A 243793-nucleotide genomic window follows, 5' to 3' on the forward strand; every position below is an offset into this window, starting at 1 on the left:
ATTTTTTAAAAAATACAGTTTTAACACCATACTGTATTAAGGCATAAAGTCAGTACTTTGATTTTGTGGTACCAAGAGTTTAATTCACTATTGCTTTTGCACTGATCAGTAAAAAATGCAAATAACATCATAGTATTAGTATGAAGATGGTTTGAGCTTGCAAATTTCCTGAAGGGTCACAGAGAACCGTGCCCCGCTCCACCCCCGCCCACCCCCGCCCCACAGCCACCAAGGGTCTATGGATCACAGTTTAAAAACTGCTGCTCTAGGAAAGCATTGAGATGAATCACTCTGAGCAAAGGAATATTTATTATAATTGCATTGGCCTTAGATACCTATCTGGGGTGAGCTGAGTGGGACATATGTAAGTTAAAAGGACTCTTGATCCTCCTACTCTAAGACTGTACCCAAAAGAGAACTAAGCGTCCTTGGTCATTATTCTAAATCACAATCTTTCCCTCAACCCCCTAGGTCTTACCAATCTGATGGTAAAAAGAAGGACCTGAAGATATCCCAGAGTGACATCACCAAGATGAGGACCCGAATTGTCCTGACATTGCTCCTTCTCAGAAGAACAACTAACAACTCTACAAGACAACACTGAGAGAATACTAGGACACGAGGATGAGGCTGAGGCACCCCCTGGCCCCAGAGAGACAAAAATAGACTGCACTGGACAGGAAGAGAAACAGCTACACGCTGACTACCTTGCCCCTCCTCCCAATTCTACCTCTGACTCCTCCAGGGGGAAAAGAGAACCCAGGGTGGAAACCGCCAGCCACCCCCAGCATTGCGGGTGGCTTTGCAGAAGCTCCTATTCTGATCTGGCCCCATGAGGATTTCAGGAGAATCTGTGGGGCTCAACCACCAGGCATCTGGCCATGAGAGAGAAGGGAGGAGGGCTTGCCACAGCCAGCACAAGGATCTTGACTGCGTTCACGTCTGTGGTCCCAAGTAGCAAACCCAACCAGCAGCTTTGTTCATCTGCAGAACCAAGTCAGGGGTGCACGCTGACCAGGAAACTTAGCAGGCGGGTGCAGATCTGCCTGATTCAGGTCCTCTGAGAGGTTCTGCTGGCCCTGGAGCCGGGCCTGCCAAGTCTCAGATGAGGAATGGAATCAAAGCCCTGCCCACTATAGAGACTGTCTCCTGCCCCCGTCTGACCAGAAGGGCTGGAGACAACACCTGCAAGCTGTACCACCCAGCAATGCTTGAGTTGAGAGGTGGGCCGGCAAAGCCAATAGTTTGCAGAGCAAAGTCACAGCCCTGCTCAGTCAGGGAACCTGGGATGTGAGTCAGCCTGAGTTAAGACAACAAAGAGCTTGACCAGTTTTAAAGCTGCTTCTCCCCTACTCCCAGGTACAGAATCTAATTCACATTCCCACTCATTGCTGAATATACGGTTCAGACTCTCTGACCAGGGAACCTCTCCACAGCACACAGGAGGCTACACAGCCCGATCAACAGTCCTATTTACAGCAGCACTTGAATAGAGAGTGGCGCCCCACATCTGCAGAGCAAGACTGCTGGACTCAGCTGACCAGGGAATCCAGTCCACGTTCAGGCTGACTCAGGCTCCCAATGAGTTGTCCAGTCCCTGGGTCTCATCCTGCTGCCTTGCCAGGGCAGGGAAGCTAATTCACAGCCCCATCTACTGTGAATCAGGACCCAACTCTTAGCCTCATCTACTACGAATACAGTACCCAGTCTTCACCATCTATAAACCCAAACAGAGAATTCAAGCAACCGCAGAGCCTCCCTTAGCTTCACAAAGGACTCACCCACCAGGCAGTCCTATCTAGCTGTTCTCAGCCAGAGGCACACACCCCCAGTCCCATCCCTCAGATGGGAAACAGTTAACTTGTCCCAAAATAGACCATTACAGCAGGACCCACTTGCCCAAGGACTTTATCAGCAAGTACACTCAGAAACTCAAACTGAGCTGACTAGAGAACTGTCTCTTCCAAAGTAAACCTATAAAGTCAGGAAGTGGAGCCCAGTTACTCAAATGCATAGACACTCAATGTAAAGAATCAAGGATCATAAATAATCAGGTAAATATAACACCACCAGAAGAATCTAATAAGTTCCAATAACTGATGCTAAAGAAATGGGGATTTATGAACTGTCATATAAGGAATTCAGAATAATCCTCTTAAGAAAGTTTAACAAACTACAAGAAAATACAGATAGCAATTAAACAAAATTAGGAAAACAATGCATGAACAAAACAAGAAATTCAGTAAGGAAACAGTAGCCATTAAAAAAAAATCTTAATAGAGAGTTTCATAAGTAGACTTGACTGTGCAAAAGAAAGAATCAATGACCTGGAGGCTAGGACATTACCTGTTCCTGTCAGCTAGGACATTATTTGCTCCTGTCAGAGGAGCAAAAAGAAAAAAAAAAAAATGAAAAGAATGAAGAAAGCCTATGGGATTCATGGGACACAATGAAAAGAAATAGTATTTGTATTATAGGAATTCCAGGAGAAATGAAAGAGTAAGAATAGAAAATATATTTAAACTAATACTGGCTGAAAACTTCCCAAACCTGGGGAGATAAATGGAAACTTCCCAAACCTGGGGAGGTAAATGGGTGTGAGAGCAGAGCCATGAGGTCCAAAAGGCCCCAAAGAAGTTGAACTTGAATAGGGCTATACTGAGACACATTTTAATTAAACTGTCTAAGGTCAAAGGCAAAAAAAGAATTTTAAGAGCATTAAGAGAAAAGAGAGAGGTTACATACAATGGAATCAACATAAGACTTCAGTCAGATTCCTTGACAGAAAGTTGTCAGGTCAAGAGGTAATGGGATTACATATTCAAACTACTGAAAAAAAAACTGTTACCCAAGAATTGTATACTCTGCAAAAGTGTCCTTCAGAGGTGAGGGAGGGATAAAGACTTTCCCAAACAAAAAAAAATAAAAGCTGAGCATTTATTACCACCAGACCTGCCTTATAAGAAACGCTAAAGGGAGTTAGAGTGAAAATAAAAGAACATGAACTAACACCATAGAAGCATAAAAAGATAGATGTAAGAGCCTGTTGTGATAATCATTTCACAATATATGTAATATGTGTAAGTTAAACCATCATGCTGTAGCCTGCCAGGCTCCTCTGTCCACAGAATGCTCCAGGTAAGGATACTAGAGTAGGTAGCCATTCCCTTCTCCAGGAGATCTTCCTGACCCAGGGACTGAACCCAGGTCTCCTGCATTGCAGGCAGATTCTTCATCATCTGAGCCACCAGAGAAGCCTTATCATACTGTACACCTTAAACTTATACAGTGATGTGTGCAATTAATAAAACTGGAAATTTTTTCTAAAAAGTTACATGTATCCCAAAGAAAAGACTGTGTCTCAGACCCTCAGCAGAGTTGCCCAAACCACTTCCCCTGATTTTTCCTTTGGTCTGACTAAGCTTTCCCAAGGCAGTAAATCCCCTCAAGAGGAACAACTCCCAATTTGCCCAATCCCCACCCACCTAAGGCCAAAAGTGTGGAGAAGAGTTTTTAGCTCTTGTCCCTCTTACTTTGTTCCAAGTTTTGTTCCCTCTTACTTTGTCCAGAAATATGTCCTCAATTTTTATCAGAATGCAGAAATGGGCAAGAAGAAGTTTACAGCTCTCCCCACCCAGTATTTGATGAGTGACACTCATACTGGCCATTTCCCTTTTTTGGACACTTGTGCTGCTTCTAATAGTTCACCATTATAAATAACGCAAAACCAAATACCTTCAAGTATGTATATTTTTATATTTGAAATTTTTTCTTAAGGTTAGTCATTCTACCTGTTGATTTTAGCCAGTAGACATTTAACATCTGGAATGTTAACATTTAACATCCTAACATTTTATATTAGGACATTAGGTTGGCTACCTGGGAACTCTATATTGTGTATACCACACCCTCGATTCCAAAACGAACTGTCCCTTTTCCACAGGAAATGTTAGTAATACAAATGGTGTTAAGTGTCGAACAGATGTTCAGTTGCTAAGACCAGGGAGAACCAAGGTAATGTTGGGGACCAGAATCCAAATAATGAGAAATAGTCACAAGATGTAAAAGGTTCTGAGTTCTGTGCAAACTGGGCTCTGTAATGGAGTAGGTGGGCAAAGAGATAAAATATCAGATTTGAAGATTAAAGCAAGAAATTGTCTTCTAGGCACAGTCTAGTACAGTAGTTAATAAACGTGGGTTTGAAGTCGCATGTGCGTGCATGCTGGGTTGCTCAGTCATGTCCAACTTTTTGCGACTCCATGGACTGTAGCCCACCAGTCTCCTCTGTCCATGGGGATTCTTCAGGCAAGAATACTGAAGTGGGTTGTCATGCGCTCCTCCAGGGGATCTTCCTGACCCAGGGATCAAACACGAGTCTCTTAGGTCACTGGCAGGCAAATTCTTTACCACTAGTGCCACCTGGGAAGTCCGAAGTCACATGTATCTAGATTTGATTTGCAGCTCTACAAATTGTGTGTGTGACCTTGAAAAAGTTGCCCAAACTATACAAAGCTTGGTTGCTTGTCTCTTAAATGGAAAATGGAAATGTTATGATATGAAAGGGCTCCAGTGCCCTCAGACTTCCTTTTGGGTTTGGGCAGCGAGCATACCAGCTGATGAAAAGTAGGGAAGAGAAGAGAAGGCCCCAGGTCCTCTGTACTAATCCTTGTGGTTCCTCAATTGCTCCCACATTCATTTGTAATTAAGCCCTTAGGGAATAAACCCTCCTCAAATTATCCTATTTTTTGGTGCAAATCTGATTCCTGTTGGGACCCATACTAATATAAAGTCCTTCTTCTGCTTTTCTCTGTATCACAAGGAACCACACTCTCCAGGCTCTCTGGCTTCCAAGTGAGCTCAGTCAATAAGGACAGTGTTGAGTACTGGATAGTGGAAGGCAGGAGCTTGCCCGTGTGTGTTCTTTTCTGCTTTCAGTGGTGCTCCTGAGGTTCCGGCTTCTACCCTGCACTGGATCCTGCGCTTCCACACCCTGAGCCTTTCTCTTTTGCTTTTTGATCTTGCTAATCTCTCAGCTGCTTCACCATTGCTATCTGGTTTCTGATCTCTTCCATCACCTGCAGAACCAGTTCCCTAGATTGAATGTCCTTTGTTTGGAATACTCAGAGGGTCTCTGTTGCTCGTTTGGACCCTGATTGAGACATTCTCTGAGCCTTAGTCTCCTCATCTGTAAAACAGGTAACAAAGAATACCCATCTCCAAAGGATACTATGAGAATATCAATGTGTGAAAACTACACATAGTGTATATAGTAACTGTTCAATAGATATTGACCATTAACTATCTTCTCAGAGTTTCCAGTGGTCTTTGGGACAAAGTTCATCCTTTGTAATATAACTTAACAAATCCAGCCGCTGTCTTCCTTCCAGCTCATGGTGAGTCAGGAATCCAGTAAGTCATGGGTAAAGGCATATAAAATATCCACTTGACACGAGGAAGCAAAGGATCAGAAACCTGTATGGAAAACAGTGCAAGGTTACATAAACAAAGGAACCACACAGTGAGCATGACACTGAGATAAGTTTCCAGTCCAGTTAGAGGCACTTCATTCACTTCCTGCTGGAACAGGAAACTGCTCCACCTCCCACTATGCAAAGAAAGAAAGGCAAATGGTGGCATCTGGTTGGAAAAAGAGAAAAAGGGATTATGGGTTAACTAATTCTGACAGAAAGGGTATAGAGCACAGGTTGTGTTCCTCCAGTTAAGTGCTTCCGGTGGCATTAACAAGCCCTAGTACACAAGGTAAATCCAGAGCCCTCTCATATTTCCCCTTTGACCATGGAGTTGAGCTTCTTGACTGGGCCATCTGTACCATCAAATCAACCAGAAACCTAATCTTCTCTTGCCTTGGTGCCCACCTCCCACAGAAGGGAAGGCAGTTAGCTCCCTCTTCTCCTCACAGCTGGTAAGAACTGGGTGGGTATGCCTCGTGTCCCTGTTGTGAAATGGAATGCACAAACAGGGGATGTGATTCATGTCTGTAGACACATAGTATTCCTGACAGCTAATCAGGAAATGCCTTTTTATGTCTGGTCTTGTAAATCCTCTTCAAAAGTTTGATGGAGGTTAGATGGGGGCCATCGTGTTAAAGAGAGCGCTTGTTATCTCTTCAAGGACTGACGCCACATGCCCATCACCACTGAGTTCTGAGAAAACTCTACATCCTCACCCCTTTTCCTCTGCCCTGCACCCATCCCCCCACCCACACCTCCAACACACACACATTCTTTGGAAAAGAGGTCACATAACATGAGGCATACTTTAGACTGAAGCATGTTGTTTGTTTTCATGGCAGAAAAGCAGTTTCACTGAATTTATACAAAGTAGAGAGAAATATTTAAAAGCCTTGTAAGAACAAATAAATCCAGCTCTCATCTGGTGCTCAGGAAATGGTGAAGAAAGGAACAGGTAGGGAGAAGAGTCATCTATAAATCAAGTGGATTTAACAACTAGAATTGTGACTTCCTCCTGAAGGAAATGAAAACTGCTCCTCTGATCAAAGAAGCAGAGCTTTTTTTTTTTTTTCATTTATTCATTTGTATTACAGGAAGGCGTCTAAATTAACGAAAAGGGCTAGATGTCAGGGAAATACAAGATCTTCATGGAAAGATGATGGAAACCACAATTTACTGGTGGCAACAATATGTTGGAAACCATTTCTTAAATATCTTAACAAAAATGAAAGTCTGCATTTTAGTGAACTTAGGCCAAGGGAAGCTGTGTGTATAAAACCTTCTCAGGGTTAGGACTTTTGCTCAGTGAGTAAATAGTGTTTGACTGGTTGATTAATAAGGACATATTTTGAATTCCTTGAGATTTAACAAGACAACAAATTGGACTTGTTTAGATTTCTCCTTTGGACCAGCAGAAACACTTTGACACACCTCCCCCACTGGGAGGACAAAGAGGGTGCTTCCTTGAACCCTTTCCCAGACCCTGAGCCCCCCAGTGCTGAAGTCACACATGGCTCAGGATACACAGAGGTGACCCCTGAGTTGAGAGATATTTATTCAAAGCCTTCTCTAAACTATCAGATGTGGAGATCGAGGAGATTTTTGTAAGACTGCATATCACACTGCCCCCCCTCCCCGAGAAAAAAAAGTAAAATTTGTTTCTCTGATCAGAAGAGCAGTTTTCATTCCCTTTGGGGGAAGCTTCCACTCAACTGGAGGTACATAGATGACTCTTCTTCCTCTCTATTTGCTTGTCCCTGTTTTTGAGCACGGTGAAAGCAAATGAAGTCATCCTTGTTTATCCACTCTATTTTCTCACCAAGTCTGGCTAGTTCTTTCAAAGGGGGGCTCCGGCTTTCTCTTCTCTCCATCCTTGATCCTTTGCATGAGCGTGCTTTAACAGCCTCTCTTCCTCTCCGTTGCCCCTGAAGTCAGAAGCTTCCTAGCACTCTGCTTTCATGTGCTGCTGCCCCTCTCCAACTACCATGGGTTCCTTTTGCTGCCAGGCTGAGTCTAAAATCCTCTTCAGAGAGCTCAGTAACTCTCCCATTCTTTCCCTAACTCCTCCTCACCTACTCAGCTCTCCCTCTAGTTCCAGCGATTTCCTCTTCCACCTCCCGGGCTTCTTTCTCTCTTCCTTCTCTTTAGACATGGATTTCACCTTCCGTGGCCATTACTTCCTTCTCTCTGCAGAACACACCTGCCCACCCCAGCCCTACTTCTCGAGGACTTTACTTTCATATTCTTCTCTTTCTTGAAGCTCCCTCAACACGCTGAGTTTGTGGTGCTCAGTTTAGACCCTGATTCGCCACACTCGCAGATCATTTTCAAACTGCTCCATTTGTGTGGCTCTTGTCTTCCATCAGTGCGACAAGTTTCTCAAGGACAGAAATCCATTTCCCAGGCTTGCCTGTATTTGGTGACTGCAGAACAAGTTTAGAAATGAATGCACGATTCAAAATGGATCCATTGACATCATCGTATAGTAGAAAGGTCTTTGGAGTCAGACAGACCAATCTCGAAGCTGCTACCTCCTCACCGTGTTGCTGAAACCTCTGAGTCTCAGTGTCCTCACATGTACAAAGAGGACTCTAATACTTGGCAGAGTTGCTATGCATATTAAATGGCAGGAAATTTATAAGGCTTCTGGGATACTCTGTGGCCCATAATTAGATGTCCAGGAGGTGGTAGTAATTTCTGTTATTATTGAACTCTGGATAAAGTAGGTGGCAACACTCAATTCTTGAACTGAGTGGGACTTACTGTGGGAGACCCTTGCCCTTTGATCCCTAACTGACAGCTAGAGAGAAAACAAGTGTAGGTTTACTGTCTGCTCAGCCCAGACAGAGTTGACTTGTGTCTAACTCTCTGAAGGAGATTTACTTTATAAGGTGAGAATGCAAGTCTTTCCAGATGGGACCAGCATACCAGAGGCTCATTCCCTGAGCCCAGCTCGTAAGCTCCTTGCCTCAGAGATAATGCAGGGCTCGGTGGTAGAGGTCAACATTGTCATCCAAGAGCAATGCCCCAGAGACAAGAAGCAGACACTTGGCCTTGGCAGAGAGATTCTCCAGGCAGCAGGCTGGCGCTAGATGCACAAGGAATAGCTCAATCAATCCCATAGCAACCTGGATGCTGAAAGGCACAGAGAAATATGAGGAATGGAATAATAGTAACAGACCCTGAACTAGTTCTTACTATTGTCTGCATTGCTTTAAGAATTTCTATATAGCAACTTATTTAATCCTCACAACCACCTATGAAGTACCTACAATTATTAAGCTAGATCGTCTCTGTCTACCCTTCACCTATTGCAAAGGGACAAGCTTTTCCTGTCTCTTTCTACTCTCTTTTCCTCCCTCTGAGGATGAGGGTAATTCACAAAGATCCTAACAAAACTGGATGTGGAGGAAGCCAAGGTTTTTGCTCTGTGTCTGGGGCAATATTTAACTCAGTTGCTAGAAACCACTAAAAAATAAACACAATTTTGCTTTACATGCTTGTCGCTTCTTTGAGGGGTAGGAGGGGCTGCTCTTTGAGTGTCAGGAAATGACTCTTTCCTCAAATGTGAAGAAATACACATTAAATGAGTAGATTCTCATCTCACTGGACAAGGAAAGAAAGGGGCATCCAAATGAATGTCACCTAACTTTCCTAGAGACATTGATACAAAGTTAAGTGCTATTTTGCAAAAAACTTAATACTCAGTCACTTGGAATCATTAGATTTTGAGACTGCCTTTAAGGATATTTCGATCCTTTTTCTCCTCTGGCATCCATTATATTTATGGGACAATTCTTTAATTCACATGTAGTGGTTACAAGCATGGACTCTGAAGCCAAACTACCTGAACTCTGTTCCAGATTGGCAACTCTTGGTGATTGAGTTCACCCAGAAGCTGGACCCGAGATAAGGGTTTGGGTACAAGTGGCTATCTGAGAGCTAAGGCCAGGAAGCACCAATAAGGGAGTGGAGAATTTCTTTAGGAGAGGAAAGAGAGACAACAAGGTGTGCATTAAAGGGCCAGGCTACCTGGGGGTGCTGAGGGTTCTAGTCCAAGAGCATTTCTCTGGAAAACTGTAGAGAATACACTTCAAAGACATCCTACCCAAGAGGCAAGCAAGCTGAGGATTTATCAACCATGTCCCATCCGTCACTGGCTGAGGGCTGCCCCTTAGGATGTGAACTGCCTGGGATTTCTGGCCTTTCCTCTTACAAACCAAGCTTGCTCTTGTGGCTACAGAGGCCCTCTGGAAAGAGTGGGGACCTGTCTGCCTACATGGGACCAGTGAGAGCCAAGGGATGCAGGTGGAGGACAAGCAGCCTCAGCTATCATCCACTCCTGTCATCACACAGATCTATTTATGCATCTGTCTTGTCACTGAGTTTGAAGGTGGCTAGTCACAATTTCCAAGGGGAAAAAACAGTGTCCAACAGGCACATGAATGAGATAAGCCACCATCACTTCTGCTGCAGTTGGTGTGAAGGCTCTAATTCTGGTCTTCATCCTCTGGTTCTTCTACCCCCTCACTTCACTCTGAATTCCTCTGACCCTCAGCGAGTCCTTCTGGGGTCTAGGTTGTGTCCCTGGTGGGATAAATTATACTCCCATCCCTGAGGGGTCTGAACGCCCGGTTTCCATGTGCTTGTCAGAGTATGATTGCTAATATTGCCCATCCACAGTCTAGGAGCATCAAGTTGGGGCGACCAGACTGTCCGCCGAATCCCAGATACACTTCTTCCTGTTCTCACTGTGTAGAAAGAAGCCTGCTTCCTTGAGATAATCAAGATCAACTATTCCTGCCAGTACATAAAGTCTTTTTTTGGCGGGGGGGCAGCAGGGGTGGCAGAGCTTACTGTACTACTGACCCAGGAGTTTTAAGGGACTATGTGACAGACACAGCTTTCAATTTAGTGAAGCCTGACTGAATTTGTATAGATGTTCCTCCCATTTACTTCAGGAACCACAGTCTTTAGAAAAAAACCAAAGCTGCAGAAAGAAGAAGAACAGTCTCTCCAAGTAGGTCACTAGGAATGATGGTGAGAGGGCCACCTCCTGCTTTATTTCCTGGATCTGTGAATTCTGCCTCTAGGGTCATGACTTGATGTATATACTGCACCTTGAAGACAGCGCCCCAAGCCCACGGTGTGTCATCCCCAGCTGGTATCTTAGCTAAGTCTTCATTCCAAAACTCTACCCAGCCAGCAGCCTCCAGATGATGGAATGTGTAATAGGATCAGTAGATCCTGTGGTTGTGTGACTGTTGCCTTGACTTCACTGTAAAGTGGCTCATTTGGCCTGAAGTTAGGTAATGTGGATTCCCATGTTGGTAAACCAGACATTCTGTGAATCCTTGGCTAAGGGTGCTGGCACTATGGACAGGGAAGCTAAATCCACCCCCACTAAGCACAAGTCTATGTTTCCTTCCAAGTGGGATGGGTCCAATATAATCAACTTTCAGCCATGGGTAACTGACTTCTTGAAAGATGGTACAAAACAGAGAGCTCAGCATTAGTTTCCACCTTTAGTAGGTCAGGCAACAGATGCAGCAGTAGCTAGGTCACCTTGATAAGGGGATTCCATGCTGGTGCCTCCATCCTTGTCATCTTATAATCAAATGATAGGCCTAGCTTTCAGCAGTCTGCCCTCTGGCTGCAGAAGATGTGAGTCTCTTTATACGGCAGGCACCATAGAGGACCCCTCACCTTCTCCTCCCTCACTGACGTGAAACTTTTAACTTCTTTTTTCAGAGTGAATGCTGTAAACAATAGACAATCAACTCCCAAGTCTTTGTAGTTAGCATTGCCCCCAAATCTTTCAAGAGCTGGTATGTGTTAGTCATTAAGCCATGTCCAACTCTTTGTGACCCCATGAACTGTAGCCCAACAGGTTCCTCTGTCCATGGGGTTCTAAAGGCAAGAATACTGAAGTAGGTTGCCATGTCTTCCTCCAGGGGATCTTCCCAACCCAGGGATCAAACCCCAGTCTCCCACATTGCAGGCAGATTTTTTATCACCTGAGCCACCAGGGATGAATCACTCAAGTGCTGGAGCTATGACATAACCCAGGGTGCCCTTCCATCAGTTCGGTTCAGTGGCTCAGTTGTGTCCAACTCTTTGCAACCCCATGGACTGCAGCATGCCAGGCTTCCCTGTCCATCACCAACTCCCAAAGCTTGCTCAAACTCATGTCCATTGAGTCCGTGATGCCATGCAACCATCTCATTCTCTGTTGTCCCCTTCTCCTCCTGCTTTCAATCTTTCCCAGCATCAGGGTCTTCTCCAATGAGTCAGTTCTTTGCAACAAATAGTCAAAGTAGGCTACCTGAAACAGGAGCTTCAGCTTCAGCATCAGTTCTTCCAATGAATATTCAGGACTGATTTCCTTTTGGATTGACTGGTTGGATCTCCTTGCAGTCCAAGAGACTCAAAAGAGTCTTCTCCAATACCACAGTTCAAAAGCATCAATTCTTTGGTGCTCAGCTTTCTTTATAGTCCAACTCTCACATCTATACAAGACAACTGGAAAAACCATAGCCTTGACTAGATGGACCTTTGTTGGCAAAGTAATGTCTCTACTTTTTAATATGCTGTCTAGGTTGGGTCATAGCTTTTATTTCAAGGAGCAAAGGTTTTTTTAATTTCATGTCTGCAGTCACCATCTGCAGTGATTTTGGAGCCCCCCAAATAAAGTCTTTCACTGTTTCCATCACTTCCCCATCTATTTGCCATGAAGTGATGGGACCAGATGCCGTGATCTTAGTTTTCTGAATGTTGCATTTTAAGCCAACTTTTTCACTTTCCCCTTTCACTTTCATCAAGAAGCTCTTAGTTCCTCTTCACTTTCTGCCATAAGGGTGGTGTCATCTGCATATCTGAGGCTATTGATATTTCTCCCGGCAATCTTGATTCCAGCCTGTGCTTCATTCAGGCAGCATTTCTTATGATGTACTCTGCATATAAGCTAAATAAGCAGGGTGACAATTTCACCAGTTTCCCAATTTGGAACCAGCCTATTGTTCCATGTCCAGTTCTAACTGTTGCTTCTTGACCTGCATACAGATTTCTCAGGAGGCAGGTCAGGTGGTCTGGTATTCCCATTTCTTTAAGAATTTTTCACAATTTGTTGTAATCAGTATGCCATCTCAATCCCCATGGCTGAGAGTCTGTAATGCTCCAGCACACAAGGGGTCTTCACTACCTCACTTACCACCAACAAAGGATCCTTGTTACCTTCTGGCAAGACTGAAAAATCCCATTTGTGAGTCTGTTTTCTAGGACCACTTCCAGTTTATCCCACTGTCTTGGCTTGAGTTTCAAGAAACAGATCCTGAGACAAAGATTTGAGTGGAAATATTTTATTTCAGAGTCAAAACCAGGAAGCATCAGTTAGTGATAGATGCAGTGGAAGAGAGCAAATGGAAGGTGTGTTAAGGAGCATTTTAATGTTGTGGGCATTGTGGACACAGTCCCAGGGGAGATCTCAGGAAGACCACATAGACTGTGCACTCTTTGAGACCCCATGGAGTGTAGCCTGCCAGACTCCTCCATCCATTGGATTCTCCAGGCAAGAATATTGGAGTGGGTTGCCATTTCCTTCTCCAGGGAATCTTCCCAACCCAGGGATTGAACCGGGGTTTCCCCCATTACAGGCAGACTCCTTAACATCTAAGCCACCAGGAAAGTAAAAAAAAAACAACCCATATTCCAAACATGATCTTGTGCTAAATCGCTTTCAGTTCAGTTCAGTTCAGTCGCTCAGTCGTGTCCGACTCTTTGCGACCCCGTGAATTGCAGCATGCCAGGCCTCCCTGTCCATCACCAACTCCCGGAGTTCACCTAAACTCATGGGCATCAAGTCGGTGATGCCATCCAGCCATCTTGTCCTCTGTCGTCCCCTTCAACTCCTGCCCTCAATCTTTCCCAGCATCACGGTCTTTTCCAATGAGTCGACTCTTTGCATCAGGTGGCCAAAGTATTGGAGTTTCAGCCTCAACATCAGTCCTTCCAATGAACACCCAGGACTGGTCCCCTTTAGGATGGACCGGTTGGATCTCCTTGCAGTCCAAGGGACTCTCAAGAGTCTTCTCCAACACCACAGTTCAAAAGCTTCAATTCTTCAGCACTCAGCTTTCTTCACAGTCCAACTCTCACATCCATACATGACCACTGGAAAAACCATAGCCTTGACTAGACGAACCTTGGTTGGCAAAGTAATGTCTCTGCTTTTTAATATGCTATCTAGTTTGGTCATAACTTTCCTTCCAAGGAGTAAGCATCTTTTAATTTCATGGCTGCAATCACCATCTGCAGTGATTTTGAAGCTCCCAAAAATAAAGTCTGACACTGTTTCCACTGTTTCCCCATCTATTTCCCATGAAGTGATGGGACCAGATGCTATGATCTTAGTTTTCTGAATGTTGAGCTTCAAGCCAACTTTTTCACTCTCCTCTTTCACTTTCATCAAGAGGCTTTTGAGATCCTCTTCACTTTCTGCCGTAAGGGTGGTGTCATCTGCATATCTGAGGTTATGATATTTCTCCCAGCAATCTTGATTCCAGCTTGTGCTTTTTCCAGCCCAGCATTTCTCATGATGTACTCTGCATATAAGTTAAATAAGCAGGGTGACAATATGCAGCCTTGACGTACTCTTTTTCCTATTTGGAACCAGTCTGTTATTCCATGTCCAGTTCTAACTGTTGCTTCCTGACCTGCATATTTTGTGTCCAATTCTTTGTGACCCTATGGACTGTAGCCCACCAGCTCCTCTGTCCATGGGATTCTACAGGCAATAATACTGGAGTGGGTTGCCATGCCCTTGTCCAGGGGATCTTCCCTACCCAGGGATTGAATCCGTGTTTCTTAAGTATCCTACATTGGCAGTCGGGTCCTTTACCACTAGCTCGACCTGGGAAGCCCTTCGGACCTATGTTCAGACCATAAAAACTAATGTGAGACTTCACATGATGAATTCCAAGGTGAGAAAACTCTTGGCAGTTTTCAATTTAAACTAGGTTGAATGCTTCAAGTTCAGAACCAAAGTCATGAGGCTGTCTTCCTTTGCAAATAAGGTGACTGGTCTCCTCCCTAAAAGAGGGGGAGATTACATAAGCAAAATAGTATTTCTTAAAATGTATAGGATTGCTGGGAGAAATATCAATAACCTCAGATATGCAGATGACACCACCCTTATGGCAGAAAGTGAGGAGGAACTAAAAAGCCTCTGGATGAAAGTGAAAGAGCAGAGTGAAAAGGTTGGCTTGAAACTCAACATTCAGAAAACAAAGATCATGGTATCTGGTCCCATCACTTCATGGGAAATAGATGGGGTAACAGTGGAAACAGTGTCAAACTTTATTTTTTGGGGCTCCAAAATCACTGTGGATGCTGATTGCAGCCATGAAATTAAAAGACACTTACTCCTTGGAAGGAAAGTTATGACCAACCTAGATAGTATATTAAAAAGCAGAGACATTACTTTGCCAACCAAGGTCCGTCTAGTCAAGGCTATGGTTTTTCCCGTGGTCATGTATGGATGTGAGAGTTGGACTGTGAAGAAAGCTGAGCGCCAAAGAATTCATGCTTTTGAACTGTGGTGCTGGAGAAGACTCTTGAGAGTCCCTTGGACTGCAAGGAGATCCAACCAGTCCATTGTAAAGGAGATCAATCCTGGGTGTTCATTGGAAAGACTGATGCTAAAGCTGAAACTGCAATACTTTGGCCACCTCATGCAATGAGCTGACTCACTGGAAAAGACTCTGATGCTGGGAAGGATTGGGGGCAGGAGGAGAAGTGGACGACAGAGAATGAGATGGCTGGATGGAATCACCGACTTGATGGACATGAGTTTGAGTGAACTCCAGGAGTTGGTGATGGACAGGGAGGCCTGGCGTGCTGTGATTCATGGGGTCGCAAAGAGTCAGACATGACTGAGTAACTGAACTGAACTGAACTGAAGATGTATAAATTTCCACTGTGGGACAGATCCCACAAATTTGGTGTAAATTTCCTCCTCTTGCCACTGACAGTTCCTTTCTATCTTCCTATCACATGGCCCTGTAGTCTGGGTCAAAGCTGTATGAAAGATGGAGGTTGGAGAGTTCTTGCCCCTGCTCTGGCATCAAACCATCACCAAACATTGGGTTCTGTTCTCAGCCTCTTTGGACTTCAATTCTCTCATCCATAAAACATGGGTGAAATAGCTTCATCCATTATGTACACATTAAATAAGATATTGTATATATGTGAGGACTTCCCAGGTGGCTCAGTGGTAAATAATCAACCTGCCAAAGCAGGAGATGCGAGTTCAGTTCCTGGGTTGGGAAGATCCCTTGTAGAAGGGAATGGCAACCCACTCCAATATTCCTGTCTGGGAAATCCCATGGACAGAGAAGTCTGGCATGCCACAAAGAGTCAGAGATGACTTAGTAACTGAACACAAATGCATTAGTATATGTGAAGGGTTTGTAAAGTTAAAAATGCCATTTAAAATGAGTTTATATTAAAAAATAATTGTCAACTCTGCAACAGGTGGAACCTGGACCTTTGAATTTGGAGACAGGCACCTGTAAGAATTACCTCTGGCTCCAGCCTCTCTCATTCACTCTGGCCCAGGATACCTGGCCTGGCTAAACTTATGTCTTTCTTCTCCCCTTCAGCTACCTCCCCTGGACTCTGTCCAGGTCTCCATGCCCTCACTCTGGCCACTGACCCTATTCCTACATTTGTACCCTGTGTTTGGTGTAACATCCTGGGAATATCTTGAGTTACGTTCCAACATCGCATCTCCCTTGATTTGAACTTGAATGCCCTGTTTCTCTTCCTGCCTGAATTCTGCTTCCTTTGCCAAGCCTCCCACACTAGGACAATGACTCTGCTATGTTCATTTTTTATCAGCATAGATCCTAGATGAGCGGGAGAGTATGATTTTTAACTAGCCCACATGAACCACCAGACTCTAATTCTCAAGTTATACACACAAAAATAATTCAGAAGGGCTGGGGTATAGTTTGTTGATCTCGTTCCACAAGCCACAACTGCTCAGACTCCCTTTATCTTTCCATGGCATCTGGACACGCCACACAAAGGGAACCCACACCTCAAGATAGCTGAAACTCAAGTCACAGTAGAAACTCATCAATTTGAAATTGATTCTGAATCAGTAAAGAATAGGATCAAATAAAAAAGCATAAGACTAGGTGCCTGGCACATAATGAAAGCCCAATAACATCATTTGAATGAGAGTTCCCATATGTGATTTTTGGGTCCACGCTTAATTGATAATTATTCACAATTATGTCTGGACAGAAAGTGAAGAGGAATTAAAAAGCCTCTTGTTGAAAGTGAAAGAAGACAGTGAAAAGGTTGGCTTGAAGCTCAACATTCAGAAAACAAAGATCATGGCATCTGGTCCCATCAATTCATGGGAAATAGATGGGGAAATAGTGCAAACAGTGTCAGATTTTATTTTTGGGGTGCTCCAAAATCACTGCAGAGGCTGATTGCAGCCATGAAATTAAAAGACGCTTACTCCTTGGAAGGAAAGTTATGACCAACCTTGATAGTATATTAAAAAGCAGAGACATTACTTTGCCAACAAAGGTCCGTCTAGTCAAGGCTATGGTTTTTCCCATGGTCATGTATGGATGTGAGAGTTGGTCTGTGAAGAAAGCTGAGCGCCGAAGAATTGATGCTTTTGAACTGTGGTGCTGGAGAAGACTCTTGAGAGTCCCTTGGACTGCAAGGAGATCCAACCAGTCCATTCTAAAGGAGATCAATCCTGGGTGTTCATTGGAAGGACTGATGCTAAAGCTGAAACTCCAATACTTTGGCCACCTCATGCGACGAGCTGACTCACTGGAAAAGACTCTGATGCTGGGAAAGGTTGGGGGCGGGAGGAGACGGGGACGACAGAGAATGAGATGGCTGGATGGCATCACCGACTTGATGGACATGAGTTTGAGTGAACTCCAGGAGTTGGTAATGGACAGGGATGCCTGGCGTGCTGTGATATATGGGGTCGCAAAGAGTCAGTCATGACTGAGCGACTGAACTGAACTGAACTGAAAGGACTTTACCCTCTGGCCCTTGGTTTCTTCATGAATAGAACACGAGCATCTCTGTGATCCCTTCCAGAACTAAAATTCTCTTCTATGTAACTGGGCTAAAATCCACTTTTGCATCACCAATGAAACAGAGGTTTTCTTCAGTTCTCTGCTCAAATGTCTCCTTGTTGGAGAAAGCTTCCTTGATAATTCCATATTAAATAGCATCTGTCTCCTTCCCCTGTCACCCTCTCTTCTCTTCCTCTGTTTTATTCTTCTTCATGGCACTATCATTACTCATAATTTGTTTATCACCTGTCTCCTGCCTCTGGAGAGGAAGTGCCTCCACAATAGAGATTTCATTCATCGTGTCCATAGCTGTGTCTCACTCCCAGCTCCTAGAACAACACCAGACATGTAGGAGGTTCTCTATACAGAGCCCTTGAATTAATGTGGGATCTAAACAAGCTACAAGGAGTATAAATTGGGAAGAATATGTACCTATTAAGAAATCAATCTTTTCCAGTGCTCTGGACACCGTTTCAGAATGACTCATTTGCTATGAAATTAATGCAGCTTCCTACTGACCACCTGTCTCCTTTATAAACCTAGCCCCTTCACACCCTCTCTTAAGCAATGCTTTGTACCCTTGATTCTAATTATTCTTAATCTTGAAGGTCACCCAAATGCACACATTAATAATAATTAAAATTCAGTTCTATTTGTTCAAGCTGGATTTCCCTGATCACAATATCCCAGACCAGTGAGTTTGGTCGCTGAGAGTTATGTCCACATGCTGGCTTCTGTATCATCTGAGAATCTGTTTTAGCGCGTAGAGATGCAGTGAGACTTCCTGAGTTTGAATTCTGGCTCTGCTAGTTGCTACCTGAGTGACTGGGCCTCCCTGGTGGCTCAGATGGTAAAGAATATGCCTGTAATGTGGGAGAAGCAGGTTCGAGCCCTGCGTCAGGAAGAAACCCTGGAGAAGGGAATGGCTGATCACTCCAGTATTCTTGCCTGGAGAATCCCATGGACAGAAGAGCCTGGCAGGACACAGTCCATGGGGTCACAAAGAGTCAGACACGACTGAGTGACTAACACAAATAAGCAAACACCTGAGTGATTTGGAGCAATTTACTTGGTGTCTCCTTTTCATGTTTTAAAGGGAGGTGATAGTCATTCTGCCTTTCTCCAGTTGCCTTTGCCATTCTGTATCCTAATCCGTGTCCTAGAGGCTAAATTTTGCTGACCGCAGCCCCTGGGCTCTTGGGTTGGGCGACAGGAAGACCCTGGGCAGGAGATCAAGGGCAACAGGAAAGAGGGTTGAAACTTTTCTCCTCCACACCCTCCCTCCTTACCAGGATTTGGTAATGGCCATCTTTCTTGAGCAAAATATCTGACAAACAGCTCAACTGCCATGACTGAAGATGTGACTGTGTGCGGTGACACTGTCCTCTCCCCACCCCCTGCCTGGCTCCTCCCAGCCTGAAATAGTGTTTTCTGGGTTTGTTAGTTTCAGACATACCTTATTCCTTGAAGATTCCCTTCATCCTATCATGTCTCTGAAAGCAATCCCTTCACTGAAATCTCTTCATCTCATCCTTTGAATTGTGCTTTTTGCCCTCTGCCAAATCCTAACCAAAAAGTATAAGAAAATGCTCAGTCATGTCCGACTCTTTGCAACCCCATGGCCTGTAGGCCACCTCTCCTGTCCCTGGAATTCTCCAGGCAATAATACTGGAGTGGTATGCCATTCCCTTCTCTAGGGAATCTTCCCCACCCAGGGATTGAATCCAGGTCTCCTGCACTGTACGCAGATTGTTTACTAACTGAGCCAGCAGGGAATCCCAAATCCGAACCCAAGCATCATGAATGCACCACCAGGCATCAAATGAGTGAAAAGTATGTAAAGCAACGAGAACATTGCCTGACACCTTCAAGTTTTCAACTCGTGTTAATGATTATTATCTACATAACAAGATGAAGAGAAGTTGTACAAGACAGCATGTGTGAAAACACTGATAGCTCGTTCAGAACTGATGTACATTCTGCCTGGTGGGGAAAAAACTGGCATGGCATACAGTCTTTTGAGTATGATCCTGAGTAAGTTAAGAAATCTCCCAGACCCATATGGTTGCTGTGGAAATGACAGAAGATGATGCATATGGCCGCCAGGTACAAGACCTGATAAACTGTAGGCACTCATACCTGTCAATCAAAAGGGGTGGGAAAGTTGGGCTGGCTTCACAGGTGTGTGATCTGTGCCTAGTCGGGACACTGCACCTGCTTTAATGTTCTGCAGTTGCCATTTTGAAATTCTTAGTAATTTTTGAACAAAGGAATCTTTGTTCAATCTTTCTGTACTGGACTCCACAATTTATGTAGCTAGTCTGGGAGGGAGGGCTCACTTTATTTTTCAAATCATTGATGTCACACTGTAATTCACGATTTCTTTTTGTATCAAACATGAACATCTAGCTGAAGGGAAATGAGACTCTTGAAAGATGGCATCTGGTGTTAAGTTTGCATTAATCAATTAATAAATATCTGCCAAAGAGCTGGTATGTATATGCCTCAGGCACTGTGCCAAGTACTTCTTTGAGCCTAAAAATTTCTTGCTTTGTGATTCCAGGCTGAGTTGATCAACATGTGATCGGATTGGAACTGACCTTTTTGTGAACCTTTCAGTCCTATCTGTGGTATCTGAGTCTTGGGAGAAAAAAAAAAATCCGTTTCTTATTTCATCACAGGACTGTGACTAGAATTTGGACAGTGAATCATCTAAACTCAGTTAGAAGAACTGACAACTAAAATCCTCCAGTTAAAGGATTTTAAACTCCAGGAACAGCATACCAAATTTGGTATGACTTGAGGGATGACGCATAACTTTTCCAGGGTCTTAAGTTTGCAAACTTGAAAATGCGAAGCACACAAAATAATTACCTCCTCAAGATAACATTTTATACTGGAAGGTGTGCTGTGACCTTGAAGGAGAGTGAAAAAGTAAAAACATAACATGACTTGTCTATTTAAGGAAAAAATGACTCTGTCAGGATCAGAGAAGGCAGGCCTGCTCCCTGCGAGCCTTGGTGGCAGCCCAATAATACATACCACCCTTGAAGATGCTCCTTGCTCATTTCTTATGTACAGAAAGGAGGTAGACATACATCCTGAATGAACGATGCCTCCCAAACAACAGGCAACACATGCTAACTTCTCAGGTGAAGGAAGAAAGGCTAAGAAACGAGTCTTATATGTTTGACTGGAATCTAGAGGGATTGAATGGAGCAACACCTAGGACCATAGCTCTGGGCTAAAGGACAGCCTTCCTTTAAAATGAAGCGTTAAATTAGAGCACTTTTTCTTGCTTACACGTTAGCACACACACACACAGAGCCAGTATGGCCATCTTTACAAGACTAGTTAATGCCATTTCTAAAATGCAGTGAAGGAATGCTGCCAGTGAATTTAAGATTCACACTTTATCATGAAAGAATTCAGAGATGAAGTGATAGTAAGAAGTGGGTTTATTTAGAGACAAACACACTCCTCAGAGTGTGGGCCATCTCAGAAGAAGAAACTGAGAGGGAAAGAGAGCACATGCAAGGGAACGCTGAAGTGCGGCCTGCTTAGTTTCTAGGGCTTGGGTAATTTCACGGGCTGGGGCTTCCCAGGTGGCTCAGTGGTAGAGAATCCACCTGCCAATACAGGAGATGCTGGTTCAATCCCTAGGTCAGGAAGATCCCCTAGAGGAGGAAATGGCAACTCACTCCGGTACTCCTGCCCGGGAAATCCCATGGACAGAGGAGCCTGGTGGGCTACAGTCCATGGGGTCACAACAGAGTCAAACATGACTTAGTGACTAAGCAACAACAACAACAATTTTATCGGTTAGTGAGTGGGAGAATTATTCTGGGGAAGGGATGGGGATTTCCAGGAATTGAGCCACTGCCCACGTTTCAGCCTTTGATGGTTGGCCTCAGGAATTGTCATGTTGCTGCTGGGTATCATTTAGATGCTAATGTATTACAATGAGTGTATAATGAGGCTCAAGGTCCCCTGGAAGTCAAATCTTCCATCATCTTGGACCCAGCAGGTTCTAACCAGTGTTTGTCATGTCCTACGGCCATGCCTTTCTTTTAAAAGTTGTGCCTGTCCCCCTTCCCTCATGTTTCAGTAAGAGAATCGAACAGATATGGGGGATGGGAAGTAAGAAGCTGATAGAGAAGGTGGCTTTCTATTTGTATCAGTTCAGTTCAGTCGCTCAGTTGTGTCCCACTCTTTGCGACCCCATGAATCACAGCACGCCAGGCCTCCCTGTCCATCACCAACTCCCGGAGTTCACTCAAACTCATATCCATCGAGTTGATGATGCCATCCAGCCATCTCATTCTCTGTCGTCCCTGTCTCCTCCCGCCCCCAATCCCTCCCAGCATCAGAGTCTTTTCCAGTGAGTCAACTCGTCGCATGAGGTGGCCAAAGTATTGGAGTTTCAGCTTTAGCATCAGTCCTTCCAATGAACACCCAGGATTGATCTCCTTTAGAATGGACTGGTTGGATCTCCTTGCAGTCCAAGGGACTCTCAAGAGTCTTCTCCAGCACCACAGTTCATAAGTAGTTCTAAAAACAAAGAGACTAGAATTCATCTATATGATTAATATGTTAATAATCTATATGATTAATCAGTTCTCTAAGTTGCTTTTCCATGAGGCTATGGGCTCCTCAAGGCTAACACTTGGTACAGAGTCGGTCTCCATATGGGTTTTGACTGGAAGAAAACAAATGAAATGCTGCAATCTTTTTCAACCTCCCATGAGCAGGCTGAAATCAGTATAGAACATCTTTTCCCCATAAGAGTGCCTCTGATACTCTGATACAAGGGGGGAAATAGGCACAAAGGGTGATATGTTCCGGGCTTCAAATTCCCTAGAGTGCAGTCTCTAGATGGCAACTAGGAGATAAGAGAAAGTAAGCTCATGCTGTTGGTTATCTTAAACTTTTGAAAGTGCATACTGAGAGAACAAAAGGACCTGAGGACAGCTGCAAGTCAGAAAGCATCAGCCTCAGTATATGCCAGAGGCAGACAGGGGTGGGAAACTGTCATGGACCAAAGGTCAGTGGTGAGTCAAAGAGGCAGCCTCATCAAAATGCTTACAGCTGTGTGTTGTTTACAGCTAGTGTTATCAGACTCTGAGGGTTTCTATATTATGCAATGGGACATGGGTGTGATTAATCCATATGTCAATGAACCATCTGATAATAGAGAGTACAATAAATATTTGTTGAGTGAATGTTGTTGAGTGGGCAGGGCTATAAGGATTCACATATTCATTATGAAAAACACTAATTTGTCCTCACAGGTTAACTCGTGTCAGAAAGACTGGAATATCTCATCCTGGGTCAAAGGTGAAGGATTCTAAGTCTACCTCGCCTGGGGAAGGACGTGGCCCGTCCTCCTTGTCATCCTACGGTTCTTTGTTGATGTCACCCTCATAGCTTCTCCTATCCCTTCTCCTCCCTGAGAGAGGATGTAGTGTCAGGTAAAGTTGATTTTACTTGAAGAAAGGAAGACCCACCGACGTCTTCTCATCTCTTTCTGATCCTTTCTGTCCTATCCACTCTTAACCCTACCATCTGCATCTTCTCCAACACTGCAGTGTCTGTCTTCTCGTTTACAGCCTCTTGTTTCTCCATCTCTCATCTAATTACTTATATATGTATCTTCTCTCATCTAATTGCTTTATCATATGTTTTGTTTTATTTCTTTTTTTAATTTTTATTGAAGTATAGTTGCTTTACGATGTTGTGTTAGTTTCTACGGTACAGAAAAGTGAATCAGCTATACATATACATATACTCCCTCTTTTTTAGATTTCCTTCCCATTTAGGTCACCTCAGAGCACTGAGTATAGTTTCCTGTGCTATACAGTAAGTTCTAATTAGTTACCTATTTTATGCATAGTATCAATAGCGTACATAGGTCAATCCCAATTTCCCAATTCATCCTACCCCTGCTTTCCCCCTTGGTATCCATACATTTGTTCTCTGCGTCTGTGTCTCTATTTCTGCTTTGGGAATAGGATCATCTATATCACTTTTGGGGCTTCCCAGGTGGCTCAGTGGTAAAGAATCTGCCTGTCAAGCAGGAGTTATGGGTTTGATCCCTGGGTACGGAAGATCCTCTGGAGAAAGAAATGAAAACCCACTCCAGTATTCTCGCCTGGGAAATCCCATGGACAGAGGAGCCTGGAGGGCTATAGTCTGTGTCCATGGGGTTGCAAGAGTCAAACATGATTTAGCGACTAAAGAGCAGCAGCATAATATTTTTCCCCAGATTCCACAAATGTGCTGCTGCTGCTGCTGCTGCTAAGTCACTTCAGTCGTGTCCGACTCTGTGTGACCCCACAGACGGAAGCCCACCAGGCTCCCCTGTCCCTGGGATTCTCCAGGCAAGAACACTGGAGTGGGTTGCCATTTCCTTCTCCTATGTGTGAAAGTGGAAAGTGAAAAGTGAAAGTGAAGTCGCTCAGTCGTGTCCGACCCTTAGCGACCCCACGGACTGCAGCCTACCAGGCTCCTCCATCCATGGGATTTTCTAGGCAAGAGTACTGGAGTGGCTTGCCATTGCCTTCTCCAACAAATGTGCTAATATGCAATATTTCTTTTCCTCTTTCTGACTTCACTCTGTATGCCAATCTCTAGGTCCATCCACATTGTTGAGAACGCTAAATACTAAAAGTCATAAGAACATGCCACCTGGGAAGTCATATGAACATGCACATTTCATGTTTTCCAACAGATTGGATATTATTTTATTGATGGTGATACTTGAATATACTTTTTCTTTTTTGCTACCACCCTCCTGTTTCGACATCCTGGGATATATTCTTTGGTCTCTCACATTATTTCCAAAGTCTAGAGTTAGAATTTCTATCATCAAGGTGTTTTCTCTGAAACCAACCTGTTTTTCTCCAATTGTATAAGCTATTGTAATATCAAAACAGTTGTTAATGGCAAGATATACACTAAAGAAGTTTAAAAGAAGGAGGATTTGTTGTGGCCTGGGAAGCTTATGGAAGACTTTACTTAGAAGATCAAACTTGAGTTGACCTTTAAAAATGTGTATGGTTCAAGTAGGCCAAGAAGAGAAAGAGAATACTTTAGATAGAGGAAATTATGTGGAAAAAGGAATGAGACAAAAATATAAGAAATATAAAGTGTGAGAGGAGGAAAGAAGGCAGACTGGCATTAATGAAGCTCTCCATAGGATGGCAGGGGGACATGACGATGAACACAATACATGACAGCCACATGTTCATTATCAAGCCAAGTCTTTGAGCTTTAGCTTTGCTTTGGACATGGTGGTTTTGGATGAAAATAACAGAAAACCACTTAAACTAGTGTAAGCTCCAGGGAGTGAGGTAACTTAAAAACAAAAGGATCTAGATAAACTCAAGGGCAAAATGGACAGCTGGGTCACCCCAAGGCCCGGAACCAGGAATGAAAGCCTACCAGGAGCTACAAGTTTCCGGGTTTTCATGACACAGCTCTACCCCAGTCATGTACTTTCTCGTCTTGCCTTCTCTCTGCATATCTGCCTCATCCTTCCCCATGAATGTGGTAGAAGACAATTCTTCCCACAGTCACATGCTTACATCTCTTCAGTTCGGATGACCAGCAGAGGCTACCCACATCTTTGACTTCCAGTTCAAATTTCCATGAAAGTGAATTTGGTTGTCTATTCCTACAGCAACAATAGAATTGACGTCATACTGAGTAAACATGGCTTCTGCAGCCTACCTCTAGGATGAAGCAGCACTCAGAGAAGGAATGTGGGACTGAAGCCTGGACAGATATACTAACAGATGTCTTCAATGCTTTTAGAACCAAACAAATGCTTGGCAGTGGGTGAAGAAATAGTAGAAATGATCTCAGGAAGCTTCAGCAGGGAGATGAATGGTTTAAAAGTGAAGATTCCCAAAGCAGGAAGACCAAAGAGCAGCTATTTGAATCTAAGCATTGAAAACTTAAATAATGGGGTCATAGGCAACCTGATCACTATCCTCTAGAAAAAATATACTTGTTTAACAAGTATAACTGTATTTAGTTATGACAGGAGCATGTCTTATTTCATAGATCAGAGCCAAGCCTGAGCTATTTGATAGTACATATAAACTCTATTATATATTGGCAGTTATCTCCTTATCCAGTGGTTGTCCAACTTCCTGCTTTGAAGTTAGAACTGGGTATGATCTAAATTAGTAGAGGGAAACCCATAAAATGAAGTTGGTTCCATGCAGTCCTGCTCTCAGTCTCTGAAGCTGGTCAAAATTTGTTTTTCATCTGTTGCTAGTTACTTTGATTGGTTAGCTGAGGTCATAGTCATTGGTCTAAACCCACACATGGGACAATTGGTTTCATTCTGTCCCTTGGCCACAAACCATATCCTCCTGAAGCTCCATCCTCAGTTCCAGCTGAGGGAGGGTTGGGAGAACAGATACCAAAGCCCTACCTGTGTGTTTGGAAAAAACTAAAAATGCTGCCACTCCTCTGACATCTTCAGCTTCCTCCTGGTCATTAGAGGATCTGCTACTCCTTATATTATGGCTGTATTACTTCACTATTACATGATGCTCTGTGTTTTTCTGGTCTTCACTGTTAAATGTTATAGCTACATCTTCTATCTTCAGACTTGCTTTCATTATAATAGAATAATATGGTTGCAATATGTTTTTTGGTTTTTTAACAACTCTATTAGAACAGAAAACCCCACTTAAGTGACTTAAAAAAACAAAAATTTATATGGCCTTACATATCAAGGGCCAAACATTGGGCAGTGCATTGGTCTGTAAGAGCTGCGCCTAACTAAGGAGCACAGGCTGGGTGGCTTAAACAACAGGAATTTATTTTCTCTTCATGCTGAAGACTCAAACTCTGACATCAAGGTGTGGGAGCTTTGGTTGCTCCCAGCGCTTGACTTGCTGCCTTCTCTTGGCACTTCCTTCTCTGTGCCCCTCCCTATATGTCCTACTCTCCTCTTCTTATCAGGACACTAGTCTGATTGAATTAGGGCCCACCCATGAAATTTCATTTGACTGTAATTACCTCTTTAAAAGGCACTATCTGCCAATATAGCCAGATTTCAAGGCACCAAGGGTTAAGACTTCAATCTATGAATTTTGGAAAAACACAGTTCAATTTACAATAGGCAGCTCTGTGGTTGGTTAATTCAGTGCTTCAGGTATAGCCTCAAGCCCCAGGAGTTGCCGGGGCTTCCCTGGTGGCTCAGATGGTAAAGAAGCTGCCTGCAAGGCGGGAGCCCCAGGTTTGATCCCTGCATCAGGAAGATCCCCTGGAGAAGGGAATGACAACCCACCCTAGTATACTTGTCTGGAGAATCCCAAGGACAGAAGAGCCTGGCAGGCTCCAGTCCATGGGGTCACAAAGAGTCAGACACGTCTGAGTGACTAACACACCAGGGGTTGTCATGTCTCTGCTCAGTCATCTTCAGCATGTGGGTCTGAGCCTCAGCCTTGCTCCTCATGTTGTAAAATGGCTGCTGCAGTTCTGGGCATCACATCCAGGTAGGATAAGCCTAGTAGAATAATAATCTGTGTCTTCCTGGGTGTCTCTCTTTACAGTCCTATTTAAAAGGACCCAGTGTTGACTTCCCTTTGCTCACTGGCTGGAATCTCTTCATGGGCACTTGCTTAGACTAATTCCCAGTGAGAGAGAGAGAGAGAATGCCATGATTAGCTTGGGATAATCACAATTCATTCCCAACCACTCTTCGAGCACAGTGTTTCTTTTTAAAAAAAAGAGGAGAAAATAGGTATCTGTGCAAAATCAGAGTCCTACAATCAACAAGGAAGGGGCAAAATGGAAACCGACATTGTCTGCTGTAACATTGCTTTCCGGGCACCATGTCCCTGAATTTCACCATGACTGTAGACCCTGTGATCGGAGAAGGCAATGGCAAGCCACTCCAGTACTCTTGCCTAGAAAATCCCATGGACAGAGGAGCCTCTTAGGCTGCAGTCCATGGGGTCGCTACGAGTCAGACATGACTGAGAGACTTCACTTTCACTTTTCACTTTTCACTTTCACACATTGGAGAAGGAAATGGCAACCCACTCCAGTGTTCTTGCCTGGAGAATCCCAGGGACGGGGGAGCCTGGTGGGCTGCCGTCTATGGGGTCACACAGAGTCGGACATGACTGAAGTGACTCAGCAGTAGCAGCATAGATCCTGTGATAGTCAGTCTGCTGCTAGTAAAGCCAATCTTTCCACCTGCAATAAAAAGTCCTGTAAAGAAATAGCAGTTTTCCTGGGAGGACCACCTGGAATGGGCAGTCTCCTCCAGTTTGTGTCTTCTCTTTTCCAAGCCCCTGACCCCGCCCCATGCTTAGCTGCATCTTTGTAACACAACCAGCATCTTCTATTCAACTAGAAACCCTGATCTCAGTTTCTGTGCAGAAGGTGTAAGAGTCTTCTCCCTGGCTAGTCACTGTGCAAATACATATCACCAAGAATAGGAGGAGCTGGACAAGAGAACATGGATCTCTCAGTGCACGCTCATCACCAATATTAAGAAAGTGACTTGAAAACTGTGTCATACAAATGGCGGGTGACCAGCTGGACCATCATTGACATGTGTTAGTTAACACAGGGCTTGTTATCAATATCATTTAAAAACTAGTCCCTTACTGCTGATAATTAATTAATTTTAGAAGGACATTCTATTCTACTTTCTTGTTGATTTCATGATTGTATTACTTACATCAAGAAAGGAGAATGGGAGGCAGATAGGAAAGGATGTTGTTTAACGGAACAAACTTACAAGTAGTGAATAAGCCTTAGAGATCTAATGCATAGTATAGGGAATACAAACAACAATATTGTATTATAATCATCAAACTTGCTAAGAGACCAGAACTTAATTATTCCAACCACTTAAAAAATGTATGGAATGTGTTCATTATCACAATCATATAGCAATATATAAACATATCAAATTAACATGTCTGCCTTAATTTTTGTGCTCAGTTTCTCATTCACGTCAGACTCTTTGTGACCCCATGGACTGTAGCCTGCCAAGTTCCTCTATCCACAGGATTTCCCAGGCAAGAATATTGGAGTGGGTTGCCATTTCCTCCTGCAGGGGATCTTCCCAACCCAGAGACCAAATCTGCATCTCCTACATTGGTAGGTGGCTTCTTTACCACTTTGCCACCGAGGAAGCCCCATGCCTTAAATTTACACGTTATATCAAACATTAGTTCAGTTCAGTTCAGTCGCTCAGTCATGTCTGACTCTTTGCGACCCCATGAACTGCAGTACTCCAGGCCTCCCTGTCCATCACCAACTGCCAGAGTCTATCCAAACCCATGTCCATTGAGTCGGTGATGCCATCCAACCATCTCATCCTCTGTCATCCCCTTCTCCTCCTGCCCTCAATCTTTCCCAGCATCAGGGTCTTTTGCAATGAGTCAGCTCTCCACATCAGGTGGCCAAAGTACTGGAGTTTCAGCCTCAACATCAGTCCAATGAACAGTCAGGACTGATCTCCTTTAGGATGGACTGGTTGGATCTCCTTGCAGTCCAAGGGACTCTCAAGAGTCTTCCCCAATACCACACTTCAAAAGCATCAATTCAACGGTGCTCAGCTTTCTTTATAGTCTAACTCTCACATCCATACATGACTACTGGAAAAACCATAGCCTTGACTAGACGGACCTTTGTTGGCAAAGTAATGTCTCTGCTTTTCAATATGCTGTCTAGATTGGTCATAACTTTCCTTCCAAGGATTGTCTTTTAATTTCATGGCTGCAGTCACCATCTGCAGTGATTTTGGAGCCCAAAAAGATAAAGTAAGCCACTATTTCCATTGTTTCTCCATCTATTTGCCATGAAGTGATGGGACCAGATGCCATGATCTTAGTTTTCTGAATGTTGAGCTATAGTTCAGTAAAAATTCAAAAGTATAAAAGAAGAAAAAGAAATAAAAGGTTGTATTCTACTAAATATTTAAATAGGTTATGGCATCTGCAAATATTTGTGATATTGAAAATGCATTTACTTACGCTGACTAATACTAAAATTTACATAATTTTTTCAAAAATGATATTCTTTTGCTTTGTTTTCCTCCCAGACTATCCCAGAAGAACTTTAGAGTCTCTCATGTACTGAAAAGATCTCAACACTGCTAATGATTAGAGAAATGCAAATCAAAAGTACAGTGAGGCAAGTACCACCTCACATGGGTCGGAATGACCATCATTCAAAAGTCTGCAAATAACAAATGCCAGAGAAGGTATGGAAAAAACAGAACCCTCCTACACTGTCGGTGGGGATGTAGGCTGGTACAGTCTCTGTGGAGAACAGTATGGATGTTACTAAGAAAATGGAAAGTAGAACTACTATATGATCTAGCTATCCCACTCCTGAGCATATATCTAGATAAAACTGTAATTCAAAAATATACATGCACCCCTATGTTCATAGCAGCACTTCTTACAATAGCTAAGACACAGAAGTAACCCAAAGGTCCATTGAGAGATGAGTGGATAAAGATGATGTGGTACATATAATACGATGAAATACTACTCAGCCATGAGAGAGAATGAAATGATGCCATTTTTAGCGATACGGATGCAACTAGAGATCATCATATTAAGTGAGGTAAATCAGAAAGACAAATACCATACGATATCCCTTACGTGTGGAATCTAAATATGACACAAATGAACCTATCTATGAAACAGAAATAGACTCATGAACAGAGAGAACAGACTGTGGCTGCCATGGCGGAGGGGGTTGGGGGACGGATAGATTGGGAGACTGGAGTTAGCAGATATAAGTATCCATAGAGTGGATAAACAAACAGGTTCTATTATACAGCCAGGGAACTATATTCAGTATTCTATGACAAACCATAATAGAAAAGAATATTTTTTTAAAAAGAATGTGTATTTATGTATAATCAAACCACTTTGCTGCACAGCAGAAATTAACACAACATTGTAAATCAACTTACTTCAATTAAAAAAAAGAACTTCATAGTGCAATGAAAGGCCCACAATCTATTTTTAATCTCCCACAAGTCTCTTATTCTCTGACAATTCAATTTATTTATTTGAGCTCAAAATGGCTTTGCTTCCAAGAAATAAAGGTTATTTTGTTTTGCTTTCTGATGAGCAAACAGCAACATGTGAATAATTAATACAGAAAGAAAGCTTGCTTTCTTCTACAATTTCTACTTAATATTATCAAGTTCTTTTAAACTATGAGCTTCCTATGTCCCTGATTACTTATTTAGAATCACTTTCCCTATTGCAGCTCTCCTTTGGCAGATGAATACTACATCAGAGTTGATTCTTATTTGTGTGCCTGTGTATATTTTTTGCCCACATCAACCAATCACAACTACATTCTGCTTTGGACATTTGTTTCTGATAAGCATGGAGCAGAGGGGTGAAAAGGGCCCTCAATTCATTCTGGAATGAATTGAGCCAGAAAATGTCACAGATAGCAGGTCACAAAGAGCACTGGTGACCTCACACTGGCAGCTGGTGTGCCTGGTACCAAGTAAGAGGAGAGGGGCCGGGAGGGTCAGGAACTAAATCTTAGGCTTAAGTCATCAGGAAAATTAGCCTTGAAAAGAGATGGAAACCTTGATAACTACCTTTAAGTCTAGAAAAAAGAAAATGACAGTAGTCACAACTAGATTTTACTGAGCGTTTACTTGGATGAAGATTTCAAAGAAGCAAATTATGCCCAATCATGAAAGACAAACATAGCCATCTGAGGCTGGAGTGTTTCTCCGGTAAATTGCTACCCCTGGGGTATCCCAGTGAAAGCCAGCTGCTTCTCTGTCAATAAGACCCTGGAAAGGACTTCTTTTTTGAAGTGGAATGTTGAACCAGGTGATTTCTCATTTTCCTTTGTGCTGAATCTCTGATCTCTTAAAAGCCAGGAAAGCCATTTGATGAATGGCATTTTCTTAGAAAACATTTAATTCAAGCAACACCACAATACAGAAGCACCTCCTTTGGCATCTCTGAATACTCTCCTAGATTTCTAACACCAGAATGGTGCCGTCTATCTCATTCACTCATGCAATCATTCATTCACTATACATAAATGGCAAGAGCCTCTTTTCAGACAACACATGAATAAAGACACAGGTTTGTCCTCAGGGAGTTCCCAGTCCATTAGTGGAAGCAGACTGAAAAAAAAAATCAAGTAGATAACTTATAAGACTTTGGATAAGTACAGCAATCAGAGCATGCACTTGGCAGAGAGGGAGCTATGAACTCTGTCTCTGAGGTCAGTGAAATCTTCCCAAAGAAATGAGAGCTAAACTAAGTTCAATAAAAACAAATTCAAATTTTCAAACAGGCAAGGGAAGAGGGTATTCCAGAGAGAGAGAGCAGAATGGTCAAAGAATCAGGAAGGAAACAAACACTGAGGTTGAGCCAAATCTTTATGCCTATATTTTTGCCAGACTAAGTGATTTGGAGATCATCTTGTAGGGAGTGGGAGCCACAATCAGACCTGCATTTCTAAAGCTGATGCTCATTTGAGTCTACTGCTCTGTCTGCCCTGTCCTAACCATCCTCCCAGGTTCCCTTTCCTGTCTACTTCCTGTCTACTTCTAATCTTCCCATGCTCAGCATTGACAACTAGAAGGGTGAAGATGGTTCAGTGGGCAGTCCTTTACCTCTGACACATAGATTCTTCTCCACTGCCCCAGGCATGCTGCCTGGACACATTCCATCCCATGATAAGTCTTGCTACTCCACACCCAGATACAGACAAGATTGGACTTCATGAATAACTTCTAATCATCTCATAGGTTTTCCGGAGTTTTATGAGCTGCCTCCCAACTCTTATTTCTTTGAAAATAAATGCTACTTCATTTCAGGAGAGATGCTTTGCTTATGAGTGATAGATTCTATCGTTTTACAGCTAATTTGAATAGAAATTTGTCAAACTAATGATCGGAGTTGTTGCATGACTGATAGTTATAAAACTAAATTGAAAGAGAACTAGAAAAAAATCGCCCAGAAAAGACTCCTACCCTGGCCCAGAATAGCTGGGTCAGGATGACTTCATCATGGGTTATTCCACATCTAATTTCTAGATTGCAGGATAATTTCAATAAAGATAGTGCTGGGCAGTTACTGAGTCAGTCACACACTTGAGTTACTGCCTTTAGGATTTTTACAATGGAGTGAGGAGGTGAGTCACATTTTATTACAGAGTACTTATGTTCGATAGAGCTTCAATCCATCAGACTACGAAGATGTCGAGCAAGAGAAAATATATCCTAAGGAATCCACAATAGAGGGAAAGTGATACACAGACTACCCCTTTAACTTCAAGCACTGTCACATTCCCCAGAGGCTATTCTTAACCATCTATGAATGTTTTAAAAGGCAAAGATGACCTTAAAATGTGAAACATATTGTCAGTCTAATTTAATGGAATATAGTAAGACATTTTGTTTTTCCTGTTTTAAACTGGCAGATTGTGTTGCTTAAGTCTTGGGTTAGATCTCTCAGTTGTGAGCAAATGCATAAAAATAGCTTTCCATTCTGTAGTTGGGTCTAAGCCAATTAATAAAAATAAGGAAATGACTCAGTGGAGAGTCTGAGATACTCTACATTTTAGAATTCATACTGTCCCCCATATGCACTCACTTAAAAACGGACTTGAGCAAGACCTCAAAAAAGTTTAAGATGTTCCCGTCACAAGGATAGCTATGTTCCAGAGACACTCCAAAATAGAGAGACGCATGTCCAGCGAGAAAGACTCCCAAGTAGAGGGTACTGTTTTCCGTGCAAAGCACATCTCATAACTATTCACTGTTCCAGAGTTCTTTTTCCAGTTCTCCTTCATGTTTTCCTTCTTCCACAAATGAAAGAACCTCTCAAGGTGATCATTTGAGTTTAACATCTCTCCCTAAATATCTTTTGCACTCTGATTAGTGACCTTAGAGATACTAAGTTCCGCTCTGACAACAGGATGAATTTTAGCTCAAAACATCCATAAAGAGCAGAAGCAGTGAAAGAGAAAAGGGGGATGAATCTGGTGATAAGAATGTTCCATAACATTTAAGAAAGCAGCACTGAGAACTCAGAAATACAAACCATGAACCTGAGTGTCCCCGGTATGTTCTACACAGAGGACAGAGCTGTTTCTTGATCAGATTTATAAAAGAAAAAGCTGAGGATTCTATTTGAGAGAGTCAGTAATCTAGGATAAACTGAAACTTTTTAAACTGACACTCTAATTTCCTTTTTGAGCCTGGGAAGAAAAGGCTTTCTTCATCTTAACCATGCAGCAAACCTCAATTAAATTTGACAGGCACAGAGAAAAATTAGACCATTGGGAGAAAAATGAAAATAAACAAGGTTGGGTAGAAAAGCAAAGGAGAAAAGCTAAGTAACAATCACCAGCGTAAAAGGAAATGTGTTGGAGTTGCTACAAAGAAAACTAAAAAGAGACGTGTGAGTAAGCTCCGAAAGTACTGAGAACGAATGTAGGCAAGGAGCTGGAAACAGAAAACAGGACTATGTAGAAAAGAAAGAGAAAGAAGAGACAGAAGCAAGAAAATAATATATACTATTTTTAATGAGAAGTGGTTAATTCATATTTAATGCATTTTTAAAAGAATGAACCATTGTACCATGAGAATTCTAAGACTGCCCACTGCAAAGGTTATATAATCCATTGCATTATTTTGTAGGAAAATAAACACACCACAGACCCAACTAGTCACTGAAAATGACTACCAGCATATATTGGTGGGTAATGGTTTTTCCTGACGTTAGGATGTATTCCTGGAGCATCACCATAATCCACAAGGGAGATTTATCTTCAGGGGATGTTGTACATCACACATCCACTCAGTAGAAAGTCTCTGTCTAACCTATAATACTTTTAAGAATTCTGAAAAAAAAATAAAAAGAATTCTGATTATATATCTATCACCCTACAGTACATTAATAAAATCTTTGTTGACTAAAAAAATAAATAAATGCAAAAGGTCCTATGATTGACCCAGCCTCTAATTTCCAGCTGCACTTCTGGTTGATTGACTTATGTTTCCCTCTTATTGATTTTTTTTGCAGAAGCAGGCCTGCCTTGTAGAGAAGGATTATGAATGGATTCCCTGAAGAGAAACCTGATACAAAATTGGACTTGGGGATTATGAAGCTCAGTGTTTATAAACATGAAAGAGATTTGGGATGAAATTTTTATTTACAAAGGAAACTGAAGATTAAGGAACTAACTTGTGAATAGTTAGACATAGTATAGGACTTCTGCTTCTCTATGTGACAAAAAAGAAAAATGTTAAAGGCATCTGAAAGAGGAGAGGGGCAGGGAAACAAAGCCAGCCAAAAATTACTAATGATTAATGATGAGAAAAAAACCCCAAAGTCTTGTTTTATTTGTTTTTTTAAATTATAGAACTTGGATTTAGTGTTGTTGTTCAGTCGCTAAGTTGTGACTATTGCATTGCGACCCCATGGACCACAACATATCAGGTTTCCCTGTTCTTCACTATCCCCCCGGAGTTTGTTCAATTTAGTGTAATTTTTATAAATCCTTGATTCAAGACCATGTGATTACATTGTTACATATAGCTAGAAGGTGCAATTATATGCAAATAGAGTGTTTGGCCAACTTCTTGGCAGTAATCTCTTTAGGGAGATTTTCACTCATACTGATTGCTAGACTACAAATCATAAAAAGTACCACCATTTGCACTCTCATCTTTTTGATCACTTGTGATTCTAGAAACTCCATGAGTTTTCAGAAGGAGCCTCTTCTATCACAACCCCCCACCCACTCACAAAACCATGTCTCCATGGGACTCAAAGAACACAGCCCAAACTGGTCTACACTGCTGGTGGGAATGGAGATTGTTTCAACAGTTCTTTGAGGCAGTTGGACTAGGATTGTTCAATATGTTCACATCTTTAATTCAGAAAACTCACTTCTAGAAAATTATTCTAAAGTGACAGTCATGGATGATTGCAAAAATAGCTACATGCCTGTTCATCACAGTACTGTTTAAAATACCAAGGAATGAGGATCAACTTAAGCATTAAGCCATAGAGGCAATTCAGTAAACTATAAATTTTGTTAAAATGATGTTAGATTTAATGTGATGCAGTAGTAAAATATATAATATATAATGTGATGTAGTAGCAAAATATATAATATAAAAAATATATGTAATAAAATATATAATGCATGTGGTCTTCCCTGGTGGCTCAGATGGTAAAGAAACTGCCTGCAGTGCAGGACACCCAGGTTCCATCCCTGGGTCAGGAGGATTCCCTGGAGAAGGGAATAGCTATCCACTCCAGTATTCTTGCTTGGAGAATTCCATGGACAGAGAAACCTGGCAGGCTACAGTCCATGGGATCCCAAAAAGTCAGACACGACTGAACGACTAACACACGTACACAGACATACATACACACACACACACACACACACACACACACACATATGTTTCCACAATAGCTATAAAGATTTTTAAATTTACACTCCTAGAAAATGTTTGGGCTTCCCAGGTGGTGCAGTGCTAAAAACCCACCTGCCAATGCAGGAGACACGGGTTTGATCCCTGGGTTGGCAGGATCCCCTGGAGTAGGAAACTGCAACACACTCAGATATTCTGGCCTAGGAAAATCCCACAGACAGAGATGCCTGGTAGACTATAGACCATGGGCTCTCAAAAGAGTTGGACATGACTAAGCGACTGTACACATATATGTTTATCTGTCCATTCAAATATAATTAATGATCATCTCTGGGGGGTGGGACTCTGGGTGATATTTACTTTCTTTCTGCTCATCAGTTATGAAATATTGTTTCTCGATGAATATTGGTCTATAATAAATACAAAAGGTTAACTTCTAGAAAATGAAAGTGTTTTCTAAAATAAAAGGATTTTTAGAAAGTTCCAAAGCTTTCAGTCTGTTGGATACTGAACCTGTTTCTCATCTGACCTTGCCCAATACTCTGTTAAGTAGATTAAGTAGGTATGTGGGGAAAAGATCCAAAACAAGAGACTAGTATTATTCTTGGGGGCATTCCATATCTTCTTGACATTTGGGGTTGGGCGCCAGGCAGGCCCCCGCCTCTTTGACTTTAACTATAATAAGATGGGTAATATTGTAAAGTAATTAGCCTCCAATAAAAAAAAATAAAAAATAAAATAAAATAAGATGGAACCTTCTGCCAGCTGGTGGGTAGCACCCCCTGCCCCTGCTGAGACTGGGGGCTTTGTGGCCCCCGTTCAGTCCTGACCCCACACTCCTGGATATGTCAGCAGTGTGTTGGCTAATCCCCAAGCTCTCTCAGGAGAACTAAAACCTTGGCAGCGCTCTGACCTGGCCAGATCACTGTCTCTGAGGCTAATATCCTGAGACACCAAGCAAGACCAGCTGCATAATTGGCAGGTCTCAAGGCAAAATGAAAATGCAGAGCTCCCTGTTCAAAACTTAGTAAGAATTACAAGATGGCGACCACAGAGCATGAACCAAGAGTAGGCTCTGCAAGCACATGGGCCCTGTGTGACTGCCCAGGTCACTCATCCATGGAGCTTCCAGTAGCCTTCTTGTTTCTTATCAAGTCTATTCAACTGCAAACTGTGGGCAAGTTAGTTTGTTCTTGACCCCAAAAATGTGGCCCCAGAAAGAGAGGCAGCTTAAACAGAGACAAGAGGACAGTCAAGGTAACATAATTTATCTTCCAACACCCAAGGACCAAATTCCCTATGATCATGTTGTAATGATGCCACATTGTTTCAGAGTATGTCTGTGTGCCAATTCAAGGGGCATGGGGACAAGGAAAACCTCACAACTGTCAAATCAGTTCCTCTCCCACAACCTTAAAAACAACTAACTTCCAATTATTTAGCAGTTATCCAAGGGCAGGATTACCTCGGCCAATTCATTCAGTTCAGTTCAGTTCAGTCGCTCAGTCATGTCCGACTCTCCGCGACCCCATGAATCACAGCACGCCAGGCCTCCCTGTCCATCACCAACTCCCGGAGTTCACTCAAACTCATGTCCACAGAGTCGGTGATGCCATCCAGCCATCTCATTCTCTATCGTCCCCTTCTCCTCCCGCCCCCAACCTTTCCTAGCATCAGAGTCTTTTCCAGTGAGTCAACTCGTCCCATGAGGTGGCCAAAGTATTGCAGTTTCAGCTTTAGCATCAGTCCCTCCAATGAACATCTAGGATTGATCTCCTTTAGAATGGACTGGTTGGATCTCCTTGCAGTATAAGGGACTCTCAAGAGTCTTCTCCAACACCACAGTTCAAAAGCATCAATTCTTCGGCGATCAGCTTTCTTCACAGTCCAACTCTCACATCCATACATGACCACGGGAAAAACCATTGCCTTGACTAGACAGACCTTGGTTGGCAAAGTAATGTCTCTGCTTTTTATTTTTTTTTGCAAGCATTTTACATTATTCCCAACTATTAATTGTTTCCATGCAAATGATCCTATGTGTCTTAGTCACTCAGTCGTGTCTAGCTCTTTGCGACCCCATGAACCACAGCCTGCCAGGCTCCTCTGAACATGGAATTCTCCAGGCAAGAATACTGGAGTGGGCTACCATTTATAGGATTACAAATCCCTCCAGAACATCATTGCCATCTTGGGTATGGATGAACTTTCTAAAGAAAAGTTAACTGTGTCCTGTGCATTGAAAATACAGCTTTTCTTGTCTCAGTCCAGGGGGCCGAGGTCTTTACCTGTCATATGCGGAAACTGGTACCTCCAAGGAGATCATCAAAGGATACCAGCAGATTTTGGCAGGTGAATATGACCATCTCCCGGAAAGGGCCTCGTTATGGTACGACCCATTGAAGAAGCTGTGACAAAAGCTGATAAGCTCACTGAAAAGCATGGGTGAGGGTGTCCTTTCAGCAAACTAAGCACTCATCCTCCAGGCTGATCCTCACCTTGCCCACTTCCAAAAATCACAGTTTTCTCTCTGGGCCACTTGAGAGGCTGCTTTTTAATATACTATCAAGGTTGGTCATAACTTTCCTTCCAAGGAGCAAGCGTCTTTTAATTTCATGGCTGCAATCAGCATCTCCAGTGATTTTGGAGCCCAAAAAAATAAAGTCTGACACTGTTTCCACTGTTTTTCCATCTATTTCCCATGAAGTGATGGGACCAGATGCCATGATCTTTGTTTTCTGAATGTTGAGCTTCAAGTCAACATTTTCACTCTCCTCTTTCACTTTCATCATGGCCAATTCATTAGGAAGTCAAATTATAAATTTGTTACCAGTGGGGCTTCCCTGGTGGTCCAGTGGTTAAGACTCTGAGCTTCCACTGCAGAGGGTTCCATTGAATCCCTGGTCAGTGAAGTTTCGTGTGCTGTGAGGTGCAGCCAAAGAAAAAAAGAAAGGAAAAAAAAAAAAGAATTTGTTACCAGGAGTTTAGTGGCAATGAAAGCTCCAGTGTGATATTAGCACTTTCTCTTCCTCCAACTTGAACTTTTCAGAAAATTCCACCAAAAGGATCTCACAGTGCAGGCCAAGTCTGTGGGGTCAAACTGCCAGAGGAAGTACTCTGGGGGAGGCAGGCTGCGGAGTCTGAAAGCAGATCTGAGTTCTTCCTCTGTTACCTATGTGCTGGGTGGTCTGGGAATAAAGACTTAATAGCTTTCTGCCTCACTCTCCTCGACAGTAAGCAAAGATAACAATACGCACACAGCTAGCTGTTGCGAGAATAAAATGAAATAATATAATGAACTCTGTAAACTTTTTTTCCAAGTCTATAACAGGCTTCCCTGACTGTCCAGTAGTTAAGACTTCACACTTCCACTGCAGGGGGAAGCAGGTTTGATCCCTAGGTGGGGAACTAAGATCCTGCATCCCTAGGTGGGGAACTAAGATCCTGCACATCGAATATAAATGAATGAATTAATTAAAAAGTAAAAGTCTACAATATATCATAATGATTAGTAAGTCATTACCCAAAAAGATAGCTATTGGGATAGGCAACAAAAGGGAAGTGATCAGGTACTAAATTGGTATCCTGCTTTCTTTTAGAAGGAAATAGTTTGCTTTCCTGTCTCTAGGTTCACAGTGTACATCTGTACAGAATGTTTCTGAAAAAGGAAAATATGACCCCTTGCATCCTTCAGCCAAAGGTATATGACTGCTTTTTGTTCTGGAAATTGGACACCTAATAACCCCTCCAACTTTCAGTGTCACTATAATAAACGATGGACTGGGGAAGACTGCCTACCCATAGTTGTAACCAATTTATTTCAACAGAAGTTTTACACTTCAAACTGCTTTGTGATAGAAGACTTTAGACAGACCTTGAAATATCATTCAACTTGCACTTCACCTGATTTCTCAAATGCCTTTCCCAAGTATAGGCCTAGATTACACACTCTCAGACCCTACGCACCAATTAACCCTGGGTCACTGAAGGTCCTTGAGACGGTAATAAAGGAGGCAGGCCTTGTGCTATTGCCAACATTTTAAAACTTGTAGAGATTTAAAACTAAATCTGCCCATGGTGAGACTACACATGGAAATGAAACAAAATCTCACTGCCTTTGACTGGAATCTAATGAATTCCACATAAGAATACCAGTTACTAGAAAGAATCAAAAACAAAACAAAAACCACCCCAAGAACGTTACTATGAAGAGTGATCTAAAGTATGAGTCGCTGCAGTGATGTGGCTGAACAGTGACACATGGATATTATAGGGATAAAATTTTCCATTGTTTCACATTTATCATTTGACACATGGAAGTTCTCATAATATATTAAGCCCTGTTTTGAACATACTCTTCTCAGGAAGGTTGGTACAAATTTACAGAAGGGATCTAAAAATAATAGGGCTGGAAGTAGGAGGACTCCCCAGGAGGCGTGGATTTATCATTTATTTATTATATTGGCCGTGGTGGGTCTTCGTTGCTGCGCGGGCTTTTCTCTAGTTGTGGTGAGGGGGGCTACTCTTCGTTGGTGTTCTTGGGCTACTCTTCATTGTGGTGGCTTCTCTTATTGCAGAGCACAGGCTCTAGGCACACAGGCTTCAGAAGTTGCAGCCCGAAGGCTCGAGGGCGTGGGCTCAGTAGTTCTGGCGCACCAGCTTAGTTGCCCCACAGTATGTGGACTCTCCCCAGACCAGGGATCAAACCCATGTCTCCTGCATTCAAAGGCAGATTCTTATCCACTGGACCACCAGGGAAGTCCAGGAGGCATGGATTTAGAGTCAGGTCCTGAAGGAGAGGGAGCATGCTTTCCTAAGCCCTGAAAAACAAAGGCCACATAATTTAAATTTAAGGAACTCAGTGGCTCAACAAATGTTTATTGCTAAGGACCCAGTGCTGATCAAAATAAAGTCTCCATCCTCATAATCTTACTTTCTATTCGGAGAGATAGAACATGAAACCAGAGGAAATAAATAGGAAAAGGAGAGGATTGCAATTAGCAGTTAAGTGTTACAGGGAAATAACCAAGAAAGATGGTAGTGAGTGATTGGGGTGGGGGGTCTGCCACATTCAATGGCAGACTTGGGGTGTGTGTAGGGGTCTCTGCCAGAGAGGGGCTATCTGAGGAGAGCTGAGACCTGAAGGATGAAAAGAGTGAAGAGGTAGGGGATGCTACTTCAGGCAGAGACCAGCAAGTGCCAAGACCCCAAGGAGGCAAGGGCCCTTGGTTTGTTGGGGGAACAGAGAGAAGGTACTTCTGTGGGGGCCTGGTGAATAAGAAGAGAATGGTGTGGGGTGAGGCAGAAGGGGAGGGTGGCCAGATCTTACAGGGTCCTGCAGGCTGGGTGAGGATGGGAGGCAGAATGAGAGGCTGTCAACACATTTGAAGCAGGAAATTGGTTTACCATGTTTGAAGATAAACTTGGCTTTGGCAACTGGGCAGGAGAGTTAGCACAGGGAAGAAGGGAAGCAGAGACCCTGGCTGGAGGTTCTACCATCACCCAAGTGAGAGTGGAAGCAGAAGGTAAGAGTCCTTAGAAGCCAACCACAGGCATTGAAATCCACTCTGCCCTGAAGCTGTTAACCTGTTTGAATCTACTGTGAACCAAAGACTCCTCTGCAAGAACACCCAACCTCTTCCTGTGCAATTTCCTCCAAACTGGACCATGTTGGCCATGTGTATCTGAAGAGATGGCTGACTGCTAAGAGAGGCCACAATGGGAATAAGGGACAAGTTGTGATTACAGTGTGAACACCTCCTCATGCTGGAAATTCCAGAAGTCCAATGCGTCAGGAAGTGGAACATGGCAGGGTCCCCAGACTGGAGATTCACAGTATGAGGTCAGAATGTAGATCAGAGTCAATAGGAGGGCCTCTGCACAGCACCCTAAGGTGGGGAGTTGGTGGGGTGGGGCCATGGCAGGATCTTCAGAGAGGGGGGATTATCACCCATTTGGAAGTGACTGTGTCCTCATCGTACCTTCAGTTCTCTTTCAAATTAACTCAAATTTATTTTTAGTGATTTGTAAGCTCCCCATAGATACTATATATAGCATGTTCTAAACTGATAAGATGATAAAAATCTCATTCCTTTCTCTATTTCCAAGATAGTTTTCTAAGGACTTATTCCAACATAGGCTGGCGAGTTTACTTGGCTGCACAGTAGAGTGGAAAGAATGTAACTTTTGGAGTCAGAGAAGAATGAGTTCAAAGCCTGGCTCATTCGCAGTCTGGTTCTATTGTCTTGGTTAAATTATTTGAACCCCCTAGTCTCAGTTTGCAGATCTGTGTAATGGGGGTTGTAAGGATTATGAATAGTGTAATTTTCTGGTTGCTGCTAGACACTTTATAAACGCCAGTATTATAATTACAGAGCCAAGGACACAGATTCCTTTCTCACAGAAAGTTGTTATCTTATTTTATTTATTTTTTATATATTTTGGCCAGACGGCGTGTAGGACCTTAGTTCCCTGACAGGGCATCAGACCTTCATCCTCTGCATTTTAAGGTAGACTCTTAACCACTGGACCACTAGAGAAGTCCCTGGATATCTTATTTTAAAAAAGAGAGAGAGAGAAAGAAAGAAAAGAAATCTCTTTCTACCTCTGCAGATTGTATCAAGCCCTGACATATACAAGCAGTTACACAAAGAGATTCTGGGTGAGAGAGGGCGAGTGGGTACAGACAGACCCTCTCCTACATCCCTCAACAGTGACAAAGACTCAGGAGCGACATCCTCATCACACCCACTTGTTATTTTTTACCTTCCTTTTTGAGGTTATGACTGGAAACTATTAGAGTTAGGGAAACGACTAAAATATCTTTCCTCAGTCATGAAATTATTGTCAATATGAAAGTTCCAAGAACATTCAGCAGCCTCAAAGCACTCCAGGGTGGCAAGCCGGAACCTATTTGCTTTTGAAACATAAACGAGGATGGTTCTTTAAATGTAACTTCTCACTGCGCCCAGAAATGAAAAATTCCAGCTTGTCACTGATCTCTTACGAAATTTGGAAGAAGCTGCTTCTTTTGTAGGCAGGATTCACATGAGACAGCCCAGCTCGGTCTTCATCCCTTTGTTCACTCCGTGTTTGGTTATAATTAAGTGTTTCATTCTCGAAGTCCCATATCCACTGAGTCTCCCTGTAGAAGAAAAGTTATCAGAGGCTTATTTCTGCCTCTGCAGAGCAGGGGGGAGGTCCCCCACCCACCTCTGTCTGAACATTAAATCAACAGGCTCTAGAAGTTGGATGGGGCCCCATTTTCCAATCCTTTGATATTCCTTCCAATATCCCAGCTTGCAGGACACCAAACCCAGGAAAACTGTATGTAATTTTAAAAATCGTTCTTGTTTACTTAATTGATACCTGTAACTAGTGTTTCCTTCTTCAACTATTCTGCATTTAGGTTAGACCTTGGACGGCTCAGATGGTAAAACAATCTGCCTGCAACGCAGGAGACCCGGCTTGGATTCCTGGATTGAGAAGATCCCCTGGAGAAGGAAATGACAACCCACTCCAGTGTTCTTGCCTGGAGAATTCCATGGAGAGAGGAGCCTGGAGGGCTACAGTCCATGGAGTCACAAAGAGTCAGACACAACTGAGTGACTAACACACACACTTGGAAGTTCAATCAATGTGTGGAAGAGGGTTGTAAGAAGATGAAATGTTGGAAGTAACCTTTATTTTTGGAAACTTTGAAAATAAAGGAGAATGAGATGCACCTAGGATGGAGGTTAAGAAGTAAGATCTGGAAGCGATTGAGTCTTTTCCTCACTTAGGGAGAACAGAGTATTGTGGCTTGCCTTGGGTGTTGTGACTCTTGCTTGAGAGATGATAGAAGATGGTTGAGTTAGTCAGAGCAAGTGGGTCACGCTGCGGGGAAGAGGAAACTTGGTCTCCTCTGGTGCCTCCCTTACAGGTGGAGGTGGACCACCTCTGCCCTCAGGAGTGCTGGCTCTCTTGCCCAATCCATTTCCATAAAAAATGAAAGAGAGAATCCCAGAGTGGGAGATTGGAATGCAAAGATGAAAACAGGCTTTCCTGAGTGTATCATGACTGTAGCATGGCCCCAAATTAGGTCATAAAGTGAACTCGGGCAGCCATTTAAGTGGTATGATTTTAGGTCCTCAGTAAAGCAGCCTGTCCTCACAGCAGCCCCAAATGTTTATCAAGATTCTCTTCTGTGTGTTGGCTCCTTCTAACTTCCTGGCAAAATGTCATGAGCTGTCTGAGAGGGGTAAACACGAAGCCATTACTGTCCATCAGAATTTTAGTGTGACTTGGTTTCCCACATAAGGCCATGTGGGAGAATGGAGGACAGTGCACTCTGGCATTTTCATAATGACCAGTAGGGATGATCAGCGGGGGATTGCTGCTGTAGAGGACCTGGGACAGACAGGAGCTGTCCTACCCTGAACTTTGTAAGCAGCTGGTCTGAAAGATGAACCGTCTCCTAGGATTCACAAATCAGTCATGAAGCACTTCCTGAGGGTCTGTTATGTGTCAGACACTCTACTAGATATTGCGGATCTCTTCAGGTTAGCAAATGGATAGGAGACCACATGGCTGCCCAACTCTGCATTCAGCAGCATCATGATAGGCAGGTCAGTGTGAAAGCAGAGATGTCCACAGGGTCCTATGGGGACACAAGGAAGGGTGCTTAGCTCAGCTGTAAGGGAGAGAAAGAAAATGGTTGGAAAGTCTTCGTGGAGGAGGTGATAGCTGAGTTAAGTTGCTTTCTGTGGTAGAGATGACTGACCATATTTCACCGATTCCAAGATGTGCTGTTTTCCACAATGGTAACATCTCTCAGCTCTGTCTTATAATTGACAGAGACATAGAAACTCTAGGCCAGGCAAGCTGTCATGACATAATTGTCATCACTGCACAGAAACAAACTTGGTCACTTTGTCATCAGTTCATTTACTTGCAACGTTTAATGTTGAGTTGAATTGCCATTTGAAGTGTTCTCTAGAGAGTACACATGATTTTGTATTACTGTAAAAAGTTTATTGTCTACATAGAACAGTATGGCAACAGAGTAAAAGGCCACGCATTCATCATTAAGAAAGCAGATACATGTCATTGGAAGAATGACCACAGTTCTATATTTTCTCCCAAAATAACAAGTATTTTACAAGACTCAAGAAAAGAAGATAGAAGTAAATGAAGCTCTGTTACGTTTTGTTACTAAGACACCAAAAAAGAATCATCTATCACACATTTAGCAATACAGCTAAAGGCAGGATAAATTGGTAAAACTACAGAAATAAGAAATCGTCAAAGAAGCAAAGGCTGGTGGTCCTGACTCATATATGGCATAAAAACAGCCCTTAAAGCATTATGGCATAATTTTAAAAGTAGAGTGTTCTTTCCTTATTGATTATCTACAACCTAGCCAATCAATAATGTTTAGCTTAAGCCCAAATCAATAGTGAGCTAGAGAAAGCTCAGACAAGCTCACAGAAGGCAAAATGCAAGCGCACATCTCCTGCGGTGATATCAGTGAAGTCATGATAGCTTGAAACAGTCCAGAATGGGAGTATTTACACCTTGGAAATTGGCAGTTGCTATAAATCAGGGTTTTGGTGTTTGTTTTAAAGAACTGGTTAACCAGGAACTCATTGCTAAAGTGGGAATTTGTGGATCATACAGAAGTATCTCGTGCAAGTCTTGCTAGGATTTGGAACCAGGTATTGGGGCTTCCCTGGTGGCTCACTGGTAAAGAATCTGCCTGCCACTGAAGGAGACCTGGGTTTGATCCTTGGGTGGGGAAGATCCCCTGGAGAAGGAAATGGCAACCCACTCCAGTATTCTTGCCTGGGAAATCCCATGGACAGAGGAGCCTGTTGGGCTATAGTTCGTGGTGTCGCAGAAGAGTCAGACGTGACTCAGTGACTAAACAGCAAAGTAAATTTACCAAGAACAGAGATAGCTTCTTTATATGTTTCCATCAGTCTTTCCAGAACCACGTGGCCTCTTATCTTTTCTTAGGTCCACATCTCTTTCTTCTCTCTCTCCACATTTCATGGCCACCTCTGGTACGGTCAGGTTCAGTTTACTGTGCAGACCTGCCTTTTTAAGAATTATGGCTAAGGTGGTTCTCAGGAAGGGGATGAAGGGGCTGGACAAAAATGGTGAGCATCTCAGGCCTCATTCTTCAAAGAAGTTGGTTTGGGTTACACCCTCAGGTGGAAGGATATGAGCAGAAGTAACAGCTTTCAGAGTTGCTAGAACAAAAGTGGAAGGTAGAAGATGAGGTTAAAGAGATGCACAAAAGTGAGGCATAAGAGGGGATGTTAGTGCCACACATGGAAGGGTTTTCAAGTCCAAAAGTATCCAACCTAAGGGAACTGGCGTCTAGACAGTTCCATAGGCATGCAAAGTCCTACAGCATCCAGCTCTTCCGCGAGAAGGCTACCAACAAGGCAGTGGAAAGCTTGAGCTGTAGATATGTCCATTGACTGATCCCTTCCATAGCTGGGCAAGACATTCATCCTCCCAGTGCCTCCATTCTTTATCCACAAAGTAAAGATAAATAAAGCTACCCTCTGACTACCTCAAAGGGTTGTTGGGGAGGCAAATGATCTACCGTATGAAAACCCTTTGAGGACTGTAAAACAAGATTCAAGCATATGGTATTTACTCATCTGTAAAATAAGGGGGTTGGCCTAGATGGGATTTAATGTTCTAGTCTTAAAGTTCTACAACTCTATTATTATCCTTATTATCTGATGATTATGCTAAAATTATGGGTTTTATGGACATGAAACACTGTTCTCTCATCTTGCCAAGAAGACTTAAGGCGAAGATTTTAGGCTGAGAAATACCACTTCCTAGGTGGTTGTTTCCACAGAAACACCAATAACCATAAACTTATGCAGGAATGTGAACTGTTTGGGTTTAAATAGGAAGAGGAAATTGATTTATAAACCAGGAATAGAACCAAACCCCTAAAAAAGAATAGTTTCTCTCTGTACATTACACGTAAGTATGTAACCTGATCCCTCATTTAAAAAATACTGCTTTTTAGATATCTGCTTTTAAAAATATTATATATTATGCTACAACTGAAATGCCAAAAGATTTAAAAGTGGTTTTAGAAAACTGTGGCTAAAATTTAGAGGTTTAAAATGATGAGGTCTAGAGATTTTTTTCATTCCTAAATTGCTCTTCAGCCACAGTGTTTAGTAAGTCTCTTGTGTTTTAGAAAGGAAAGAGGAAACATCATCTTCTTTCTAGAAATATATCAGCAAAAGTGTGGCAGTTAATGACCAGTAATAGTCTGGAACCATTGCTGACACTCACAGAGGGCTTCCCATGTGTCAGGCCCTGGGTTGAGTACTTTACTTGCATCTTCTTATTTAATCCTTGCAAAATCTCAAGTGAGGTAGGCAGTCTTATTAGTCCCATTATATAGGTGAGAAATCAAGGCCTCAGGAGAATAATTGACTTGCTCAGCCCGCAAGTGGTGGCACTGGGATTCAAAGCTCCCTTGCTCCAGCCCTCATCGTTGCTATCATGTGCTAGCTTGCTTCTGAAAACTTAACATGAGTTTTTAAAAAATAGCTTTCCCAAAGGGAAAGATAGACCTCATGTCATATGTTGAGGGGTGGCTCATTGAAAATAGAGGCTCTGTGATACTTCAGTTATTAAGAGCTAAGAGTGAGTAGTATGTTATTTTTCATAGAAAAAGAACAAAAATTTGCCATTTGCAGCAACATGGATGGACTTAGAGGACATTATGCTAAATGAAAGAAGTCAGAGAAAGATAATATTGTATGATGCCACTTATATGTGGAATCTAAAAAATACAACAAACTAGTGAATATAGCAGAAAAGAACCAGACTTACAGAGATAGACAACAAACTAATGGGCACCAGCTGGGGGGAGTGGAGAGCACTATTGTGGGGGAATGAGGAGTTTAAACTATCCGGTGAAGATAGGCTCAAAGATGTATTATACAACACAGGGTATATAGCCAATATTTTGTAACAACTGTGAATGAAAAGTAACTTTTAATAATTGTATAAAGAGACTTCTCTGTTAGTCCAGTGGTTAAGACTTTGCACTTTCAATGCAGGGGGCATGGGTTTGATCCCTGGTCAGAGAACTAAGATCCCACACGCCACAGGGCCAAAGAAAAAAAAAAAAAAAGGTGTAAAAGTTTATAGATTTTTTTTCTAAGAATGTTCAGTGTTCTCAGCACATACAAACAGACCATGTTTTCCAGAATGGCCAGCCTAAAACATTAGAAGCATCGTGTCTCAAGAAAGGCTTGGACTTTCAAAATGCCTTTTGTTCCATAAATAAATGGGAAGCTTCCTTAACTAGCAGGGATTTGGAGAGAAGGCAGGAATTCTCCATCCAAAACTTGGCTTCTTCGTTGCTGTTGACTGAAGCATCAATTGCAGCTCTTTCCACCTAAAGTTCAGAATTGGTAAAACTTGTGGAAAGTGAGTGAGACCCTGTGGAAAAGATTCTCTCCCCATTTTCCAGGCAAAATGTTTCAATCAAATATTTCTTTGTACATGCATTCAGACTTTAAAAATCCACTTACAGACAACTAAAAAATCACATTCAATTCTCCCTTTTTAGGTTAACCATAAATGTCTGTGAGGCACAAAAGCCCATAGTGCAGAGGAAAATAATCCAGCTGAGTAATAGGCTTCTATTTCTAGAACATAATTACCAAGAAAAGCAATCAAGGGGCAGGCATTTATTGAGCATTTACTAACTGCCTCGCTGCGTGGGATAGAAAATAAAGAGCGGTAAGATCTTAATTAAAAGATCCCTGGGAACTAAACGTTGTAAAAACAAAAAGCACACAGAATTTCTATATAAACTGTGCAAGCAAAGTTGCCTAAGGGAAGGAAAAAACATTAGACGGATGAGGAATTATGAAACTGGTCCTTTCTTGCCAAGTCTTTGGGGGTCCTTTCCCCTTCAGGGGAGAAATATCCTCTCTCAAATCTCTTCACATTCTCTTCCACTCAATAGACTGGTGGGTTCATAGAAACTGGGAATTCAAAGAGGAACTAGATCCCACTAAGAAGCTATGATTCTAGCCAGGATTTACACAAAGCCTCTCACTTTCCACCTCTGCCCACCTCTCCAGTCAAAACACAATATGATCATCATTCCCACTGATACACAGATTGGCTGATGGCTTTTTAAACAAAGCTCATGCACACTAAAATGTGACCTAAATCATGCTTTTGCATTTTAAATCTGTCTCTTCTGATTGTGGATAAAGAGTTTCAGATACCACTATACGGGTTTTAAGAAGAATAAAGGGAAACAATCTAAATGTTCATCAACAGAGGATTGGATAAAGAAGAAATAATATATTTATATAATAGAATATTACTCAGCCATAAAAAAGAGTGAAGTAATGTTATTTGCAACAACATGAGTCTAGAGGTTATCATACTAAGTGGAGTTAAGTCAGACAGAGAAAGACAAATATCATATATCACTTACATGTGGAATCTTAAAAACTAATACAAATGAATTTACTTATAAAACAGAAACAGACTCACAGATTTTGAAAACAAACTTATGATTACCAAAAGGGAAAGGTGAAAGGAAGGATAAATTAGGACACACGCATAACATATATACACACATATATAAAGTAATCAATAAGAGAAAAAAAGAAAAGAGGAAGGCAAACTAGAGTCACCTCAGTCCTGCTCGTCTAGCTGGCACTGAAGGTCTCGGCTCAAACGTCACCTCTTCAGAGAGTCATTGTATGACACTGGATCAACCATTGGTACTCTATTACGTTCAACTTTTATTTTATCCATGGCACTTATCATTACCATAAATTCTCCTATTTCTTTGCTATTGCTATATGTTTTCCTGCAGTTTTCCCCAAGCATTGTGAGAGCAGGGATCTTGTCAGTTTTGTTTTCTACTCTGTCCCCAGGGCCTAACACAGTGGCTACAACACAGAAGATTATCGCAGTATCAGCTGAGTGGATGAATGAGTGAGTGGGTGGGTGAAGTTGTGAACGAATATAGCTGACCACCTGACTTAGTTCCTCAAGTGTGGTTGGCAGAGGAGATCCTGAGATTTCTCATGACAGGAAAAAAACAGATCTTATCATTTTAAGCCTTCTGATCCAGCAATCCCACTTCTGGGTATATATCCAAAGGAAATAAAAACAGCATCTGGAATAGATTTCTGCATCCCGGGTTCACTGCATCATTATTCACAAAATAGCCAGGATGTACAAACTACCTAAGTGTTTCTCAACAGATGAATGGGTGAAGAAGATATGTTTTATATACATACATACACACATATGCAATGAAATATTATTTAGCCAGAAGGAAGAAGGAAACCCTGACATTTGCTACAGTATGGATGAAACTTAAGGGCATTGTGCTAAGTGGGATAAGCCAGAAAGAAAAAGACAAGTATAGTATAATATCACTTATACATAGAATCTAAAAAAGCCAAACTCATCTAAACAGAGAGTAGAGTAGATGTTAACAGGGGTTGGGGGAGGGGAAATGGAGAGATGTTGGTAAAGGGTATAAGTTATAAGATTAATAAGTTCCGGGCATCTAATTTAAGGCACTGTATGTATTCTATATATTTACAGCATTCTATACATATATATATATGAGATCTACTATCTCAGCAAATTTATATATATAATACATATATATGTATATATACACACACACATAGTGATTATAGTTAATGACAGTGTATTATACACTTGAAATTTGCTAAGAGAGTAGATCTTAAGTGTTCTCACCACAGTAAAGAAATGGTAATTATGTGCTGTGATGGGGGAATGAGATAACGCGATGAGGATAATCATTTTGTAATATACAAGCGTATTAGCTCAATACATCACTCCCTCACTTTAAGCTACACAATGTATGTCAATTAAAACTCAAAGCTGAAAGGAAAAAAATAAGAGTGGTTGACAGGGGTTTGGAGAATCAAGGGCTCCCATGTTGGTCTCTAGGCCCTAGACCAGAGTAAGGAAATGACGAGTCAGCCTCCTGTTCCTATAAGTAAAGTTTCATTGAAACACAGCCACACCCACTAGCTTACTCATTACCTATGGACATTTTTGAGCTCCAGTGGCAGAGTCGAGTAGCTGTAATGGAGACCATATGATCTGCAATCTGAAAATACTCAGTCTGGTCCTTTCAGAAAACATTTGCTGAATGTTTCACCTAGACTCACCCCTGGGGAGTAGAACTGAAACCATTAGGCGCCCAGTTTATGAGCTGTGGAGTACAAAGGAGTTAGTACCTCTTCCTCATTTCAATGTCTGCCTCCTTTCATTAATACACACTATCTTCTTGAATACAATTTTAAACCAAAAGCCTTTTTTGCTTAAATTTTTAAAAGTTGAATAATCTAAAGATAATGTAGTATGATAAACAGATGGACTAGGTTTTGCTGCAGTAGCAAACAACCCCCAAATCTCAGCAGCTTAAAATAGCCCAGTACATCTCTTGCTCAAATGGTATTTCCCATGTTGGTTGGCGGAGGCTCTTCACAATGTTTGGAGAAGGAAATGACAACCCACTCCCACTTCACAATGCTGTCACTCAGGAACTGCCGGCTGATGGACACCTGTCTCCACTCTATTGCTGCTGCTGCTGCTGCTAAGTCGCTTCAGTCATGTCCGACTCTGTGCGACCCCATAGACAGCAGCCCACCAGACTCCCCATCCCTGGGATTCTCCAGGTAAGAACACTGGAGTGGGTTGCAATTTCCTTCTCCAGTGCATGAAAGTGAAAAGTAAAAGTGAATTCGCTCAGTCATGTCCTACTCTTAGCAACCCCATGGACTGCAGCCCACAAGGCTCCTCCATCCATGGGACTCTCCAGGCAAGAGTACTGGAGTGGGGTGCCATTGCCTTCTCTGTACTTTACTGCTGCAACTCCCCAAAGTGAGGAAGAAGACCACACTGAGTCAGGCACTAGATGTTGAAGCTTCTACCTGGAAGTGACACATATACTTCCTCTCACATTTTATTATCCAGAGGAAAACTTGTGGTCACATCTTAATTCATCAGGGTGAGGATATGTAATCCTCCCACAAGAGTGGGCACTCATATTTGTGGGAACTTTATAATTATCTATAAGTATTCTCTAAGTACTGAGTTAAAAGGAAATCAGTGTATTAGGGTCAGGGCCATGGGTGCTCATCCCAAGTAGAATTGAATCCACAGGGATGAAAGTCAGAAGGAGGGGCCCCTTTTCCTGAGTTCCACCCCCTAAGGTACCCCTGAGAAACCACAGGCTCCAAGTTTCATTGTTTAAAAAAAAAAAAATGGAATTTGAGATAGGCTGCAATATACTATCAGATACGTTACTAACTTTAACATTTAAAACTCCACTGAGACCAAAATAATCTAGCAAATAATATCAAAACAATACTCAGGAATTTAGAACTTTTTGAGTTCTTTACATGGGTCTATAACTCTCAAGGCTAAAGAAAAGCTCTCCCCAGGTCCAGCTGCAGTGAGAGTGCTCTGCATTCCTTCACGGACAGCATCAGGCCTCTGGTGAAGAGCACAAGAAATGTTTGTCTTCCAAAGTCTCCATATCTGGGGTGGGGAACTGTCTGGCCTGGGCTTTCAACGTCTTTTTCATCTTACTTCTAGAAATCAATGCAAGCTCTGGAGCCAACAAACTGAGCATCCGGGGTATGGTTGGTGCAGGGAGCAGAGGTCATGGTACAGTTGGGGAAGATCGATCTTTTGCTTTTTGAGAGTCTTGGGTGAGAAAAAGAGCACAAGGAGGAATTCTATGGAAAGAAAGGAGGAAGATCTTTAATGATCTCACTCGGACCCAGGACTGAACTAGCTGTTGGTGCAGAGCAGCACTCATGGGTGCCCTAGAGGAGTCAGAAGGGAGTATGCTTTATCTCACTTAACCAGAAGATGAATTTTGACCCAGAAAAGGGAAAGCTTCATGTCCAATAACAAAAAGCAGAGCCTGTTGATGAGCGTTACCCATGGAGGGAAAGCATGCACTGAAAAGAAAAAGAGGCTTGTCTTAGTTTGCTAGAGTTGTCATAACAAAGTACCATGGATTGGGTGACTTAAACAACAGAGATTAATTTTCTTTAGTCCTGGAGGCTAGAAGTCCAAATTTAAGATGTTGGCAGGATTGGTGTCGTCTGAGTCCTCTCCCCTTAGCATTCAGATAGACACCATTCTCCTGCCTCTTCACAAGGTTGTCCCAAGTGCATACACACCCCTGGTGTTTCTCTGTGTGTCCTTATCATCTCTTCTTATAGGGACACCAGTCAACCTGGATTAGAGCCCAGCCTAATGGCCTCACTTCAACTTAATTACCCCTTTAAAGTCTCTCCCTCCAAAAACAATCACATTTTGAGGTACTGGGAGGTTAGGGCTGCAACATAGGAATTTAGAGGGGATACAGTTCAGCCCATAATGTGGACTCTTTGCAGGTATATAAAAATATCCCAAACTCCTCAACCTGTTCAAATCAATAATGGATATTGAGTATGACTGCCCTGAACTTCCTGTCCTCACAAAATCTCATCTGGCAGAACTTTCCCAACACCATGTGTCTACGTGTGTCTGTGTGCAACTCAGATGTATTCTCAAAAATAAAAAAGCGGGGTGTACAAAATGAATGACTAGAATCTCAAGATAAGCACAGTGTCATCTAACATAGGGAAACGATCAGCCTGAATACCCTTAAAAATATTGCCAATGTGATAAAATATAGGTACAGCACCATCCATACTTTTTATGACCATGGAAATTTGAATGACATAGAGACAGGCATGGAGACTCTCCTGAAGAAATTTAGGAGTTCCCGGAGTATAAGGCTGTCTTCTCACATTCTTATGAAAATGTCTTATTTGCCCCTTATTCTAGATGATGGTTTAGCAGGGTACACAATTTCAGGGGCACTTATTTTCTCTCAGCACTTCGAATTGTTCCTCTTGTTGAATTCTGAATCCTCTTGTTGTTGTTAAAGACTGTTATATAATTATTGTTGCTGTTATTGTTTTTTAATACTTTCTTCTTTCTTTCTGGTTCTTTTTATGATTTTTTTCTTTTTGCTTTGTTTTTAGTTTTCTAAAGCTTCATTTCGATGTTTGTAGCAATGAATTCATTTTTATTTATTTTGCTTCAGATTTGATGTATTTCTTCAAACTTAGAATTCAGATGTCTCATCAGTTCATGTTTTTTCATTATCGCTTTGAATATTACCATTCTTTCTTCTGTCCGTTCTCCCCTTTTGGAATTCCAATTAGATACATTTTGAAGATCTACTTTCCTCCTCCATATCTCAGCCTCAATTACATAGTTTCCATGTCTTAATCTCTCTGTACAGCATTTTGAGATGATTCTTCACCCCTCTCTTCTAGTTTAGTAATTCTCTCATTAGTTGTGATATATCTGCCATTTAATCTACCCATTATATTTGAAATTTTAAGTATTATATTTTACATTTCTAAACATTCTATTTGGCTCTTTTTAAGGTCCATCTAGTCAAGGCTATGGTTTTTCCCGTGGTCATGTATGGATGTGAGGGTTGGACTGTGAAGAAAGCTGATCGCCGAAGAATTGATGCTTTTGAACTGTGGTGCTGGAGGAGACTCTTGAGAGTCCCTTGGACTGCAAGGAGATCCAATCAGTCCATTCTAGAGGAGATCAATCCTGGGTGTTCATTGGAAGGACTGATGCTAAAGCTGAAACTGTAATACTTTGGCCACCTCATGCGACGAGTTGACTCACTGGAAAAGATTCTGATGCTTGGAGGGATTGGGGGCGGGAGGAGAAGGGGACGACCGAGAATGAGATGGCTGGATGGAATCACCGACTCGATGGACATGAGTTTGGGTGAACTCCAGGAGTTGGTGATGGACAGGGAGGCCTGGCATGCTGTGATTCATGGGGTCGCAAAGAGTCGGACACAACTGAGCAGATGAACTGAACTGAACCGAACTGAACTGAAAATAGCATTTATTCTTGATGGTCTTTTGTTCATTTCTTATGGTTACAATTCTTTCTGTTTCTTCATAGACCTGGGTTTGATCCCTGGGTTGGAAAGATCCCCTGGAGAAGGGAAAGGCTACCCACTCCAGTATACTGGCCTGGAGAATTCCATGAACTGTATAGTCCATGGGGTTGCAAAGAGTCAGACACGACTGAGTGACTTTCACAAGTCCTTCTTGTCTAATTCTATTATCCATTGTGTCTACTGAGCCCAGTTTATCGTGGCTTATCTTCTCATGTGCCTGTCATTTTTACACTCAGTACAAGTAAGGCTACTCTTCAAGGTAAGAATCCTGAAGACTCTAGGTAGAGATTGCTGCTGCTGCTGCTAAGTCACTTCAGTCGTGTCCGACTCTGTGTGACCCCATAGACGGAAGCCCACTGGGCTCCCCCTTCCCTGGGATTCCCCAGGCAAGAACACTGGAGTGGGTTGCCATTTCCTTCTCCAATGTGTGAAAGTGAAAAGTGAAAGTGAAGTCTCTCAGTCCTGTCCAACCCTTAGCGACCCCACGGACTGCAGCCTACCAGGCTCCTCCATCCATGGGGTTTTCCAGGCAAGAGTACTGGAGTGGCTTGCCATTGCCTTCTCCTAGGTAGGTAGATTACATCCCGTCTAATACCAGGTGCCTTGGGGTGTTATGAACTAGATGCACTTTTAAAATAATTTTTCTCCCTGGAGTTTCCTGGGCCATGCAAATAGAGTAAATACTAAATCACTGTAACAGCAGGCTTGGGATTATAAATTCGCAGTAAAGAGCTATTTTGTTTTCATTTTCGATGCCTTTTACCAAGGCTGAAATAGAGATATTTCCTTGTTGGCTTCCTTTTTGCTAGAGGATGATTTTTTTTCCTAATCCAACTTTTTACTTGAGAATGTAGATGTTTGAGACCGCTAACTTTTTCTAGGATCTCAATTTTCATCTTAACAGGCCTTTAGTCTCCCCACAGAGAATCAAGCTCCCTGGATTGGCAGATAACCCCCAAGTAGCTCCATGCTTCAGGGTTTGCTGACCACTCTGGTTTCAACTTTTTTCTTACAGCCTGTGAATCTTACTGTCTTACAAATTTAACTTTGCTTTTAACCAAATGTTTGGTGTATATTATCCAGTGTTTCTATGTGCTTGTGGGGAAATTTTTTTCAGAATTTCTAGGCAGCCATACTGCTGGAGACCAAAGTCCATTCCCCGGCTCTGAAGAACACCATTACCTCCAGTTATGCCTGAAGTAACTTCAGTCTAGTGGAACAGAGTGTCTCCTTTCCTTTGTACATTTATGAAATTCCAATAATCCATGGACATATCTTATTTTTTATAAAGGGAGGAGGGGTAAAAATGTGACAAGTGGGTATAAAAACACTTTGTTAACTCTAAGGAGTGGTTCTAGCCACTCTGTAACTAAGGTATGGTATCAGGCTATCCTTTGGAAAGAGAATACTCTGTGCTCTGATATACCTCCTCTAGCGGGAGTTGGGGGCGGGGGAGGTGGGTTTGGAGAAATCTGCTTAAGTAAGTTATCCAGATTCATTTGCAAGGATTAAAAATCTACTTTTGAAGGGACTTATGTTGCAGAGAAGAAGAAATTCTGACTCCATGTTGGAACTGTTTCTTTGACTTGCTTTTTCTTGCTTTTGTTATTACAACCATACATAATGGTGTGTCTCAAAGGACCCTGTCCCTCTGCCTGATGGTAAAGTGCCTTTGTTCAGCTCAGAGAGATAATCTGACCCTGCTCACCTGTGAATAGAAGAGATTAACATATCCCTTCTAAAAGCTGACACTTCCCAGAGATATTTTGCAAGACTTGAGTCCCCTGGACTGCAAGGAGATCAAACCAGTCAGTCCTAAAGGAAATCAGTCCTGAATATTCACTGGAAGGACTGATGCTGAAGTTGAAGCTCCAATACTTTGGCCACCTGATGCAAAGAACTGACTCACTGGAAGAGACCCTGAATGATGGGAAAGACTGAAGGCTGGAAGAGAAGGGGACAACAGAGGATGAGATGGTTGGATGAAATCACTGACTCAGTGGACATGAGTTTGAGCAAGCCTTGGGAGTTGGGATGGACAGGGACACCCAGCGTGCTGAAGTCCATGGGGTCGCAGAGTCGGACACGACTGAGCGACTGAACTGAATGAACTGAGCTGAAGACCCTTTTTACGTTACTTCCTCACTGCCTCTCCCTCTCCTTTCTGTCTTTTGACTTTAGTTCCTCATTGTTTCTCTCTCTGACTCTTTAAAAGAACCTGGTGTCCAGAATCCCCAAAAATGATTGCTTTGAGACAGTAGTCTGCCATCTTCTTGGTCAGTTTGTTTTCCAAATAAGATCATATTCCCTGCCTCAATACCTTGTCCCTTGGATTTATTGGCCTCTCATGCAGCGAGCAAAGTGAGCTTGGACTTGGTAACACTTAGCACATAGTGTATTCTACCAGTATGTTCCTTCTGCTTGTAAACAGCACAAAACTACACAAAAAGGAAGGATTGGGAAGAAAACAAACTCTTAAATACAAATTGTGTATTTTTGCACCTTAGAAGTTCAGGCTATCTAAACATTTGTGTTCATTTATTTCTATTGACTTTGCACTGAAGGTTTTTTGTTTGTTTGTTTTAATCTTTTGGCCATGCCATTCAGCACGTGAGATTTTAGTTCGCGAAAACTGTGCCCGCTGCATTGGCAGCATGGAGTCTTAACCAGTGGACCAATCACCAGGGAAATCCCACTATCTGACTTTTTTTGAGTTTCTTCAAGTTCTTTAAAGATCATGTCAGTTCCTCAGTCCAGATTCACTAGAAAAACACCTTCATCGCTATTCCTTGTTGCACCTGCCCATCTGCCTCACCTTGACCAAGGCAGTCTGTTCTGGATAGCTCTAAGCTCCTTCTTTTTTTAAACTTTGTTTTAAAAACTTTATTTTACATTGGGGTACAGCTGATTTACAATGTTGTATTGGTTTCAGGTGTACATAAGCTCCCTCTTTTGCTACCAGATCTGTGTCTTTTATCAGTGACCTGTCCCTTTGGAAAGGGCAGTGACTTCTGTCTTTCCCACAGATGTTTAATGGGTACCCACACCTTGACTCCCCTTGTGTTTGTCTGCCTCCCTGTTTTTAGAAATGGCAACCCACTTCAGTATTCTTGCCTGGAGAATTCCATGGACAGAGGAGCCTGGCCAGCTATAGTCCATGGGGTTGCAAAGAGTTGGGCATGACTGATGGACTAACACTTTCACTTTCAAAGGGTTTTTTGTTTGTTTTTACCTCCAAGGTTTTAAAACTTGGCTACAAGGTATGGGGCGTGATTCTTCGGACCAGCACGAGGGTTGGGACCTTATTAAAAATGCGGAATCTCAAGTCTTTCTTCAGACCTACTGAATCAGAACCTGCTTTTTAAAAAGATTTCAGGCAACTCAGATGCACATTAAAGTTTGAGAAGCCCTGTTTTAAAAACAATCATACTGAAAGAACATTTTAAAATCAGTCATAAATAAATAAAATAAAACAAATCATTTGCAAATGTTTTGTGTATGAGTCCCGTGGAATGCTCCTTAAACATGCAGATTTTCTAATTCACCCAATGAAGAGCCTGAGTCAGTACTTCTGTGGACAGACTAGTGTGGAGACCACACTGGAGAAGATTACTTAACAGATTACTTAAAGTATTGCATCTTCACTGTGCTTTTTTCATCAATAGACAGTGTTTCCAGCATGTTAGAGTGATTCACTTCTGACACACTTGTCCAGGTATAAGTTCAGCAAATTTCATTTTTTCCCCCTTTCAGAAACCTCCTTGATTCCTTAATCAGAGTTCCTGGATGTTCATATTTTTTCCTCAAGTTTTCCCAGGGTAACTGTAGCCATCCCAGCTTTAACTGGTTCATGTCTGCTTTCACCTCTGCCTTCTGCTGTGTACACCTTGGGAAGAGGGGTCCAGCGTGCATTAGATCACCTGCCCAGGAAGCCAGTGAGCATCTTCTCAATACAGTCCTCCAGCCTTGCCTCCGATAGGCAGGGACAGCTCACTTTTCTCGCTGTACCTGCTACAGGAGGGGACAAAAGAGAATAGTATTAAAAAACATGGGAAAAATCTCTTTTAAATGGCCACTTTGTTAGATCCCTGTCATTTGATTTCCTCTCACCTTCCTGCAACCAGAATGTGCTCACAAACCCCTGTCCAAGCTGAATATTCAGGTTGGGCTCAAGTTCTAGCCCTGGTGATTTCTTACTATGTGAACTTGAACAACTTTCATAAGCTCCCCTGATCTGTTTCTTCATCTCTAAATGAAAATAGTAAGAGCATATAGCCCAAAGTTTGTTGGGAGGATTTTCAGAGTTAATGCTTGCCAAGTATTGCTCTACATTTGCTGCAAAATAGTCATTGATGAATTTAAACATGTGATCAAAAAAAGATCACTTGGTAGCTAAATACCTACCAGTGGTGGACAGGTACTTTATTGGTCCCCAGTGAGCCATGATTCCTGGCTGTTATGACTTTCTGTAATTGCTTTCTGCTTTGACTTTGGACTTGGCTGTGCCATTGAAACATGGATGGAAGTGGGGCAAGGCACAACTTTTAAAAGAATGATGTAGCCGTAGGACGTGACCAAGACCAGTTGCAACCAATTCGGTCCAAGATGGCAGAAGATTCACTTCCAGTGGACCTTGAGACTCATTATAGGCTCATTGTAATACACTAGCATGCTAAATGGCACACCCACTATCACCATGACAGTTCTGAGGCCAACCACAAAAAGCCAAAAAGTGGGTGGTGGCCCACTTCCTGGAAATCCCTGCCCCATCCCCAAAATAATTGGAATAATCTTCCCACTCATTACCCAGCCCACAAAAACTAACTCTGCCTTATTTCAAGGTTCTCTCTCTCTTGTAGTCTGAGATGGCCCACCCTCCATGGAATGTGTTTCTCCCAAGGCTTCTTGCCTTCTGAGATGGCCCACGCTCTGTAAAGTGTGTTTCTAAGTAAATCCAGTTCTTACCTATCACTTTGTCTGTGAAATCTTTCACGATGAAGCAAGAACCTCAAATTCATTGGCAACACTGAGGCAGGAGGCAGATGGTCTCCCCGCAGGGTAAAGCAATTGGAGATTCATTCTCTACTGACCGAAACTCCAAGATAAGAATAGCACAACAGTTATGGCAGGAGGCTGCTCAGACTACACATTTTTCCTTCCTGAAGTCAGGAGACCTCCCCAACCATACATGCACAGAGAAGCTTTTTGGAGGTCAAAGGGGAGTGATGCTAACTCATGCTAGGCTGCCAAGGTGCATTTTTGGTAGGATCTGTTTTGGCTGAGATGCATGCAAACACATAGGAGGATCCTGAGATACAGCCAATATGACTGTGAACCAGGCAAATCATAATGATTGGCCAAAGGAAATCCAGAAGAAATATCCCATAAAAGTAATTCAAATTGCCTTGGGGGTGCAACTCAGGGACACTCCCTCTGAGTCTGCCCATGTATCTCTACACACATACTGTACTTTTTCCTCTTAATAAATACTTGTATGACTACTTTCCATCTTTGTGGACATTCTTTTCTGCAAAGCTGAAGGGCCAGGGCCCTTGTCACTGACTACTTGTCTAGAGGCTAGGATCTGGTGCTTTCACCACTGCTACCCAGCCCAGTGTTTGACTGGGAGCCTAAACTCCGCTGCAAGCCATTGTAGGCTGAGGCCACCCGAGATCAACACCTTTAGCTTTGGCCAATGGGACTGTGACAAGCATGGTGTGAGTGGAAGCGTGATGAGCACTTGTAGTCTGAGGTGCATCCCCTCAGAACATTCCTTCCTGGAATCCAGCCACCAGTCCTCGAGGAAGCCCAAGAAACCACAAGAAGGAGAACCAACATCTCAGCCAACAATCCCCAGCTGGCCTCCAACCAGGGACCAACACCAACTACAGCTCTCAGAAAGAGACATTTCAGGTTGTCTGGCCATTCCAGAACCACCAAGTCAACCTACAGACTCGTGAGGAATAACAGACTCTATTATTGTTGCTTGAAGTCACTAAGTTTTGAAGCTGTTTGTTTTACAGCAACAGATAAACCCAATAACCATTCTTACCATTTCCATATTAGCAGAATCCCAATTTTATTTGGTGTACAGTGTACCCAGTTTAAAAAAAAAAATCTGTGTTCCCTCCCCTTTCAAAGGAAGGCAGCCATGTGATACAATTTGATCAATAAAATTAAGTTGGATGGGGCTTTCAGAAAATCTTCCTGAGAGGGTCAGACCACACTGGCTATCTGTTCATCCCCTTCTGACTGCCTGAAACACAGAATTGATACTATAGGTGGGTATGTTACCAAATCCAGACTCCCTCTGCTCACTGCGCTAGTAACTGGAGAAGCTAGGGCTCAACCTGCAACCTAACAGTATTTCTTCTTTTTAAAAACTCTCTCATTTGTCATCTTTACTCCATGTATGAAAACAAAGGAAAAAGAAGCAGTCAATCATGATTGCTGCCTAGACGCTGACAAGCAGCTTTGGACTGAGAAGTCCCCTCTCTGGGCTACACTGTGAGGGCTCCTGTCAGGATTCAGCTTCTCTGTTCTTACCAGTCTTCTGCAGATCCGGCCTCACACGTGATAGTCTAAAATTTTTCCTAGTGCCTCTCTGACTTTGAATTGTTTTTTATCCCTCTGAACTGAACATGCAAGTAAGAACTTGGAGACTTGAAGCAGAAGGCAGGGTGATGGATGAGAGGGCACACACAGAATGTTCTCATCATCTATGTTTCTTCATATGAGCATGTTACGCTGGATGTGAATGAAGAGTCCTCTTAAGGCACACAGTTTAAATACAACCTTTTAAAATATCCTGCAGAAGTCCACAAAGCAAATGTGAAACCCACTCAGACCTCCACCTTCCTCTCTTTGCCCCAAAGACCTGGGTTTTTCAGTGGCAAATTTTCCAAACTTACTCAGTGCCAACCTAGTCTTCTGATTCTCCCAAATGGCCTCCAAAACTCCCTTCCCTGTTACATATTTAAAAGGACAAACTCCTCTACCAGGTCAATGGTGACCTCCATATCCTCAAAACCAGAACCCTGCCCTCCTGCCTCTTATTGCTCTATTATTGCAAAGCCAATTTGTCATCTTGGCATTTGTGCCCTGAGGAATACATGGCAGGCAGTCACCATGGCCTCTTTGCTGGCTTCTGCTGGCTTCTGTGCACCTTCCCCATCCCACCTCGGCTCTGGGGAAGGAATCCGGTCCACAGCGATCTTTGTGGCTTCCCTGTGGTGATGCCTCTGTCTTCTGGCATGTCATGGGACAGTCAGAAACATCATCACAGCCTTAATTCTGTTCTGAAACTCAAACAGGAAGTCTAGAACGAGAAATTGCAGGACTCTTCTCAAAGAAGGCAAAGGAAGGGTGATAACTTGACCTTAGAAGAACCTCCACCTCGAATAAGAGAAGCCTGCTTGCAGTGCGTGTTTGGATCATTGAGGAATTTGTATTAAAGGCAAAGCAAACAAAGGGTGCGTGGAATTCTGTTAAATATCTTCACAGTAGTGTAGTCGTATGTCTTAAGCATGAACTGTCTGCCATAGAATGTCTCTGAAAAATGTGTTCTCTCGCAAAGTTGAAAGAGCAATTTTGAGAACAAGAAGCAAACTCCTTCATGTCTTCTAAGGATGTTAAAGAAAGCCACAAAACTGGGAATGTGACAATGAATAACAGAAGCCAAATGGCTACCAAACCTTAGAAAAACATAAACAAGAAGCCATAACAGATGCAAAATAACTCATCAGCCAAAGTAGGACACGGATGCTTTATGTGTGCACTGTTTAGTTAAGGAAGAAACACAAATTAAAATACCTTATAAGCAGAAGTTGATCTTACTGAAGAAGACAAAAATCTGGAGCTCAGTTTTAGTGCCATAACAGAAAACAAATGGACCAGGCCAACAAAAATAGTGGCTTGTTTTAGAATCACTCTATGAAGAGATCATTCTGAAGCATCAGCTTTTGTAAGGCCTGTTAATAACTTGCCCACCCTCTTCACTTAAACTCACTTTGCTTACAATGCTAAATCAAGAACTAGATGCTCCAGGCATGGTTGGGACAGTTAGGACAGCCAAGCCTGCCACGGTACCACTTTACGACAATCTAGGGGGAAAATATAAAATACCAATGCCCGGACCCCACACCAGACCATTTAAACCAGTCTTCTAGGGTGTGGGGCCAAGGCAATGGGGATTTTTAAAGGCAGATGATTCTAAGGAGCTGCTAAGATTGTGACCCACTTTGAGGAAGCCAGTGAAGCTGCCCCATGCCACATTCACATAACTTATCCTGTTATTGCTTCTGATTGTGGAGCTTTGTAAAAGCCCCTGCTCTTAGCCTTTAGATAATCAGCTGTCTTCTTGATGCTTGTGAGCTCCTCAGAATGCTACCTCCACAGCCTCAATGGCAAATATTTTCTGGAATTCCTGACATGCACAGCAGAACAACCAACTTGGCACCTGGCTGGCTCTTTGGATTATCTTACAATGCTCCTTCCGAGAAAGGAGAGGCCAACAAGATGGAGCTTTTGGCATTAGTTGCCTGTCCCAAGGGGATGACACCTGCATTCTCATCTTCCCTTATCCAGTCCTCTGCCAGAACAGAGAGCAGTAGTAAAGTCAATATGAGAGTCGTTTATAAACAGAGGTGGCCTGAAAGCAAAACAAAGTGGTAGTTAAGAGGACCTCTCTGGATGTGGTCATCCCAAACCTTGATTCTTGACTCCATTCTTTCCGGTTCTAGGATTCAGACAAGTTGCTGGAACTATTTAAAACTCAGTTTCTGCACTGTAAAAACAGAATAATGCTCTGTCCACGATGCTGTGAGAATTAAGATAAATGGCCTCTGTTAGAACCTCCATCCACAATAACTCTTGAGCAGACAGTGCTGCACGGCAGTTGAATGAAGTTGAGAGCCAGATTGCCCTAGTTTGAATCACAACACTGCCACTTTCCAGCTGTGTGACCTTGGGCAAGTTACTTAATCTCTCTGTGCCCCAGTTCCCTCGTGTGCCCCAAAAGGACAATAACAGTACTTATATGTTTGATGTTGGAGAAAGAAATGGCAATTCACCCCTGTATTCTTGCATGGGAAATCCCATGGACAGAAGAGCGTGGCGGACTACAGTCTACGGGATCACAAAAGAATCAGACAGGACTGAGCGACTAAGCAACAACAGCATAGGTTTAATGTAAGGATTACACTGACCTAACATTAAGGGGACTTGACATCTCAGTTTTCTCAGGACAGATTCAGTTTATGCCTCTTGTCCTGATGTTGTGGCTGGTTTAGCATCTCCTTGCCCTTCTTCACTCTCAGAAATGTCCCGGATTGGATAATTAAGTACTTGGCCATGGTAGTTAATGTGTATATCACTTAGAAGAGTGTCTGGTATATCAGTTCAGTTCAGTCGCTCAGTCGTGTCCGATTCCTGGTACATAGAAGGTGCTAAATGCTGGGAGGGATTGGGGGCAGGAGGAGGAGGGGACAACAGAGGATGAGATGGCTGGATGGCATCACCGACTCAATGGAGGTGAGTTTGAGTGAACTCCGGGAGTTGGTGATGGACAGGGAGGCCTGGCATGCTATGGATTCATGGGGTTGCAAAGAGTCGGACACGACTGAGTGACTGAACTGAACTGAACTTAAATGTGTACTAGCTGCTAATATGAGCCCCCACTGCAGTGCTATCCAATAGAAATACAGTGTAAGCCAGATAGTAACTTTTAATTTTCTAGTTAGCCACATTTTATTGTTATTTTATTTACTTTTATCTTTTGGCTGTGTTGCATGGCATGTGGGATCTTAGTTCCCTGACCAAGGATTGAACTCATGTTCCCTGCACTGAAAGCACAGAGTCTTAACCACTGGACCACCAGGGAAGTCCTCTAATTAGCCACATTTAATAAAGTAAAAAGACATAACTAAAATTAGTGTCAATTATATATTTAACCTAATATATGCAAAAATATCAGCATTTCAATATGTAATCAACAGAAAAATTTTTTGTGAGATGATTTTCTTATTTTAGCCTTTGAATTTTGGTGTGTGTTCTGCATTTATGGCACATCTCAATTTGGACTAGTGATGTTTTGAGTGCTCAGGAGCCTAGTTGACTAATGACGTCTCAGGTGTCCACGTGTGGCTAGAGGTTGCAATACTGGATAGAATGTTCTGCACACTTTCCATTCATCGTGGACAGTGATGGGTCTTAAGACCTTGTCAGGTCTGTAGCGTCAAGGCTCAGATGCTTATCTTCTCTGCCTATAAGCAGGGCTTTGATGCAGGGCTGTGGGATATATTCTTACCAAGCATCTTAACTTCACCTCCCCACCAGGTGACCAAGGTCACTGAGAAGGGGAGGGTAGTAATCTACCCTTGGAGAAATTTCTGCTGGCTTCCTGGCAAGTGAAAAAACCATGGACCAATCAGCATTTGCATGTTCTTTATTACTATGGTCTTGTTACATTATGAGAAGAAATGTCAGAGTTATTTATTTTCTCCCATGTCACAGTTTCCTCCTATTTGGAAACATCACCAAGAAAACACAGAAGGTGGTTTTGTTGTGAGTATTTGGGCTTTTGGGACTTCTCAAGTGGCTCAGTGGTAAAGAACCTGCCTGCCAATGCAGAAGACGCAGGAAATGGGTGCAATTCCAGTGTTGAGCTGATCCCCTGGAGAAGAAAATGGTAACCCATTCCAGTTTTCTTGCCTGGAGAATCCCATGGACAGAGAAGCCTGGTGGGCTACAGTCTATGGGGTTTCAAAGAATCAGACATGACTGAGTGACTAAGCACACACAACATATTTCGGCTTCTCCGCACAGATCATCTCTCTCCAGCCCTCTGACTGTGTTTTTGTTCCATTCTCTGGACTGGGCCCAATATCACCACATTCCTTTCAATTATGCTGCCTCTAACTAGACCCAGAGGTGCAGTCAGATCCTGACCAAACACCAAAGGAAGCGGAGGGGTCACTTTGGCTCTGGCACTTTTTGGCCATCTCTGTTTTCTCCTTCAGGGACAGATTTTTAATCCCAACAAGTCTTAGCTTTGGTTTCTCAAACTTAAAAAGTCCTTAATTTGGGAAGAACTGATATTGATAAGAGATGGAGCAAGAAAGAAGGGATGTGACATTAATTCCAAAAATGAAAATTGAGCCCTACCAACCAATGGATTTCATTTATGGATCCTGCTAAGTTCTGGATGGCAAGACTCTTAGGATTTACAATCTTGTTGGTATGACAAGACTGACCTGCTAGATCAGATACTTTGCCAAACACATGTGAGGGCGACATAGCTGGCGAAAGCTGTTCAAACTAAAGGAATGGTCTTAGGATGCTGCTGCTGCTGCTGCTAAGTCACTTCAGTCGTGTCCGACTCTGTGCGACCCTGCAGATGGCAGCCGACCAGGCTTCGCCGTCCCTGGGATTCTCCAGGCAAGAACACTGAAGTGGGCTGCCATTTCCTTCTCCAATGTGTGAAAGTGAAGTCGCTCAGTCGTGTCCGACTAGTAGCGACCCCACGGACTGCAGCCCACCAGGCTCTTCTGTCCATGCAATTTTCTAGGCAAGAGTACTGGAGTGGCTTGCCATTGCCTTCACCGCTTAGGATGCTAGAGGCCATGTAATTCAGTGTTCTCTTTAACTGACAGGGAAAGTGGCCCAGGAGAGATCCAAACATGTGGTGAAGTTCAAATGGAAAGTGAATCAAACGGAAGGGTTGGGAAATCTGGTCCTCTGACTGTTCTTACTCCCAATACTATATATATATATCATACCATAGTTACTTTGATTTGGGGGTTATTCTCCTATTGAAGTTCAACATGCTGTTTACAGCCCCCAAAAGTTTTATACAGTTGAGATGCTTCCATGTCTCGAGCCCTTTCACCTGGGTCAGGTCTCCATCAGAGGGTCTCATCAATGTATCCCAATCCCAATCAGCATTTTCTAAAAGGCCTGGGTGAAAACAACCAATGAGAAGACACTGCTCAGACATAAACTTGACCACCAATCTCCGTACAGGTGACAGAACTTCAGTTGTGGTCTGAAGCTGGTGGTCTGCGTTTCAACAGAGGCGGAGATCAGGAAGAGGGTCTTAGCACAGTGGATTAACTATAAGAGTCCTTTCCTCCACAACAATCTCTCACTCAGAGCTGGATTTGCTGATGGAGAAGGTGGGATTATAAATTAAGGAGAATAAGCACACAAGCCACCTGTGGGAACCATTCAGAGCTGACAAAGGCGGGTGGGCTCCCAGGCAGGTGACTGGGACAGGGTCTAGTCGTGTAAAAGAGAAAAATAATTTATTCTATGAATAATGTTCTTATTTTATGCATAAAAGACTGATGACCCTGTATGTGTTAAACACTCAGTTGTATCCAACTCTTTGTGGCACCATGGACTGTAGCCTGCCAGGTTCCTCTGTCCACGGAATTCTCCTGGTATGAATACCAGAGTGGGTTGCCATTCCCTTCTCCAGGAGATCTTCCTAACCCAGGGATCGAACCTGGTTCTCCGGCATTGCAGGGAGCTTCTTTACCATCTGAGCCACCAGGGAGGCCTTACACAATTATTGCTTGCTATTTTAACTCCTTCAGCTACAGAACATGTGTGTTTGTGTGAAGTCGCTTCAGTCCGACTCTTTGTGACCCTAGGGACTGTATCTCACCAGGCTTCTCTGTCCATGGGATTCTCCAGGCAAGGTTCTTTACCACTAACACTACCTGGGAAGCCCCAGCTACAGAATACGCACATGTTAACTTTCCAAGGCGGGCTTCCCTGGTGGCTCAGATGGTAAAGATCCCCCCACAGTCCCCCACTCTCTCCCCCTCCCTGCCCCCACACTGCGGGAGACGGGTTCAATCCCTGGGTGGTGCGTATTCTGCAGCTGGGGCTTCCCAGGTGGCGCTAGTGGTAAAGAACCTGCCTGCAGTGCAGGAGAGGCAAGAGAGGTGGGTTCCATCCCTGGGGCCGGGAGATCCCGTGGAGGAGGGCATGGCAACTGCAATATTCTTGCCTGGAGAATCCCCATGGACAGACAAGCCTGGAGAGCTGCAGTCCATGGGGGTCACAAAGAGTTGGTCACCACTGAGTGACTAAGCACAGCACACAACTTTTCAAGGAGCACAGGACAGTGTGCTCCAGTGCACATCTTTCCAGCTGCCACTGTTTAGCAAGACTGACCTGCTGAAAGGGGAACAGAAAACTAACACGTGGCAGTATTGTTTCCAATAAATGCCCTACATTACACCATTCATGTGAACTGCAATGAATAACTGTACTGTGGAAACTGCCAGCATTAAACCAAAAAGAAGTTTATCAGTTCAGGTGTCTTTTAGAGGGTGATTTTATTTGAGAGGATAAAAGACAGGAAGAGGAGTGCTTTAAACCAGCTATTCATCACTTCTCTAAGGAATTGCTGACCTATGATTTAGGAAGGGAAGACCATGCAGCTAGTCACACAGCTTTTGTTTCTGATGTCACCTGTTAAAGCTAAGACAGGCTATTCCTTTGGCTTGCTGCTGCTGGTGGTGGTAATGGGGAGGTAGGGGTACAGATAAGGTCTGACTGGTAGTCGTGGGGATCTGTTTAAGACATTATAAACTGAACTTAGGTGAATTTCATTTGTGTTGGATTTAAAAAAAAAATCAATTGCTTTAGATTTGATCTCACCAAAAAGGGACTCATACCACATATTTATTTCCAGAAAGCTTCCTGCAAAGGACTTGGAGTTAACAGAACACAGGGGCTTTGGTGAAAAGACTTTCAAAGTCATAGCTGGTTGGCATGACCAGAATGAATCGCAAAGGCGTCCCAAATTAATGGAGAGGCGGAGAGCTTTGAAATCCTTGGGAGTTGAAGCAAGAGTCCATTACGATTCAAACGCAGGAGCTCAGGGGGCTGGGGAAGGGAGAGGAGCTCCAGGGGGCCTGAGGCCCGGACCCTCGGCATCCCAGACCCCACAGGGAGGGCGTTCCGCTCGGTGCCTCTCAGTTCAGACAGTAGGCGTCTCCTTCCTAACTCGCGAGCAGCGCTGAACGCTGGTAGTTTTCTCTTGCCACCTGATGAACGTTAGGAAACAGTCGCTCCGACCAACTGATTCAGTCCAGAGACTCTGAGCAGGTTTTAGTTTCCTTTCTGTTCAATAATTTTGGAAACTATGACCGATTTGATTCTGGGTGGAAGGCGCTTGGAGTAGTGACTTGCAAACACCAACACGACCACAAACAACTTTGGACGTTAACCAGAAATGAATACTACTCAGGATCTCATCCGTTCTAAAATCCCGGGGGTCAGAACACCGGTGGTTTCCATTAGCTTCAGGTGACGATGATGCAAACAGATCCATGGGGCAGAATCCCACGATCCGCGGAAAACGACAAGCAGGCTGCGGACGCTTGGGGCGCGCGGGCCGGGAGCACCTCCCGCAGGTTGCGGCCGGAGCGCGGGGCCGGATCACCTGACTCGCGGAATTTGGGGCCGCGCGCGGTGGAAGAGGAGGGGAATGGTTAGCACCTCCCTCCCGGCTCCCGCGGGATCCGGGCCGGCGGGGGCCGGCGCCGGGCGGCCACGTGGTGGTGCTGCCGCCGCCCCCGCCCCGCCGGCCCAGCCCGGGAGCCGCGGCGCCCACGGACCCCCGCAGCGGGGGGAGGAGGAGGAGGGACCGAGGCGCAGGAAGCCGAGCAGGAAGCGAGCCCGGCGGCCGCGTTTTCCTGGGGAAGCAGCGGGCGGGGTGGCGCAGCCAGCGGGGCCGGCCCGGGAGCCGCTGCCGCCGCCTCGATGGGGTGAGTGCGCGGCGCCGGGCGTCGGGCGGCTTCCCGGCGCGGGGTCCTCAGCTCGGGTCCCCGCCTTTGTGTCTGGGGCTCGGGTGAGGGTAGGAGGCGCGGAGGACGCGCAGGGCGGAGTGGCTGCGAGGGTCCCGCCACCGGTCCCGTTTCCCCGCCTGCCGCCAAGTGTCTGCAGAGGTCAGGCGGAGAAACGGAGGAGGCCGGGAATGGTGGGGGTCCGAGTAGAGAGGGAGGGCGCGCCGAGTTAGGAGAGGGGCTTTCTCCTGCGGATTCGCCGCCACTCGCAGGCCGGCTGCGGCCGGGGTAGGTGCGCAGCGACCGCGGGTGGGAATGAATGACTAGCCCCCCACCCCCGGCGGGGCGTTCTGGGTACCCCGAGCCCGCTCCCAGTCCCACCTGCCCGGTCCGCCCGGCGTCTGGCTCCCCCCAGGTCCCCGATTCTGGACTCGACCCGCCTCCGCGCTGAACTTGGAGGAGCTGGGGAGGAAGGCGCGAGCGGGAGACTCGGAGGGCTCGGGCGACCGAGGGTCCGCTATTGTTCTCTTCCTGACTCCAGGAGCCCTCAGGGTGCAGGCGGGACCACTCCGGGCCTGCAACTGTCCCCGCCCCCCCCAGCTCCCCCCATCTTTCGGGTCCTTTTCCCCACCGCAGCTCCGAGGAGGGCCGGGAGGAGGGATGCTGGAGTTCTGGCAGACTTCGGGAGGAGGGAGTTCTTGGAGCCGCAAGAGGGGCGCCCGCCCGCCATCTACCCCATCCTCTGCCCAGGAGTGTGGGTACCCTCCCTAACCCACCCTCCTCCCAGCTGCTGGCTCGGGCAGGTTGTGTGCCCGCGGTTTAGTTTCTGCAGTTTGCAGAGTTCGTCTGCTAATCCTGGGCTCGCTCTGTCCTTTGCTGTGGACCTCGTACCCCGCTTTTGTGGAGGGGGTTGGGGCTGAGAGCCGGGGGAGACCGCAGACGCGGCAGATGGAGCCCGGGGTAAAGTGGAGAGGTTGCGAGTGATCTCCCAGCGCCCGAGTTCTGTGGCCAGCCTTGCGCTTCTCCGAAGAGCCCAGCTCAGCGCAACTTCCTTTCCGATGATTGGGGAAATGTGCGAACTCTGGGTCGCTCACCTGGACCTGCGGCTTCGCTTGGCCGCAGGCTCACAGGTGATTTAGATGGGCTCTGTTTTCCTTCCGGGAGAGGAGACCCCCGAGCTCCCTGAGATGGGGAAACATTGCCAGTTCTCTGGAGAATGTGATCTCAAGCTCGTCAGAGCCTGGCAGAGGGAAGAGTTGGTTTTGTCGATCAGTAAGATTTAACAGAAGCTCATCTTAGCGAGGCGAGTCTCACCTTCTTGAAGTTTGGACAAACTTTCAAAGGAGAGAGCGCATCACAGGGCGGCTGGATTTTGATTGCTTGGTCTCCATCCTGCGGAGTCCTGTTTACAGGTGTGGCTGGGAATTTTATTACTGATGGATGTAATCTGATTATCCTTTCTTAGTGATGCTTAACCAGTGTCATATTTTTTTCTCTTTTGCTTGTAAAATAGTTGATTTTATGTGAGGAATTTTATCCTATTATAATTTTTAATTAGTCCGTGCCTGACTTGGAGTGGGAATGAGAGAGGTGGTCCCATTCTGGGCTCTCTGCATTCATTGAGATGCTTCAGTAAAGCATTTATTGTGTCATTTACACTCCTTAGTTGTGTTTTTATGCCTTTTTTTTTTGGTGGGAGGAGGGGTTATAACCCTGTTGAAAAATCGTATCACTATTATCTGTGAAATTGAAATAAAGTAATGGCTGCTGGGCCCTGGAGATTCAGTGGGGACACGATGTAGTGCCCTTGTCTGCCAGTACTGTATCTGACAATGAAGTTCTGTCTCCAGACTGCCACTTCTTCTTTTTTTTTTTCAGACTGCCACTTCTGTAGCATCTTTGAGGCAGGCACATCTGGCATCACTCACCTCTTAAGGGTGAAGAACCTGAGCTTTGAAAGTTAGGGAAACTTGGCCTTGGAGTTACTGGAATGTGGTGGAGGAGCTTTGTCTGTCCCTTCCTTCTCTGCTTCCTGTTGCTGTTGTTGTTTTAAAGTAAAAGTATGAAAAATTTCAAACACACCAAGAGAACATAGTAAGGCTTCCATTTTCCACTACTTATATTTGAGTTACTAATCTTTCCATATTTGCTTCATATCCCCCTCTCGTTAAAAATAAACTGCAACTGAAATATTTTATGCATCCCTCCTCTTCTGCATCCATCCTCAGATAACCACTACTGTGAAGTCAGTATACAGTGTCCAAACATGTTTGTACTTCTGTGTTACATATCCACAAACCATATCCCCAAGCTTAACATTTTATTTAAGTAGCGTAATTCTATATGCATACAGCTTGCACTTTTAAATTTGTCAGTATGTGTTTGAGATGCCTGTAGATCTTATTTACTTTAGCTGCTGCAGAGAATTCTCGTGTATGAATAAATTATAGCATGCTCTTTCCCTTGCCAAGAGAAAATTTGAGAGTTTCCAGTTTTTCACTGTTACACATTTTCTGCAAAGGACAGTTGATCTTTTTCTACTTTATTTTTTTACTTAACAATGCTATAGTCAACATCTGAAACGTGTTCTCCTTGAGCAATTTCTCTGTGAAACGCATGTATACAATTGCTGGGTAGTGGGATCTAGGTAATGATGCATTTATTATTTCTTCTTCAACATGTATGTAGGGTATATGTTGGGTCTCTCAGTTACTTGCTGAATTAAAAAGTGAAATTGATCAGTTTTAGCTTTTAAGGTTGTGTTAGTTGGCTGAGTTCTTCAGTTTTTTTTTTTAGAAAAATGAGTGCCTCTTAATTTTAAAATGGGAAAGTGAAAGTCGCTTAGTTGTGTCCAACTCTGCAACCCCATGGACTATACAGTCCATGGAATTCTCTCGGCCAGAATACTGGAGTGGGTAGCCTTTCCCTTCTGCAAGGGATCTTCCCAATCCAGGGATCGAAGCTTGATACAAAAGTGTGATGCGAGTTTGGGATATTTATACTAAAGCCTTTTCTTGGCCGGTCACCCAGGTATAACCCTGGATTACTTGCTCAACCTTCTCTTCCTCATTTCTTCAAGCTTGGAAAGATTAGGGGCTTAAGTGAAGTGAAAGTCACTCAGTCGTGTTTGACTCTTTGCAACCCCATGGGTTGCAGCCTGCCAGGCTCCTCCGTCCATGGAATTCTCCAGGCAAGAATACTGGAGTGGGTAGCCGTTTCCTTCCCCAGGGGATCTTTCCAACCCAGGGATCAAACCCAGTTCCCTGGCATTGCAGGCAGATTCTTTACCGTCTGAGCCACCACCCATTTATAGAGGCATGTTCCTGCTCTATGTGGGTATGAAAATATGGCTGTGTTCATGACATTTTCCATCTGATTGTAACTCTGTTAATCTGGAAGCAGTTTAAGGCGTCAAAACCCTTTGGTTTCTTCATTGTTACTTCAAGTTGCCAGGCACACCCCTGCCTCAGAGCCACTGCATTTACTGTTCCCCATTGTTTGGATCACTCTTCTCCTGGATGTCTCCAGGGCTGTGCCACTCCACCCCTCAGCTCTTCATTCAGAAATCCTCTTCTCTGGCCACCCCTTTATGGCATACCCTGGTGCTCTTCTCTCTTTCTCTCTTTTGTTTTTCTTTTGGACCAGGGATCGCACCTGGGCCCTTGGCAGTGACAACTTTGGGTCCTAACCACTGGACCACCAGTGAATTCCCTCTTTTCCTTTATTTTGTTCCTAGCACGTAATTGCCTTCTAATTTGCCAGCAGTTAATGTTAGTTTAGTTCACATTAGTAGTCTGTCTGCACATTGTGCTCCATGAAGACAGGGATTTTGTCTCTTTTGTTTACTATTGAATCGGTAGCTTCAGGAACAGTGTTGCACACAGTAAGTACTCAAACATTTGAATTTCATGCCTTTTGTTGTGATTTTCTACTTAAAATTTCTCTTAGCACATATTGGATATCCTCAATGGTGCTGGCTGTTCCCCCGGCAATAGCTGAGTGCCCCAGATGTCGTATTTACAGGTTCCATCAGGATAAAAAGACGGGTTCTTATAAACAGAGCACTCTATTAAATCTGTGTGATCTATCCCACAAAGCACTTGTGTCTTCAGATTTTTCTGCAACATTTGCCTTAACCTGAATTCAGATGAAAACATAAGTAATACGATGCTCAGAAGCACCCATCTTTCCTTTTCTTCGTACCTTAGCCTTCCAGCAGCTCAGCTGTGGATGAGTATGACCAAGTGATGCTCGTTCTCCATTCCATACAGGATCCAAACAGACTAGACGTGATCTCGAGTAACACCCACCACACTGAATTTCCAAGAATAGAAAGTGTATGTCTCTGAATTGTTGCAGAGGGTTTATTCATCATTGCTTTGATTTTTGTACATTCATCCTGAGGTCATGTTTTCTTTTTTCTCTGGTTGGGGGGAATGGTAACCTTAATGTGAAGGTCCAGGAGCAATCAACATATAAAATAGTATACCCAGAAATACGTAAAAGAAAAACTGTCACATCAGAAAGTCCTTAACTCATGGTACTGAAAGCATTTACTATTAGTGCTGTGCATTATTTTGCTAGAAGCCAAGTGAATATCCTCTGTGTAGGAGAAATGATGAATATAGGAGTTGACAAGACAAAGCTAAATATATCAAAAGCCTCTTGGGTGTATTTTAAATGGGTGATAGTGAAAAGGATTCTAAATTTTTCCCCCCATTAATTATTTACATAGGTGTATGATACTGATGGTATTCTTTTAAGAAAATCATGAAGATGCTGCATGATTTAGAGATTATTTCTTGTTTTATTGCTACCCATGAGCTGAAAAGTACAGGTGGTAGTAATTTAATGAAAGATTGTTAATCAAACTCAGTTTCCAAACTCCAGCCATCTACAATGAACAGACTGCTCCCGCCTTTGACATCAGTCTCACTGATGGGTATTAGTAAATATAAACAATATTTTAGCAAGTAATTTTATGGACTTAACACGTGTTTTAAAACAAAACCTCTTCTCATTGAAGTATGCCTCATTCTTCAGTTTTATATTCTATGTATAGTAGAGTGTCTGTCACATAGTAGTGGTTAACATTGAATTACACACACACACCCACCCACCCTTCCGTGTTGCCATAAAGCCCTTCAAGGTGTTCATCAGATATTGAACTTTCGGGAGCCTGGAGGAGAATTGAAACAGAAATCAAAAGGCCAAGGAGTGGAGGTAGGTAGCCAAATGAAGGCTGAAGTTCAGAAGATGTATTCCTTTTCAGGGAAGTCAGATCACCTCTCTGAGCCTTGGTTTTCTTTCTTTTCTTTTTTTTTTATTTGAAACTGCTCAGTTGCAAAGAGTGAAGTTTAACCAACTGTTATGGACTGGATTTTGTATGCCTTACCCACCGCCCCTCCCCCCACACACAAAATATTTATATATTGAATCCTCATTCCCAGTGCCTCAGAATGTGACTGCATTAGGAGGTTGGGTCTTTAAAGAGGTGTGTGCGTGCTAAGTCACTTCTGTCGTGTCTGACTCTCTGCGACCCCGTGGACTGTAGCCCACCAGGCTCCTCCGTCCATGGGATTTTCCAGGCAAGAATACTGGAGTGGGTCGCCATTTGCTTTTCCAGAGGATCTTCCCGACCCAGGGATCGAACCCGGGTCTCCCTCACTGCAGGCAGACGCTTTACTGTCTGAGCCTTACCCCTGCTTCCGGCGTTTGGAACAGTCCCTGTGTCTTGCCTGCTTTACCAGCTGGTTTTGTGTGGTAGGTCTCACCTCAGCTAACCTGAACCTGGGACTTAGTCCAGTTCTTCCTGTAGTGACTGGCCTTCACTGGAAACAGTGTCTTGCCTTATAAATTCCACAGCCATCGGTCACCCCTGGGTAAGGGGCAGTCTTTGGGAGTTCATGACTTGTTCCTCCCTGCTTCTAAATGAACAGAATCCAGTTGTGAGAAAAGTTGGTTGTAGGCCAAGGGGTTTATTGTACAGTGCAAGAAAATACATAATTTTTTCCTTTATTTTTTTCTTAAATTGACATTTAGCAAACAGCATTCTAAAGGAGATCAATCCTGGATGTTCATTGGAGGGACTGATGCTAAAGCTGAAACTGCAATACTTTGGCCACCTCATGTGATGAGTTGACTCACTGGAAAAGACTCTGATGCTGGGAAAGGTTGGGGGCCGGAGGAGAAGGGGACGACTGAGAATGAGATGGCTGGATGGCATCACCGACTCTGTGGACATGAGTTTGAGTGAACTCCGGGAGTTGGTGATGGACAGGGAGGCCTGGCATGCTGTGATTCATGGGGTCGTGGAGAGTCGGACACGACTGAGCGACTGAACTGAACTGAATCGAGCATAAGCATTTTGTCCTCTACTATATAAATTTTCCTCACTGTCAATAATTACTTTCAAACCTTAACTCTTCTTATCTCTGTTAAGTATTGCAATTGGTAACAGCGATATCAATCTACAGTTGTTGGTGTTTTTTTTTTTCTTTCCTTCTAGATGAACTCAGTTTGCTTAATCCAGAATGTTTTCTTTTTAAAGAGCTAAATGACTCTAGAATTAACAACCCCAGCAGCATCTCTCTTTTTACTTTCACTACGTCTGTCCAGTTCCTTTTGTTGGCTGAAATGACAGAAACCCAGCCAGGAAAGAAAGCTTTGGCAGAGCTCACTGGTGGGGAATAAAAGGCTGAGCAGCTTCCTTCGCTCTAGGGCAGCACAGAGTCAAGTGTTTTCCTCCAAGAGAAGTTCATTTTGCAGACCGAGGCAGGACATCTAGCAGGAATTCTTAAATATTTTTGAGTCAAAGATGGACATTTTTGCAAATTGGATGCAGGTGTTGGACCACTTTTCCTAGAGGGAAATTCACTTATATGTAATGATGCTATCCACTTATAATCTTTGTTGGTTTCAAAAATTTCGTGGAAGTCCCTAGGCTCAGCCCAGTTGTGAACATCTTTGGAATCCCCAGGTTAACCCAAGATCTGTTGAATGTACCTAGAAGATCTTGTTGCATTTGTCCTATTTACTTTTAACAGTCACCTTATAAAGTCGGGAGTGCAGTGACAAGGGGGTCTGTTTTCTAACAAGTGCCAGTATTCCTCAGACCTGACAGTATCATACATGTGTGCTGTCGCTCAGTCATGTGTGACCCTTTGCGACCTCATGGACTGTAGCCCACCAGGCTCCTCTGCCCATGGGGTTTTTCAGGCAAGAAATACTGGAGCGGGTTGCCATTTCATCCTCTAGGGGATCTTCCTGACCCAGGGATCAAACCCGCATCTCCTGAGTCTCTTGTATTGCAGGCAGATTCTTTACCACTAGTGCCACCTGGGAAGCCTTATCCTACAAGAGTGCAAAGTAGTAACTGTGGGTCTTATACCCTTAGTAGGAAAACCAGTCTATATACCATTGACAGTTTTTAGGAACTATTTCTATTGGAGGCAGTAAAATGCTACTTAGAAGTAATAAGTAGTAAAGTTGTCATATGACTATTTCACAGAGGTGTGCTGGGTTGTAAGACTGGGTCTTGAGTTCCTCACCCCAGGGATATTTCTCGGTCTAGTGCTGGTACATACCGTTTTCTGCTTTCCAGGGGATAGCAGTTTCCTCCCTTTACTGTTGAAGGAGGGAATGAAGATGTCCCTGGGTCCAGCACACGACACTTCTAAGCTCACGGGGTCAGTCTCTGCTCAACCAGGTAGGGGGAATATCTCCAATTCTCTGTGTCCTTCTCCTCTCAGTCTCCTAGCCTATGGGACTGCCTCCAAAAGGAACCCGAGGAAGACAGGGTCACATTTCCTAGCTGGGGAGCTAGTCCTCAGCAGCTGGCTTTTTCAGAGGAACTAGCCCATCTCTGGGAAGTAGTAGATGCTGGGAGAGAATCATCCCATGGTCATCAGCCATGCTCAGGAGCTTGTTCTGTCACTATCCATCTTAGGTGACATCCTCTATCTCTTTAGTGAATATTTGGGCCAAAAGGGATGGTGACCTGGCTACAACAGAAGGCGAATAATGTAAGCTTTTTTCGACACGTTCTTCGAATTGACTTGAGCACCTTCTCTGTCTGCACCAGTCACTTTGCTTCTAGACTGGCAGATTCCGGAGGTCTGGGCCGTCTTACTCAGCATCAAATCCCTTGTGAGCAGTACATGTTGGTGGAATCATTGAGTGGTAGATAGAAGATCTGGGGATGAACAGCAATGCCTGCCTTCATGGAGCTTTGAGTTTTAATGAGGTTAACACATTTTCATTCCATTGGAGTACAAGGCTGCAGTTATTGGAGTGGGGTGGTGGGAGGAACTCAATTGACAGCAGGTATTGAGGTCTAGGAAAGAGAAATGAACCCTCTGAAAGTGTCACAGTCAATAAGGGGCGAAGCTAGAGGTGAGCCTCAGTTCTGGCTATTCTTGGCGCAGGGCTTCTAGATGTTCTCCTTTTCTTTTTCTCTCTCATATAGACAGTGACCTTGGGAGTCCCACGGGTAGCTAAGGACAAGTGTTATGAGTGAGACTGGTATAAACTCAGACTTGCTGCAGTGGAGTCTGGTGGGGAGTCTGAGGTGAGGCAGACTGCTTTGAGCAGCAACAGGAAGGCTGGAAAAGGAACTGGAACCCAGGCTCTTGGGATCCTGCTAGGCAAGAACCACATAAACAAACCCATTTGTCACGCTTTGTCAGTGACTTAACAAGATCTGTGCCGAGCCTCTTAGTTTGATGAGAAGGCTCACATAACTTGACCATCTCCTCCTACGAGAGTTGACCTGTTTATGATTGATGGGTTTTCAAAAATGAAAGGGAGTGCTGACTTTGGGTGGATGGTTTTGACCCATAGACATTTTCACTGGTGGGAGAAGCAGCCTGTTCACAGTGGCTCCTCCCAGCTGCCCCAGAGGACGTGGGAACCTCTGAGCTGGAAGGCTAGTGGACTTGTAGGTTGCTTTTCCTTTCTTCCTTACCAAAGGCAGCCAGAAGCAAAACACAGTTGACCCTTGAACCGTGTAGGGGTTTAGGGGGATACCTCCCACCCCACTACCACCAAGTTGAAAAATCTGTGTATCACTTTGACTCCCCTAGAACTTAACTTCTAATAGCCTACTGTTGACAAGAAGCCTTACTGATAACACAAATTGTTGATTAGCACATATTTTGTATGTTATAGATAATATTTATTGTTGTTCAGTTGCTCAGTCGTATCTAACTCTGCAACCCCATGGACTGTAGCACGCCAGGCTTCCCTGTCCTTCACCATCTCCCAGAGCCTGCTCAGATTCATATCCATTGAGTCAATGATGCCATCCACTATCTCGTCTCTGTCATCTCCTTTATCTCCTGCCTTCAATCTTTCCCAGCATCAGGGTCTTTTCCAACGAATGGGCTCTTTGCATCAGGTGGCCGAAGTGTTGGAGCTTCAACATCAGTCCTTCCAATGAATATTCAGGATTGATTTCCTTTAGGATTGACTAGTTGGATCTCCTTGCAGTCGAAGGGACTCTCAAGAGTCTTTTCCAGCACCATAGTTCAAAAGCATTAATTCTTCAGCACTCAGCTTTTTTTTGGTCCAATTCTCATGTCCTTACATGACTACTAGAAAAACCATAGCTTTGACTAGATGGACCTTTGTTGGTAAAGTAATGTCTCTGCTTCTTAATATGCTGTCTAGGTTTGTTATAGCTTTTCTTCCAAGGAGCAAGCATCATTTAATTTCATGGCTACAGTCACCATCTGCAGTGATTTTGGAGCCCAAGAAAATAAAGTCTGCCACTGTTTCCATTGTTTTGCCATCTATTTGCCAGGAAGTGATGGGACCAGATGCCATGATCTTAGTTTTTTGAATGTTGAGTTTTAAGCCAAGTTTTTCACTCTACTCTTTTACTTTCATCAAGATCTGAGATTATTGATATTTCTCTCAGCCATCTTAATTCCAGATTGTGCTTTATCTAGCTGGGAATTTTGCATGATGTACTGTGCATATAAGTTAAATAAGCAGGGTGACAGTATACAGCCTTGACGTACTCTTTTCCAAATTATGAACCATCCATTGTTCCTTGTCTGGTTCTAACTGTTGCTTCTTGACCTACATACAGATTTCTCAGGAGGCAGGTCAGATGGTCTGGTATTCCCATCTCTTTCAGAATATTTCCACAGTTTGTTGTGATACACACAGTCAAAGGCTTTAGCATGGTCAATGAAGCAGAAGTAGATGTTTTTCTGGAACTCTCTTGCTTTTTCTGTGATTCAGTGGATGTTGGCAATTAGGTCTCTGGTTCCTCTGCCTTTTCTAAATCCAGCTTGAACATCTGTTAGTTCTCAGTTCATGTACTGTTGAAGCCTAGCTTGGAGAATTTTGAGCATTACTTTGCTAGCATGTGAAATGAGTGCAGTTGTGTATTGTAGCCTTACAATAAAGTAAGCTAGAGAAAAGAAATGTTAAGGCAATAGTATAAGGAAGAGAAAATACACTTCCAGTACTGTATGTGTATTGCTGCCCTACAATACATGCAATGTAATGTATTGATACCCTAAGTTCACGTTGTCTGCTTACGTGATTAATTGTGAGTATACACATCAGTATAGTCTTGTGATACAAAACATCACTGTTGATGTTATATGTATTACTAACAGTGGCCATCAAAAATGAAAAGTTGTGAGAAAATTCATATTTATAGGGAGAAACAGAGGTGTGATTGCTTTCAGGTGGCTTAGTATAGTTGATACAATTGCTTAATGGTAGTGTAACCTAGACACTAATGAATGAATCTTTATAAAATTTCATGGTATACAGTATTACAGTTATATTCGTAATACAGTATTGAAAGCTGTTACATTTTTTAAACAAAACTGCTTAGCGTGTTGATAGGCTGATAGGCAGTTTCTCCTATTATGAGAGAGAGGCATACTGTAATTTTTTTTTTTTAAAGCAAAGTTAGAAAACAGTAAGAAACCTAATGCATTATTAGTTTTATATTAAATATCACCCACCTTATGCCTGTTTAAGGATAGACTTAGTATCTGCACATTTTATGCATTCATGATATACCTTTAAAATTGTTTTTCTATTTCTAGGCTACATGGTTCATCAGTGAGGTTTTTCAAATTGTCCCAAATCTCCAAAAAGCTTTCCAGTCTATTTATTGAAAAAAAATTGCATGTAGGTGGACTTGCACAGTTCAAACCCGTGTTGTACAAGGGCCGTAAACATATGTATGGCCCTGAAGTCCCACGTTGAACCATGTCAGGAAGGCCTCACACACAGCCAGGTGGGGAGAAGCCTACCATTCTGTCTCCAAGTGGATCTTATTTTGGGCTCAATCCACATTCATCATGGATGCAAGTTACTTCGATGAATATGCTCAGGACCTTCTTGAATCTTCATTTTAAAAAATCCTTAATTTTCTTTGGGGCTATATCATTTTTCTCTTTTGAGAAAAAAGTTTCACATTTCTTTCCTTTGAGCTTTATTATTTACTTAAAAAAATGTGTTTGGCTATGCTGGGTCTTTCAGCATGCAGAATCTTTAGTTGCAGCATGTGGGATCTAGTTCCCTGACCAGGGATTGAACCTGGCCCCCTGCACTGGGAGTGTGGAGTCTGACCACTGGACCCAGCAGTGTATATTAGTCACTCAGTCGTGTCTGACTCTTTGCATCCCCATGGATTGTCGTCTGCCAGGCTCCTCTGTTCGTGGAATTCTACAAGCAAGAATACTGGAGTGGGTTGCTGTTTCCTTCTCCAGGGGATCTTCCTGACCCAGGGATCTAGATCTAACCCGGGTTTCCTGTGTTGCAGGTGGCTTCTTTATGATCTCAGCCACCAGGGAGGCCTCTGGACCACTAGGGAAGTCCCTTTTGAGCTTTTTTTTGAAATCGGAAGAAACTAGAAAATATAGGCATAGACATGAACCAGCATCTGTATACCAACCAGGATTTCCTAAGAATTTTTTTTTTTTTTTTTAAGGAAAAACTTCTTTCTTCCACCAACCTTATGTATCCATCCAGTCAGCAACACCTTGATAATTAGATTCTTTCTGTGCTATACAACTTTAGGTCGTGTTTGGTGTGCTGTTTGGTGACATTTTCTATTTCTTTTCCTCTAGAGTCTTTTTAAAGCTAGAAAGAGATGACCCCCTGTCCCAGCCTGTCTCCCAGCGGATCTGTGGACGGCTGTGTTACCACTTGTGCCTTGTCTGGCAACAAACTTGCTTTCTTCTTCTGCTTTAAAACAACCCCTGATTATTTTAAGTGCATACCCCTTGGAACAAAGCGCGTTTGATTTTCATTACATTGCAGATGGGTGTTTTTGTCCACAGTGGCAAAAGAAACAAAGAGTAGCTCACACTATCCTGGTGATATCTGAGGTGGCAGCCTGCGGGCTGTGGGTGCTTCAGTGTGTGGCTTCCAGAACAAATACTGCCTGCACCCCCTGCCCCGTTACTGTCACTGGTGATTGTTTTAGGACACATTTTTATTATGATATCAGTGCTTGTAATGGTTGTAAAGCACTGTAGAATTTCATTTTTTTTTTTTTTTAGTAGCTTGGAAAGAGGTAGTATACAGGACATTGGAATAATTTCCTAAGGAACAGAAATGTCCTAGTGATGGGGAAGGATTTAAATATCTAGCCGTTCTGCTTTTTCATATTGTTGCCGAAGCATGGAAACCTCCACCCCAGTCTGTAATTTGCCAGCTCAGCTGAGTATAAAAATAGCCACTTCACTTGTCTGTAATTATCTTTACATTTTATGTTATTGACTGGGTATCTTTAGCCAAGCTGTATGGAAAAGGATTTTTTTCCTCTGGTGAGCTCATTACATTTATTCACTATGTATATGCTTCACATGTTAAAAGGACAAAGAAATAAAATGCCACCTTCCCCTGGAATGTTGTGAGGGCAAACAGCCAGAAGGGAATGCCTGTTTTCATACTGGTCGTTCAGACTTCCTAGGGGGAGCTCTGTATATGCCAGTGGCTGATCTGAGAACTCTTCCATCTTTAAAGGCAACAAAATTTTTTTAAGTTGCAAAAAGGTTGGTCTGTTGGTCAGACTTTTTTTAAATTACTAGTGCTGTCTAATATGCAGCCCAGGAACTGAACTTGAGTGTCAACCCAGCCTTCTCTATTTTTAAGTTGTGCCACTCTGGCCACGGAAACTTTCTTAGTGGCAATTTCCTAATCTTGAAACTGAGAATAAAAGTAATAGCATCTAATTTTGAAATAGTATGAGCATTAAATGAGATAATACTCATTTATAATCAGATAGTAAAAAAAAATTTCTTTTGCAAAGTAATCATGTAAATGATAGCTATTGTTAGTATTACTAAGGTTATCATGTTCTGTATGCTGCCTTTGAAGAGCTGTTGATAGATTGGCCAATATGATTGTACCTGCCATTATAAGCCATAGCACAGAAAGGGGTTGCCCTCATATGTCACTGGAACACATTCGCCGGGTGTATTCTGTGTGGTCTGGGACTATGTTTTCGTGTGTTCTCATTCCTCCATTTAGACCTTCTTTATATCCTCAGGTAATGTGGACAGTATAAAGGCATATTTCCTATAGTTGGGATCAATCCTATTCCCAGTTGTATTAACAAATTCCTTAGTCTCACCAGACGACTTTTGTTTCAGTCACCATCTCGGCCTGGAGGAGTAATCCTGTGGTTAAAATGAAGATAGTTGTGTCTAGAATGAAGTGATGGGGAAGTTAAATTCCCTTTTGAATCCTTTGGAAAATTGTCCACCTGTTGATAGAGAAAAGCAGGCATGTTTTCTGAACCATATATAACAGAATAATAGTTTATATAGATGTCTGTCAGTCTTGAAATGAAATTTAAAAAATTTTTTACATTGGAGGATAATTGCTTTACAGTGTTGTTCGTTTCTGTTGTACAACAATGTAAGTATACATATATCCCCTCCCTCTTGAGCCTCCCTCCCACCCCATCCACCCCACCCCTCTATGACATCACAGAGCTCTGAGCTGAGCTTTGAAATGAAATTGTTGATTAATCATCCCTTCTTCTGCATGTGGCAGAGTGAATCTTTTAAACTGACTTTCATCCATTATCAACTTGTGGGATTAAGCTTTATGATTTGATAGTAAGTGAATGTTAAATGTGATAACCTATACTTTTTTCCCCTTAATTTTGTGCCTGCCTTGTAATAAGATGCTGTTACTGCCTGTTGTGCCAGGCTTTGAGGGGGAAATGTGAGTCATTACTGTCTAATAGAATATAAGTAAGCCATAAATACATGCCATCACAAGTCATTTCAAACTTTCTAGCAGACACAAGAAGGAAAATGAAGCAACTGAGATTGTAATCATCTTTTATTTTTATCTAGTATATCCAAAATTCTGTCAACATGTATTCAGTCAAGCTATTAATGATATAGTTGACTTTTTTTTTATAGTAAATCTTTGAAATCCATTGTGTATTTTCCACTCACAGTGCATGTCAGTTTGTGTTAGCCATGTTTCAAATGCTTAGTGGCCACATGTGGCCAATGACTGCAGTGTCGGACAGCAGTGGTCAAAGTAGTATGTCGTTTTGTAGGTCCTGTAACCCCAGTCCGACCTGACACTTAGAATGCCCTCAGTAGATGCAGATTTGATTAAGCTTCCCTGTGTCTTTACCTAGTTATCTGGAATTTTGCCCTTCGTTTGCAGTGTTTCCTTAGAGAAGTGTGATAGCTCACTAGCTTCATCATAATCGGATTACACATGAAATAGTGGACATTTGTGTTCTTGGTTTACAAATCTGTGTGTCTCTGCTTTCTTGCATGTGTGTTAATCAGCATGGACTCTTTTTTTTTCTTTGTTGTAGGCAGGGATTATGTATGGGCCAGTTTTCTACATCCCCCTATGTACTTGGCCCGGAGTTGGTAGGCAGTGCCTATGAGTAAACAAGACAGTGTAGATTTCTTAGTTCTCCTCTTAAATTGAGAGTTCTTGAGTAGCCGCGATGTTTTTACTCTTTAGAGCCTCATGGGATCAGGTGCCAGGTATGTGAGTTTCTATGTGTGGGGCCCAGGGTGGAGGGTAGTGCGTTTTAAATCTTTGTTGCAGGTGACAGAAGTACTCCCCATCCTTTATGTTTTATTCTGTCCCTCAATACAGAAAATGGTTGAAAATGGAAAGAAGGTCCAGGGTCTGAAATTCAGTCAACAGAGCCTGTGTTCACTGTGCAGGTGGTTCTAGGCCCTCCGACAGAGCACGGGTGTGGAGTGGCCTGGGGCTTCTAGTGGAAAGGATCTGGAAGGCTTTTCCATTTGCGCTGCCAGGACAGTAGTGTGGCAAATCCAGGCCAGCCTAACCCTTGGGGGTGATGCTTGGTGACTGAGCCACTGTGTCGGGCTTCTCTTCCAGGTGTCTTGCTTAGACTAAATTAGGGTGAGTGAAAGCATGCTTCCTTATCATATCTTCAGCAATATTCAAGGATTAACTGCTCTGAGAATTATCCCTGGTGCTTGAGGTCTCCTGATCCAGCTGAACCCCAACGTTCCACCCCCTCCTCCAGGCAGCTTCCCCACTGTCTGCCTCCATCTCCTTGTCCCCACCCACCCTGAAGTCTCTATCTTTCTCCTGAGTCATATCACAGGGTCCTTCAGGACCCAGCTGTTATGATGGTTTTTCATTTCGTGAGGGTTTTTAACAGTCTAATTCTATTCATTTCCAGTTACTGCTGATTGTTTTCCTTGTTGGCAGGTTCCTGTAGGAGAGCAAAAGAGTGGAAATAGCCCAGAAGGTGGGGCTTGCTGGCCAGGTCTTCTGTGGTGAAGAAAGAATGGAATGCTTGAAGGTGGGGAAGGGTGAGGGTATGCTGGCAGATCAGGGAGCAGCTAATAGCCAAACAAATGGATGATAAATAGGCCCTCCCTAACTTATGGGTTCAGAGGGGACCTTGTAGGTCACCCCACTGTATTCAACCACTTAGACTCTGGAAGTTCATTTCTGTAGGTTCTTAAAGTGAATTTAGTTACAGACTTCCAAATGAGCTGAACAGACAGACGTACAAACTACAGCAGTGCTGCCAAGGTTCTAGGTGACACCCTGAGCAAGATTAACTAGGTAAGAAGGCACGAGGGGATTTGTCAATATTCGTCGATTACAAGTCACAGAAACTCAACTTGAACCAGCTTAGGATAGGAGGGAGGGCTTCCCTGGTGGCACTGGTGGTAAAATACCCACGTGCCAATGCAGGAGACTCAAGAGACATGGGTTTGATCCCTAGGTCAGGAAGATCCCCTGAAGGAGGGCATGGCAACCCCCTCCAGTATTCTTGCCTAGAGAATCCCGTGGACAGAGGAGCCTGGTGGGCTACAGTCCATGGAGTTGCAAAGAGTCAGACATGACTGAAGTGACTTGGCACGCATGTAGGTTGGGGTGAGGAGTTGGGGGGGGCAGCTTGGCTCATGGGATGCCAAATTCTGTGCTTAAAGGGTGTCGGGGCCTCTCTAGTTCCCTCCCTCAAACCAGCTCTCTGCACTGGCTTAGGAGTGTCTTGGACAGCTGCCAGGCTCACATTTTCCTAGTTTCTCCACCAGAGAGGAAGGCTTTAATCTTCCCTTTTTCTTCCCCGTTCTACTCCCTCCTCTTCCTTCTTCCTGTACTCACCCCTTCCCTGTCCCTTTCCTCTCCCCCAACCCAAAATCCCAGGGAGGGTCTCTGATAGCCTTGCTAAGGACACCTTTCCATCTCTTGGGAATAGCTACGGTCAGGCTATAACCTGGTTGGAGTGGAAGGTGGGGGGAGGGGGAAGGGAATAGGAGGACAGCTTTCTAGAAAGACATGCAGTTATCAGAAGAAGGCTGGGCACTGAGAGTCATGGGGCAGACAGCGTGCCACATGATAATGTGTAGGTTAGAGAAAATGCAGAGATGTGCCTTCAGGTGAGCAGGGCTGGAGATGAGAATATGCGATTTGAGTTCGTGGTGTTCGAATGACATCCCAACATGGTAGCTGGGGCAGCAGAAATGATTTTTGTGCTCTCCATCTGCTGTTGCACTCCTGCTTCTAGGGCATCAGAATTCACATTGTCCATGATGTTAACTTATTTATCCCTTATCCTCAAAAAGTATTTGAGGCACTGGATGACTGATTCATCAGAACCATTGTGACACTTCCTGCATACAAGAATGTGGAGAGTCTGAGTTACCCCATTTTAAAGCCAAGTCAAAGAACCGATGATGTCACAGTAAGCCAACATTTGACCATTAAATCTTTCTAGAGTAAAACCAAGGGAATCTGGTATAACCGTCCAGGGAGCTACCCTCTCGCACTCTAAAGCTGTTTCTCACTACTTAACAACTTAGCATTTCACTTTTTGTATTTCATCTTGTTAAAAACAGCTTCATCGAGGTATGATTTACATTCCACAAAATTTACCATTTTTAATGTACAGTATTGCTGAATTTTTAATAAATTTAGAGCTGTGGAATCATCACCACAATTGCGGTTTTTTTTTTTTTTCCACAATTGAGTTTTAAAACATCTCTCTCACCTCCCCCAAAAGAGCCCTGATGTTCATTTGCAATTCCTCCTTATCATCCCCAGCCCTCGGCGACTGCTAATCTACTTCCTGTCTATAAATTTGCCAGTTCCAGACATGTCGCACAGATGAAATCTTAAACTGTGGTCTCTGGGCCTGACCTTCACTTGCTGCAGTGGTTTTGTGCTGCATGTATCAACCCTTAGTTCCTTTTTGGTCCTGGAGAGTCCGCCTGCCCCTGTATGGAAATGCCATGTTTTGTTTACCTACTTGGTGGATGTTTCAGTTTCCACTTTTTCACGCTTCTGAATGCTGCTGCTGTAAGCATTCATGTGCACATATCTGTGGACACGTGTTTTCATTTCTTTTAGCAAGACACATCGTGTAATTGCCAGGTTGAATGGTAAATGTATATTTAACCTGCCAAACTACTTGCCACAGTGACTTTGTGCTTTCCACATTTTATATATTCACCAGTAACATTTGAGGAGTGGCCCTGTCTTTTTAAACTTAAAATCTTTTGGATTTTAAGGTAGGGGAAAGCCAAGAAATAGACTTGTGATGTTGATGGTAAAGGCACTTTAGCTCATACCCCTTGCTGTTTGGGTTTGATTACTAGATGATTGACTATATCCTCTGTCATCCCCTTCTCCTCTTGCCTTCAATCCTTCCCAGCATCAGGGTCTTTTCCAGTGAGTCAGCACTTCGCATCAGATGGACAAAGTATTGGAGTTTCAGCATCAGTCCATCCAGTGAATATTCAGGACTGATTTCCTTTAGGATGGACTGGTTTGATCTCCTTGCAGTCCAAGAGGCCTCAGAATAAATCAGACTTGGCTTTGCTATTACTGTCATCTTGGACTTCTAGTGCCCAGAACAGTGAGGATATAGATTTCTGTTGCATAAGCCACCAGATGTGACACTTTGTTACACAGCCCTAGCAAACCAGCGGAGGAGGCCTTGGAAGATCCCTCTCTCTTCCTGGTTCCATTCCTGGACTGTCACTAGGGACCCCTATGATTCCTGTGTTGCAGGTTTTGCTTCGTTGCTTTTCTGTCTGGGACTTGGCCTCTCTCTGCCGTCTTCACCCTGTAATCCACTCTGTTAGACAAAATCCAAGACAGCTTACTACCCTTCCATGAATTGCCTATGTCTGGTTTACAGGAGACAGACATCTGTGCACAGATAAACTCCAGCATCAGGCTGATCACAGCCCAGCAGCTACCATGCCTTCACGCCCACCCTTAGAATTTAGGCCAGTTTCTCTCCAAACTCGTAGATTTTCCAGGCGAGGATCAGACCCCTGTCCAGTCTCTCTAAGTGGTCCTGTGGGCCTCTCATTAGGTTGAGTAGGCCTGGTGGGAATCATTTCATCATTCCTTCCCAAGAAAGCTGCTGCTGCTACTAAGTCGCTTCAGTTGTGTCCGACTCTGTGTGACCCCATAGGCTCCTCCGTCCCTGGGATTCTCCAGGCAGGGATACTGGAGTGGAGAAAGAACTTCCCCCAATCTCCATGTGCTCTGACCCATTTAAACCCTGGATGTGAGTGAGAGTTCAAGAGTCCTGTTACCAGTTTTCAGCCAAATCCTTTGAAATTGTGCATCTTGGACTGGCTGCAGTGAAATGTCTGTTGTATCTTTGTGCTTCCAGTATGATACCCAGTGCTTGTTCAGGTGACGCTGAGTGGTAAAGAACCTGCCTGCCAATGCAGGAAACCTAAGAGATGGATTTGATCCCTGGGTCAGGAAGGTCCCCTGAAGGAGGGTATGGCAACCCACTCCAGTATTCTTGCCTGGGAAATCCCATGGACAGAGGAGCCTGGCAGGCTACAGTCCATAGGGTCACACAGACTCTGATAGGACTGTAGCGACTTAGCATGAACGCTTGTTCACCCATCCTTACTCTCAGCCTCAGTGAACTTCCGCTGAGTGTGGACCATGGAGAAAGTCCTGCTGAAGTCAGAGGTGAACACTTGGGTGTTGCTCACTCAATCATGTCTGACTCTTTTTGACCCTAGGGACTGCAGCACGCCAGGCTTCCCTGTCCTTCACCATCTCCTGGAGTTTGCTCAAACTCATGTCCACTGAGTTGGTGATGCTATCCAGCCATCTCATCCTCTGTTGTCCCTTTCTCTTCCTGCTGTCAATCTTTCCTCGCATCAGGGTCTTTTCCAATAAGTCAGTTCTTCGCATCAGGTGGGCAGAGTATTGGAGCTTCAGCTTTAGCATCAGGTGCAGCTTCTGCTAAGTCACTTCAGTCATGTCTGACTCTGTGTGACACCACAGACGGCAGCCCACCAGGCTCCCCTGTCCCTGGGACTCTCCAGGCAAGAACACTGGAGTGGGTTGCCATTTCCTTCTCCTATCAGGTGCAGCTAGGATGTACTTTTTCCTTGTTGAGAAGTTCCCTACCTGGAAGTGGTACAATCTCCTGCAAAAATAATAGATCAGGCATGCAGATCTGGGGGAACCCTTGGCCTGCTTTGCATCAGGCTGATAAAATCTCTGTCCTAAGCACTTGCCCCCTGGGGTTTTAGCAGCTGGTCCTTGCTCTCTGTTGACTCTTACATTCCATTATTCAAATAGTCAGCTCCCTTGGCTAAGCTCAGCGTGTGATTAGGGAGAGGCTGCCGGAGGTGCACAGCTTAGAGAGAGGAGAGGGAGGCAGAGGGAACGAAGAGGAGCAACCTGGTAAGATTCATAGGCCAAATGAGATGGTGGTTTGGGGTTTTTTTTAAAACTTAGTGCTTTCATATGTACATGTGAAAACTGATCACGGCATTTACTTAATCCCATTGCAGCTAACCCAGTCCATTTAAGACCAAAAGAAGCCTCGCTGAGGTCAAAGATGAAGTCTACAGTCTACCCAGGCACCTAACCTGTATCTCTGTCCTACACATTCCTTCAGGAAACATTTAGTGATTTTTATACCAATGGCTAACCCCACTCTAGTGTTCTTGCCTCGAGAATCCTAGGGATGGCAGAGCCTGGTGGGCTGCCATCTATGGGGTCACACAGAGTTGGACACGACTGAAGCGACTTAGCAGCAGCAGCAGCAGCACCCAAGTAATAAGCAAAGTGAAAACTCTACCCTGAAAATCCTCCATTCCAATGTAAATAGCCTGAGATGTACATTTTCAAATTTGCCAGAAAAACTGGTTATTGGGACTCTTGAACCCCTAGCTTACATCCAGGGTCTGAAAGGGGAGAGTCTTTCTTCAGAGAGAAGTTTGCATCAGTTCCCACCACGCCCACTCAGCCTCCCAAGAGAAGCTTCAAGGACTGCTGGCAGAGTTTGGACGGGTGTTTGACCTTCATCTGGGATGGCTGTGCCCTGTCTTGTAAGAAAGGCCCAACCAGGAGCCCTCTTCTTGTCAGCTTGCCCAGATCCTGAGTTTCCTTTTAGAGACACTCAGACCCCGACCTCTGTGGTGACTTCTCTGATTTTTCCTAGCCCTCAGAGATTTCCATCCAGGGGGCAGAGTCTTAAAGCAGCTTCTGCCCCCAGGGGCAGTTTAGGGGGCAAGCCAGGCTCTGTCATCAGGGACTCCTTTATCGGGGGAGACCTTTTACAGCATGTATTTGTTTTGCTGCCTTGAGTGTTTACACAGCTTTGGGTTCAAATTCCATTTGTTGGAGAGAGATGATTGTGGAAGCAGGTACTCAAGGGAGAAGAGGTAGATGCTGAGCAAGAGAGAAGTATTTTAATTTCAGTGTCTTGCATTTGTTCAGTTTCATCTCCAGTGCTTTGGATTTTAAGTCTCGTGTACTTTTCACTTGGAAGAAAAATTCTTGAAGCCTGTCTGGGGGTGCACGTTTAGTGTTCTGGTGTTGCTGAAGATGCCGAGGAAGTATCTCACATTCCGTGACGGAGGGATTAGTTAGAGCAAGGACGTTGTTATTCACTCAGGTCCCCTGGTGCTACGGTGACTCAGAGGGAACTATTTTAAACCACTGCCCTTGAATCCTGGGGTATGGCATCTTGGATGCTAATACATCCTTGTGATTCAGGAAAAGGTACATGTATGTATGTATAGCTGCCATTTGCCTTTGTGAGTTATTGTTTCTTAGTGGCCATGGTAACCAGCTAGTTTCTCTCTTAGCTTTTAATGTAGAATGCTCCCCTCTCTCCACCCACAATATTTTGAAAGATTCAGTCAATGTTCAGAAATACTGATCTATCATATTTACTTATGCAGTGTCTCTAAATTAGTTTTAATGAAAGTGTCAATTATAGGTATGATTAGGTGGTATGATAGGTATAGAACAGTGGTTCCCAATCTCATTGAGCATCCAAGTCACCTTGTGAGTTAAAAAAAAATTACAGGAGACTTCCTTTGCAATCCAGTGGTTAAGACTCTGCACTTCCAGTGCAGGAGGTGTGAGTTCAATGCCTATTCAGGGAATTAAGATCCCACATGCTGTGGACCATGACCAAAAAACAAAGAAAAATACCCAATTCTGAGCCTCACTTCTGATTACAGAATCCAAATACCTGGCTGGGGCTCCAAGGGGGCCCTTAGGTGCTGACATAATTGTCAACATTGTCTTATGAAATAACCTTTGGGTCACATGTAAGGGTGGAAGTGGGGGTGAGTGGGAGGAGTGGTTTGGCGATAGAAAAGAGGAACTTTTTTCCTCTCTTTTCCTCATGATTACATTTTGCTTGGAGATGGCTTGTGGTAGAGAAATAGCTAAAGAGAATTTAGGAGCAAGGAACCTTTCAGCACTAAGGGCATTGCTTATTAACCTTTGTTCCTTCAAAATTCATTTTCAAGCAGTCCAGAGGTTCTCAACCTGAAATTTTCCTAGCTCTACAGATTGGAGAAGGTAATGAAGATTATTAAACTATTAAAAAAAAATAACAGCTAAAGAATTAACATCTTTGTTGAGATAAGTCACATCCTATTAAATTTACCCGTTTGAATGGTACAGTCGTTTGGTTTTTGGTGTGTTCACAGGTTGTACAGCCATCATAGCAATAAATGTAGAATATTTTCATCACCCCAAAAGGAAAATTCTATATCTGTTATGTCATTTTTAATACTCAAAGAAGTCTAACTTACTAGTTCACAGTATAGCTCTATAGGCTAACATCAAGGCTTTTTGATTCAGGCTAGAAATTCTATTCGATAAGGGTAGTTCATGTTAAGCTTTGGTTGAGAGTTACATTATTGTTAAAGGGAAAATAGATCCAACAAACAGGGTTTGTTAATCCAGTCTTTCAGATGAGAGGGCAACAGTCTGTGCCTCCCTGCTCTATTCCATCCTCACTGATGGAGTGACATCACATGGTAACTGGCAACGAAGCAATGCTTGCTTTTGGAGTAAACTGACCAACATTTCTGCTCAGTGGGTAGACAGGCTTTTTTTTCTGCTTGAAATGAGAGGATTTAATTCAGAGACCTTTTCCTGTATATGTGAAACATGCCCTTCTCGTTTTGAACCATCCCAATTAGACTCCCATGCAGCTAATTCAGCTTTATTGCAGCTCTTTTGACCTAAGTACCTTGTTACTTTTCCAAGGACTGCTCTTAGTGTGGCTTCACTAAGTTGATAAATGTCACTTTATCCAGTCTGGGCTTTGGAAGTTTGAATCTGGGAATTGGAGCCAAAAGATTCCAGCTGACCCAAGGAAGGCGAGTCATGATTGACTCTTGGGTCCTCTTGGGGAAGAGGTGGGTACTGAAGCAAAGAGAGCCCAGGTGACTTCCCACAAGTCCAGACTTCCAGGATTAGGTCCTGGAGTTAGGTCTTTTTACCAATTCCCGGAAAGCAGTGATTTGTTACTAATTTTAATTATCCCCAGCTACAGTTCTTGTTTCTGGTTACTGTTTTGTGGGTTTCCAAACCTTTTTACCCTTGACCCCCATCTCTGTCATCCCAGAGTTATACCCTTGGACCACCCAGCTCTCAAACACCCAAAGCTTCCAGGAAAACATTCATTTTCACAGCTAATACCTCCCCCTGGGAGTTTTTGGAATTAATTGTTTTATTTACTTAATCCTCTTTAAATGAGCCTTTGCATACTTCTCACTGCCATACTAAGGGATGGGTGGGAGGGGGGAGACAAAGACAAACACACCAAACTGCTAGCACCCACACCCATGAAACACATTCCCCCACCTCCGGCTCTACGCGCCCCATGACCTCAAACAAAAATCTGACCCAACTTTGCCTGAGATACTGTGTTCTTGCCTGAAAGAATGTTTTGGGTGGTTCCACCTTGGTGGGTTACACAGTTTGTGGGTTATCCAAGGCTGGGTTTCTCTTTGCTTCTTTTCCTGGTGGTTGGATTTATCCTGTTTTCTTGGTTATTAGCACTTCACCCCGAGGGTGGATGGAATTGAACTTCAAGGGCAATTTCCATCTTCTAGCTGCATTTGGTGGAGAACCATGAGTCGGTGTCAGATTGGGAACAACTGCTTATCATGGTTTCTGCTTGTATTAATCAAAAGATGGTTGCTCTGACATGATGAAGGGCTGTTTCATAAACCAGCACAGCTTTGATAAGGATATTTCCAGTTCCACATACCTCATTTCTAACTTCTCAAACTTGTATGCCAGAGTCAACCAAGCAGATTCCTAGGCCCTGCCCTTGACATGCAATTTCCAGCGAATTTTGCATTCAGTAAACTGTCCCCAGATTCTTCTGATTCAGATTAAGTTGGGGGGGCCACGTTCCAGAAGCACTGTCCTCAGAGTTTACACTTTGCTGTTCAGGTACCAGCCCAGCCTTCTCTGTGGTTAAGTACATGGCAATTAACAAGGTGTAATTACAGTGTGTGCGGTTTCCAAGGCAACAGACATTCTGTCACTCCTGCTGAGACTGGGAAGATTGAAAGGGACCACAGGGAGGCCACAGGAATGGTGTGGCCTCCAGATTAATGTCATTGAGGTGCTTTGTGACCAGTCCAAACGGCCCTGCTTAAGGGCAGCAGCAATAATGAAAGTCAAAAATGAACAAATTAGAAGCCAGGGAGCCACTGGACCACTTCTGGAGGTGGTAACAAAGACCTCAAGAGGAATGGGTCCAGCCATTCAGTTGCCTGCATTTCCTACCCCGCCCCCACCATGCCATCTGTTTCCTCAGATCAGTTTAGTCCAGAATAAAGATGGTGGATGAACATGATGACCTTGAAAGGCTTTTGAAAGGTAATGATCAACTGTAGTCAACATCTGACCACCGTTCCTTAGTCCTCAAATAGATGGTCCTGTTAATGTTCCCCTGTTCTCACTTTGTCAGCTGAGGCTTGACGTTACATTTCTTAATTGCTTTCTAGGTGATGAGAACTTGCCCATAGATTTTTCTGTCATTTTTGACCTAAACATACACTTTCCAGGTTTCAGGATGGAAGAGATCAAGTTCATGCCATGTTTTAGCCCAGGAGTTTACTTTCAGGTTTTAGTTTTAAAGCTGTAGGGCAGTGGAAAAGGCATTCACCCATCAGTCCTACTTTGGTTCTGAATTTTATCATACAGAGGTGTGGGGAATGCAGACAGGTTTCTTCACTTTGAGGTTCCATCTCTCCCTCTGGAAAATGAGGAGCTCTGACTAGATCCATAGTCTTACCTTTTGAAGGGTGACAATGCCTTTGCAGAATCTGATGAAAATAGGAACTTTTTTTTCCCAGAAAAAAGTACAGGGACTTTGATGGTGGTCCAGTGATGAAGACTTTGCAGTCCCAATGCAGGGGGCCTGGGTTGGATCCCCTAGTCAGGGAACTAGATCCTGCAGGATACACCTAAGACTCGCCACAGCCAAATAAACTTAAAAAAAAAGTACAGATATACTGTCATTCCAAAAATTTACCTTCATTTTCTAAAGGCACCACAGATCCTCCTAATTGAGGTGGTTTCTTAAGACTTTTCCAGCTCTGGATTGGAATCACTGGGTCCCACGAGTACCTGGGGAGAGTCTTTCACTGTTTTGAGTGGCTTCCTGAAGAATGAGGTATTTGATGAGGGAGGTTTTGTTGTTTCTTGCATTTTTCCCTCATTGCCCTGTGCATCTATGAGGGGGAAAAAAAACACACTGAGAAAAATAAATAGGGAATGAATGGCATCTGGAATATGAGTTTGCTTCAGTATGCTTCACTCCTGTGGCCCTTTCAGAGGAGGTGGAGGCTGTAACTGTACCATGAAGGGGGATGGAGAGGAGGGAGTTAGGCACTGAATTTTGTGCAGTGACAGGCCAGCCTTTATTTAAGCTTGTTCTACTTTGAATGAGGGAGTTGGAAGAAAATGAAAAGTTTCAGTTAACTTGAAAATGTTGGATGCTTCAAAGGAGTATCGCAAATGGGAAGAACATAACATTCTGTACCACTTCCCAGCCCTTAACCCTGACCACCTTCCGAACTCAAACCCAGATGCTTACCCATGGCCCAAAGTCCTAGTTAAGTTGGGAGGGAGTCACTGTAGTGTTTGTCTGGAAACCTTGAAGCGTGTGCATGTGCGCTTGTATGTGTGTGAGTTGCTCAGTCATGTCTGATTCTTTGCGACCCCATGGACCGTAGTCCAGCAGGCTTCTCTGTCCATAGGATTCTCCAGGCAAGAATACTGGAGTGAGTTGCCATTCCCTTCTCCATGGGATCTTCCCAACCGAGAGGTCGAACCTGGGTCCCCTGTATTATAGGCGGATTCTTTACCATCTGAGCCAGGAAACCTTGATACTTAATTTCTTTTTTTCTCCTTCTGGCTAGGTGCTGAAGATCTCCTCTAGAGCTGTGGAAGGCTGAATGGACTAAACATGAAGAGCTTGAAAGCCAAGTTCAGGAAGAGTGATGTAAGTACTGTGACTCACGTCTGGCTGCAGAAACGCCCTCCCTTGGACCTTGATAAGGTGCTGGGTTAATCAGCTACAGAAGTCAGAAGTGCTCTGGGGCCCAGCTCAGTGTGACTTTTGTGAATGATGTGTTCTTGCTGTTTGTGTATATAGCTTCTAAAAATGACTTTTTTTTTTTTTTTAAACTTCTGATGTCTGTGCCTTGTAGAGAAAGGAACAGTCAAATTAAACATCTTAACAAAAAGAATCAAATACCTCAGCATTTCTAAATCCCCCCAAATCTGACTCAGAATGTCATTTTTAGAGAGTGGTTAAGGAATTATGTGTTAGCGCAGTTCATCTTGGGCGTTTAGGAAACTTAAATTCTGTTAAGGCTTTTGTGGTAAAACAGCAATATCTATTGCTGCCTGCACCTTTATTCCCCCTTAATTCCTGGGGTTCTTTCTCATTTGTTATTCATCATACAAGCCTTTGGATTGGAGGAACCAGTGATGATGCCTGAATTATGAGACAAAGTCTCCCAGAGAAGAAAATGGAGAAAAAGAACACAGCGGTGGGATTATATGTGATGCTATTATAACAGAAGGTCAGCTCACAAACCCTGCTGAGGCTCCAGTCTTGTGCTAGCTGCTCCAGATACTTGGAGCAGAGTGGTTGAAGGGGAGAAATACGTGGAAGGATGTTTGATGGAAACTCAGCGATGTCACCCTCCTAATGGGCTTGCTTGGCTGTCATTTAACATTGGGTAATTAAAAGTAAACCTGGATTTTATTGCTTTGCTGTGAATTATATGACAGCTTGGCACAACCACATTTTTGCAATAAGTGGAGACCATGTCTTAGGGCTAACACGTCACACACGCACATACACACGCGAACACACATACCTCCTCTTGGCTGAGGCTTATCTCCTGAGGCTACATCATGACATGTAACTTACTGCCCTGATGAGGCCCAGACTGGAGGAGGTGCTTGTGGAATGATTGCAGAATCTCGTTATGCTGAAAGGAAGCTAGAGCTCTAAGGAGAAAGGGTTTTTAGGAAAAAGCAGACTTCGCCGCCTCATTCTTCAGGTAAGTTAACTAAGACTCAGAGAGTGTGACTTGGCCGAAGTTGTCCAGGTAACCTTCGGCCGGAGTGACCGCGTTGGTCATCTGACTTCCTTGACATCTTGCCCCTGCCACTCCCGTGAGAGAACTCCCTTTAACCTCCTCACTCGTTGGCCAAGTGATGCTACAGCCTCTAGATCTCATTGGACTTTCAGTTAATAAGGAAAAGACAGTTAAGTGGAAAATGTTGCCCAGCCAGGCCGATTCGGGTTTGTAACTTGTGTGACCAGGTTCACAAATACCTTTTCCATTCCACTGGGCAGCTTCCATTTGTACAAGCTGAAATTGTTTTAACAAAATTTAATCAGTTTAGACTTCCGTGATATATGAACAGGGGCAGCGGGGAAATAATAGGAGCATACACTTTAGGTTTATAAACTGGTGGCTGTAGGGAGGGTATTGCTGGAATCTAGTTTTTTAAATAAAAACTGAAATATTTCCATGATTTAGGGGAAAAAAGTCACAGTAATAACACTATTAAAAGCTTCTGGAATTTGGCAGTTGAAAGGTTATGATTTTGGCAGTTAGCACAAAGGGAAAAAATGTTAGAAGAGCAAGCTTGGGAGCAGAGAGCAAAATAAATTGGTATTATGGGGCCAGATGGTATCAGATAGCTCCCCAAATTTCACCCCAAATTGCTTCCCAAAGCATCATCCCTCCACTGCAAGATGGAGGGAATTAAAGCAGAAAAGAAAAACGTTTCAAACCCCAGCTTGTTAATCAGCCGTAGGATAGTAAGAGCTAACCATTATGAAATATTTACTTTATGTCAAGTGCTGTGCCAAGCTCATTATGTGAACTTTGTTTAATCTTGCTGCAACCCTTATGCGGTAGGTATTATTGGCAGGCTCATTTTCCAGATGAAGAAACTGAGACCCAAGGAGCTCCAGTCCCTTGCCTGGGCCTGAGTTCTTCTAGCTCAAAGTTGAAGAGTTGGTGTTTGTGCCCAAGTAGCCTGATTGCAGACCCCAAAAGAGTTTTGCAGTTTTCCAAAAGAGGAAATGTGGATGCAGGTCTGATTTTATGAAACAGCAGTCCAGGTAGTAGCTTGGGAAAGCGACTTTGGACCTAGATCTGTGGCCTTGGGCAAGTCTCTTCCCTTTCCTGAACCTCTAGGCTCCTCACCTGAAAACTGAAGATTGTATTACCTCACGAAGTTGTGAAGGTTAAGTATTCTAACGCCTGTAAGGCACACATTTTAGGCTTGGCATTCTGGAGATGCTTGGTACACTTTTCTACCACTTTCTTAATCACAGACACCCATGCTGGAGTTGAGAGGACTTCAACTGTATGGTTGGCAGACAGGTTCAGACTCACCAGAAGCTTTACTTGGGAAGGTTACTGCCTCCTGCTTGGGCATTGGAAGTGGTCTTCAGAGCACAAACTTGGGCAGTGAGGGCCTTCTCTCTCTTACAACCTGTATTTCTCCCTTTAAGCAGTAGATTTTAGATGAAAATCATATCAGCATGATTGTAATACAGAAACAGCAGCTTGTTCTCTCTTGTTCTCTGGGAATTTTTACTTGTGTCTAAAATTTAGAATATTCAAATAGGACAGACTGCAAAGTGATATTTTTGTTGGTGCAAACTTTATTTCATGTGTGAAATCTTTTACTGACTCTGAATATTTTTAAAATTGAAAATTATTACTAAAAAATAAAGAGGGAAATTCACTACTGATGACCTTCCTTTGAAAAGTAATTGGAGATGAAATGTAAATTGTCATATAAAAGCATTTTAAAAGGCAAAAAAAAAAGTGAAAATCGCTCAATTGTGTCAGACTCTTTGGGACCCCATGGACGTGCAGTCCATGGAATTCTCCAGGCCAGAATACTGGAGTGGGTCGCCTTTCCATTCTCCAGGGGATCTTCCCAACCCAAGGATCAAACCCAGGTCTCCCGCATTGCAGGTGGATTCTTTACCAGCTGAGCCACCAGGGAAACCCAAGAATATTGGAGTGGGTAGCCTATTCCTTCTCCAGTGGATCTTCCCGACCCAGGAATCGAACTGGAGTTTCCTGCATTGCAGGCAGATTCTTTACCAACTGAGCTATAAGGAAAGTAAAAAAAGAAAATTATTACGTAGAAATTGCTAATTGAAAGTAAAGAATGAGTCAATAATATATAAAAAAAGCCAACACAGTGAGAAGTAGTCAGAAAAGTGTACGTGGTCTGGAGGGCAAAATAACCTGGTAACTAAGTTGCTGTCTCTTGGGAGGGACACAGAACTGGGAATGGGTGAGTGGAGTGGGGTGGGGGGCAGAGGTGAGGGATTGGGAGGGATTTTGCTTTTTACTGGGTGCTTTAGGCTTTCATTTTTTGGTATATGTGTATGCATCCCCATGTGTCACTTGTTACAAGAAAAACAAGTTTTAAACTGTTTACATTCAGTTCAATGAGCCAAACTGTAATCTCTCCCCGAAGTGAGTGGTCTCTCTTAGAGAATAACCCTAAACCCTCACCCATCACATTTGCCTGCTAGTCTTTGTGGGAGGCTGAAAGAAGGAGAAAAAAAAGGCCCTTTGTGTTTCTGGGGGGTAGGAGGAAGAGGGACAGCAGATCATGTTCGTGCTCTCGTAAAAAGAAGGCAGGTGACCCACGGGCATGATCACATTTCAGCCAGCCTGTGTCTGGGAGGTCTTGCAGCCAAATGAGTTTGTGACCATTGAGGGAGTGAGAAAAGGACAAACGTGGCCCAGAGGAGGCCCCGTGGACGCCTTTAAGGTCACTGTGCTGCACTGGGACCATCAGGCAGGCAGAGATTTCTTCCAGGCATCCTTTCCAGAAGGCTTGACTCAGGTGGCTGAGTTTCTTTGCATGACCTAGGGGAAGGACCTAGCCTGCTTCTTTGGGCTGTGGTTCGATACCGTCCTTGTCTAGTGACATCCATACCTAAACTTAATAGGGAACCTGCAGGTAACCCACAGAGGCCAAAGAAAGTCATGGAGCTTAACAAATGTCCCCCTAATGTGGGTGACATTTTCCAATTCCTGTTTCTAACTTGATTTGGTTATCTTTGAACTGGGGTTAGGTACTGGAAGGGATACTGGAGAAATATGAGGGATGCTGGTTTTCTTGAAGAAACTCAAAAACCCACGTGGGAGGAGAAAAACGACACACAGGCAATAAATAAGACAAAATACAAATCCTATAGAATATAGATATTAATAGGATATCCAGGATGATATAACCAGTTGTTAAATTAGGAGACCTGAATGATAAATGCTATAGAAATAGAGGAAAACAACAGAATAGGAAAAACAAGAGATCTCTTCAAGAAAATTAGAAATGCCAAGGGAACATTTCATGCAAAGATAGGCTCGATAAAGGACAGAAATGGTATGGACCTAACAGAAGCAGAAGATATTAAGAAGAGGTGGCAAGAACACACAGGAAAACTGTACAAAAAAGATCTTCACGACCAAGATAATCATGATAATGTGATCACTGGCCTAGAGCCAGACATCTTGGAATGTGAAGTGAAGTGAGCCTTAGAAAGCATCACCACGAACAAAGCTAGTGGAGGTGATGGAATTCCAGTTGAGCTATTTCAAATCTTGAAAGATGATGCTGTGAAAGTGCCGCACTCAATATGCCAGCAAATTTGGAAAACTCAGCAGTGGCCACAGGACTGGAAAAGGTCAGTCTTCATTCCAGTCCCAAAGAAAGGCAATACCAAAGAATGCTCGAACTACCGCACAATTGCACTCATCTCACACACTAGTAAAGTCATGCTCAAAATTCTCCAAGCCAGGCTTCAGCAATATGTGAACCGTGAACTCCCAGATATTCAAGCAGGTTTTAGAAAAGGCAGAGGCACCAGAGATCAAATTGCCAACATCCACTGGATCATGGACAAAGCAAGAGAGTTCCAGAAGAGCATCTATTTCTGCTTCATTGACTATGCCAAAACCTTTGACTGTGTGGATCACAATAAACTGTGGAAAATTCTGAAAGAGATGGGAATACCAGACCACCTGACCTGCCTCTTGAGAAACCTGTATGCAGGTCAGGAAGCAACAGTCAGAACTGTACATGAAATAGACTGGTTCCAAATAGGAAAAGGAGTACGTCAAGGTTGTATATTGTCACCCTGCTTATTTAACTTACATGCAGAGAACATCATGAGGAATGCTGGGCTGGAAGAAGCACAAGCTGGAATCAAGATAGCTGGGAGAAATATCAATAACCTCAGATATGCAGATGACACCACCCTTATGGCAGAAAGTGAAGAGGAACTCAAAAGCCTCTTGATGAAAGTGAAAGAGGAGAGTGAAAAGGTTGGCTTGAAGCTCAACATTCAGAAAACAAAGATCATGGCATCTGGTCCCATCACTTCATGGGAAATAGATGGGAAAACAGTGGAAACATTGTCAGACTTTATTTTTTTGGGCTCCAAAATCACTGCGGATGCTGATTGCAGCCATGAAATTAAAAGACGCTTACTCCTTGGAAGGAAAGTTATGACCAACCTAGATAGTATATTAAAAAGCAGAGACATTACTTTGCCAACCAAGGTCCATCTAGTCAAGGCTATGGTTTTTCCAGTGGTCATGTATGGATGTGAGAGTTGGACTGTGAAGAAAGCTGATCGCCGAAGAATTGATGCCTTTGAACTGTGGTGCTGGAGAAGACTCTTGAGAGTCCCTTGGACTGCAAGGAGATCCAACCAGTCCATTGTAAAGGAGATCAGTCCTGGGTGTTCATTGGAAGGACTGATGCTAAAGCTGAAACTCCAATACTTTGGCCACCTCATGCGAAGAGTTGACTCACTGGAAAAGACTCTGATGCTGGGAGGGATTGGGGGCGGGAGGAGAGGGGACGACAGAGAATGAGATGGCTGGATGGCATCACATACTCGATGGACATGAGTTTGAGTGAACTCCGGGAGTTGTTGATGGACAGGGAGGCCTGGCGTGCTGTGATCATGGGGCCACAAAGAGTCGGACAGGACTGAGCGAGCGACTGAACTGACTGACTATAGATTTTCAGAGAGGAGTGAATCACTGGAAATGGGGAAATTGGTAGGAGGCTTAGGAGCTGAAGCTTCTTCTAGGCCTCAGGGAGGCATAGGATTGGAAGGATGGTTCGGAGAGGAGGAGAGGGTAATGCTGGTGAGCAAGTTGTGAGGCACAGTGGGTAGACTCGCTTTCCAAAAAATAGCCCTTGACCTGCACAACAGTGATACTTAAGGAGCCCAAGAGAAGGCCCATGGCATGACTCTGAGTCTTTGCATAAGAACACTGTAAATTTTTCATTCTAGTCTAAAAAATGGATGTACTTGACTTTTTATGCTTGTAAAGTAAGTACAGGGTTCTAAATCATCATTATTTATTTCTTTTATGACTAGTTTGAAAGTAGCTTCTTTACCTCTTTAAATATTTGCAGCAACCAGTACGTGGTTCCACTTGGAAAAATGAGCTGTCATCATGAGAAATGAAGCCAAGAAGGTTGGGATTTCCCTTTGCTAATAAAATGCTCAGGCTTCTGGAATTTCTTTGTAAATGCCAATTTTTAGTGCCTTGAGTGAAATGGGTGGAGCTTGAGGGATGCGAAAAAAGGGTTGAAAGATCTTTGTAACAAATCTTGAGAACTGCCTCTCCAACATGATCGAGGCCTTCAGAGTTTACTTTGTGGGTGTGTGCTTAATTTTATGAAAGATTTGCTCCCAATTATGTTTTCCACTGTAACAGGGAAGCCGTGGACATTCCATTTAGGGGGAAAAAAAGGCATCCAGTTTGAAATGGCTGTGTCCATGAGAGATTAAATTAATGGTATTTCTTTATGGAGCAGCTAGTAATGATGGCAGCTTTCAGCCAAAGAATGCACACACCCCATGAATCTTGAGGAACCAGACACATCCTGCTTAGACAGGAGTTTGGATTTGTTGCCTGTTGAGAGAGTGGCTCTTGTGAAGGTCGATAATCTGCATCTCTGCCAAGGTATTTTTTCAAGTTTTTAGTTGTTTATAATAAGTTTTTACAGATGCCAACGCCTCCCTCCCCCACCTCACATGCAAAAAAAAAAAAAAAAAAAAAGAGTTTTTAAAATCCGAGCCTCTTTTGACAGAGGAACCTTGGCTAAATCTATTGTAAAGCTTAACCTCTTTTTTTCCCTCCATAGACATAATTTAAAAATACATCAGAGGTGACCTTTTGGGGAAGAGGGCTGAGTCTCTTATAAACTTGAGCAGAGAATGTGTCACCCTACATAGTTTCCAGGTCCTGTCAGCCCATCTCAGGGAGGAATCTGCTGCTGCCTGATTTTACCTTGTATTAATTTCCTGGGGTGGGGGTGGGGGGAGTGAAAGTCTATCCCTCAGTCGTCTGAATCTTTTGCAACCCCATGGACTGCAGCCCGCCAGGCTCCTCTGTCCATGGGATTTTTGCAGACAAGAATACTGGAGTGGGTTACCATTCCCTACTCCAGGGGATCTTCTGGACCATGGGATCGAACTGTCTCCAGCGTTGGCAGGTGGATTCTTTACCACTGAGCCATGAGGGAAGCCCATTAGTTAGCTAGACTTGCTGCGAACATGCCTTGAGTGGCTTATACAACAGCAGTGTATTGTCTTACAGTTCTGGTGACCAGAAGTTTGAGGTGTTGGTGGGGTTGCTTGCTCCCCGCCGAGGGCTGTGAAGGTGAATCTGATCCGTGTCTCTCAGCTTTGTTTGGTGGTTTGCTGACAGTCATTGAGATGCATCACCTTGATCTCTGCCTTCATCTTCATGTGGCGATTGCTCTACTTGTCTCTGACTCTCTTCAAATTCTCCTTTTCATAAGAAAACCAGCCTTATTGGATTAGGGCCCACCCTAATGACCTTGTTTTAACTTGATGACCTTTGTAAAGACCCTATCTCAAGATCAGGTCATATTCTGAGTACTTAAGACTTGATCAATTTCGCAGGGTGTGTGTTAGGCATGGGGCTCACAGTTCAGCCCCAAACATGCCTCCATCCTTTTCTGTCCTAGATCTGATTCTCCAAGGCCCTGGCACCCCCAACTGAGCACGTGTGCTCATAAACTTGTGCTCCACAGATTCTTCATCTTTTGGACTGTACATTTTCAGTGTCTAATAAAGTGAGACTGGAGTATCACAATTTTTTAATGGGTGTTGGTGCCTAATTTTGTTGTTCTGTTGCTAAGTCGTTTCTGACTCTTGGCAATTTCATGGACTGCATCATGCCTGGCTCCTGTGTCCTCCACTGTCTCCCGGAGTTTGCTCAAATTCGCGTTTATTGAGTCAGTGATGCTCTCTAAGCATTTCATTCTCTGCCGCCCCCTTCTTTTGCCTTCAACCTTTCCCAGCATTAGGATCTTTTCCAATGAGTTGACTCTTTGGATCAGGTGGCCATATCTTCTGGGCAGTCATATCTCTTTGCCTTCCTTACTGTCCATGGAGTTCTCTAGGCAAGAATACTGGAGTGGTTTGCCATTCCCTCTTCCAATGGACCACGTTTTGTCAGAACTCATCACTGTGACCCGTCTGTCTTGAATGGCCCTGCACAGCATTGCTTATAGCTTCACTGAGTTGCACAAGCCCCTTTGCCGTGACAAGGCTGTGATCCATGCAGGGGCAGTGCCTAAACACAATTTTAATCACAAGGATAAACATAATCACACGAGTAAACATGTATTGATCACTGACCTACTACAAGAGAAATTAGAAGAGTTCCCAGTGATTGAATGCTTGCCATGTGCCAGGCTCTGTACCAAAACCGTTCACGTGTAATGCTCACAGAATTGTATCCAATAAAGGCCATTGCTATAATAGCAATTTACAAAGAGAAGTAGCTTGGGTAAAGTTGCACGTTTGATAAATGGCAGAGATCTGAATCCCGGTTTCTCTTGATGTCAGAGCAATAGCTATGCACCGTTGTTGACACAGGGCATTCCCTTTCTTAAGTTTCAAAGCTGCAGACTACAGGAAGTGAATTTTGCTCCAATGTTCTAAGCAATAAAGACCCATGGATTGATTTTGTCATTATCAGCGCTCGCCACTGATGGCGGCAAAGCTCACCAATAGTGTCATTCCCCGGGCAGAGGAGGCTCTGGGTTGCTTTGTGGGAGCCAGATGCACTTGAAACTGAACTTTGGAAGCAAGAGAGGACAGATGCTGCTGCTTTCTGCTCTTCTCTGTAGTTCAGAAAACTAATTCTGATTCTAAATGGAAGCCCTATTACTGGCCAACTAGACCACAGCCTCATTCTAGTTGTTGTCCGGTCGCCCAGTTGTGTCCGACTCTTTGAGACCCCCCATGGACTGCAGCATGCCAGGCCTCCCTGTCCTTCACCATCTCCCAAAGTTTGCCCAAGTTCATGTCCATTGCATCGGTGATGCCATCCAGCCATCTCATCCTGTGATGCCCTCTTCTCTTTCTGCCCTCAATCTTTCCCAGCAACAGGGACTTTTCCGAGTCAGCTGTTCACATCAGGTGACCAGAATACTGGAGCTTCAGCTTCAGCATCAGTCCTTCCAATGAGTATTCAGGGTTGATTTCCCTTAAGATTGACTGGAGCTTCAGCTTCAGCATCAGTCCTTCCAATGAGTATTCAGGGTTGATTTCCCTTAAGATTGATCTCCTTTCTGTCCGAGAGACTCTCAGGAGTCTTTTGGCACCATTGTTCGTAGGCATCAATTCTTCGGTGTACTGCCTTCTTTACAGTCCAGTTTCCATAGCTGTACATGATCACTGTGAAGACTATAGCCTTGACTATACAGATGCAGAAAAACATCTATTTCTGCTTTATTGACTATGCCAAAGCCTTTGACTTTGTGGATCACCACAAACTGGAAAATTCTTGAAGACATGGGAATACCAGACCACCTGACCTGCCTCTTGAGAAATCTGTATGCAAGTCAAGAAGCAGCAGTTAGAACTGGACATGGAACAATAGACTGGTTCCAAATAGGAAAAGGAGTATGTCAAGGCTGTATATTGTCACCCTGCTTATTTAAATTATATGCAGAGTACATCATGAGGAACGCTGGGCTGGAGGAAGCACAAGCTGGAATCAAGATTGCTGGGAGAAATATCAATAACCTCAGATATGCAGATGACACCACCCTTATGGCAGAAAGTGAAGAGGAACTAAAAAGCCTCTTGATGAAAGTGAAAGAGCAGAGTGAAAAGGTTGGCTTAAAGCTCAACATTCAGAAAACGAAGATCATAGCATCTGGTCCTATCACTTCATGCAAATAGATGGGGAAACAGTGGAAACAGTGTCAGACTTTATTTTTTTGGGCTCCAAAATCACTGCATATGGTGATTGCAGCCATGAAATTAAAAGATGTATACTCCTTGGAAAGAAACTTATGACCCACCTAGACAGCATATTAAAAAGCAGAGACATTACTTTGCTGACAAAGGTCCGTCTAGTCAGAGCTATGGTTCTTTCAGTAGTCATGTAAGGATGTGAGACTTGGACTGTGAAGAAGGCTGATCGCCGAAGAATTGATGCTTTTGAAGTGTGGTGTTGGAGAAGACTCTTGAGAGTCCCTTGAACTGCATGGAGATCCAACCAGTCCATCCTAAAGGAAATCAGTCCTGAATATTCATTGGAAGGACTGATGTTGAAGCTGAAACTGCAATACTTTGGCCACCTGATGCGAAGAACTGACTCATTTGAAAAGACCCTGGTGATGAGAGAGGTTGAAGGTGGGAGGAGAAAGGGACGACTGATAGAGGATGAGATGGTTGGAGGGCATCACCAACTCAATGGACATGAGTTTTAGTAAACTCTGGGAATTAGTGATGGACAGGGAGGCCTGGCATACTGCATTCCATGGGGTCGCAAAGAGTCGGAGACGACTGAGCAACTGAACTGGACTGGTACAGATCTTTGTCGACAGAGTAATGTCTCTGCTTTTCAACACAGTCTTGGTTTGTCAAGATATTAGGACTTGTAAACATTGTACCTGAAGAACTATGGATGGAGTTCTGTAATATTGTACAGGAGGCAGCAAACAAAAACATTCCAAAGAAAAAGAAAAGCAAGAAGGCAAAATGGTTATCATTCTAGTTACCCCAGACCATAATTGCAGGAATTCTTGGTTAAACCTGATATCATTCCAGCTGTAGCTGGAAACTGATATGAAACTCAGAAGCTGGCCCCTAAACTTGGGGAAATCTGATCGTCTGCACAAGCAGAGAATCATCTAGGTTATTACCTCTTATCTCTTTATTCTGAAATTAATTACCTAATCATTTTGAACTGTGGCTGACATCGGTGTTTTTTGCTTGACAAATTCTTGGATGTAACTTTTCTTTTGAAGTGAAATAGGAGTTGCTTCTGAATTCACTCCATGGAGATTTTTCAGTTGAGTTTCTTTCCACAGATCTTTGCCATAGGAGGTAGCTCTTTGCATTTCTGTGGCAGCAGGTGTCAGCATGAGTTGAAGGCGCAGTGTCTATTAAGATGACATTAGTGACAAGCATTGACTTTCCTTTTGAGTCCCCACCTCCCTTTAAACAAGGAAAGTCAGTATGTTCTGATTGACTTGGTTTTCCAATTATTAGTTGTTACCATGTGAAATTAGTTCCACTTTTTAAGAAGCACTGCCTGAAAGGATTTCATTTTCTGTCTTTTCAGGAGGCTGAAGGACATGGTCTCTCCCTCCCTCCTTCCTTTTGGGCTGTTCAGTGGGCTGACTGACTGGGAGGTGCAGAGATTGATAATGTGGGAAAAGAACAAAAAAAGTCTGAGGAACCACATGTTCTCCTGGGATGGGGTTATTTTGAAATGTATTTTTCAATGCTGAGAATGTTTCTATGGTAATTTTTCAGACTTGGGCTGTGATTTTTGGAGGTTTCTTTATTTTTCCATGAGAGTCAGCGTCCATGCTTTAAAGGATTGTTTCATAACTGAGAAGCTGCAGGGTCCTTCTGGGAGACCCCAGAGGACATATTTATTATGATATGGGGTAAGCTGTGATAACAAGATACGTGAAATTGAATAGATAGAACTGTTTCCTTAAGTAAACATTTCCAGCACTCCAGAGCCAGCAGGACAGGTCTGCTTCATGGACTTGACCAGGGACCCAGGTTCCTCTATGATGTCCTTCTGCTGCCCTCCCGAGCTGCACTGTGTGTTGCAGTAGGTGCTTGCTGCCTGTGGCTCTTGAGCACTTGGAATGTGGCTAGTCCAAATGGAGGTATTCCATAAATGTGAGATACCCACCAGATTTCAAAGATTTAGTACCAAATACATCACCGACTCTGTGGACATGAGTTTGAGTGAACTCCGGGAGTTGGTGATGGACAGGGAGGCCTGGTGTGCTGTGATTCATGGGGTCGCAGAGAGTCGGACACGACTGAGTGACTGAACTGAACTGACCTGAACATCACTTCATGGGAAATAGATGGGGAAACAGTGTCAGACTTTATTTTTTGGGGCTCCAAAATCACTGCGGATGCTGATTGCAGCCAGTAAATTAAAAGACGCTTACTCCTTGGAAGGAAAGTTATGACCAACCTAGATAGCATATTAAAAAGCAGAGACATTACTTTGCCAACCAAGGTCCGTCTAGTCAAGGCTATGGTTTTTCCAGTGGTCATGTATGGATGTGAGAGTTGGACTGTGAAGAAAGCTGATCGCCAAAGAATTGATGCTTTGGAACTGTGGTGTTTGAGAAGACTCTTGAGAGTCCCTTGGACTGCAAGGAGATCCAACCAGTCCATTCTAAAGGAGATCAATCCTGGGTGTTCATTGGAAAGACTGATGCTAAAGCTAAAACTCCAATACTTTGGCCACCTCATGCGACGAGTTGACTCACTGGAAAAGAGTCTGATGCTGGGAGAGATTGGGGGTGGGAGGAGAAGGGGACAACAGAGAGTGAGATGGCTGGATGGCATCACCGACTCAATGGACATGAGTTTGAGTGAACTCCGGGAGTCGGTGATGGACAGGGAGGCCTGGCATGCTGTGATTCATGGGTTCGCAAAGAGTCAGACACGACTGAGCGACTGAACTGAACTGAATGTGTCAAATACCTTAATAATAATATTTATAATTACACATTGAAATACTAATATTCCAGACAATGAATTAAATAAATTTAAAATTCACTCCCGTTGTTCCTTCTTATTTAATATGGCTCCTTAAGACTTTAAAAAGACATATCTTACTGATTCCTTTGGACAGTGCAGGTCTAGGCTGTTCATGGTGCATATTCTGTATGTGAGAACCAGAAAGAGGGAGAGTGAACTCCAAACATCTCCTTTTTTAAAAAAACAAATATTTATTTCTTTATTTGGCTCTGCCAGGTCTTAGTTGTAGCATGTGGGATCTTAGTTTCCTGACCAGGAGTGGAATCTAGGTCCCCTGCATTGGGAGCGTGGAGTCTGAGCCACTGAACCATCAGGGAAGTCTAGTACCATCTTCTTTTTTTAAAGGATGTGACCCCGAAGTCACAGAAATCATTCTCCGCTCACGTGGAACTTATTGGAGCTTAATCACATGCCCCTACCTAGCTACACGGGAGGAATTCTGAGAGGAAAGCACTCTCTCCAGATGGCAGCCATGAAACCAGCGACAACTCAAGGGATGGGAGGAATGGGTCCTGGAGTAGATTAACTCAGTGATCTGGGTTGAATTGCTACCTATCCCCCAAAAGATATATTGAAGTCACATACCTAGGGGACCTCAGTATGTGACCTTATTTGGAAATTGGATCTTAATAGAGGTAATTACTCTGTCTGGAAAATCCCATGGATGGAGGAGCCTGGAAGGCTATAGTCCATGAGGTCGCTGAGGGTCGGACACGACTGAGCGACTTCCCTTTCACTTTTCACTTTCATGCATTGGAGAAGGAAATGGCAACCCACTCCAGTGTTCTTGCCTGGAGAATCCCAGGGATGGGGGAGCCTGGTGGGCTGCCGTCTATGGGGTCGCACAGAGTTGGACACGACTGAAGCGACTTAGCAGCAGCAGAGGTAATTAAGTTAGAATGAAGTTATTAAGATGAGTGCTAATCCGATATGACTGGTTTCCTTATGAAAAGGGGATGCTAGGACACAGACCTGGGCAGAGAGAAGACTGTGTAGAGACAGGAAGAACACCACATGGAGATGAAGGCAGAGAACTGTGTGATGCACCTGTAAGCCAAAGAAAGACCAAAGATTGTCTTCAGACCCCTAGAAGTGAGGAGAGAGTGTGGAACAGATTTACCCTCAGGAGGAAACAGCCCTGCCAACACCTTGATCTTGAGCTTCTAGCCTCCAGAACTGGGAGACAATACATTTTTGTTGTTTTAAGCCACCCAGTTAGTGGTGTTTTATGGTGGCAGCCCTGGGAAACCATTACACTTGGCCACAGGCAGTTTCCATAGTGAGTTTCATCTGAGAGAGTTAGGTGGTAAAGGTGTGTCGTATGTCCTTCATTTTGATGGCTTTTACCCCAGTAGTGAACATTGGTTGCAATTTGTCCAATTCTCCATTGTTCTGTTGGTGGACATGCTGTTCATGTGACGTGAAGTGCTTTTTCTATGTTTGAAATGGAAACTGCTCCTAAGTGTTACCAACTGGTGACATTAGGTTGTCAATCAGGCTTCTCTTTTTAGTCCAGTAATAGATTGGGCTTGATAAGAAGTGGGATCAAAAGGACCTGTGTTAAGTATACCATACAGTCATCATTCTGAGATTGTTTGCAGCGATGGGAACTGTCCTGACCTGATCGTACACCTTCACAGGGAAGTTTGGGAGTGATGTCAGCCTACAATTATACATTTTAAACTTAGTTGTAGGTTACACTAAAGTGCATACATTCATTTGGTCAGTATGCAATCTATGAAATTGTGAAACATGAGGATTCTTAATTATATCAGTTTCGTTTGAACATATATTCCCGTTTGACATACTTTCAAGCTGAGGCTTAGCGTTCTGAGCAAAACATTAGATTTGTTGCAAACAAACAGTGGCATTTTCCACTTCTCAGTCATGTAGCTTTATTACTATAACCTGACATAATTTTTTTTTTTTTTACCTGCGTTCCCCTTTTCATTCATAGTTTCCTATTGATTCTTTTCTACCACTGTTGCTTGCAAAGCCTTGTCATTCTCTTTGTGGGCTTGGACTGTTGAATATTTGAACCCAAAATCAAGATACTGTATTTATCCCAGTTAAAATTTATTTTCTTAGTTAAGTTTGTTCAGTAATTCTGTTGCTCTGGTTTTTGCATTAAATTCTAACTCTTACCATAATCACATTGTCATCCATCTTATCATGCTCAGCCACTCAGTCATGTCTGACTCTTTGCAACCCCATGGATTAGAGCTGGCCAGGCTCCTCTGCCCATAGGATTTTCCTGGCAAGAATACGGGAGTGGGTTGCCGTGCCCTCCTCTAGGGGATCTTCCCAACCCCAGGATCGAACCTGCATCCTCTGTGTCTCCTGCATTGCAGGTGGATTCTTTACCACTGAGCCACCTGGGAATCCCCAAAACTTAGTAGGCATGCCTATTTAATCTGAGTCATTAATGTGTGGTACAGCTAGCTCTGTCTTCAGATGTGGATATATAGCCAGACTCCAAAGAATAAATTAAGGCAATGCCCATTTGGAAGATGTCAGTGGTTAATATGTATCACTTTGTCATATATTATATATAATATATATATCATATACAAGCATACCTCATTTTATTGTGCTTTTCAGATATTGCTTATTTTTCCTAAGAAAATTGAAGGTTTATGGCAACGCTGCATCGAGCAAGTCTTTTGGCACCATTTTTCCAACATCATTTGCTCACTTCATTTCTCTGTGTCATACTTTGGCAATTCTTACAATATTTCAAAACTTTTCATTATCGTTATATTTGTTATGATCTGTGATTTTTATAATGCTGTTGTAATTGTTTTTTGTTTTATAATTTTCACTGTTATGCACATTGTTTCTTTAGACATAATTCTATCACATACTTAATAGACTATAGTGTAAACATGACTTTTATATGTACTGGAATACCAAAAAGTTCCTGACTTGCTTTATTGCAATATTTGCTTTATTACAGTGGTCTGAAACTGAACCCATAATATCTCTGATGTATGCCTGTATATAATTATTAGCATCCTTCCAAATGAGCAGTGCCTTAATTCACATTCTTTGGGGTCTGGTTACAGCTGACCCATTACACTGTTTCTCAATCCTGTTTATCTTGTCCCAGTTTTATTCTTTACCATCTATGCAATATTGGACAGGTTACATAATCTCTCATCTTTTATTTTCTCATCTGTAAACCAGGTGATGCCAGCACCTTCCAGCATCATTGTGAGGATTAGGATAAAGTCTGGCACACAGTAAGTTTTCAATAAATACTACCCAATGATACGTGTTAACTCTGTTGCCTTGCCTGGTGCCTGGCATTAGTAGGTCTTCAGTAGTGTGTGATGCATGAATGGTCTCTCCGTTTCCTGTCTAGTTGAGAGACTGTGATTGACATGCGTGAAATAGGTACAGCAACAGAAGACTTGTGTCATTCAAAACAAAACCAGGAGCCCCAGTGATAAATACTGTAAGTGTTAAGGGAGGGCTTCATTGGAAAGGGTGAGTTTGGGGCTGGGCCTTCTTGACTGGTAGGTTAGGATTAAGAGAGGAAGTCAATACTGGCGGGGGGTTGTCCAGAGGAGAGATCGACAAGAGGGAGATGAACTGAATAACTGAGTTTAGGTGGGAGGGACGGACTTCTGCACAGCATTGGAAACTAAAGGCGGGTGGTGTTGATAAAGTTGCAGAATGAGGGTTGAAGATGATTGCATTTGGGGTGGTTGGACCGTTTAGGTTTTTGAGAGACTAATGGGAGGAAAGGGCCAGGATTCTAGGGCCGAGGCTCTGGTGGTGGCTGCTGTGGGGAGGGAACGGATATGGTGCCTTGAGTGGGTGTGAGACCGAGAGCAGAGAAGAAGATTCCTGTTGCACCACACCCTGTCTCGGGCACGCCAGCCAAGGGAGGGTACTCCCCATCTCCTGAGAAATCTGGCGTGGGCTGTTATCACACTCGCCTTTCACTAAGCAGCTTTGTGGGAAACTTCAAGAGCTTTAAAAAAAAAAAGTGAGAATCTCCTTGATTAAAAAAGAATGTTTGGAGAACATTAACATTCAAATGCACTGCTCTGCCAGGCATTGTTCTAAACAACAAATTGTATCTGCTTCTTTGTTAGAGGAGTACCTTTCTTATCCCCATTTTACAGATGAGAAAGCTGTGACACAGTAACTGGCTGTGTTAGATTGCTAGCACGGTTGTAGCAAGTAGTATAAATGGAGTGGCTTAAATAACAGAGATGTATTGTTTCACATTCTGGACAACGGGAGTCTGAGATCAAGGTGTCAGCAGGATCGGGCCATGAGGAAGAATGTGTTCCGCGCACCTCTCCTCGCTTCTGCTGGTTTGCTGGCAATCTTTGGCGTTTCCTTGGCTTATGCGTGCATCTCTCAGATCTCTGCCTTCATCTTCACACACATTCTCTGTGTGTGAGTCTCTGTCCAAATTTCCCCTTTTCCTGAGGACACCAGTTTTATCGGATTAGGGGCCCACCTTTCTTCAGAATGACTTCATCTTAGCTAATCATACCTCTCACCACCCTATTTCTAAATAAGGTAATGGGGGTGAGGACGTGAACATGTGAATTACAGGAGGACACAATTCAACATAACAGCTGTCCAAATCAGAAAGGTGAAGCAGGAACCAGGACTGGTGCCTGGGGACTCTGGCCCTGCAAGCCACGCCTTCCCGCACAAGCCACACCCTCCCAAAAGCCACGCCTCCCCAAGCCACACCTTCCCCCACAAGCCACGCCTTCCCCACGGTGTCTTCAGTGGCTGCTGTACACAGGTGTTGGCTGGCGGAGCTTCAAAATATTCCAGCCAGCCAAGTAAGGTCCTGAGATTGGATTTCAAATTCCTCTTTCCATAGTACAGTGGCAACTAACCAGTGATAATTATGGATAAACTATGACCAAAACATGTTCTGGTAAAGCTCAGTAGCTGGATTCCCACTGATGGGTCTGAAATCCTTTGGTGTCAGAGATAAGCTGGGGCGGAGAACATGGAAAGCAAAGCAAAGCAGTTAGACCTGTTCCTGGAGTATCTGGACCTGCAGATACATTGGGACCTGCGACTTAAGGAATGTTTGTACAGTTTTTTGTGTTGAAAATTACAAAGGGCTGGACTTAGGCCTGCCTGGCTGTGCCCTTGACTGTTAGGGGCACAGCTATCCCTGAGTGGTGGATCGGCCCCTGGGACGGATCTCAGGGCATCAGCTGTGCCCCACGAAGCGCTGGAAGATGGGTTGTTTGGTAAGTTATGCTGAGTGTTCAAGTAAGTCCCACAGTCCTGGGACCCTGGTACTATAGATTCCTGCCTTTTGGAATGCATTTGGAAAGCCACTTCTGCCCTTCCCACACAGCGAACCATGGTAGGGAGGATGAGATCATTGTCCCTGCTCTGTCTGCAGCATCCAGCCCAGCTCCCTTCTCCAGAGAGTGTGATGAATGAGAGCAGCATGGAAACACTGCACATTGTCACCAGCCTCCCCCCCCCCCCCCAGTCCTCTGGCTCCTGTTTGCTCAATATTTACTACTCTCCCCATGTGGACAGAAATAGATGGGCAGAGGGATTTTCTGGGTGGGTTTCCTTCAGAGTGGCCTGAATGTCCTCTTGGCCACTTCTGGTTGTGTTATATGACATTAACAAACATCATCAGAGGGCCTGGCTTGTTATGTAGAGCCCAACTGGGTTTTGTATACATGCTGTGAAGTTATTTGGTGTCTGTAGTTCATTAGCTGAAGTGGTTGGAGAACCATGCCAAGACCAGTCACGAACTTGGATCTGATGTAGGCTAAATAACTAACTTGTGTTTTATAGGCAAAAATTATCTAAACTGAGACCCAGTTTACTGACTAGCATCTGTGTCTCCTTGGTCATGAGAGAGCTGGAGTGTTTGATTAGGAATATGGCCACTTGATACCAGAAACAAAACAGTGCTTAGGTAGTGGTTAAGATGGAGCGGCTATGCCAGCCTCATTTAAAGGAAGCCATAATATTAATATTATTCATTTTTTAAAATGTATTTCTAAGTCATTTCACCAAAGTTGGTCAAAAAGAGTCTGTACAGCTTGTTCCTTGCTGCGGAAGAATTCTCTCAAATAGTCGAGCAAGTCCTCAATCAGACAGAGGTCTCAGTTCATGGCTCCGGGTATAACGTGGTGAATGTTACTTATCTTGAGGCTTTGATAACCTTCAAGCCCATTGTGAACCCTGTTCACACATTCATTTCTCTACTATAAACCTGTTTAATAAATAATACTATTGGGTTAGCCACTGTTAAGATTTTTGATCCACTTAAGGGAAGTTATGTGAAGGAAAGAATCTAAAATATGGAATTTTTTTGTCATCAGTTCAGTCATTCAGTAGTGACCGACTCTTTGCAACCCCATGAATCACAGTACGCCAGGCCTCCCTATCCATCACCAACTCCTAGAGTTCACTCAAACTCATATTATTTACATTAATAAAAAATGAAGAGCAACCCATATTTTGGAGGAGAATGCAAATAAACTATTCCATCCACAGAGAGGAATGTTCTAGAGTTCTTACAAATACTAAGCTTAAAAAATTATGCAGCAACTGGGAAAGTGCATTTAATAAATTAAGTGGAGAGAGAGTCAAGTTACAAAATTATATGACATAATTACAAAAAGCAAATGCATATGGTACATATCAACACTTAGAGGAATACTTACTAAATAAGGATGGGTGAAAATATTTAGCCTTAAGGATATTCACCCTGGTGACACTCTTAAATATATGAAAACTAGAAACCACTTTAGCATTATAGTAAAAAAAAAAAATGGCTGAGTACATTTTTGAGTACATATTACAAAGCCATTAAACATGTTGCAGAAATCTGTTAGCGAAAGCTGTTTTGTATATTCTTGAGATATAACAGTAAGTTCTTAAACATACTTGTGATGGAAGATACGAACTAGGTAAGAGACTTCTAAGGACAGATCCAAGTTTTGTTGAAACTGAGGGTTATTCAGAAGTATATGGGAACCCTCCTTAAAGAATTTTTTTTTTACTTTACAAATTTTACAAAAACCAAAACAAAAATATATGTACGTACACTGGGAACATATTGCCAGGCCTTGAAAGGGACTCATACAGGGAAGGGGTCCCTTAGGTTTAAGCTTCAGCAGGTTCTGGGTGTCTTGGCCTGCCTTTTTGCATCTTCTGACCTGAAAGTAGAAGAAGGCCAAGCCTGTGGCATTCAATCCATCTCAGACTGCAGCAGTTATCTCCTCGGGGCCCTCTGCTGATACCATCGCAGGCCTAGTAAATTGCCCTACACAACAGGGTTTGTAAGAGACTCTGTGGTGGTTCTTTTCTTCATCTCATTTAAGTACATTTATCTTTCTTTTAGTTTGGTTGTTCTCCAAGTGCATTGTCTGGACCATCCACTTAGCATTCCTGGGGAACTTGTTAGAGCTGCAAATTTGGGGCTACCTAACTAGAAACTCTGGGAGTGGAGCCCAGCCAAACCCCCAACCCCGGCTATTCTGGTGCCAACTCAAGTTTGAGGTCTAGTCCTATAGCTGTCACCCCTCATTTTACATGACAACCACCCAGAAAGCTTTTGTAACTGCTGATTACTTGGACTCACCCCCCCGAGATTCTTTGTCCTATGAGAGGAAAAAGAAATCCTTCACTGCTGAAAGTGAAGGATTTATCGTTTATGGCACTTTCAGCACAAATGGAGAGCTATGTAGATGAACACTCATCAGCGATTGTGTTTCTTGAACTCTACAAGGGAATCAGTATCTGTAATTACTTGACTGGCTGAACGGTGTTTTTGCACAGAATCCAGAGTTATCTCCTGAGAGTTAATTTCATTCATTAGTTAAGCCCAGTTTCTCGGACTTCCCTGTGCATCCAGTGGTAAAGACGCCACACTTCCAGGGCCAGGGCAGTGGGTTCAATCTCTGGTCAGGGAACTAAGATCCCACGTGCCAAATGACGTGGCCAAAAAGTACAAATTACAGAAAGAAAAAAGCCCAGTTTCTCTGCAGTTCACTTAATAGCTCTAACCTCTCTGAACCTCTGATTCCTATTCAATAAAATAGGGATATGAGAAAAGTACCTCCCCCCAGGATAGTGTGAAGATTAAATAAAAGTGTTCAAGTTATTCAGATCCCTTTTGCAAATACTTTCTAATTTGTCCCAAGTAATAAACTCATCTGTCATCTATTTTTAAAAAGTTTCTTCCATTTCTATATTCAGTAAGCTGAATTTCAGGACAGTTTTGGATAATGAAGGAATTATTTGTTTTCTCCTTATGGACTGACTTTTATTGCCCAGCTTTTATATTCCATGGACAGCTGGAGGGAGAAATGATTCCTGTGATGGTGGAACAGGGATGGTTGTCTGAGACCTATGTTGTCCCTCCTGTAGCCCCTTGAAACGTGGCTAGGGTGGCTAAGGAATGGAATTGAAAATTTTATTTTCAATTTCAATTTGGAAATGGGTTACTCAGTTCAGATGTTGGAAACTTTTTACCTTGCAGCAACTTAAGTTTGTGAATTTACCTGTTGAAGCATAAATTATGTGAAATCTAAATACACATCAGGTATTTCTGGTAAAAATGTAGCATTACAATTGAGATAGAAGACTGTTGACAGTCCCTTGGACAGCAAGGAGATCAAACCAGCCAGTCCTAAAGGAAATCAGTCCTGAATATTCACTGGAAGGACTGATGCTGAAGCTCCAGTACTTTGGCCACCTGATGGGAAGAGCCAACTTCCTGGAAAAGACCCTAATACTGGGAAAGATTGAGGGCAGGAGGAGAAGGGTGCGTCAGAAGATGAGATGGTTGGATGGCATCACTGACTCAATGGACATGAGTTTGCGCAAACTCCGGGAGATGGTGATGGACAAGGAAGCCTGGTGTGCTGCCGTCCATGGGGTCACAAAGAGTTGGACATGACTGAGCTACAGAACAACAACAATAACATAAATATACAGGATGTTGAAGACTTAGTATGAAAAAAATGGATGTAAAATCCTGTTAATAGTTTTCATGTTGATTTCATGCTGAATTGATAATATTTTGGTTATATTGGGTTATATGAAACATTAATTTTATCTATTTCTTTTTATATTTTTAAATGCAACTCTCCAAAAATATAAAATACGGCTTACATTACTTCTCTTGGACAGCACTGATAGACACTAATAAGAAACAACAGAATTGAAAAAGCAAGCCACAGAACTGTTAAGACAAAGTAAAATGATAAAACAGGTCACCTAAGTCATTTCTTTACCTTAACCCTGTCAGCTGTCTTCACACTTGGGAGCACTGCACTCCCTTAAATTTGCTTTTGTGGGAGCAATTTAGAGCTCTTCTCCCTTTTTCTCATGATGTATGCCAACAACCTCTGTGTTGGAAAAAGTCATAGCCTACCATTTGCCTCCAAACCTGAAAGGAGTTTGAGCTGTAGCTGCTGCTTTAGCCACACGAATTTCAATATGGAGCATCTCAATGAAATTTGTTTTTTAAAATATGTGATTTTGGCCTTTGTGTGTTTTTTTTTCTGTGAAGTGCTCTTTTAGCATAGGAATGTAATTGTTCTGCCCGAGTTTTGCTCTGTCCATACAAGGGAGTTACCATTCTTGGAATTCAGATTTATAACCACTTCCTTATTTTGGTACTGCCTTCTAATCTACTTTTAAAAGGGGACTTGACCTTCATATAATTCATATTTTTCCTTGAAATGTTAAACCACCCACTTCAGCTGCCTTGGCTTTAGGTGACCCATGGAATGTATCTTCCCGGATTGAATGGTACTCATTAAACTGAGCACAGTGAAGATTTCTTGTAAGGTAAACATTAATATAATGCCACTTAGGGATTATTTTCTGCCTTTATATGGCTTTTGTCCCATTTGGGGGGCCCTTAGTCAGAATATCTGTGGCTGAGTAATGGATTTGAGGCTGCTGAGACACTTATGTTGACTTTTTTTTTTTCATTTCTTTTTTCTTTTTTAAATTTTAATTGGAGGCTAATTATTTTACAATAGTGTATTGGTTTTGCCATACATTGACATGAATCCACCCCGGGTGTACATGTGTTCCCCATCTTGAACCCCCTCCCTCCTCCCTCCCCATCCCATCCCTCTGGTTCATCCCAGTGCAGCAGCCCTGAACATCCTGTATCATGCATCGAACCTGGACTGGCGATTCGTTTCCCATGTGATAATATACATGTTTCAGTGCCATTCTCCCGAATCATCCCATCCTCTCCCTCTCCCACAGAGTCCAAAAGACTGTTCTATACATCTGTGTCTCTTTTCCTGTGTCACATACAAGGTTATCATTACCATCTTTATAAATTCCATATATATGCAGAAAATCCCATGGATGGAGGAGCCTGGTAGGTTGCAGTCCGTGGGGTTGCTAATGGTCGGACACGACTGAGTGACTTCACTTTCACACATTGGAGAAGGAAATGGCAACCCACTCCAGTGTTCTTGCCTGGAGAATCCTAGGGACAGGGGAGCCTGGTGGGCTTCCGTCTATGGGGTCACACAGAGTCGGACACGACTGAAGTGACGTAGCAGCAGCATACTGTATTGGTGTTTTTCTTTCTGGCTTACTTCACTCTGTATAATAGGATTTGAGGCTGCTTAGACACTTAGGTTGACATTTTAAAGGTGACATTTGAGCCATGAAGTTCTGAACTCGTGGAAGAAATTTTTTATTTAGAACGTCACTGCACAGGTGTTTTGCCTGTTGCATCACCACGCACGAGGTACTGCAAGCTTTTTCATTCTGATCTGTGTAATATACTCTTTGTTGGTGGCTCCTGTTACAACAGGAGTGTTTTTTCTCAGCTTGGAATCCTAGGTTATCTGTGCCACCATTGGGGCCCCAAAGTTATGCCTGTGCCGCCTCTGGATATGCCACACGTGGTTCTTTGACCTTGAATTTTTGTACGGAGAATTGCGTATGTGGGGAAAAATATCCTCTTTCCACTCCAGAAAAGCTTTTTATCATCTTAACAAGAGGCAGTAACTCAATCAAGACCTCCAGCTCTCACTGCTCCCCACATCAATTATAGTGTATTAAGCGATGATAAATATGCAAACATGAGGCCCACAGAGGCAAAGAGGTTGTTGGCTCAGCGTTTTACTGTTTCTTCCGAATGGCGTCAAGGCTTGGCAGCCGATTTTGTGGACAGGGCTGCAGGCTACATTTACAGATCTTAGCTCTGCCAATTACATGCCTGAGACTCCTGCAAGTCAGTTCACCTCCCTGGATTTCCGCATGGGTAAAATAAGATGCTCTCAAAAGTCTCATTAAGCTTTAAAGTCCTGTATTTCCTGGTAAAGTCACTTTCCAACCCCTCTGTGCTCCCATTCATCTCTGCATCCACTGGTAATTGCTTCTGTAAGAGTCGGAAAGCAGTACATTTACTTTTACTGGAGTTGTGTGAAGTCCCATGGGCATGTGGAAAAAAGAGAATACACATCTTAATTGAAGCATGTTCAAGTCTCCCCAGTGCCTCGTCAGAATGTACCTTCTTCCTCTCGTCCTTGGCATTTCTTATAATTTCTACTAAATGAGAACACGCGGGGAGAAGAATGTGATCCTATTGTATTGAGTGATTATAATGACTTTTTTTTTTTTTGAAACATAAGGGTCTTTTTTTTTTTTTTTTCTTCGCTTTTCCTTAAGCACAAAGGCAGGGCCCTAGACAGGAAATCTGTCTCTGACCTCTCCAAGGGGAAAATCAAAGCTGTGTAAAATGGCCAAAGAAGAAAGAGATTGAGATAGGAAGAGAGGAAGGAAAAGGCTCTTATGTCATAGATGTCTACTGTATTTATGAATTTGTTTTGCTTCTGAAGTAGAGTAAGGAAGGGTTATCTTTTATTTTTTGAGGAAAGGTTATCTTGTCCAGAAATTAGGTAGTATAAAAGCTCATCTCCTAAGTTTTATTTACCTATAATTGAAGATATAATGTAATATACTCTTTAGAACCATATTGAAAGTAACAAAGCAGCTGAGCAGTAAGAAATTTAGAATTTTTAAGAAGTCTTCAGAGTTCTGATCAGTTGAATAAACATGCCAGATGTTAAACAGTTGTCAAGTAATTTCCTTGCCCCTTTCACCAAAACAAAACAGGAAAAACTTGGCTTCAGTTTATTCAGAACATATTTCCTAAGTGGTGGGTAGCTCTGAATTTGGATATTTTGCCAACTTGCAATAGTGAAAGTATCAGTTGCTCTTAAAAAATGACTAAAATTGTTGCTTTCTTTTAAAACTATGGAGGGTGAGATTGAATATAAAAGACTCTTATGCCACAGATAAAATTAGATGCCTGAGAGCCCACCTGGAGCCATTTAGTTAAAACATTGCTAAACAAAGCATGATGGAACAGTTATTCATACGGAAATTGATTTCTAAAGTCAGCTTTCAAAGTCTGTAGCTACTTAATGTCAGTTTCACACAGGATGGGTTTTCCTATTATTTCTGAATTTTGTATACATACCCCCTGCACCAGACCCACACACAAGCCATTGATTGAAAAAAAAACCATAACCCCTATAATCTTGGGCAGTTGTTTAACTCCCACTGTACATAAAGATTCCTTGGGGAGCTTAAAAAAAAACTAAATCCCAAACTATTTCTGCTTCTTGCCCCTTGCTATGCCGGCCCGCCCCCCCCCCCACCCCCCAACGAAAACCAGCTGAATCAAAGCTTCTGGAGAGGAACCTGGGCTGGGTGAATGAGCCGAAAGTGTTTAGAACCACTGATCCAGGATAGCAAGTGGGCATGTAGCGAGGAAGTAAGTATTGTGGATACTTCTGATCTGAGAAGCATCTCGATGAATTACCTCCATCTTCACCTATCCCCCAGTGATAAGAAGTAGAAAAACCTGGTTTTCAAAGCATCCTGGAGAAATCAAATGCAATGGAAAGCTGCATTTAGAGCAATTTGAATTGTTTTCAAGCAGACGTTTGCAGTTTGTTTGTTTGGCTTTCAGACTGAGTTGTACAGGCAGATCAGGGAGGTTTGAATTTGACCTTGGTGAAGAAATACATTCTCACTAACCAATTGTGTTTGTTTGTTAGAGCTGCCAAAACAAAGCTCCGTAATCGAAATGGCTTAGAACAACAAAAGTATGTTGTCTTCGGGCTCTGGAGGCTAGAAGTCTGAAATCAAGGTTTGCAAGGTTATGGTCCCTTTGGTACTTGTCGTCTGTGTTTCTTCCTGGTTTCTGGTAGTTTGCAGGCCATCTTTTGACTACTTTGGCTTAGAGATTCATCATTCCAATCCTCTGCCTCCCCTCCAGGTGTCTGTCTGTCCAACTTTCCCCTTATAAGGACAGCAGTCCAGTGGATTAGGACACACTCTGTTAACCTCAATTTAAACTAATTACCTCTAGAAAGACCCTACTTCCAAATATGGTCACTTTCTGATGTACCAGAGGTGAGGACGTCAATACATCTGTTTTTTGGAGGACAAAATTCAGACTGGAACACCGACGTGTGAAAAAGAATCTTCCTTTAACATGTTTACTTCATTCTTTTATTCATTCTAAAGGTGTGATTCTTCACTCGTAAAGAAACATCAGACTAAATGTAGGTTGGACTCATTTTGCTCAGTAGAAAGATTATGGCAGATAGAAGCTGAGCTGCTAGAATGGTAGAACACATGGTCCTCAGTACAACTTGTTTAGAGGAAATAAATGTTGCAATGGACAGGAACACTAGACTCCACATCAGGAACGAATGACTTCTTCGTGTTACAGCATGCACTACACATTTGATCTGTGTGTGTGCATGCGTGCTCAGTCACTCGGTTGTGCCCGACTCTCTGGGACCCCGCCAGGCTCCTCTGTCCATGGGATTTCCCAGGCAAGAATACTGGAGTGGGTTGCCATTTCCCCTGCCAGGGGATTGAACCCACATCTCCTGCCTTGGCAAGCAGATTCTTTACTACTGAGCCACCTGGGATCTATAGTTTTACTTTGAAAAGAGGGAGTTCCCTGGCAGTCCAGTGGTTCGGACTCAGCCCTTTCATTGATGGAGCCTAGGTTCAATCCCTGATCCAGGAACTAAGGTCATGCAACTGTGCATGACCAAAAAAAAAACTTCAAAGAGAAACCCATCCAGCTACAGGCTAAAGGCTTTCAGGCAATCTGCTGGAGAGTCCTGACATGCTGCAGGGCACCTGGAGCCTGGGAGATTCTGATGCTTGTCAAATATATGTCCCAGTTGGCATAAAAATATGCTTGAAAAAATTAGCAAACAGTCATTTTCAAGCTTTCTGTAAGGAAATGGGCTGATTTTGTATGATCATGTTAAGAGACAAAATTCAACCAAGTCCATTTGAAGGTTTAACTAATTTTTTCAGGTGATTTCATGAATAGGGCAGCACCACATCCAGCAACCAGAAGGGTGCTCCGAGGGTCTGTACAACATGGAAGGTGTATACAGAAAGAAGGGGCTTCGGGCTATTAGTCAAGGAAAGAAAGGATGATTTTTTTTTTTTTTTAGGCTGGACATTATCCTTCTGAGGGAGGGGAGCAGGCAGGGCAGGGGCCATTATCATGCAGATTGCTACCCCTTCTTCTGGAGGGTGAGAGAGGGCCCAGGAGACCTCATTGGTGCTGATCAGAAAATTCCAGACTAGATTTCCCTGGTGACCCAGTGGATGAGAATCCACCTGCCAATGCAGGGGACACAGGTTCGATCCCTGGTCTGGGAAGACTCCATATGTCTCAGGGCAGCTGAGCCCGTGCCCCACAAATACTGAGTGTGTGCTGTGGAGCTTCAGAGCCGTAACTCCTGAAGCCTGGGAGATCGCAGGTCAGTGATCTGCAGCTGCTGAGCCTGTGTGCCACAACTGCTGAAGCCTGCACCTGGAGTCTGTGCTCCACAACAGGAGAAGCCATTACAAGAAGAAGCCCATAGACCGCAACGAAGAGTAGCCCCGGCTCACCGCAGCTAGGGAAAAGCCTGTACAAAACAGTGACGACCCAGCATAGCCAAAAGTTAAAGAAAAAAAATAACAGTAAAAAAAAAAATCCAGACTGGTTGATTAAGATTACACCTCCGGTGAAAGTCAAAACTGCTGTTAGGTTGGGTATTAAATCTAGGTTTGGTACCATGGACTTTAGCACATGTGATATTGTTTGGGGCTTGTGGTTTTTCTCTTTAGCGATCGTGTTGGTTCATGTGATGTGTTAAAGCACTTGGTTGCTGGATTCATAATTACTTTGGTTGCTGGATTCCTTAACGGTGAGGCCCCCTTGGGTTCTTCCTGTGGAGTTGGCACTCTGATGATGGAAGTTGTGTCAGTTTGAGGGAGTATGTCCCTGTCTCTTGTTGCTCAAGGATAGACTGACTGCCTTTGGGGCACTGAGGCTCAGGAATTTGCTGAAACTGCCAAGCTAGGGGAAAGAGTAGATTTCAGTGGTTCCCAAACTTGCTTGATGATAAGAATCACCTAGGGTGCTAGTTAAAATCTCTAGGTCGTCTCCCTGGAGATTCTGGTTCCGTAGGTGTGGGTGAAGCATGGGAATTTATATTTCAATGAGGATATTCCCTCCCACCCCTCTGCCACCCCTCCCCACATGACTTTTACCAATAAACTTGAGAAACACTGGACTAAATGATTTCTGACCAGCAACCTAAGACAGTAAGGTTCTAATATCTCATTCCTTCTTCCTGGTAGAGATAGCTAGTTGACTGCCCAACATCCATTTTTCTGTTATTTCTTAGTAATAGGACTTCATTTTTAAAATTTGAGATTCAATGTACTCAGCTCAAAGATCACATGTGACCAGTGAGAAGCTGACATGGGGACTAGGGAAAGTCTCCACAGGGCTCTTAAAACTTTCCTGAAAGCTACTTGTTTTTCACCTATTCCGACATCACCCTCTGTTTTTCTGTCTGGGATTAGGACTTGATGGCTAGCATTCCAGCTGCCATTTTGGGCCCTATGGTGACCTTAAAGATGGAAGCCCTGTATTATGGTGGTGAAACAGATAGAGTCCCAGTCTCAACTGCCTTGTCAGCTCTGGACTGACTCTTCTCAGACTCTGTTTATGTGTCAAGACTTCTATCTCGTTTAAGCCACCATTTTGTTGAGTTTCCTTTCATATATGGTTGAACCTAATCCTTAACTGATGTATCTCTAAATGTGGAACTTTGACTTTCCTCTAAGCTAAAATCACATTACTAACCAAGTCACCCAATTTCTCTGTGTCTCTAAGGTAGGTTTTCTAAAACTAAAACTGCTCTTTCTCCCTGCAAGGGTAAAGGGAACAATTTGTAATTTATATCTAAGGATTTTCTCAGTTCCAAGATGTGGGAACAAGTCCCTTTGTGGGAGAAATAAGTTGTCACATATCCTTAGTGACTCAGGGTCGGAAATAGTTTTCAGTCAATAGATGCATAAAGAAAGGAATGTGAGTGAGAAGTCAAGGGCGTTGGAGGAAAGGAAGACAGTTTCCTTATTTTTAAAAATTTATTACTTTAAAAATTTCTTTCTTTATCTGTCTATTGAGGGAGTTCAGTCATCATCATGTGTTGAAAGCACCTTGTGAACTGTGCCATGTCTCATGTATGTTATTTACCGAGCACTTCATTGTATATATGATGTTGTTTCAGATACTTTAGGAGAAGGCAGTGGCACCCAGTACTCTTGCCTGGAAAATCCCATGGACGGAGGAGCCTGATAGGCTGCAGTCCATGGGGTCACTGAGTCAGACATGACTGAGCGACTTCACTTTCACTTTTCGCTTTCATGCATTGCAGAAGGAAATGGCAACCCACTCCAGTGTTCTTGCTTGGAGAATCTCAGGGACGGGGGAGCCTGGTGGGCTGCCATCTATGGGTTTGCCATCTATGGGTTTACACGACTGAAGCAACTTAGCAGCAGCAGATACTTTAGGCCAGTTTCCTCAAGTGGCTCTGCTGAACTTTTAACAGGCATTATAAAGAAGAAAAGTTTCCTGTATCAAAGAAGTTTGGAGCATGTTCCTTTCAGCAAAATAAATAGGTTTGTTTATTACAGGACTGCCTGGTGCCCAAGCTGTTAATGTACATTGTAAATGTCTAAGAAGTGGAGGGTTGTATGTGTGGGGTGGTGGTGGGGGGAGAATGCCATGTGGTAGGTAATCTTTTTACTTCACAACCATGGGTTGTGCATATTGGACAGGACTACCTTGGAGAAATGCAGCTTTGTAGGGGAAATCACAGAATATGTAAGAACACAGATTTACTGCTGGCCAGATGCAAGGTCCTGGATCCCCACAGAAAATGGGAGACGTGGTTCTTGGCGTTGGGGAGCTGCATTTTTCTCTGGGGGGATAAGACATTTACATGTAGGGGAAGAATATTCAGAATAGACTCTTAAGTGCTGCATGAGTGATTTAAAAAAAAAAAAAACAGGCTTTTTAAGCTCAGATGAAGGTACAGTCAATGCCAAAGCCTTTGAGTGTGTGGATCACAATAAACTGTGGAAAATTCTGAAAGAGATGGGAATACCAGACCACCTGACCTGCCTCTTGAGAAACCTGTATGCAGGTCAGGAAGAAACAGTTAGAACTGGATATGGAACAACAGACTGGTTCCAAATAGGAAAAGGAGTACGTCAAGGCTGTATATTGTCACCCCGCTTATTTAACTTATATGCAGAGTACATCATGAGAAACGCTGGGCTGGAAGAAGCACAAGCTGGAATCAAGATTGCCAGGAGAATTATCAACAACCTCAGATATGCAGATGACACCACCCTTATTTCGGAAAGTGAAGAAGAACTAGAGCCTCCTGATGAAAGTGAAAGAGGAGAGTGAAAAAGTTGGCTTAAAGCTCAACATTCAGAAAACGAAGATCATGGCATCTGGTCCTATCACTTCATGGGAAATAGATGAGGAAACAGTGGCTAACTTTATTTTTCTGGGCTTTGAAATCACTGCAGATGGTGACTGCAGCCATGAAATTAAAAAATGCTTACTTCTTGGAAGAAAAGTTATGACCAACCTCGACAGCATATTAAAAAACAGGCACATTATTTTGTCAACAGGGGTCCGTCTAGTCAAGGTTGTGGTTTTTCCTGTGGTCGTGTATGGATGTGAGAATTGGACTATAAAGAAAGCTGAGCACAGAAGAATTGATGCTTTTGAACTGTGGTGTTGGAGAAGACTCTTGAGAGTCCCTTGGACTGCAAGGAGATCCAACCAGTCCATCCTAAAGGAGATCAGTCCTGGGTGTTCATTGGAAGGACTGATATTGAAGCTGAAACACCAGTACTTTGGCCACCTGATGTGAAGAGCTGACTCATTGCAAAAGACCCAGGTGCTGGGAAAGATTGCGGGCAGGAGGAGAAGGGGATGACAGAGGATGAGATGGTTGGGTGGCATCACCGACTCAATGGACATGGGTTTGGGTGGATTCTAGGAGTTGGTGATGGACAGGGAGGCCTGGGATACTGTAGTTCATGGGGTCGCAAGGAGTCAGACACGACTGAGCAACTGAACTGAGGGTGCAGTCTTTGTGACGTGACTATCAACATGAATTTAATGAACATTTCAAAGCACCTTCCATGAGTGCTCCAGAAGATGCTGAGGTGGTCTATTTGAATTTTATTTTCTTTTTGAGTAGTGAATTTTAGTTCTATTAAAACTGTTTAAAATTCTTCAGATAGAGTTGTAAATTTCAACCATAAAGGTTCCATTACTAGATTTCTCTATCACTTTCAAGCATCCATTAATAAGTCATTTTAATCCTCTTCTTGCTGGCTTCTGTTGCTCAACCAGTGTTATTTAGAATAGCTTTTAAAGTCACATTAAACATCCCTGGGTCAAGAAGATCACCTAGAGGAGGAAATGGCAACCCACTCAAGAATTCTTGCCTGGATAATCCCATGGACAGAGGAGCCTGGCAGACTGCAGTCCATGGAGTTGCAAAGAGTTGGACACGACTGAGCACAGACACACATAAACCCACCTGAGATTTGCAAAATTATTTTACATTTTTAGGCAACCATGTGAATGTAGCATTGGGTTAATTGGGATAGGAAAGTGAAGGGAACCAAAATTAAGTATATATACTTCCTAGTGGACATTCCTGCCAAGAAACCAGAAGCATGGTTTTCTGTTTGATTTTCAGGGCTGAGTGGTTTCACTCCTTCCTGGACTCAAGGTCATACGATTGTGATCATATGTTGCCATAAGTAAGAAATATTGGCCTAACTAATTATTGAACAGGAAAGGAAGCAAGAACTCCCAGCCTTAAAAATCAAACAGCGTGTAATAATAATTAAGCCTCTCCTGTGGAGTACAAGAGCCAGGAGTGTTTAATATGCAATTAGCAATACTGTGTTCAAATACCTTCCTGACGTTCTCAGAAATTCTTAGCCTTAGCATTCTGTTTTTCATTTACTGTTTCTGTCCACCTCTCGGATAAGGGGCATGGATGGTGTTTGCTGATTCTATTAAGATTAGAACTTGAAACCAGCCTTGAAAACAACAACAGTAAACCAGCCTTGAAAACAACATATATGCAATGAAAGTCAATTCCAGCCATTGAAATAAACCAGCCTTGAAAACAACATATATGCAATGAAAGTCAATTCCAGCCATTGAAGAAAAGGTAGAGCCAGAGAAGGGGACTTTAAGGCTATGAACATTCTCCTGACATCTCCCTACAGGAATGTTGTTGTATTGGGGGTCAGGGATATTTGGGTTACACAAAGAAAAGATTGTTTTTCAAAAAGCACCCCAGTATTTTAATAGGTGCTTGTATATAGTATTTCTACTTTTGAAGTAAAGGTAGTATTTCCTCATTTTATAGAAGGAGCTGAGACTCAAAAATGGGAAGTTTTCCCCAGTGTCACAGAGCTAGGAGGTAGCAGAGCTGGAATTCAGCTCAGGCCCGTCTGATGCAAATGCCCTCATCTCTGTGTCACATCAGCAAAGCTATTTTTTTTTGTTTGTTTATTTTTAATAAAAAGTCTTTTAATATAACAAATTCTCAGGTGTCCAGAAACCAGTTCTCTAGCTAATAAATTAGTGTATATTAAAAACTTCAGATTTTTTACTCTAACTTTGTAATTGCTTAAGTATGGGAAACTCTGGTGACTCAGATGGTAAAGAGTCTTACCTGCAATGCAGAAGACCCAGGTTCAGTTCTTGGGTCTTGGAGAAGGAAATGGCTATCCATTCCAGTATTCTGGCCTGGAGAATTCCATGGACAGAGAGCCTGGTGGGCTATAGTCCATAGGGTCACAAAGAGTTGGACGTGGCTGAGTGACTAACACTTAAGTTTTTATGGGCTTCCCAGGTGGCACAATGGAAAAGAACGTGCCTGCTGATGCAGGAGGCTCAAAAGACTATGGGTTCGATCCATCAGTTGGGAAGATCTCCTGGAGGAGGAAATGGCTACCCACTCCAGTATTCTTGCTTGGAAAATCCCATGGACAGAGGAGCCTGGCAGATTGCTGTCCATAGGGTTGCACAGAGTCAGACATGACTGAAGTGACGGCGCGCATGGCATCCCACTCAGTCAAGCAGAGTCCTTTCCAGGTCTGGAAGCTACCCTCTTGTTTATTCTGCTCCAGGCTCGCTTATAAGTTCCTGAGCCCACCCAGCCTTTCATGTACTATTCCCACTCTAGAAGGCTCCTCCCCAAGGCACCCACAGGGCTGCCTTCCTCCAGGTGTCTCTGCTCAGATGTCACCTGGAGAGCTCTTCCCTCATCCTCGTTGTGGCTTTTATTCAGTCGCCAAGTCATGTCAACTCTTCATGTCCTTGCTACCCCAAGGACTGCAGCGTGCCAGGTTTCCCTGTCCCTTCACCATCTCCTGGAGTTTGCCCAAGTTCATGTCCACTGAGTCCCTGACACTGCCCTCCCCCCCACCCCAATCACACAATCCTCTTGCTTCCTATGCTTACTTCCACTTGGTAAACCTTTGTCACCCTGGACATGTTATCTGCTTATCTTCGACTGACTTCTTAGTGTCTGACCTGTCTATAAACCTCTTTCTCCCCTGAGAGCAGCAGCCCTGTGAGGACCTAGGCTTCGACTAGTTCACTGTTGGATCCCCTGGCCCATAAGAGGTGCTCAAGGGATCTCTGTTGAATGACTAAGTGGATGAATGAATCACAGTTACCTCTGTTATAAATGAAGAATGTTATCATCTGTCTTCCCAGAAGTTTTACAAGGCTGGATACTTTGAAGGAAATGATGCTTTAACAAAAAAAAAGGGGAGGGGGTTTCCTGGCTGAAATTTATGTCTTTGTGTGCAATATTTGGGTAGTTACAGTCCAGTACAAGAAAAACAACTGTATTTCCTGTCCTCTAGGAATTTGTGATCTGTAAAGAACTCTGACCTTGGAAATGCCTGATAGTATACATCTGGAGTTGTCTGTGGCAATAGATGAGGCAAACAGACAAATATTCTGTGTTATAGGAACAGCATAGGTTTTAAAGGATAAGTATGGATGGGTTCATGGGACCCACATCTTTTGAGATAATGGGAATTTGGTGGCACTGGTGGTAAAGAACCCATCTGCCAATGCAGGAGACATAAAAGACATGGCTTCAATCCCTGGATCAGGAAGATCCCTTGGAGTAGGGCATAGCAATCCACTCCAGTATCCTTGCCTGGAGAATCCCATGGACAGCAGGCTATATAGTTCATGGGGTCGCAAAGAGTTGGACATAACTGAGTGACTTAGCATGCACACATGTAATCCAGGTGAGGCAGAAGTGCCTGGTTGTGACCGGTTCCGCTGGGGGCCATGTACCTCCTTGGTCAGCAGTCCTGCCTCGATTTAGAAAATTAAGTGGTGAAAGACAGAGATAGGTCAACTGCTTTTGTCATGTGGCTAGCGAATTATGAATTTGGGGTTAATTTCTTAAAATATCTTCTCCTACTTCCTACCGTTCCACTTATTCTCTTGGTTTCTAGGTTCTTTTCCTTTAAAAGGAAAGGGGGAGAGCATGGGTAGACCAGATAACTGTCCGTGAAACTGTCTTCTCCCTCCTGCCTTCACTGAAGTTGATTGGTAAGATTCTAGGAGAGAATGGAGGACCTTTTGGGCTAAAGCCTCTGCTCTGTATTTGGGAGATATTTTCTCTGACTGTTGGTGGCCAATATGTGAATTTTAAAAGTGTGTATTGTGCATGTGTGTGTATGTAATGGATTCTAGTTCTGCACTTGAGATGAAAGATGTATTTTTTTTTTCATTTATGAATTAAACAGTGATTCATTGGTAGTTCATTTTAAGACTGTTTATTTTGAAGAGTTACCACCACCAATAATCCTTAAATTTTTCACATACCTAAAGTTAATGATAATAGGAAATGTGCTTTCAAAAATCTTGAGGCTTATTTTCTTCTTTCCCCATTTAATCAGAGCTGCACAGTTCACAAACAGAAATCATGGGGTTTGGTATACAGACACAGTTGTTAAAACTGCCCTTTGATTTTTTAAAAAAATAAAACGTGATTTTATGAATTGGAATTTTAGTTGTTTTGGCACCGACCACCTTCATTAGATATTGTAAATTCCCCTCCTTTATCTCCCCCTTTTTGAGAAGAAAGAAATCCTTGTGGAATGCAGTGATTTAAGAGCTTAGGGCTGGGGAGAGTAGCCTGGGGGGCTGTCACATGGTAGGACTTGCCTCCCAAAGCAAGGCCTTCTTAAGGGTGTGAATGCTGATTACTGCAGCTAAAGAAAAGAGCCCTGGGAAGAGGGAGTACCTCCCACCCACCCCAGACAAGCCCATTTGTCTCTGGCTGGAGGTTGCTTCTTGCTCAGCATCCTGTGTGAATGTAATGGCAAAGGACTCTGGTGAAACTGCCTTTCTTTTCTGAAAGAAGCCTTTCTAAGGCGCATGAAGTACCAGCATTCTCGCCTCTTTAGCAGAGACCTGAATGGAGCAGGCTCCCGTTTCTCAGGGAGGTAGTGAACTTGCTGTATATCCCTGATGAATAATAAAGTTGTCCCCTCATCTATCACGAGCTTCCCTTTCCTACCGCAAGGGAAGCAGAATGCCTGCTTAGTAGGATTTCCTGAAGGACAGAGGCAAGCCGAGGACCAAGAAAAGTCCATTCTTCTCTGCCTGACATCCCTGTCACTTGCCTGTATATGGAAGTGGAAAGACGCATATATCATCATTAGCTCAACAAAAAATGCTGGCCAGTGGTCAATGGGAAGAACAATTAGCAAATTAATGAATTGTGGCTGGGGAACCCTCTCCTCTTTGCCCTGGGTAACCACCTTTATTAAATCGGTACAGATGGAATGTTGTTCATTTGCAACTCTTGCATTTTCCTGTGGTAACATAGCCCAGCTTACCAGCCATGAATGTGAATTCTACGCATGGAGGTGTATAGTTCATGGTTCCCAACTTTTTTGTTGTTGTTGGTTTGTTTTAAAAGAACATGGTAGATTTATTAGGACTAACATGGAAAAATGTCCAAGGAACAGTGATAAACGGAAATGAAAAGCACGTTGGAGAACATTATACATGGTGTAAGCTCACACGTATAAAGAAAGAAAACAAATATATTCGTATGTGTTAAAAGATACCTAGAAAAATTCACAGGAAATTTTAACAGTAATTACTACAGCGGGGAGTAAGTTTAAGGCTGGAGATAGCAAGAGGAGTTTTACTTTTGGCTTTATATCCTTCTCTACTATATGGATTGTTTTACAATGCCCATGTATTACTTTTATAGGAGAACCAATTTCAGAATTCCCAATGGTTTTAAGTATGAAAACCCTGTTCTACTATATGTATAGGAAGTTTACAGACCTTTAACTTCTAGTAGCTATTCTGTTATCATCTGTTAGTTGAGAAGATACGTAATTAGGACCAAAATCGTAATCAAAACCAAGATCAATAATGTACAAAATGAATTTGTAGTTATTATGAAATTTACTGTATTCAAAAAGTGTGTGTGTGGCAGGGGGTGAGAGGGCAAATGACACACAGGGACTGATGCTCATGGATTAATGAAGCTTTCTGATTGCCACCAAATTGAGGCTCCTTCCCTTTACCCCCATCCCTGTCCCAATCCAGGGCCAAGGCCCCCATGGTTGGGCTCCATTGGGAGAGCAAAAAGATTCTGAATCTTAGAGTCAGGCAGGAATGGGATCGGAGGATTCCCGGGTGGCTCAGTAAAGAATACGCTGGCCGATGCAGGAGATGTATGAGTTCGAGAAGAAGATGGCAACCCTCTCCAGTATTCTTGCCTGGGAAATCTTATGGACAGAGGAGCCTGGTGGGCGACAGTGTGTGGGGTCCCACACACACAGATATGGGAACAAACTTCGGCTCTCCCACTGCCTGTATGAACCTGGATACGGTACTAAACCGTTCTGTGCCTCAGCGTCCTCATCTTTAAATGGAGATTGCACTTAAACCTCACAGGGATTTGGGGGGAGTTGAAGTTTTGAAGTTTTCTCATATGTGACATGGTGACTGGCACGGGGGAGTTGGCATTTAAATATTTGTGTTTCTGCTTCCTGCCTACGCTTTCCTACCTGCAAGACAGACCCAAAGCCAGTTATGTATAAAATCAAATTAATCGGTGAATTCTTTTTGCTTGTGAGTATTAATGTACATTCTAGCTACTAGGACTGTTTCACTGCCAGATTTAGTGGCATGAAACATTTACTACACTCACACTTTTCTGGACGGGGTACACTGGGGCAGCTTGTCTCTCTGATCCATGATGTGAGACTGAGCTGGGGAGACTCAAAGGCTGGGTGTGGGAATCACCTGGAGGCTTATTCACTCATCATCTGATGGCTGATGTTGGCTCGTACCTTAGACTTTCATTGAGTCTTTTCAAAGCATTTTTGTCCCCTCTGTGTAGACTGGGCTTCTTCACAGCATCCAGCTGGGTTCCAAGAGAAACATTCTGAGAGAGAGCCTGACAAAAGCCACGTCACCCTGGTGTCACCTCTGCCTCTTTCCATTGCTTGAAACAGTCACGAAGTCTTCTCCAGATTCAAGAGGAGGAAAAATAGACTGTTGACTCTTGATGCAGGTGGCAAGGTTTTGGAATAGCTGTATGGGACCAGAAATCTTTTTTTTAATTTTTATTATTTTATTATTTTTATTTAAAATTTTTTAAATCCTTAAATTTTTTTAAAAATTTATTTATTTTACTTGGAGCTAATTACTTTACAATATTGTAGTGGTTTTTGCCATACATTGACATGAATAAGCCATAGATTTACATGTGTTTCCCATCCTGAATCCCACTCCCACTTCCTTCCCCATCCTATCCCTCTGGGTCATCCCAGTGATCCAGCCCTGAGCACCCTGTCTCATGCATCGAACCTGGACTGGTGATCTGTTTCACGTATGATCATATACATGTTTCAATGCTATTCTCTCAGATCATTCCACCTCTGCCTTCTCCCACAGAGTCCAAAAGACTGTTCTATATATCTGTGTCTCTTTTGCCTTCTCGGATACAGGGTTATCATTACCATCTTTCTAAATTCCATATATATGCATTAGTATGCTGTATTGGTGTTTTTCTTTCTGGCTTACTTCACTTTGTATAACAGGCTCCAGTTTCATCCACCTCATTAGAACTGATTCAAATGTATTCTTTTTAATGGCTGAGTAATATTCCATTGTGCGTATGTACCACAGCTTTCTTATCCATTCGTCTGCAGATGGACATCTAGGTTGCTTCCATGTCCTGGCTATTATAAACAGTGCTGTGATGAACATTGGGGTACCCATGTCTCTTTCAATTCTGGTTTCCTCGGTGTGTATGCCCAGGAGTGGGATTGCTGGGTCGAAAGTTATGACCAACCTAGATAGCATATTAAAAAGCAGAGACATTACTTTGCCAACAAAGGTCCGTCTAGTCAAGGCTATGGTTTTTCCCGTGGTGATGTATGGATGTGAGAGTTGGACTGTGAAGAAAGCAGATCACCAAAGAATTGATGCTTTTGAACTGTGGTGCTGGAGAAGACTCTTGAGAGTCCCTTGGACTGCAAGGAGATCCAACCAGTCCATTGTAAAGGAGATCAATCCTGGGTGTTCATTGGAAGGACTGATGCTAAAGCTGAAACTGCAATACTTTGGCCACCTCATGTGACGAGTTGACTCACTGGAAAAAGAGACTGATGCTGGGAAGGATTGGGGGTGGGAGGAGACGGGGACGACAGAGAATGAGATGGCTGGATGGCATCACCGATTCGATGGACATGAGTTTGAGTGAACTCCGGGAGTTGGTGATGGACAGGGAGGCCTGGCATGCTGTGATTCATGGGGTCACAAAGAGTCGGACACGACTAAGCAACTGAACTGATGGCAGTTCTATTTCCAGTTTTTTGAGGAATCTCCACACTGTTCTCCATAGTGGCTGTACTAGTTTGCATTCCCACCAACAGTGTAAGAGGCTTCCCTTCTCTTCACATCCTCTCCAGCATTTATTGCATGTAGACTTTTGGGTAGCAGCCATTCTGACTGGCATGAGATGGTACCTCATTGTGGTTTTGATTTGCATTTCTCTGATAATGAGTGATGTTGAGCATCTTTTCATGTGTTTGTTAGCCATCTGTATGTCTTCTTTGGAGAACTGTCTGTTTAGTTCTTTGGGCCATTTTTTGATTGGGTCACTTGTTTTTCTGGAATTGAGCTGCAGGAGTTGCTTGTATATTTTTGAGGTTAATTCTTTCTCAGTTGCTTCATTTGCTATTATTTTCTCCCATTCTGAAGGCTGTCTTTTCACTTTGCTTATAGTTTCCTTCATTGTGCGAAAGCTTTTAAGTTTAATTAGGTCCCATTTGTTTATTTTTGCTTTTATTTCCATTACTCTTGGAGGTGGGTCATAGAGGATCCTGCTGTGATTTATGTCGGAGAGTGTTTTACCTATGTTCTCCTCTAGGAGTTTTATAGTGGGAGCAGAAGTCTTGTAGTGCCACTTTTGGAAAATACAATTTGCCACAGCATATGAACAGTTTATAAGCTTATAGGCAGAGGTGCTTCCAGAGGGTTCTAGCCCTGGTGTTCCTTTGGTTACTGTATTACCTGCTAGCAGGTGCACTTACCAGAAGCTGAGAACTGAACATAAGGGCCTGGAATACAGGATTTTGAAGTCTGTCCCAGGATACATATCACCTTCCAGCTTTGAACTTGAGCCTGAGTTTTCATGTAAAAGCCACAGAAGTGTTTGCTTGTCAAGCACGTGTTGGTAACAGAACTCAAAGGTGTAAAACTCACTTGGAAAGCTGGAGATTGATCCTTTTCTTCGCCTAGTGCTATAAGGTTATTTTATTTCCGGACAAGAGCCAAGTTACCTGTATACCTTGACCTCTTCAAATGTGATCACTCTTATTTTTCCCAGTAGATAAACATTTATCAATCACTTTTCTCTCAGCTTGTTAGTCAAAGAACTATCTTTAAAGCTAAACAAACTAGACTCTCATGAGTATGAAGCCAAAAAGAAATTTTGCAGAGAAAGAGTAAACACAGAACTTTAAAAAAGTTACATATAGGTCACATACTTTGATTATGTATGAACCAGAAAGCCTAAGGGAGGAAGGAATGGTGGGGTGAAAAAGGACTGTAGTTGTTGATCATTTCTTTGGACTAGAATTAGTCTGTGAAATATTCAGTTGCTTCCAGATTCTGCAAGTCACTTCAATGACTCTGTCTCAGATTTTTGAAAAGCTGTCAAGTAAAAATAACAGTTCTATTGACTGAAAAAAATTGCACAGCCTAAAAGTTGAGAATTGTGTTTAATTTGGCGGACAGCTAAGGACTTCAAGCCCAAGAAAAAGGACTCCCAGAGAGCGCTGAGGGACTGCTCCAAAGAGGTAAGGTTATATATAGGAATTTTTGCAAACAAGGCAAGGTAGTCAGAACATCAAAAGAGTCAAGAAAACCAGATATCTCAAGTTAAGGAATTTAGCACTCTTCTATGTGTGGGAAGATGCAAGAGTTTGGGCTCAAGAAATTATGCCTTTGATGTGCACCTCAGCTATCTTGGGCGAGGATCCTGTTCTTTTCTGTCCTGAGTCCCCTCAGGGCTCATGGTAGGTAGTGGCTATGACATTCTTTGTTTACTGACGTGACAGGCAGCATTCTTCATTCACAGTTCAATGATCTCACCAGGCTGTTTGGGATACACCAGGAATAATTGTTGTTCAGTCATTAAGTCGCGTCCAACTCTTTGCGACTCCATGGACTATAGCACATCAGGCTTCGCTGTCCTCCACTATCTCCCAGAATTTTCTCAAATTCATATCCGTTGAGTCAGTGATGCCATCTAACCATCTCATCTTCACCAGGGATAACAGAGGTGAAGTCTTTGGAAATGTGCAATGCTATTTACATGTGAAATTCTGGCTTTTTTTTTTTTTTTTTTCAGTCAAGGTAGGACCCTGGCGTGGTGCAGTGCTACTAAGAGAGAAGAGACAAAGTCCATCCTCCCCATGCTGCTCCTTTCCCATTTCTCATCTTTTCCCTCTTCTTCCCATCCCCTTTCTTACCTCTTTTCTGCTCTGTCTTCCGACGTCATTCTTTTCCCCTCTGTCTTCTCTAAGGCCTTGGGTCTCTACTGATGCCTGCCGATATTGCCTGTTAGATTAAACACCAAAGAGCTTAAGGTCAAAACTATGTCTTTAATATATATTTACAAAGATTTCACATCCTGCCTGGCCCCAGGCTTAAGAGTGTTTGTTAACTGATTTTATGATTACTACCTAGCCTGTGGGAGACTCACTTGTCAGGGTCAGATAAACCTAAGTCCTTGCTACTTTCTACACCCGAGCAAGATGTAATATATTGCCCAAGTGACAGATTAGTACCTGAAATTCAGAGTGTGTTCTTCGATGCCTTGGACTTGGGCTCTTGTTTAAAATCATCTCTTGATTTTCTCTGCCAGATAGTGTTGTAATAGATTTGCATATTTTTCTTAATTGGACATTTCTGCCTGATCTAGAGGAAAATAAAAGTCACTCAGTCCTGTCCGACTATTTGTGACCCCATGGACTGTAGCCTGCCAGGCTCCTCTATCCGTGGGATTCTCCAGCAAGAATGCTGAAGTTGGTTGCCGTGCCCTTCTCCAAGGGATCTTCCCCACCCAGAGATCCAATCCCCATCTCTTACATCGCCTGCCTTGACCAGCAGGTTCTTTATCACTAGCGCCACCTGAGAACCTAGAGGAAGGTTATCTCTAAATTGTCGTTCAGTCACTCAGTCATGTCTGACTCTCTGCAACCCCATGGACTGCAGCACACCAGCCTTCCCTGTTCTTCACCATCCCCCAGAGCTTGCTCAAACTCATGGCCACTGAGTCAGTGATGCCATCCAACCATCTCGTTTTCTGTTTTCCCCTTCTCCTCTTCCCTTCAATCTTTCCCAGCTTCAGGGTCTTTTCTGATGAGTCGGCGCTTTGCATCCAAATTGCTTTCCCCCAAAAGTGAGCTTTATTTATCCATGTTAGCCTAATAGTAAGTAAATCATATTTTTTTCAGAGAGACCCCTCCATTTTGGACTGGATTGTGCCTCCCACCCCATTCATATGTAGAAGCCCTATCCACCAGAACTTCAGAATGTGACAATGTTTGGAGATCAGGCCTTGAAAGAGGTGACTAAGTTAAAATGAGGCCTAGCCCAGTCTGACTTTTGTCAAAAATTTGAACCCACGAGGAGACAGCATGGGTATTCGAACCCAGAGGAAAGACTGTGAGGACACTGCATGAAGGTAGCTGCCTGCCAGCCAGCGAGAGGGGCTTCAGAAGAAACCAAACCTGCTGGCACATTGACCTCTGGCTTCCCAGCTGCCAGAATTGTGAGCAAATACATTTCTGTTGTTTGAGCCACCCAGCCTATAGCGTTTTGTAACAGCAGCCCCAGCAAACTAACATGCCTCCAATTTTAGGGAAAATTTGTAAAGTCAGGCTTGTATATGTGGGGACAATCAGATAAATATAAACCTGTTTCACTTTTTGGGAACAGCTGTAGAATGATGATGAACCAGAATGGGTGTGTCTATGTCTGTCTGTCTGGAAATTCTAGGGAATGGGCTCACACAGCTATGGGGCTGACAAGTCTTAAGTCTTCAGGTTCGGCCGAGGACCCAGTGCAGAGCTGATATTGAAGTGCCATGTCTGAAGCTAGTTGGCAGTCAGAATTTTTTTTAATGGTCTTCAGGTGTTTGAATGAGGCTCCCTTATATTATGGAGGATAATCTACTATCCTCAAAGTTTACTGATTTAAATGTTAATCATTTCTACAAAGTACCTTCACAGTAACATCTAGGCTTGACCAAACAACTGGGCATCACAGCCTTGCAAGCAACTTGATACTTGAAGTTACCTATCTCATGACAGTAATGCCAAAGTGGCATCCTGAACTCACAGTATAAGAAAAGTGGGATTTCAGAAGCTGATTTAAGAAAAGCTTAAGAGTCCCTTATACTGCAAGGAGATCCAACCAGTTCATTCTAAAGGAGATCAATCCTGGATGTTCATTGGAGGGACTGATGCTGAAGCTGAAACTCCAATACTTTGGCCACCTCATGAGACGAGTTGACTCACTGGAAAAGACTCTGATGCTGGGAAAGGTTGGGGGCGGGAGGAGAAGGGGACAACGGAGAATGAGATGGCTGGATGGCATCACCAACTCTGTGGACATGAGTTTGGGTGTACTCCGGGAGTTGGTGATGGACAGGGAGGCCTGGCGTGCTGTGATTCATGGGGTCGCGGAGAGTCGGACACGACTGAGCGACTGAACTGAACTGAACTGAACTTTCAAATGGTATTATTAATAATGATGTGCTTTTGCATGTATAACCTCATTTGATCCTGTCAACCAAATGTTTTTTTCTCTTCCAGTTTTATTGAGATATAATTGACATACAGAGTGTGTAAATTTAAGGTGTACAACATAATGATTTGATTTACATATATCATGAAATGATTACCACAATAAGTTTAGTGAACATCTGTCATCCATCCTCTTGGTTTGATACATGAATGTGTGAGTAACATTCAGTCATAATGTACTCGTTACCCCTAAACTTCTGTTCATGATACAGGCATTAAGTGTGATGTCGACTGTGCTGGTATTTACACAGTGCTTCTGCATTTCAACACTCTTGCTACACTCATTTTATAAATCACTTGGTCTACAGGTTTTTTTGGTTTTGTTTTGGGGTTTTTTTCCTGCCTTTGTGTCTTAAGCAGGGTATAGAAAACTGGTGAGACACGTACTTAATTTTCCTTGGGACTTTGTATCATAATCCTCCTTTGCTACCGTGGGAATTCCTGCTTTAAAAAAAATTTCTAAGCTCTAATTGAGGTAATATTTGAGTTTTACTTTTCTTCTGTTACTCCTAGTGGCCATTCGATTGAGGCTTAGAAAAGTAGCCATCTAGAAATTCAAGCTGCTTTTCTGAGGGGACAGTCTCTGATAGAATGGAGAGGTGGGATCTCCTAGGTAACCAAACTTGTACCTCATAATTGCCCTCCTTTTAAAAGAGTCTGGGTCTATTTAAGATGTGTTGGTAACTGTTAAAAAGGAAGCCATTAACCAACCCTCTCCCTGCCACCCCAACCAACTTCACTGTGATTTAAATTAATCCCTGCTTTTCATTCTTGCAAGGAACTAATTAACACCCTAATGAGATAGAGTGCTTTAAAACCAGGTGACTGGTCTCCCCTTTCTCTGGAAGGGCTTAGAATTTTTCTTTGGGAGCAGTGGAAATCTATGGGTAGTTTACTAAGGGATTAAAATAATTTAGAAATATGCTTCTATTATTAAACTCTATTCTCTATCTGTGATTTAGGGATTATGGAGATGAATTCTGGGATTCACACAACCTAAATAGCTTTCTGAGTATATGACCTGAATGTGCTTAACAATGCAGATTTCTTAGAGAAACTAGAAGAAAATAGAATTGAATAGTCATTATATCTTTGAAGAAAGGGAGGCATTCCGAGCTAAGAAGCAACGGAAGGACTCATGAAGTGCACTCAAATTAGAAAGCTTAAGTTCACTGGGTAGTAGTTGGACATAAGGGCAGACTGACTCAGTCCACTTCCTATTAGTAGAGGAATAGAAGACTGAGAAAGTATTTGTAGCAAAAAAATGGTCATCAGTCTTTATTATTTTCAATCCATCAACTCAGTTCAAAACAAGCAGAGGACATAGCCAGTAAATGAACAGAGCAGAAGTGTTCTCACTCACCAATAATCAAATGCTACACATTAAAGTCAAATGCAAAAGTATCTGATAATACAGGGGAGGGAATGTGAATGTGCAGTGCTTAGTCGCTCAGTCGTGTCTGACTCTTTGTGACTCTTTGGACAGTACCCGCCGGGCTCCTCTGTCCATAGGGATTCTCAGCCTTTCCCTTCTCCAGGGCATCCTCCCAACCCAGGGATTGAACCCTGGTCTCCCAAATTGCTAGAGGGAAGCTCAATACAATGGAGGGAATGTGAATTCTGAGCAGATATTTGATATTAAGGAATTATTATTAAAGGTCTTAAACTTTATAATAGTATTTTTTTAAAATCACTGTCTTTGAGAGATAAACACTGAAATGTTGAGAGATGAAATTATATGATGTCTGGGATTTGCTTCAACATATTCTAGATTTGGAAGAGAGAGAAGTGAGTAAGGGTGTGGATAAAACAGAATAAGGGAGAGGGAAGCCAGTGAGTTGATACTTGTTAAAGCTTTGTGATGGGTAGATGGGGATTCTTTTTTTTTTTAAGATTTGCTTTGATGTGGGCCATTTTTAAAGTCTTTATTGAATTTGTTACAGAATTGCTTCTGTTTTATGTTTTGGCATTTTGGCCACAAGACATGTGAGATCTTTACTCCCCAAGCAGGGATCAAACCCGCACCCCTTGCATTGGAAAACAAAGTCTTAACAACTGGACAGCCAGGGAAGTTTCCAGTGGAGATTCTTTATATTCTTTTCTCTCCCTTTGTTTGAATGTTTTTTAAATAAAATATTTTAAATGGTTTCTAATAAAAAGTAAAAAAAAAAGACTCCACAACTAACTTCAAAGAAAGAGGGAGCCAGACATGTTGTGCCTTCCAATGGAAGTACATAGCACCTTCTACGAAATATTTGTTGTTGCCAAAACATTGAACTTGAATTTAATCAAGTATTGATATCCTCCTCCTAATTTACAGGGAATAGGGAGATAGAGGAACATGTTATGAATGTCATTATGAGATGCAGTTAGTACAAACTCTGTAGGACAATTTGATCTCACTTCCCTGGTGGCTCAGATGGTAAAGAATCCGCCTGCAATTCAGGAGACCCAGGTTCAGTCCCTGGGTCAGGACGATCCCCTGGAGAAGGGAGTGGCTACCCACTCCAGTATTCTTGCCTGGAGAATTCCATGGAGAGGGGAGTCTGGCAGGCTATGGTCCATAGGTTCGAAAAGAGTCAGACATGACTGAACGACTAAACTAACACTTTCACTTTTCACTTTCTTCAACAAGTAAATTAAAGAAAAAGAGGGGTGGGGAAGGAGGAAAACCTACAGATGAAGAGATTGAAGAATGGAGCCACCATTTACAACGTAAGGACCTTATTTGTATCCTGATCTCAACAAACCAAGAAAAATTTATGAGACAATTGGGAAAATTTGGATTTGTCGAGATGTTTGATGTATTAAGGCATTAGTGTAATATTTTTTTCTTAAGATATGATGTGGTATTGTACTTATGTTCTAAAAAAAAAGGTTCTTATCGTTTCGAAATATTTATTGAAGCTATGCTATGTGATTTGGGATTTACTTCAGATGATCTGGGGCGGGAAGTATTTAAAACGGGAGGATCAGTGAAAGGAGACCGGCACTGGTTGGTAGTCTTAGAAGAGGAGTATAAATTATTTCCTCTACTCTTGGATACTTTAAAATATTTCCATAAAAAAATGCCAGTTTTTGCTCATTGTGGTATAATTGAAGACGTTTTTCCACAGTGATGATACCCAGTGCCCTCTTTCTTTGCTGGCATCCTTTACAGAAAGCAGTTTTATCGGAGATATTTTTGAAACCTAAATGCACAGATATGTTTCTGGCTGTGGTCTTTGTGTCACTTCCCGGAAAATCACCTAAATATTAAACAACAAAGGAATGTTAATTTTTTCAAAATAACTTATGGAATTTTCTGTATTCTATTAATGTAAAATAACAATGAATTGCCCTGTAAAGTTGCTTTTAGTACATTATTAGCATGAAAGAAAGCAGGGCAAAAATTATGCTAGAAAAGATACGCTTAGGAAAATTGACTAAAAAGAAATAGAGGTAAATGTTTGACTTTTTCTTTTAGCAGAATATCAAATTATAGGTGGGGATGTTTCTCTTGTGTATCTCTAATTTGTTCTTATGTGATTATATTTTGTTTTTAAGATCTTAAGGTAAACGGATTAAAATGTATAATGTTGTGAATTGAGAAAATATACTCCCATACATATATGTAAACTACAGTATTTATCTTCACCTAAAATAAAGATACTGTATTTAAGAAAGTCATATCTTGGAGGCTTATATTTTAAGTGAATGGTAAATTTTTTGGCAATTATATGCCCTGGAAAACTCTTCTATAGGATGTTTGTTTATTTGCGTCTTTTTGCATTTACTTATTTTGAAATAAGCAGGAGTAAGTAGCCTTGATACTTTTGACCTGTGGGAGAATTTTGCATTTTTTACTTTTTCTTACCCAGTGTGGGGAGGCTGCTGACAAAGTTGACTTACACATTGCTTTCCATTTTCTAGTTTCTTGGCACTCAGCTACCTAGGACCAAAAAGGAAAGAGTAAGTGGCATCTTGTAAATAGTTTGGGGAAAAGTAATTTAAGGAAATGACTAGTCAATTCACCAATAATCTGGTTACCTTTCTTGGTAAATGTTGTCATCTCAGTTCCTGTTTTGATAGAGGACAATTGAAAGCACTGGGATTGCACCAGGTGGGTGAAGTTTGCTCGGATTCAAAGCAGGAAAGTTGAGGATTAACCAGTGACGGATGGCCTGACCTTCCCAAAGTCTAGCCAGGGTGCCTGTTATGCTAAAGCACTAAAAGCTGCCTCACCCTTCCTCAGCCTCTTAAAGCTGCAGCAAGGAGTGAATCACGGCCCCGAGTGGAAGTGGTCGCTGGAGATGAGACAGATCTGGGCCTGACAGAGACCTGAGCCCAACCAGGTGTACTCAGGAACCACCAGCCCACCCAGGGATTGCCCAGGAGCCTGGGGCCTGAAGGCTCAGCTGAATGGGGTTGCCCAGCTGTGGGAAGGTGACATCTGGCCACGTGGTGGGTTCTCTTCTGCTCAGCAGTGATGCTGAGCTAACACCCATGGACCAGTGCTCAGGAAGGGCCTGATTCTCTTCAGGTACCCAGAAAAATCTGGCTTGTGGGTTAACTTTACTTTTTTTTGGCCATGCCATGCAGCATGTGGGATCTTAGTTCCCTGACTAGGGATCGAACCCATGCCTCCTGCTGTGGAAGTGGAGAGTCTTCACCACTGGACTCTCAGGGAAGTCCCTGGCTCATGGATTTGATGGTGTATATTAGACAGAGCCCTAGTACTGGTTGTGTTGAATCACCAGGGCTAATTTTACCAAGACAGTTCTGAGTTTCTCCTACATTGTAAGAGTACTAGTGCATACCATTAATTTTGCAAAATATTTACTCGCTCTGGGTAGTTTAAAATCATTTGTATAGATGATTTGGTACTTACAGGGTTTTTTCCCTCCCTCATATCCAGAAACTGTGATCATGAGGCAAGAATTAACAAACAGGAGATGAGTTATTACTGGCATCCTCCCACAGCCTCTTGCCCACTTCTACTCTGGGAGCCTGGAGTAATTTCGTTGTGCTTAGAAGCCTCCAAGTGACTTGTGGCTGGGTTTCTGAAACACAAGGTGTTCATCTTGTGTTAAATTATTTAAAAAAAAAATTGTTTTATTATACTTAATTTCCAGGATCCTTAGAAATTTATTAGGGTAAAATAGGAGAACAAGATTCTCTGAGAAGTCTAAGGCCCAAGAAGTTTCAGAGAGTTGTCTGGAATTATACATTTTACCTGGATGTTATTAATAACTTCCCATAGCACAGGGCTTTATCATGGGTCTTGTTCACTGCTCTGTCCAATGCACTGGAGGTGCTCAGTAAGTTATCAGCTGAATGAATGAACGGGCCAAGCCAGCCTGGGCCAGTACTGTAGTGCACCTATTGGATATGTGCACTTTACCCTGTTGGAGCCGTAACTGATCTGATGAACTGTCTCAGGTCCGTGAGGTGTAACAGTAAGAAGGTCTTTCTTTCCCTTCAGTCCTTGCTTTCAACCGTGCCCACTGGATCTCCCTTTCCTGGCCCTTCACAGCTGCAACCTGCACAAACTTCTAGAAATGAATCCAGTTTGGAAAATTAAACTTGTGCCCCAGTTTCAGCACTGGACGTACATGGGGTACCCTGCCCTTTCACTCTGGCCCCTTGCTCTTTGGGGATGGAGCCCCTCCTGAACCACCCCCCCTCTCCACCTGGAGCAAGGACAGGGAAGCAGCCTGGAGGCGGCAGGGAAGCTGAACAGCTCTAGGCTTTGCTAGTTGCAGCTGCTGCGCTCCTCTTCTCTCTGGTCAAGGCTGTTTCTCAGCAGCAGCTCGCTCAGAATGGGTCCCAGGTCTCAGTAAACTGACTCAGGAGCTCTGTCTCCAGCTGGTCCCTTTCTAGCCCCTCTCCTTACCCTCTTGCCCTCGGAAAGCCGTATTGGTCAGGGTATTAGCAAGATGGCTCAAGTGAGGCTTCATAACGTGGCATCCATTTGAGTCCCAGGAAATCCACTGGTCCTTGCCTCTCCAAACTGTGGGTGCTCCTTTCCTGGGCCTGCCTCCCTCCTCTTCTGCTCCCTCCCCTTTGTCTTCTCTCTTCTGTCACTCAGGACACAGGGAGATCAGTCAACCACTGCCTAAATAGATGGACAACCAGTGAAAGAGATTTTGTTTTTTTCCTTCTTGAAGGCGGCCCCCCCATCTCATTTTGTTGGGGATGGGGAGTGAGCTGGGTGGCTGGGGTGCTTAGAAGCGAGAACCCTGCCCTCCCATCAAGGGTCTCTTGTTCTCCCCCTTGCCCTAGTTCTACTAGAGACTGGGAAGTTGGTATTAGAAACCTTAGTTACTTTTTAGTAACTTCTGGAGAGTAGTATACGGCCTCAATTGTTGAGAAGTTGGGTCTTTTACTGTTTTTTTTTTTATCCAAAGCAGTAGAGTTTGTCTGTCATGCTCAGGCAGTACGGAAGATGATATCAAGATTTTATCAGACGCTTAGGTGTCAAAGACATTTTGGTAGAAGATAAAGCAGTTATGTTGAGTGACACCATTAATGGTCTGAAGGGTTAAAAAAAAATTGTAAACTTACAACCCGGGATGTTAATTGGCAGGCTGGGTAGATTCCAGTAGCATTTGTGCCTCATGTATTCTTCACGTCGCACTATGCTGTGCAGACATAAATGTTCAGTATGTTGAAGACAGAGCTGTGCATAACCGTGAGGACCCGGTAACGACCTAGATGGTGTGAGAAACTTTTGCTGTAGCTCTTTAGTGATATGGGAAGATATTCAGCATATATTCAGTTCAGTTCAGTCGCTCAGTCGTGTCCGACTCTCCGCGACCCCGTGAATCACAGCACGCCAGGCCTCCCTGTCCATCACCAACTCCCGGAGTTCACTCAAACTCATGTCCACAGAGTCGGTGATGCCATCCAGCCATCTCATTCTCTGTCGTCCCCTTCTCCTCCCGCCCGCAACCTTTCCCAGCATCAGAGTCTTTTCCAGTGAGTCAACTCGTCGCATGAGGTGGCCAAAGTATTGGAGTTTCAGCTTTAGCATCAGTCCCTCCAATGAACACCCAGGATTGATCTCCTTTAGAATGGACTGGTTGGATCTCCTTGCAGTATAAGGGACTCTCAAGAGTCTTCTCCAGCACCACAGTTCAAAAGCATCAATTCTTCGGCGATCAGCCTTCTTCACAGTCCAACTCTCACATCCATACATGGCATATATTACCTGATGAGAAAAGCAGGTCATAGGGTCATAGAAGAAAATATTTGTTTTATGCATAGAAAAAATATGACTGGTACAAAAGTTTAGGGCTTCCCAGGGCACTGGAAAAGGAAATGACAACCCACTCCAGTATTCTTGCCTGGAGAATTCAGGGACAGAGGAGCCTAGTGGGCTGCTGTCTATGGGCTCGCACAGAGTCGGACACGACTGCAGTGACTTAGCAGCAGCAGCGGCGGCAGGTAGGGTAATGATAAAGAAACTGCCTGCCAATACAAGGGATGCGAGACGTGGGTTCAGTCTCTGAGTGAGGAAGATCCTCTGGAGTAGGAAGTGGCAAACCCACTCCAGTATTCTTGCCTGGAAAATTGCTTGGACAAAGGAGCCTAGAGGGTTCATGGGGTCGTAAAGAGTCAGAGATGACTGAGCACTTCAGCACAGCACAAAAATATACAGGTTTATTAATCTTGAATGATAGGATTGAAAGTGATTCTATAAATTTTTTTCTTTTTAGTTCTCTGTGGTTTTTGAACTTTTCTGCAGAGTCTTGTTTACATGTATGAAACATTTTAAAAAGAAATTATACTATTAACTTAATGAAAAGCCAGAATATGTACTTGTTTAAGCTCTTTTGTCTTTTACATGTCTTATATCCTTAATTACTGACAAATTTATACAGTTCTTATAATTTCTAAACTTTAAGTCAGTTTTTCTCCTACTTGGCCTAATAACTATTACTTCATTCCACATTCTTGCTTATATTTCAACAAGTGAATGTCCTAAATATTATTTGGCACTTATAAAGGCATATGGTAATTTGGAAAAATGCCATTATTACAGTATAAATCTTCCAAATAACTTTAAAAATTATGTTGTGGTCTCCATTTTGAAGACCAGAAAATGTGAACACTCTTAACTTGTGGAAAGAGCCTCCAAATGCTATTTGTCTTATATCTTGACTGTTCTGTAATTTATTGGAATCACTGAAGTGTTTCAGGGAAATAAATTCCACAGGGTTTATTTAAGTGCCTAGGGCTTAATAAATTAGAATGGAGTTTTAAGCACGCAGAGAAATGTTATGTCATAAGTCTGCATCTCTTTGTCTGTGTGAGTCGAGTATCAACCTATAAAATCTGTGGGTTTGGAACCTGGCTATGGATCTCGTTTTCTGTGGGCCACCGCCCCCCTGAGTCTACAATGTGTGGGGTCACAAGCGTCGGACACAACTGATCAGCCAACACTTTCACCCTTTCCTCAGGCCTAGCATGTGCATGGTTCATGATACACTGATAGTTGTGATGAAGGCAAACATTTACTCAGTTCTTGATGTGTTCAAAGTGCCTCCTATGTGGTTTTCATGCATTATCCTGTCTAGCCCTCAAAACAACTCAGAAGTGGGTGACTTTTAATGTTTTCTGAAGCAGGGAGGGTGCAAAGCTAGAGTATATTTTGAGTGATATATGAGAAAAATGTCAGTAGTTGGGATGCCAAGCTGGCCTTAAATTCCACAGTTACAGACATACCTTGGAAAAGCTTTTGATTAAGTTAAAATTCAGGTTAAATTAGACCGTTTCCATGAAAGTCCATGTACAGCATCAGTTCAGTTCAGTTCAGTCACTCAGTCGTGTCCGACTCTTTGCGGTTTGTATAAATTGAGATAAACAGAAGGCACAAAAATTCTTTAGTGTTACGAGAAAACTGTATAAGAAGGATCTTTTCAATGGTTGCCACATTTTACTTTATTTAAAACCTATAGAATCCTCTCTGTTCTGAGTACTGTCATTGGAATAGTTAGGATACTAAATAGAGTAGTTCAGAGCTAGGATGAGCATGCAAATAATTCTGTTATAGTGCAGGATCTGCTGGGGGTAAAGGTGCTGGCATTTAAGCTGTGCTTATGCTTTTGAACTGTGGTGCTGGAGAAGACTCTTGAGAGTCCCTTGGACTGCAAGGAGATCCAACCAGTCCGTTCTAAAGGAGATCAATCCTGGGTGTTCATTGGAAGGACTGATGCTAAAGTTGAAACTCCGATACTTTGGCCACCTCATGTGACGAGTTGACTCAATGGAAAAGAGTCTGATGCTGGGAGGGATTGGGGGCAGGAGGAGACGGGGACGACAGAGAATGAGATGGCTGGATGGCATCACCGACTCAATGGACATGAGTTTGAGTGAACTCCGGGAGTTGGTGATGGACAGGGAGGCCTGGCGTGCTGTGGTTCATGGGGTCGCAAAGAGTCGGACACGACTAAGCGACTGAACTGAACTGAAGGGTTTTTGACAACTTAAGGAAAGTAGCATAAAAGTTTGGAGGCAGATCTTGAGAATATGTTTGATTTTGTTAAAAACACTCTGGGAGGGCTTCCCTGGCGGCCCAGTGGTAAAGGAATCCTCCTGCCAGTGCAGGAGACAAGGGTTTGATCTCTTTGCTGGAAAGGTCCCACATTGCCATGAAACACTAAGCCCGTGCTCCACAACTGTTGCGCCTGTGCTCCAGAGCCCGGGCGTAGCAACTCCTGAGCCCACATGCCATAGAGCCCGTGCTCCACAACAAGGGAAGCCACCGCAGTGAGAAGCCTTTGCATCACAACTAGAGATCCCTGCTCACTGGACTGGCAGAAAGCCCATACAGCAATGAAGACCTGGCACAGCCATACATAAATAAATAGAATTATTTTTAAAAGAAAAACAAAAACATTCTGAGGAATCATGCAGTTATCTGAATGAATACATCGTTCATTCGAAGAAGACCACCATCTCCCAGCAGGATGCTCTCTTTACATAAAGAAGAATGTATTGGAGCAAAATGTGCTGTCTTACACTTTGAAATATCAAGTCTAAATGTTTAGAGTGGTGGCAGTCAGCATTGCATTCTTGTTTTCAGGTTCCAAGATGGTCTACATCTTCGTTGTTTTACTCCTTATGGTACACACCATTTATGTCAACCAAATTTTCTAGATTTTTGGGTTCTTATTTTGATTCATTCCTTGATCAAGGCGACCATGGCTTTGAAAACTTAACGAGCATTTAGGTGAGGGCATACTCATGATTTCTACTCAGGTAGAGTTGCCACATGATGCTCAGTGCCTCTCACAACACTGTTGGTTTTTATTTATTTTAATTAAAAATATAAAAATAATAGCTAAAAAACAAAACAAATCTCTGTTGGTGTTGGGCCACTGCATCCTGGTGTTCAGTGTTGTAGGGAAATCTGAGCCAGCCTGCTTTGGGAGCCTTTGAAAATAATCTGTTTTCAAATTTTAAAAAATTTCAGCAAAATGTGTCTCAAGATGCTGGTCTTTTTCCCCTGCTCTCCATTCACTAATTCTAGCCACACTTGGAAACATGCTTTTCTTTAGCTCATGGTAGTTTTTCTCTATTAATTCTTTTATTTCTTTATTTTGCTTAGATTTCTACATCATATTTTGCCAGGATTCTTTTTTTCATATCTTTTTTCCTCTCCTTTGTATTATATCTCTCTACTTTTCCTTTGAGTTAGACTTTTTCTTTACCATTCCCCACACATTTTAAATTTGGCATCTTCATGTAGTCATCTTTGATTTCAGATTGTTCTGTGGAATAGTTTCGGTTTTTTTCTCCTGAATCTGGTTGAACGCACACATTTGAAAACTGCTCTAGTTTCTTAAAGCATAATTCTGTTTCATGGGAACAAATGTGCTCCGATTCCTCGAAGAAATTTGCCTCTTTTGGACTTGTTGGAGCTGTTTTTAGGACCTGTGCTGTCTCTGGCAGCTAATATTTATAGAAAAAAGGCTGTACTCATCTGAAATGGAGAGGAGAGGTGGGTTCTATCAGATACAATAAGATTCCTATTTGAGTATTTCAATCCACAAACGCATTTCAGAAGGCCAGGAACCTGAGGAACGGGTGAATCTGAGGTGGCTGTAGCAAGAAGCTCTCATCTATGCTGGAGTTCAGTGTCAGGGCCAGCCTGCAGTTCGCTGGCGCAGTGCCCCTTTCTGGGCTGGCCACTGGTGCCTCCTGTGTTTTTCAGTGTCCTGTTGGTATGGGGTGCACTCCATAGTGATGCTGAGTGGTCATCCTCACCATCTCCCTTTATCCCTCTAATTCAGTTCAGTCGCTCAGTCATGTCCGACTCTCCGCGACCCCATGAATCACAGCACGCCAGGCCTCCCTGTCCATCACCAACTCCCGGAGTTCACTCAAACTCATGTCCACAGAGTCGGTGATGCCATCCAGCCATCTCATTCTCGGTCTTCCCCGTCTCCTCCCGCCCCCAACCTTTCCCAGCATCAGAGTCTTTTCCAGTGAGTCAACTCGTCGCATGAGGTGGCCAAAGTATTGCAGTTTCAGCTTTAGCATCAGTCCCTCCAATGAACACCCAGGATTGATCTCCTCTATAATGGACTGGTTGGATCTCCTTGCAGTATAAGGGACTCTCAAGAGTCTTCTCCAACACCACAGTTCAAAAGCATCGATTCTTCGGCGATCAGCCTTCTTCACAGTCCAACTCTCACATCCATACATGACCACGGGAAAAACCATTGCCTTGACTAGACGGACCTTGGTTGGCAAAGTAATGTCTCTGCTTTTTAATATACTATCAAGGTTGGTCATAACTTTCCTTCCAAGGAGCAAGCATCTTTTAATTTCATGGCTGCAATCAGCATCGGCATTGATTTTGGAGCCCAAAAAAATAAAGTCTGACACTGTTTCCACTGTTTTTCCATCTATTTCCCATGAATTGATGGGACCAGATGCCATGATCTTTGTTTTCTGAATGTTGAGCTTCAAGCCAACCTTTTCACTCTCCTCTTTCACTTCATCAAGAGGCTTTTGAGTTCCTCTTCACTTTCTGCCATAAGGGTAGTGTCATCTGCATATCTGAGGTTATTGATATTTCTCCCAGCAATCTTGATTCCAGCTTGTGCTTCTTCCAGCCCGGCGTAGGGATCATCAATGGAGTTCATTAGAGTCTCTTTCTGGCAGGCAAGCTTGTCATCGTCATTAGTCCATTGGCTTTTCCTCCAGCTTGTCCCATCTGACCTAAAACTAGATATAAGAGATTCCCTGGAGTTTCTGGCTTATGGCTATCATCCTTCTGTGGTTTCCTGAGCAGATGCAAGTTTTCTCTTCATTTTATATGCTGCAGTTCATTTTAATAGGACACTGATAAATCGGTCAAGATATTTAAGACATGAATGAATTTTCCTGAGATCCCAACCACATTAGTAGCTTAGCTGAGAGTTTCAGCTGGAGCCTTGGGACTTGCAGACAGTCTCATCTGTGCTGTTGCCATCAATTTGGGATTGACGGGAGTGTATGATGAACGTGAACCTCAGCCAGTCTTCCTAGAGGAAGAGAACCACTGTTCAGAATAGCAAAGGGCTTTCCCTTAGGAGTGTGAATAATAACCATATTAGCAAACACATACTGAATGCTTACAATGTGCCAGACCATGTTCTAAATGTCTTGCAAACATTTGATTTATTTAATTCTCACAATCACTCTATGGTAGAAGTGACTCTTATTATCTTTTATTTTTATAGCTAAGGCACCCTGGAGTTAAGGAACTTGTCCCAGGTCGTGGGGCTGGAACCAGGCTGTGATCCCAGGAAGTCTGGCTTCAGGCTCCCTGCTTTAAAGCACTACCTTATACTGCGTTTCAGTAAGCAGGCATGAAGTTGGGGATCTGATGGTGAAAAGAGTTTGGATTTGTTAGAATAAAGAGGAGAGAGTCTGTTGATGGCCAGTAGTGCAGGAGTTGTGTCAAGATGACAGTGTCAAGATAACATTTAATTAGCTCCCAAGAGGAAAGACTGTCTTGGGAGAATGGTTAGATACGACTACTTCCTCAGTGGTTTCACAGCAGCACTGCTATCTTTTAAAAACCCTAATGCTTTACTAGAGTCTTGCACTTGGGGAAACATTCAGTCATTCGACGAATGTGTGTTCATCACGGGCCATGAGTCAGCCCTGGTGCAGGTGCCTGGGATACAGATGTAAAAGCCAGAGCCCCTGCCCTTGAACTTGACAGTGTGGGATACCACTAGATACACACCAAGCGACGTTCAGTAGAAATGGACCATGAGTGATGATAAGCTGTGTGTAACATGCCCTAGAAAATGGAGTTTCAGAATTTCAAAAGCATCCATGGTGTTTATTTTTATTTCATTGTTTTATCAAAAGACTCATTCATTTCCAGTATGTATGTCCAAACTGCAGACTCCCGACTTCTATATTAGATAAAGGTCAGAACCATAGCCCGAGGCAACACATTAGAGTTCCAATATTGCTTGACTAGAATTTTCCCTCTTTAGGAGACTTTTGTCTGAGTTTTCTTGGCACTCAGTGCCTAGCTGAATCATACAGTTCTAAGCAAGACACTTTTCTGGGAATCCCTTGTAGACTCGAAAAGGATAATGAATGAGGCTTTACATACGGGAAACTTGATGAGTTTTCCAAAGTTCTCTCCCTTGGTTTTGACTTGTCCGTTGTGCTTTTTAGGAAGTGTGCAGTTACACGCTTCAGTCTTCTTGGGCTCTGCTTGGGAGCCCTTTGTCTGGGGGGATCGGGGAGACAGTGATACAGGAGGGCCCTCTATACACTAGCTCATGGGAAGTCTCAGAAAGATCACACTGTTGGTAAATGTCACAGCCCCTCATCTTGTGTGCTTCAAAACTGCTGCCCTCTGCCTTCAGACTTCAGGCTGAAATAATTTGTTGGAGACAGATTTTTTTCCCCTATGGGTGGATATTGAAGTTTATTTTGGGTTCGCTATTATTGGAGTGAAGAAAGGCTATAACAGATATGCCCTTTCTTGAGAACTACAAGAATTTGGATGTAAATAAATCAATGGTATCTCTTGCCTCAAATACATTAAAATAGCCAGACTGTTTAAAATTAACCTCTGATAAGATTAAACAGTGTGCTTATGTGTGTGTAGTGTTTTGATTATTTAAGTCACTTTCTGATCCTTGAGGCTTCAAAACCCAGGGGCAGCACAGCTAGAAATTTGGAGTGGTGGTGATGAGTGGGAGTCCTGGGAAACAGGGAACCCAGTTTCCTCCAAAGTGGAAAGGGTTTATTTTAATGTATTGATTCATTTAAAAGATATCCAGATTACTCCGGAGGCAGGGGGCATTGTGGATGAATATGAAATTTTCTGTCATCAAATACAGTCTGTTTGGGGAGTCAGATATTTTTAAATGTGCTGTTATCTTCTATTTTACAAATGAGGAAACTGAGATATAGGGAGTTAAATGACTTATCCAGGGTGCACAGCTAGTAAGCAAGAGAGACAGGTTTGACTCCAGGCTCTTAGCCCTGTACTCCCTGGCCATTCTGTGAGACTTGAAATGGGAAAACCACATATTTCAAATGCTCGTGTAAAACTTTGTTAAAATGGAAGGCAGGGAGCAACTTTATGTCTCCTTAGCAGAGAGAGATGGCAAGATGAAAACAAGAGCGAGGAAAAATTGAGTAGTTTCATGTAGAAGGGGAAGGTATAACTTGGATTCTGAAGCCCAACAGATTGGCTTGAGAACGTTTGTGTGGGGGGGTGGCAGGGGCCAGAGGGAGAGCCGGGCAGAGTGGAATTGAAGGTTTGAAACTGAATTAAGAGACGTCCTCCCTTGTATGTGTGTGTGGAGAGCTGCTAAAGAGTATGGGGTCCCCTGTTGGTCATAGACAGACATGGATGCTTTTGTGAGCCAGAACAAGAAGCAAGAGCATTTAATCTCCAGGATAGAGGGCTTGGGAGAAGGGAGGGCTGGGGGTGGTGAGGACCTGGAGGTAGAAAGGCCAGTTTAGAGGCTATTGAAATGTTCCAGATAAACAGTGATCGGTGTCAGAGCCTTTTCCCTGGTTCTTTAAGTATCTGTACCTGTCAGTGTGCCCATGACTTGGCAAAGAGGAGAGCCCCATCCGAAGTGTCTAACATGATGCCTGGCAGTAGCAGGTATTTGTGGAACTGAACTGGATTAATGAAAGGCAGTGGCTGTAAGGTGGAAAAGAAGTCGGTGCAAGGGAAACTGAAGAAGCAGTTGTCAACAGTGGTTAGTGAGTAATCAGCTGGGGGAGAGAGGGAGAGGTAAGCCAGGGTCTCTGGCTTGATTGGTAATAAGATTTTAGTAACAGTTACAGTCAGTGGGGTTTTCCACACACCTTCCAGCAATTCACTGACACCAGCTGGGTGTCCTACTAGTCAGCCCAATTCTGTCACTGTCTACCTGGAAGTGACACCAGATTCCATAGCTTAAGGGCTCAGTGCCGCAAGACTACCCCCCACCTCAAGTCCAGCTCATCACCTGTACTTTTGACTATCTAGCTAAAAATCAGAGGGTCTCATAACCCTTCCCGCCTTGGGTTTGATGAATTTACTAGAATAGTTCGTAGAACTCAGTGCCTGCGTGCGTGCTCAGTCACTTCAGATGTGTCCCATTCTTTGCGACCCCATGGACTGTAGCCCACCAGGCTCCTCTGTCCTTGGGATTTCCCAGGCAACAGTACTTGAGTGGGTTGCCATACCTTCCTCCAGGGAATCTTCCCAACCCAAGGATTGAACCCATGTTGCCTGAATCTCCTGCATTGTAGGTGGATTCTTTACCGCTAAGCCACCTGGGAAGCCCTTTTATTTACTAGAACTCTGGTTTATTATAAAAGGATGCAACTCAGGATCAGCCAGATGGAAGCGATACCTAGGGCAAGGTATGGGGAACGGGCACGGAGCTCTCATGCCCTCTCTACATCTGCAGGTATTCACTAACCTGGAAGCTCTCCAAACCCTGTCCTTTTGGGGTTTTATGAAGGCTTCTTTACACAGGCATGACCGATGAAATAATTTGCCGTTGGCAGTGGATTAAACTTCCAGCCCCCTCTCCTCTCCTGAAGTTGGGGAAGGGGACCAAAAATTCCAGCCCTCTAATCACATGGTGATTTCTTCTGGCAGTCAGCCCCCATCCTTAGTTGTGGTCCAAAAGTCACCTCATTCATATGACAAAAGACCCCCCCCCTTTTTTTTTCCTTTTGCTCTCACCACTTAGAAAATTCCAAGGGTTTTAGGAGCTCTGCGCCGGAGATGGGGACGGAGATCAGGTATATATTTCTTATTATAGATCACAATATCACAAGTGCAAGTACCTCTAACCAGGGCATGGACATCAAGACGAGGGACGCATTGAGAGGAGGGTGCTGTGAGAGTGGTTCAGACTCTTTTCTCGTTGTGAGGCATCTTGATTGCCTACTGGGACTTGTTCCATCTTTAGTGCAGAAAGGTAGGGAATGTTGAGGTTCAGCCTCTTGTCCAGTTTAATGTTTAAATACGCTAACTTGTCATCTTCATTGTTGCCCAGGGAAGAATAATTCTGGCTGATCGTAGAATCACATAGAGAAATTTTAAAAGCTAACCCTCGTGTTTTTTCCCAGAGACATAGGTGATTCTGTTATCTAGCCACCTAGAGCCACCTAGCCATACTCTTTGAAAAACATTGGGTGTAAACAATTACGTTGTTTATTTTAATCACAAAAAGTTTCTTCCTCTAAAAACTTTCAGAAACTTAAGAGAAGTGGATTTTTAAACATTTGGCAGTCCCACCAGCCTTGAGATAGACGCTAGGCACAGCCACCTTGACACAGGCTCATCATGTCTGTGTGTCTGTGCCCCGGTGACTGTGAACAAATAGGAACCGAATCGATGTCATCTGTGGGCCCCCCCGGAAGGTTTCTGTTGACCACAGTCCGTGGGGATGGAGTCCTTGCAGGCTGTTTTGTGCTGGGTAAGCAACCCTCTTTCCGCGTGTCATTGTCTTAGACTCCTGGGACTGCCACAGACTGGATGGCTTAAAACAACAGGAATGTATTCTTTTATAGTTCAGGAGCCAGAAGTCCAAAGTCAAGGCCCAGGCAGGGCTGGTTCCTTCTGGGGAGTGCTGAGGGAGAAACGATCCCATGCCTCTCTCCTGACTTCTGCTGACTGCTGGTATCCCTTGGTTTGTAGACACATTACTTTAACCTCTGCTACCCACTCATGGGGCTTCCCTCATAGCTCAGTCGGTAAAGAATCTGCCTGCAGTGCAGGAGACCGGGCTTTGATTCCTGGGTCGGGAAGATCCCCTGGAGAAGGAAATGGCAATCCACTCCAGTATTCTTGCCTGGAGAACCCCATGGACAGAGGAGCCTGGCAGGCTACAGTCCGTGGGGTCATAAAAGTCGGACATGACTTAGCAACTACACCACCACCACTCACTCATTGTCTTTACCTGGCCTTCTTGCCCGTGTCTGTGCCTTCACTTCTTATAAGGATACCAGTCTTTGGATTTGAGATATCTCACAGTCCTATTTTCAATTAAGGTCACATTCTGAGATTCTAGATGGATGTGAACAGGGGACATTATTTGATGCACTGTAGTCACCCATGACTTACACATGGCTAGGGTTAGGGGACACTAAGTAGGGGGAGCTGCCTTTGCCTCCCACCCTAAACTTGGGATCCTCAAATATTCTCTGATCCTCAGAATAAGAAAATGAGCCACTGGCAATGGAGATATGCTAGTCCTAGGTGGACACCTGCCCCACTGAGGAGTCCAGCTTTCACTGGTTGAACTGGCTGGTTCTAGAGGGGAGAGATGGGAGAGGGGAAGACCAGTGCAGGGGTGGAGAAGGCAGCAGAAGATACAGAGAAGTCAGATCTGGTAGAATTTGTAACTCCAGGGACTGTTTCCATTGCTCATAGATTTCTTTAGCTCTTGTTTTGTCCCTTGGTCTTCATTTAACATCTATAAAGTGTATGATGCCTGGATGTGATGAGGGCAAGTGACCACCCTGGTCCTTTTCTCTGACCACTTGACCCTGACCATGCATTCAGGCATTTGGCTTAACAATGTGTGGATGAAGTCATTTCATCTGGATACTTCATGTGAAATCTATACTGTGTCCCTTGAGTAAAGAGCAAATCTCAGGAGTTGTGCCTGTCTGTTGTGCTCAAGTTGAGGCCAAAAATACCTGTGGTTTGTGCTTGGATTATAGCCAGACATGTCTCCAGGTGTCCTGTCTGTGTGGAAGTAAAGTCTTGTCTTGCTCAGGCCTTAAGATGTTCGTTGTTACACACATATCACCCTTTATGCAATTAATATTCTTTGATTAAATCAAATTTTATTTGTTTATGAATCATAAATATGTATACAATGCCAAAGAATGTTCAAACTACTGCACACTTGCACTCATCTCACATGCTAGCAGAGTAATGCTCAAAATTTTCCAAGCCAGGCTTCAACAGTACGTGAACCGAGAACTTCCAGATGTTCAAGCTGGATTTAGAAAAGGCAGAGGAACCAGAGATCAAATTACCAACATCCATTGGATCATAGAAAAGCAATAGAATTCCAGAAAAAAAACATCTGCTTCATTGACTATGCTAAAGCCTTTGACTGTGTAGATCACAAGAAACTGTGGAAAATTCTGAAAGAGATGGGGATACCAGACCACCTGACCTGCCTCCTGAGAAATCTGTATGCAGGTCAAGAAGCAACAGTTAGAACTGGACATGGAACAACAGACTAGTTCTAAACTGAGTAAGGAATACATCAAGGCTATATATTGTCACCTTGCTTATTTAACTTATATGCAGAGTACATCATGCGAAATGCTGGACTGAATGAAGCACAAGCTGGAATCAAGATTGCCGGGAGAAATATCAATAACCTCAGATACGCAGATGACACCACCCTTATGGCAGAAAGTGAAGAGGAACTAAAGAGCCTCTTGATGAAGGTGAAAGAGGAGAGTGAAAAAGCTGGCTTAAAACTCAACATCAAAAAACTGAGGTCATGGCATCCGGGCCCATCACTTCATGGCAAATAGATGGGGAAGCAGTGGAAACAGTGACAGACTTTATTTTGGGGAGTTCCAAAATCATTGCAGATGGTGACTGCAGCCATGAAATGAAAAAACGCTTGCTCCTTAGAAGAAAAGCTGTGACAAATGTAGACAACATATTAAAAAGCAGAGGCGTTACCTTGCTGACAAAGGTCCGTCTAGTCAAAGCTATGGTTTTTCCAGTAGTCTCATGTGGATGTGAGAATTGGACCATAAAGAAAGCTGAGCACTGAAGAATTGATTCTTTGAACTATGGTGTTGAAGAAACCTCTTGAGAGTCCCTTGGACAGCAAGGAGGTCCAACCAGTCAATCCTAAAGGAAATCAGTCCTGAGTGTTCAATAGAAGGACTGACACTGAAGCTGAAACTCCAATCCTTTGGCCACCTGATGGGAAGAACTGACTCATTGGAAAAGACCCTGATGCTGGGAAAGATTGAAGGCAGGAGGAGAAGGGGATGACAGGATGAGATGGTTGGATGGCATCACTGACTCGATGGACATGAGTTTGAGCAAGCTCTGGGAGTTGGTGATGGATAAGGAAGCCTGGTGTGGTGCAGTCCATGGGGTCGCAGAGAGTCAGACACAACTGAGTGACTGAACTGAACTGATATGAGCTTACTGTTCAAAGAGGCCTTACTTTGAAGATGCTTATGAATAAAGCCATACTTTAAATGCTTTTGTATGACTATAAAGTTCATGTATCATAACAGGTTTGCTTTTGGGGAGTTCCTGCTTTTAAAAGAGACTTAAAGCTCAGTTTCCAGTCTGTGCCGCCAGACTGAGGTCTGTCCCTCTGCCTCATGTGACCCACCGTGCCACCCTGTGCGTACTGCCTGGTTTTCCCCAGTGCAGTGAGCATATGAAAGGAGTAGGACTGTGCAGTGGAAAAGATCCAGAGGTCTGGGGTTTGAATCCTGATTCTTCCACTTCTTTTGGCCTCGTGAGTTTGGCCAACACATGTATGTTTGCTGATCATCTATTTTCTCATCAGTAAAATGAAGATAATAATAGGAACCTGATTGGATGGTGTGTTCATTTCCTAGAACTGCCAGGAACTGCCATAAACCACGCAGCTTAAAACAACAAATGTGTTCCCTCACAGATCTGGAGGCTAGAAGCCCAAAATTGAGGTGTTGTCAGGCCCATACTCCCTCCAAAGACTCTAGGGGAGAATTCTTACCTCTTGTAGGTTCTGGTGGTGGCCAGCATTCTTTGTTTAATGGCGTCACTCCGGTCTCTACCTCTGTCATCACATGGCCTTCTTCCTGTTTCTTCCATGTCTTCATCTCTTTCTTCTTGTAGGGACACTAGTCAGGAGCTTGGAGCCCACAAAAGTCCTCTTTCAAAAGAAGGTCAGGACTTCCCTGGTGGTCCAGTGGATAGGAATCCATTGCCTGCCAATGCCAGGCACATGAGTTCAATCCCTAGTCTGGGAAGATTCCATATGCCGAGGGGCAACTAAGTCTGTATGCCACGATTACAGAACCTGTACCACAACTACCGAAGCCCACACACCTAGAGCCTGTGCTCCACAAGAGGAGGAGCCACAGCAATGAGAAGCCCACGCATCACAGTGAAGAGTATCCCTTGCTCGCCGCAACTAGCGAAAGCCCGCACACAGCAACAAAGACCCAGTGCAACCCAAAAAAGTTAAAACACTAAAGCTTAAATAATTGTCACATTCTCGGGTTGGGCAGGGGGACATGGATTTTGTAGGGACACGATTCAAGCCAGTACAGGTGCTTAGACTGAAATGAAAGCAACTCTTTAGAGCATCCAGGAAGGACTAGTATGTAACTCAGTAAGTCCCAGGAAGCCATTTCTTTAAAATATAGACTTGATCCTTTTGCCCTACAGCCTCATCACTCCTTTCTCTTTTTGGTTATGCTGGGCCACCCTCATCTCACTTTCTCACCATCTTTTGGGGGCTGTTTCTCCAGGAATCTGGCTACTAGCTTCTGTTTTTCCTTTCTGCCATCATAGTGGAAACTCTGACATTCATCTAAATGACCCACCCAATAACCTGACTCTGGTCTATAGCACTCTGCCATGGACCTTACCCTTATCTGCCCCGATCCCATGGTCATTTCAAATACCTGTTCACTGGCACCTCCCGTCCTCTTGACCCTGGAATCTCTGCTTTCTCTGTCTTCCCAGTCTCCAGGCATGGATCAAGCTACCGAGGCTCTGCTCCCATCCTACCTAATGCTTCTGGTAAAAAATCATATGACTCAACTAAACGGTTTCTTTATGGAGTTATAATTCCTACTCTCAGCTGGACCTTCAGGGCTGCTTGAAAACCCCTTTACTCATTTCAACTGGGTTTCCTTTCTCATTCCCGCAGGACCTATTGGGAACATTTGCTACTGGGAACATTTTTCAAGCTCCTTAGCCCCCCACTGACTCAGCCTCCTTTGCCACCTGCCTCCCCGAGCAAACAGAAGCTGTAAACCATGAACTGACGACTTCTCTCCTCCCGTGACTCTGATCACCTTCCTCTGCCGCCCTTCCATCTTGACACAACTCTAATTCACAGATCAGCCTTCTGCCTGAGTTGGATCCTCTCTTCTGCCCCCTCCATCCTTATGTTTCTCCTTCCTCCTTTCTCCATGGACCTCTGCACTTGCCTCAGTCTGGAAACACACTTAAATCTTGCTCATCCTGAAAAGTGAATCCATTTTCTTTAAATTGAACTGCTTTTAGCTTTCCTCTCTTGAGAGAACCAAGAATTCCTTTACATGTTTCTTAGCTTCTCTGTGACCGTTTCCTCATCTGTAAAGTGAACTCAGGATGGTACTTGCCTCCTAGGGTTATTGTTAATATTAAATTGTATTTATGGTCTTAGGTCATGTTGTTGAAAAGCGAAAGTGTTAGTTGCTCTGTCGTGTCTGACTTTGTGATCCCATGGACTGTAACCTGTCAGGTTCCTCTGTCCATGGGATTCTCCAGGTAAGAATACTGGAGTGGGAAGCCATTCTCTTCTCCAGGGGATCTTCCTGATCCAGGGATTGAACCCAGGTCTCTCCCATTGCAGGCAGATTCTTTACCATCTGAGCCACCAGGTACCATTTATGTAATATTATATAACATTGTATGTAATTGCAATTATGTCATATTAAGCAGAAACTATAGTACAGTTCTTAGAACTATATGGTTTTAGCTGTTTGGGTAATAATAGTATCCCCTGTGGGCTTTGATAGGATTCAGTTCACATCACTGGCCGAGCACTGACAGATGATGAAGTAGTTATTGTGTGTATTTCTGTCCTCAGAAGTGTGTCAGTTTCTTCAGGGTCAACATTACTTCATGTCCATCTTTTTATTCCTAGGGCTTTGCATAGTAACACCCACAGACACACACACTGGGTTGATGTATGTAAATAAATGAGTGCCAGAGCCCAAATGAATTGGATGGAACCATCTTCAGGGTCAATATTACTTCATAGCCGTCTTTTCATCCCTGCTGCTGCTAAGTTACTTCAGTCGTGTCCGACTCTGTGACCCCATAGCCGGAAGCCCACCAGGCTCCCCCGTCCCTGGGATTCTCCAGGCAAGAACACCGGAGTGGGCTGCCATTTCCTTCTCCAATGTGTGAAAGTGAAAAGTGAAAGTGAATTCGCTCAGTCGTTTCCAACCCTTAGAGACCCCACGGACTGCAGCCTACCAGGCTCCCCCATCCATGGGATTTTCTAGGCAAGAGTACTGGAGTGGCTTGCCATTTCATCCCTAGGGCTTTGCATAGTAGCGTGCGCGCGCACACACACACACCCTGGGTTGATGTGTGTAAATAAAATAAATGAGTGCTTGAGCCCAATTGAATTGCATGGAACCATTTTACTCCCTGAAGGGTAAAATTGGTTTGACCTATTTCCAGGCTTTTGTCTGTTCCCATGAGACTGTTTTTACCTCATGTGACATGATTTTGAAGTATAGAATAATGTTTTTAACACCGGCCAGCATAGTCATAGGAAGGCATTTGATAGGAGCATGGAGCCTTTATGTACCTTTGGGACTAAGACAAAGGAGGAGGGGTTAATCAGTACTGGCTCCCAAATAAAAGGAAGAAAACAAAGCTGGTGAAGGACCAGCTCTGAATTGAGCCCCTACCATCTGGCAGCAGTGGGCCAGGAGCCAAGGCTTTATGACAAACAAGACAGATGCTGGCCATCAGCCGGCCATTGGCCGTTGGACTGGATTGAGCTCATAGTCCAATGAGAGTTGACAGACCTTTAAAGATATTCTAGGAATACTGTTTAATTACGGTTGTGCCAAATGCTATGGAAGAGAAGCACAGGAGAGCCCAACAAGGGGAAGTGACCTGGTCCAGTGATGAGCAGTGAGTGGGGGGCAGGCAGAAATGAATAGGGTGATCTGTGAAGGGGGTCAGGTGGAGGGACCAGCCTGTTTCTGGATGGAGGTGTTTATGATAATGTGTTATGTCCATGTCATTGCATTCATCATTTATGTGGAATCACATAACACAGTCTGTTAAAGGGAAGCTGACAGATTTCAGAGTGATTCCTGCATGTGTGAATAATCTGACATAAAAATGTGGGGAGAGGGAAACTCATTTTAGATGAACCTGTGTTTTGGTCCAAAGTAACTCACATTATATAGAAGGCTCTTTATGATGCTGCTGGGCTTGTTAGACAGGAGGATGGTGAGATTTTAAAGTCCTGGTGTATTAGTAATTTCCTGGGTTTTCCATGGATGCTAAAAAGGACAGTTTTGTAAGGCCTCACTTGGATCAGCTCACTATTTACACTCTCTTCTGAATACATCTTGCATTTTTCAATTGTTGTGTCTTCTCTCCAGTAATGTAAATATTGCTCATTACAGAGTATACTTTATCATCCAGTCAGATAGCCTTCCCGCCCCAGCTGAAAGCTGTCCCTCTCTTTTATTGAACTGATTTCCAATTTTACTCCCCTTTTCACTCTGATGTCTTGTTTCATATTGTTGGCATATTTCTCATATGGTTATATTTTGTCTCAATATATAGAAAATTTAGTAAAGACTATGAGAGGAGAAGGGGACGACAGAGAATGAGATGGCTGGATGGCATCACCGACTCTGTGGACATGAGTTTGAGTGAACTCTGGGAGTTGGTGATGGACAGGGAGGCCTGGCGTGCTGTGATTCATGGGGTTGCGCAGAGTCAGACACGACTGAGCGACTGAACTGAACTGATGCCAATCATGTAAAAGAGTATGAATGATTGAAAGAACAAATACACGAATGTAAGATCTGTAGAATGGAGAAGATCCCCTGGAGAAGGAAATGGCTACTCACTCCAGTATTCTTGCCTAGAGAATTCCATGGATAGAGAAGCTTGGCAGACTGCAGTCGGTAGGGTCGCAAATAGTCAGACGTGAATGAGCGACTAATCACCTTAGCACACCTAGTAGGTAGATATCTAATAATTACTGACTGGTACAGTCAACAGAATTGATGCTTTTGAACTGTGGTGCTGGAGAAGACTCTTGAGAGTCCCTTGGACTGCAAGGATATCCAACCAATCCATTCTAAAGGAGATCAGTCCTGGGTGTTCATTGGAAGGACTGATGCTAAAGCTGAAACTCAACTACTTTGGCCACCTCATGCGAAGAGTTGACTCACTGGAAAAGACTCTGATGCTGGGAAGGATTGGGGGCGGGAGAAGGGGACGACAGAATGAGATGGCTGGATGGCATCACCAACTCGATGGACATGAGTTTGAGTGAACTCCGGGAGTTGGTGATGGACAGGGAGGCCTGGCGTGCTGTGGTTCATGGGGTCGCAAAGAGTCGGACACGACTGAGCGACTGAACTGAGCTGAACAGTCAGCAGGGAAAAATATCTGGCTTGAAGTGTGTCAGCTTCTTGTCCTCTTTCTTAAAATGAGAGCTATGTGTTCTTTTTGTCTCCCCGAATGGTATGAATCTGAGGCCTTCCCAGTGGTGAAAACGGTGTCTCCTTTGTCTAATGTTCATTTTAGCCTAACTGATTGTTTTGGCAAAACAGTCTCCTTTCCATAAACTAGAGAGAGAGATGCCATCTTTCCAAAGATAATCTCTCAAATAGACTTCTCCAGATGGCTGCTCAAGCTGCATCCAGCAGGAGCTATGCAAGTGTTTGATCCTTAGGGTTTTCAACATTTTTCCTAAAGGAAGTCAAAGAAACTTTCTCTTCCTGGATCACTCTGTGCCACTGGATTATTTTGGTTTGGGCTGGTGTATTCCAAAACTCAAACCTGCCCACTAGTCCAATGCCTGTGACCACTCAGTTTCCACTGGTTTTTCAGTTCCCAGTGATTAAACCAAAATAAAAGAAGGTGATGCCATGTCTGGCCAGGGGCAGACGCTGCCAGTTGCCAAAGCCCAGTGTTCATCACGCGGTTGACAGGGTCTCTGGTATCCTGGCAGGAGGCATGCTAGACTTTCAAAAGGCCAAGCTTGAAGGAAAAGCTCTTAAGTGAGTGAGTGTCATTTGGAAATGATTTGATGAATAGGACAGTTACAGGCCAGCCATTGAAAATCCCCTATGTGATATATTAGCAGGAATGTTTGGAGCCCACATGGAAGGTAAGGTCTGCCTTTCCCACATGCTGCCCTTCATAGCTGACACATTACACATGTCTCCGGAGCGTAACATATGGCTTCCTGAACTTGCAAATGGGGCCCAGCGTGCTCTGTTGAAATAGTGTCTGTTTAAACAGTCTCCTGGAAAAGTGAGCCACAGTCACTAAAATAGTTAATTTCATGTCTGCGAATGTCTTCTCTAGAGCCCTTTAAAATGTGTGTTGTTTTTTTTAAGGAGCATAGTAGAAAATTTGCAAATTTAAGGCGTTGACTGCCTTTGAAGGTGTTGTGAACCATCCTTACTAATTTGTACATTTTGAAAGACTCAGAGTGTAAACCAAAAATGGAACAGTGCAGATCATCTAATTCAAGCCTAATCATAATCATCTTTTTTTTTTTTTTGGTACCTTATGTGTGCCAGGCCCTTTATATTAGGCTGAGCGGTAAAGAATCCACCTGCCAATGCAGGAGACATGGGTTCAACGCCTGGGTTGGGAAGATCCCCTGGAGAAAGGAATGGCTACCCACTCCAGTATTCTTGCCTGGAGAAATCCCGTGGACAGAGGAGCCTGGAAGGCTATAGTCCACGTGGTCATAAGTTGTTTAGCGACTAAACAACTGCATTGTATAACCAAGTAGAATTCCTTCCAGTTTAGTGATAGGAATAGAGAAACTCAGATGTGAATGACCTGCTCCATACCACCTAAATGGGAGGTTTTGGTGCTGGAATTTCAACTCAGAAACACTGAAAATCTGAAGCATATCTTTCTCTATGCCAGGAATTCTTAATTTGGGGTTATGGATGGGCTGGGGGTAGGGATTTAAGCTGGAGAACACTCTTTTGAATGCAAACATTTGTGTGTTTGTACACATTATTCTGAGTAAAGTCCATATGTTTATCAGATTCTCCTGGAGGTTTGTGTGGCCTCCTAACAACTGTATTTTGACAGCAGGCTCCGTTCAGTGTGGAGACAAGAAGACAGCAAGTTAAGAATGCAAACCGTCCAAAGGCATTTGATCTGGTGTTGGTTTGACCAGAGAATGAACCACAAGTCTTCTTTCTAAACTCTGTGTGTGTGTGTGTGTGTGTGAAATAAATCACATATAGAGAAAAGTGCAATAAATGAGAATGTAGCCTTTAGTGAACATCTGTGTGTGCTGCATGCTGTGTCGCTTCAGTTGTGTCTGACTGTTTGTGATCCCATGGACTGTTGCCCACCAGTCTCCTCTGTTCATGGGATTCTCCAGACAAAAATACTGGAATGAGTTGCCATGCCCTCCTCTGGGGAATCTTTCTGACCCTGGGATCAAACCTGTATGTCTCGCGTCTCTTACATCTCCTGCATTGACAGACGGGTTCTTCACCGCTATCACCTGGGAAGCCCAGTGAACATCTGCAGGAGGCACTATAACCGGGGCAGGAAACTGAGCCAGACTCTAGAAGATGTCCCTTTCTGATCAGATGCCATGCCTCTGCCCAAACTACTATCCTGACTTCTGTGGTAACCTTGTGCTTTTCTTTATGGTTTTACCACCTTTACATATATGAACCATTAAACAATATAGATCCATTTTTCCTATTTTTATCTTTATACTCACACAGTCATACTATTCTGTTCTTTGGTGTCTTGCTTAGTTAGTGAAAGTTGCTCAGTTGTGCCCAACTCTGCGACCCCATGGACTATACAGCCCATGGAATTCTCCAGGCTAGAATACTAGAGTGGGTAGCCTTTCCCTTTTCCAGGAGATCTTCCCAACCCAGGGATCTAACCCAGGTCTCCCACACTGCAGGCAGAATTTTACCGGCTGAGCCCCAAGGGAAGCTACTTTCACCAATATTGTTTTAACTGCCTGTCCACGTTGTTGCATGCAGTTGTAGTTCGTTCACTTTCATTGCAGTGTTGTATTCCATTGCTTGGTTATATTGTAATTTATTTACCTTCTGTTATTGGATATTTGATTATTTGTAAATTTTGCCTGTTATGAGCAATGCTTTCATTAACATTTTATACGTGTCTTATACATGGGTTCCACATGCAACTCCTAGGGAAAGCCTAGTATATTTATTAAGCTTTTGTAGGAAGTGAAATACTTAACTTCCATGAGGCAAAAGTGAAGAATTCTTCTCTTCTCTCATCCCTGTCCTTAATAACACTGTGGAGGAAGAAAATTCTTTCAAGTAAATTCTCTGCTTAGCCTTAGCATGGGTTCCGGTTGTCCCCAAACTTGCGATCAGAGCAGTCGTTGAACCTGGATCAGTCCAGGGCTCTCTCCCCAGCCCTACCCCCCAGCTTACTGAGACTGGAACCTCCAGGATGGGGCCTGGGGGGAGTTTGTATATTTAACCAGTTCCCAGACCATTCCCGTGACTGGGAGACACTGAGTTTACCCTGATGAATTGATGAGGCATGGATCCTTGGTTGGGAAGAGATTTGGAGGAAGAGTATCTATGATTAAAATCTTGGAAAAGTGGCCTTAGAAAGAAAAGTTGAGAGAGCTGGATTTGTTTAGCTTGTGTAAAAAAAAAAAAAATCTGAAACAGATTAAATAGGTTTTATTTTGCAAAAGGATGAAAGAGTTTTAGAAATGAAAAAAACACTTCCCAAGTCAGAGATTGTGGAAGAAACTCCTACTAAAATCATCAGATACTGAGCATTTACTCGGCACCATGGGGGTAAGAAATAAAGGCTGTTGTCAGTGCCTTGAGGGAGCTGGAGACAAAATGAGTACATGCTGAGCTGGCGCACAAAAGCCAGGACGTGATATTTCATCCAGTCTAGACTGCGGGCTTCAGTGGAGGTGAGTGGGCGGGCCCTTGGGAGGAGAAGCTGAGAGAGGTCACCAGGAAAGGCTGGAAGTGCCTGCAGGGTGTGCACTGGGCTTTAGAAGGCTGCCCCTCGTGGGCGGAGGGATGGGATGACTGCACTCTGAAACATTGATGTCCATTTATTTTTTATTGTGATACCCCAGTAAGAAATATATTTTATATCATTACCCACTACATACTTAAAAGTTTCATGGAATGTTTAGCCTTATTACATATTATGCATGTGATGCTTAAAATTTCTTTTTATATTTTGGTGTTCTTATTTTTTTTTTAATGTTGGATTAACCCAGTACGAGGTTGAAAACACTGTTATAAGGGGGCCAAGAGCCCCATGTGAGGCAGAGCTGCGTCTGCCCTGAGCCTGCCTTGTTGGGATTGCCAATAAGGGAGAGGGGTTCCTTGGGAAGTGGTGAGAGAGGACTTGCTGATGTGATGGTGGGCTTCCTCTATTTCAGAATGTGAGTGAATAACTTTGGAATGTTATGACAAAAGTTCACACTTTACCTATCATGGGTGTTGAGCCAATAGACACAACCAAGCCAGAGATCTGGAGAAGGAAGGATTAATTATTGAAGCAAGTCAGGAGAAACACTGGGAATCTCACCCCAACCAGTGCCTCCCCAACAGCAAAATGGGGGACATTTTAAGCTAAGGGTACATCCATATTCCACTAGAAAAGACTCTGATGCTGAGAAGGACTGAGAGCAAGAGGAGAAAGGGACAGCAGAGGACCAGATGGTTGGATGACATCACTGTCTCATGAATTTGAGCAAACTTCAGGAGATGGTGGAAGACAGAGGAGCCTGGCATGATGCAGTCCATGGAGTCACAAAGAATTGGACATGACCTAATGACTGAACAACAACGTTCATATTCCTGCAGGGGCTTGAGCAGAGGAGAACTCAGTATAGAATTGGGGTGTAAAGATCAACAGAATCTAAGCTTTAGTTAATTGAAGTCAGGAGGGTCAACGTTATCATTCCATCCTCCACCTGGGTGGGGGCCTTAGTTCCTGCAGGTGTGTGAGTCAGTTAGTTGCCCAGTTGTGTCTGACTCTTTGAGACCCGATGGACTATAGCCCGCCAGGCTCCTCTGTCCATGGACTTCTCCAGGCAAGAATATTGGAGTGGGTAGCCATTCTCTTCTCAACCCAGGGATCGAACCTAGGTCTCCTGCATTGCAGGCAGATTCGTTACCGTCTGAGCCACCAGGGAAGCCCTTCTCAAAGATGTATTGTTATTATGTCTATCCCCTCAGGAGGAACTGGGACTCTGCTTTGTCACTGCACTATTGTTTGACTTTCTTTTACTGTTTCTGCATTTCTTGTTTTCCCTGATTACTGAGACTTGTTCAGGGGCAAGCACTGTGGCCAGACTCAGATCACAAAATGGCTTAGGACAGAATGGCTTCTCTTTTGTCAAGAAAGTTCCTAGGTTTCTTTCTCCAGGGATTCCCTAACCTGTCTGCTTACAATACCAGATATGAGAGTGGGGCGTCCTTCATATGAAGAAAGTTTTCCAACTTTCCTGACAAAAATTTGGTGTCCAACAATTCAGTTCAGTTCTGGCACTAATGCCCCAGAGTTAACATCTGATTCCACAGGATAAAGGGCTCAATCCCACAAGATTGCCCCCACTTTAGATGCCAGATTCAAGTCCTCAGCCAACCATATGTCTCACTGACCAGCTATAAAGTCCAAGGGTTCCCACAGCTCCTTGTCCAGGTTTGATAATTCACTAGAAATAGCAAACAGAACCCAGGAAGGCACTTCACTTTCTAGTGTCAGTTTATTATACATGATACAATTCAGAAATAGCCAGATAGAAGAAATGCTTGGGGCAAGGAATGGAGTGTGTGCGCACATGCCTGTGGGTGCCCAGCTCTTCCATGGCTTCTGCAGCAAAACCACGCTCCCAGCACCTTTGTAACTGAGCAGGACGCCATGGGGCCTCCCAGGACAGACCCCTCCCCCGTATCCTCTGCTGTGGGTCCTCTCTGAAGTACCCAAATAATAGTATCTCATACACATTTCCTGAGTTTTTCAGATGCTAGAAAACCACCACTAAATGGAAGAACTACTTGATGATCAGGAGCTCGGAGCCCGCAGACCTTCTGGCCCCTAAGAACAGATGCTGTTAACACCCATCAACCAGTCAGAGAATTGTGCAGGAGCCAGTCACATACCCTGGAACACCCCTCCCTCACCTGACCTTTAGAAATATTTTGCTGAAACTTTCAGGGAGTTCAGTGGGGGCATTAGCCACCCTTTCTCCTTGCATTGTCCTGCAATAAACCTTTCTCTGTGCCAGATCCCAACATTTCAGTTTCTTGGGCCTCACTGTGTGTCGGGCATAAGAATGCGTGTCCGGTAACAGATGCACATGTAACTAATTTTAGGGAGCCCCTGCAATCAGATTTTTCTCAACCAAGAGTTGAGTGCCTTAGTTGCACTGAGAAGGAAAATCCTTTCATGTGGCCTTTCTTTGCTTAAGTACTTTCAATCATGTCCTCTGAGATTTAATATCCTTTTGATCTTCCCAATCCAGTTTTAATTGGGTCAGTTTAAGTTAGGGAAGGATTTTAAAAGACAACGCTAATAATGGAGCAGTTGGGATGATGTAGATAGGAATAACTGGTTGGAAATGTGCTTCAGTAAACGTTTTTTTATTTTGTTGTGGCTTGTAAAATGCAGTCTGGAGGGAAGTAAGCTGCAATCCATTTCTCTTAGTGTTTGCTACATTTTGTCATTAAGTAAAGCCTGTGATTCTACTGACAAACACTTGTGCCTTGGGCAATGTATTTGTTCTGTTCCCCTTCAATGGGAAGCCTGCTTTGTTTTTTATAAGTAATTTTTTAAGACATGTGAATTTATTTTATTACTATTAGTTTTTTGGCCATGCCACATGCCATGTGGGATCCTAGTTCTCTGACCGGGGATCAAACCCATGCCCCCTGCCTTGAAAGTGTGGAGTCTTAACCACTAGACCACCAGGGGAGTCTCAGGAAACTTGATTTGTAATAAAAGATAAAACCAGTGTCTTCTCTGTGAGTAAATTATAGGAGAATGGTGGATGATTTGGCCTAGACAACGTTCTTTCTTTGCTGAACACTGTTTAGAGAGCCTCTGTGTAGAGCTGCACTGTTCTATGTGATGTCCACTAGCTCCTGGCACTTGGTATCTAAAATTAAATTTTGCAATTCACTTCCTCAGTCTCACTGGCCACATTGTCAGTGCTCAACAGCCACACGTGGCTAATGCGAGATTGGTGGTTGAGGCCAGATAGTTGTTTCAGGGAGAGGGGTATCCCGAGCGTTGTAAGGTGTTTAGCATCACTCCAGCCTCTACCTACCAGATGCTGGTAGGACTCCCTAGTCATGACAATCAAAACTGCATGTCACGACTGCCAAATGTCCCTTGAGGGGCAGTCACCCCTGGTTGAGAATCACTGGCCCAGTGGCTACAGTTTTGGGACAGTTGCAGATACAGAACATTTCCATCATCACAGACTGTGCAATTCTGGAATGATTCCTGGCAGAGGTTGGCTTTGGACATTTTCTAGATTAAACCTTTTAAGCTTTAGAGCAAGGACAGTGATCGTTCAGTTCAAAGCCTTGGGAAACTGTTTTATTTTTTCGGGTGACTTACTATCTGAAGCATGTAAGTAGCCACGTGGCATCCTGGACTTCACGCAGCCCAGAGGACAGATGTGTGATTTTCATCCAGACCTAGTTCCCTCTCGCTGTGTTCTTACACTCAATGATGGCAGGGAGAAGGAGGGCTTCCCCTTCATGGGAAAGGAGAGTCCTGAGAAATGGAAGATGTCCAACCCTGAGACTCTCTGCCTTGAGACCTGGGTTACCTCTTCCGTGGCCTGTGTCTTTCTCGAAAGCCCTGCCTCTAGGCTGGGGTTGGGAGGGGTGCTGGGGCCATCTGCTGGCCCCACCCTTGCTCTATGAGAGGCACAGTCTTACTGAGTTTTCTGGTTCCATGAGTGCCGAGAGATGCAAATTGTCCTGAGCCCATGGAAGACTGCAATCCTTTGAAAGATTCCCTCTTGTTACATTTAAATCTCCAGTGTCTCCTCTACATTTTCCTGGAAGTGGTCCATGGCAGAGTCTTTAATATGAATTGCCTGGTGATTCTTATTTTCAGGGTCACAGGAAAGCAGCCAGCCCTAGAGACCTGTCTGTAGAAAGTGTTGGGGAGAGAGGAAGATTCCCTTTCAGGGCAGAGGTGTCCATCCCTAGAGGCTCCAGAAAGTAGGCCTAGCAGGGGTGCGGGGGGGTGTGTCTGGAAAGCAGGCTGGGCTTGCAGTTTCCCCGGGGCTTTTCCTCCTCTGTGAGCCCCATTTGCCTCACATGCCTCCTGTTGACCCTTCTTCCATCACGAGTTTGTTCTCCTCTCTAAGATCTTCAGCGGCTCACTGCTGCCTTTCCACGTTGGACACTTCTTAGTACTCAAGGCTCTTTTTGCTCTGATAGGAAGATCTTCTCTATCCCTTAATAAGATTAGAAATTAGTTTTTGTGCCGCCGAAAGCTTTCCTGTTACTGCCGTCTGCAGAATTATTCTCTCGGGGCTGAGGATCCGTGGTGGTGGACGCTTTGCTCAGGGCCATTTGATATGTAATAGCTCGTTCAGAAGGAAGTTTTGTTTCTGGTGATATTCTGTTGAGCTGGAAGCCTAGACAACTACTTAAAACCAGCGTACAACTCAAAACTGCAGTAAATGGGCCGGGAGAGGAGACAGCAAAAGTGGATGGGGGGCCACTTGTGTAAATCCTCAGGCTGCCTTGGGCTGGTGGCTGCTTGGTCCTGTTTATGGGCCCGGTGAGCTGTGGACCAGGTCAAAGGTCAGTGTTCTGCGGTGCCAGCTGTCAAGTTTAGCCGCAAATAAGCTAATGTGTAAACCGGCCTCTTGGTCTTTGAAAGTTGCTTCATCTTCCCCATTTCAGTTGAAAGAAGTTGCTTTGTTTCAGAGTTTGGTGACCGACCCCTATTTCATTGAACTGTGGATGTTTTCTTTTGGGAAACCAGCCTTTTTGGGTGTCTCCATGGTGAAGGGAAAGGTATTTTTACAGTTGCCCATTGCAGGGCTGGTTCTCATTTGAGTGACGGGGAGGGTGGAGAGCCGGGAGGTTCCGGATCCTGAAGGCAGGATAGCCGTGGCTGCTGTCACTTACTGGCTCTCTGTGTCCCCTTTGCTCCACAGACCAACGAGTGGAACAAGAATGATGACCGACTGCTGCAGGCCGTGGAGAATGGAGATGCCGAGAAGGTGGCCTCGCTGCTGGGCAAGAAGGGGGCCAGCGCCACCAAGCATGACAGCGAGGGCAAGACCGCGTAAGTTAAAGAGATTGGCTTCTGACAGCCGCTGGGTCCTGGGTCCTCAGCTGGTTCTCTGAAGTTCTCAGGATCCCTAGGGGAACTTTGCAAGTGCATGTAGTCCTACCCCCACCGCCCACCCCCTGTTAAAATATGTAAGAGGATATTTTAGTCTAGTTCCTCTCTCTTCAAGTTCCAAGTTACACATTTGAGTTTTGCCTTGAATGGTTACATTTCTTCTTGGTGTAACCAAAGATTTTGCCAGAGAACAAATAGCACCAGCCTTGTAACCAGCTGACTTATAGGTGGGAAATGAATCCGATCCCAGATTAGAAACAGCATAAAAGAGAAAGTTTTTTTTTTTCATAACCATGAAACCTTATTATTTATAGTATTTGTTGTTCAGTCGCTCAGTCGTGTCCGACTCTTTGCGACCCCATGGACTGCAGTACACCAGGCTTCCCTGTCTTTCACCATCTCCCGGAGCCTGCTCACACTCATGTCCATTGAGTCAGTGATGCCATCCAACCATCTCATCCTCTGTCCTTCCTTACTCTGGTCATCTTACAGAGAGGTTATTGACTTTAGATTTCTAATCTGGACTTTTATCAGCTAGGATTGTGTAGTCCTCACACTTCAATTTCTTCACTATACAGTGGAGATGACAGTATTCAACCTCCAGGGTAGTTATGAGAATAAAACAAGATACTGACATTGGTTGGGTGACCCCAGAAGCAGGTTTTGAGGTGTGCAAGAAGTTTTTGTAGCCCATGATCTCAGCAAGTGGACAGTAAGGGAATGAAGCCTCTATAGCATGTTACTGACAGGTTACTGCTATGAGCAACTGAGACTCATTCCCACTAAGGACCTCTGTGAATCTGTCTAGACTTAGAGTAGGGGTTGGCTGACTATGGCCCAACTGTCTGCCTTTGTAAATCGGATTTTGTTGGAATGCAGCCACACCTGTTCATTGAGCATTGTTCGTGGCTGCTTCTGCACTGCAAAGGCAGATCTGAGTCTTAAGGACTGTGTGGCCCACAAAACCTAACATTTTACTTACCCCAGGATTAAAGTATGCTTCAGAGTTGTCCCACCCAAAGGGTAAGGAAACTGGGGTATCTATTCCTGATCTCCTGACCCTGCAAGGTTGAGTGCTTTGCTCGGGGCGATTACGCTTATGGCCAGAACGCCTCTAAAAGGATGAAGGAGGGGCCTCTAGAGCCATAGATGCCAGGTGTGAAAAGCTGCACAGCGCCCAGCCCACAGCGAGCACTTGATAAAGCCAGCTCCCTTCCTTTCTTGTCCTAGATTACTGTAGCTCAATTCTGGCAGATCTGGCATTCGATGCTCCTGGAGTGCTTTTATTTTTTTTTTCAACTTTGTTTTTGGTCCTGCCACACCTCTTGTGGGATCTTAGTTCCCCGACCAGGGGTTAAACTCATGTCCCTCGCATTGGAAGGCGGATTCTTAACCACAAGACTGCCAGGGAAGTCCACCCTGGGTTGCTTTTTAAAATATGGATGCTATGCCCACCCTGACGTTCTGAATCATTTGGTCTAGGCAGAGGACCAGGAATCCATAGTTTTAAAAGTATCCCATGTAGATTCAACCAGAGAGAACCATTCTCTGGAAATTAGATTGAGTGTAGATTGAAGCATAGATATCAAGAATAAATGGCAAATTGTCAGGGAGAATTGTCCCATTTTAGTGCTATGCTGTGTGCTAAGTTGCTTCACTCGTGTCCGACTCTTTGTGACCCCATAGACTGTAGCCCACCAGGCTCCTCTGTCTGTGGGATTCTCCAGGCAGGAATACGGGAGTGGGTTGCCATGCCCTCCTCCAGGAGATCTTCCTGACCCAGGGATCAAACCCACATCTCTTACGTCTCTTACATTTGCAGGCATGTTCTTTACCACTAGTGCCACCTGGGAAGCCCCAAATTAACCCCTCTTCCCAGCACCCATAGAAAAGGGTGACCCCATAGAGGAGACCCCAACTCTTGATTGGGAGCCACAAGGAAGCTCAAAGGGCTAAGCTTTCTGTAGGAACCAGGCTAGCCAGCACATAAAGCGGAGAGGGTACATGTTCTCACACAGGTCAGAGTCTGGTTCTGTAGGAGATGGGCTTGTCCTTTTGACCAGTCACCGTAAGTTGAACTCCACCCCCCCAGCCTCAGCTTGACTTCCTTCTTGGCAGAGGCCTGTCTCAGGTGTGGGCACAAGGCCATATCCCTGGGAGCCCTGACTCGCTGGGCAGGGTAGTAGGCTGGCTTTGGGTGTTGGCTAATGTTTTGTTGCATCCTTGCCTACTCAACCTTATGTAACTGTTAGTTCTGACTGTCTCTTGTGCTCTAGACTGTAATTTCCTTGCTAGAAGGGACTGTGACCTTACAGTTTCCAGCTGGAATTATCTAGCCAGCGGCATGGTTTATAGTATTGTTTTTAAAATAATTTTATTTATTTTTGGCTGCACAGGCTCTTCACTGCTGCACGGGCTTTCTCTAGTGGCAAGCAGAGCCCACTTTCTTTGTGGCCCATGGGGTTTCCATTGTGGTGGCTTCTCTTGCTGTGGAGTGCGGGCTCTAGGTGCGTGCTAGGTAGTTGTGGCACATGGGCTCAGAAGTTGCAGCTACAGTCTCTAGAGCGCAGGCTCAGTAGTTGTGGTGCAGGGGCTTAGTTCCTCTGGCATGTGGCATCTTCCCAGACCAGGGTTCGAACCCGTGTCCCCTGCATTGGCGAAGTCTTAACCATTGGACCACCAGGGAAGTCCTATAGTAGATAGCAAATAAATATTTGTTGGATGAGTGAATTAACCTTTTCTCGTGATGCTGCATTTGGAGTTCGTGCTCTCTGAGCTACTGTGGCAGAGGCCACCCCTCCTAAGCCCGTCCTGAGGTTTTAGCAGTAGGCCCGGTGCTTTTGTATTGCTCTGTGTTCCACCATACAGCTTTCTAGGCTCCTCCTCCTCCCAGTCTGGCTCTGCAGATGTCTGCACAAGACAACCTTTACAGCCAGCCCAGAGAAAGGGAAGGGAACTGTTTGTGATAGTTTTGTCCAAGACAATACTCACGAAAGAAAAGAAAACTTAGATTAGCAGCTTTGCCATAATTATGATCACCTTGATCAATCTGTGCCTTTTCTTAATAAGATATGCATTATGTATAGAACAGATGGTCAGATTTATTTTCTCTTCTCTCTCCTTTTTAATTGTAAAATATACACATCATAAAACTTACCAGTTTAACCATTTTAAAGTATCCATTTCAGTGGCATTAAGTACATTCATAGTGTCGTACAACCATCATCATCATCATCATCTAGTTCCAGAAATTTTTCATCACCCCAAAAGGAAACCCACACCCATTAAACAGTGACACTCCTTAACTTCCCCTCCTACTCTTCCTGGCGACCACTAATCTGCTTTCTGTCTTTATGAATCAGCCTATTCTAGATATTTCATAGAAATGGAATCATACTATACGAGGCCCTTTGTCTCTGGCTTCTTTCAGCTTAATGTTTTCAAGGTTCATCCTTATTGCAGCATGAATCAGTAGTTCATTCTGTTCTTTTCAACTAGAATTGCACACAGCAGTTATAAAAAAATCACCACCTCCATTTAAAAGATGATAAAACTCAGGTCCACGTGATGCATCTCTCCCTGAATTAACCCTGAGCCATTTCTAACATCTCTGCCTTTGCACTTAAAAGCCATCAGTGACACCTAGGTAGAAAACTAGAGAGACTCTATGCAAGAGGAAGAGAGGAGGTAATTAAGTTTTCCGTGCAAGATTTTTCATAAGACATCATCTGCTAACATTAAACTTTTCTGGTTGGGCTGTTCCTTTTGATTTTTAGTTATTAACCGATAACTGTAAGAATTTAGTTTTCAAAGCCACCACAGAATTAAATCTGTCTCGCTTCATATTTTCTTTCCAATCTAATGGTCTTAGTGTTGAGAAGGAAGAGGGGGCGGTGCTGTGGGGTTGGAAATCATCTCTCTTGTCCCTTTGGTCTGTGTATGTCAGTGGCTCAGTTGTGACTGACTCTTTGCGACCCCATGAACGGTAGCCCTCCAGGCTCCTCTGTCCATGGTATTCTCCAGGCAAGAATACTGGAGTGAGTAGCTGTTTTCTTCTCCAGGGGATCTTCCTGACCCAGAGATGAAACCCAGGTCTCTTGAATTGCAGGCAGATTCTTTACTGTCTGAGCCACTAGGAAATCCTGTCCCTTTGGTACCATGTAATTCTGCAAGGCCAAGTGTCTGCTGTAAGAGTGAGCCCCAGGCAGCATTGTTCCCTTGGTTTCAGCGTTCTTACCTTGCACGTCTACACTTCTGGCTTCGGGTTAGTCTAATCTGTGCATTCCTGCCTGAGTGTATGCGCAGGTCCCTCAAGCTATGGAGACTTTGCTGTTCTTGTTCCTATTCTTTCCATGTGCATCTGGTGTGGTGTCAGGGGAATGAGGAACTCCCTAGGCGCAGTTCTGAATTCAGGGCAGGCCAATGCAGAGTGTTCCTCCCTCAAGAACTCTGGCTGCATCAGCCCCCTGGAGCTTGCAGGGCCTGCATTTGTTGGAGGGTGTGTATAGAATGTTTTGCATTTGTCTCCAAAGGGTAAGACTAGATCACATACCTGAAAGTTAGGTCCTTGACAGGACTTGGCCTCATTCTCTGCCCACTCATTAACGTTTACCCTTTGATTTATGCACACCTCCATATCAAAATGAATTTGGAGGCCTATCTTCTAGTGAGGTTTTGTGATAACCCATTTCATCATCTTGCTCACTGATGCACAGTGTCTTCCTATTTTCTCACAGCCTGGAGTCCTGACTTTGGCTTTCAAGGGCCTCCTGGTGGCCCTGCCCTTGTTTGGCTGTTTTCTTACTCGTTTCTTCTGCTGGAGGTGGCACTGTCTGCTCCCTGCCTTCCTCTCCTGTGAGACCATCTAAGTGTTTGACCCAGGTTCTCTAGTCCAGAATGCCTTCCTCCCTGATATTCTCAGTCCTTTTTAAAAATTTTTGTCTTCTCTTTGAAATACTAGAATCTTGATTGAAAAACTTGATGTAGAAAAGTCTCTACAGCTTAAATATGATATGTATTTTTTTTTTTGGCCATGCCATGTGGATACAGGATATTACTTCCCTGACCAGGGATTGAACCTGTGCCTTCTGCACTGGAAGTGCAGAGTCCTAACCACTGGATTGCTAGGGAAGCCCCCAAGATCTGTGTTTTCTGAGTGACTCAAATCCCTTACAACATGGACGCTCTCTGAGGACCGGGATCCTATGATTTCAGTGGTGATGTTGGTCTCTCCCACTGTTTCAGGCATATAAAAGGCACTTGGCTGCTATTTGTGGAAGTGAACTTTTTGGCATGGTTCTAATGGAGAAAACACTCGTTTTGCTGGTACTGTCTCATGGATAAAGTTGTTAGGGATGAACTAACTTGGGGCTCAAGAGGAAAAGAAGCTGTCCTGGTGAACATCAGAACCTGACCCATGTCTCTCCCAGCTTCCAGTGCAGTTTCAGAAGAGACATACTCAGCCCTCACTACCTAAGAGAATCAGACAACCCAGGAAGTCCCAAGAATGAGGCAGCCATCTCAGTTGACATTCTCCAGAAGCTTCCATAACCCAAGGTCAATCACCAGATGGGTGGTTTAGTAATTCTTCAGACTTTTCAGTTCTTCCTGGAATACTTCCTTTAGGGAGAGATAAGAAACCTTGTCTGGAATTTTTCTTCCTCTAAAACTGATCTAAGAGGGGTTAAACAAGGGGGTGGAAGCAATCGAGTGACTGAAATTCGTTTCACAAAGAGTAAAAGAAGGGTGATGTCTTGGGTCAGCAGAGAACAAAATAGAGCCGGGCAGAGAGTTTCAGCCGTGGGCTGTGTTTACGGAGTCAGGCTTGGCTTCCCTCAGCCCATCTGTTCTCTTTCCATGGTGGAGGTGAGGAAGAGGGAGATGCCATTGCCCTAAAACCTCTCACCATAGGGCAAGCTAATTGTTTCAAGATGGTTTCCCCTACATTTGGATGTGTGTTTAATTAAAGTTATGTGTGTTTGTTTTAGGAACAACCAGACTAAATAAAATCACTGCTGGGACTGTGGTATTTGAAGAAATACCACCCAGCTGTGTGTGTATAGAGACAAATACATACATATATATATGTTGTCTGCATCCATGTTTAGCCCACCTTTCAAAAACCTGATCTTTTTGGCTTTGAAAACAAGAACTTGTGCAAGTATTTTTAGATGACTCGGTGACACTTACATGTAAAATAGAGGAGATAGTCCTTGAATTCTGTAGATCAGTATGAGAAGGGGCGTCTCTGGCGGGTGGCTTGTTGTACTTCTGACTCTTCCTGTTTTCTCAGAATAGACATGGAAAGAGGGTTTCAGTCTTGGAAATCAAGTCATACCACCTGGTTGCCTTCTCTCACAGCCCTCAAATTCATTTACCTAAAACTGCAGTATACTTTATGTGTAATTGCAGCCTCCTCCTCAGCAAAATCGCCTTCCAGGCAAAACCACCCTGTGTTTTGTCTAAATCCTGTTAATATCTGGCAGAGGGATGGACTGAACGCTATAATTTCTTTATAGTGTATCTCCTCTGCTTCTGGTCAAGTGCATTTTTGAAAGTGACATAATGTCTGTTCCTGTCTTGCAAATATACCCAAATGTTTGCTTCTAGTTGGGAGGCATTAAAGTGCTCCAGAATCATTCATAAGCACATAACAAAAAAAAGGAGAAAATATGGTCCTTGCCTATAAGATGCACAGCATCTGGTTGAGAAGAATAAGACCAACAGAAGTACTAGAGAATAATTAAGTGCTAAATTGTAACATACTAACTGTAAGGGGTTCAAGATGGGAAGGGGTGGTGATACACTGGAGAAGTGAAGGAATGCTTCCTGTGATGCAAGGTGGCCCCGAGAGGATGGGTTGGGAGGATGTGGGTGGGGACAGAGGAAGTGGTAACTGCGTGGATGGAGACCATCCCAAATGGAAAAGAAAAACAATACCATGGTCATTATTTCCTTCCCTTCCTCCAGAGCTTATCATAGTACTTCAAGGTCAGGGACCCACTTGACAGCTAGATCCGTGGTTCTCAACCTAACTCCCATTAGAAGCTTCCTGGACAGCTTTGAGAAGAGCTGGGCATCAGAGCTACCTGTGTAATTCCTATGGGGTGCAGTCTGAGCATAGCGTTGTTTCAGCACATAGGTGGCTTAAATGGTCAGCCCAAACTGAGGACCATGGTGCTGGTCACTCTGCAGTGAAGCCCAAAGCTTCCCACAGGTTTTCCCTCATGACAGGTTACAGGGGGACTGAGGAAGGCCCAGAGAGCCCAGGTGAAATGTTTTCGGGGTGTGTGTGTGTGTGTGTGTTTCGGGTGTGTGTGTGTGTGTGTGTTTTGGGTGTGTGTATGTCTGTGTGTGTCTGTGTGTGTGTGTGTGTCTCTGTGTGTGTCTGTGTCTGTGTGTGTGTGTGTGTCTGTGTCTGTGTGTGTGTCTGTGTGTCTGTGTGTGTGTCTGTGTGTGCGCTTAGTTGCTCAATCGTGTCCAACTCTTTGTGATCCTATGGACGGTAGCCCGCCAGGCTCCTCTGTCCATGGGGATTCTCCAGGCAAGAATACTGGAGTGGGTTGCCATGCCCTCCCCCAGGGGATCCTCCCAACCCAGGGATTAAACCCAGTCTCCCACTTTGCAGGTGGATTCTTTACTGTCTGAGCCACGAGGGAAGCCCATCCACACATATATGTGTATATCAAGCTTGTGCACAGAGTAAAATGAAAGATAAATTTTGTCATAAAGTAAATATGTTAAAGTTATATAATTTACAAGGTGTTTATAGGAAAATAGTGTCGTGGGTTAAAGCTGAACAGATCATGTTGCAAAACTGCTTTGGAAGGAAGACTTGTAACCAGGGAAGTGGTACAAATTGATGAGAATAGATATGGGGATTAAGAACTAGAGTGATTAAAATATTGGTGGGGTCACAGGATTTTTTCATTTTGAAACTTTGCAAAGCTGGATTAAGTATATTGAAAAGGAAGGATTTTAGACACTCAGATGGCCTATTGTTGCCCAGGGTTGCAGCAATCTGGCTTTGCCTCAGGGGCCAGGCCTGCCACCACATGCAGAGGTCAGGAGAGCCTGGGAAACGGAGTTGTGATAGAGGGCGGAGCCGGGGCGAGTGGGCGTGGCCGGCAGCACATGCAGGCCTTGACCTCCATCCAGACTAACCGTGCAGGAGGAGGGGGCACCTGGGGCAGGAGGTTCTCACGCTGGCAGCCACCAGACAGTTCAAGGGTTGAGGCACATGACATCACTCAACACATGCCTGTGCTTTAGAAATACTCCTGCTTCTTTGCCTGCACCCCTGAAAGTGACACTTTAAAAGAGGCTGCCACCACCACCACTACCATTCAGGCTGCAGAGTCATTCAAGGTCCAGTTTGCCCTCTCTTTCATAAAGTCTTTTCTAATTTCCAACAGGGGTGAGCTTGACCTCAACCACTACCTCTCTTAAACCACCTAGAACTTGATGGGTCTTGTTTACCTATGTACTTATCTTACACAACTGACAATTGTTATTTATCATGTTAATATTGAGTACCCAACACTGGGCTGGGGGCTTTCACCTGTGTCCTTAAGTCAACAGATAGTTAATCCCATTAGAAAGATCATGTCAGTTTCCCCCAGTATTTCTCATCTGATGCTCTCAATCACCCTGGAGTAATTTGTGAAGAGAAAAGTATGGGTCAGAAAGGTTTGGAAATTGGTACAAATCACCCGTTCTGGGTAGTAGAGTCTGGGAGTCATGAATCAGTTCAGTTCAGTTACTCAGTCGTGTCTGACTCTTTGTGACCCCATGGACTGCAGCACACCAGGCTTCCCTGTCCATCACCAACTCCCAGAGCTTGCTCAAACTCATGTCCATCGAGTCAGTGATGCCATACAATCATCTCATGTCCCTTTCTCCTCCTGCCTTCAGTCTTTCCCAACATTCAGGGTCTTTTCAAATGAGTCAGTTCTTCATACCAGGTGGCCAAAGGATTGGAGTTTCAGCAGCAGCACCAGTCCTTCCAATGAATATTCAGGACTGATTTTCTTTAGGATTGACTGATTGCATCTCCTTGCAGTCCAAGGGACTCTCAAGAGTCTTCTCCAACACCACAGTTCAAAAGCATAAATTCTTCGGTGCTCAGCTTTCTTTATGGTCCAACTCTCACATCCATACATGACTACCAGAAAAACCATAGCTTTGACTAGATGGACGTTTGTTGGCAAAGTAATGTCTCTACTTTTGAATATGCTGTCTAGGTTGGTCATAGCTTTTCTTCCAAAGGAGCAAGCATCTTTTAATTTCATGGCTGCAGTCACCATCTGCAGTGATTTTGGAGCCCAAGAAAATAAAGTCTGTCACTGTTTCCATTGTTTCCCCATCTATTTGCCATGAAGTGAAGGGACCGGATGCCATGATCTTAGTTTTTTGAATGTTCAGTGTTAAGCCAACTTTTTCACTCTCCTCTTTCACTTTCATCAAGGGGCTCTTTTGTATTTCTTTGCTTTCTGCCTTAAGGGTGGTGTCAGTTGTGTATCTGAGGTTTTTGATATTTCTTCCAGCAATCTGATTCCAGCTTGTGCTTCATCCAGTCCGGCACTTCACATGATGTCCTCTGCATTTAAGTTAAATAAGCAGGGTGACAATATACACCCTTGACGTACTCCTTTCCCAATTTGAAACCAGTTTGTTGTTCCATGTCCGGTTCTAACTGTTGCTTGTTGACCTGCATACAGATTTCTTAGGAGGCAGGTAAGGTGGTCTGGTATTCCCATCTCTTTCAAAATTTCCCACAGTTTGTTGTGATCTACACAGTCAAAGGCTTTGGCGTAATCAGTAAAGCATAAGTAGAATTTTTTTCTGGTATTCTCTTGCTTTTTCAGTGATCCAACAGATGTTGGCAATTCTATCTCTGGTTCCTCTGCCTTTTCTAAATCCAGCTTGAACATCTGGAAGTTCACGGTTCACATATTGTTGAAGCCTGGCTTGGAGAATTTTGAGCATTACTCTGCTAGCATGTAAGATGAGTGCAATTGTGTGGTAGTTTGAACATTCTTTGGCACTACCTTTCTTTGGGATTGGGAAGAAAACTGACCTTTTCCAGTCCTGTGGCCACTACTGAGTTTTCCAAATTTGCTGGCATATTGAGTGCAGCACTTTCACAGCATCATCTTTCAGGATTTGAAATAGCTCAACTGGAATTCCATCACCTCCACTAGCTTTGTTCATGGTGATGCTTTCTAAGGCCCATTTGACTTCACATTTCAGGATGTCTGGCTCTAGGTGAGTGATCACACCATCGTGGTTATGTGGGTCATGAAGATCTTTTTGTATAGTTCTTCTGTGTATTCTTGCCACCTCTTTTTAATATCTTCTGCTTCTGTTAGGTTCATACAATTTCTGTCCTTTATTGTGCCCATCTTTGGATGAAATGTTCCCTTGGTATCTCTACTTTTCTTGAAGAGCTCTCTAGTCTTTCCCATTCTATTGTTTTCGTTTATTTCTTTGCATTGATCATGAGTACAAGAGACAAATCATTTGCCCTAAAGAAGATTTCATACTTCCCAAGTGCTACTTTCAGACTGCATTTGTGAAACCAAACAGTTCTGAAGAAAAAGAGCTAATGTTCAGCTTAAGTGTCTCGGGGTTTCTTAGCTCTGGGTATGTGATCTTTCATCTCAGCATCTCCTCCTCCTGTCACTAGGAGACCTCTGTCCTGAGAAGAAGCATAGTTGACCCTATTAGCACATTATGGGCACTTAACAACAATAATCCTGTTTTTACTGTCTTTATTTTATGCTAGTCACCTTTTATTATATCTACCTGAAATGTTTACCAGGAGAAGGCAACCAGTGTTTCCATTTATCAAACTGTCTGCCACCTCAGTTACTGATAGAAGTAGTGATCAGTACTGTTGCACCTGCCTTTGAAACAGCTGAAACACAGGAAGGCCCTCTACTTCTCTGCCTGAGGCGATTTCTCTTGGGCCCATGGAGTTGATCCCTGTTAGAAGAGGAGAATAGTTTTTCAAGGCTTTTTTGACTAGAAGCTATTAGACAGGGATGCCTTCCTTTCCCTCAGATTATAATCTGAAACGGAAATCCTGGTCTAAGGATTAAGGATTGTCCCACTGAAATATTTGATGTATCCACCTAGATAGTATATTAAAAAGCAGAGACATTACTTTGCCAACAAAGGTCCGTCTAGTCAAGGCTATGGTTTTTCCCGTGGTCATGTACGGATGTGAGAGTTGGACTGTGAAGAAAGCTGATTGCCGAAGAATTGATGCTTTTGAACTGTGGTGCTGGAGAAGACTCTTGAGAGTCCCTTGGACTGCAAGGAGATCCAACCAGTCCATTCTAAAGGAGATCGGTCCTGGGTGTTCATTGGAAGGACTGATGCTAAAGCTGAAAATCCAATACTTTGGCCACCTCATGTGACGAGTTGACTCACTGGAGAAGACTGATGCTGGGAAGGATTGGGGGTGGGTGGAGAAGGGGACGACCGAGAATGAGATGGCTGGATGGCATCACCGACTCGATTGGCGTGAGTTTGAGTGAACTCCGGGAGTTGGTGCTGGACAGGGAGGCCTGGCGTGCTGTGATTCATGGGGTCGCAAAGAGTCGGACGCAATTGAGCAACTGAACTGAACTGAACTGAAGCCCCATTTGAGCTCAGTGACCTCATTAAAATTTAGGTGTTGCAGCAAGTAAGTCCCATGAAGCACTTCGTAGGCTGGGTTGGAATCACAGACTTTAGAGCTGTGAAAGGCTTCGGTGATCATATAGACCAGGTGAGTAAACGGAGGCTGACTAATGTGGGTGACTTTATTGTCTCATACTTGGAGATTGCTAAATTGAGACCAAAACCAAAGAATGCTGACTTTTAGTACCTGCTTCTGCCTACAATGCTAGTAGTCCTAAAAATTGGACATGTTTCAAAATCACCTAGGGGGCTTGTTGAAACACAGATTGCTAGGCTTCTTCTCTGAGTCTGAGCAAGATCCTAAGAATCTGCATTTCCGACAAGCCTCCCGTGATGCTGAAGTCTTAGCTGGTCCAGGGGACACACTATATGATATGATGTTAAGAAGCAAAGTTAATAACATAACACATAACACAGCTTCTCTCTTAAGAACTTACCACCTGAAAAAAAACACGGTCATGCCAGTTTATAGGTGTACCTTGATTTGTTGTTTTTTAGTCACCAAGTCCTCTTTGTGACCCCATGGACTGTGACCTCCCAGACTGCTCAGTCCATGGCATTTCCCAGGCAAGAGTACTGGAATGGGTTGCCATTCCCTTCTCCAGGGCATCTTCCCAACCCAGGGATTGAACTCGAGTCTCCTGCATTGGCAGGCAGATTCTTTACCACTGAGCCACCAGGGAAGCCTATGCCTTGGTTTAGTGAAACACAAAATAGAAACTTCAGATAGAAAAGACAGATTCAAAACTGAAACCTGCATTACCCCCATCCCCGCCCCCAGATCACTTCTCTCTGCTAGGAAAGTTGCAGTAGGCTAGACAAAATCTCTACCATCATGGAAGGTGTATTCTAACAGGGCAGTCAGACAATAATCACACGCCTCTTTAATGTCAGGTGCACTGAAAAAAAAGAAGCAGGTAGGGGCCACTAGGAATAAACCTGGTTAAGAAAGGCCTCTCTGAGCAGACACCTTCATTTGAGCAGATTCCTGAATTGGAATGAGGTACAAGCCATGTGCTTTTCTAGAACTGTCCTGGTGGAGGGCACAGCTGGGCAGGTGCTCTGAGGTAGGAGGGTGCTTGATGTGCCCAGCGAACAGGGAATCAACTAGAAGATGAGATCACAGTGGGAGCCAGTAGCCCCTCATATAGAACCTGGTGAGCCATGGGAAGATTTTGGATTAAATCCTAATTCCAAATACTTAATTTCCTTTATTCATATGATCTAATATCTTTTTCCCCTCCAGAAAGATGCCTTACAAAAGGAATGCAGTTAAAAGTATAAGTGATTTGGGAGAAATACTGATGTTCTCAGTTCAGTCGCTCAGTCATGTCCAACTCTTTGCAACCCCATGAATCACAGCACGCCAGGCCTCCCTGTCCATCACCAACTCCCGGAGCTTACTCAAGGTCATGTCCATCGAGTTGGTGATACCATCCAACCATCTCATCCTCTGTCGTCCCCTTCTCCCTCCTTCAATCTTTCCCAGAATCAGGGTCTTTTCCATGGAGTCAGTTCTTCACATCAGGTGGCCAAAGGATTGGAGCTTCAGCTTCAGCATCAGTCCTTCCAATGAATATTCAGGACTGATTTCCTTTAGGATGGACTGACTGGATCTCCTTGCAGTCCAAGGGACTCTCAAGAGTCTTCTCCAACACCACAGTTCAAAAGCATTAATTCTTTGTTGCTCAGCTTTCTTTATAGTCCAACTCTGAAAAGCTAGTTATTATTGTGAAATAATAATATAAATAATAAAAGGAAAAGTTGGTTATTATTGTGAAGTATTTCTGAGTCTCACTGACCATTGTTACTCCTCTCTTGAAAATAAAGAGCTTTAAAAAGAAAGAAAGGAGATGTGGGCTTAGCAGGGAGGAACTGCTGATAGGGTTAGGGCAGTGAACTCAAGTCCTGATCTTTTCCACATTTCCCTAACCTCTCTTCCCTGGTGGCTCAGAAAATGGTAGAGAATTCACCTGCCGTGCAGGAGAACCGGGTTTGATCCCTGGGCCAGGAAGATCCCTGGTGAAGGGAATGACACCCCACTCCAGTATTCTTGCCTGGAGAATTCCATGGGAAGAAGAATCTAACTTCCATGGACAGAGGGGCCTGGTGGGCTACAGTCCATGGGGTCACAAAGAGTCAGACAGGAACGACTGAGCGACTGCCACTTTCACTACTTTCAACCTCTCTGAGCCTCAACGACTTCATGTATGAAGTGAAATGTTAGACCAGTTTATTCTCCTCAATCTTCTAACTTGCTGGGATTCTGGGTGTGTCTGATGGTGCTAGTTGGGTTTGGTGTATGGTCATTTTCTATAACTTGACTTGGGGAGTAAAAAATTGGTTGCAGAAGCAGTGGACAAGACTAGAGAGTTGCTGGTGGTGGCCAGCCTGGTGCATTCCTGACCTCACTCGGCCGGCCAGCTCTTTTGGGATCGGGAGCTGGGTTGCTTGTGAAGAAAGAAAGAGTTGGCGTGAAATGCTTCACTCAAGAAAGAGTTTGAATGAAATCTGTGAATGAACACGCGTTAACAATCCAAGTCTTCTGAAAGTAGTCCTGTGAGTTTGTGTTTCCTCCAAATATATGCTTCAGCTGGCGAACAGAAACCAAAAGAATTGTGCTGGTAATAGCTCTGCAAGATAGAAGGAACCTTCCCCGGCCATCACTCACAGGATTTTGAATAGCAGCAGTTTCAGATCCCCTTTGGGTTAAGGGCCTTGAAGAATATCGTGGCCTTGTCCCGAGGTTTTGGATTTGAGAAAGTTTGTACAACTTGCTGAGCGATTTTGAAGGAAATGAAGCCTCTGCTTTGGGCTTTGTGTGCTGTGGCAATTGAATATATTCCTTTTCATTTTAGACCACGGGCAACCCTCATCTGCCCCAGTAAGAAGCCTGTATTTGCCTTTTGGCCAAGTATTTCCAGTTATTTTAATTTAAACTTTATTTCTTTAAGAGGGGCACAGCCAGTAAGCTGTATTATGTGGTCTTTCATAGTTTGCAGACAGATCTAGCAAGTACTATGGTTTCTCAGTGTGGTGATGAAGGGCCTGCTCTGCAAGCAGAGCACCAAGGTCGGAATTCAGGCTCCCCTACTTACTGATTCTGGGACTTTGTGCAAGTTCACTGGACTTCTCTGTGCCTCAGCTTCCTCCTCTGTGCCTCAGCTTCCTCCTCTGTAAAATGGGATGATGATAGTTATTCCTTCCAGGGCCTTGTTGGGGGATGTAATGAGTTATAGGGCATGGTATGTCAATAGATAAGCAGCTTTTAAAAATATTTTTTAAATTTTTATTTACTTTTATTTTTCGCTGCTCTGGGTCTTTATTGCAGTGCATGGGCTTCTCATTGCAGTGGCTTCTTTTGGTGTGGAGCATGGGTCCTAGGCACAAGGGCTTGGTATTTGCACAGTGCAGACTTAGTTGCTTCAGGGCATGTGGAATCTTCCTGGACCAGGGATAGAACTCGTGTCCCCTGCACTAGAAGGTGGATTCTTATCCACTGTACCGCCAGAGAAATTCTGCTGTTATTGTTGATGCTGCTTTTTTTTTTTTTTAAGTTGCTCAAATATGGTTTAGAGGCGAGAGACGTGAAGTTAGTACCTCAACCCTGATGACAAGGCAGCAGACCCAGCCGTGGTATTTCAGCCTCCTGGGCTACTCATTTTTTTTTTCTGCTGTTCTTCTGCACCTTTGGACTGCCACCCAGCTGTTGTTCTGGGCTCTCCAGGTCTTCTTGGTCTTCTCTCGGGAGTGGGAGGGAGGGAGGAGGAAGAGGAAAGGGTGGTTGGTGGGTTCTGGGCGGGATGGGGAATCATAAAACTCTTCTGCGCAGAAACCTTGGGAACTTTCCAAGTGACAAAAGCAGAGAAATTCCAAATATCAGTAAGCAGCAAAGGGATCAAAGGAGCATGAAGTAAATCTTCAGGCCACTCTGTTTGTGCCTTTTAGTTATCCCTCTGTTGAAGGGCCCAGCTGAGGTTTTTTTTACAAGAAAGCTAAACATGGCCTATTATAATGAAACTTAAAACAGCATCGATTCCTTTTTTGTGGGGCAAATCCACAAGATTGCTTTCAAGGCTAAGGGATTATGTTTTCAAAAGAAGTTTGAAACAATGGGTGCCTTGGTGAAAAGGATGGTACAAGGTTCTGAACTTGCCCTCTGTTTAGAGCAGCACTTTGAAAGCAGTCACGTACATGGGGATCAACTGGGAAACTTGTAAACACAGCTTTTGAATCAGTGATGCTGGGTGGCCCCAGAGAGCCTGCATGTCTAACAGCTCCTGGTCCATGGATCACCCCATGAGCATCCAAGATTCAGGCTACCGAAGTGCTGCCACTTCAGCTGTACTGGAATCTGGACGACCACCCTGCTGTATCCCTGGGCAGTGACGAGTGTCCCTGTCACTGGGCCTGGGGTTGGATAGATAGATAAAGGTTTTTATACCCCTCCCTCCTCCACGGAGTTCTTGACCTTTCTAAATGAAGGGATAAACCAATAGACTCTCTCATAAAATATATTCCTATCGATGCTTGAGTGACATTTCTTGTCTTTAAAAAGAAAGCCCCACTTTTTAATTAGGTGTAAAAGCCTACAGAGACAAAGCCCAAGGATGTTCTGATATCATTTGCCTTCACTTTTCTATTCCTCTAAGGAGAAATTTCAGCTGATAATTAGTTACAGTAACTACCTCAAAGGGTTCATTAAGAAAGACTTAAGTGTTTCTTCTGTGGGAAATTTAGGTGTAATTAAAATTCTCATCTCTCAAATTAAAATTTGCCAGACAAGCCTTGGCTAGGATGTGGACAAATTAGAGCCTTCATGTTGCTGGGCATGTAAAATGGTGCTTTAGAAAGTAGTCTTGCATTTCATTAAAGACTTTAACATAGTTCCCGTATGGTTCAGCAATTCCACTCCTAGGTCTGTACCCACTAGAACTGAAAACAGGTGTCTACACAAACACTTGTACACAAATGTTTTAGCAGCCTTATTCAAAATAACCCAAAAGTAGAAACAACGCAAATGTTCATAACCAGTGAATGAATAAACACAATGTGATATATCCGCTCAGTGGAAGGAATATCATACTGGTATGTGCTCCACATGGTGAGCCTCGAAAAGAGGCCAAACATGAGAAGACAAACACAAAAAAAGTCTCATACTGAATGACTCCATCTTGATGAAATGTCCAGAATAAGCAAATCCATAGATAAAGTAGATTAGTGATGGCCTAGGGCAGGCATGGGATGGGAAGTGAATATTAGGTGGTATGAATTTTCTTCTTTAAGTTGATGAAAATATTCTGGAATTAGATAGTGACATTGGTTGCACAACTTTATGAATATACTAAAAACAACTGAATATACAGAGTGAAGTAAGCCAGAAAGAAAAACATCAATACGGTATACTAACGCATATATATGGAATTTAGAAAGATGGTAACCTTAACCCTGTGTACGGGACTGCAAAAGAGACATAGGTATATAGAACAGTCTTTGGGACTCTGTGGGAGAGGGTGAAGTTGGGATGATTGGGGAGAACGGCATTGTAGCATATATATTATCATATGTGAAATGAATCACCAGTCCGGGTTTGATGCATGATACAGGATGCTTGGGGCTGGTGCACGGGGATGACCTGGAGGGAGGATATGGGGAAGAGGGAGGTGGGAGAGGGGTTCAAGAAAGGGAACACATGTACACCCGGGGCGGATTCGTGTCAATGTATGGCAAAACCAACCAATATATTCAGTTCAGTTCAGTTCAGTCGCTCAGTCGTGTCCGACTCTCCGCGACCCCATGAATCACAGCATGCCAGGCCTCCCTATCCATCACCAACTCCCGGAGTTCACTCAAACTCATGTCCACAGAGTCGGTGATGCCATCCAACCATCTCATTCTCGGTCGTCCCCTTCTCCTCCCGCCCCCAACCTTTCCCAGCATCAGAGTCTTTTCCAGTGAGTCAACTCGTCGCATGAGGTGGCCAAAGTATTGCAGTTTCAGCTTTAGCATCAGTCCTTCCAATGAACACCCAGGATCAATCTCCCTTAGAATGGACTGGTTGGATCTCCTTGCAGTATAAGGGACTCTCAAGAGTCTTCTCCAACACCACAGTTCAAAAGCATCTTCGGCGATCAGCTTTCTTCACAGTCCAACTCTCACATCCATACATGACCACGGGAAAAACCATAGCCTTGACTAGACGGACCTTTGTTGGCAAAGTAATGTCTCTGCTTTTTAATATACTATCAAGGTTGGTCATAACTTTCCTTCCAAGTAGTAAGCGTCTTTTAATTTCTTGGCTGCAGTCAGCATCTGCAGTGATTTTGGAGCCCAAAAGAATAAAGTCTGACACTGTTTCCACTGTTTTTCCATCTATTTCCCATGAAGTGATGGGACCAGATGCCATGATCTTTGTTTTCTGAATGTTGAGCTTTAAGCCAACCTTTTCACTGTCCTCTTTCACTTTCATCAAGAGGCTTTTGAGTTCCTCTTCACTTTCTGCCATAAGGGTAGTGTCATCTGCATATCTGAGATTATTGATATTTCTCCCAGCAATCTTGATTCCAGCTTGTGCTTCTTCCAGCCCAGCGTTCCTCATGATGTACTCTGCATATAAGTTAAATAAGCAAGGTGACAATATACAGCCTTGACATACTCCTTTTCCTATATACACCAATATATTAATGTAAGGTAATTTGCCTCCAATAAAATAAATTAAAAAATAAAAACAACTGAATTGTGCATTTTAAAATGCTGAATTCACATAATGTAAAATAAAAAGTTTGGAATCTGCCCATGCTGTTTCTTAAGCATTTATTTAATTTGTTTTAATAGGATTATATCTCAGCATCATGCATTTGTTTTAAATAGTTTATCACAGAGTTTCTCAACCTAGGCACTATTGGCATTTTGACATGTTGGTATGATTCACATTTTAGACTAGTTAGAGAATTGTTTGTTGTGGGGAGCTGTTCTGTGCATTGTAGGATGTTATAGCAGCATCTCTGTTCTTTCCTTGGTGGCTCAGTTGTAAAGAATCTGCCTGCCAAGCAGGAGACATGGGTTTAATCCCTGGGTCGGGAAGATCCCTTAGAGAAGGGAATGGCAACCCACTCCAGTATTCTTGCCTGGAGAATTGCATGGACAGAGGAGGCTAGCAGGCTTTTGTCCATGGGGTGACAAAGAGTCGTACATGACTGAGTGACTAGTCCCTTCCCTTTCCTTCCTGGTCATTATACATTAGATACCACCCCCACCCTGTGAATAATACTCACAGCTGTCGCCAGGTGTTGCCAAATGTCCCCTGGGTGGGGCAGAATCACTCCCAGTGGAGAACCACTGGTTTATCTGTAGTCTTTCTGTTAAAAACTGAGATCCATGAGGGCTTCTTTATTCACTATGTGTTTCTTAGTGCTTAGAACAGTGTCGGGCACATAAATACCCTACTATGGTAAATAGTTAAGTTAATTAATATATTTAGCTATGGCGGTTTATAAAAATAGACAACTATAGAAATGATTCCGAATCCAACAACACATTAAGAAGATCATACATCATGACCAAGTGGGCTTTATCCCAGGAATGCAAGGATTCTTCAATATACGCAAATCAATCAACATAATACACCACATTAACAAACTGAAAAATAAAAATCATATGATTATCTCAATAGATGCAGAGAAAGCCTTCGACAAAATTCAACATCCATTTTTGATAAAAACTCTCCAGAAAGTGGGAATTGAAGGGACATACCTCAACATAATAAAAGCTATATATGACAAACCCACAGCAAACATTATCCTCAATGGTGAAAAACTGAAAGCATTTCCCCTAAAGTCAGGAACAAGACAAGGGTGCCCACTCTCACCACTACTATTCAACATAGTTCTGGAAGTTTTGGCCACAGCAATCAGAGCAGAAAAAGACATAAAAGGAATACAAATTGGAAAAGAAGAAGTAAAGCTTTCACTGTTCGCTGATGACATGATCCTCTACACAGAAAACCCTAAAGACTCTACCAGAAAACTACTAGAGCTAATCAATGATTACAGCAAAGTTGCAGGATATAAAATCAACACACAGAAATCCCTTGCATTCCTATACACTAATAATGAGAAAATAGAAAGAGAAATTAAGGAAACTATTCCATTCACTGTTGCAATGAAAACAATTAAATACTTAGGAATATATCCACCTAAGGAAACAAAAGACTTGTACATAGAAAACTATAAAACACTAGTGAAAGTAATCAAAGAGGACATGAATAGATGGACAAATACACCGTGTTCGTGGATTGGAAGAATAAATATTGTAAAAATGAGTATACTACCCAAAGTAATTTATACATTCAATGCAATCCCTATCAAGCTACCAACAATATTTTTCACAGAACTAGAACAAATAATCTCACAATTTGTATGGAAATACAAAAAACCTCGAATAGCCAAAGCAATCTTGAGGAAGAAGAATGGAACTGGGGGAATTAACCTGCCGGACTTCAGGCTCTATTACAAAGCCACAGTCATCAAGACAGTATGGTACTGGCATAAAGACAGAAATATAGATCAATGGAACAAAATAGAAAGCCCAGAGATAAACCCACGCTCCTATGGACACCTTATCTTCGACAAAGGAGGCAAGAATATAAAATGGAGAAAAGACAGTCTCTTTAACAAGTGGTGCTGGGAAAACTGGTCAGCCACTTGTAAAAGAATGAAACTAGAACACTTCCTAACACCATACACCAAAATAAACTCAAAATGGATTAAAGATCTAAATGTAAGACCAGAAACTATAAAACTCCTAGAGGAGAACGTAGGCAAAACACTCTCCGACATAAATCACAGCAGGATCCTCCAAGACCCACCTCCCAGAATATTGGAAATAAAAGCAAAAATAAACAAATGGGACCTAATTAAAATCAAAAGCTTCTGCACAGCAAAGGAAACTCTAAGCAAGGTGAGAAGACAACCTTCAGAATGGGAGACAATAATAGCAAATGAAGCAACTGATAAAGGATTAATCTCCAAATTATACAAGCAGCTCCTGCAGCTTAATTCCAGAAAACTAAGTGACCCAATCAAAAAATGGGCCAAAGAACTAAACAGACATTTCTCCAAAGAAGACATAAAGATGGCTAATAAACACATGAAAAAATGCTCAACATCCCTCATCATCAGAGAAATGCAAATCAAAACCACAATGAGATACCATTTCACACCAGTCAGAATGGCTGCTATCCAAAAGTCTACATGCAATAAGTGCTGGAGAGGGTGTGGAGAGAAGGGAACCCTCTTACACTGTTGGTGGGAACGCAAACTAGTACAGCCACTATGGAGAACAGTGTGGAGATTCCTCAGAAAACTGGAAATAGAACTGCCATATGATCCAGCGATCGCACTCCTGGGCATACACACCGAGGAAACCAGAATTGAAAGAGACACATGTACTCCAATGTTCATTGCAGCACTGTTTATAATAGCCAGGACATGGAAGCAACCTAGATGTCCATCGGCAGATGAATGGATAAGAAAGCTTTGGTACATATACACAATGGAGTATTTCTCAGCCATCAAAAAGAATGCATTTGAATCAGTTTTAATGAGGCGGATGAAATTGGAGCCAATTATACAGAGTGAAGTAAGCCAGAAAGAAGAACATCAATACCGTATATTAACGCATATATATGGAATTTAGAAAAATGGTAACCTGAACCTTGTATAAGAGACTGCAAAAGAGACATAGGCATTTAGAACAGTCCTTGGGACTCTGTGGGAGAGGGTGAAGGTGGAATGATTGGGGAGAATGGAATTGTAGCATGTATATTATCATAAGTGACCAGTCCAGGTTCGACGCATAAATTTTCCTCTGTTCATTATAAAAAAAAATAAAATAAACAGTTAAAGGCTTTAGCATAAAAAAAAAAAAAAAGAAATGATTCCATGCTCAAATTAGTTCCAATGCCCTGGGACTAACTTTGTCAAGAACAGCCTCTGTTTTGGGGTGAGGGGGTCTGTTCTTCAGCCTAGTACTTTTCCTACCCACCTCACCCAAGTCTGCAAACTGTCTTTACCTCGAGCTATGTTCTTTCATCAGCTACCCAGGGTACAGGCTGTTAGAGGCCACCAGCCAGGATCCTCAGTAGTCGTGTGCTGACTCGGGGTGCCATCTGCTCCTTAAGCCTGAGGTGACACCACAGATGCCACCTGCAGCCCAGACCAGCACCCACCAGTCACCGGGACTGCTGCCCTGAGGATGCCTGCATGTGTCGGGCACTGCAATAGAAAGAAAACCTACTCACTGTCATCTGATCCGGGTTCTGTGAATGACTAACCATGTTTTCCCACCCAACTGAACCCAACTCTCCACTTGAGTGTCTTGTAAAAAGTTACTCAAGTGGAGGCTAAATGCTATTGAGAGGCTAAATGCTAATGACTTTTTGCTGCCACACCCTGCTTTGGGGATTGTCACTTCTGGAAGGTGCCTGAATCTTACTTAGCAGCTCAAGTGTAAGCATTAGACAAGGCTGATCTCAGATGGTTATTGTTTTTGGTGGTGATTTTTTTTTGTCATCAATGACTGTCTGTAACTCTTTCTTGCTTTTCTTTCTTTTTTTTTTCACATTTTTTAAAAATTGGAAGATAATTGCTTTACGACATTGTATTGGTTTCTGCCATACAGCAAGACGAATCAGCCATAAGTATACATAGATCCCCTCCCTCTTGAACCTCCCTCCCAGGCCCCCTTGATTTTCTTCTTGCTTTTCTCCTCCTCCTCCTTTCTTCTTTTTTTTTTTTAATTTTTATTTTATTTTTTTGTTGGAGTATACCTCTTTTACATTGCTGTGTCAGTTTATACTGTACAGCAAAGTGAATAAGTAACGTGTATGCACATATCCCTTGTTTTTTGGATCTCCTTCCCATTTAAATCACAACAGAGCGCTGGGTAGCATATACCCAGAGAAAGCCATACTTCTTTCTACATTTCTTAAGCAGTGATGGTTCTGACCTAATTTCTGTTAGTCTGTCTTTTCTGAACATTGAGACAAATCCGTTTATTAAGCAGAGTGTCTCCATCTCTGTTCCTTGCCTTGTGTTGATGAGGCTCTGATAATTGGTGGCATTTCTTTGGATACGTATCTAGGCTTCACATTTTGCTAAGCACTTTTTACATATACCTCATTCATTCCTCACAGCCCATTTTACAGATGTGGAAACTGGGACAGAGAACACTTGCCCAAGACCACTCAATGTTAATAAGCAGTGGAATGCAGATTCAAACCCAGTTAGCCTGAGCCCTTAAAGATTATGTGTATTGCCTTCCCAATATCTTGCTTCTTGTTATACTTTCTCATCTGGCTGCACATGTTTGTCCTTCCTCTAAGCTTCAGTAAAGCACTAAAGTTTAGAAGTTTTGTCTGATTTTTCAAAATCTTGGGTGTTTGGAATAAGGACCAGATTTTCTGAAGTTAAAACCTTATAATGACTGAATATCCAAATTAAGTACACACAGAACAACAGCAAGGTAGTTTTCCCACCTTTCTCTTCTTTCTAATGGCTTAGGAGCTTGATTAAGAGATTCTTCCAGGCACAGAGTTGGGGGAATGAAAGAGGGAAAATAGGGCTTTCTCTTCCAGTAGTTGGAGGAGAATTGACCAAATGACGCAGCTCCATTTGTTGGTCATTTGTTGCTCTTCAGTTGTAACTGGATTGAATGTGTAAGTGGTGGTGGTGTGAGGGACTTGCTAACAGAGTCATCTCACTGTCTGCTTTGCACCTTGTTTCTTCTGCATTTGTACAGCCTCCTTAAGAACAGGGCAAAGCTAAATCAGTATACTGATCATTTGGGTGTTCTTTGATGTGATAACTGATTTAGCAAACTCAGATTATAGACATTTTATCCCAAATTAGGTAGTAAAATGATTTTTGGGTATATTATTAAATAAAGGGATACTTTGTAAGTATCAGAGTGTTTAATCACAGTGATCAATAAATACCAAATAACTATATGTCTTGGTAGTTCTTATTTTATATTTTCTCTTTCTAAATCTGGCCCACATATTTTTAAATGATAGAACATAGTATAAAATAGTATATGTAGTATGTATTACAAAGAATAGTGTACCGTATTTATATAGAGTATAAAATGTAGTATATGGTGTTGAAGATGAAGAGGCCTTGTTATTTCACAGGATATGCTCATAGAACTTTTAAAGACTTTACCAGTTTTAGAACATGGCTGTAGTAGGTACAGACATGTGTGTGCCCATATGTGTTATAGATGGGGTGTTGGTTATTTTATCAAGAACAAATCTACAGTTTAAAATCTGAATTATAGCATTTCTTTTTTGCATCATGTTCTAGACTGAGCACTGGCTCTTATTTTTCAGCTGTTTTTCTTGTCCTTGGAGTGGGGTGTCTTAAACCTTTTAAACTGGCTCCTACTTTGGCCGTAACACTATATCCAAAAATCCTTGTGAAGTCACTTATCATATTCTGTACAATTCAGGTGATTTGACACAATCTCCCATCAAAGCATTTTAGTCACAATGCCCAAATATCTTAAACAGTCAACTCAATTACATGCAGAGTTGAAATATTTTTGGCAGTGGGTTTGACATGCATTTATTATAGTATTAAATAAGGGGATGTACAGTGGTGAAAATGCTTAAATTTGTTTATCAAACAATCTGGAGAACTGATTGTCTGTCATACACGTGTCTATTTAACTTACATACATTATTACACATTGGTCTCCTTTAGAAGATACCAGGCAACCAACTCGTTCTTAAGAAAACTTTCATTAAAGATCAGATGTTTCTTTTTCCTGTATGAACTATATTTCTGGAAAACTAAATTGTCATCAAGGGAATTTTTTCTTTTCTCTAGAAGCATAGCAGCTAATGAATAAGAAAAAAATCATGGATTAGAATGTCACTACTTGGCAAACCACGTATCAAAGGATGACTCCAAGTAGTGATTATTGGTGGTTGCTAACATCACTGGAATGGAGCCAGCTAGACATTACGTGTCTTCAATGAAAGTACACGATACCACTCATGAAGTTGCTTTGCCAACAGCTGAGCCTGTATCAAACCAAGCCTCTAAACCTAGCTACAAGATTACAGAACAGGTAGAGGCAAGAGAAACAGGTTAAAAAATACTATGGGGAGGGAGATGCAGAAAAATCCAGATACTGAAAATTCTACAGGCCCAAATGCATGGCTGTTTCGTAAAACAAATTGCAAGAACCAAAAAAGAAAAAGGGAACGTTATTAGACATCAACTGGATCTCAATATGTTGACCTTTTTTGGATTTTGATTCCTACAAACTATTCAAAAATGATAATATTTATGAAACAATTGGAAATATTCAATGCCTGAATAGTTGGCATTATCGAAAAATTACTAAATTTTAAGTTGTGATGATGTTATTACATTTTCATTAAGAGCTATTTTATTTTAGAAATATATATTGAAATATTTAAGAATGAAATGATATGACACGAGATTTGCTTCAAAATAATAATCATTGGCAAGGGTATACATGAAACAAGGTTGTTGGATACAAAAGATTTCATCGCATTATTATTTCTACTTTGTAAAGTGCTTATCTTTTAAGTTTATGTGTAGAAAAATTCAGAGATGAAAAGATACAATAAATGAGATCCTTAAGAACAATTTTTTTGTGACATCCACAATAAACACCTGGAAATGAGTCTCCTTTCAGAAACAGTTTGAAATATTGGTTTAGTCAGTTGAATTACATCAACTAAGAATGATTTCATTAGCTAAAAATATGAGATTCTGCAGTATAAAAATACCAGCATGAATATCTATCATTATATATGGATAATTGGCTATTTATAATTATTTATCTTTATACTAGTTCATTTTCTCTGTAAGAACAACAAGTGCTGAAGTTTCAGGTAAAATGTATGAGGATAAAATTATGAATTGGGAAAAGACTCGTTTTATTTTTTCATCAGAACACAGTATTCTGCAGAATAATTGGAGATTTCCCAGAATAAAAGAAAGTCTCTTCGTGATCTAAACTTTGCAGAGAGATGGCAAAACAAAGTCACACGCACACAATTTTTTAAAACATAGGCAGTGAAACCTTAATTAACTGGATCCCTCAATACAATGTGTTACAGCCATTGAAGATGGATTGCTATAACAATTTCATTTTAAAAAGCAATGTCTAAGAAAATTGGATTGGATAGTGAGCCTAACTTCCTAACAACTCACTTCTCTTGGCTTATAATGACCGCTGACCTTTCAAATATGATGCTGAAAATTATACAACTGCCAAGCCATCCATAGAATATTGTGTCACATTCATCAGAGCACATTTATCAGCATGCAGGAGTGACCTTACAGAAATGGTTCATTGTCACATGTGTCTGCAAGTTCAGTGCCCTATAAATACAGTGTGCAATCCAGAGAAAATACAGGGCTTCCCCTATGACTCAGCGGTAAAGAATCCGCCCGCGATGCGGGAGATGTGAGTTCGATTCCTGGGTCAGGAAGATCCCCTGGAGGAGGAAATGGCTACCCACTCCATTATTCTTGCCTGGAAGATTCCATGGACAGAGGAACCTGGTGGGCTACAGTCCATGGGGTCACAAAAGAGTTGGGCATGCCTGAGCAACTAAGCGTGCATGCAGAGGAAATCCAGGAAGTCTTAGAGTAGAAAAATAGTTATCACAGGGAAAAAGGAGTTAGCAACTAGAAGGGGCACATGGAGATCTTCTGGGGTGCTAAGGGGAAATACAAGGAAGGATTTCTGTGGCCACATTGTGTTTCTTCAGTATGAAAGCAGAAGGGGCATGTTCCACTTGAGAAGTTTTAGCAAACTATACAATTATGACATGTGTAGCTTAAATATGTTAGAGTGAAAGTGAAAGTTGCTCAATCATGACTGACTCTTTGTGACCTCATGGACTATACAGCCCATGGAATTCTCCAGGCCAGAATACTAGAGTGGGTAAACTTTTCCTTCTCCAGGGGATTTTTCCAACTCAGGGATTGAACCCAGGTCTTCTGCATTCCAGGCAGATTCTTTACCAGCTTAGCCACAGGGGAAGTCCATATGTTAAGCTTCACTCCAAAGTTTTGTATCTAAACATGTTTGCATGTGTGTGTGCTAATTTTTATTCCTGGTATTTTCATCTTTAGCAAAAGATTTGGCTGCCTTGTCCAGACCATTTTGATTGAGTTCTCCCCTGGTCATAGGATATAGCAGAGTGAACAGCTTAGAAGCAAGCACATAGACATTAAGAAAAGAAGATAAATATTAGGGCTTAATAATCTGGGGTATTTAGATCCATCGCCTTGAAAGCATAGTTCAATAATTGAGTCTCTTAGTGGTTTCATGTCCTCAAGAGCAATTAAATTATATAATGTACACTGTTACTGCACGTGCGTGAATGCTAGTCGCTTCAGTTGTGTCCAGACTCTGTGACCCTCTGGACTGTAGCCCACCAGGCTCCTCTGTCCATGGGATTCTCCAGTCAAGAATAGTGGAGTGGGTTGCCATGCCCTCCTCCAGGGGATTCTCCTGATCCAGGGATCAAACCTGCGTTCCTTATGTCTCCTGCATTAGCAGACAGGTTCTTTACCACTAGCGCCAACAGTGTTACTAAGGGTGGCAAAATTTTAGAAACCTTTCACTGTGATTAAATGATTCACTGTTTAAAGATGAAGTTTACTAACTGTAAAATTAAGTTACCCCGACAATGTTGAAAACGGGTGTTATTGTTTATTGTCCTGCCTTTCGGTGTGGTTCTTTTGGTTAAGCAGTATTTAATCAGAAATTTCATTTAAACAAGTCACATGTTCCCGAGTCATTCCATATGATCAAAGCTTCACTGTAATGTGTAAACATTACACAAAATGTATAAATCTACTATAAAGTAGATTTTGACTTTAAAGAAACATTACACATAAGTTGCTGCACAAATGAAGAAATGGTCAATGTGATCAGAGCCAGGGAAGCTAAAATGATAGACTGTAAGAGCTGGAGGGAACATTAGAAAGCATCAGAATCTATCCACACCCTTTACAATGAAGGAAATTTAGGCTCTGAGAGCTTAAACTGACTTCCCAAAGATACATAGCTGACATATGGCTGATCTGCAACTAGAACTGATATAATTTGCCGACCTTCCAACCCTCAGTCAGCCCAGTTCTCCAGAACAGAGATGTGGGGTCAAGCTTACTTGAGTTTGAATCAGTTTAGCTCTTGGATTTGCTACTTTGGTGTGACCATGGGGCCCAGTGACAGTTCCTATCCTATTGAAAAATATCACCTGGGTATTAATTCAGAATTACAGACACCAAGTATCCTGAGAAGGTAACTCCCTAAGACAGGTCTGAGGCAGTTGGAGAGCTCAGAGGTGCATTAACCTGCTTCTCAAGGCATGGCTGCTCAGTGGAATTCTGCTTTCCTTCTGCCCGTGGAAGTGCCCTGCACCCCTGGGATCTGCAGGGAGGATGGGTGTGTCGTTGGATGTTGTCTTTTTTAAAATATTTATTTATTTTTATTGGAGTATAATTACATTACAATGTTGTGTTAGTTTCTGCTGTAAACAAAGTGAATTACCTATATATGTACATATATCTCCTCTTGACCCTCACTTCCATCCCATCTAGTTCACCACAGAGTACTGAGCTGAGCTTCCTGTTATAAGGATATTATCTCTTTCTAATGATAAGTGTAAACATGCTGAGCGAGGTTTGTACCCTCAAGTGTCATTGAGTTCCAGTGCCTAACTATGGGCTTCCTTTAATGCCGTTTGCACCTGAGTGTAGACCCCTGCCATCTAACAGACATGATGTTAGGACTCATGTCAAAAGGTTTTTATGGTGAATTCCCTGGTGGTCCAGTGGTTAAAACTCCCTGCTTCCAATGCACAGGGCACGAGTTTGGCCTCTGATCAGGGAACTAAGATCTCTAACATGCTGCTTGACGTGGCCAAAAAAAAAAAAATGAAAGGCTTTTATGAGAATGAAAATAGCTAATGTACTAAAGTGGGTAATAAGATGCTTGGCAAACATTAGCCATGTAAAAAAAGTTGTGTCGTTGTGTATAACTACAGATGACTGTTGTTATCTGCTAAAACACAACAATGGATTTGATATTGATGCTGTCCAAGAACCCTGATCATTGTTTGACGTGGACAAATTTGCCTTCAGAGAGTGCATTGCTTAAAAATAATGGCTTTGTTAAAAACACTGGAAAACAGAAAAAAGTTGATAAATTACTTATATATTTAGGAATTGAATCAAGTTGGGACTCTGGTTATTTTTTCCTAAAGGGGTAAGGAATGTTGTTGAATTTTACTCTTTTCAAGCCTGTCTTTACATGGGGAGACCTAAGATCTAGCTCCTAATCCATTACTTAATGAAAAGTATCAATGAGCAAATTATCAGACCACTTCGAGCCTCTGTTTTCTCCTTTTTAAAATGAGAACAAAGTTAAGACCTACTCAGGAGGTGGTTTGGAGCTTAAGTGAGAGATAGTGTACGCAAGAGGCAAAAGCATGGTCGGGGTAAGTCTATAAAGAGTGGCAATCTTAAGGAGATTGTGTTACTTCTTTTCCAGTTTTCATCTTGCTGCTACAAAAGGACACGTGGAATGCCTCAGGGTCATGGTTACACACGGCGTGGATGTGACAGCCCAAGATACTGCCGGTATGTAATCTTTTTCTCTTAAGTCAACAGGCCAGCAGGAAAGTAGATATCACAGAAATGATACATATTCCTTGTGGAAAATTTACAGTCTATACAGATCAACCAAAAAAAAACACACAGAATCTCCTCCAATGACTAGGCTCTGATGTGGTTTCATTATTTGGGCCTTTACAAGTGTTTTCATCTTATATGTGGTTAGTCAGCTAGACACTCTGCTTCTTATCCCCCATTTAAAATTTTTATTTTCTAAGATGACATATATGGACCAAATACTCTCCCCCAGTTTTTGTTCTTATGAATCATGGTACAAAGTACTGAATGGAGTGAATTGTTTGGGTGCTCATTTCGTCAACTAGCTGAGGTGGGTTCTGTGGACAGAAGGCAGGATCTTCATGTGGACCAGCTGCCCATGGTCTGCACCCCTTACTGCGTTTTAGTGCATCTGAATCACCTAGGAGCTGGAGGGGAGGAAGGGCAAAAGAGCTTAAAAGGGGAAAGGAGAAGAAGGGAAAGAAGAAACAGCACACGCACACACTTACAGACAACCCCACACATGTATATCCCAGCTCTGCCTTCAGAGATTCAGAATGTCTGAACGTTTCCAGCCAGTTGGTACTTTTGTAAAGCTCCCAGCTGATTCTAACGTGAAGCCAGTGTTGATAAGTGATGATCAAGTCAGATAGAAAAGGAAGTGTAGGCTTGTCTTTTATGAACATTGTTTTTAGGAAGGAGTCCCTGGGTTGCCAACCTGAGTTTCTGTCCCTTGTTATCCACACCAAAAGGTGGAAGCAACTACTGGTGGCTTTTCATTTCTCTACTGTACTTGAAAATCTTTGTCTTCTAATAGGCTTTTGTTGGTTTTTACTGGAATATAAGATTAGTCTGTTCTGTAGTCTTTATTGAGGCTTTTCATTAATCTGTGATGGATCCCTTTTGCTTCCCACCTGAAAACACTGACACCTCAGAGTAGTCATCTTGGGGGCAGATTGGTCAAGTGTTTTGGAAAATACAATTATTACTCAAAATATGGCCGGAAAACTCATATTTCAGAATAGTTTTCATAAAGTTTCGAAAGTTTTCTGTGGCACTTAAAAAATAATATCAGGGTCTGGGAATATTTATTCTTTGAGAATAGACTTGTTTTTTTATGACAGATGAAGAGCCATTTAAAGTCAAGTCAGGTAAATGAGGTGTCAATCTGGTAAAACCATTTTTGGTTAAAAATAGGGAGTGATTGAAGTAACAGAATGATTTTCCAGAGCAGTGCCACAGAAAGCTCCAAAAAAATATTTTGAGAAATGGCAATACTTCAGGTGACACTAGTGGTAAAGAACTTGCCTGCCAGTGTAGGAGACATAAGAAACGCAGGTTTGATCCACGGGCCGGGAAGATCCCCTGGAGAAGAAAACGACAACCCACTCCAGTATGCTTGCCTGAAAAATTCCATGGACAAAGGAGCCTGGCAGGCTACAGTCCATGGGGTCTCAAAGAATCAGACATGACTGAACACAAATTATTATGATACCAGCAGAAGAATGGTTTCTCTAAGTGACTGCCTTGAAGGGAACACTAATTTATGTTGCTAATTAAAATCATGTTTAATACTGAGATCCAGTTATTTTGTTTTTAAAGTTTATTGTTACTACTTTTAAAGTTGTACCACATACACGTAGAGCAGTGAGAGTGGCTACCATCCCCTTGATGAGATGTGTCCTCTTGAGTAGATGGGATTTCTTTAAGAAAATCGTAATCTAAAAAAGTTTGTTTTGTGTGAATAAACTTGAGCCGTAATATAATTTTGTTTAACTGCATTTGATGTTAAAAAATAGATAGGAATCTCATTATTTCCATCATAACTGAATATCGATCCCCCATGTTTTTATTAAAGGGAAAAAAATGTTTAATACATGTTCATTGTAGACAATTTGGGAAATACAGAAAACTGCCAAGAAGATAACCAGTGGTTCTACTCCAAGGGAAAAAAAATTTACTGTTTTGCTGTATTTCCTACCAGATTTTCCTGGTGCAGTTTTACAGAGTTGAGATCACATTATATAATAAACTTTAAATCCTGCCATTAAAGAAAGATTACCATGATCATTTCCTATATGAAAAACTCTTAAGAAGTATAGTTTTTTGTGGTTGTCTAATACCATGTGGATAGAGTTTGTATTTCCTACCGGGGCCCTCACTCAGTTCCTGAAAGCCTGGGGAGTCATGCAGTGAGACCTGGACACCCCAGCGCAGTTCCCTCCTCCTTGCCAGTGGAGATGGCAAGTGCTCCCAAGTGCTGGAGAGGAGGACTTCCCTGGCAGTCCAGTAAATAAGACTCCGTGCTTCCACTACAGGGGAGCACAGGTTCAGTCCCTGGTCAGGGAACTAACATCCCACATGCCACAAGGCATGGCCAAAAAAACAAAAAACAAGCTGAAGGGAAAACTGAAGACCCATCCTCCCATCCTGAACTCTTCTCTGGGCTGATTAGTGGAAACTGTCACAGCCTGTTTCTTTCAACTCTGATTGAAACTGGTAGAATCCATAGCACTTGGCAGCCCAGAACACCTTCCGTACATCCTGTGAGTTGGAAATGTCTTGAGCTGCCTGTCACTTTTCTCTCATTTCTAACAATGAGGTCAGCACTCTGGTCCTTGGGCTTATTGTTTTGCTTTGGTCTGAGTGAGGCACTGACTTCTTGTGATTTTTTGAAAGCGTGCAAACAGAACCCAGGAACAAAAGAAGGAAAAGCAGCATGGATAAAAGCACATGGAAAACCTGTTGCGTTATCTAGAACAACACTTGTCAGAGTTTTTCCTGCTACAGTGAACAAGATAAACGTGATGGCCTTTACTGCTCATGTCCTTCCTGTTGGCTATAACACCCACTCCTTTCTCTGCTTCTCAAGAATGCGAGTCAGAATCCAAGGGAATGAGAGGGACATTAGTCACTGTGCTTTAGTGGTTGTCATTAGCCCAAAACATTTGATGAAAGGATGAATTAAATGGCTCAACACTAAGTTGTGTCCAGCTTTTGTGACCCCATGGATTGCAGCACGCCAGGCTTCCCTGTCCTTCACTCTCTCCCTGAGTTTGCTCAAACTCATGTCCATCAAGTCAGTGATTCCATGCAACCATCTCATCCTCTGTCATCCCCTTCTCCTTCTGCCCCCAATCCCTCCCAGCATCAGAGTCTTTTCCAGTGAGTCAACTCTTCGCATGAGGTGGCCAAAGTATTGGAGTCTCAGCTTTAGCATCAGTCCTTCCAATGAACACCCAGGACTGATCTCCTTTAGGATGGACTGGTTGGATCTCCTTGCAGTCCAAGGGACTCTCAAGAGTCTTCTCCAGCACCACAGTTCAAAAGCATAGATTCTTCGGCGATCAGCTTTCTTCACAGTCCAACTCTCACATCCATACATGACCACAGGAAAAACTATCCTTGACTAGGCGGACCTTGGTTGGCAAAGTAATGTCTCTGCTTTTTAATATACTGTCCAGGTTGGTCATGACTTTCTATCCAAGGAGTAAGCGTCTTTTAATGTCATGGTTGCAGTCACCATCTGCAATGATTTTGGAGCCCAAAAAAATAAATTCTGACACTGTTTCCACTGTTTCCCCATTTATTGCCCATGAAGTGGTGGGACCAGATGCCTTGATCTTAGTTTTCTGAATGTTGAGCTTTAAGTCAAATTTTTCATTCTCCTCTTTCACTTTCATCAAGAGGTTCTTTAGTTCCTCCTCACTTTCTGCCATAAGGGTGGTGTTATCTGCATATCTGAGGTTATTGATATTTCTCCCAGCAATCTTGATTCTAGCTTGTGCTTCTTCCATCCCAGCGTTTCTCATGATGTGCTGTCTTTTCAGTCAACCTACCTGAAGTGTTGCTATATTATTGCTAAGATCCAGTTATCTTCAATTCTAATACCCAGTGAGAACTCGTATGAAATTCTGTTACCATAAATCCAACTGCCCTGCAGAGTTTCAGAGAAAACCCTGCTTGCAAAATATATCATTACACTGACCCTTTTAATTCTTTATATCCACAAAGTGTACAGGATGGTTAACTTGGTACAATTACCTACTTCTTAAACTGGTGACTGGATTTAAGTTCAGAAACAAAGGGATTTTAGTATCTATTTCTTTATCAACTATCCTTCCACATCAAATGTTTGGAAGTCTGACCACAGACTTTTCATAAATGCTTTACAAATAGTCTCAGGAGCAGAATCCTGTCCGCAGATAAAGCCTTGTGTGTAGTACCAATAGCGTGAAAGTGTTAGTCACTCAGTCGTGTCCAGTTCTTTGTGACCCCAAGGACTGTAGCCCGCCAGGCTCCACTGTTCGTGGGATTCTCCAGGCAAGAATATTGGGGTGAGTTGCCATTTCCTTCTCCAGGGGATCTTCCTGACATAGGGATTGCACTTGAGTCTCCTTCATTGCAGACAGTTTCTTTAACGTCTGAGCCATCAGGAAAGCCCAAGGCATCTCAGTTATCATCATTTTAGATGGCTTTGGAAGCTTAGGTGAGAGGATACATGTGACCATCCTAGTGCCCAGTCTCTCTTTCTTGCACATCAGGTTTTGAAAATGTTTCACATCTTAAACAAACAAACAAACAAAAAAAAGCTGTGATTATCACCAAGCCAAACACTCTCATAGTACAAATCAGAAAAAGAAATCCCCAAACTGGCAGAAGCTCATGACTCATGTTTTTGGTTTGTGGGGTTCCCCTCATTCCTTGGCTTCCCTGGTGGCTCAGCAGTAAAGAATCTGCATGCAATGCAGGAGACAGGTTTGATCCCTGAGTCAGGAAGATCCCCTGGAGTAGGAAATGGCAGCCCACTCCACTATTCTTGCCTGGAAAGTGATATGGACAGAGGAGCCTGGTGGGCTACAGTTCATGGGGGTCACAAAACCGTCAGACACAACTTAGCAACTAAACACACGCACCCCATTCCTTATCACCTATTTGCCAAACACCACCATAGACAGCAATTGCAGTCAGCTGGGAAAGTCTGCACCTAAGCTCGCAGTGCTGACTCTAAACAGGGCCTTTGTGTTTGCTCGTGTTCTTTGATTTAGGAAGAGGCATTCTGTTCTTTAGAAATGAATCATTTCTCACAGACTTCTAGGCTTTTTTTTGGGGGGGGGATGCCTGTAATTAGCACCCGGGAATATAAGATAGTATTAAACAAAGCATTAACAGAAGATTGAAGTAGACCAAAGAATCTTCTGTTTATTATCAAGTGCTTGTCTGAAGCATTAACTTTCATACTTCCTTTTTTAGCAGCTGTATGCATTTGACACAATGTGACCCAGGTGGCTTAAACAAGATAGACTTTTTTCTCTTTGAATTAAAAGTCCCAAATTGCTACGGTCACTCAGCTCCACACTGAGGACTCTTACCCAGACTTGTTACTCCACCATCCAGCGTATTGCCTTGGTCCTAACGGCCCAGGGGGGCTCCTCTGCTGCCTCCACATCCCAGTCCCAGCTGGCAGAAGGGAAAGCCCAGCTCATGAAGTGGGGTGCACTCAGATCTCATTGGACACAGAGTGATCTGTGGCCACTCCTGCCTTCAAAGGAAGCTGGGAATTCTGGGCAGAGCAGCAAATTGTCAAGTTTAATAATAGAGGACGAGGACTTCCTTTGTGGTTCAGTGGCCAAGACTCAATGCTCCCAATGCAGGGGGCCTGGGTTTCATAAGATCGGGGGGCTAGATCTTGTCACATGCCACCAGTAAGAGTTCAAATGCCGCAACTAAAAAATTCCCACGTGCCACAGCTAAGACACGGCACAACCAAATAAATGAATGTTAAAAAAATATAGAGAGAATGTTTTGCTGTAAAAGGAAGGGTAAATAGAAATTGAAGAATGATGTGTGATTTGTCACACTCCCATATCTTAAATTTTCCTTGATCCCTTTGCACACAAAGCTTCTTTTCTCATAGAAGAGAGTGAGAACTGAGCTATGGAGTATGGAGATACCCTAATGCACAGAGGCCTCAGGAGGGAGACACTGGAGAACCCTTCTTCTTTTCTAGGGTTTCTGGTGTTGGCTTGGCTTTTGTTTGGGTTTCTGGGTGGCCCTCCATTCTATTATGCCCTTAATCTAGCTCACATATAATACCAATCTAGCTCACATATTCTAGCCAAGAACAGTTATGTCTTAAACTCAAGTACTTGAGAGAATGGGTCATTTAAAATGTAATGGCAGACTGTAGCCCATTAAGTGTTTCATATTTAATTTGGAATAAAGGCAAGCCAAAAAGTGATTGCATGATTATAGTTCTTTACTTGCTGGTTGCGCACATGTATGCGTGTCTGAAGGGCCAACTCTATACAGTGATCAGCATAATCCGGCCATGAAAAGATTTCAAATGATGTATACATGCAGGTGCAAAAAAAAACCAAAAACTTTTGATTCTATGTAAATCTCTGTGCAGAGCTGCTTTGTAGAGATTAAGGGATAATTTCAAAACTCTAATAGTAAGAATGGTTATTGGAAATTTCTCTTTTCTCTGTGTGTGTGTGTGTGGTATTTGTATGTACATATATATATATATATGCATATATACACACACGCAGCTGAATCACTTTACACTGGAAACTAATACAATATTATAAATCAACTATATATACTTCAATAAAAAAGACACAAAATTTTATTATTCTTTATTGATGTGTAGTTTATTTACATCACTGTGAATTTTTTCTTTTTCAAAAAATATTTATATTGGAGCATCATTGATTAACATGTGTTAGTTTCAGGTATACAGCAAAGTGATTTACTTATACATATACATGTATCTATTCTTTTTAATAAAATTTGTTAAAAAAAGAAATACATCTTTCATACTCTGATCTCTCCCCTGGAACTGTAACTCAGTGAATAGATTTATGTTTCAGTGATTGAAAACTTGATGTAAAGATAAGCATTTCTAAGAACAATGTTTAAATATATTTAAAGTTGTAAATAAAAATCAAATTAATTACTACTATTATTGTTATATTGTTTATATCGGGCTTCCCTGGTGACTCAGACAGTAAAGACTCTGCTTGCAATGCGGGAGACCTGGGTTCCATCCCTGAGTCGGGAAGATCCCCTGGAGGAGGAATTAGCAACCCACTCCAGTAGCTTGCCTGGAAAATCCCATGGGCAGAGGAGCCTGGCGGGCTACAGTCCATCAGACATGACTGAGCGGCTAACACTTTCTTTCATTGTTTACATTCAGCATCTTGAAACTCTGGTTCTTAAGTAGACATTTCAAACCGTATCTAGTTGAGCATCTTTTGGTTCTCTTCGTTTTTCTGAACATTTCCATATTGCGATCTGAAACTGTGATTTCTCAAGCTTCAGCCTTTTGGTGTTTGTTTCCCTGGTCTTTGTCTCCTCCGAGTTCGTCAGTTTAAAATCTCTCAGCTGCACTTCAAGACTGTTCTTAGTCCCACCAGTAACTCCTCCACTGTATGAGTGAGTTCCGCTCTGTTTCTGTAGCAGTCTGAAATCATCGAATAAGTGGTTAATGTCCCAGTTAGCTTGGGAGATGGTGTTCCGTGACTGGGCCATCCTTCTTAGACTCTTTGAATAGCAGGATTCTTAAACCACCTGGAATAGCCTCTGACACTTGACTTATGAGTAGCACTGGTGTCTTCACTCACAGGCAGAATTCTGCTGAACTGCACTTGAATTAGGGTTGCCTTGTTATTTTCCTATAGGGAAATTGCTTTCTGATATTCCAGACAGATCCACAGCCAAATGGAGGTCAGTCTTAGTGGGGGCTGGTTACAGTGAAGTTCTGTCACTAATATATTTTCTCCAGAAAATTTTGCATTTGGAAAGAGAATTTTGTTTTAATGGTAGCTGTGAGAGACATCTCACTCCAGGGTAATGTTGTCCAGGGACCGATGCATCGTTTGAATTTAGAGACTCTTTTAAGTGAAAAATGCTTTTGTGCTCCTGGTTAGGGAAACCCATCACAGGGCCAAGGAATAAAAGAGTGTTGTTTCTGTAGAAACACAGTGCTTACTTTCAGGTATGACTGGAACACTTGCACTGAGAATGAAGGCCTGTTATTTATTTTATGATGGTTGTTTAAATCTCCCTACCCTCTTGTCTCTGGAGAGCTGTGCCTTTTTCCAGTGGGTGCTATTTATGTATTAGAAGAGCTTTTGTCTACAGGATAGACACAAGTTAATGCATTGCATACACGACATAAACAGTCTTCTACTTACAATCAGGATGGGTTCCAAAAGTTCATCTGTAAGGCATTTGTTTAAAACACAGAATGTGCTCCTCCTTAGAAACACTGATCCAAATGATGGTCGAGGGCCCGGCTAACCCACCAAAACTCAACTCATAGTTCAAGCAAACTCACTACTGTGTGTTTTACCTCCTGAAAAGAGGTCTCCTGTGGTAAAAGGAGGAAGGGGAAAAGAAGATACTTGTCTTCCTACTTCCAAAGATCTCATTGCCTTGTTTCCTGAACTTCTTCATCCTCATCCATTTGGGCAGAGGTCAAATGGAGTGTCCTACCTCCCCCAACCAGCTCCCGCTATGCATACCCTTAAAATCTCTGCACAGCTTCTCAGCAAAGAAGGTATCTGATCTTTTAATCTTATACATGCTTTTGGGCAGCTCACTGTGGTCCTAAAACCTTCTCATTTTAAATACGGTATTTCCTAGCTATATGATTCTTTAATAATTAGTGGATTTCTGGTAAGTATTATAAAGACTAATTCAGAACAGAGAAATGGTATTTGGAGACCAGATCACCATATAAAAGAAGTTGTTCCTCTAAGCCAGGGGTTCTCAACTGGGTTATGTGATTCCCACCTCTCCAAGGGATGTTTGGCAATGTCTGGGGACATTTCTGCCTGTCCCACCTGGACATTCAGTTGATCGTGGTCAGAGCTGCTACTCCTCATCCTATGGTACATAGGGCCACCTTCCATAGCTTCGAATTTCACTGACGCTAAGGCTGAGAAACAAGCTTTAAGTGTGGGTTGCTTACAGGCGTTACATTGGAGGTGTCTTGATCAGTTTACAAATGCAGGATTTAGGAGTTTGGTTCCCTGTCCCCAAGTCCCGTCCCCAGACATTCATAATGGACAGACTCTCTAATTGAAATTGACAAGTGTGTATCAAGAGCCTGGTCTGTGTTAGCACACACATGCTGTTTCTTTGGTCTTTGTTTAGGCTTCCCAGGGAGTGCTAGTGGTAAAGAACCCGTCTGCCAATGCAGGAGATGTAAGAGATTCTGCTTTGATCCCCAGGTTTGGAAAATCCCCCGGAGAAGGAAATGGCAACCCACCCCAGTATTCTTGCCTGGAGAATCCCATGGACAGAGGAGCCTGTCAGGCTACAGTCCATAGGGTTGCAAAAAGTCGGACACAACTGAAGTGACTTAGCACAGATAGGCACTTGGGATACAAATTTTATATTCCAAAGGGAAAGGAAGAATAGTTGAGTACATAAATGTGGGGGGGGGGGTAGGAGGAGAGGGGAGTCAGGTGAGAAGGGAAGGTTGAAGGTGCTGAGTGCTATGAAGGACAAAAACATGAAGCAAAGGGATGAAAGGAGTAGGGGAGGAATTTTAAGTGGTGAGATCAGGAAAGGCTCATCAAGAAGCAGGTTTCAGTGGCATCAGGCAGGTAAGAGGGCAAGCTGCATGGTTATCCTAGAAGAGGATCCAGGCTAAGCAAAGAGCAATTCTCTAGGGCCCGAGAGTGGAATCCTGCTAGCCTGGTAGCCACACCAGGGCTGTCCCTGAGCCCCTCACCCACAGATGTTCTATAGGCCCACTCAGTAGTGCAGGGGAGGGCACTGGGTGTAATGTTTAGTTGCTAAGTCGTGTCCAACTCTCTTACAACCTCGTGGACTGTAGCCTGCCAGGCTCCTCTGACCGTGGGATAGAATTTCCTAAAGTTATCTGACCACAGAAACGTCAGAGAGTCTCACGTTGGCGTCACATTCTTTGAAGGGAACGTGAAGAGATGTTCCTTTGATAGTGTTGTTTTTATAATTCTTTTCCTTCTTCCACCCGTTCCAAGTTTGAACATCTGAACTACAGGTAATTCCCCTGCAGAGCTGGAGCACATTTGGAGGAAAGCAAAAGGACAGGTGGAAGTGGGGTTTCATGTGGGTGCTGGGTGTGTTCTCTGCCGCTGCCTGTGCTGGGTTCCGGGGCCCGTGGCAGTCATGGCTTGGTGTCACTGTTGTGGACGCAGGGCATTTGGCACCCATGCTGACAGCTGAAAGCAGAATTTCCAAGTTGCATACCTAGAGTCTACCGCAGGCTTCTAGCCCAGAGCTTAATTGTACCCCAGGAGAAAGGCAGCTGGCGTGGGCCCTGAATGTTATCCAGGGGGCAGGATGCTGTGTTCTCCCCACTTTTGTCACAATGAACTTTGCAGATAAGAAGTGGAGGCGTTACTCTCCAGAATAACAATTCATCTTTGTTGGAGAACAGTTTATTTCCTCATAGTTGTCTTCATTACAGAGATAAGAGATTTAAAATGTGTGGTCTTTTTCTTCCAATTTTTTTTTAATCCATTTAGGACACAGTGCTTTGCACCTCGCAGCCAAGAACAGCCACCATGAATGCATCAAGAAGCTCCTTCAGGTAAAGTGGAACAACTTAAAATTATAAATGTGTCATTTTAAAAAATTGAAAGTAACCTTATGTGTGTGAAAGAGCAAATAAACACATGCATACTCCTTTAGATATTATCCCAGAACCTGGGTTCTCTAAGAAGCTTCATTATTAAAATTTCAGATAGCTAAGGAGAAGATTATTTCCATAGCAGTTCCACTGGTAGAGAAGAGGATCCTAATAAATTTGAAGTGCCTTCCTGGGATCCAACTCTTTTGTCCCGTTTATTCAGCTCTTATTTTTCTTTTATTCTTTTTGGAAGGACATGTACCCTTTAAACAGTCACCTTACCTGTGCTGTTGGCGATCCTTACAATACAGGATCTCTAATATCCTAGTATTTATTCTCGCTCAATCATTAGTAGAATGCAGCTTTTCTTGAGAAGCAAAACTTCAACCACTGTTTCCTTGTATGTAACTTGATGAGCTTTTAGTTCTTAGTTTTTGTTCAAGTTCTTGGTTTTATTCTTCTTTATAATTTTAGGTCAACTCCCTGGTTGGAAACTTCCTTGCCAGGAAGTTTTTGTAACGATCACTTAGGGCGACAGCTTCTGTCTATCTTTAAAGATGAATATTTAATGAAATCCCAATAGTTCATACAGCAACTTCCAGCTGTTGCCAGTCAAAATGCAGTCTTGGCTGTTTTTAGGAACAGCACAGAGCAATAAACTACGTGTTTGGAGTACTGTCTGTTCTATTGAGCTGTCGTCTCGTCCTTCCTGAGCACTGTTTGGGACCCAGCATCTTGCTTTAATTTGGCTTCGCAATTCTGATGCAGAAATGTGGGCACATTCTTCAAGTTGTCCTGCTCTGTTGATCACACAGCTTCTTGTCTTGCGTTACATGATTCAAGCTACCTCCAGTGCCAGGAATGCTTAACCTTAACAGGTCTTTGAAGTGAAATTCAAGAAAGATAGATCAAAATCTGTGGTGATGAAGATGATTTTTATTATGTGCCTTCTCTCTAAAGAAAGTTACAATAGAACTTTTCTTCTCTGCCTGCTCTGGGGCTGGATACCCTGGATAAGTGAAAAGCATTGACTTGCCCAAGTGCCCTGCCTCCACACCCATGGTCTTAACTTCAATGTTTTTAAAAAACCTTATTTGTATCCTAAGTCCTTGTTCCCATCCTGGTTTGGCTATCCAGACTTTGCATCTGGCTCTGATTTGAGGGAAGAATGAACTTGACAAGCTGGAAATCCTCATGGGCAAGGACCAGATATTCTAGCCTCTAATGTAATTTTATATCTGGTTATGCAAATAGATTGGTTTTTCTCTGGAATCTTTGAAGCCTTTAAACAGTTCCTTGTGCTGTTCTAAAATTAGGCCAAAGCATGGTAAGTCGTAACATGATCTCTATTCTTATTACCACTGAAGGGCAGACAAACATTTCCAACATTGCCTGCTCTCCGCAGATCATCTGAATGGTGTTCTTCTTTCTGGATAGTTGTGAAAACCAGAGGCTTTGATGGCCTCCTAGTGAGTTGTTTACTTTGAGTCCTGCACCCCTCTGATCTCTGCTTCACTTCTTGTCTGGGCAGCCCACACCTTCTGCAGTGGGACCACTGCCGTCTCCTGCCAGCCCCTCACCCTGCACCTTCTGCAGCCACTCCTTTCTCTCTGGCCTTTGCTCTTACTATCTGTCTACTGGAGAGACTTCCCTTCTCCAGGGACTACCATTTCAGAGTTCCCCCTCCTCAAGGCAATGAGCACAAAGAGAGCCTTGTGAGAGTCTTCAAATTCAGATGACCTCTCCTACCCCCTGCCCCCCATCCCCTGCTCTGTCCTCTAGCAAGTGGGCCCTGGGCACTGTGTTAAATGGCGAGTGTTTACTCGTGAACAGAGCAGCCCCCATCCTGCTGGAGCTTGCCACTTGGTGAGCAAAGACACAAATGCCCACGACAAATTGCACATCACTAAGAAGCAAACGGGCTTCCGTCTATGGGGTCGCACAGAGTCGGACACGACTGAAGTGACTTAGCAGCAGCAAGAAGCAAACTGACAAGAGTATTGTGAGAGGTATTCTGGAGGGCCTCTGTAGAGGAGCTGAGATTCAAGCTGAAAATTAAGCGGTGCAGAGAGCCATGGGAAAGTGTTCCAAGCTGACAGAAAAGCAAATGCAAAAGACCTAAGATCGGACCTTTTGCAAAAGACCTTTTACAAGTGCAAAAGGTCAGAAGGGCACTAAGTAGTCAGGGAGGAAAGAAAGCCAGTGAGGAGACGTGGGGGAAGTTAGGGAGAAAGAAAAAGAAGGGCCCATGGGACTCTCCTGACGGTCCAGTGGTTAAGACTCTGTGCGTCCCCTGTAGCAGGTTTGATCCCTGATGAGGGATCCCTCATGCTACACAGTAAGGCCACAAAAAAAGAAGGGCCCAGGATGCAGCCTTGTGTGACATGATGGAACTCTGGAGGACTTGGAAGTAAAGAGCTACACTGACAGTTTAGAAGGTCTCTCTATTTGTATAGAGAATTGACTAAAGAAGGAAAAAGCAAACCGTGAAGATAGCCAGGTGGCCGTCAAGGCTGTCAAGGTGAGTAGATTTTGGCTCAGACCAGGTGGTGATGATGGAGGAAAAGAGGAGAGTTGATTAGGGTGTGTTTGGGGTACAGAATTGACAGACATGGTGGTAGACTAGATATGGGGGGGGGAGCAGAAATCAAGGATGACTCGGTGGTTGCCCTGGGACTAGAGAGATGAATGTGCTGTTGACAGTGGCAGGGTGGGTTGGGAGGATCAAGCTGCACCAGGAGGGGACCCCAGAAGTTTTGGTTGTGTTGCGTTTGAGGTGCCTATAGGCAGTGGGTTATGAAACCCAGGCTCAGAGATGCCGTCTGCTGTGTACTGACATGAACACAGGCTCCACGCAGCCTGTCTGGGTCTGAATTCTAGCTCTGCCACTTACTGTGACCCGAGGAAGTTACTAACTTCTTTGTACCTCAGTTTCCTCATCTGTCAATGGAGTTAATGGTATCTAATCAGGGTTGTTAGCAGCCTTAAAACCATTCCTTAAACAGTGCCTGGCACATAATAGCCAATACTTGTGAAGTAGTTTTGTTGTCATTGTTAAGATATACATTTGGGAGGCATAAGCTTCTCGACGGAGTTTTGAGCTGTGGGTGTGGATAAGACGACCCAGGGTGATAGCGGAAAGAAGAAGAAACACTGGGTAGCCCTGTGTTCCCCTCTGGGGAAGGGTGGCCAGAGCAGTGGGAGGAAAACCACAATTGGATGGGCCAGGCAGGACACCAGGTGCTGAGAGGAGAGTGTTTGGAGAAGAGGGAGTGGATTGCAGGTAAGAGGTTGATGAGAGGAGAACAGAAATGTTTGTCGTCATTAGAAATATGAAGGTGGTTGGTGACTTGGATTCCCTGATCCAGGGAATATTCCTCAAGGAATATTGAGGACAGACGCCCAACTGCAGTGGGTCTGGGAATGAACAAGAGGCAGGGAGATGGTGTGTGTGCAGGCACTTCTTAACAGAAGGTTGGTTTTGTGAAGCGGGATAGAGAATTAGGAAATGGGGGACAGGTGGGATCATGATAAGAATTCCTAGAGCATGTTGTTTTGCTGGTGGGGATGATCTGTTGGTGACAGAGCTGATAGAATAGAGAGGTAACAGTTCACTTGTGTCTTGACTGCTTCGAGGTGAGTCTCTCTCCCCATGAGACCATAAGCTCCTGGAGCACAGCAGCTGGGGCTTATTCAGGTTTATACTTTGCTTAGTAAGTTGCATCATACCTTGCAGAAAAAGGATGAACTGAATAGAACTGAAATTTACTATACGTATTTATTGATTTTTGTGTTATAGTCTAAATGCCCAGCTGAAAGTATCGACAGCTCTGGGAAAACAGCTTTACATTATGCAGGTAATTTTGCTTCTCTTATTTGCTGTCTTCTACCATGAGAAACAGTACATTTTCGTTTTCCTTATTTAAGCCATTAACCTTACCACTGTTATTCCTGATGCTGTTTTCTGTCACCATTCCTAGACATTATTCCCCTTTTCCTCAGTTTGCAGATTGTGTAGGGTTTTACTGAGGAATACAGCTAGAATTTGTCAATCGCCTGCCAAAAACTAGTAAACACTGTCATGATTATTATACTTTAATTAATGTGAGGTTCTTGTTTAAGAGACTTTTGAGCATTTGTAGATTTCAGGTAATGTGTGGCACAGATTGTTTTTCCTTTGCTTGGGGATTAAAAGGGACTTCCATCAATTTTATATATCAAGGTTTGGTTTTACTATCGGTCACACAGTTTCAAGTGACAAAATGTTGATACAGGACTCTGGGATGATTAGATTTACAAATTTCTTTTAGTCCTAGTTGTAGAAAACCTTGGGGCTTCCCAGGTGGCACTAGTGGTAAGAAATCTGCCTGCCGATGGAGACTTAAGAGATGTGGGTTCAATCCCTGGGTCGGGAAGATCCCCTGGAGGAGGGCATGGCAACCCACTCAAGTATTTTTGCCTGGAGAATCCCATGGACAGAGGAGTCTGGTGGGCGACAGTCCAGGGGATCACAAGGAGTCGGAGACAACTGAAGTGACTTACCATGCACGAAGAGCTAAGCCAAATGTTTGCCTCAAGGCAGCCAACAACTGGCAAGCGCTGACCGTAGATCTGGATGACACTGAAATTAAACAGTATTTTAAAACACCACTAATTTATCCATCCTACTGACCTAGAGCCAGACATCTTGGAATGTGAAGTCAAGTGGGCCTTAGAAAGCATCACTAGGAACAAAGCTAGTGGAGGTGATGGAATTCCAGTTGAGCTATTTCAAGTCTTGAAAGATGATGCTGTGAAAGTGCTGCACTCAATATGCCAGCAGATTTGGAAAACTCAGCAGTGGCCACAGGACTGGAAGAGGTCAGTCTTCATTCCAATCCCAAAGAAAGGCAATGCCAAAGAATGCTCAAACTACCGCACAATTGCACTCATCTCACACGCTAGTAAAGTCATGCTCAAAATTCTCCAAGCCAGGCTTCAGCAGTATGTAAACCGTGAACTCCCAGATGTTCAAGCAGGTTTTAGAAAAGGCAGAGGCACCAGAGATCAAATTGCCAACATCCGCTGGATCATGGAGAAAGCAAGAGAGTTTCAGAAAAACATCTATTTCTGCTTCATTGACTATGCCAAAGCCTTTGACTGTGTGGATCACAATAAACTGTGGAACATTCTGAAAGAGATGGGAATCCCAGACCACCTGACCTGCCTCTTGAGAAACCTGTATGCAGGTCAGGAAGCAACAGTTAGAACCGGTCATGGAACAACAGACTGGTTCCAAATAGGAAAAGGAGTGCGTCAAGGTTGTATATTGTCACCCCGCTTATTTAACTTATATGCAGAGTACATCATGAGGAACGCTGGGCTGGAAGAAGCACAAGCTGGAATCAAGATTGCTGGGAGAAATATCAATAACCTCAGATATGCAGATGACACCACCCTTATGGCAGAAAGTGAAGAGGAACTCAAAAGCCTCTTGATGAAAGTGAAAGAGGAGAGTGAAAATGTTGGCTTGAAGCTCAACATTCAGAAAACAAAGATCATGGCATCTGGTCCCATCACTTCATGGGAAATAGATGGAAAAACAGTGGAAACAGTGTCAGACTTTGTTTTTTTGGGCTCCAAAATCACTGCAGATGCTGATTGCAGCCATGAAATTAAAAGACGCTTGCTCCTTGGAAGGAAAGTTATGACCAACCTTGATAGTATATTAAAAAGCAGAGACATTACTTTGCCGTCCAAGGTCCGTCTAGTCAAGGCAATGGTTTTTCCCGTGGTCATGTATGGATGTGAGAGTTGGACTGTGAAGAAAGCTGATCGCCGAAGAATCGATGCTTTTGAACTGTGGTGTTGGAGAAGACTCTTGAGAGTCCCTTATACTGCAAGGAGATCCAACCAGTCCATTCTAAAGGAGATCAATCCTGGATGTTCATTGGAGGGACTGATGCTAAAGCTGAAACTCCAATACTTTGGCCACCTCATGAGACGAGTTGACTCACTGGAAAAGACTCTGATGCTGGGAAAGGTTGGGGGCGGGAGGAGAAGGGGACGACGGAGAATGAGATGGCTGGATGGCATCACCGACTCTGTGGACATGAGTTTGAGTGTACTCCGGGAGTTGGTGATGGACAGGGAGGCCTGGCGTGCTGTGATTCATGGGGTCGCGGAGAGTCGGACACGACTGAGCGACTGAACTGAACTGAACTGAACTGAACATCGTTTCTCTTCAGTGCAGCCAAGCATCATCTGCATAGTGGGTGGACGTGAATTTTCTTTCCTAGAAGTGTTTGATGCCCCTGGTTGTGAGACTAGCTTTGTGATTTGCTGTGGTTTCTGTGTCTTCCTTCCCTTAGCCACACAGGGCTGCCTTCAAGCTGTGCAAGTCCTTTGCGAGCACAAAAGCCCCATAAACCTCAAGGATTTGGTAAGTACCAGATGACCACTAGAAGTGGAGATGGACCTTGGTTTCTAGAGCACCATGGGCTCCTTCTGGAGCATTTGGCAAAAGTTTGCTGCTTTCTGACCTAGATTCTCTTGTGCAAAACAGATTTTGGTATTAGCCCCATTGGTCCTTAAATTGTTAATAAAACGTTTTGCAGCATGCGCTTTCAGTATTTATTTCAAAGGATGGACACATGGCTTACTATCAACCTGAATATTAATAAGACTTATTTTCTTGACTTTTAATAAATAAAAAATAAGTCTAAACAGTTCTATTATTTTCTTTCTGCACCCCCATATATCACCTTTGGTGCTCCCGGATAGTGTTTTTCAACTGTAAAGACCACTTATAGCCTATTTTAACCTTGCTGGACTATTTCAAGAATGAATTCACATGCCTCTTGCTCCTGTTTACAGCACTGAATTTCCTGCTATAGCATAGGAGAAGGCAATGGCAACCCACTCCAGTACTCTTGGCTGGAAAATCCCATGGGCAGAGGAGCCTGTTAGGCTGCAGTCCATGGGGTCGCTAAGAGTCGGACATGACTGAGCGACTTAACTTTCACTTTTCCCTGTCATGCATTGGAGAAGGAAATGGCAACCCACTCCAGTGTTCTTGCCTGGAGAATCCCAGGGGCGGGGGAGCCTGGTGGGCTGCCGTCTATGGGGTCGCACAGAGTCGGACACGACTGAAGCGACTTAGCAGCAGCAGCAGCAGCATGGGACTTGACATGTATAAGTTACACCTGATGGGGACATTGTGAAGTGAGCATTTAGAATCTGTAAATAAATTCACACTTGGTGAATCTCAATACTTTATAACCAGAAAGTATTATAACTTCACAGAGATAATTTTCTAGGAATTCTGAAGTTCTACTCTGAGTGAATATTTAATCTTTAAGTAGCAGTTGTATTTTTAAATATCCCCATGTTAAAATAATTGGATATACTATAACTTTTTTTTTCCTTTGCCTATTTGAATACATTCTGCCTGAAAATTATTGTCAACCCCATATGTGGGGAATCGTCAATGCAAGAACAGAATAAGAGCTTCTCTTTATGGCTTGCATAATTTGAGTCAGGTCCCCTCTTCACCCTAAGATTATGGAAATTGTCACCTATAAATTCTCCTGGTATTTTTTTCATTTGTTTTAGACTGTGATGTTGAGATTCTTAATTCATTTTGTAATTTGTATGAGCTGATGTTGAGATGTTGTAATTTGTATGAGCTGATGTTGAGATTCTTAATTCATTTTGTAATTTTTTCCTAAAGGAATTGTCAATTGTTATATTAAACAAACCTTTCTTTCCATCAGTTTCTTTATCTTGTCATGTGTCAGTAATGGACAAATAAACTCTTAACTTATGTTTTGATACCTAGTAAAATTATGAAAGCATATGCTTTCCGAGAAGACAGTTGATGGCATGGCAGGATGCTAGGATACTTAGAAGAAAGTGCTTAGAGAGCATGGGACCCAGTAATGCCATGAGGAAACAACCCTTCATTTCTCTGGAACATGGAGAGCCATCTCTCAATCAACATGGTATACTTGCCTCAAGCCTTGACATACTTTGCGTTCCACTTTCTCTCTCATCATCACCAGACTGAATGACAGTCAAGGGATCAAGGAGCCCAAGAGCCTGGCTCCTTAGGAAAAGCCGACAGTCAGTGAAATTCCATAAGAAGGGTTGTGTCAGTGTGTGATTTTGGCCTTCTGGGGGGGCAGACTATATTGGTGGGTCAAATATAAGACCAGCAGGACAAATCAGGAAAAAGTACAGAAGGAATCAGGACCTTTGCAATTCTGGTATTTGACTTCTAAATTAAAATCTTAATCTGACTTTGTCTCCTAGGATGGGAATATACCACTGCTTCTTGCAGTACAAAATGGCCACAGTGAGGTCTGTCGCTTTCTTCTGGATCATGGAGCAGATGTAAATTCCAGAGACAAAAATGGAAGGTACCACAGAATTAGAAAGCACGTGATTTCACTGATATCCACATTCTGAGAAGTTTTCACAGCTGTACTTTGGATCATTTGTTTTAAAGCAGTTTTAACTTCTTTACTGTTTTCTACCTTTTTTGGATAATTAAGAATCTGTTTTGACTTAAAAAAATATATTCTCCAGACCTCTGGGAGCATCATAGCTAACTGTGTCTATGATGACATTATTAAATGTTAAAATGGATAGGTCATTTCCTTTGACTTTTCAGGCAAAATAAAAGTAAACATATTGGTTGTTATTTAAAAAAAAAAAAACAGTCTTAATAATGTTATAGGTTCTTTATAAAATTTGATTTGAGAAAAAGACAAGATTTGTGCCAGTCATATTTAAATTTCATCATAGTTAGAAGATTATGTCTATGTTATTTGACCTAATATTTTTTATGATTTAATCTGAGGTTTTATAAAACAGCTACCCGATTTTGGTAGCATTCCACTTTGAATTTCCTGGAGTATTAAGAGTAGTACAGGTTTAACTGCACTTAATCTCCTTTTCTCTGTTTTTAAGACAAATGAAATGATTTCCTAGCAAAAGTTTCCAGATTTTGTTTGTACTGATTTTTTGTCTCCTCATTCTTTAGAACTGCTCTCATGCTGGCTTGTGAGATTGGCAGCTTAAACATCGTAGAAGCCTTAATTAAAAAGGGTGCAGACCTAAACCTTGTAGATTCTCTTGGACACAATGCCTTACATTATTCCAAACTCTCGGAAAATGCAGGAATTCAAAGCCTTCTATTATCAAAAATCTCTCAGGATGCTGGTATGTGAAAGAAAATAGCCAATGTTGTTTCAAATTTATCCCACTCCATTTTCCCCAAAGAATAAAGGAATTTGTACAATATATTATTCTTTTAAATATATTCCTGGGGAAAAATGAAGTGTTGAATATTGTGTATGTTGTGTATATGGGTGTGTTTGTGTGCGAGTGTGTGTTTATATACCCCCCCAACCCAAAGTGGATATGAGTCATTATGGTTCTTATGGGTTGTTTTTTTTTTTCTCTCTCTCTCATTTTTCTTGTATAGATTTAAAGACACCAACAAAACCAAAGCAGGTATTTATCTTTGGAAGAGGAGATTCTTTTTTATCATTGCTTGTGGGAATTTGAACATGTTCTGATTAAACCACTCTGTGGGCCATTAGGAAAGTGATTAAGACTAGGCTGAAACTTCTTAAGAAGTAAAATATCTTGAGAATAAATGATTCACTGTAAAGGGGTAAATATTTTCTTAATGATTTAACCTGTTCCCAAAGCATGTAACTTTAAACTTGCTACTCATATATTCATCTTTTTTCTGAAATGTACTAATATTTCCTATTGGTGTGAAAAGGTTTGATGTGATTTTTAACTCTGAGAACAACAGTATTTTAACTACTTGTAATATCACATGATTACAGAACTCTATCCATATCCGTGTTAGATATTTAATGAAAATATGAGATTTGCCACTTTCATTTTAATTAGATCTTTTCTAAAATGTCATTCATTTTTCACAAATAGAAATTGAGATGTTTACCTGTTACTTTGGAGTTTTTCTTAAAAACATAGTCACTATGGTTTATTAGTGAGCTACGTATTTGACTATTTTATTTATGTCAAGTTTCTTGGAAAAATGATCATACTGAGCAAATACTTGATACTGAATTTATTTTGTACCAGTTGTGTTATTTATCCATAACCTTCGGAGATGAAGTTCTCCCTTTCCCCCATATTCATAGTAATTCCTTGGTATCTGCAGGGAATAGCAAAATCTGCAGACACTCAAGTCTCTTATATAAAATAGTGTGGTACAGTTGGCTGTCTGTATCTGTGATTCTGGGATATGCAGATGGTTGAATCTGTGGGTGTGGAACTTGTGGATATGGAGGGTCAACTGTACATTTTTAAGAGAAGTAATGGAAGTAATGAAAAGGTAGGGGAAATACCACTGCTTTGCATTAAGATGAGAGCTAGATTATGAACATATTCTGGGTTCTAAATTGTGGTAAACAATTCCTTATCCTCTCCTTTCCAAGTTCTGCACACCAACTCAATCTGGTTTTGTCTTGTGTTTTTTATTTTCTTACTTTAAAGCATGGACTGCTAGAAGAACACTTGGAGCATGCATATTACTTTATGTTGGTAGCAGGTTTCAGAACTTGATAAAGTAAGAAGTGCATGAACTGTTGAGGTTTTTCTCATTTGTTTGATGAAGCTATTTACTCAGACTTTACTAACCTAACTAACCCACCTCCATTCTTTGGACTGTGATAACTTTCAGCATGATCAAGTCTCTAAAATAAGCTCAGAGAGAAGTGGAACTCCAAAAAAACGCAAAGCTCCACCACCTCCTATCAGTCCTACCCAGGTAAAAATGAAAGAAAACCAACAATGAAAAAACATATAACAACAAAGCCATAATTTTGTCATTTTGTGTTTAGGTCAAAAAGAACTGTTTTAAAATTGCCCCTTAAATGCACATTTAAAATTTTCTTTAGCGGTTTTAAACTACAAATAGTGATATGAAGAATTTTGATTATAGTAGGGAAATGATGTTGATTCTTACTTATTTCAAAGCTGAAGAATTAGACTGTATGTTTTTGTAAGTTTCAGAATTCTCAAAATCTATGACAGGACCTTTTTCCTTAAGATAATAAGCTCAGTCAGAGCTCACATTAACAGCTCTAGTAAAGTAGGGAGAATGTGTGACCAGTGAGACATTAGTTGAAAATGAATTTTAGTTGTTTTATCAAACATTATTGAAATATATTTGCCTTTCATATTACATTTAAGGTTGACTAACATTAAAGCAGCTTTCATTTTTGAGCTTATAGTGATTACTGAGTAGAAGGGGAAGCTTGAATAACTATGAAATGGTAAATAAAAACAAGCCAGGGTTTATTATTAAAAGAAGCATAGGCCATAAATAGAATAATCTTTATCAAGTATTTGAGAGGAATATCTCCTTCAATAAGCAATATTAAATATGTTAGCATATTCATTAATAATATTCTCAATATGCAATAGAAGTTTTATAAATTTATAAAGTTCTAGTAAATATAGGAGCGAAGTTCCTTAGTTATTTCTACTCTGTAAACTTTCAGAAAGTATTTGAGATAGGTAAATTGTATTGAAAACATGTTACCCTTGAATTAATTGAAACTAAGCATAATTACTATTACATTTATTTGCATTGGTTAAATAGGCTAATGCTTTGGCACTGGAGAAGAAAAACTTTTGAAGAATTCCTTGTTGATGGTTTTCATTTTGGTTTTTTAGTTGAGTGATGTGTCTTCCCCAAGATCAATAACTTCAACACCACTTTCAGGAAAGGAATCAGTATTTTTTGCTGAACCACCCTTCAAGGTATTTCTTTTCTGTGTCCAACTTATTACTTAATTTTAAGATATACAATAGATTTGACTTAAGTTATATAGCACTGGGTAAAAGAGAATATACTTCCCAGTCATTTTGTTTACAACCTTTTCATCAGAAGGCATCCTCTAATTATTTTTTCTGGTGAGGACTCCATAAAAAAAGAGTAGACTGAATATATTTATTAACTATTTAATTTTCTTCATTTAAAAAAAGGACAGAGATAAGAACTTACCTGATAACCAGTCATATTTCTAAATTGAGTTGACATAATATCAATAAAAAAGAAAGAAATGGATAGTCTCTGATGTCTTACTAAGAAGTAATTATATATTTTTATATAATTATAAAAGTAATATGTATTTATTTTAGAAATGTTAGTAAATCCATTCAACCTGATTCTCTAGATTTGTGGTTGGAACGTATTTTAAGGAATGAGAGGATATTTCAATTTAATATTTGTTTACCTAAGTATCACTAGGAAATTGTACTTGGAAAAAAAGTAAAATTTATAATTGTTAAAGTGAAATTTCAATGGCATAATTGTGTATTTATTTCCCCTATCTAAGAATTACTAAAAATAAATTTACGTTTAACTTAGATGCACATTGATCTAAAAAGATTCTATCAACCTATCATCTCCCTTGTGTTAACTAGATTTTATTAAAATATAAGGCAAGGAAAGGAAGTTATGCCTTTATAATTACCATCCTAATATCTTCTAATATGATTATGGCTCAAACGGGGCAAATGCATTCCAAAGAACAATATGACAGATAATGTTTTTCAGAATTAGAGTGTAAAAAGACTTATTTCTTTAAAAAAAATCACAGAAAGATAAAAAGGACACCACCATTTGTAATAGCTAAAGTTTAAAAAGGTAAAAAAATGCCAGTGGGTGGTGATGATGTGGAAGAACTAGAACTCTCATACTCTGTTGGATGTAAAATGGTACAGCTACTGCAGCCCTCCAGGCTCCTCTGTTCATAAGGATTCTCCAGGCAAGAATACTAGAGTGGGTTGCCACGCCCTCCGCCAGGGGATCTTCCCAACCCACAGATTGAACAGGTCTCCCACATTGCAGGCGATTCTTTACCATCTGAGCCACCAGGGAAGCTCACAGCTACTTTGGAAAACCATTTGACAGTTTCTGTAAAAGTTCAGTAGACACCTAACATATCATCTAGCCATTCACTCACAGATGTTTACCCAAGAGAAATTAAAATATGTCTCAAAAAGTACACAAATGTTTATAGCATCTTTTTTCAGATATCCCCAAACTAGAAATAGTCCAGATGTCTTACAACAAGTGAATGGATAATGAGATATATCTATATATAAGAGTATTACTCAGCCATAAAGAGAATGAGGTGCTGGCCAAGCAGTATCATAGATGAATCTGGAAACCATCATGCTGAATGAAAGAAGCTAGGCTCAAAGAAGTTCATCCCTTGTAGCATTCCTTTTATAGGAATTCTAGAAAATGAAAAAAAGAGTAGTGTGATTGCCTGGGAATGGCAGGGATTGGCTAATGAGGCATGACGAAACTTAAGAGGTAATGGGAATATTCTGAATCTTGATTACAGTGGTATCTTGGGTGTGTATCTGTTAAAACTCCTCAAATTAAAAGTTTTCAATGTATATACTTTATTATACTGTAATAGAGTTAAAAAATAAAAATAAGCACTTATTTTTTAAGTGAAAATAAAGCTTTTGTTATGATAAGCACTTGCCAAAAATGAGCCACTCTATTTTTAGCATTGAGCCTTTACAGAAGTTCTTTGCTGAAAAATTATCTCTCTTATCATGGTCTGTGGCTTATCTAGATAAAGCTTAGTAATTTCTGGCAAGTAACTGTATTTTGTTTTGGAATGAGAGTTTGGCTTTGAAGTTTCAAGAATTTTTCCAATATATTAAAAGACAGATATTTGAGGATACAGGTTTAGAGGAAATCTTTAAGGGACTGTCAGTCCACAGCCATAAGAATTCTTATTTCCTTATAAAATAACCTGTATTTTCCCTGACAGATCTCATTGATTACCATTTCTCTTAAAAGCAATTAATATGTTAATGGTTTATCAATAAAGTGATAAAGCTAAAAATACTTCTAATGTATTTTAGTATATTACCTAGATAAGTAAAACTTCTGTTTGTCTCTATTATGAAAGCAGTATTCACAATCTCAAGTTTTAGCACACAGCACACTAAATTAGCTATTATGTAATTTTATTATAATCTTCAAAGACTTTTTTAATATTCATGAGAAGTTTCATTTTGTAATATTTTGGGAATATATCCTTAGGAACCTCTCAATCAAAATTTTACCTCAGGGGTTAATTGCTGCTTTTATGTTCTTATATTTTAAAATATCTTCTTTCCTGGAGATAGTCTGTTTTCGTAGTAGGATCACACCAACCTGTGTAAACTCAAGGAGGAAAATTTGCTGGACTCTTGTAAAGTGTTACACTCAGGAATATATTTTAAGTCATTTTTGTGTTCCAGCAGGCTGAGATTAGTTCTATACGAGAGAACAGAGACAGACTAAGTGACAGTACTACAGGTAAGATGAAGGGGCATGTGTTTTTGTTTCCATGACTGGTCTCTGTTTCATGTCCCTTTAAGAGAGCAAAGGCCAAGGAGAGGTACCCTGTCTGGGGAAGTCAGAGGACCTTGGGCACCACCCAAACACTGCCAGTATTTCACAGTCTGATGCTGTCTACTTCAGCGGGCTTTCACCTAGATTTTAAGGAGCCCCTGAACTTGGGTATGAAAAAAGAATCTGTTTTCATCTGTTCCTAATTTAGCATTGGCACTTCCTTCAGTGATGAATATAGACAGTAAGCCCCAACAGTGTTAGCAGATCAGTTGATTTTGACACCAAGAGAACTCACAGATGGTATCATCTCCCCTTACTGTTATTACAGATACCTTGAAAGATCGTTTATAGTATCTCTACTAGAAACTATGCCAGTTATTAGACCTGCTTCTCGATCTTGTTATTTGATGGGTTACAAAAGAAGCCTGCCGATTGCTGTAGCTTATACGTTCTATTTTATGCATTTTAAGACACTGTTTTGAGATGAGGTTCACGGGCTGTGAGCTGCCCACTAGTGGCCCTCCTTGTGACCGAGCAGCAGGTTATTTCTTGAAGAGAGAGCCAACTGAGCACCTCCACGGCTGCCATATTTGAGCTTTTCTACTTTGGATTTTAAACAGACCTGAAAAGAGTGTCAGTGAAATCACATATGACCATATTGTCTTCAAGGAGGTTTGATTCATTGTATTGAGTTCATCCTGTTGCTTTACCCTTTAAGAATGTAGTACAGTACTTTCAGAATTAATTTGAAATGTGGAATAGATTATTTCAAAGGCCCCTTTTTTTGCTCCAGCATTCAATTTCTCAATCTGTTATGCATATCATATGTGTTTGGAGCACTTAACTTACAGAATTTAGACATATAAACACACTATTGACTGGGGAATTTTTGCAGAAACTAATGCTTGAGACATTAATACAACTCCAGTTAATGATGTGTTAAGAAATATTCCTAGTAGAGAACAATGTTAATATAACTGCACAACTGTTACATTGGATACTTTAAAAACCATCCATCCTATCTTAGAATTTTTGTTGCTTAGAATTACCCTCCAGCTCCCAAATCCCCTGATTCATTCCAAGCTGACCAGACTCTATGTCAAGAACACTCATAAAGCTGTAGTTTAGGCCCCAGATATCCTTAGTAAGCATTTCTGTGAAGAGATGTCATTTTGCATCCTTCCAAATTAAGACTGAAGTTTTCATCCTTGCATTAGGTTGTGAGACATTTTTTAAATAGCGGTGAAATTTGGATCAGTGCTGTTCAGAGTGTGGTCTCTAAACTGTTGCCAGTCTAAAATAAAAAAAGGGATTATTCCAGAAAGTCATCCCGCCAAGCACACTGTTTCATCCACCTGACAGTTTTTTTTTTTTCCATAGGAAGACTTTCTGGGTGAAGGAAGCAGTACATTGAATGACATTCTGGAACACATTTCTTGTCTTGTCTCAGTGAGAACTTTGAGTAGCATAGCTTTAGATGTTATTTCAGCATGATAATCAGTAGAATGTCAAACAGTTGTGGTTTACCAGCAGTGTTTATTGTGGAATTTGGAGACTCCTGTTTCATGCAGGGGTGGTCAGCAAATGCCTTAAGGAAGAGGCAGGGTCTGATGTGGGTCTTGAAGGATGCCTAAGAGTTATCCAGCCAAAGAGATGCTACAAGGGCAATCATATGGATGAAGAATTAAAGAAGCAGTCTTGTGTTGAGAATAGAGAGGGTATGAATCTGATGAAAATGGGATATTGGGGAAAGACATGATGAGTCATAAACCTGAAAAAAGTAGATTGGAGCCAGATCCGAGAGGCCTTAAATCCAGATAAAGGAAGTTGGAGATTATTTATGGAGGGAGAGCAATTAAAGCACTTGAACCAAAGGCATGACCCCATCAAAGTATGTTTTAGGGAGATTAGTCTGACAGTGTTGTTGGTACAGGCTCCATTTTCTCTAGAGGAGAGAGAAAGATTTGTTAGGAAGACGTTTGTACAGTTACCAGGTATGGTGATGAAGTCTGAACTAGGGTAATGGTCATGGGGATAAGAAGTGAACCAGATTCCAGAGATCTTTCTAAAAGGATTCATAAAGTGGGATGTATAGGGCATGGGAGGAATAAAAAACAACCGAGGTATGTCACTTAATCAAGTGAACAGAAACTGTATGACCAAATCCATCAGTTTTCAAATGAGTTTATTTGTATCTAGGCATCTAGTATTGTGCTAGAGAGTGAGGAGACCCCAGTACTTGAGAATTTCTGTTTCTCTATCCAGCTGGAGGGGGCTTTCATCCCTAGTCTGGACGAGAAAGAAAGTAAGTTTGTTAGAGGTCAGAGAAATAACAGTTAAAATTTTAAAATATTATTTTAAATTGCCTTTCTCTTTCCTAAGGTGCTGATAGCTTATTGGATGTAAGTTCTGAAGCTGACCAGCAAGATCTTCTTGTCCTATTGCAAGCGAAAGTTGCTTCTCTTACCTTACACAATAAGGAATTACAAGATAAATTACAGGTAGGTAAACAGATCACTACCACAGTCTGTTCAGTCGGGTCAAGCTATTGGATTTCTCAGGGTTAGTTGGGTATTTTGTTTTAGACACCAACACTGGTTTCTTCTTTTTAAAATATAATTACCCTTTAGCATTTTATACCTTCAAATTTGTTTCTTGAGACTTCTTCATTAATTTATTATTTTTATAAACTGGTAAATTATATAATTATATACTTAGTATGATATATGTGACGATAGCTATATGCACACCATATATGTGACTAGTCATTCATTTAGTAAGGTTGATCATTTCGCAGATTTAAGAATGTGGTAAGAAGTAGGGCAACTACAATAATATGAGAAACAAAGAAAAATTTGAGTCAGAAGCTCTGCAGCCAAAACAGGTCTTGTGTTTTTAAAGTGGCAAACATGATCTGTCCTTCGAGAGTGCAGAGCAAGCTTAGTGTCGTTAAGCCCGACTCTGTGTCCCAGACCATATTTTTTCATGGGGCAAGAGGACGCATGCAGAATGATACTGCTGCTCCCCCATAGTCAAGGTTTGGATTTGGATTTGGATTGGTTTGGATTTCCCCGATTGCAGTTGCTTGCTCATCTAACCACACCTTTGGTGTCATTGCATTCTTGCCTTCTTTCCAGGCCAGAACACCCAGGGAGGGGGAAGCAGACCTGAGCTTTGACTCTTACCATTCTACTCAAACTGACTTGGCCCCATCCCTGGGCAAACCTAGTGAAAACCCTCCTCTAGACTCCAAACCATCTCCATCTGTCATAACACATTCCTCAAGTAAATCCACTCTCGACAGTGATGTCAGAATCCAGCAACTCCAAGAGGTTTTACACGACTTGCAGAAGAGACTGGAGAGCTCTGAAGCGGAGAGGAAACAGCTGCAAGCCGAGCTCCAGACCAGGAGGACAGAATCAGTGTGCTTAAACAACGCCGAGATCTCAGAGAACGGCTCCGACCTCAGCCAGAAACTTAAGGAAACTCAGAGTAAGTACGAGGAAGCTATGAAAGAAGTCCTGAGTGTGCAGAAGCAGATGAAGCTGGGCCTGGTCTCACCGGAAAGCGTGGACACTTATTCGCACCTGCATGAGCTGAGGATCACCGAGGAAGAAATGGACATGCTCAAGCGGGACCTCCAGGGCGCCCTGGAAGAAAGTGAACGAAATAAAGAGAAAGTGAGAGAATTAGAGGAGAAGCTGGCAGAAAGGGAGAAAGAGGCCGTTATTCAGCCACCAAGGGAGGAGTACGAGGAAATGAAAAGTTCCTATTGCATGGTGATTGACAATATGAATAAGGAGAAAGCATTTTTGTTTGAGAAATATCAAGAAGCACAAGAAGAAATCACAAAACTGAAAGATACATTGAAAAATCAGATGACTCAGGAGGCGGGTGACGAAGCTGAGGATATGAAAGAGGCCATGAACAGGATGATCGATGAACTCAACAAGCAGGTGAGTGAGCTGTCCCAGCTATACAAAGAAGCCCAGGCAGAGCTGGAGGATTACCGGAAGAGGAAGTCTCTAGAAGATGTCACAGCTGAATATATCCATAAAGCGGAGCATGAGAAGCTGATGCAAGTGACCAACGTATCCAGAGCGAAGGCCGAAGAGGCACTGTCCGAAATGAAGTCTCAGTATTCAAAAGTGCTGAATGAGCTGACCCAGCTCAAACAGTTGGTAGACGCACAGAAAGAGAACTCTGTCTCCATCACGGAGCATTTGCAAGTGATAACCACTCTGCGTACCACTGCCAAAGAGATGGAGGGAAAAATAAGCAGTCTGAAAGAGCAGCTGGCGAGCAAGGAAGGGGAGGTTACGAAGCTGGAGAAACAGCTGCTAGAGGAGAAGGCTGCCATGACCGATGCGATGGTGCCCCGGTCTGCCTACGAGAAGCTCCAGTCGTCTTTGGAAAGCGAAGTGAGTGTGTTGGCCTCAAAATTAAGGGATTCCGTGAAAGAGAAAGAGAAGGCCCATTCAGAGGTTGCCCAGATTAGAAGTGAGGTCTCGCAAATGAAAAGGGAAAAGGAAAACATTCAGACTCTCTTGAAATCCAAAGAGCAGGAAGCAAATGAACTTCTGCAAAAATGCCAGCATGCTCAGGAAGAACTCGCCGAAATGAAGAGACATTCTGAGAGCTCCTCAAAACTGGAAGAGGATAAAGACAAGAAGGTTGGTGAGACTGTTGCTACTGAATTTCTAGCAAACCCTTGTGCTTTGAACCTTCATTTACTGAAGTTAGCATTTTTAGTATTTGTTAGCACTAAGCTATTGTGAAAGCGCTAAGGCTCCACACAGGACTCCATCTGTTCCCAGCGCCACATTAAAAATAGTAGGGTGGACATTTATTTAAAAAGAGAGTGAGAAAGCACCCATCTACTACTTCCCTCACACCAGAGTATTTTCAAATGTGTGGTACGTATTTTCCCCTTAAAAATTATTTTACAGAAGCTCTGCCAAGTGTCAGGGGCCAGAAGAACCCACCAGCTGAGAAGTATTTGTGGTCCATCTTAAACTTCTACTCTGTTGGAATCCAGACAGATTTCCTCTGTCATATGGAAAATCAATTATTGCCAGACTTGATACTGCTTCCCTAAACCCCATGAGCTTTCCCTTGAGTCAGTTTAAAAGCCCTCCCTGGTCCTCATTTTCAAAGGTGTGTGACAGGAGAGAAAGGGAGGAATCTGGGGGAGCCAGGCAACTCGAGATGGGCTGAGCATGGAGGAAGGCAGAGTCAGGGGAGTAGTGAAGCATACATCTGTGCTTGGATCTGCTCTGTGTGCCCAGATGCCCAGTCTCCTGGGTTAGATGTTCTGAATGGCATTCACTAGAGAATTATTTATCTTTTATTCCTTTATTATAATGAATGTTTCCAAAAGACCTTCCAAAGCCATGGGGGTGGGGATTGTCTTCACTGCAAGGTAGGATATCAGAGATACCAGGGTTCCCAGAACTTATTTCGGATTGCCTATGGCAGCAATAGGGAACAAAGCCTAGCTGGCTCCAAATACAGAATACCTGAAATTCTGTTTTTGATTTATTTTTTTTAATAGTCCCTCATCTTAAGGGTGAAAGAAGGGAATCCACATAACAGCTGTTGTTACCTTCATGGCCCCAAGCACAGTCTCATTCCGGGGCTCTTGTCTGCATAGGATTGTTGGTTTCCCTGACTCTTACCTGTTTTTGTTTCATTATATGGCTTTTCTCTGAAAAATTAAGAAAAGGGATTGCTTCAGGCCCAGAGGCCAGTCGAGGCTGTGTTCCCAGTGGAGGAACAGCTGGCGTTTTGCCTCTGCGGGTGCCTTCTCTCCTGATAAGAGCTTTCCTTTCTCGCTAGATAAATGATATGTCCAAGGAAGTCACCAAGTTGAAGGAGGCCCTGAACAGCCTCTCGCAGCTCTCCTACTCTGCCAGCTCCTCCAAGAGGCAGAGCCAGCAGCTGGAGGCACTGCAGCAGCAGGTGAAACAGCTGCAGAACCAGCTGGCGGTGAGTGGGCCTGTTTCCACGGCTGGCTGGGGCGGGTGGGGTTGGGGGACAGGTGGGAGCGAGCAGAAAGCTGCCCAGCCTAAAGAGTGTCGTGCTTCAGTGAGCAGTTGACTAAAGACCTTTAGGTGAGGGCCAGAGAGGGAGCTGGTGGGTTTCCCAGTCATTGCCTGCAATGAGAATGGGTTCCCTGTGTCACTGGGGAGGGAGGAGTCAGTGGGATAGTGGCAGGAGCCTTCTTGTCTTGTTCCCTCTTCCGCTCACTTGCTCTCCTTTCTCTGTTTTTCTGCTTCAGTAGTTACCGTCTCTGGCAGCGGCTCGAGATGTTTCTTATTAGGGGGCCAGGGTGTCTGGTGGTTGTATATCCACATGTCTGAAGCTGCTTCTTGGCCCCTCTCCTGATTTCACCCAGTAAAGCTCTTTCACGTCTGTACTTGTTTCTGGTGGCTGTTATAATAGAGCAACAGAAACTTGGTTTAAAACAACACAGATTTATAACTGACAGTCCTGGAGATCACAAGTTCAGAAAAATCAGTTTCACAACAGTAAAGTCGAGGTCTCAGCAGGGCTGGTTCCTTCTCAAGGCTCTTGGGGAGAATCTGGTTGTCTTTTCTAACTTCTGGAGGCTGCCTGCTTTCCTTGGCTTGTGGCCCCTCTCTCATCTGCAGAGCACATCACTCCAGCCTCTGGTTCTGTCCTTCCACCTCCTTCTTCCACCTTTGACCTTTTTGCCTCCTCTTATAGGACCCTGGAAAATCCCATGGACGGAGGAGCCTGATAGGCTCCAGTCCATGGAGTCGCTAAGGGTCGGACACGACTGAGCGACTTCACTTTCACTTTTCACTTTCATGCTTTGGAGAAGGAAATGGCAACCCACTCCAGTGTTCTTGGCTGGAGAATCCCAGGGACGGGGGAGCCTGGTGGGCTGCTGTCTATGGGGTCGCACAGAGTCGGACACGACTGAAGCGACTTAGCAGCAGCAGCAGCAGCACAGGACCCTAGTAATCATATTTAAGGTTCACCCAGATAATCAGTATAATCTTTCTTTCCATCTCAAGATCCTTAATCTAAAGGGTCCCTTTTGACTGATAGGTAACATTTATAGATTCTAGGGATTAGGACATGGGCATCTTTGGAGGGCCTGTCAGGTTGAGAGACTGAGAGGCCAGGGTGGTGGGTGGTTCATCCACGTGGATACTGAAGTCAGCCAAGCGATGACAGAAGCAGGACCAGAAAGGAAGACAGCGGTCAGAAGACAGAGCTATAGAATTTGTAAAGTTTTAGTTGTTGCGTGCTCACTCAGTTGTGTCCGACTCTTTGTCACCCTGTGGACTGTAGTCCCCCAGGCCCCTCTGTCCACGGGATTTTCCAGGCAAGAGTACTGGAGTGGGATCCATTTCCTCCTCCATCTCCTCCACCAAGGGATTGAACCCGAGTCTCCAGCATCTTCTGCACTGGCAGGGGCATTCTTTACCACTGAGCCATCTGGGAAGCCCTTTAGTTGATGAGGGTATGTGATGCTTTCTACATGAAGACTAGGTTACTCTGGACTGTTGCTGCTTTCCATTTACATGAACTTGGATTTTGTGATTTCTTCAGTACAGATCAATACTAGTGGATTCAGGTTTCTATAGTCCTTACTCCATCTGGCCACAAAGTTCAAAACCAGCTTTTTTATGTTACCAGCTCCAGCTCTAGCAGTGGAGTAGTAGTCAGGGAAGGAGAAGATGCTCTTGACTGTTTTGCAGGTCATTTTTCTGATAAGTGGTTATCACAGACTCATAGAGTACTATATCTAACGGTTTATCTAGTCATTCTTACAATTATCCAACATGCATTTAATGCGGTTCTATGTATCAGTACCCTTATGGCAGAAAGTGAAGAGGAACTAAAAAGCCTCTTGATGAAAGTGAGAGAGGAGAGTGAAAAGGTTGGCTTGAAGCTCAACATTCAGAAAACAAAGATCATGGCATCTGGTCCCATCACTTCATGGGAAATAGATGGGGTAACAGTGGAAACAGTGTCAGACTTTATTTTTTGGGGCTCCAAAATCATTGCGGATGCTGATTGCAGCCATGAAATTAAAAGACGCTTACTCCTTGGAAGGAAAGTTATGACCAGCCTAGATAGCATATTCAAAAGCAGAGACATTACTTTGCCAACAAAGGTCTGTCTAGTCAAGGCTATGGTTTTTCCAGTGGTCATGTATGGATGTGAGAGTTGGACTGTGAAGAAAGCTGATCACCGAAGAATTGATGCTTTTGAACTGTGGTGCTGGAGAAGACTCTTGAGAGTCCCTTGGACTGCAAGGAGATCCAATCAGTCCATTCTAAAGGAGATCAATCCTGGGTGTTCATTGGAAGGACTGATGCTAAAGCTGAAACTCCAATACTTTGGCCACCTCATGCGACGAGCTGACTCACTGGAAAAGAGACTGAAGCTGGGAAGGATTGGGGGCAGGAGGAGAAGGGGACGACAGAGAATGAGATGGTTGGATGGCATCACCGACTTGATGGACATGAGTTTGCGTGAACTCCGGGATTTGGTGATGGACAGGGAGGCCTGGCGTGCTGTGATTCATGGGGTCGCAAAGAGTCAGACACGACTGAGTGACTGAACTGAACTGAACTGATGTATCAGTAATGTACCAGGTGTCCATGATATAAAAATGAATAAGACACAGTCCCTGATTTCATGGAATATAATGACTTTCTGTGTACTCACTGTGGTTAGCATTCGTTGAGAGATGACTAGCACTGTGGTGTAGAAAAGCAATGTGCATAGCCAATCTGTGTAAGTCTTGGAAGGCTTCCTGCAGGAAGTGATGCTTGTACTGAATCTTAGATGAATAGGAGGCAGCAAGGATGTGGCATTTAGATGTCCCATGGTAGCTGTAGCAAGCACAGTTTCAATAGAGTGGAGGTGTGGACGGCTAGAGGCTGACTGCTGGAGAAGTGACTAAGGAGCTAGGTATCTGCAGGAGCTGAAGAGAAACAGTGGGAGGCAGGGGAAGCCTAATGCAGATTTGCTAGAAAGACAGGAGATGGTGGTGGGGGAGTGGGATGCTTTCAACTGAGATCTTGGAGATAATGACTGAGGCAGGGAGGTAGCCATAAGAGTGAGTGGCTGGAAGGAAGAGAAACGGGTCATGAAGCTGAGGTTGAGGGACTGAGAGGCCAGGGTGGTGGGTGGTTCATCCACGTGGTTACTGAAGTCAGCCAAGTGATGACAGAAGCAGGACCGGAAAGGAAGACAGTGATCAGAAGACAGAGCTTAAATGATGGAGTGGAGGGAACCAAGAGGTGGGAGGAATCAGCAGAGAGAGCTACCAAGTATACTTCCTAGTGGCATGAACTTCAAAGATCGAGGTTTCCAAGGTTGTCCTTGAATGGGAAGGATACTTCATATCTGACAATGATGGGAAGGAGGTAAGAAGAGATACTAATGGACTTCAGTTGATTTTTTAAGTGATCCATATGTGATAGTTTCGATTTCCATCAGGAAATAGGAAGAAAGGCCTCTTCTTAGAAGAGTTAAGAGCCGAGTTGAGATCCTTGAAATAGTCACTGAGAGGAAGTGGAATAATATCTCAGCAAGAAGAAATAAAAGCATTAACAGCTGTGCTGAGGGGCCTTTGAGATTGGGGTCATCACCCTGTTTACCGCCTCAGTATACTGACAACTAAATCGCTGAATTCCCCAGGGATTATATACTGGACACACAGTAGGTAATCAACAACTCTTTTTATAAGACTACATTTAAAAAATTAATAAATATTTGGTCATTGTAAAAAAGTTGAAAGATTAAAAAAAAAAGAATCTCTGAAGAAGCTACTCTAGATACACATTGTCTGTAATTTAACCACTCAGAGACAGTAACTGCATTTGATGTAGTTCCTTGCACTGTTGTTTACTTTGTGTGAATACATTTGTCTAAGTATGCGTACATATATTTGTTTAAACAAACATGGGATTATCATTATCAACTACTTTTTACAGGAATTTTCTTCTGGAGTTGACATATGCTAAGATATGAAATAGATTTTTTCCCCTAAAAATATTGACAAGTGTTCCAAACCACACACACCATCAAGTCCACGGCAATTTCAAAAACTTCCTATGCTAGTTGCTGGAAGGAATCACTAGGGTAGCATTTGGCCACAGCCTTCTCCTAGGGTTTTTTTTTAAGGTCTCCTAAGCCCCTGATGGAGAAGGCACCCCACTCCAGTACTCTTGCTTGGAAAATCCCATGGACGGAAGAGCCTGGTAAGGCTGCAGTCCATGGGGTCACTGAGAGTTGGACATGACTGAGCGACTTCGCTTTCACTTTTCACTTTCATGCGTTGGAGAACGAAATGACAACCCACTCCAGTGTTCTTGCCTGGAGAATCCCAGGGACAGGGGAGCCTGGTGCGCTGCCATCTATGGGGTTGCACAGAGTCGGACATGACTGAAGCAACTTAGCAGCAGCAGCAGCAAGCTGTGGTTCAGATGGTAAAGAATCTGCCTGCAATGCTGGAGACCTGGGTTTAATCCCTGGGTTGGAAAGATCCCCTGGTGAAAGGAATGACAACCTATTCCGGTATTCTTGCCTGGAGAATTCCATGGGTAAAGGAGCCTGGTGGGCTCCAGTCCATGGGATCTCAAGAGTCAGACACGACTAAGTGACTCACACACAACAAGCTCTTGAACAGTGTCAAATTGTCTCTTTCTAGGAATGCAAGAAACAACACCAGGAAGTGATATCTGTTTACAGGATGCATCTTCTGTACGCTGTGCAGGTATGATGTCTGGGGATCATAGAGAGACACCACAGCAGGGCTTGTCCAGAACCCCGTCCTGAAACTAGCAGAATGGATGAGAATTTGAAGAGATGGATTTTCAATGGAAAGCTTTTTCAAATACCTTCTGCTTTGCTTTGGATTTTGTGTCGGGAGCCCCTTCCCCTGTTAATGGGGAGCTGCCTCCTTTGTTGGCTGCTGAATGAGGAGGTGGCCATTGCACACCCCCTGCCCCCACCTAATCAGGAGAAGGAGTCTGGGGGTTACTTTCTGCGCTTGAGGATATTCACTGAGCCGTTGGTGCCCTTGCAGTCCTGGGACGGTCGGTGTTCTGACTAGCTGGGCTCTCATTTGCTGTTAAGGCTCTAGAAACCCTTTGTTGAGGGCTCTGCTGGGAGACCCAGCCTCCTGTCCTCTGGAGGAAAAAGATCAGGGCCTTCGCTTTGCCTCAGTTCCTCCTAGAAATGTGGGAATGGGTAGGGCTCATATTTCCTGGGAAGATCGAGGGGGACAGCTAAGGGCTTCTGCCTGCCAGTCATCTCACTCCCTAGGTGAGGCAGTGCCAGGATTTAGGTTCTAATGAGTGTCATTTTAAACCTTTTTGACATTCACCTTTCTGACACGCATTCAGCCTCCCCTCTGCCCCCATTGTTTTCTGCATTTTGACGCTCCTGTGGGACAGCAGCCTCTGCCTTTTTTATTCATCTCCTTCCTCACCACCCCCCACCCCCAGCGTCCCACGTGAGTTGTGTCCAAGGCATGATATCATGGGTTATTCTAATGAGTGTCTTGTGTTGGAATTTCCTAGGGCCAGATGGATGAAGATGTCCAAAAAGTACTGAAGCAAATCCTTACCATGTGTAAGAACCAGTCCCAGAAGAAGTAAAGTGGATTCCTTGGCAGGACACTGGCCCCTTGTTGTCCCCCCTTTGTGTTACATCCGGAGTTGTCGGCAGCCACTGCCATTGTTCTCATTCGTGGTATCACTGTGACCCTTATCATAGAACTTCTTCCCTTTCCAGAGACTTCTGAGGACAGGTCCCTGGAGAAGACTGTCCCCCTTAGAACCGCTGCGAGACTTCAGAGCAGCAGAGGGGAAAGATGCTGTCACCCCCCGCTTCTGATCCAGAGCTGGGATCAGTCACGCCCAGGAGTCTGGTCCTGGACTGGCAGCGGGGTATCTTCCCTGGTACCTGCCTAGCTAAGGGGCTCCATGGCTGCATGACACGTTGATGCTCCATGCAGCCATGCTTCTGCTCCTACACTTGGGCCGTGCCATTCAGCAGAGCAGGGTTCTCTTTACCGTTGGTTTCCTACCCCCACAAACACGACTTAATTTCTAACCAAATTAGTATGACACTAGTTATGCACTGTGTGCTTAAGATCCTTTATCGTGATATCCTGTGGATTTAAAAACTTTAATTCCATCTTTTTTCCCCATCTGCCTTATATTTCTCACCACCCTGCCTGTCAATCTTACAGTCAGATGAGCACTATTAACTTAAATATGAAGTTTAAAAACAAAAGCAAATTGTCCTTAAAAGTTCTTTCTTAAGTACATCTCTGACGTGTTGCAAATTTTCTATGCAAACTTGCCTCCTGCTGTTTGTTATCCACGAAGCTCAGGAAATCCAAACATTTGTGTTTCGACAAGGGACAGTAAACTGTGTGTTTACAGCCAAAAGAAATGCCTCATAGTTTTTAACCTCAATTTTTTAAAGGTGTTTTTTTTTTTCCTGTACAATATTTTTATTGGCTCTTAAAGATGTTTTCATATCTAAATCCCTAAGTAAGTGAAATTTACATTAGACTATATTAACAAAGTATTTTTTAGGTAATCATGCTTAAGACTTTATATATGTAACTTTTTCCTCCACGTTTTCAGCTATAGCAGAAGGTGGTTATATATTCCACTCAAAATGAGCTGCCACCAACACCCGTAGACTTTCTGCCATTGTGTTCTTAGACTGTAGCATGTCTTTACATATAGTAAATCCTCTTTAGCCCATTGACTATTTCTGAGTGCCCCAACTCTACCAGCACCTGTAAATTACCTCGGGAAGGATTGTTGAGTACCAGTGGGTTTTTCAACTTTGAAAAAAAAAAAATCCTGGTAAAACATGGGTGCCTCGCCGAGGTCTGGGGAAAAAACATCTCTGTTCCCTCTACTTTCAGGTTAAAAATGTTTCTGACTTGCTTGCAGCTTCCTTTATGGCCTTGATCTTATGGAGGGATGTAAACTGAAGACAGACGTCTCTAGCGTATGGAACTGTTAAGTGTAGGCCAGCTCTGACGGGGCTGCCTGCGCTCAGAGGCCGTTTGGCAGCCCTGTGCTGAATGAGGGCCAACGACAGCGAAGCAGAAATGGCTTTCGAACTTGGTGTTACTTTTCTTAAGTCGTTTATAGTTCAGCAATTTCGAACATGCTCCAAAGAAAAATGTGAAAGGACTGTCTGTCACAGCACTTAAGAAAACACAAAACCACCCCCCCCACCCCCACAGAAATGCTGCAGAGTGTAAAACTTGAGACATTTTGTAGGACGCCTGACAAAGTGTAGCCTTTTATCTTGTTTCAGGATGCATATTTATTTCAAGTACTCTGGTTAAATACTGAAGTTACATGCTGTAGTTTAGCATTTTGCCTTTGTAATTTACAGAAAAGTATTGCAGAAAATAAACTTTTGTTTCGTTTTGCATCTCCCTTGTTGATTTTGGGCTCCTTCATTAGCACGCCCTGTAAGGCTTCTGAAGATCAGTTCAGGAGCACTTCAGGGCGATGGTTTTTATACCCTGTGTCATGTTCAGCAGGTGGCCATTGTCTGCAGTCTCTCACGCAACATGTCATACCATTCCCGTCTTCTAGCTCCTGCGACCACCTTGAACTCTGCCCCAATCATCAGCCACTTTTGGACACTTGCATCACAGTTATTTCATTGAAAATTGCCTCTCAGTTGATCTGTAGTCTTTTTTTTTTTTAACTATTTAAAAGCCTCCATTAGATTTTTTTTTTCTCTTCTATTTTGAAAAAGTAAAAAATGTATGCTAAGTCCCTTCAGCCCTGTCTGACTCTTTGTGACCCTATGGACTGTAGCCTGCCAGGCTCCTCTGTCCATGGGATTCTCCAGGCAAGAATAATGAAGTGGGTTGCCACGCCCTCCTCCAGGGGATCTTCCTGACCCAGGGATCGAACCTGTGTCTCTCATGTCTCCTGCATTGACAGGTGGGTTCTTTACCACTAGTACCACCTGGGAAGCCTAAATACATACACATAGTTTATTTTTAAAAAGTCAGATACATTATCCTGTCACATTACAAAGTTAATTCATTCCTGAAAAAAACTGTAGGGTGAATTCTTGCAGGTTGAAATCATAATTAAAACACTGGATGACAATGAAATGGGTGCAGTTATTTAAGTAGCTCACATTCTTCATAGCACAGTGTAACAAGGCCATCTCCCTTTGCTCACAACACAGTTCTGCTGCCTCTCAGCTCCTGCTGCCAAGGCATACCATAATACTAGACTGAACCCTTGCTCACCTCCTCCCTCTGAAAAGAAAAAGGACAAAAGATACCAATGAAAATAATGCAAAAATATAATGTCTGAGGCTACTGTTATTTTAAATTATCAAGTGCATGCTCCCTAAAAAGAGCTTACCTCGACAGAGGCCAACCATTCAACTCAGAAAATAATTTCTTGGGGAAACTCAAATGAGGACTTAACCTAGATAAATCCAAACCAGGCTTCTTAAATGGAAAGAACTGTCATATGCCAAAGGCAGGGTAAGAAAAGAAACAGTCATCCCTTGATGATTATGTATCACGGTATAATTGTAGGATAAATCAGATAAACTGAAAGTAAATCTCTCCTTCTGATCCTTAGTTGACCTCCCCAGAAGCAACAGCTATTTAATTTCCTGAATGACTTAAGATAGTCTGTGTCTATATGTATTGGATCTTAATGAACATTTTGGCCACCTTTTACTTTCCTCTTTAAATATGGAAACTTCATTCATTCTTTAGGACCATACTTTTTACACCTAAAATACCCAAGATTTCTCTTTGTCAGCACACAAATCTCATCCTTTTTAACTGCTGCATAATGTTTCATAGTATAATTGTGCTGTATTTTATTAAACTCGCTCCTCATTGATGGGCATTTAGTCTGCTTCCAGTATTTTACAGGCCTAAAACTGATGTGATGACTGCTGTGTATAAATGTCTGTACGTGTATGTGTGAGCATCGTTTGGGTAATTTTCAAATTGTGCATTTGCACACGGGCTTCCATCAGGTAATACAGGAATGCAGAGAAGGAAAAAGTAAAATAGCGTGTGGATCATCGCAGTCAGCGAGAAAGAATGGCCTTTTTCTTCACATGGGTTACGTAAGAGTCATCAACTTGTTTTTCTTACGTAAACTTACAGGCTGACTCCAAAGCCTTTAATAATTCAACTGACCAATCTTAAGATCAACACATGATATGCTGTGTGGGGAAAATGCTCCCAAAATATGTTGACGCGTGACCTTTTGCCATGTGGCATAACTGGAATGCTGGGTGCTGACAGCAGTTGAAACACCACCCAGCCAAGATGGGGGTGATGTAAGGTTTAAACGGCAGAGACTGAGCTGAAAAAAGCAATAGAT

The 243793-nt window shown here is 43.0% G+C and overlaps 1 protein-coding gene across 7 annotated transcripts; it reads left to right on the forward strand.

The window, feature by feature from the left end:
* The first annotated feature begins 69597 nt into the window (after positions 1-69597).
* On the forward strand, positions 69598-241851 carry RAI14 (retinoic acid induced 14). Of its 7 annotated transcripts, none has more exons than XM_055422196.2 (18): positions 69598-69848; positions 96059-96141; positions 173757-173887; positions 203243-203331; positions 213888-213952; positions 217791-217848; positions 220342-220412; positions 222284-222390; positions 223017-223195; positions 223461-223489; positions 224697-224783; positions 225695-225781; positions 228293-228350; positions 230769-230887; positions 231524-233059; positions 234225-234374; positions 239086-239151; positions 239960-241851. In XM_055422196.2, exons 2-18 carry the CDS (start codon positions 96106-96108, stop codon positions 240035-240037), a joined length of 2946 nt encoding a protein of 981 aa, XP_055278171.2. In that variant the 5' UTR covers positions 69598-69848; positions 96059-96105; the 3' UTR covers positions 240038-241851. The 7 variants fall into 7 exon arrangements, with proteins under 7 accessions (XP_055278171.2, XP_055278173.2, XP_055278174.2 ...); XM_055422198.2 differs by having other exon boundaries at positions 228296-228350; XM_088827645.1 differs by lacking the exon at positions 69598-69848 and adding an exon at positions 70008-70028.
* Positions 241852-243793: the final 1942 nt, after the last annotated feature.

The sequence above is a fragment of the Moschus berezovskii genome, chromosome 18 (genome assembly GCF_049115385.1).
Source record: "Moschus berezovskii isolate FMDL1 chromosome 18, NW_MosBer_1.0, whole genome shotgun sequence".
Lineage (NCBI taxonomy): Eukaryota > Metazoa > Chordata > Mammalia > Artiodactyla > Moschidae > Moschus > Moschus berezovskii.

Excerpts from the sequence above, each read along its gene's own strand:
- RAI14 (XM_055422196.2), top strand. The coding sequence starts at position 96,106 with ATGAAGAGCTTGAAAGCCAAGTTCAGGAAGAGTGAT. Across the intron at positions 224,784-225,694 it reads CTCCTATCAGTCCTACCCAG|TTGAGTGATGTGTCTTCCCC; the intron begins GTAAAAATGAAA and ends TTGGTTTTTTAG. Across the intron at positions 234,375-239,085 it reads AGCTGCAGAACCAGCTGGCG|GAATGCAAGAAACAACACCA; the intron begins GTGAGTGGGCCT and ends GTCTCTTTCTAG.